This window comes from Balaenoptera borealis, assembly GCF_965194805.1.
Source record: "Balaenoptera borealis genome assembly, chromosome: 1".
In the NCBI taxonomy this organism is placed as follows: domain Eukaryota; kingdom Metazoa; phylum Chordata; class Mammalia; order Artiodactyla; family Balaenopteridae; genus Balaenoptera; species Balaenoptera borealis.
In genome coordinates, this window is record NC_138860.1 from 140,648,333 (window position 1) to 140,936,690 (window position 288,358).

General features: G+C 36.1%; 3 protein-coding genes, 1 long non-coding RNA gene and 3 pseudogenes across 15 annotated transcripts in view; 1 reads left to right on the plus strand and 6 right to left on the minus strand.

Annotated features, from left to right (window-relative positions):
• Nucleotides 1-14,247: 14,247 nt before the first annotated feature.
• Nucleotides 14,248-15,843, minus strand: LOC309629013 (protein FAM50A pseudogene; annotated as a pseudogene). Its single transcript has one exon. The product of its transcript is annotated as a protein FAM50A pseudogene (transcript).
• Nucleotides 15,844-39,569: 23,726 nt separating this feature from the next.
• Nucleotides 39,570-41,390, minus strand: LOC309613540. Its single transcript, XR_014235778.1, has 2 exons — nucleotides 41,267-41,390; nucleotides 39,570-41,142 (listed from the first exon to the last, which is right to left on the minus strand). It is a non-coding gene; the product is annotated as an uncharacterized lncRNA (long non-coding RNA).
• Nucleotides 41,391-41,746: 356 nt separating this feature from the next.
• On the plus strand, nucleotides 41,747-226,472 carry DOCK7 (dedicator of cytokinesis 7). 7 transcript variants are annotated; one of them, XM_082356243.1, is made up of 51 exons: nucleotides 59,382-59,469; nucleotides 63,457-63,562; nucleotides 65,013-65,085; nucleotides 73,470-73,645; nucleotides 73,835-73,903; nucleotides 79,299-79,428; nucleotides 79,523-79,735; nucleotides 80,052-80,137; nucleotides 80,709-80,775; nucleotides 81,685-81,834; nucleotides 89,743-89,823; nucleotides 91,923-92,088; nucleotides 96,462-96,604; nucleotides 100,500-100,593; nucleotides 101,267-101,429; nucleotides 126,907-127,024; nucleotides 130,261-130,331; nucleotides 134,133-134,271; nucleotides 135,218-135,319; nucleotides 142,705-142,791; nucleotides 146,998-147,229; nucleotides 150,071-150,235; nucleotides 152,683-152,852; nucleotides 159,897-159,989; nucleotides 161,184-161,273; nucleotides 162,226-162,321; nucleotides 164,834-164,974; nucleotides 165,060-165,173; nucleotides 166,666-166,836; nucleotides 168,785-168,924; nucleotides 174,749-174,918; nucleotides 175,929-176,083; nucleotides 185,938-186,120; nucleotides 186,230-186,365; nucleotides 189,842-189,938; nucleotides 192,480-192,576; nucleotides 192,916-193,050; nucleotides 194,305-194,457; nucleotides 197,554-197,712; nucleotides 198,372-198,472; nucleotides 199,387-199,579; nucleotides 200,957-201,100; nucleotides 203,461-203,592; nucleotides 205,148-205,162; nucleotides 212,935-213,060; nucleotides 214,632-214,721; nucleotides 214,835-215,071; nucleotides 215,426-215,569; nucleotides 216,769-216,875; nucleotides 223,256-223,423; nucleotides 226,016-226,472. In XM_082356243.1, exons 1-51 carry the CDS (start codon nucleotides 59,397-59,399, stop codon nucleotides 226,056-226,058), a joined length of 6,504 nt encoding a protein of 2,167 aa, XP_082212369.1. In that variant the 5' UTR covers nucleotides 59,382-59,396; the 3' UTR covers nucleotides 226,059-226,472. The 7 variants fall into 7 exon arrangements, with proteins under 7 accessions (XP_082212371.1, XP_082212373.1, XP_082212372.1 ...); XM_082356245.1 differs by lacking the exons at nucleotides 59,382-59,469; nucleotides 65,013-65,085 and adding an exon at nucleotides 41,747-41,914; XM_082356244.1 differs by lacking the exon at nucleotides 159,897-159,989.
• Nucleotides 85,747-89,736, minus strand: LOC309610510 (small ribosomal subunit protein eS26 pseudogene; annotated as a pseudogene). The gene has a single exon. The product of its transcript is annotated as a small ribosomal subunit protein eS26 pseudogene (transcript).
• ANGPTL3 (angiopoietin like 3) lies at nucleotides 109,093-124,599 on the minus strand. The gene is made up of 7 exons (XM_082358343.1): nucleotides 116,341-124,599; nucleotides 115,581-115,691; nucleotides 113,202-113,316; nucleotides 112,091-112,204; nucleotides 111,567-111,662; nucleotides 109,689-109,955; nucleotides 109,093-109,320 (listed from the first exon to the last, which is right to left on the minus strand). The coding sequence occupies exons 1-7, from the start codon at nucleotides 116,833-116,835 to the stop codon at nucleotides 109,136-109,138; spliced, it is 1,383 nt and encodes a 460-aa protein (XP_082214469.1). The 5' UTR covers nucleotides 116,836-124,599; the 3' UTR covers nucleotides 109,093-109,135.
• A 2,239-nt stretch (nucleotides 226,473-228,711) lies between the features above and the next one.
• USP1 (ubiquitin specific peptidase 1) lies at nucleotides 228,712-240,914 on the minus strand. Of its 3 annotated transcripts, XM_082357040.1 has the most exons (10): nucleotides 239,918-240,914; nucleotides 239,196-239,301; nucleotides 237,572-237,810; nucleotides 236,187-236,307; nucleotides 235,525-235,629; nucleotides 234,814-234,974; nucleotides 232,895-233,571; nucleotides 232,063-232,233; nucleotides 231,170-231,371; nucleotides 228,712-230,201 (listed from the first exon to the last, which is right to left on the minus strand). In XM_082357040.1, exons 3-10 carry the CDS (start codon nucleotides 237,739-237,741, stop codon nucleotides 229,469-229,471), a joined length of 2,340 nt encoding a protein of 779 aa, XP_082213166.1. In that variant the 5' UTR covers nucleotides 237,742-237,810; nucleotides 239,196-239,301; nucleotides 239,918-240,914; the 3' UTR covers nucleotides 228,712-229,468. The 3 variants fall into 3 exon arrangements, with proteins under 3 accessions (XP_082213166.1, XP_082213167.1, XP_082213168.1); XM_082357041.1 differs by lacking the exon at nucleotides 239,196-239,301; XM_082357042.1 differs by lacking the exon at nucleotides 235,525-235,629.
• A 47,023-nt stretch (nucleotides 240,915-287,937) lies between these two features.
• Nucleotides 287,938-288,358, minus strand: part of LOC309613311 (small integral membrane protein 10-like protein 2A pseudogene) — a 9,310-nt pseudogene continuing 8,889 nt past the window's right edge. Inside the window, exon 1 of the transcript in view lies at nucleotides 287,938-288,358. This exon is cut by the window's right edge and continues 8,889 nt beyond it. The product of the transcript in view is annotated as a small integral membrane protein 10-like protein 2A pseudogene (transcript).

Here is a 288,358-nt window from a genome sequence, read left to right on the forward strand (position 1 = left end):
ACTTTCTTAAATTACTACTTTGATAATCTCCTCCCCTCTGTTTTCTCTATTCTTTTTTGCGTGACATTTTTATCATGTAGCTGCTGAACTGTCTTTCATTTTCGTATATTTTCTATTTTCCATCTCTTTTTCATTTTCATTTTTATTTTTTGGTTCTACTTTCTCAGGGATTTCCTCCAATTTTTTCTTCTAATTCTTGAGCTTTTTGAGATTTCACAGCATGAATCAGATTGTTATTACCTTCCCCTCTGCAAGTTTAGATTTGAGCTTTCTCTAGACTAGAATATTAGTTCTCATTTATTCACCTGCTTCTATGCTTCAAATTTTGTTATGTTGTCTCCTCTCCCATTCTCTTGGTCCTTATTGGCTTATGCCTTTATTGGGATTTCAGGAGAAAAATGTGGTGAATACATGAGTTCAATCCACCATATATAGTCAGAACCTTTGTTACTTTCCCACTATAACTGTTATGCTTCTTTTCAAGGCAACATGGCTACCTCTGAGTTACAGGGAAAAGATCAAGTACAAGAAAGCAGAAAAAAGAGAAAAACACAAATGTTAATATTTTAAGATATTATAACATTTCCAACAGTACTGGAGCTAGCTCATACTGGCTCACAAGAATACATGGTTTTATTTTCAGGAATTTGTGAGCCAGTTGGTAATCATTATTAAAAATTAATTAAACTTACAATGTTTATTATAGTTTACAACTTACAGTGAAATAAACTGTATTAAAAACATAGGTAATAAATACTCAAAATTTATCACTTCCTCATTAGTTTAGTGAATTTTACTATCATCTGTGTTCTTCAGGTTATTTACATCTATTGTAATGATGTGCTATATATCTCTTCCCAACTCCATATTCAGTGAAGTCATATTAGTACCTTAAAAGTGGCTATAGTGGGAGTATTTATAGCATAGAAATCAGAAAATGCTACAAATAAGGAATTGATATTGTTCTTTTCATTGTCTAGACTTAAGAATGTGATGGAGAAAACATTAATAATACAAATTAAACTTAAAAGTATGCTGTGTCTGTAACGGTTAGACTGTGAATAGCACAAAAAAATTAAGGATATAGTCTTCCGGTATTTGAAAACTGTTATCTCATTCAGCAAAGAAAACAGTCGTTGACAAACAAATGAAGTTCTGACATTCCTCTTTCTTGTTTCACGTTCATCTTAATCTTTAACTGAAATGAAAATATCAACCAACATTCATGTGGACCCACACTCATTTGTCCATTGTAACCATAGTTTGGCCATGCTTACAAGAGTTTCACAATCTACAAAATCATTCTGTGAGAATCAATTTGCTATAATGATTTTACAATAAGGTATATATTATTATTTATAAATTGTGTGCTACACATCCTTTGTCTTAATAAAATTTAACATACACATACACATACTTTTTAATTTATTTTTTGGAGAACTAGTTCTTAAACAATTACTAATACATCACTCTCTATAACTTTCCCTATACTATAATTTCCATGAGGGCAGTAACTATTTCTGTTTGAGTCCCCAGGTCTTGCAAGGTTTTTATTACCTAGTAGGTACTCCCTAAACATTTACTGAATGAGTGAACGCAAGCTCAGGAAGTTTGCCTTATTCATTTTAATATCTGAGAAGTAGCACAGTGCCTGACACAGATTAAGTGCTGAAAAAAATAATGTTTGCTGACCTGAACTGAACTTGAATCATAGTCTCCTAATCCTGAAAAAAAATCCCATGACAATCAAACGCATCAAGGAAAAGAATTGAGATGGTTTATTTTTTCAGGCACAGCCTTGTTTTCACGGTCGCTTTGCAAGTTAAGTCACTTGCTGCAGTAAGTCCAGAGTGAAAGCCAGATCTCTGATTCCGGAAACAGTGCCCTATTCATTAGATTCCCTATTTCTCAAGGGCACCAGTATTTTCTGACACTAATGTTGAACAGGAAAGCTGGTTACTTGCTTTGTGGCTACAAGATTTTTACTTAAGATAAATGACAATAAACAGAGTAGGGAGGAATCAGATATGATGTCTACCATTTAATGAGCACACACTATGCTCATTACAAAACTACACTTAAAACCAGTCGCTCGGTTTCTCTCAACAACTCTACAAGGTAGAAATTATCCTTACATTACAAATGAAGACACTGAGGTTCAAAGAAGTTTGTAAATTTACCTAAAGCTCACAGCTGCAGAGTAGCAATACTGGGATTCAAAACAGTTTTGTCTTAAGACAAATTCCACTGTGTTTTAATTGGACAGTGTTCTTAAACATCTGCTGTTCATACAGCATTGTTCATGTACCACTTTCAGGATATGCATGCCAATCATATTATGATTTACTTCATATTTTCCTTGGACCTTCTTTTGTTATTTGTTAGCCTAATCTGAAATAATAACGTCCATGAAATGATGGGTTAATATGTTGTTATACTTTTCTAATACACACTAACATGAATACATAATTATTAAACTAAAAATTTTGCCTGCTTACTACCTAAAATGACCTTGGGTACTATCAGAGATACATATACTTCCCTGAGGTAAACACTGCTTCTTGCAATGCGGCAGATTTAACTTGTACTGAGGTAGGAGCAAGGGTGATGGTCATATTTTTTGGTTTGTCTTCAGTTTCTATCCTGAAAAGAAAAAAGGAAATCATTCAATCTATTTTGCTGGGAGGGAGAGGGAGGGGGCCTGACTCACACTTCCTGAGCAAATTCCCATTGCACAAAACAAAACCTTCTTCCAGGGTCACTGAAACCTTCCAAGTGACAGAATTGGAATTAAACTTGGCAAAGATTACTAAATGCCACCAGTGTTAGACAACTGAAGGTTTCTGTAGCAAGAACAGAATTCAAGAAAAAGAAACCAAAGTGTTGGAAAGCACCTACAGTGAGAGTCACGAAGGTTTAAGAAAATCTTGCTGGCATTTGTGCTGCCCAAGCTGGAGTTGATAAAATTGTTTCTATTCTTTCCTGTAAGTATGTTGGAGGAGGAAGTAGTTGGATTGTCTTTCTTGGCATTTGAGTGGGAGGAATAACACAGCATTATCAGAGATAATGGCAAAGAAAAAAGAGAAAAAAATGTTTTTGAACAGCTGAAAAACTAAATTTATAACTCTGTGGAAGAACACAGATTTGGTTATATAAATCCTTTGGAATGTTGTCCAATGCATTTCAAAGGAAAAAAATAAAAAGAGCATCAGAAACCATAACAGTCAAGACTATGGTGATAAATAATATAGATCTTTTTTAAAGCTAGTGAAATATACATGTGTATATTTGGTTCAGTTTTAATCTATCTCCTTTATGGTGCCTACATGTCCCTCCACAATATGGTTACTACCACACATTCAATCCTCTCCTTACCTCAAACTATTTGGGCTCTATACCCTATAACCTAACTGAGCCCAGGCCCGGGGTCACTGCATGAGGGTTTCACCAACATCCAGACATTAAAGTGACTAGAATTTGCAAATCTTAGTACTGCTACCCTCTTATTTCTTAAAAGAAAAGTCCCCTGTAGAACCTGGAGCTAGAAAAAGTACTGTTTTTCTTGAGGAAATAGAATCTTTCACAATATTGAGAACTTCATGATTGAGTATTTGTTTTCATCATACCCCGATAGACTGTGTGGCTAGCAACCTAAATGACAAATTAAATGACTTCCAGTTGCTGTAGAACCATCACAAAAGAATGACACACCATTTTCTCTTTCTGTCTGGGAGGAGCATGGGGGTGGGAGAAGGGAAGTAGCCAGGACTTTGTGTGCTATTTGGTAAGATCTAGGCTTCCTTTACCTAGTTAAGAGAACGTTATTTGTTTTTGAAATCTAGGTTTTTGGAGGCTTGCTGCTGGACTGGCCTAAAGAGAAAGAGCTTCCGGTGTTAAGAGGGGAGGGGCTGGGGCAGAGGTAAATTATCTAGAGTAGGCAGATGCATAGTGCTTTGTCCTCTAGCTGTGGGGCTTTGCACTCCACTTCCTCACAGTCGCCTAAAAGTTGCAGGAATTTTGACGGCATGGCTTTGTGTGTACCTGGGGACTGAACACTAAGTTGTAAACATCTGTCTGTAGTGAAGTTTCCAGTTGCCAAATCTGGCACAGAGGGAGTAGATGCTGTTTTCAGCAGAGGTAGCCCCCTTAGAATAGATGACAGACAGGTAGATAGACAGGTAGATAGATAGATAGATAGATAGATAGATAGATAGATAGATAGATAGATAGATTTAGACAATGTGCATTTCAGCAACAAATTGATGGATTGAGAACTCTCTATATACCTCTTCTCCTCAGTTTCCCTGAATTAGGTAAGCTTTAGGGTCCTTTTATGAAGAATGAGATGGGGCCCTCTAAAAATAACTTTGATTGAATTATCAACCTTGATAGGTGAGAGTCCAAAGAATTTAATTTAATTTAGAAAAACAATGAAATGTGATATTTCCTATACCTTAGTTTTATTAGTTAACTATTGCTGTGTAGCAATATTACCACAAACTGAGTGATATAAAATATCACTCATTTATTAAGGGCTTAAAACATTATTCATGCATTAGCTCATAGTTTCTCTGGGTCATGAACCTGGATATGGCTTAGCTCAGTCCTCTGTTTCAGAGTCTCTGACAAGGCTGCAGTCAGTGTCAGCCAGGGCAGAGGTTTCATCTGAGGTTCATCTGGGGAAGGTTCTTCTTCCAAGTTCATATCGTTGCTGGCAGCATTCAGTTCCTTGCACGTGGTTGGACTGGAAGCCTCAGTTCCTCCAATGTTGAGTGGAGACAGCCCTCAGATCCTTGCCACATGGACTTTCCACATGGCAACTTACTTCATCAAAGCCGTCAATCAGAGAGCCAATACAGAGAGTCTGTTAGCAAGATCAAAGTTACAGTCTTGCGTAATGCAATCACAGAGGTGCCATCCCATTACCTTTGCCATATTCTATTGGTTAGAAGCAAGTCACAGGCCCTGCCCACACCAGTGAGAGAGTTTTACACAAGGTAAAACTGGCATGAATACCAGGAAGTGAGGATAATTTGGGGCCATCTTTGTGTCTATAATACAAATTTTAGAACAATTTTATACCTGGTAACACTAAGAAGTTCATGGGAAAAATTGTAATTTAAACATAGTAATTTACGTTAACTCCCAATGGATAGTCATGCTAACATTCTTCTTTTTCTTAGTCTTCATTTTCTTCTTTTATTTATAATTTACTACTTTATTATATGTGCCTCCAAAAACTTTTTCAAATATTTTGTGGAAAGGAGTGTATATAAATAAATACACTTAACATACTGTTAAGGACTAAATGTTTGTGTACCCCCAAAATTCATACGTTGAAACCTAATCCCCAATGGGATGGTGTTTGGAGGTGGGGCCTTTGGGAGGTGATTAAGTCATCAGGGTGGAGCCTTCATGAATGCGATTAGTGACCTCATAAAAGAGACTAAGGAAAGCTGCCTAACCTGTTCTGCCATGTGAAGACACAGAGAGAAGAAGGCTGTCTGTCTATAAACCAGGAAACAGCTCTCGCCAGACACTGAATCTGCCAGTGCCTTGCTCTTGGACTTCCCAACCCCCAGAACAATGAGAAATAAATGTTGTTTAAGCTACCCGTTCCATGGTATTTTTGTTATATCAGCCCAAATGGACTAAGACACACACAATATAAAAGTAAACATTTTATTAAAAGGGGAAGTAAGTCAGACAAAGACAAATATCATATGATATCACTTATATGTGGAATCTAAAAAAAATGATACAAATGAACTTATTTACGAAAGAGAAACAGATTCTCAGACATAGAAAACAAACTTATGGTTACCAAAGGAAAAGGGAGGGGGGGCAGGGATAAATTAGGAGTTTGAGATTAACATATACAAACTACTACATATAAAATAGATAACCAACAAAGACCTACTGTATAGCACAGGGAACTATATTCAATATCTTATAATAATATATAATGGAAAGGAATCTGAAAAAGAATAGATATATATATGTGTATAGCTGAATCACTTTGCTATACACCTGAAACATTGTAAATCAACTATACTTCAATAATAAATAAATAAATAGGCTGGAAATGTTTTTAAAAAGGGGGGTGGGTAGGGGAAGATAGGTCCTAAAGTATATAACATGTAATATTTACTAAAGTGAGGAAAAAACAAATTTGCACAAAACAGGTATGAAAAACTTTTCAACTTCATTCATAGAAAGGCATATTAAAACTCACTGATATATACAACTTTTTATAGATAAGATAGGTAAAAGTTTGAAAGTTCTGTTGGTGAAACTTCTGGGAGAAACAGATAAGAAACAAACTTAAATTACAATGTTACATACTGACAGGTGCTTTGAAGAAAAGTAAAGTAGGACAAAGAGTTAAAGTGACAATGTCACGGGAATTCCCTGGCAATCCAGTGGTTAGGACTTGGTGTGCTCACCACCAGAGGCCGGGGTTCGGTCCCTGGTCAGGGAACTAAGATCCCCCAAACTGTGCAGTGTCCCGGTCAAAAAATTAAAATAAAGTGACAATGTTGCTATTTACTATAGATTAGTCAAGATGGCCTATCTGGGGAGGAGACATTTGTGCAGAAACCTGAATGAAATGAGGGAGTGGGCTTTCTAGGATCTACAGAAAAAGGCAATTTTGAAAGCTCAGACATGGTAAGAGGTTTGCCAAGTTTGAGGAGCGGGGAGAAAGCCAGAGTGGCTGAAGCACAGTAAGCAAGGAGAAGAATGACGGGAAGTGAAGCTGGAGAGGTAGCCAGAGGTCAGATTGTGTACAACTCTGTAAACTATGGTAAAAACCCTTTTATTCTGTGAACCAAGGCCATTTGGAGGTTGAGAGCAGGAAAGTGATATAATAGGACTTAAGTTTTAAAAGAATCGCTGTAGTTGCTAAGAGTAGTTGAGGAGGGGGAGGAATTGGGCAAGAACGGAAGCAGGAAAACCAGTCAAAAGACTTGGGTTCCTATTATGCATCTCAAACAGAACTGTTGATTGCCAAGCCCATCCCCTGCCCCTAATTCACCATTACTCATTCTTTTCCATCTCAGTAATGGCATTACCATCCTCTAAGTTATTTCCTTTCCATATCTCCTACATCGACTCTGATCAGTGACTTCTTTGGCCTTATCTAAAGAAGGCCAAAATCCATCCTCTCTTTCTGTCCCCACAGTCACTCCCTTAGTCCAAGGTACTTTCATGTCACATCTGGACAGCCATCCTCTCTGCCTCTACTTACCATCTCTACAATCCATTCTCCACATGCAACCAGAATGAACTTTTGAAAATATAAATCAGATCATGACACTTAGCTTGAAACCTTAAGGGTTTCTTTTAGCTTTTAGAATAATATCAACATTCTCTATCATTCCTATAAAGCTTTACATGATGTGGTTCCAACTTACTTCATGCATGTGGTAGGCAGAATTCTAGCCCCCATGATCTTCACCCCGGGTGTTATTCCTGTGATTATATTTTGTTATATGGCAAAGCGCATTGTTTTAAGTTTGTTGTAATTTGCTACACAGCAATAGAAAATTAATACGATGCAACTTTCTTTCTTGTTCACTGTGTTTTATATCACACAGGTCAAATTTCTCTTCTTCAGATGTGCTAAGCTTCTTCCTGCCTTAGGATCTTTGCATTTAGATTTCCCTCTTCCTGAAATACTCTAATCATGACTGGCTTCTTTTCATCCCTTGGGTGACAGCTTAATTGTAAGAGCATCAGAGAGTCTTTCACTGACTACCCTATTTTAAGCTACACCTTCTCAATTTATTGTTATATCATCCCATTTATTTTATTCATAGTGTTAGTAGGTAGCTTTTATTAGGGACTTACATGTGGCATGCACAGTTCTAAGCACTTTACATGGATTCTTCATTTAATCTCCATAATAACCCCATGAGACTATAAAGTGGATACTATTACGATCACCAATTACAGACGAGGAAATGGAAGCACAGAGATTGAATACCTCATGCAGGTCACATAGCTAGTAAATAGCAGAGCCAATATTCGAACCCAGGCAGAATAAATTCCAGAGTCTACACACTTAAAACTGTATTTCCCCCACAGTATCTATCACATTCTAAAATCATCTTGTTTTTTATTTACTTATTTATTGTTTTTCTCTTCCTCTACACTCAAAACTAGTATGTAAGTTTCTCAAAAGTAGGAATCTTTTGTCTGTTCACATAGTAGCTGCTGAAGGGTAGCAAAATATGCCACCCCAAAATAAGCCACTTTGGCATAAGAACTATTTTGGCTGAAGGAAATTGAAAAAGAGTAGATATAAGAAAAACTCTCTGCCCTCCTCCTCTTTGCCTAAAAGCAGGTTGCAAATCTGTATAGATATTTACCCTCCCATCTCTATTGGGAAGGACAAAAGTTAATCACTGGAGACAACTCTAGATCCTTAATAGCCCAGAGATGGCACCAGAGGAATCTACATAACAAACTTTACTAATTAACCTTTATCTTGCATTAGTTCCCCCATATGTTTGCCTTCCCTAGAAATTCAAAGACCTTTTTCTATTGTCTTGTCACTTGTCTAATAATTTATTGATTTTTCTTTTCTTAGGATGATACATAAACCCAAGTTCTAGCCATTCCTTTAAGTTACCCATCTCTAAATGCTTCCATGCCATGTTAATAAACTTCTGCTTGTTCTTCTGTCTTTTGTCTTTGTTAAACTCTCTTTTGTCACCCTAATTTATAGAGCCCCAGCTAATGAACCTAAGATGGGTAGAGGGGAAAATATTTTTTTCCTCCCCTACACTGCTCAGCAAATATTTTAGAATGAATGAGGAAAATGATAACACAGAAATTAAGTAACTTACCTGCCGTGACAAAGTATGTAATAGAGCCAGGCTTTGTACCTAGAACCACCTGATCTCAAGCTTGTGCCCTTAGCTCCTATTGCCTTTTTCATTAAAAAAAATAATAGTAATCATTGTCATTTTCTTAATATATGTATAATATTGTCCCAGAGTATGAATACAGTTTTCTTCACCTGGCAAAATGATCCATCCAAAATGATTTCTTGGAAAATTCTGTGGAAGTTCATCCTTACTGTCATCTTACTCTGTTTTTGCTCTGGGGGCCTTCTCTGACACTTCTCTCTGGGGCATATGCTGGGTCAGAGAAGTCTTTCTAGTGCCCCTCAATTGCTTCTGCCTGCCCATAAGTCTGGCCTTGCGTGCAACACGTACCAACTTCTCTGCCTCCAAGAGATTAGTCTTCGCTGACCACAAAATATAATAACTATTTTCCTTTCCCTTGCTTCCCACACTAGTTTCTCTTCTGGTCTGTATAAGTGGCCCTTCCCACCTCTGAATATCCAAATTACAATGTATTTTGAGAAAACTCTCTGCCCCCGTGAAAACTTCCCTTCCCCTGGCAGACCACTGACTGCTATATTCACATTTTACTATAGATAGTTATCACTGTTTGAGGTCTCACAGCTGACTCCATTGACACAAAACAACACATTGAGGCCAAGATTCTGGCCTGTAAAATGTTTCCTCAATAGCCTGACATGAAACAAAGACAATCATACTGAGGCATTTGACCCAGGCTGCACGAGTCCATGGAAGTTAATTGTTTGGTGATTTCCTGTACTTGAGGCACAAATGCTTCCTTTTCCAACAATAGACTCACTAAAGCCTCAGTCAATGCAATGAAATTAGGGGCTTCAGGGACAGTCTGTATTCAGATAACACTGGTAATTTAGGCGATGAGGTTTGCAGGATTGAAAGGCAGTTCACAAAAGAACTACAGGTCCTCCCAGTGTGAGGGTTCTTGATTATGGTTCTGAGTATTTCTGGAAGGGTTGTGGCCTTCCTATCAATGACTCCTTGATTTTATTGCACCCTATGCAGTTCAGAGCCTCTGTCTTCCGAAGAAGGAAAAGGTGGGTGTGCATAATATACAAGCATAACCTACCAAGGAGACCAAACTCCTAAGCATAGCATAGAATTGGATTTTAACTACCCAAACAGCTTTCCTTCTGCCTCAGCCTGACAATGACTCTCTCCTTGACCAAACTTAATCAGGCTCCTGTAAGCTCTCCTCTCAACTAGGCCTTGACCTTGGGCTTCAGCATCCAATTTTGCTGGACCCACACCACCTATTTTTAGCACGAATTCTTCTACATCTGGGAATTCCCTGGCTGTCCAGTAGTTAGGACTCAGTGCTTTCACTGCGGGGGCCTGGGTTCGATACCTGGTTGGGGAACTAAGATCCTGTAAGCCACGGGGCGTGGCCCAAAAAAAAAAAAAGAATTCTGCTACATCAGTTTAGAGAGAATCCCCCACCCTTGATCACCCTCAAAATCTGGTCAAATTCGTCATCCTCCACCATCTCCCAGGTGATATCCGATCACTGTGTCCTACTTTCTGCAAGAATCCTATTAGGACAGTTCAGCAAGAATTATCCTACCCCCTTAGTAATTTTCCATCCACTGACTGACACCATCACCCTCATGCCCCCACCCCACTGCTTGGCTCTAAATCCCCATGTTCCCTTATATTCCAAATTGAGCCCAGTTCTATCCGAGGTCCCCTTTCCCCTATTGTAATAGTTCCTGAATAAAATCTGCTTTTGAAACAGAGCAGGACCCTGCGGGGCCCTCCCAGGTACAAAAGCCCCTCTGTGTTCCCTGTTTCTTATTTGTAGAAGAAAAAAAAGACCTTAGTCTCTTAGGCCTTTCCCAAGTTCCAAAATAGGACAATAGGGTCACAGGGTTCCTAGTTCCCTGAAGGGATACAGAAAACAATCTCATACATATCTTTGAGTTGTTCTACAGAAACTAACGTCTCCCCACCCACGTGGAGGATGGCGATGGCATGCTGACCACAAGCACATAGACCCCAGACTGGCTGGAACCAGAAGGTTGAGATTCCTGAAATATCAGCCTGTTACCTCACCACCAACCAATCAGAAGAAAGTCACCCACCCTATAGCCTTTACCCCAAATGTTGCCTTTAAAAACTCTTCCCCAAAAACTATTGGGGAATTCAGGTCTTTTGAGCATGAGCTGTCTGTTCTCCTTGCTTGGCGGTCTGCAATAAGCCTTTCTCTGCTCCAAACTCTGACATTTTGGTTTGTTTGGCCTCACTGTGCATCTGTCAGGCACATGAACCTGGACTCGACAACAATTTTACCACTTTAACTACCATCCAGCACTGTTTTTTCTTTGGCAATCCCCTGTAGGGATCCTGTGCTCCAGTCATACTGAATTATTTTCCACTTCTCAGAACATTTCTTGCTTTTCCACACCTCCCTGCCTCTACACCTGCTTAGGAATGTTCTTTCACTTTTCTGCCTGGTTGATACCTAGTCATTCTTCAAGACCAAGCTTACGTTATTTATTAGCCAAGTTCCCTCCTTTCCATTCCTAAAATCACTAACTCAGGCCCTCAAAATTTCTTGGCTGGATGGCTGCCAACAATCTACATTCTCCAGGTCTCCAGTGTGGAACCCTTTCAAATCTATCTTCCCCCTACCAGCCAGAGCAATTTATTTAAGACACAAATTTGATCATCTTATCTCTTACTTGAATTGTTTGTTTCATTAAAAAAAAATTATTGAGATGTAATTAACATATGACATTGTATTAATTTAAGGTGTTCAACATAATGATTTGACATATGTATATACTGCAAAATAATTACTGCAATAAGTTTAGCTAACATCCATCACCACACATAGTTATAAATTTTCTTTTCTTGTGATGAGAACCTTTAAGATCTACTCTCTTGCACTTCCCTGGTGGTCCAGTGGTTAAGACTCTGCACTTCCACTGCAGGGGGCGTGGGTTCAATCCCTGGTTGGGGAAGCTCTGCATGCCACAGGGTGCGGCAAAAAACAAACAACCCCCCCCCCAAAGATCTACTCTCTTAGCAACTTTCAAATATACAATACAATATTGTTAACTATAGTCATCATGCTGTACATTACATTCCCAGTACTTATTCATTTAATAACTAAATGTTTGTACTTTTTGACCACTTTTACCCATTTTGCACCCCCCACCTTTAACACTTAAAGTTTTCCCATCAATTACAGGGTAGAGGCTAAGCTCATTAACATAGAATATGAAGGTGATTCTTGATCTTTCTCCTGCCTATGTCTCTGCCATTTTATCTTTCACCCTTTTATTCCCTGCTAGTTTTTCCTCTAGTAAAATCAAATTGCATGAGGCTCCCTCAAATACACATCCTCTGCCCACCTTCACTACCAAATTATTTCTTTTTTATGTCTTTGCTCAAGTTGCCCTCCAAGGAACTTTCCCTAACTGCCTTAAAATATATAGGAATACTACACACTATGTGCATATATATACGCACACACACATACATATACACAATATAGGAATACTATATGTGTATATATACGCACACACGTACATATACACACACCTATAGGGAATATACATTTTAGGAATGCTTTATATATGCATATGCACATAATAAAATAGTTATATACATCACCATTTCTGCATTTACTGCATTGTTTTATATGTATTAAATTTTCTCTATTCCCAATGAGATTATCAAGTTCTATGGGCATGGACCAGGTCTCCTCAATATAGCCTACTATATGGCACACTGTAAACTCAATAAAATGTGTATTGAACGAAGAAATAAAAGGAACTCTAGAAATTCCCTTTTTTAAAAAAGTATTTTTCTCCATACAGATAACTTAGCAACTGAAGGTTCATTTGAGTTAATAAGGTACTCTTTTAAATTGCCAACTCTCAAAGATGGAAACCACAGTTCTGTGTGAATTACTTCAAGCTGCTGAATGCCTGGCTCAGATTAGTAGGACTTGAGAGATTCACTGGAGCAGAGTAGTACATTTTTATTATTCTTATTGGCTGCCCAGCACCTCTGAACACTCTTGTATTTGGTGATTTCTCTACCCAATTAAATAGAAGCCAACCCTCACTTCCTCAGCCTTTCTTGCAGTTAGGCTCCTCCAATTGGATATATTTGTGCCAGACTTTGAAAGGGAAGCTAGGGACTTCCTTGGTGGTCCAATGGTAAAGAATCTGCCTTCCCTGGTCGGGGAACTAAGATCCCACATGCCGCAGGGCAACTAAGCCAGCGTTCCACAGCTACTGAGCTCGCGCTCCTCAACTAGAGAGCCCGCGGGCCACAAACTACAGAGGCCACGCGCTCTGGAGCCCATACGCCACAACTAGAGAGAAGCCCTCATGCGGAAGCGAAAGATCCCACATACCTCAACGAAGACCCTGTGTGCCGCAACTAAGACCCGACGCAGCCAAAAAAAAGAAAGAAAGAAAGGGAAGCTAGAGAGATAAAGAAGTAGGCAGTACCCAGTCTAGCAAGAGTGAGGCAGGTGTGTTCAAATTCCCAGGGAACAGTAGCAAAAGTTCTATCGGAAGGGTCTTTGCCCTACATTAGAGTCAGTGGTAGAGGCTGTGATGTTTCTCTGGTATGTGAGTTGTGCACTGATCCTCCAGGCCTGGTTCTCCCACCTTTCAGGAAATTCTGTGAACTCCTTAATGTCCTTTAATGAGTTCCTTTTCTGCTGAAACTAGCTAGAATATATTCCTAGACTTTCTATCTTATACCATGGACTCATAGATGAAGGGAGGAAGAGGGGAGTACTTAATGTGGTGCTTTGGGGAAGACAAGGTAGAAGAAGGATGGGGGACTTTGGACAGGAGAACAGCAACATAAGGACCATCGATCCTCAGTGGAGCAGAAATAAAGAAGCAGGTATGAAGGTAAATGAGAATCAGCAAACTTTGCCTACTTTGTTAATTTTGCTTGTGGTCCTGGTCAGAGCCATTACAGACCTAAAAGTGATTCCTTAGCTATAGTGAGCAAGGTGTGTGCTGAGAAATACTGATATCATGATTGGTTTAGAAAGCTGCAGACTTTAGTCTTCTCCAATTTGCTCAAGCTCCCCAGTCCCGAGAACCCCCTGACTCCCCTAATGCAGATCAGGCTCTCTAAATTGATATAGGTCTTTCCTGCATAAAACCTCTCCCTCTTTCTGTGAAGTAGAAGAGGGAGAGAAGGACAGGAGGGAGGAGAAGCAGCAGTAGAAGAAGAGTACAAAGAAACGAAAGAAGGAGGTAGTGGGGAAACAGTGTGTGGAGAGGAGAAAATGCTGGGGAGAGAAGAATACTGTATGTGCAAATATCCATTTGAAAAAGGAGCAGCATATTTTTTCTTTTCTTTTTTTTTTTTTTGCAAGACACAGAGAGCAGAGATATTGTATAGTTCCACTTATGTGAAACTTCCAGAATAGGCAAATCCATACAGACAGAAGGTAAACTAGGGGGTGCGAGGGGCTGGGGGGCGGCTGCTAATGGACGTGGGGTCTCCTTTCGGGGTGATTCACATTATGAACGTACTAAGTACCCCTGGATGGTATGCTTTCAAATGGTCACAACGGTGAATTTTATGTTATGTGAATTTTACCTCAACAACAAAAAAATCTTTAAAATAAAACGCACAACAGGTGCTCCAGCTCTGACGCGTGTATCTCTTTGTCGTAAAAGAAAAAGGCGGTAAACAACAGCGCCAGGGGCAGGGGCTGAGCAGGCCCCGTCACGTCTAGGGAGCGGGGAGCCGGGCGCCCGGAATCCTGGGGACGTAGGGAGGGGGCCGCAGGGAGCCGGAGGAGCTGGGGCCGCGCTGCTGCCACATCACCGGATCGTGTACTTGTTCCACTTCTTCTCAGGGTCATAGGGCTCCCAGCGGCTGGCGGGAAAGATGTGCTTGTTCTTCTCGTACCAGCTCCGCAGCACCACCTTGCCCGCGTGCGACTCATCCTTCTCCACGGTGGCGTCGCTGAGCAGCCGCACGTCATCGTGAACGTCGAAATTGAAGAGGGGCCCGCTCTTCCCTCGCGCCTTGGTGACGACGAAGTCATAGAAGCTGTGGTGGTGGGGTATGATTAGGTCCTCCTTGATGTACATGAGCTGCTCCACCCCTGCCGACCTGAGCTCGCTGAAGTCTTTGCGCAGGATCTCGAGGGCCTTCTGCAGGAACTGCTGCATCGTGTTGCCCTTTTTCATCTCGACTGTGCGCCGGTGCCCAGAGCCATCCCAGTAACTGAAGGTGATCTCGATCTCCTCGCTCTTGATCTTCTCCTGCTTGGCTTCCCACTCCTGCCGTAGCTCCTCCCGGAGCCGATTCTCCTCCTCCTCCCGGTCTCGGTCAGGCAAGAAGCTCGTGTCCACATCTGGGTTTTTCCCCAGTTTCCTCTTCTTTGCGGTGATCTCTTCTCTCTCCAGCTCCTCCTCGTCTATGGTCGCCTCCTCCTCCTCCTGGCCTGCCTCGTCTTCTTCCTCCAGGGTGAAGGACAGGCTGGAGATCTTCCGCTTGGCCTCCTTCTTGCGCTCCTTCTCGCGCAGCTTCTCCAGCTTCAGCTGCAGCTCCTTCGACTGCTCCTTCTTCGCCAGCTGCTTCTCCCGCTCCTTCACCAGGGCCTCCTGCTTCGCCTTCATGTCGTTCAGCGTCACAAGACCCACGGTGCTGGACTTGAGTTCCGCCTCCACGGCATCGTAGTGCGCAGAGAACTTCTTGTCAATGTTGGATTTCATTATGTTCTCCTCCGCGATCCTCTGCTTCATCTGCTCCATCTGCTCGCGCTGCTTCTCCCGCTTCTTCATCAGGTGCATGGCGCGGCCCGCCTCGCTCGCGGCACCCTTGTACTGAGCCATGGCGGCGGCGACAGCAGTCCGGCCGAGTCTCAGGGGCTGCGCCGGCTGTAGAGGCGGCCGTTTAGTCAGCTGACCTCAGCGCCCTGACGTTCACCTCCGGGGCATCTTTTTTTTTTTTTTTTTTTTAAAGAATTGTGTTGCATTCTTTTTTTTTTTTTTTTTTTTTTATTTATGGCTGTGTTGGGTCTTCGTTTCTGTGCGAGGGCTTTCTCTAGTTGGGACAAGCGGGGGCCACTCTTCATCACGGTGCGCGGGCCTCTCACTATCGCGGCCTCTCTTGTTGCGGAGCACAGGCTCCAGACGCGCAGGCTCAGCAACTGTGGCTCACGGGCCTAGTCGCTCCGCGGCATGGGGGACCTTCCCAGACCAGGGCTCGAACCCGCGTCCCCTGCATTGGCAGGCAGATTCTCAACCACAGCGCCACCAGGGAAGCCCCATATTTTTTATTTTAACTGCCTCTTCTTGGCTTTCCTCTCTCTCTAAGACATTCATACAGTACTGAGAATTTTCCTATTTGAAAAGTCTTCCAGAACATATTTCTTTGCCAATATTAAGGCTCTCCTATAAATGCTAACTTATATACGGACCATCTAAATAAACGTGGGATTTTTGGAAAATATGTTCATATATATCCAACGAATATTTATTGAGACCCCTTATGTGCCAGGCACTAAACTTGGGAGCAGTGCTGAATAAGATAGATAAAGGCCTTTGGGAGCTTTTATTAGCATTGAGCTCATCTATACTCTCATGTTTCATAATCTATTAAAATAAATGTCCTCTGTTGAAATCATAGCAGTGGTAAAATGGCAGATTAAAGTATCTATCCCAAGGTTACACGCAGGTAGGTGCTTAGGATAATCGCTTTGTAATGATAAAGTGATGATACTATTAAAGCTCTGAGTATAGGCAGGGCAATGGAAAAAATAAATTTTTATCAAGAATGTTAGAAAGAGCTATAAATCAATCAATTGGGCTCTTCTAGATAGACAAATAGATGTGTTTAACCTGTGAGTATGCTATTAGTGTTACTGAAGATACATTTCCCTGCTTCTGATGTTTTTCCATTTGACAGGAGCCCATTAGTGTGTAAATTAGTAGAGTTTGTGATCTTCTGCCAGTCCAGCACTCACTCCACCCTGGGGGGTGATATTTGAAAAGAGAAGTTGGGCATGAACAGCTTAGCTTCTTCCTCTTGGGATACAGTTAAAGAGAGAGAGCATGTGTTTATCTTTCTGCCCCTCTGCGTACAGGTGCCGCCCATGCTGGGGGTAGCTGAGGGGTCTGCCCAGCTCCAGCACTGCCTGCAACTGGGGACGTATGTCTGAATAATTCTGGACTCAGTATTAGGAAGCCCACTTGCTCAGACATCAGCCCTCTAACCTAACCTTTATCTGTACAACGGTGATTTCTTTTGGCTCCCACTTGAAGTACTCATGACTTGCTTTCCCATTGATTCAGAAATCAGGTGAGGAAAAAGGGCTAGTTACTGGCCCTTTAAATTAAGTAAAGATTGTCCCAACAACTAAGTAAAGAAAAACTTAAAACTTAGTGGAATGAGCCCAAGGTCTGACATCAGACCTGGGTTTTGAGTCCTGGCTGTGGGGTCTTGGTTAATCCACCTAGCCTCAGAGAATCTCATTTCTTCTTTGGTGCCCTGGGGATAATATGTCTAGTATTGTTGCAAAGATGAAAGTTAACTTATGAAGGGAATTCCCTGGTAGCCTAGTGGTTAGGATTCCGGGCTTTCACTGCCTTGGCCTGGGTTCAATCTCTGGTTGGGAAACTGAGATCCTGCAAGCCTCGTGGCACGGCCAAAACAGGAAAAAAAGATAGCTTATGTAAAGTACCAAGCACAATGCCTGGCATTTAATAAATGGTAACTGGTAACAGCAGCAGCAGCAACAGTGGTAGTGATTCGGGGTACCCAGCACTGGGAGAGTTAAAAAAAACATTTCTGCTTTCATGAAAACAAGTCTCTTTAAAGAGATAATACTAAACTTAATTTTTTAAAATTTTAACTTTTAATTGAAATTTTTTTATCACTTAGCTAAAATACTTTTGAATACATTAATATGCATTTGAATACATAATTAAAATACATTTCTCATGTAAAACACTGCATGTTTTAAAATGATTTGGTCACTCAATAAATTCCTTAGAATTCAGGGGCGAGCATAGCACAGGGAGATCAGCTCGGAGCTTTGTGACCACCTAGAGGGGTGGGATAGGGAGGGTGGGAGGGAAGGAGACGCAAGAGGTAAGAGATATGGGGATATATGTATATATATAAGTGATTCACTTTGTTATAAAGCAGAAACTAACACACCATTGTAAAGCAATTATACTCCAATAAAGATAAAAAAAAATTAGTATAAGCTTAAAAAAAAAAAAAGAATTCAGGGCGATAATGAGCACAATTGGAGTGAAAGTGTTTATTTTCAGTTTGTTAATTTCCTTTGATTATCATAGAGAAAACTTTGCTAGTCCTAAGGTCTTCTTTGAAGTCAGGCATGATGGGAAGTGTGTTGGGAAAGAACAAATCAGGCATCTTACTTTTGTAGACTCTTTGTGTCCCCTCATTCTTTTTTTTATTTTAATTTCTTTTATTTTTTATTTATTTTTTGGCTGTGTTGGGTCTTCATTGCTGCACGTGGGCTTTCTCTAGTTGTGCTGTGCAGGCTTCTCATTGCAGTGGCTTCTCTTGTTGTGGATCATGGGCTCTAGGCACACGAGCTTCAGTAGTTGTGGCTCTCAGGCTCAGTAGTTGTGGCTCACAGGCTCTAGAGCACAGGCTCAGTAGTTGTGGTGCACGGGCTTAGTTGCTCCATGGCATGTGGGATCTTCCCGGACCAGGGATCAAACCCGTGTCCCCTGCATTGGCAGGTGGATTCTTAATCACTGCGCCACCAGTGAAGCCCCTTCCCTCATTCTTTTTTCTTTTTATTTATTTATTTATTTTTAATTTTTGGCTGTGTTGGGTCTTCGTTTCTGTGCGAGGGCTTTCTCTAGTTGCAGCAAGCCGGGGCCACTCTTCTTCGCGGTGCACGGGCCTCTCACTGTTGTGGCCTCTCTTGTTGTGGAGCACAGGCTCCAGATGCGCAGGCTCAGTAGTTGTGGCTCACGGGCCTAGCTGCTCCGCGGCATGTGGGATCTTCCCAGACCAGGGCTTGAACCCGTGTCCCCTGCATTGGCAGGCAGATTCTCAACCACTGCGCCACCAGGGAAGCCCCCCTTCCCTCATTCTTAAAGTTAATGTTCCATATATGGAATTGTCTGTGAGTCAACATAACATATCTAGTTTTTTTCCCCTCATAGGCATCTTCCTGAACACAGTTTTTCCATCCTAACCCATCTCTGCTGATTTCAATTCATCGTTGACAAAGGTGTGGAGTGTTTTGTGGCTGGATGACAGATTTATGAAAAGAACCCAGGTATGTTTCTATTATATTTCTGATGCATGCTTTGCAAGGTTCATTGGGTTTAGAGATTTTCATGTTTAGCTCAAATAAATGAAAAACTTCTATATGAATTAGTGACCTAAAACTCTACTGGAAAATAATGTAAATTGATTTAATTTAGATTATGCTGTTTCTTAAGAGGATACTCTTTTTACATTTTCTTTGCTGTCCTAGAAGTTTTTTTTAAAGTACATTCTCAGAGATTACTTCTTTTTTACTACTTTTTTTTTTTTTAATAAATTTATTTATTTATTTAATTTTGGCTGCATTGGGTCTTCATTGCTGTGTGCAGGCTTCCTCTAGTTGCGGCTACTGGGGGTTACTCTTCGTTGTGGTGTGCGGGCTTCTCATTGCGGTGGCTTCTCTTGTTGTGGAGCATGGGCTCTAGGCGCACAGTCTTAGTTGCTCTGCAGCATGTGGGATCTTCCCGGACCAGGGTTTGATCTCGTGTCCGCTGCATTGGCAGGCGGGTTTTTAACCACTGTCAGAGATAGAGTTCTTTGGACTGGAGTGCTCACCCACAGGGGAAGCCATAAGAATACATCAAATGCATCAAATAAATGACTAAAAACCTGTATCTGGTCAACCCAGACAACCAGTGATACTTTAATAACTAGATTGATTTCTGACACTGGCATAATAAAATTAAGGGATTTTTTTTCCCTACTCTTAAGCAATATTGCCTGAACAAAACGCTCTATTATTGGTTCCCAGGGAATCAAGTTTTTAGACTGCTATGTCTCTAGCATCTTCTCCAGTTTCCTAGTATGGGAAACAACGTATTTGCTGAACTAATTCTTTTTAGCTAATATACTAATTAGAAATATTTTAGTGGCAAGGGTCAGAAACTCAACTCAAAATGGCTTAAGCAAAAATATGAATTTACTGGCTTATGTTAATCCAGAGTTAATGTAATTTTAGGCATGGCTGGACCCAAGTGCTCAAACCAGTGCTGTTCAGTATAAATACAGTGAAAACCACAAATGTGAACCACATATGCAATTTTAAATATTCTACTAACTACATAAACAAGGAAAAAGAAACAGCTGAAATTAATTTTCCTAATATATTTTATTTAGTCCAAAATATCCAACATATCATTCTAAAAAGTAATCAATATAAAAAATTATTAACGAGAAATTTTAAATTCTTTTATTCATACTAAATCTTTGAAATGCAGTGTGATTTTTACATTTAAAGCACATCTCAATTTAGACTAGCTGTATTTCACATGCTCAATAGCCATAGGGGCTGGCGGCTACAAAGCTGGACAGTGCAGGTTAAAACAATGCATCAGGAAGATATCTCTAGCTCCTGCTCACTCTGCTTTCCTCTCTGTTGGCCGCAGCATCCTGCCTCATCTGGCTAACTCCTATTTATTTTCAGTTTTCAGTTTTACCCATCCCTACCTATGGTGACCTTCTCTCTTACTCAGCCTATTTACTAGAGAGACATACTGGCATGTAGTGGGCATTTGAATGTCTGTTCTTTATCATAAAAGTTCTAAGGGAGAGATTGTACCAGTACAAATTCATTATTTTTAATAAGGGAAAAACTCAGGTACTGATCCCTTCGAAGGTAAGATTTCACAAACCCCCCCACCCTGACTCCTATCCATCCTCTTCCAGATATAGGAAAAACACAGAAGGTTAGTTGCATCATCTGCACAATAAAAGATAATATTATTTATGGAATACTAGAGCTATGTCTACATTTGGGGAGGGGAAATTTTTTTTAAATATTTATTTATTTATGTATTTGGCTGTGTCGGGTCTTAGTTGTGGCATGCGGGATCTTCATTGCGGCATGAGGGATCTTCAGTTGCGGTGCGCGGACTCTTTGTCGTGGCGCGCAGGCTTCTCTCTAGTTGTGGCACGAGGGCTCCAGAGTGCGCGGGCTCAGTAGTTGCAGCACGCGGGCTTAGTTGCCCCGCGGCATGTGGGATCTTGTTCCCCAACTAGGGATCGAACCCACCTCCCCTGCACTAGAAGGCGGATTCTTAACAACTGGACCACCAGGGAAGTCCCAAGAATTGTTATTCTTTATATTTGTTCTACCTCAAGAGAATTTGGGATTTTTTTTTCTTCAGAGGTTTGTATCATCTCAAATGGAACAATGAATTCCAAAATGGAAAAGCACAGGAATGCACTCATAAAACGCTATGATGTTACTACCTCTTGTGTTATTATAATTCCAATTTTACAAATAAAGAAACTGAACTTTAGTGAATTTTTTTAAAAAAATCCAAGATGATAACATAAGAATGTCTCAGTGATTACCCATGTTCTTAACTACTGCGCTATAAAGTCCTCTAGTAAATGTGATGTCTTTTAAAATATGTAAGGAGACACACCATAAGGCTATGTCTAACTGCAGAAAGAACCAGGGTACAGCAAAGAAAAGCTTTTAAAATGGCTGGAATCTGTTCAGTCAATCTTTATATGTAGTAGTTGATTTTATTATGTGTGAATTTGTTTGATAGCCAGATCCACTGACTTGACATACCAAAAGGGTTGGGAGTAGAGTTTAGGATTTCCACAGTGCTCTTAACACACTAGGCATTATTCCTTGTGGTAAGGACAGGTGAGAAATGAAGAGGGGGTAGGAGGATGAAGGGATAGGGAATAGGAGGTAGAGAACTGATAGCTATTAAATGGATTTCAAAATAATACTCCTAATAATTATAAAAACAACAGCAAAGATAGCTAATACTTATTGAGCACTTACTATGTGCCAAGTCCCTGAATTATTTAATTTTATCCTCCCCAAAATCTATAAAATTGGTGCCATTATTGCTTTCATTTAGGTTCCCTGACTCAAGTAAGTAATGGCTCAACCATCTTATTGGAAATCTCCAATCTTCTTATTGGAAAGCTGGAGATTTGCTCATCATTTTCCTTGGGAATTCTCCCATAATGCTCCTGAATAACTTTTATTTTTTAATTTTATTACTTTTTTATTGAAGTATAGTTGACTTACAATATTATATTAATTGTACATTACATCCATGTAGCTATTTACTTTATACATAGTAGTTTGTACCTGTTAATCTCCTACCCCTATCTTGTCCCTCCCCGCTTCCCTCTCCCCACTGATAACCACTAGTTTGTTCTTTATATCTGTGAGTCTTTTTCTGTTTTGCTATATTTATCCATTTGTCTTATTTTTAGATTTCACATGTAAGTGAAAAATACAGTCCTTGTCTTTGACTTATTTCACCAAGCATAATACCCTCTTGGTTGGTCCATCCATGTTGTTGCAAATGGCAAATTTTCATCCTTTTTTATGGTTGAGTATGAATAATTTTTATTGTTCCTTCTCGAAAAGCTCTCCTTCTTTGGCTTTTAAGACACCACATCTCTTCATTCTCCTCTTATTTCCATTGTCCTTTCTTCCTATCTGCTCTCTAGTATCCCTTCTTTACTTTTCTCTTTAAAAATTTGGTTCCTGCCCTCAGTCTTTTCTTCTTTCCCTTGGTTGAAATATTTTCCCTGCTCTCATATCTCAAATAACATCTGCTTTCATACACCAAATTTCCACATAGATGCTTTGGGTTCCAAAACTGGCCACTGGATATTTTTGCCTAAATGTCCTGTAAACACTTCAAACTCCATTTGTGCAAAACTGAATTCTTTACTTCCTCCCTAAATTTCTTTTTCTTATATGCTGTTACTCAGTAACTGCTATTCACCATCATCCACCCAGGTTTGCAAGTCAGGTTCACAAGTCATCTCTGGCACCATCCTGTCCCTCACCTTCCATAGTCAATCTACAGCTGAGTCAACTCTTCTCCTAATTACCTCTCAAACTGGTCCACTTCCCTTCATTTTCACTGCCACTACCTTAGGTTCAGGTTCTTTTTTATTTTTTTTCTTTTTTAACTGAAATATATTCAACATATCACATTGTGTGAATTTAAGGTGTACAACAAGTTAATTTGATACACTTACATATTGTAATATGATTGCTATTGTAGTGATAATTAGCACCTCTATCACATTACATAATTATCCTTTCTTTTCAGTAGTTGGAAAAATTAAGTTCTAGTATCTGAGCAAGTTTGATGATTATAATATTGCTGTCTATATTCACTGCACTGGCGTTATAACTCTAGGACTTATGTACTACTCATTGTAAGTAGGTACCCTTAAACAACATCTGTCCTGTCTCCCTACTCTCTAACCCCTGGTAGCCATCATTTTCTACAAGTTTGGCTTTTTATAATTCCACATATAAGTGATATCATAGAGTACTTGTCTTCCTCTGATTTATCTCACTTAGCAGAATGTGCTCAAGTTTCATTCATGTTGTTGGAAATCGCAGGATGTTCTCCTTTCTCATGGTTGAATAATATGCCATTGTAAGTATGTATGGCATTTTATTTATCCATTCATCTACCAATGGACATTTAGGTTGTTTCAGTATCTTGACTATGGTAAATATTGCTGCAATGAACATGAGAGTATGTATATCTTTTCGAGTTGGTGTTTTGGTTTTCTTCAGATAAATACCCAGAAGTGGAATTGCTGAATCATATGGTAGCTCTATTTTTAATTTTTTGAGGAATCTCCACAATTTTCCCCACAGTGGCTGCACCACTTTACATTCCCACCAACCATGCACAAAATTTCCCTTTTTTCCACATCCTCTCCAGCACTTGTTATCTCTTGCCTTTTTGATAACCATTCAAATTGGTGTGAGGTAATATCTAACTGTGGTTTTAATTTGCACCTCCCTGATGGTTAGTGATGTTGAGCAGATTTTCATGTATCTGTTGGCCATTGGATGACTTCTTTGGAAAAAATATCTAGTTAGTTTTTCCGCACATTTTTAAATCAGATTGTCTTTTTGTTATTGAGTTGTATTAGTTCTTTATATATTTTGGACATTAACTTCCTATCTGATATATGGTTTGTAAAATTTTTCTCCCATTCTGTAGATTGCCTTTTTTTTTCCAGTTTTTTTTTTTTTTTTAATATCTTTATTGGAGTATAATTGCTTTACAATGGTGCGTTAGTTTCTGCTTTACAACAAAGTGAATCAGTTACACATATACATATGTTCCCATATCTCTTCCCTCTTGCATCTCCCTCCCTCCCACCCTCCCTATCCCACCCCTCTAGGTGGTCACAAAGCACCGAGCTGATCTCCCTGTGTTATGCGGCTGCTTCCCACTAGCTATCTATTTTACATTTGGTAGTGTATATATGTCCATGACACTCTCTCATCCTGTCACATCTCACCCCTCCCCCTCCCCATATCCTCAAGTCCATTCTCTAGTAGGTCTGTGTCTTTATTCCCGTCTTGCCACTAGGTTCTTCATGAACTTTTTTTTTTTCCCCTTAGATTCCATATATATGTGTTAGCATACTGTATTTGTTTTTTTCTTTCTTACTTACTTCACTCTGTATGACAGACTCTAACTCCATCCACCTCACTACAAATAACTCAATTTCGTTTCTTTTTAAGGCTGAGTAATATTCCATTGTATATATGTGCCACATCTTCTTTATCCATTCATCTGATGATGGACACTTAGGTTGCTTCCATGTCCTGGCTATTGTAAATAGAGCTGCTATGAAAATTTTGGTACATGACTCTTTTTGAATTATGGTTTTCTCAGGGTATATACCCAGTAGTGGGATTGCTGGGTCGTATGGTAGTTCTATTTTTAGTTTTTTAGGGAACCTCCATACTGTTCTCCATAGTGGCTGTATCAATTTACAGTCCCACCAACAGTGCAGGAGTGTTCCCTTTTCTCCACACCCTCTCCAGCATTTATTGTTTGTAGATTTTTTGATGATGGCCATTCTGACCGGTGTGAGATGATATCTCATTGTAGTTTTGATTTGCATTTCTCTAATGATTAATGATGTTGAGCATCCTTTCATGTGTCTGTTGGCAATCTGCATATCTTCTTTGGAGAAATGTCTATTTAAGTCTTCTGCCCATTTTTGGATTGGGTTGTTTGTTTTTTTGTTATTGAGCTGCATAAGCTGCTTGTAAATCTTGGAGATTAATCCTTTGTCAGTTGTTTCATTTGCAAATATTTTCTCCCATTCTGAGGGTTGTCTTTTGGTCTTGTTTATGGTTTCCTTTGCTGTGCAAAAGCTTTTAAGTTTCATTAGGTCCCATTTGTTTATTTGTGTTTTTATTTCCATTTCTCTAGGAGTTGGGTCAAAAAGGATCTTGCTGTGATTTATGTCATAGAGTTCTGCCTATGTTTTCCTCTAAGAGTTTGATAGTATCTGGCCTTACATTTAGGTCTTTAATCCATTTTGAGTTTATTTTTGTGTATGGTGTTAGGGAGTGTTCTAATTTCATACTTTTACATGTACCTGTCCAGTTTTCCCAGCACCACTTATTGAAGAGGCTGTCTTTTCTCCACTGTATGTGCTTGCCTCCTTTATCAAAGAGAAGGTGACCATATGTGCGTGGGTTTATCTCTGGGCTTTCTATCCTGTTCCATTGATCTATGTTTCTGTTTTTGTGCCAGTACCAAACTGTCTTGATTACTGTAGCTTTGTAATATAGTCTGAAGTCAGAGAGCCTGATGCCTCCAGCTCCATTTTTCATTCTCAAGATTGCTTTGGCTATTCAGGGTCTTTTGTGTTTCCATATAAATTGTGAAAATTTTTGTTCTAGTTCTGTGAAAAATGCCAGTGGTAGTTTGATAGGGATTGCATTGAATCTGTAGATTGCTTTGGGTAGTAGAGTCATTTTCACAATGTTGATTCTTCCAATCCAAGAACATGGTATATCTCTCCATCTATTTGTATCATCTTTAATTTCTTTCATCAGTGTCTTATAATTTTCTGCATACAGGTCTTTTGTCTCCTTAGGTAGGTTTATTCCTAGATATTTTATTCTTTTTGTTGCAATGGTAAACGGGAGTGTTTTCTTAATTTCACTTTCAGATTTTTCATCATTAGTGTATAGGAATGCAAGAGATTTCTGTGCATTAATTTTGTATCCTGCTACTTTACCAAATTCATTGATTAGCTCTAGTAGTTTTCTGGCAGCATCTTTAGGATTCTCTATGTATAGTATCATGTCATCTGCAAACAGTGACAGCTTTACTTCTTCTTTTCGGATTTGGATTCCTTTTATTTCTTTTTTTTTCTCTGATTGCTGTGGCTAACACTTCCAAAACTATGTTGAATAATAGTGGTGAGAGTGGGCAACCTTGTCTTGTTCCTGATCTTAGTGGAAATGGTTTCAGTTTTTCACCATTGAGGACAATGTTGGCTGTGGGTTTGTCATATATGGCCTTTATTATGTTGAGGAAAGTTCCCTCTATGCCTACTTTCTGCAGGGCTTTTATCATAAATGGGTGCTGAATTTGGTCGAAAGCTTTCTCTGAATCTATTGAGATGATCATATGGCTTTTCTCCTTCAATTTGTTAATATGATGTATCACGTTGATTGATTTGCATATATTGAAGACTCTTTGCATTCCTGGGATAAACCCCACTTGATCATGGTGTATGATCCTTTTAATGTGCTGTTGGATTCTGTTTGCTAGTATTTTGTTGAGGATTTTTGCATCTATGTTCATCAGTGATATTGGTCTGTAGTTTTCTTTCTTTGTGACATCTTTATCTGGTTTTGGTATCAGGGTGATGGTGGCCTCGTAGAATGAGTTGGGGAGTGTTCCTCCCTCTGCAATATTTTGGAAGAGTTTGAGAAGGATAGGTGTTAGCTCTTCTCTAAATGTTTGATAGAATTTGCCTGTGAAGCCATCTGGTCCTGGGCTTTTGTTTCTTGGAAGATTTTTAATCACAGTTTCAATTTCAGTGCTTGTGATTGGTCTGTTCATATTTTCTATTTCTTCCTGGTTCAATCTCGGCAGGTTGTGCATTTCTAAGAATGTGTCCATTTCTTCCAGGTTGTCCATTTTATTGGCATAGAGTTGCTTGTAGTAATCTCTCATGATCGTTTGTATTTCTGCAGTGTCAGTGGTTACTTCTCCTTTTTCATTTCTAATTCTATTGATTTGAGTCTTCTCCCTTTTTCTCTTGATGAGTCTGGCTAATGGTTTATCAATTTTGTTTATCTCCTCAAAGAACCGGCTTTTAGTTTTATTCATCTTTGCTATTGTCTCCTTCATTTCTTTTTCATTTATTTCTGATCTGATCTTTATGATTTCTTTCCTTCTGCTAGCTTTGGGATTTTTTTGTTCTTCTTTCTCTAATTGCTTTAGGTGCAAGGTTAGGTTGTTTATTTGAGATGTTTCCTGTTTCTTGATGTAGGCTTGTATTGCTATAAACTTCCCTCTTAGAACTGCTTTTGCTGCGTCCCATAGGTTTTGGGTCGTCGTGTCTCCATTGTCATTTGTTTCTAGGTATTTTTTGATTTCCCCTTTGATTTCTTCAGTGATCACTTCGTTATTAAATAGTGTATTGTGTAGCCTCCATGTGTTTGTAATTTTAAAGATCTTTTCCTGTAATTGATATCTAGTTTCATAGCCTTGTGGTTGGAAAAGATACTTGATATGATTTCAATTTTCTTAAATTTACCAAGGCTTGATTTGTGACCCAAGATATGATCTATCCTGGAGAAGGTTCCATGCGCACTTGAGAAAAATGTGTAATCTGTTGTTTTTGGGTGGAATGTCCTATAAATATCAATTAAGTCCATCTTGTTTAATGTATCATTTAAAGCTTGTGTTTCCTTATTTATTTTCATTTTGGATGATCTGTCCATTGGTGAAAGTGGGATGTTAAATTCCCCTACTATGATTGTGTTACTGTCGATTTCCCCTTTTATGGCTGTTAGTATTTGCCTTATGTATTGAGGTGTTCCTATGTTGGGTGCATAAATATTTACAATTGTTATACCTTCTTCTTGGATCGATCCCTTGATCCGTTATATAGTGTCCTTCTTTGTCTCTTGTAACAGTCTTTATTTTAAAGTCTATTTCGTCTGATATGAGAATTGCTACTCCAGCTTTCTTTTGATTTCCATTTGCATGGAATATCTTTTTCCATCCCCTCACTTTCAGTCTGTATGTGTCCCTAGGTCTGAAGTGGGTCTCTTGTAGACAACATATATACGGGTCTTGTTTTTGTATCCATTCAGCCAGTCTGTGTCTTTTGGTGGGAGCATTTAATCCATTTACATTTAAGGTAATTATCGATATGTATGTTCCTATTCCCATTTTCTTAAATGTTTTGGGTTTGTTATTGTAGGTGTTTTCCTTCTCTTGTGTTTCTTGCCTAGAGAAGTTCCTTTAGCATTTGTTGTAAAGCTGGTTTGGTGGTGCTGAACTCTCTCAGCTTTTGCTTGTCTGTAAAAGTTTTAATTTCTCCATCAAATCTGAATGAGATCCTTGCTGCGTGGAGTAACCTTGGTTGTAGGTTTTTCTCCTTCATCACTTTAAGTATATCCTGCCACTCCCTTGCGGCTTGCAGAGTTTCTGCTGAAAGATCAGCTGTTAACCTTATGGGGATTCCCTTGTGTGTTATTTGTTGTTTTTCCCTTGCTGCTTTTAATATGTTTTCTTTATATTTAATTTTTGATAGTTTGATTAATATGTGTCTTGGCGTGTTTCTCCTTGGATTTATCCTGTATGGGACTCTCTGTGCTTCCAGGACTTGATTAACTATTTCCTTTCCCATATTAGGGAAGTTTTCAACTATAATCTGTTCAAATATTTTCTCAGTCCCTTTCTTTTTCTCTTCTTCTTCTGGGACCCCTATAATTCGAATGTTGGTGCGTTTAATGTTGTCCCAGAGGTCTCTGAGACTGTCCTCAGTTCTTTTCATTCTTTTTTCTTTATTCTGCTCTGCAGTAGTTATTTCCACTATTTTATCTTCCAGGTCACTTACCCGTTCTTCTGCCTCAGTTATTCTGCTATTGATCCCTTCTAGAGTATTTTTAATTTCATTTATTGTGTTTTTCATTGTTGCTTGGTTCCTCTTTAGTTTTTCTACATCCTTGTTAAATGTTTCTTGTATTTTGTCTATTGTATTTCCAAGATTTTGGATCATCTTTACTATCAGTATTCTGAATTCTTTTTCAGGTAGACTACCTATTTCCTCTTCATTTGTTAGGTCTGGTGTGTTTTGACCCTGCTCCTTCATCTGCTGTGTGTTTTTCTGTCTTCTCATTTTGCTTAACTTACTGTCTTTGGGGTCTCCTTTTCACAGGCTGCAGGTTCGTAGTTCCTGTTGTTTTTGGTATCTGTCCCCAGTGGCTAAGGTTGGTTCAGTGGGTTGTGTAGGCTTCCTGGTGGAGGGGACTAGTGCCTGTGTTCTGGTGGATGAGGCTGGATCTTGTCTTTCTGGTGGGCACGTCCACGTCTGGTGGTGTGTTTTGAGGTGTCTGTGGCCTTATTATGATTTTAGGCAGACTCTCTGCTAATGGATGGGGCTGTGTTCCTGTCTTGCCAGTTGTTTGGCTTAGGGTGTCCAGCCCTGTAGCTTGCTGGTCGTTGAGTGAATCTGGGTCTTGATGCTGAGATGGAGATCTCTGAGAGATTTTCGCAGTCTGGTATTACATGGAGCTGGGAGGTCTCTTGTGGACCAGTGTCCTGAAGTTGGCTCTCCCAACTCAGAGGCACAGCCCTGATGCCTGGCTGGAGCACCAAGAGTCTTTCACCCACACGGCAGAGTTTGATTTGTGAAAAAGGCTGATGCATGTTCCCCCAGTTCAAGAGCTGTCCTGGGACCCACTCCTGAGATGCAGACAGCCTGTAGCTTGCTGGAAAAAGGCTGTAGATTGCCTTTTAATCTTGTGAATTGTTTCTTTTGCTATGCAAAAGCTTTTATGTTTTTATTTATTTATTTATTTATTTATGGCTGCGTTGGGTCTTCGTTGCTGTGCGTGGGCTTTCTCTAGTTGTGGTGAGTGGGGGCTACTCTTCCGTTGCAGTGCACAGGCTTCTCGTTGCAATGCTTTCTCTTGTTGTGGAGTACGTTCTCTAGGCACACAGGCTCAGTAGTTGTGGCGCACGGGCTTAGTTGCTCCACGGCATGTGGGATCTTCCCAGACCAGGGCTCGAACCTGTGTCCCTTGCCTTGGCAGGCAGATTCTTAACCACTGTGCCACCAGGGAAGCCCAAAAGCTTTTACATTTGATGTACTCCCAATTTGTTGATTTTTGCTTTTGTTGTTTGTGCTTTTGGTATCATATGCAAAAGAATCATTTCCAAGATCTATATCAAGGAACTTCTCTATGTTTTCTTCTAGGATCTTTACAGTATCAGGTCTTATGTTTAAGACTTTGATCCATTTCAAGTTAATTTTTGTGAATGGTGTAGGATAGGGGTCCAATTTCATTGCTTTGCATGTGTTTGTCTAGTTTTCCCAAAACAGTTTATTGAAGAGACTATTCTTTTCTCATTGGGTGTTCTTAGATCTTTGTAGAGTATTAGTTGACCACATAAACAAAGGTTGAATTCTGGGGTCTCGATTCTTTTCCATTGGTCTAGATGTCTATTTTTGTATCAGTGCCATACAGTTTTATTACTGTAGCTTTGTAGTACAGTTTGAATCAGGAAGTGTGATAGTTCTGGGTTTGTTTGTTTGTTTGTTTTTCTTCTAATGATTGCTTTGGTTATTTGGGGTCTTTTATGGTTCCATACAAATTTTAGGATTGTTTTTTCTATTTCTGTGAAGAATGCCATTGATATTTTGATGGGGATTGAACTGAATCTATAGAGGGCTTTGGGGATCAGGTCCTTTTTTTTCTTACATTGTATGATAGAAAGCTGCTAATTGTTCCCCAGGAAATTCATTCTCCCCTTTGTTTATGATAATAAACCCTTGTTTTTTAACTGCACACATGGCCTCACAGAATAAAAACTATATTTCCTAGCTATCCTTGCAGATAGGCAATGGTCATGTGTTTAAATTCTGGCTAATGGGATATGAGCTGAAGTGATGTGGAACTTCCAGGTCATAAACTTAAAGGAAAACATATCCTCTTCTCCATTTTACTATATCTCAGGCTGTAACGTGTTATGTGGTAGTGGTAACATCTTGGAACATGCAAATGAGGACAACACCTGACAGTCCATGTCCTGGAACTGTTCTACCAGCCCTGGGTTGCTTATCCCATGACTAAGTGAGGAAAAAACTTTTATCTTGTGCAAACCCCTGTAATTTGGGTTTCTGTTACAGTTACCAGATCTATAGAGTGATACACTTGGATTAGTACAACAACGTTTTGATTTGTCTACCTGTCCCCACTTTCAACTTCTCTTTAATCTGTTTTCTTCACTAAAGTTGGAGTAATCATTGTAATAGAATTTAAATTTGGTCAGGTTGTTTCCTGCCATTTTCTACTTCCTATGCCATCTCTTTCAGTGTGTACTTTATATTCCTTAGCCTGGCACACCAAACACTACATAATCTGGCCTCTGCTTTATCTCTCCAGTCTTACCTCTTATCATTCCCTGCCTTGTGTGCCAAGCTCAAATCACATAGACCCATTTGCAGCTTCACAGAATAAGCCAAGCTCTCATACCTCAGTGCACCTGTACATGCTGTTTACTCTGCCTGGGATGCCCATTCCCCACCCTCACTAGTTTCTCTGCCTGGCTAGTTTCTATTTGTCCTTTAGAATTCATGTCTCCTCCTCTTGGAAGTTTTTCTTGCCCACCCGAGAATTGGTTAGAGTCCCCTCTTATGTATTCCCAAAGTATTCTGTGCATACTTTTATCAAAGAACTGCCTGTTTATTTGTCTATTATCTCCACACCCCTCCCCTACCAATTTCCTGGAGAGCAAGGATGATTTTCTCATTAATAGTGTATCGTCATGCCCTAGGACAAACCCTGGCACACAGTAGCACTCAAAAGATATTTATTCAGTTAGTGAATAAAAGGCAGTGAACGAATGGATACCATGGAGTCATGAAAATAGCATTTAAATGGAATATAGAGACCTGAGTTTTGTACCTGGTTCTGCCACTACTTGGATGGTTTTAGTTGAAGTCATTTCACTCCACTTCACTTGAGCTAGATAAGCTCTCAGGTTTCTTCCAGGTTTATGATTTACAAATACATTATATAGGGAAAAGTAAAAATATACAAACTTTTAGAGCTGACAACCTTAAGGGGCTGGCTAGGTAATTCTTGTTTGAAAAAATGTACCTTGAAAAAACATGCCAAATAAAAGTGAGTTTTTATAGCAGTATTTAAGTTCTTTCTACTTAGAGCTTTTAAACTATTTTTGTAGAACCAATTATTTTCACAAAATCTTTCAGAACTATCTATTGTAATCTCTGTTTGAGAAGTAGAGAATGTGAAATTCAGTGATATTAGGTAATGTATTTGAGCCAGCAGCAGAGACGGAAGCAGAGTCAGAATCTGATTCAAATTTGTCTTAATAGGGCTTCCCTGGTGGCGCAGTGGTTGAGAATCTGCCTGTCAACGCAGGGGACACGGGTTCGAGCCCTGGTCTGGGAAGATCCCACATGCCGCGGAGCAAATAGGCCCGTGAGCCACAATTACTGAGCCTGCGCGTCTGGAGCCTGTGCTCCGCCAACAAGAGAGGCCGCAATAGTGAGAGGCCCATGCACCGCGATGAACAGTGGCCCCCACTTGCCACAATTAGAGAAAGCCCTCGCACAGAAACAAAGACCCAACACAGCCATAAATAAATAAATAAAATAAAAAATTTTTTAAAAATTGTCTTAATAGAATATCCCACCTATTGTAAAAAAATTGTGTGATATTATAGAGCTAAACCAGTAAAGAAAGCAGTGAAAATTTGTTCTTTTTATTATTTATCTATCTATCTATTTATTTATTTTTGGCTGTGTTGGGTCTTTGTTGCTGCGCACGGGCTTTCTCTAGTTGTGGCGAGCGGGGGCTACTCTTCGTTGTGATGTGTGGGCTTCTCACTGCGGTGGCCTCTCTTGTTGCAGAGCATGGGCTCTAGGCATGCAGGCTTCAGAATTTGCGGCTCACGGGCTCAGCAGTTGTGGCTCGCGGGCTCTAGGGCGCAGGCTCAGTAGTTGTGGCGCACGGGCTTAGTTGCTCCGTGGCATGTGGGATCCTCCTGGACCAGGGATGGAACCCGTGTCCCCTGCATTGGCAGCCGGATTCTTAACCACTGCACCACCTGGGAAGTCCCGAAAGCAGTGAACTTTAAACCAAATTACACATAGATTAAAATAGCAAATACCAAAACTAAGGTGCTAGATGACATTCTATTTCAGAATCACATAATTATGGGGTTAGGCAGCATTCTTAAGAGGTAATCGTCTATCTTTAAGCAAGGCTACACCTAGTAGTCCCCAAACAGAGGAAGTTATGCAATTCTTTGAAATATTTGGAAAAAGAATATTCCACAACTCTTTTTCATACTTGTCCCAGTGCCACATGATACTGATAACAGAAAATTTACTACCTTAACAATTATCTAGAACTGAACCATTTCTAGCAATGACCCCATACATCCACGATTCCCATCCTTTCCTGGTTGTGGTAGGCAGAATTCTAAGATGGTCCCCCAGATTCCTGCCCCTGGTATACATGTTTTGTATAAGCCTTCCCCAAGCATGTGGGCAGGACTTGTGGATACGAGATAGGCACTCACTTCATAGGTTATATTTTGTGATGAATGTATGACAATGGTCACCTTTGGTTATACAGTGATTGAAAATGAATATACCGGCATTACATGGTTACATTTAGTGAGAAAATGGAATGCTATCTGAAGGTAGCTCCCTCAATTTCTCTTATTTCTACCTCTACAATGCTGTGTGATTTTCCATCCTTTTCTTCCCTCCCCAGGTAGCAAATGAAAGGTACCTCTTTATCTCAAGGTTATCAAGTGTCTCTTTCAGATTTTCAATTGTTCTCTCTCCTCTTAGTCATTCCCCACAGCCTACAACACATAGGATCTCCTACCTGACAGAACCTTTCCATGACTCCAACTCTTTTGAACTTTGGTGCTTCTCCTTCCTTTCTGTGTCAGACCTGCTTGTTCCAGATCTACCCTACTGTTCCTAAAGAACATTGGCCTCATCTGGGCCCAAATCCAGATCAATAATCCCCATCAGGTTTCAGATCCTAGCCTAGTGACATGAAATAAGAATGGCACAATAGGGTACCACTGAAATTGGTTTCAAGCTGGCCCTTGCCCCAATGTTACCTCTACTTGCTTTATTTCTTTAACCCCTAGCTTCTTAGGCCTTTTAGTCTGGCTACATGATAGATTCATTCTCTGAGCTTTCAACTCTCTTTCTATCTTCTCTAATCAGCGGGTTGTCTTCTCCCTTCTGATATCATACTAATTTGGGACTGTTTTCTTTTCTTTCTTTCAGCTTAAAAAGAATGAGGTAATGAATCCCCATGCTCCCATCACCCAGCTTCAACAATTATCAACGTAAGCCCACGTTGGATTATCATTTTTGTGTGTGTGGTAAAAAGTACATAACATTAAATTTACCATCTTAATCATTTTTAAGTATAAAGTTCAATAGTATATTCACATTGTTGTACAACAGATCTCTGAAACTCTTTCATCTTTTAATTCTGAAACTCTGTACCTACTAAACATCAATCATGTTGGATTATTTTTAAAGCAAATTCCAGACCTTATATCAGTTCGTTAATAAACATTTCAGAATGTATCTTAAAAGAATAAAAGATCCCCCCACCCCACTTCCTTTTGTACCACCGCAAAACCCTTATCGCACTTAAATCAAGGTTTCAACAGGAAACAGAGGATACACTCAAATAAGATAACTTTAAGAGGGTTTATTTAAAGGTTGTGGGTATAGGGGAACCACAAGGTATAGTACAGTAACCTAGGGTAAGTGACTGAGTTGGTACCACCTCCAGACCCATAAGGATATGGGGAGGGAGTGGTTACCAGAACCTGGAAAAAGAAAGAATCTATAGAGTGGGCTACACTGAAAAAAGCAATGACCTTTGGTCAAGAGACACAGTAGGGTGATCTTGCAGGGAGGGAGACAGGGGAATGGTACCCTGACATTACTCTCCTCCCTCCCTCTCTTCTTTTGCTAGTAGTTCTCACTGGCCTAATCCATCTAATGGCTAAAGGGCATGGGAGCCCTACTGATATAATCCATAGAGGCCAGCCTTCTGGAGCAGAGAGTAGGGTGGAGAGCAGTTCTGGAGGAACAAAGGGAAGATACCCAGAAAATAATAATTCTTAGTATCACTTAATATATTTATGTGAACCATTCTAGCAAATTATTGAAACTGGGAAGGGGATTGTGGGAGCCCACTGAATTTATAGCCGGTTGGTCAGAAGTACAAGTGGTAGCTTATGACTTGCAGCTGTCTTCTTAGGTGGGGGTAATGTTGCAGGATTGAGCTCTTAACTTGTGGGGTCTATGCAAAACCCAGGTAGGTTGTGTTAAAACTGAAATGAACTACAGACACCCAGTTGGTGTTTGGAGAATTGAAGAATTGGTTGGTGTGGGGAAAAAAACTCCACATATTTGGTGTCAGAGTGTTGTGAATAAAATCAGCTCAAGATGTAATTCACATTCCATACAATGCACCCATTTAAAGTGTAAAATTTACATAGATTTTAGTATATTCACAGAGTTGTACAGCCATCACAATTAATTATAGAACATTTTAATCACTCCCAAAAGAAACGTTAAAGCCATTAGCAGTCATTCTCCATTCTCCCTTTCTCTCAGCCCCTGGGAAGAACTAATCTACTTTCTGTCTCTATGGCTTTGTCTATTCCACACGTTTCATATAACTTGTGACCTTTTGTGTCTGGCTTCTCTCACTTAGCATAATGTTTTCAAGATCCATCCATGTTGTAGCATGTATCAGTGCTTTATTTCTTTTTATTGTCAAATAATATTCCATTGTATGGATATAACACATTTTATCCATTCGTCAGTTGATTGGCATTTGGGTTGTTTCCACTTTTTTGGCTATTGTGAACAATGCTGCTATAAACATTTCATGTGCAAGTTTTTGTGTGGACATATGTCTTCATTTCTCCTGGGTATATACCTAAGAATGGAATTTCTGTGTCACATGGCAACTCTATATTTAAACATGTTGAGGACCTGCTAGACCGTTTTCCAGAGTAGCTGCACCATTTTACATTCCCATCAGCAGTATAAGGGGGTTCCAATTTCTCCACATCCTCATCAACACTTATTAATATCTGTCCTTTTGATGCTAGTCATCCTAATGGGTGTGAAGTGATATTTCTCTGTGGTTTTGATTTGCATTTCCCCAATGACTAATGATGTTGAACACTTTATTCATATGTGTATTGGCCATCTGCATATCTTCTTTGGAGAAACGAGTATTCGAATCATTTCCTCATTTTAAAATTAGGTTATTTGTCTTTTTATTATTGATATGAGTCATTTATATATTCTAGACAGAAGTCTCTTATGAGACAAATGATTTGCAAAACTTTTCTCCCATTCTTTGTTTTGTTTTTTCATTTTCTTGATGGTGGTGTCTTTTGAAGCACAAAAGTTGTTAATTTTGATGATGTTCAATTCACCTTTTGTTCCTTGTTCTTTTATTCTACATTTAATCTTTTAAAAATTCCTTGCTACTTATTTCTTGAAGGAACCAGGTCATTATGTCCTGTACAATTTACCATATTCTCAATTTTGCTAATTGCAACCCTAGGGTATTATTTAACATGTTCCCCCAACCCCTATATTTTCTATAGGCTCATAATTAGATCCAGAGGCTTGATCATATTTGGGTTTAAACTTCTGACAGAAATATTTCATAGGTGGTACTGTATACATCCTAAACATCTCCTCTTTACATCACATGAGGAGGAATCCAGTGACTGATTGAATTTTTTGTGATGTTAAGATTAATCAGTGGGTTCTGCTCTTATTGGCCTAACCCAACCATTTAAAATTCTCCAACAGGCTCTTATTTAATGGTTTATCAGCTATAATGTTTGGGTCAGTGCTGTCCAATAGAACTTTCTATGACGATGGAAATGTTCTATCTGTACACTGTCCAATATGGCAGCCTCTAATCACATGTGGCTATTGAGTACTTGAAATATGCCTAATACAACTGAAAAATGACTCAAATTTTAATTAACTTAAATGTAAATGGTCACATGTGACAAGCGGTTAATGGATAGTACAGGTCTAGATTCACTATTTCACCGGAGTCTACACTACCTCTGCATTTGTTAGCTCAAATTCTTCTAAAATAACTTTCCCTCATCAAATATGACTACCTTGGAATACAGCTCATTCAGAAAAGACATAACTTGAGCTTGTTTTTAAAGTGGGCACTGAGCCTACATTTCAGGCCATTTTGATTGGGGTAGGCTGGCCTTTGGGCCCTTCCCAGCTAGAGAACCATGAGGGGCATACATTCTGTTTTAGGAGGATTGTTAACTGTAGTCCCTGTGTCACTTGCAGGGGGTCTGTAATAGAAACTATTGGTGCTTCATACTTCTTCCCCACAGCTCATCTCTGATTTTAGCTGCAGCTGTGGTGGACAGTTATGCACACGGATGGCTTCCTACCTGAAGCACCTACCATATCGCTCAGCTTTTTGCAGCATGGAGTGTGGGAGTAGTTAATGTCCCGAGGATCAGCCTTCAACCAAGGGTAGCTAAATACTCAACCTCACAGGGCCAATTCTGAAGTGCATACTAAACAGTTCTCCGGAGGGTGGCAGGCAGGATTAAGCTTTGTAGCCCACTGTGCTAACACTCAATAATGCCCCCTTTACCGGCTTTCTCTTCTCTAGTCGACTCTCTCTACTCTCTCTCTCCAGCTTCTAGGATCTCTTCCCTAATAAACTGCCTGCTTCCAAGTTGTGTCTCAAGCTCTGCTTTGGGGGAAATGTAAATTAGGGCAGGATCTCAAAATACTTTAGTCCATGGCATTAATTCACTCAGAAATATTTACTGAGTGATTATAATGTATCGGGCAGTGTATTAGATACTGAAAATACGATGGTGAACAGGAGATCAAGTGTGATGGCGTACATGGATAAATGGGCAATAATTGAATAATGTATCAAGCATTATAACAGGGTAAACATGGGTGCTATTAGTTGTGAAGCGTGGCCAGGTTTAGGATCCCTGAATTGTCCCTTGCAAAAATCCCATTTGCTAGGTAGTAGGGGAGAGTGAATGACAGAGGACAAGGCAGCCAAACCATCCCTAGCTTGGACTTTGTGCCCAACTCCCCGGCTTCAGTTTGGGACTGAGGTAAGCCTAAGTGGCATGGCCGAGTCCTCCTTTCCTCCAGGCCACTACTTTGGCCCTCCTAGAGCCTTCATTGGAGGGAGCCCCATGTTGCTCTTATTGCATGAATCCAGTGGTGCTTCATAAAAGCTCAAGCCTGAAAAAAGAAAGCACTCCCTAACCACCCCCCCCAGAAATCCCCAAAGAGAATACATTCTGCCCGCAAAGCCAGAATTTTATTCCTTACGACACAAAAACTGCCCGTTTGTACTGTGGCCTTAGAACCTTGACCTTGCCACAATCATTACGCTCCTTAGTGCTATATTAAAGGTGGAAACTTGAGCCCAATAAAAGTTAAAATGTGAAACGAATGTGACTTTCCTCCCTTTTTTCTTTTTTCCTGCTGTATCCCTAAGTTTTCTGCTTGAAGGACTTTAGAACACTGTGTACATCTAGTGAGAAAAGTGTCCTGAGGCTTTCTCACCTATAACTATTTTAAGGCTATTCAGCCAAGTTGGTCCTGGCCCTTGGTAATTCCTTTGCCAGTATCTTTCTATCAGTGGGGAACTTGGGTTCTGAATCCCAGTCAATGGCTGGGCCATTGGTGCTCCCAGAGTTCCAATGAGCCTTTCCAGAAAGTTTTAACTGGGTTAAACATGGAGTTAAACTCCATCCAGTTTTCTCCACCTCATATGAAATGAACATCTTGTCTTCACCTGATGCTGAGAACTGATACTATCTAGAACTTATACGTAGCTTCTTGAATTTTTCCTGTTTTAGCACTAATTTTTCCTGTTTGCTAATGACAGGAAAACCCAACTCAAATTAGCTTAAGCAAAAACAAAACAGAAACAAAACAAGGCACCCCTCCCCCTAGCACTTTATCAGTTCATGTTACTGCAAAGTCCAAGGCTCAAGTAATGTTATAAGGAGTCTTTTTCCATCTTTTGCTCTCCTCTCTGCTGTGTTTGGCTTCACTCGCAGGCAGGCCTTCTTTAAATGGAGGCCGCTAGTACAGCAAATGCAAATTTTACTTTTGATTGGGCCCAACAGTCTTGGCTTGACTCATGTGCCTACCCCTAAACCAGTTACAGAAGCCAGGGGAATGTGCTGCTCGGCTTGGCCAGGCCTAGGCCAATGCTCATCCTTGAAACTGGGCTGGGGGAGTTTGCTCCATAGAAGTGTGGTGGTTGAGACTGGTGGACTGAGACCTGTGTGTGTGTGTGTGTTTGTGTGTGTGGGCTGTATGTGCGGGTGTGCACACACACACAGTGGGTAGTGTGGGGAGCATGGACGCTGGTCAGCCAAAACAATTCCCCTCTCAGTCCCTCTGTTGAGCTCCACACATATCCCTGAGACTGGACTCCTGTGGGACATGGATACCTGCCCACACTGGACTTGTCTGTGATGTCAGCTGTTCCCCAGAGGTGGGGACCACCATTCTTGCTTGAAGTATTCCCCAGACTCTGTCTAGCCTGCTTACAGCTTGTCCTCTTCCTGCTCTAAATGTTCCCACCAAGCTGCACAGTGCATGCAATGTCCTTTCAGACACTTTGGCAACTAGTGAGTCATGTACACAAAGAACCATTCAAAGTAAAATGTGGTCATTTCTCTGAGAGAGTAGTGAAAAGATGTTTGGAGAGCAGAGATAAAGGCATATAACATCTGGCTGGGAGCATGAGAGCAGACAAACGATTCAGAGACTATCAAGCACCCAGGACAAGCTTAAGGGTAGGATGAATAACGATAATAACAGTGATAATAATAACAGCAGCTAATATGTATAGTACTTAACCATATGCCAGGCCCTGTTCTAAGAACTGTGTGTGAATTAACTCAATGAATCCTCATAATACTCTTTCAAGTAGGTACAATTATTACCCTGTTTTAGAGTTGAGGTTAAGTAACTTGCTCAAGGTCACATAGTAAGGAGGTGGCAGCATAAGATTGGGTTCCTATCATGGAGGGTCTTAAAGGCCAGCATACAGTGTTAGCCTTGACATGTAGTTCTTTGAGTAGCTGTTTCATGTTTCCCAATGGACTCAAACTTCCTAAGAACAGCACTTTGTACTACACTTGGCAAGAAGCTACATATGTACCTCTTTGAATAGACCACCTTTACTGGAATGAGCATTGTTACACAAAATAAATGAAGTCTTCCACACTGGTTAGAGCACTGTGGATCTGACAGGAAGTTATGGATCTGACTAATTGAGGCTTTCACCTCTGACTCAATGTGTGACTCTGGGCAAATGAACTAATGGCTCCATGCTGCTGACTTTCTAACTGTAAAAGAGAGGAAAAGAAGTATCCAACATACTTCACAAGGACACAGCAAGACCATAATAAATAAATAAATAAATAAATACACATATTAAATTCTTGCAACACTTAAGAGAAAGGTACTAAAGAAACCAAGGTATTTTTCTTAGTTTCACCGTAACATGAGTAATCAGCAAATATGCATTAGGAGCCAAACACATTAGACACTGGGATTACAACAGAATAATGAAACATGATTTCTGCTAATCCCTGTTTTATAGGATTTGATGGGCAAGATCAGTTTGATTGGTAAATATACAGATTACTTAACAGAATATCAAAATGGTAAAGTACATTAGCGCTCATCTGGTTCAACATATATATACATGAAAAATGAGATTCAAAAGGGATACCTAATAGTCTCAGGAAGAGTGTTACTAACGGGGAAACACGTGTCTTCAAAGAAAAGGCTTGGGCTCAGGGTTTGACCTTCGGTTGAAGAGGTTACCATCTGTGTGACCCGGGGCCAGTCGCTTAGTTTCTCTGAACCAAATTCCTTTTCTCTAAAATGAGGATAATAATTTACTTCCAAGAGCTGTTGTGAAGATTAAGTAAAATCATGCATGCATGTAAAACTTTAATACAGTGCCTGGCTTAGCACCACAAGTCAACTATTATTATCGTTACCTCTGCAGGAGAAAGCTCTTTTCTGGCTCTTTTTCTGTAAGAAAAAACCAATCACAAGGTCGCAGCAGAACAGAAAGTGCTTTCAACTACTCGGAGATGGGTGCTGCAGGAACGTGGACCCAGCCATCCCGGGCGGCAAAGTACAGCCGCCTTGGCAAAGCCCATCTTCCATTTCCTTCCGTTCCTTTTCGGGAGAGCCAGGCTCCCCCCCAACGAGCTCGGTTATCTTATTCTCTTGCTTCGCCAGGTCGCTGGCCCCTCTCTAGCTTCTCTTTGCGTCCTCTCGGTCATGCGGGCCCCGCGGCAGCCGGGAGGCCAGAGCCTGCGGCTCGCTCCCTCCACGCCCCAGTCTTCCTCTTCGCTTCCGTGGGCCGCAGCTGCGTTCCGAAGCCAGGGTTCCCGAGGGGATTGACGCGCTGGGGGGAGGAGCGGTTTCTTGCTGCGCGCCTCTCAGGAGCATTACGGCCGGGCTCGTTCCCGGCTCCGGCCGCCAGCCCCAGCCTCCCGGGTCCGGAGCAGGGACTGGCGGAGGCGGCGAGGGAGGGAGCGCGAGTGAGGAGGCACGCGCCCGCCCGTCCGCGCCCAGACCGCCGCAGCCGCCTTAGCAGCCATGGCCGAACGCCGCGCCTTTGCCCAGAAGATCAGTAGGTAAATCTGGGGCGTGGGGCGCGCCGCCGTAGCCGGGGGAAGAGTCGGAGAGTCCTCCCGGCCCGGGCCTAGGAAGCGGGTGGGTGTGGCGACGCGGACGCCGGGATCCCGCGGCCTGGTCGGCGGCTGGGCGGAGGGGCGGAGGGCGTTCGCGGCGGCCGCCGAGGCCTGGCGCCGCCCTCCGAACCCGGCCTTTAGCCCGCGCCTCGTCCAGGGGCACTGAGAGCCCCGTGCGTCCGCCTCCGCCGGCTCCTCGGGCCCCCGGGCCTGGAGTTCGCGTCGGCTTATTGAAGGGCGGGCGGGCGGGCGGCGGGGAAGCTCGTCGGCCGGGCGCTCGGCGCTTCCCAAATTCTTTGTGTCCCCACCCCCGGGCTGGCCGGGGCCCTTTCCCTCTCCCTCTCCCCGCCCACCCCCGTTGCCCCTGTGGAGGGTGCGGGGGTCCGCCCTCGTCTCCACCCCAACAAAAGATTCGGCGCGCGGCGGGCTCCCGGCCGGTGCGAGGCCGCCCCTTCTTCAAGCCTCTCACCCTTCCCAGAAATCTGACAGGAATCCTCTTTGCACCCAGGGGTCCAATTCAGAGTGGGCTCGTGCCCCCAGAATCGAAAACGTACGGCCTAAATGAAAAGTTGAGAGCTTGTGGTCTGCACCTTCGGTGTCCAGCTGCCCGATCTGACGAATTGTAGGCTGGAGCTTGATCCTAGTAGCGTGTGAATGTAAACTGCGCCGGTGTTTTTCATTGCTCCAGAGGAAGATGGATGATAGGCAGTGTGTTTATACACCGGCCCTTTGACTCGTGTTTTAGGAGTCTAGCAATGAGCAAGCGATCAAGGTTGAGGTTTCTGAGCTTTTCACCTACTTGGGGTGGGGAGGTTGCCACCTTTCTCCCCCCTAAAACTAAAAATTGAATTACGGTGGAGGATTCTAATATTTGTAGACTTTCATTGTGGAAGATATCAGTGTGTATGACACTAGACATTTTTTTGTGTAATAAGACCATATTTCTGTTAATCTGAAGTCCTAAGAGAAGAAAGAAACATTCGAATGTATTACTTTTTCGACAATTGTATTTCTGTGACTCTGGATCTTTTTAGTTTGCTGATGTTTATTAAAGATTTTTGGACCTACCAAACAGGTCGTTTCTTAACTGCTTGAACTTCCATAGTGTTACTCTATTTTGGCACTTTTTCATTTAAAACTAACATCTCTTTCATTTAAGCTTTGTGCTTTTTATTTTTTTTTCTTTCGAGCTTTAAAACACATATTTCATTTTCTCCTTAAGAGACAAAATAGCAAGTGCTTAAGAGCATATGCTCAGACTGTGACCACGGGCTTAAATCCTGACTCTTATTTTCTAAGTTGGCACCTTGGCCAAATTGTTTAAGTTCTCTTAAGCTTTACTTGTCTGGAAAATGGGTAAAAAAAATGGTACCCAGCTCATAGAGTTGTTGTGAACATTAAACGGAATAATTTGTGTAAAGGGTTTAGTACAGTGTATGGCCTTTACTAGCTATCACGGAACACTTAACAATAATTAGTATAACCTAGGGAGCTGTGATAGACTTAATAGGAAATTATTACTTTTGTTCTTTTAAAAAAATTTTTTTGTAAAATAACGGTTTTGTTTCTGAAGGCAGTGCCATTTAAAAATAAATGTATTACTTGACATGCATGCTTAGTATTAACTTCTCTTAAATAGAACCAAAAGCTTATCTCTGAGAACATTGTGCTGATCAAGAAAGTGCACATTGGGGAGTTAGGTGTGAAATACATACAATGTCTGTTCTCCATTCATGGAATTTGTTCTCAGATAGGACATGACAAAACACAAGAAAATAAGATAAACAGTTTTGCAAAACAACAAAAAAATTCAAATTAGTATAGCCATGTAAAGTTATAAAAGTAAGTAAGGCAATGGAAATGAAGAGACATGCATTGATGGGAGAGATAACTTAGGACATAGGCATGGCAGTGATTGATGATTGCTTCGATAAGGAAGGTGAGGAAGACTGAAGAGTGCGAGGACATCCAAGTTTCTGACTTGGGCAACCAGGATGGAGGCAGTTGTTGAGATAAGGGAGGACAGGAGGAAGAATGGGTGTGAGGGTGGGAAATGAGGTGGGATGGAGATGACGATTCAGTTTTGGACATGTAGATTTTGAGGTGCTCATGGAGCATTCAAAGAGAAGTGTCTATGAGGCTGTTGGTACAGGTTTAAGGTGCAGAAGAGAGATTGGGTTGGAGATCTAGATTTGGGAGTCATCAGCAAGTAGACTGTAATTAAAGCCAGAGGAGTAGATGAGATAGTTGAGGAGGAATGCACAGGCTTAATCTGGAGGGAAGACCAAGGACAGAACTGCTATAGATGATGAATTATTATCTGCTTATTGTGAATGAAAGGTACTTTCCTCCAAGTTACCAAATATGGCTGAATAATACCTCTGAATAAATTCTTGTTCTGCTTCTTAGTTTCCTACTGGGGGAAGTATAGCACAACTCTGGAGACAGACTGCCTGGTTTGACATCCTAGCACTGCCCCCCATTGTGTAAACTTGGGCGAGTTACTTCCCCTCACTTTTGCCTCATTTTCCCTACCTATAAAATGGGGTTAATAGTAGGATTCACCTTATAGGATTGTTGTAAGGATTAAATAAATCCATACGTATAAAATGCTTATGACAGTGCTTTTTAGATAATAAGTGCACAGTAAGTATCACTATTTTTTTTTATTATTACAGGATTTATAATATGGCCTAGGACTATTATTTGGAAGTAATAATCCTTTTTATGATATACCTGTATGAACTTTGTTGCTCTGTGAAAAGCCTGTTGCTACTGGAAAACTTATTTTTCTTTTTTAAAGCTTTATGATTTTTCAGAAACCTTTACTTTGAAAAGAATTATACTGATCTCTTTTCTGGCTCAGTTATTTCCTAGTCCTTTGCATTTAGTGCTGTTATTTTTTGAGGCTGTGATTTGGTGATTTCTCAAAGCTCTTTATTCTGCATTACTGATTGTGCTACTAACCTTGGCTCATCATAGAAAAGCAGACTTCATGTCAAGTATTGCCTCTTGTCTGTTCTCCCTACATTTATGTATGTATGTATGGCTGCGTTGGATCTTTGTTGCTCTGCGTGGGCTTTCTCTAGTTGCGGTGAGCGGGGGCTATTCTTTGTTGCGGTGCACAGGCTTTTCATTGCGGTGGCTTCTCTTGGTGTAGAGCACAGGCTCTAGGCGCACGGGCTTCAGTAGTTGTGGCATGCAGGCTCAGTAGTTGTGGCTCGCGGGCTTTAGAGCACAGGCTCAGTAGTTGTGGCACATGGGTATAGTTGCTCCGTGGCATGTGGGATCTTCCCGGACCAGGGATCGGACTCATGTCCCGTGCATTGGCAGGCGGATTCTTAACTACTGAGCCTCCAGGGAAGTCCCTATTCCCCCTACTTTTTTTTTTTTTTTTTTTTAAAGTTTTTTCCTTTGTGATGAGAACTCTTTTTAAAAATTTTTTATTTATTTATTTATGGCTGTGTTGGGTCTTCGTTTCTGTGCGAGGGCTTTCTCTAGTTGTGGCAAGTGGGGGCCACTCTTCATCGCGGTGCGCGGGCCTCTCACTATCGCAAGCTCTCCTGTTGCGGAGCACAGGCTGCAGACGCGCAGGCTCAGTAGTTGTGGCTCACGGGCCCAGTTGCTCCGCGGCATGTGGGATCTTCCCAGACCAGGGCTCGAAACCCGTGTCCCCTGCATTGGCAGGCAGATTCTCAACCACTGCGCCACCAGGGAAGCCCTCTCCCTACTTTTTGAGGACAAGGCATATGCCTTGTTAACCTTTGTAATCACTCCCTAGTATGTAATAGGTACAATTTATGGACTGTTGATTGTAGATAAATGATCTAGGATTTTGTTTGGATTATTTTGTCATATCACTTGATATTCAGCTGTAATGAAGAACATTTGCGTATACTTAAAACACTTTTTACCACATTCTCATCTTCATAACCCAGAGGGCAGAAGAACATAATAAAGAAGTTAGACTCTAGGTCACATCACCCAGGTTGAAATTCTGCCTATACCAAGTAATAGCTGTGTAATTCTGGGCAGTTGATCTAACCTCTTTGTCTTGGTTTGCTCATCAGTAAAGTGGAGCTAAAAACCTCTGTAGGGTTAATTTGAGGATTAAATGAGATAATACATGTAAGACACTTAGAACTGTGCCTGAAACATAATAAGCATTCAAAAAATGTTAGCTGCTGCTATTATTCCTATATTATTTACTGTTATGTATTTATTTGTTTATTTTTATTGGGATATAGTTGTTTTAAAATGTTGTGTTAGTTTCTACTGTACAGTGGAGTTCCCTGTGCTATACAGCAGGTTCTTATTAGTTATCTATTTTATACATATTAGTGTATATATGTCAATCCCAATCTCCCAGTTCATCCCCCCCCCCAACTTTCCCCCCTTGGTGTCCATACGTTTGTTCTCTACATCTGTGTCTCTATTTCTGCCTTGCAGACTGGTTCATCTGCACCATTTTTCTAGGTTCCACATATATGTGTTAATATATGATATTTGTTTTTCTCTTTCTGACTTACTTCACTCTGTATGACAGTCTCTAGGTCCATCCACGTCTCTGCAAATGACCCAATTTCGTTCCTTTTTGTGGCTGAGTAATATTCCATTGTATATATGTGCCACATCTTCTTTATCCACTCCTCTGTTGATGGACATTTAGGTTGCTTCCATGTCCTGGCTATTGTAAATAGTGCTGCAATGAACATTGGGGTGCATGTGTCTTTTTGAATTATGGTTATTTACTGTTATTTATTATTCCCATAATCCAGATGCAGAACTGAGGCCTACTGAGAATGAGATTATTTGCCTTAATTGAGGCTCAAACCCTAGTCCTCTGATTTCAGATCTTAAATTATTATTATTCGACTGTATTTTCTTGCTGCAAAATATTTTCTTCTGTGGTAGTTCTAGATTTTCTAATAGTGCTGCTATTAGTATACCAGAAGTTACCCTTGTTTTCTTAATCTTTGTTAATTTCGTATCATTTTGCTGCCTAAGGAGCAGAATTTAATGAAAGGCTTTCATCGGATCTTTATTTCTGAGGAAAATCTTACATGAGTAGGATTTCCTGGATATAGGCTTATTTATAACCTCAATTGTTTTTAGTCTTGAATCTGTTCATAACTCTGGCTGAATAGGCCCAATCTTTTAATCTACTTTGTTCAATTCATAATCTCACTCCTGATCAAAGTAAATCCTTTCCACATAGTATCAACTATTTCAGTGCTGCCTGTTTCATCACTTTGGACACATATACCACTTCCCTGACCTTCTGTTGTACTCATCTCACTAACTGTTAATGCTGAATGTCTAACCTATTTCTTGCTCCTGAGCTGCAGAGTAGTGTTAGAGGGAGACTAGAATAGTCCAGAGTTGATCTTTTTTTAAAAAAAAAAAAAATTTATTTATTTGGTTGTGCTGGGTCTTAGTTGCGGCAGGCGGGCTCCTCAGTTGCGGCAGGCGGGCTCCTCAGTTGCGGCACGTGGGCTCCTCAGTTGTGGTATGCAAACTCTTAGTTGTGGCATGCATGTGGGATCTAGTTCCCTGACCAGGGATGGAACCCAGGCCCCCTGCATTGGGAGCGCAGAGTCTCATCCACTGTGCTACCAGGGAAGTCCCCAGAGTTGATCTTTTATTAATTAATGTCTTATCATTTGAAATGAGGTTTATTCCAAATAATTTCTCTTATTTATCATCTTTGTTTCCCTACCCCATCTTTTACCGAAAAGTTTGGGACCATACCACATGAGTCCTTCGTTTTAACCTCAGCATATGACTGTCCCGACATATCGTTCAACCATCTTTCTCTTGAGCCTGAAAGGATGTCTTGTACCTAAAACTTACCTGTTTTATTGTACTTTGAATCCCATACCTTGCCACCTCCTCCTAACCTTGATCTCACAATTTTCCCTTTCCTTTCTAGCATCTTCAATCTATTCTTTTTTATGGATGTTTCCCTTAAGCCATAAGACTTATCCTGCCTTTCTCATCATAAAACAAAGAACCATCGAGTCTTCTGGCATTTCTGGCTGCCAACCAATCATTCCTTTTTCTTTTATAGTCAGCTTTCTCACATGTATGTGGTATAGTCACCAGTACTTCCTGCATGTTCTCTTTCTCATCAATCCTGGGGCCATATGGCAGTGCTTGCCATGCTACCTTATGTGTACTTAGATTATAGAACTCTTGAGAATTAGGAAAATTTCACTTTTTTCTTTTGTTCATCACTGATTTCATGAGGTACAGTTTTTTTTTAATTTTTCTTTTTAACTTTCTCATGCTTGCCCTCCTTTCCCCTTTCCCCCTATTTTCTACTGCTTTTCAGAGCTCTTTGAGGGCTGGTCTAGGTCTTTTTATCTCCAGTGCTTAGCTCAGAAACTGTGTAAACTGGACGCATAAGAAGTGTAGGAATGAACGCCACCCTGCCACCTTGGAGCATCTTTCATTGCCTCACAACAAGGTCATGGCTGATCTAGTCTCTCCCTCCTCTAATTCAAACATGTTACAAATGAAGTCTCCCTAAAACACAGCTTTTATCATGGCATTCTTATGTTCAAAAATATAAACGTAGTGGCTTCTTATGGGGTTAAATCCAAACTCCTGCTTGCATTTTAGTCATCTATAATCTGGTCCTTCTCTTGTTGCTTATTCTCTAGCTTACATTTTGGACTAGTCAGTCTGGTGTTTTCACTTTACCCCCACAAATGCTCTGCTCATTTCCATCTCTATAACTGTTCTGTTGTTTTTTTTTATATATCCTGCCTCTCCTTTTCTAAATCTTACCCTTTGCTTCAGAGCACTCCAAGCTGCTGTCCTGACATTTGGGATAACCATTTCCTTGCTTTTCTTTATTTTTACTACCTATGAATGCATCCCTAAGCAATATAATTTTTTATTTTTGAATTCATTTAAATAGAATCATACTGTATGTTTGTCTGCTTTTCTGTCTTACTTCTTTTGCTCAAAATTATATCTGTGAGATTCAGCCATGATGTTACAAGCAGTTGAAGTTCATTCATTTTCATTGCTTTATATTATTTCATTGTATAAATATACCACAATTTTCCATTCTACAGTAGATGGACATTTGGGTTGTTTCCAGTTTTTGACTATTAGAAACAGTGTTGCTGTGAGCACTCCTGTACATATACTCTGGTACATATGTTCATGAGTTTTTCTATGGTATGCTCAGGTGTGGAATTGCTGGGTTTTTATTGCTTGTCCTAGCAGTTTTATTTATCATCAAGTTTATTAGGCAATGCCAAACTGTTTTCTAAGATAGTTGTGGAAATTTACACTCCCACAATGTTGCTTTGCATAGTTACCATCACTTGGTATTGCCAACTTTTTCATTTTGCCTATCTGGTGGATGCGTGATGCTATCTTATTGTAAAAGTTTTAGTACATATTTACTTGATAACTAATGAGATTGAGCCCTGTTTTGTATGTTTATTGACCATTTGAATTTACTCTTTTGTAAGTTACCTAATTAAATAGTTTGCCATTTTCCTTCCTTGTTTTTTCCCTTTGGATTGTCTTTTTCTTATTGATTTGTGTGAGAACTTTATATGTATTCAGTAGATTAATCATTTATTGATTATATGTTTTGCAAATATCTTTTCCTACACTGTGGTTTGTTTTTTAATCCTTTTTATAGAGTCTTTTACTTTTTTTTTTTTTTTTCTTTTTTGGGCTGCACGTTGTGGCATGTGGGATCTTAGTTCCCTGACCAGGGATCGAACCTGGGCCTCCTGCAGTGGAAGCTCGGAGTCTTAACCACTGGGCAGCCAGGGAAGTCCAAAATGGAGTCTTTTGAAAACTAAGTTTTAATGCAGTATATCAGGATTTTTTTTTTAATGTTTAGTATTTTGGGGGTCTTGTTTAAGAAATATTTTATTCTCTGAGGTCATTAAGATATTCATCTGATTTATAATAAACTTTGTAATTACCTCCTTTGTGTTTAGGTTTATATTCCACCTGGACTTGATATGCGTATGGTGTGAAATTTTAATTTTTTCAGAACGGATTCTCGTTTCCCCATTGATCCGTCCTGCCATGTCTATAATAGATGTGTGTGTCCTTATTTGTGGGTCTTTTTATGGGCTCTCTATTTTGTCCCAGTGGTCTGGTTATACATCTTTTCACTAATTATAAACAATTTTCATTATAATAAGTTTTGGAATTTGGTAGAATATCTCCTCCCAACTTAAAAAAAAGTGTCTTAGCTGCTCTTAGCTTTTTGAATTTCCGTGTATATTTTAGAATCTACCAAAAACAAACAAAAAACTCCCAAATCCTATTAGAATTTGATTGGGATTGCATTGACTCTGTACATCAATTTGGGGGAGAAATGACATTCTTATAATACTGATTCATGGTTGTGGTGTATCTCTCCATTTATTTAGGTCTTCTTTATATCACACAATGAAATTTTGTAGTTTTCTCTGTAAGGTTCTTGCATATCTTTTGTTAGGTTTATCCTTAGGTATATAACAATTTTGTATCAGCTATATACCTTGCTAAACTCTTGTTAAATCTAAGTATGTATCTGTGGATTCCTTTGTATTTTCTTTTTCTCTTTTTTAAAAATTTTTACCAAAGTTTAATAATAATCCTTGATTCTTCAAAATGGGCACAGGCTTTTCAACTCTGGACAGTCCTCAGGTTACACAATAGCTTTGTGGGACTGATTCAACCAGAACTATTATGCTTTCTCAGGAAAACACAAGGTCAGTCTTTTTTAGGAGACCTTATATTCCAGCTCCATACTTGAGAAACTCCTGGTACAGGATAGACTGAACAAAGCTGAGGGGGAAGATCAGGCTGCAGTCAACCTACTTACTCTCCTGTGGCCTTTATATTTTCCATGTAGACAGCCGTATCATCTGAAAATGAAGAATTTTTGTTTTATCTTTTCCAAACCTTGTAACTGATTTATTTTTTTGTGTTGGTCTGCAGGCTATTACCTTGCATTACTGTACAGATTTTTACTACCATTTCTATTCAACATTGTGTTAAAATTGAGCATCCTCATTTTGTTTATAATCTCAAAGGGAAAGCTTTCTGTGTTTCACTTAATATGAGGCCTGGTGATTACTGTAGGTTTTTTGTAGGTACTCTTTTAGTCTGGGTTCCCTAGAAAATAGAGACTGAAACAAGGATTAAGAGTTGAGGCTTGGACTTCCCTGGTGGCGCAGTGGTTAGGAATCCACCTGCCAATGCAGGGGACATGGGTTTGAACCCTGGTCTGGGAAGACCCCACAGGCCGCGGAGCAACTAAGCCAATGCGCCACAACTACTCAGCCTGCGCTCTAGAGCCCGTGAGTCAACTACTGAAGCCCGTATGCCGCAACTACTGAGCCCGCATGCTGCAACTACTGAAGCCTGAGCGCCTAGAGCCCATGCTCCACAACAAGAGAAGCCACCGCAATGAGAAGCCCACGCACTGCAATGAAGAGTGGCCCCCGCTCACCGCAACTAGAGAAAGCCCGTGCACACACAGCAACGAAGACCCAACGCAGCCAAAAAAAAATTGAGGTTTTTTCTGAGAGGCATAATCCCAGGGCATTAAAAGAGAAGAGGGAGGTGAAGAGAAGGATAGGAAACAATGTAAGGTGATACCTTATCTTGTTGGCCACTGCTTCACAAAGAGCTAGAGAGAGATCGTTTGCCAGGTGTGCATGCTTGGCCACACAGGATATCTTTAGACAGAGGAACAGTTCCTTAGATGTGTAGATGGGACTGTGGAAGAAGAGGAAATTTATCTACCTGCTTTTCTCCTGCATCCTGTTTTCCATTAGTCAATTCAGTCTCCACAGAGAGTTAGTTCCCTTTAGTTTCCGGGATGCATCTTTTGGGCCCCTTTGGCAACCGCTTGAAATGTCTCTGCTTTTTCAGTGGCCTTTTACAGAAGAGACTTTTTGGTTGCAAGTGACAGAAACTCAAATCAGATTAATTTGCACATATAAAAAAGTGCTGACTCATATAACTGAGTACATTGGGTCCAGGGATACAGGTGATGTTAGCAGGCCTCTTCATGTCTTGGCTAGATTTTCCACAAAATTGTAACAAAATGGTTACAATGAGAATTGACAGCCCCAGGCTCAAATCCTACAAGTTTAGTTGTGGCAGAAAAGATCCAGGAACTCAGTTATTGGTCTGGCTTGGATCACATGTCCTTCCTTGAACCAATTACTGTGTTTAGGGATATAGGGGATTCTGACCAGTCCTGGGTCATATGTCCTGTATGGTTTGGGGGAGAGATGTGATGGTGTCAGCAACACCCAATCTCAAGGAATGAGTTCCTTATCAAGAAGGAGTTTCTAACCAAAAGAAGGAGGGTCAGAGTGCTGGTCCCCAAAACAACTGATATTCTTTAAAATTAGTCATTTGAAGTTGTGTAGCATCACTATAATCATTTAAATATATAGCTGTATAGTCAGCTCTACTACCTGCTAAAATTTAAATGTAACTGGTGAAATACAGAAAGCAAACAAAACCAGGTTAACCTGATGCCAGCTGTGGATCCCCTGTCTCTTAACTTTGTTAAGTTGAGCTGTCACCTTAATGCCAACTCAGCGCCTCCCAAGGAGGTCTACTTGGTTCTTGTTTTTTGGCTTTCCCATGCTTCTTTCTGCACCTGCACTGCTGCATCATCATGAGGTGTTCCATGTTTGTCCTGTGACACCAGAAAACTGAACTCCTTCGCTCATATCAGCCTTTTAATGATTTTCATAAACTTTGCGAAAGATACAGGGATGGTGGTAAGGAGCCTCAGAGTCCAAAATTTTCTTAGTGACTCCACTCCAACTCTCCTCTTTTTCCTGTCACCATCATTCTTTCTCTGACTATAAGCAATTTCTTACCCTTATCTTCACAGAGTAGTTCCAACCATATTCAAGCTCTTTTTGTTTTTTAAAAAGACAACTTTATAGAGGTATACTTTACATACCGTACAGTTAATTCATTTTAAGTGTACCATTCAGTGATTTTTAGGAAATTTATGAAGTTGTGAAACCATCACCCACAATCCTGTTTTAGAGCATTTTCATCCCCCCCCAGAACCCGTTGTGCCAGTTTGTAGTCACTCCCTAGTTCCACTCCAAGCCCCAGGCAACCACTAATGTACTTTATGTCTGTCTCTCTCTCTCTAGATTTGCCTTTTCTGAACATATCATATAAATGGAATCATACAATATGTGGCCTTTTGTGTCTGACTTCCTTCACTTAGCATAACATTTCAAGGTTTGTCAAGTAGTAGCATGTATCAGTACTTGTGAAGTGGCATTTCATTATGGTTTTGATTTGCATTTCCCTAATGATTAGTGATGATTTTCTTGTGCTTATTAACCATTTACATATCTTATTGGTGAAATATCTATTAAAATCTTCTGCTCATTTTTAAATTAGATTATTTATCTTGTTTTTGAGTTGTAAGAGTTCTTTAGATGTTCTTTAGATGTTTTAGATACAGGCCCTTTATTAGATATATGATTGGCAAATATTTTCTCCCTGTCTGGTTTGCTTTTTTATTTTTTTAATGGTGAATTTTGAAGCACAAAGATTTACATTTTGATGAAGTCCAATTTATTAATTTTTTTTCTCTTTATGGATCATGATTTTGGTGTTGTTATCTAAGACTCTGCTTAATTCATACTCAAGAAGATTTCCTTCTCTGCTTTCTTCTAGAAGTTTTTATAGTTTTAGCTCTTACTTTTGGTTTATGATCCATTTTGCATTAATTTTTGTGCATGGTGTGAGAAGGGGTCTAAATTCATCTTTTGTATATGAATGTTCAGTTGTTGTAACACTCTTCTGTTGAAAAGACTGTCCTCTTCTCATTGAATTACCTTGATATCTTGTTAAAAATCATGATCTGTATGTCTGTCCTTACGGTATCAAACTGTTCTGATTACTCTCATTTTACAGTAAAATTTGATAGCTGGAAGTGTAAGTCCTTCAACTTTTTTCTTCTTTTTCAAAATTGTTTTGCCTATTCTGGATTTTTTGCATTTCTGTAAACATTTTAGGATCAATATCAACATGAATTTTACCAATTTCTGCAAATATTCTTTCGGGGTTTTGACAGGGATTACATTCAATCTGTAGATTAGTGTGGGGAGAATTGCCATCAACAATATTAAGTCTTCAAATCCACCAACACAGGGCTTCCCTGGTAGCGCAGTGGTTAAGAATCTGCCTGCCGATGCAGGGGACATGAGTTCGATCCCTGGTCCGGGAAGATCCCACATGCCGCGGAGCAGCTAAGCCCATGCGCCACAACTACTGAGCCTGCACTCTAGAGCCCGTGAGCCACAACTACTGAGCACGCATGCCACAACTACTGAAGCTCATGCGCCTAGAGCCCATGCTCTGCAACAAGAGAAGCCACCGCTCACCGCAACTGGAGAAAAGCCCGCGTGCGGCAACGAAGACCCAATGCAGCCAAAAAAAATAAATTAATTAAATAAATAAATTTTTTAAAAAATCCATGAACACAGACTGTCTCTTCATTTATTTCGAGCTTTTTTGATTTCTCTTAGTAAAGTTTTAAAGTTTTCAGTGTGCAAGTCTTATACTTCTTTTGTTAAATCTATTTCTGAGTATTTTATTGTTTTTGATGTTATCATGAATGGAATTAAAGAATTATTTTTGGTTTGTTTGTTGCTAGTTTATAGAAATACAATTGATTTTTGAATATTGAATTTGTATCTTTTGACCTTCCTGAACTCATTTATTAGTTCTAGTAATTTTTGGTGGATTCCTTAAGATTTTCTGCCTATAGGATATATTGTCTGTGCGTAAAGATAGTTTTATTTCTTCCTTTCCAATCTTAATGCCTTTAATTTCTTCCCTTTCCTTCCCTCCCTCCTTTCCTCCCTTTCCTTTCTTCCTCCTTCCCTCCCTTTCCTTCCCCCGTCTCTTCCTTCTTTCCATTTTTCCTTCCTTCCTTCCCATATTCCACTGGCTGGATCCTGCAGTGTAGTGTTGAATAGAAGTGGTGAGAGTACACATCCTTGCTTTCTTTCCCGTCTAAGGAGGAAAGCATTTCACCATTAAGTATGATGTTATCTGTAGGCAGATGCTGTAGGAAAGGGAAGGAGGGGACGAAAATTTGAGAAGTATTTAAGACTTAGGATGAAGAGAGTTTAGCAATTAATTGTATACAGTTTACACCAGGATATAATTTGTATGTTTGTGGGTAAGGAGATTCTGGTTTATTTTTATGAAGTAGAGTGGAGCTAAGGATATATTTATTTCCTTTTGGGAAGATTGACTTTTTACAGTAGAGGTTTTTTCCCCTTCAGTTTTCTTTTTCGTTACCAATTTCAGATCAGTGTTAATTTTTTCAAATGCTAAATTTAAAAATCTTTTTTCTGTAGTTATAACTTAATATGTTCCATGAAGTGGGGAACATTATTATCACCATGTTTTAGTTGAGGAAATTGAGATACAGTGAAATGCTGTAGATCAGAATGATGGAGACTTCCAAGTCTCCTTAATACAGTGTTTTCTAAATCTTTAACTTAAATGTTATCCCAAAATAGCGTCAGATGGGATACATGAGTCATCTGACATCTTTTTTTTCTTCATCCTCCCCCAAAAGGAACTGTGTCTTAAATGTTAGTGTATTATAGAGAAGAATTATTTCTGTTCTTTGGTTTCACAAATCAACCTGTATGTGTTTTTGTTTTCTTGGGGTTTTAGTGGTTACTGGTCTACTCTGGACCTTAATTCTTAAAGAATTCAACACAGGATAACTTACAAATGACAGTGCCTCAGATGGGAGTTTTATTTAGCCATCCGTGAAAGAGAAACAGATCATAACAGTGGTGGTAGTTATTATAGTGTTCCTATTAATATGTTGGTATATACTACAGACATTTTCACTGGGCATCTTTAACTGACCTCCTGGTTAGGTTCTGGAGAATAGAGAAATAATATAAACTGTAACTAGAATTATTTACCTTTGGAAACTTGCTTCCATGGAAAGAGGCCTTGGGAGTTTTATGGATCTGAATTCAAACCCTGCCTTTACCTTTCATAAGTTACTCTATTTTTCAAGTTTATCTAAAAATATCTATTTTTTTCTTACTATAAAATAATATATGGTACTGCAGAAAATGTGGAAATACAAAAGGCCCAAAAGATAGAATAAAAATCACCCATAATTCTTGATTTAGACAAAAATCTTTCAGTGGAGCTTACATTCAAGCGATGATCTTTGCGAAGACTAGAAATAGCTTAAATGTCTACCAGTAGAGACTGGTTAAATATGTTGCAGTTTATTCATTTTATGGACTCTATATCAGATAAAAAGGAGAACAGTGGTTAAGAGTGGGGGCTCTAAGTTGAGACCTTAGTGCTATTCGTTATTGGTTGTATGACCTGAACATCTTAAAACTTCAGTATGCTGGTATAGTGCCTACTTCATGAGTTCTTCTGAAGATTAAATGAGGTATATATCAAATTTAACACTTTTATGTGTATCTGGCACATTGTAAATGCTTGATAAGTATTGCTAGAATATTATTATTAATTTTATGTTCTGATATGGAAAGATTCCTAAGATATATTAAGTGTATATGTAAGATATTAAGAAAAGGTTATGTATGATGTTATATGTCATATTAAAAAATAAGGATTTCTTATATACACACTGATGTACACCCATCTTTTTCTTGAAGGACACCTAAGAAAATATTCAGTGGTCATATGTGGGGAATAGGGTTGGGGATTGGAAATGGTAGAGAGTTATACCTTTTGTTTTTACTTCTTTGTGAAGTTTGAGTTTTTAATACCATGTACATTTTCCTTTTATTTACTTTTTAAATCATTTTTTAAAAAGATGTCTTCCTTTATCAGGTTGTTTTGTCTTTTCTCCATACTGGAAAATCTTATTCTCTCCATACTGGAGAAATCTTATTTTCTCTGCTTCTCATAGTAAGTTTATTTACATAATTGTAGAGCTTGAATGTAGTTCTAGAACGAGCCCTTTGCAGATATGCTAAAGATGTATTAGAGACTACTTTGAGATAAGTAAACATGTTATCTTGTTAAAACATTGCTAAAAAAGAAAAGTTTCACATAGAATAGGAGAGCATTGTGTTACAGTAGGAGTTTTTTTTTTTTTTTTTTCCCTTCAATAGTAGTTTTTAAACTTTACCAGTTAACAAATGGGATAGTAATGATGTCAGCTAGGCTCTTAAAGAAAAGGTTTTACACGTGTAGAACTCTTCTGTTGATTCAGATTTTTTCCCCCCAGCAAACACTTACCTGATTACTTGAAAGTAATAGATAAAAAGGCATACTTCTTGTCTCTTTCCAATCAATTAGAAAGCAACAATACTTATAGATTAATTTCCTCTGAAAGGCATTTGGAAAGTCCATATACTAGGTAGTCTCTAAGTTCGTCCTTTTCCCTTACCTCCTTTTCTCTCTCTCCACTACACCTGTCTCTCCATTCCTCTTTCTCGGCCCCCCCATTGTCTTGTCTTAGACATCGAGGATGTAAAGATTAATAAAATGTAGTTCCTGCACTCAAGAAGTTCCTATCAATTGTTCCATTCTAGCATTCTTATTGAACTACTTTTTGGGGGGGAGGAATTATGAATTTCACTATAGTCTCATTTTTTTCACTTCAGCTTTTTAAACATTTTTTAAGCACCCAGAGTGTGCTAGGCACTCTGCTGGAGGGTGCAAAGGTAAGTAAAGCTAATCGCTTAGTTCCTTGCAAGGAGATAGGTAAATAGATTTCAGAACAATTTGATAGGTGGTATGACTAAGGTACTGCTCGGTTATCACAGTGAGGTAGTTCTTGATAGGAAAGTGGCACCAGACAGAGTTAAAAAATGTACGTTTTCTTTAATGGCAGAAATTAGCCTGCTTTGAGACATTTATACAAAAAAAGAGACGTAGCGTACTCCTATCAGAAGTAAAATTTCCTGTCGTCCTTCATTCCTCAAGGAGGTTGCAAAGGTACCTCTGAAGAGGGAGAGTGTGCCAGGCCTGAGAAGCCATATTCTAGATACTTCACCACACCTTTTTTTTTGTCCACCATACTTTTACATCTGTGGGTCGCATTACTACTATTCTAGAAAAACCTACTTTGCAGTTTATGTGCTTCTATCAGAGAGAATGTTTACAAACATTAGGCTTTCTCACTGCTGAAATCAAACTCTGTCAGCAAGGCCAGGTTCTTATTCCACCATAGAAAGCAGTCTGGCTAGTCTGCTGCCTGTCTGAACTAGCCTCCTGGAAACTCCACTTCCTTAAATGAATGCGGATAAACACAAAATGCTTTGAAAGCACAGAGGACGAGTGTCTAACCTGAGGAAAACAGGGCAGAAATAATCAGGCAGGGATATATGGAGGGTATGATATACTTCTTGAAGAGTATTTGGCACATCTGTATTCCATATTTAGTTTGCTGGTTTTCTCTGTTAAGGCAGAGTAACAATAATTGAAGTGTTTTAAGCTAAATTATAGACATCATTTGCATCTCTAAAATATAAGGACATTTCCCTCCATTATTATAATACTGTTTTCCCACATTAAAAAAACACTGATTCTTAATTATGTAATACCTTGTCCATGTTCAAATTTCTCATTATCCCCAGAAATGTCTTTTATAGCTGGTTTGTTCAAATCAGGATCCAGTTAAGGACCATTCATTGCATTTGGTTATATCTCTTAAGTCTTTTTTTCCCTTTTTGAGTAGACTTTAATTTTTAGTCTTAAGTCTTTTTTATGCTAAAACTTAGCCCACTGCCTTTATTTATTTATTCATCACATTGACTTGTTGAAGAGACTTGACATTATAGAATGAGCTTTCTTCTGGTTTTTGTCTGATTGCTTTTTTTTTTTAGTATTGTTAACACTGTTCTCTGTATTTCTTGTAATCAATGTTAGATATACAGGTTTGATTCAGTTCAGGTTAAACATTTGTGGCACAAATACTGGAAAGGTGATACAGTGTTGCATTTCTTTAATCTATCGTTTTCTCTATTTTGCTTCTTTTGGTCTTTAATACCAACTATACACAATGGTAGAACTGTGATTCAATCCGTCAGTCATCAGTCATGGACTTGGATAGTCACAGCATTGGAGTATCATCTGTTCTTGTCCTTTTTCTTTTGGGGAGTTTTAGCTAGCCCTTTCTTGCCTTGTCTCTGATATGTGCCCTTACCTGGTATATTCCATGGTATATTCCCTTACACTTCTCCCCTGAGTTCTGTGTTTAATATAAACAGTGCCAGTTCCAAGAGATCTTATTCTCTTATTTGCATATTACATTGCAGATATTTTTTTGTCACTTTATAGGAGTAGCTCAGCTAACCTCTTTTATTTTAGTCTAAACTCTCCTTACTCATCTTTACTCAGGTGTTTCTTCTGGTCCCATGAAGAATGACTAGAGATGAGAGAGGCCCAGATTGGCCTTGGGACGTTCTGGAAATCATGGTTGATGGGGCGTCTGAAAGTGGGACGAGGTTAGAGGAAAGGTTAAATGCAACATAATTTTCCCTCAGGATGTGGATCCTTTGTTGGTTATTTCTAATATCCCATGGTGAACGGCCTTAGCAAGTGCTTTCTTTTGTAAAAACTGTAATGCTTGCTGACATAGTGAGGGAGCTTACGGAAATGGAGAGAGTTGGTAAGGAGTTAAATAGGTCAAATATTGGATCATGTGCTTTTGGAAGAGGAAGAAGATATTCTGCTATTATAATTTAAGAGTGTAAGTAACTATGGAATTTTTGACCTACTCTTCTTTCCACTTTGCAGTTAATACTAATAGCTTATTAGAAGTAAAAAAGACTTCCTTGTATTGCTTTACTATATGAGCTTCATTAGGAGTAGGAAAAATTGTTATTAAAAAAGTAATCTGTGATAAAGGATTTTAATTGATATCAGGTACTGTTATTCCTGATAACAGTTTATTCATTACATTTCTTGTCTTGCATACTTTGGACCATTATATGGTTAAGAGATACTGTTTTTTTAATTTGGGAAAATTTCCTCACTTACCATTGAGGAAATCTTTTCATGCAGAGGGTCTCAGTATAAATACATCCTTTGTCTGGGTTGCAGATGGTTTTACTGCCATTATAGCTAAGTTTGGAAATGGTTCTTATTTCAAATTATTGCTGATTTTCTCTTTGGGGGAAATTATGTCATGTATAAATAAGACAAATATGTGTAATGTGGGGATTATCCTTTGTATGTCTCTGTTATTAAATGAAAGATTGTCTGTTATTAAATGAAAGATTGTCTCTTTTTGAAGTAATCATATTTTAAATTTTGTTTCACTTTTTAACATTTTCTGAAATCAGGGTATGTCTTTCAATTAATTGATAGTGTATTGCTTAATTAGCAAGGTTTTTCTTTCTTAGTGTACCTGAAGTAATAGCAAGTCTTAACAGTTACTGAGATCTTGAACTTGATCAAATATAGCAGTTTACAATTCAGATTACTCGTGGTTTAGCCCCAGAAACACTGAGAAACAGAAGCACTGAGGTAGTGCTGAGGTTGGTAGACTGAGTTGAGTAGCACCGAGGAAGATAGACACAATACTTGTTCTCTGTCTCTCTCTCTCTTTTTAAAAGCTTTTTCATATTTTCATCTCAGTCTTGACAACAGGATCAGGAGATTGTAAAGCCTTTAAACCAAACATAATAATGAACATTCACAGTGTATAGGCTTCATTAAAAGCCTAAGGGGAGTCATAAACTGCAGTGAATGTTCCTGTCCTCTCACATCCAGATGCTTTACAGAATTTGCCCTTTGTCCTCACCTCAATCTGTATCCTCCTTCAAAGGTTACATTCCTTCTTTAGCTTTCATCTCTAACCTCTAATCGTTTCTTCCTGCTCTTCTCTTCCTCCCTTGTCTGTTCTTAGTCTTTTTTATTTATTTACTTATTTTTTAAAAATTAGTAGACTTTTTGGGAGAGCAGTTTTAGATTTACAGAAAAGTGGAAAGTACAGAGAGTGCCCATGTTTACTTCCCAACCAAGTTTTCCCTTTTATTAAGATCTTGGATTAGTATGATACATTTGTTATAATAGATAAGCTAATATTGATACATTATTATTAACTAAAGTCCATAGATTACATTAGGTTTACTGTTTGTGTTGTATATTCTATAGGTTTTGACAAATGTATAATGATATGTATCCATCATAGTAGTAGTATCATAGAGAATAGTTTCACTGCCCTAAAAATCCCTGTGCATTACTTATTCATCTCTTCCTTTTCCTCCTTCTTCCAACCCCTGGCAACCACTATTTTTCACCCCTCCATAGTTTTGCCTTTTCCAGAATGTCATATAGGTGGAATCATACAGTATTGTATCCTTTTCAGATGGGCTTCTTTCACTTAGCAGTATTCTTTTAAGGTTCTTCCGTGTCTTTTTTGGCTTGATAGTGCATTTCTTTTTACTGCTGAATAATATTCCATTGTATGGATGTATCATAGTTTGTTTATCCATTTACCTATTGAAGGATAAGCTTCCAAGTTTTGGCAATTATGAGTAACAAATTAGCCTTTTATAAAACACAAATATGATCTAAAGTACTTCAGGTCACCTGTAAAGAAAAAGTTGAGCTAATTCAGTATCTTGAGCCTTAAAAAATGATAACTCTTTCACCTTTCTATCAGAAATTTCTAACTGAGTGGTCACCTCCTAGCGGTGCTCAAGAGATGTGTGTGGAGTGATTGAAGATGAAAAAAGTTAAGGGAGTATGGAAGAGAAGAAGGAGGCTAAAGATTATATCATATATTTGGATAATTTTTGGTAAATGAAATTGTCTAGAAATTCAGCTGGAAATTTGAATGGGCACGAAGATAGATGTTCAGGGCTCTGAATTTAACCATTAATTTGAGAACACTCCAGAACAGAAGTATCATCAAGCTGGCCCAGAATCGAAGGCAGTAGGCCTGTTTCACTTTACGTTCAATGGAATGATAGGAAGAAGGTAGGGTTTATTTTTTGGAAAAGAGTAAAAGAACAAAAGGCAAGGTTTATAAAATAGAGAAGTGACCAGTTGATGATCATAGGGTGGAGGTTAGATATTGACATCAGGAAAATAATTGTACAAAATCTATTGATAGTTGTCTTTATTTTGTGTTCTTTAGTTACATTTTTTACTTAGTAAAAATGTTACTAATGTGAGGAAGTTATTTAATTACTGGATTTAAGACTCACTAAATATTTTGGTTTATAATTTTGTGAAGTTTAAGGAATATAGAGCTTAATGAGCTACAAAGTCATTTAAATGTCTAAAATATTTTTGTTTTAGAAATATTTATTTATTTATTTGGCTGCGCTGGGTCTTAGTTGTGGCACGAGGGATCTTCGTTGCCACGTGCGTGCGGGATCTTTTAGTTTCGGCTTGTGGGATCTAGTTCCCTGACGAGGGATGGAGCCTGGCCCCTCTGCATTGGGAGCGCGGAGTCTTAACCACTGAACCACCAGGGAAGTCCCTAGAAATATTATTTAGTAAATTTGAAGTACTAGTATGCTCCCAAGGGTCAACAAGCAGCTTGAAATCGTGGAACTTCCTAAACTTTAATCCTGTTTCAAATAAGGACTTACTGGTCAAGTTATGTTATGGTAATGCCTTTGTGGTTTACTTCATTTGTCAGTAATACTATATATTTCATAGGACTAAATATACATTTCTCTGTTTTAAGTGCCACATGCTAAATATTTTAGGGAAAATAGCAATGAATGAAACCACTGCCTCTGTTTGTATAGGGCATACATGAATGTGGAAAAAATAACTAGGAAGGAGGAAAATGCAAGTTAGGTTATGATAAATGCTCTAAGAGTTTTTAAGAAGGGTGGTATTTTAGCTGTGGTGAGTCAAGAAGCTTGTATGGAAGTCCTGCCATTTGAGTTTTACCCCTAAAACTAGTTAAGAGTTGAATTTGTGGATACAGGAGAGAAACAGCATTCTAGGAAGCAGTTTATGTTCATTGAGAAGAATTTGGGAAGGGATATGTAAGGCTGAAAAGGTGATTAGAGTCAGATTATGGAAAGCCATTAATGCCAGAGTATAAAGACAATTTTTATTAGTTAAGTAAAAATAGGGAATAGTTTTCTGGGGCATGAATATTGTTTATAAAGTATTTTGAATTAATTTTATATCCTTAAAATATATACACATTAATATATACATCTTATTGTAGCTTCCAGCTCTATCATAAACCAAAATATCAATATGTTCCCTGAAATGCCATATACAAAAAAAAGCCTTATGTAAGTTGGCTATAAGTGTTGTACCCTATATCAGCATTGTAAAGATTGTCTACTGTAATTATAAGCAGTATTTACCAAAATATCTTATAAATTTATAGCCTTATTGATGTGCTGAGATTTTGTTGTTCTTTAGATGAGTTTTTAAAATTCTTAGCTTTCTCTCATTTTAAGTTAGTTTGTTTTCTTTTTAAAAACAATGTTCTTGCTTTTTTGTTGTAGAACTGTGGCTGCTGAAGTTAGGAAGCAGATCTCTGGACAGTACAGTGGTTCTCCCCAGCTGCTCAAAAACCTCAACATTGTTGGCAGTATATCCCATCATACCACAGTAAGTAGCATATTTAACATATGGTATGTTACTGTGTAATTCTGACTAGGCCATGAAAAAATAGTGGAAAGATAAGAGCCAGTAGATTGGGTTCCATCACTACTCTCATTAACAACCTTATTTGTTGCTATCTCTTTTCTGAAATTTGAGTCAGAGGAGTGTTGGGAGGTGTTATAGAAGTGTTGATTTCCTAGTCAACTCTGAAACTTTACATTCAGGATTTAATCAACTCTGGAATTTTGCAATTAGAACTTCCCAGACCCAAGGTGATTCATACATGAAAATTCAGGAATCTATTCTAAAAATAATAGGTACTGAAGTAAATGTTAAATAATTATGTAGATTCATAGTATTATCTATCTCCTTTAATAGAAAGGAATATATAGTTATTGAATTATTGCTTTAAGCCAGGTGCTATGTCAGAGATATAAATATATGTTTTCTTATTCAAGAGGCTGGCACGAAGATAATCAATTTTGATAAAAAACTGATACTTATTATAGTAGGAATATGAATTAAAAACATGCTCCATTTGTCAAAAACTGAAAAAGTAATTAAGAGTGACTTGGGTGAAGTTGTATTAACACTTTCTGTTTAGTTATGAAATGGTACCAATTACTGAACAAACATCATATGCCAGAGCATAATAGTTTGATTGACTTGTAGTGACATGTTTATAATGTTTGTGTTATTAAAATTTTAAAACATGGAGTTTACTTTTAACAACAGTAACATACTGATTGGAGAAATTTTAGAATATATAGATTTCTGGATGGTGTAAATGTACATGGAGATGATCCTTCTAATACCCTCTTAGTGTCTTCAACTCCTCTTTTCAACTGATTTCCTGCATTCTGTGTTACACCTTAACTATTCACTTCCATAGTCATCTCTGGATTTAGTCATTATGAATAACCATAAGCCTCCTGTAATCTCAGTTTTATGTTTCCTATTCTCTTAATACCACTTCTTATCTTTCTTGCTCTCTTGTTCTGGCGCTCTGACTTCAACTGTCCTTCAACACCACTGGGACCTAGAATTTGTGATCATACTAACTTTTTTGTGTCTCTCACCCCTTGATGTCCTCTTTTCTCTCCTTAGCAAACTTAAATTATTTGTTGATCATTATAATTACTCTTTTGCGTATACTCTTGGCTTCCTTAACTTCTTCTCATGTCATTTGCACTACCTCAGTGCTGTTTAAATCCAACCTTCTGCTTACGTCATACCTGTACTTGTGCAGCTGAGTATGGCTGGAGGAAAACACACAGATCCCATTGACTGGTCTCACGTTAAATTTATGACCACTAACTCATGAAGGCTTTAACATTGCTAGGCAAACATTTTATTTTCCTAGTCCGTTCATTTTCCCACTGTTTTAGTTGACCCATTTCATGCCTCCTACTCTTTCCTTAAAACCCTAATTGCTCTTCCCCATTTTCACTCTTAGGATGACTTGGCTTCCTGTTTCACTGAGAAAATTGAAGCAGTCAGAAAGAACGTCCACATACTCCTACCACCATGTGTGTTCACCTTTTATCATCTGTACCCATATTGTCTGTCTGTTCACCAGTTATTTTAAATGAACCACTAGTGAACTAGATCCCAAGTTCCCTTGCTCAAATACAGTACTTTAGGAATTCTCCCTACTCTCTCTTTTTTAGAAAAATTTATTTATTTTATTTATTTATTTTTGGCTGTGTTGGGTCTTCGTTGCTGTGTGCGGGCTTTCTCTAGTTGCGGTGAGCAGGGGCTACTCTTCATTGTGGTGCGCATGCTTCTCATTGCAGTGGCTTCTCTTGATGTGGAGCACCGGCTGTAGGTGCGCAGGCTTCAGTAGTTGTGGCACGTGGGCTCTAGAGCACAGGCTCGGTAGTTGTGGCACATGGGCTTAGTTGCTCCGCAGCATGTGGGATCCTCCCGGACCAGGGCTCGAACCTGTGCCCCTGCATTGGCAGGCAGATTCTTAACCACTGTGCCACCCGGGAAGTCCTCCCTTCTCTTTTATATCATCACTTTTTCTCTCTATTTATTGGATCATTCCCATCAGTATATAAACATGCAAGCATGCCGTTATTTCTCCCATCTAAAAAAATTCTGCTTTTTTTGCCCCACTTTTCCATCAGTCTCCAACCTCCAATATTTCTTTGCTCTTTTTTGCAACAAAATTCCTTCGAAGGGTTGTCAGAGCTTGCTGATTTCAATTTCTCTTGTATTCTCTCTGAAAAAGTTCTTTTTAAGTTATGGGAATCTTCAAACATACACAGAAGTAGAAGACTAGTATAAACATTAACATCTTTAAATTTAACCACAGTGCTGTTATCACACTTAACAAAATTAACAGTCCATAATTCTTTGGTATCATCTAATATCCAGTGCATGTTAAATTTTCTTGATTATTTCATGCATATCTTTTTATAGTTGGTTTATTCAAATCAGGATCAAACAAAATCCACAGATGGAATTTGGTCTTAGATCACTTGCATTTTAAAAAAAAAGCAGTTTCTCCCTCCTCTAACTTTTTTTTTAAATTGAGGTATGGCTGCCTTACAATATTAAATAAGTTTCAGGTGTACAGCACTGTGTTTCACTATATTTAAAGGTTGTACTCCATTTAGAGTTATTATAAAATACTGGCTATGTTCCCTTTGCTGTATAATATATTATTGTAGCTTCTTTATTTTATAATAGTAATTTGTACCTCTTAATCTCCTACCCCTATCTTGCCCCTGTCCCCCCCACTGGTAACCACTAGTTTGTTCTCTATGTTTGTGAGTCTGTTTCTTTTTTTGTTATATTCTCTAGTTTATTTTATAGATTGCACATGTAAGTGATAACATAAAATTTGTTTTTCTCTGTCTGACTTACTTCACTAAACATAATATCGTCCAGATCCATCCATGTTGTTGCTCATATGGTCGTCTAATAGTCTACGAGGGTGCCAAGAGCATCCAATGGGGAAAGGATAGTCTCTTCAACAAATGGTGCTGGGAAAGCTAGAAAGACACATGCAGAGCAGTGAAATTGGTTCCCTATCTTGTACTACTTACAAAAATTAACTTGAAATGGATCAAAGTCTTAAACATAACACCTGATACTATAAAACTCCTAAAAGAAAATGTAGAGAAGAAGCTCCTTGATGTTGTTCTTGGAAATGATGTTTTTGGATATGACACCAAAAGCACAAACACCAAAAGCAAAAATCAACAAATTGGGGCTACATCAAGCTTAAAAGCTTTTGCACAGCAAAAGAAACAATTAACAAAATGAAAAGGCATCCTATGGGAGAAAAATTTTTGCAAGTCATATATCAGATAAGGGGTTAATATCCAAAATATATAAAGAACTCATACACCTCAATAACAAAAAGACAAACAATCCGATTAAAAATAGGCAGAAGAACTAAATAGACATTTTTCCAAAGAAGTTATCCAAATGGCCAACAGGTACATGAAAAAGTGCTCAGGGAAATGGAAGTTAAAACCACGATGAGATATCCCCTCACACCTGTTAGAATGGTTATCATCAAGAAGACAAGCGATAACAAGTGCTGGCGAGGATGTGGAGAAAAGGGAACCTTTGTGCACTGTTGGTGGGAATGCAACGTGGTACAGCCATATTTTTTCCTCCATACTGGAAAGCAGTATGGAGGTTCCTCAAAAAACTAAAAATAGAACTACAATATGATCCAGCAGTTCCACTTCTGGGTATTTATCTGAAGAAAATGAAAACACTAATTCGAGAAGGTACACACACCCCAATGTTCATAAAAACATTATTTACAGTAGCCAAGATATGGAAGCAACCTAAATGTCCATCAACAGATGAATGGATAAAGAAGATGTGGTGTATATATACAATGGAATACTACTCCCTCCTCCAACTTTTAAGTTTGTTTGTTTTTATGCCATTGACTTGTTGAGGAAATTGGATTAGTTGTCTTATAGAATTTCCTGCCTTTTGGATTTTATGTTTATTTCCTTGTAGACTTGTTTCTCTATCTCCTGTATTTCCTGTAACTGGTTAGATTCTGGTTCAACTTTTTTGAAATTTCTTCCTTGTAGACTTGTTTCTCTATCTTCTGTATTCCCTGTATACGATTAGATTCTGGTTCAACTTTTTTTTTTTTTAACGGCTTTACTGAGATTTTTTTCACATAACCATACAATTCATCCATTTAATTTACAATTCAGTGGATTTAATATGTTCGCAGATATGTGCAACCATCACAACAGTCAATTTAGAACGTTTTCATTACCTCAAAAAGAAACTGTTTAGCTATCACCCTTTTATCTCCCTTCCCCCATCCCAAAACAACCACTAATCAAATACCAGAATTTTGATGGCACACCAGAAAAGACTGAAAGAGATCTGAACACTAAACATGTTAGTCAGAATTCCAATGCAGTGATTGTTGAAGTAAGACAGTGTCTCACATTGCCTGTAAGGGATTCTGTAGTGCTTCACTGTTGCTTCTTATTGCATCCTTTAACCCTGCTTACTGCCCAGTCATTCTCTGTTATAAAATCATGTTGCAATCTCCTCCCTTGAATCTGTAAATACAGGATCTTTCTTTGAAGTCTTGCAAAATAATTTATAGTTGTAAGCAGCTTATCACTACATCTGAAAACTAGCCCAGGCAGTTGTCTCTGATGGGAGTCAGAGAGAGTGGAGACAGTTGTAGCAGAAAAAAATTTATTTCCTTGCTCCAAGTCTAGTTAATATTACACCTAGAAAACCAGTGACTTTCTATGTGAGTTTGGGAAACAAGATCATTTATCATCTCTGTGATTTAGTGTTGTTAAGAGAGTGTCATAGCTTTCTTCCCAACCCTAACCCTTACTCTTGATATGGTTGGTCAATCTTTGAGGAAAGGTTAATTTTGAATTAGACATATGTAAGGACTCCCAGCTTTTGTCATTATTTTCATGGAGTATCATTTGTGACACTTTGAATCCTGAAAAGTATACTGCCTCAGAAATAATTCTTAGGTGGAGAAGTATTGATTTATAAAGTTTAAAAAAATGTTCGCTTAAATTTATGTATGTATGTATTTATATTGTGGTAAAATATACACAACAAAATTTATCAGTTTAACCATTTCTAAGTGTACAATTAAATGGCATCAAGTACACTCACAATTTTGTGCAACCATCACCACTATCCATTTCCAAAACTTTTTAATTAACGCAAACTGAAACCCTGTACCCATTAAAAAATAATTCCATTCCCCGCCTCCTCCCAATCCCCAGTAACCTCCATTCTATTTCCTGTCTCTATGAATTTGTCTATTATATGTACATACCTCATGTAAGTGGAATCATACAATATTTGTCTTTTTGTGTCTGGCTTATTTCACTCAGCATAATGTCTTCAAGGTTCATGTGTTAGAATGCTTCAACAGCATGTGTTAGAATTTCATTTCTTTTTAAGGTTGAAAAATATGCCATTGTATATGTGTACCACATTTTGTTTATCCATTCATCTGTTGATGGACATTGGATTGTTCTCACCTTTTGGCTATTGGTAATGATGCTGCTATGAACATGAGTGTACAAGTATCTGTTTGAGTCTCTATTTTCAGTTTTTTTGAGTATATAGCTAGAAGTGGAATTGGTGGGTCATATGGTAATTCTGTGTGTTTTGGTATTTTTTTTTTTCCAGAACCACCAAATTGTTTTCAACAGCAGCTGTACCATTTTACATTCCCACCAGCAGTGCACAAGACTTCCAATTTCTCAATATCCTCTCCTACACTTGTTATTTTACATTTTTTGGTAATAGCCATCATAATGGGTGTGAAGTAGTATCTTGTGTTTTTGATTTGCACTTTCCTCATCCCACTAATTTTGTTATGTTTTATTTTCATTTAGTTCAATGTAATTTTTAAATTTCATTTTTCAGACTTCTGTGACTCATGGATTATTTGGAACTGTGTTTTTAGTTTTCAAGTGTATGGAGGTTTTCCTGTTGTCTTTCTGTTGCTAATTTCTAGTTTGATTACATTATGGTCAGAGAACACACTCTGTATGATTTCAGTTTTTTAAAATTTGTTGAGGTTTGTTTTAGGGTTCAGGATATGGTCTATCCTGGTATTTTCTTTTTGGGCCTTTGAGAAAAGTATTTGGTCTGTTGTCGTTGGGTGGATTGTTCTAAAAATGTCAATTAGATCCTGTTGGTTGATGGTGCTGTTGAATTTTACCATATCCTTGTTGATTTTTCTGTTTGGTTTTCTTTCAGTTGTTGAGAGAGATGTCTTGAAGTCTCCAGCTATAACTGTAGATATATCTTATTTCTTCTTTCAGTTCTGTCATTTTTTGCTTCCCATAATTTATAGCTCTGTTGTTTAGTACCTGCACATTTAAGATTGCTATGGGTCATAGCTGTTATCATCAGTAATGTACCTCTTTATTCAGTACTTTTCTTTGCACTGAAGTCGAAGTACTTTATCTTATGTTAATATAGCCACTTCTGCTTTCTTTTGATTAATGTATATATGGTATATCTTTTTCCACCCTTTTGTTTTCAGCCTCCTTATAGTGTCTTTTTTGAAGTGAGCTTTTGGTATACCATACTGGTACGTCATGTTTTTAAATCCATTCTGCCAGTCTCTTATCTTTTTATTGGTGTATGTAGGCCATTTACATTTAATGTTACTATCATTCTGCTAGGGCTTTAATCTGCCATTTTATTTTTTGTTTGTTCTCTCTGCTTTTTGTTTCTCTAGTTTCCTTTTTCTGTCTTCCTGTGGGTTACCTGAACAGTTTTTAGAATTCCATTTTGTTATCTGTAATGTTGTTGAGTGCATATCTTTGTATAGTCTTTTTAGTGGTTGCTTAAGGTATTGTATATACGTAACTAATCACGCTACTGGTGTTGACATTTTACCAGTTTGAGTGAAGTGTGGAAATCTTATGTACCTTTATGTCTCTTCACCCTATAGGTATTAAATTATATAGACCTCACCTGACATTGCCTCAGCAGTAAGGGGAAGGAGTTCTTGTTACTGCTGTATAGGAATAGGTGTCCAGATTCCCTGTGTGGACTCCACTGACACTGTGGGAGTGGAGGATTCATTACCTTCCAGTAGATGTGAAAATCTCAGCTCCCCACTCTGACTTCTCTGACATCGTGCTGAATGGGTAGTGTTGGGATGGCTTGTTACAGCTTGGTGAGGGTGAAGTCTAGCTCCCCATTTGGCCTTTGCTGGTGTGGATATTGGTGGGACTACAGTTTTTCATGTGATGTTTGGCTGGAGTAGAGTGGTTATTCTCTAACAGTTTTCTATTTTACTAGGCTGCTGCTTTCTTGGTCCTTTGGCTGGGGAGAACAGGCTTTGGTTGTGTTTTTTGTTTTCCTGTGCTCCTTGGTGTTTCTGGGTTGTGGGCTTCTCTGCATCAGGTCTGGAGTATATAAGGTAAAAAGAAATTTTAGGTAACTCACTGTTGTGCTATTCCTTGGGTCCCGAGGTCCCTGTTGGTCTGCCTTTCTCTATCCACCTTTCAGAGCCGTCTTATGTTTATTTTATATATAATCTCCAGGGTTTGTAGTTGTAACTAGTGGGAAGAATAGAGATAAGTATGTCTACTCCATCTTCCTGGAAGTGGAGGTACCTACTTGTGACTTTTGATGCTGAGCACTTTTTCATGTGCTAACTGGCCATTTTTTAAAAAATAAATTTTATTTTATGGACTCTGTTGGATTTTTTTATTTAAAAAAATTTATTTATTTATTTATTTATTTTGGTTGTGCCAGGTCTTAGTTGTGGCACGTGTGCTCCTTAGTTGTGGCTCGAGGGCTCCTTAGTTGTGGCATGCAAACTCTTAGTTACAGCATGCATGTGGGATCTAGTTCCCTGACCAGGGATCCATCCTGCGTCCCCTGCGTTGGGAGATGGATTCTTAACCACTGCGCCACCAGGGAAGTCCCTAACTGGCCATTTTTATATCTTCCTTTCTGAATGTCTTACCAACTGCCCCCCCCCCATGCCATTTATTTGAGGGGGTGGTTTGTTTTTATGAGATGTGGGACTTCTTTATATATTCTAGATGCCAGTCCCTTATTAAATGTATTTTGTAAATATTTTCTCTTAGTGTGGCTTGCCTGTTCATTTTCTTAACCATCTTTTGATGTATCAATTTTTCTTTTACGATTATCCCTTTCTCTGAGAAACCTTTGCCTACTCCAAATTTTGAAGATATTCTCCTATATTTCCTTCTAGCAGCTTTATAGTTTTAGCATTTATGTTTATATCTATGGTCCATCTCAGTTTAGTTTTTGTACATGTCGTGATGTAAGGATTGAAGTTCATTTTTCCCCCATATAGATATCCAATTTTTCCAGCAACAGTAATTGAAAAAGATTTCCCTTTCCCTGATGAATTGCTTCCATGCTTCTATTAAGCATGTCATGATAGTGTATTAGGTACTTGGTAGAATAGGTAAGATAGAATGCTTATGAGAGAAAACCATGAATTTAGATCTTAAAGACCCAGTTTGAAATTTTTCTCTATCATTTTGTGGCTATTTTATTTTCAGAAGTTAACTTCTTTGAGCACAATTGCCTTTATTTGTAGAATTGAAATAGTAATTATCTCTAACTTATAGGGTTTGGGGGAGGTTTAAATGAGAAAACATATAATGATAATGATAATAATAGCCTATCTTTTGAGTGTTTATGATGTGATAGTCATTCATTATTTTACTTAGTATCTTTAAAATGTTGTTGCTCTACCTAGTTGTTCAGTCCAAAGAAGTATAGATTAAAGCACCTTCTTTGTAGTAATGCAAACTTGCACAGTAGGCAGGTCTCAGTGTTTTTACCCAGTTGAAGATCTTGAAAAATAACATATTCTTATTTTCATTGGTCCACAACTACACATTTGTTGTATAATCATTTATAGTTTTGCCTGAATAATTTTCTTTCTTGAATTAGATAAGAAATAGAGTATCTTATCAAAAACTATAATTTCAGCTTGGCTAAGGAATGCCACAAATATCCTATTATTGCTAATAATACTTTTAATAGGGTCTATTAGTTTCCTTGGGTGCTGTAACAAATTCCCACAAACTGGGTGGCTTAAAACAACAGAAATGTATTCTTTCACAGTGCTGGAGTCCAGAAGTCTGGAATCAGTATCAACGGGCAGAAATCAAGGTTTTGGCAAGGTTGCACTTTCTTCAGAGGCTCCCTTCAGTATCACTTTCTCGCCTCTTCCAGATTCTGGTGGCTGCTTGTGGCACATCACTTCTATCTTTAAGGCCAGAATCTTCAAATCTCTCTTTTCTGTGTCTTCACATGGCTTTCCTCTTGGTGTGGCCCAAATCTCTGTTTATCTTCATATAAGGATATATGTGATTGCATTTAGGACCCACTCATAATCCAGGATAATGTCCCTCTTTTAAGATCCTTAATGATATCTTCAAACACTCTTATTTTATATTTTATTTATTTATTTTGACATATAAGGTCCATGGATTGGGATTTGGCAATCTTTTGGAGGGCCATTTTTCCCCCTACTGCAGTATGGTTGTACGTTTTTACTAGGATAACAGTAACAACAAATAAAGTAAAAGCACCACTAAGAAACTTAGCAATGAAAATTCCAAATTATAAAAAAGAATCCCTCCAGTGAGTATTTTGTCACTGTATAGTATTATAAATCTGTTAATTATCTTACTGTTTTTATGTGGGAGTTATGGGCAAAATCGAAGCAAGAAGATCAGAGAGAGTATGACCCAACACTTTGTGGTTTCTTTAGTTCATCTGGCTGAATATCTGTTGACATTTTAGAAATAGCAAGGAAAAAATTATGTTTTTTTAAATAATAAATCTATTTAAGTTTTAAAATTCTTGTGTCCACCTCTTCCTTTATACCCACCTCTCACATCCATCCCTCTTTATAAAGGTGCCCCTTACTGAAGCAGTGGATCCAGTGGATTTGGAAGATTACCTCATTACTCATCCTTTAGCTGTGGATTCTGGGCTTTTAAGGGATTTGATTGAATTCCCTCCAGATGATATTGAAGTGGTTTATAGTCCTAGGGACTGTAGAACCCTTGTTTCAGCTGTACCTGAAGAAAGGTAAGGAGACATTTACCTATTTCTGGTTTTAGTGTAACTATAAAAAGGCTACCTTCCATTATTTTATTTAGATTCTATTTCTTGTGGTAGTGTTGTTTCCTATTATATGAACAAGAGCACGGCAGCAGAATTCACAAACATCAATGCTTTCCTGTCTAAATTATAAATATATTTTCTTTTTTAAAATAGTGAAATGGATCCACATGTTAGAGATTGTATAAGGAGTTATACAGAAGACTGGGCAATTGTGATCAGAAAGTAAGTTATATATTCATTATGACATTTAAAAATACTGAGTAGGATCTATAAATGGATTAAGGTAGATTAATACTAATTATGAGACCTGAAAATTCATTTAAAAAGTAGCTGAAAAAGTAAAAGAAGAACCTTTGCATATAGATATTTTTTCCTTAGGAGTTCCACAATTACTTTCTCTTACTTTCCTTATAAAATAATACGTTTGTGAGGATAGTATTTCTATATTATCATAGATCATTAATAACTAATAATAACATATAATAATGATTTGTAGTCTAATTCTTTTGGGAAATCGTGGGTAAATATTGATGAATAATTTGTATTTCTCAAAAAGAATCCAATTTATTAAATTGGTTAAGTTAAATTTATTTATTTATTTTATTTACTTATTTTAAAAAATTATATATTTATTTATTTATTTATGGCCGCATTGGGTCTTCGTTGCTGCACGCGGGCTTTCTCTAGTTGCGGCGAGTGGGGGCTATTCTTCATTGTGGTGTGCGGGCCTCTCATTGCGGTGGCTTCTCTTGTTGTGGAGCACGGTCTCTAGATGTGTGGGCTTCAGTAGTTGTGGCACGTGGGCTCTAGAGCGCAGGCTCAGTAGTTGTGGCGCACGGGCTTAGTTGCTCCACGGCATGTGGGATCTTCCTGGACCAGGGCTCGAACCCACGTCCCCTGTATTGGCAGGCGGATTCTTAACCACTGCGCCACCAGGGAAGTCCCAGTTAAGTTAAATTTAATAGCTAGTTTTCTAGATCAAGCTGTTTGCAAGGTCTCTGCCTTTTATTAACTAACTGAATATTTACAGGTCCTTGACCTGTACATCCAATCAAGTAAGTAGTTGTAAAAATAATGTTTTGTTTTACCACAAAATTTATGTTTCTAATGGATGGTGTTTGAAATATCAAATCAGATTAAGAAATAAAATAAAATTACTCTTCCTTTGCTAATTTGCATAATGAAGAAGGGTCTTCATACTGAATCTTCTTAGCCTTATTTTATTTTTCTAAAAGAAGTATAATTACTGAAGTAGTAGAAAATGTCTGTTATGACATTACAGTTTTGAGAAATGAAGTTATCTGTGCTAAATTGTACCAGTAACAGTGATGTATCCATTGCTTATTGTGTTGCTCTTATGGGCAACTGTCTTATTTCACTGTGTTTCACTCTTGGGGTTACTGCTGACATGCTTTTTAATTTTAGTGTGACCTAATAAAAATACAGTCTGCTACCCTTTATAAAGAAGAGCTGTTTTTGTGAACTTACAATTTTGATAAGTATTTCAATAGCCAGATTTTAGAGATTACTGAAGAAGACTGTTTCTCTGTCAGATAACTCAAAAGTCTTTACCTTTATGCATGTATGTTGGAAACCTGTAATCAGAAATCTTAATAGAAATAGATTAGTTGTAAAATATAATAACCTTAGAATCATGGAGTCGTCTTGCTACTTAATTCTAATCAAGGGATTGCTGACCTTAATTTAAGCCAAGAGGGTCCAGTAGTTAACATTTATGGTTATTTGCTATATGCTGGGCATTTTATTGGATACTTTACACTCATCTCGTTTAAGGTTCCAACAGACAAGGTAGCTCAGGCTCAGAGTACTTAAGTAACTTCTTTGAGGTCCCATAGCCAAAAAGTGGGATAGCTAGGATTAGAACCTGGGGCATCAGATTCTAATGATTGTATTTTTTTCTGTTATACTAGATATTATTTATTACCTTCAGTAGTAAATGGAAGACAAAGGGGTACTTTTGGTAGACTAGAAGTTTTAAAGTATCCCTGAAATATAAAAGGTATGATTGGAACACAACAGAAAACCACAGCACAGAATAATCTAAGATACATGGAAAAGGTTCAGTAGAGCTTTAGGCTCAGTGAATACAGGCAGTGGAAGGGGGACCTGGGGTAAATGTTGGACATTTGGTTACTTTGAAACCTCCTATACCCTTCTTTATGCCTAGAAGTGGGAGCAGAGGTATCTGCCTATTTACTTATTGATTGATTGATTGGCTGGCTGTGTTGGGTCTTCGTTGTTGCGCCTGGGCTTTCTCCAGTTGCGGCGAGCAGGGGCTACTCTTCGTTGTGGTGCGCGGGCTTCTCATTGCGGTGGCTTCTCTTTGTTGCAGAGCACAGGCTCTAGGCACGTGGGCTTCAGTAGTTGTAGCACACGGGCTCAGTAGTTGTGGGTCATGGGCTCTAGAGAGCAGGCTCAGTAGTTGTGGCGCACGGGCTTAGTTGCTCCGCGGCACGTGGTATCTTCCCGGACCAGGGCTCGAACTCGTGTCCCCTGCATTGGCAGGCGGATTCTTAACCACTGCGCCACCAGGAAAGTCCGGTATCTGCCTATTTTAAGAGCATTAATTATAGGGGCTTGAGCTCATAGAATAGTGCCTGGGGTGGGCATACCTTGGAAGAAGAAGGAGCCCTCATACCCAGAAGACTGGCAGACTCTGCCTGGAAGCATGAGGTGCCTCTTCTCCACAGCCACTGGATGTGTGCTTGGCTAAGCAGTTACAGTATTTTCAGACAGATATGGGCTTACAAATTTAAAAATGAGCATTAGAACCTAGAATTGCCAACCATTTGATTAAAACCAGTGCACTTGAAAGAGAATTATCAAACTACAAATAAAAGAACTTATAATCTAGTAAATAGTTAATAGAACACACATCAAGATCCATACATGTAACTAATATCCTCGAAGAGATGTGAAAAAGTTATGGTAACCATATAAAAAATCAACTGGTTGTCTTTGGAAGTGAAAATTTTGTTCAGTGAAAAAAATTTTTATAACTCAGATGGGTTTAATGGCAGAGCGGATGTGACTGGAAAGTGGAATAGTAAGTTATAAGATGAAACCAAGACATTCTTCCATAATTCAGCACAGAAGGGTAAAAGGATAGAAAGTACTTTATTCATTCAAGACATACTTACTGAGAGGCTAGTATGTGCCAGGCACTATACTAAGCAGTGATGATACAGCAGTCAACAAAACTAACTCCGTGCCCTCATGGAGCTTATGTTCTACTTGGGGTTGAGGGCAATAGACGTTAATTAAACAAACACAGATAAATATATAATAGTTGGGAAGAATAGACGGAAGTCTTGTAGAGAAAAAAAGTAGGATGGGGGGATAGGGAGAGCCAAGAAGAGGTGATTCCACTTTGAATAACTAATCGGAAGAGGCCTTTCTGATAAGATGAATTTGAGCGAAGATGTGAAGGAAGTTAAGGAGTAAGCCCTCTGGATATCTGGGGAAAAGTGTACTAGGCAGAGGCAAGAGCAGTACACGCAAAGGCTCCATATTGGAAGCATGCTGGGAATGTTCAAGGAATAGTAGAGAGGTCAGTGTGGCTGGAACAGAATAAGTGAGGGAGAGAATGCCAAGATACAGAGTCGTAGAAATGGTGGTGTTGGATGGGTAATCATGTAGAGCCTTATCATAGCAACTGACTACAGGAACAGAATGATAATATAGAAAAGAGTATTGATCATGAATCATGTCATTCTTCTGAGCTCTCTTGTATTTCATACTATCAATTTTTTAGGACATAAAGGAGAAAGAATGCAACAGTATTCTGGTTTATTAGAGTAGCTTAGATATCTAGTTTTTCAATTAAGGCACTTTTTTTCACATTATCTCATTTTTATTAAAAAATACAAAAACTATAAGTATGTACATATTTATGTATATGTATATACTTATGATTATACATATGCCCAGGAAAAGATCCAGTTAGTTAAATACTAGGAGTTCAAGACTGATACTCTCTGAGTAGTAGAAATATAATGATTTTATTTTTACAAGTCTATATTTTTAAATTATCAACAATGAACATGGATTGGTTCTGTAATAATAAAATGTTATGAAAAGGGTTATGAAAAACCCTTTTTCATATAGAAAAGCAACAGTGTATTCTGTCCTTTAAGGAAAATACAAATGTTTCCCTTGAGGAAAAAAGGTGCAAAGACTAGAAAACAGTTTAGTATCTTTCAAAAATATCTGGTAATGGTTTTTGGCTGCAAAGTTTTGTCTATTTGTCTTTAGTCAACATTGTGTAAAGAGTTAAACGGACCCCTGTTTGAATTCAAACTTTGTCACTTTACAGGCATTTTTACACAAATTAAGGCACTTTAAACATTTCATGAAAGATTAAAATATCTGCTTCTGAGTAATATCTTTCATGTTACTATATTGCGTATCTTTATTTTAGTTATTCCAGAGAAAAATGCTTTCTTTTATTTTGTGATTATGCTATGATGTGAGCATCATGTAGCTGCTATTTCAATACCTTTTGCAGCAAGACATGAGAATAATTCATATTAAGTGTGATTCTTTACTATGTCATAAATTGACTGATAGAACCATATCATCCTCTGGTAATTATAATTGTTTATGCTCCAGTTAAAATTTCCCCCAGTTTGACTATATGAGGTGTGACACAGTAGTTGCTCTTTGATCATAATGTCTCTAATATTCTTGGACATTGGTTGTTAGGAAAGAAGTATACATTAGTTTAAGAGTTGTTCTTAGCCTAATATATATATTATACAACAATATATGTTAATTAAGAATATATGTATACAGTGGTGTAGATCTTGCTATTCTTTCATTTTACAGGCTCTTTTTTTTTGGCTGTGTTCAGTCTTCGTTGCTGTGTGCGGGGTTTCTCTAGTTGCGGCGAGTGGGGTCTACTCTTTGTTGTGGTGCGTGGGCTTCTCATTGCTGTGGCTTCTCTTGTTGCGGAGCACTGGCCCTAGGCGCATGGTCTTAGTTGCTCCGCGGCATGTAGGATCTTCCTGGACCAGGGATCGAACCCATGTCCCCTGCATTGGCGGGTGGATTCCTAACCACTGCGCCACCAGGGAAGTCCCTATTTTTTCATTTTAGAAGCCTGAAGCTTTAGGTTGTTTAAGATTTTTTATACATAATGAGATATAGCAAAATTTTTTTGGCTATTTGGAACTTTAAGGTTCAGTGCTTTATATATTTTTTGCCTTTTAAAAATTTACATTGTTAAGAATGCAGGATATATTTTCTGCTCTCTCATTTTACTCTTTAACCTGGCTTCCCATCCTTTCCTTTTACTGACCAATTTTCTGAATTGAAAGTACAACTTAAATTATATCCACATGATTGTCATGAAAAGGAAGGACAATATGATTTACCTCTGGAAACTCATAAATGCTCTCTAGTTGGATTAAAGGAACTTTGGATGGAAGTTTTCTTAAACCTCTGGTTAAATGTTTAATACACTCAAAACTGCCAGAATATATTCTTATAATGTAAAGAAATAGTGCAGAGAACAGTTGGCTTATTTCATAATGATGATGAAAAAGTGAAAATTTTTCAAACATTGATATTTCCTTAATTATTTTATTTTGAATAGATATCATAAACTGGGAACAGGATTTAATCCTAATACATTAGATAAACAGAAAGAAAGGCAAAAGGGTTTGCCAAAACAGGTCTTTGAATCCGATGAAGCTCCAGATGGCAACAACTACCAGGATGAACAAGTAATACTTTTATTTTTAAATGACTATAAAAAGTTATTTTAAAATAGTTTATTTTTTATTCATTGATTAATATATTTAATGTTTTGCATGACAGGATGATCTTAAAAGACGTTCAATGTCAATAGATGATACTCCAAGGGGTAGCTGGGCCTGCAGTATTTTTGACTTGAAAAATTCACTTCCTGATGCTTTGCTTCCCAATTTACTTGATCGAACTCCAAATGAAGAAATAGACCGTCAGAATGATGACCAAAGGAAAGCAAACCGTCATAAGGAACTCTTTGCTTTGCATCCATCACCAGATGAGGTATAGATAATTTGGATATAAAGAAGCAAATGATTATTAAGATAGATGTTTTGGGAGTATGAATTGTATGTAGCATTATGATAATGTAGGGAATAAAACTTAATTGAAACATAGCTATGCTTTTTATAAATGAAATATAGTTGAGCACACTTATGATCTAATGACTCCTGTTTGAGGATAAATAGGCCATTCTTTTCTGTGTTCACTTGTGAAGACTAAAAGTAGTAGATTAATAAAATAAGTTCTTAAAAAATAAATTGTAAAGGGTTGACATATGGTAAGCATGTTCATTTTGGTGTTGCTTGTCAATTTGTAGGAAGAACCAATAGAACGACTTAGTGTTCCTGAGGTGCCCAAAGAACATTTTGGTCAAAGACTTCTTGTAAAATGTTTATCACTCAAGTGAGTATTTATTTTGTTTACTATGTAACTTTTATTTTCTGGACTAATAGTTTGAATACCAGTATAACAAAATCCTGGTAGATTTTATACTTGTGTTTGTGTCCTTTTGAAAAGTATTGTTCTGTACATAATTTTAAATTCTACTAAACATTTAATCTTGCCTATGAAGCTGAGCTTTAGAGCATTTTTGGCTAGGTGAAGATGACTCTGCCTCAGTTATGTAACTAGTCTTAAAACTTGGAAAAACATTCACTGAAATCTGTAGTATTTGTCAGACACTGTTCTTGGCTTGAGGAATATAAAGACAAAGGATCTTTTTCCTTAGAGATGATTTTATATTTGTTACATGGCAGGCTTTGTTTTTTCTTAAGATTTTGAAGTATGTAGTAATGGTTGATTTAGACTGTGAAAGAGATACATGGAGAAGTGTGTTTCAGGAAGAGGGGCGGTATAGATGGTGTAGCACAGATGTAGAAAAGTACAAGGTATTGAGAGAATTTATTTTTGGAATGAGAATTTCTCGAACTATGTACTTTATTTTTAAACTACTTCATCCTTTTCCTTCTTAAAGGTTTGAGATTGAAATTGAACCCATTTTTGCAAGTTTGGCTTTATATGATGTGAAGGAAAAGAAAAAGGTAAGGTTATATAATTTGAACCTAGTCTTTTGTCACAATCATAGGTTCAGAAACCTGCTTTTAAGTTGTTTTATAAGATAAATAATGACTTTTTGAGAATATTATTAAACATGGATTTTTTAAGAAGAAAGTAGAAATTTAAGACATAAAGTATTTTCTACTATAAAATAGTTCAGTTGACCTAGTTTTTATTTCATTGAAAGAGTTCCAAAAGCTAGTAGCAGAAGCAACTTTCTTTTAGTTTAATAAATAGAAAAAATACAAGAAAACCATTTTAGGCAACTGATGTATAAAGGATTACAATGATGGTGACAGTGAATTTTTGTTGATGTAATTTTCAGATTCTCACTAGCTAAAAGATCATTTATATATATTTCAAATATTCTTGTCTAAAGTAGTGCTCTTAGTTTTGCCATTATATCTTTATTACACTTAGGAGTTTTTCAGAGGGCTGTCTCATACAGCATTTCAGTATTCTAAGCCTAATGTGTAGTAGAAACTTAAAATGCCTTTAGTGACTTCTGCTGTCAACATATTATGGATTTCTGTAGTGGAACTGTATTCCAGCAACTTGTATTTGCTAAATCAAATTTTCTGAGATGTTATTCATGTAATTGTTTTAAAGACTCAGTTTGGGGTAATTCATCTCGATAATAATTTCTTTGTATACTTTATTAGAAGTTAAATTTCTAATTAAAAGAGTGTGAGATATGGTTCTTTAGAATATGTTTTTTGCATTATATTTTTTTTGCTTTGATTTAGACATGTAAAGATCAGTCAGTGAAATATATGGTAAACTGTATGTTAGTATAATCGTTTAATATCTGTAATATTTTAAGACTGTATGATTTTTGTGAGTTTTTATAAAATACACAAGTTTTAAATTTGATATATGAATATGTTTTTTAGATTTCAGAAAACTTCTATTTTGACCTTAATTCTGAGCAGATGAAAGGATTATTACGTCCACATGTACCACCTGCTGCCATTACCACCCTGGCACGATCAGCTATTTTTTCTATCACTTACCCTTCCCAAGATGTTTTTCTTGTAATAAAGGTGAGAATAATGTTAAATATATTTGTTTATTTGTGTTGTGGCTGTATACTTGTGTCCCTATCAATATTGCAAGCTTTTTAAGGGTAAAGATTTTATCTTTAACCTATTTTTTCATCTTAATATTTCTTAACACAATATTAGACGTATACTATAGGTGCTACCTAAATTTTTCTTGAGTGGGGAGCTTTATTAGGGTCCTCCAGAGAAATAGATCAATAGGAGGGAGATACACACACACACACACACACACACACACACAGAGAGAGAGAGAGAGAGATTGATTGATTGGTTTTAAGGAAGTGGCTCGTGTGATTGTGGGGGCTGACAGGTTTGAAATGTGTAGTGCAGGCTGGAAATCCAGGTAAGGGGCGATGTTGTAGTCTTAAGTCTGAATTCCACAGGGCAGCAGACCAGAAACTCAGGCAGGATTGCTGTGTTGCAGTCTTGAGAATCCTTCTTTGAGAAACCTTAGTCTTTGTTCTTTAAGTCTTCAACTAACTGGATGAGGCCCACCCACATTATGGAGGGTAATCTGCTCTACTCAAAGTCTACTGATTTAAAAGTTAATCACCTCTAAAAAATACCTTCATAGCAACATCTAGATTGGTGTTTGATAACCTAGCCATGTTGGCATATAAAATTAAGCATCATAGGAGCTATACTATGATTTTATCACTCAGCTCCTAAATATATAAATACTAAAATCTAAATCATTGAGATCATGGAGCATTATGATTTGACTGTCAGCCAATTAAGAATAAGGATTACAGATTCTAAAATCTGAATATTACTAAGATACTTAGCTTAGGGTAACTTAAGAATAATTTACCTTAACTTGACCTTGACTTGAGAATAGCCTAAAATATATTCTTTAATCATTTTATCTGTATTTATATAAAATTATCATAAAAAGGTAATGAATTTTATAATAAGGTTATAAAGTGGATTGTCATGAAATGAATTTTATTTACCCACAGGAATAATGTCCTAATTTGTGGACAGATTCCTATGAATTCAGGTTAAAATAAATCTTAGTTACAATGAACAATCTTACAAGCAAAGATTTAGCAGCAGTGGTCTTCAGAAACTCACTTAAGATTAAAGTTCTAGATATTAATACAATTGATAAATGTGTATACACAGTTATTTTACATGGGAAAATAGTAAGTTTTCATAAAATAGAACATATTTGAGGGAATGAACTGGAAAGATAGAGATGATGATTGGAATACTAGCTGCTTAAAAATGAGACTATTCATACCATATGGTCCCAATTGTGTAAAATATATACACACACACCTATACACACATAAATGTTTGTATATACATAGAAAAAGACTTTTATATAATTTCAAAAATATGTACAAGTTAAAGTGTTTTACAGACTTTAAAGAAAATGTATTTAGGAGGTTTTCTTAAATCATAGTCCAGCAGGATGTTTTTGTTTTTTGAGAGAAAAATCCCCTTGATCTGTGTATTAGTTAGTTATTGCTCTACAAGAACAAAAAGACAAAATCCCAGTGGCATACAACAATAAGCATTTTTTAGTTCATGCATCTGAGTTGTCTGTGTGGTCAGCCAATAAAGTTGTACTCTCTTAGGTAATTGTGCTCCTTCCAAGTGTCTGTAGGTTGGCTGGGCGTCACTTGATTTAGTTAGAGCTGTTCTTTGTACGTCTCTTTTCTGGCAGGCTAGACTGGCGTATTCTCATGGTGATTGCATAAGTGCCAGAGAGCAGACCCAGTTGCATAGACACTTTTCTAGCCTTTGGTCACATCACACCAGCTAACATTTTATTGACCAAAACAGGTCACATGATAACACAAACTCTAGGAGTTGTGATATATACCTGACCTCTTTATTTGGAGGAATTGCAGTGTCATATAGCAGTGAGGGGGTAAAGGAAGGGTGAAGAGTCATAGGATATTTATATGTCAGCTTTGGTAGATGCTGCCATATTGGTTTCCAAAGTATCTGTGATAGTTGTATTCCCCACCAGGGGTGAATAAGAGTTTCAGTTAGTCACACTTACCAGTTTTTTAAAAAACTGACATATGAAATACATATAATAAGACCTGTATAGTTTACAAATGTGGGGTAAACAGAGTGATGAATTCTTACTATGTATTTTTCTGTGTAATCATGACTAAGCTCAAGCCATACAGTATTTCCATCACCTCATCACCCTGGAGAGTTCTTTTGTTTGTCTTTCTAGTGACCACCCCCTCTGTTCCACCAGATGACTAGTATTCCAACTTAAATCACCATTATTTAGCTTTTCCTCTTCTTGAATTTCATCTGAGCACAGTCATACAATATGCAGTCTTTTGTGCCTGGCTTGTTTCAACTCAATATAATTTCTTTGAGAATCCTCTATATTATGTACAGCAGTAGTTTGTTCTTTTATTTTTATCATCATGTTTTACTTCATTGTCTGATTGTAACACAGTTTATTTATCCTGCTTAGATGAATAGATAGACCTTGGTAGACCATAGGGTTTTTTTTTTTCCCCTAGTGTATATCTGGTTTTCAGTTGGTTATTATGAATAAAGCTTCTGTGTACATTCTTTAACAAGTCTTTTGGTACATGAGTATACATGTGTTTGTGTTTGATATTGCTGGATAATAGTGTTGATATATGTTTAGCATAAATACATGTATCAGTTTCCCAGAGTGATTCACCGTTTTCCACTCTTGCCAGCACTGCTATTTGATAGTCTTCTTAATTGTGGCCGTTCTGGTTTTCACTGTGCAACCATCTTTATATACTTACTGGTCATTGGATAGTCTGTTTGTGAAATGCCTGTTGAAATAATTTGCCCATATTTTTGTTGGGTTATTTTGGCTTTTTTATTATTGATTTATAGGAATTCTTAATCTATTCTGCATGTTATTTTTTTGTTGATTATTTGTATTCACATTTTTTGCCACTCTGTGCTTGCTTTCTCACAGAATGTTATCCTTTGATAAACCAAAGTTTATAGCTTACATGTTGTCTAATTTATCAACCTTTTTCTTTATGGCTATGTTATTTTGTGTTTTGTATATGGAATTTTTGCCTCCCTCAAATTCAAAAGTATATTCTCTTAAGTGATCCCTGGTAAGAGTAATTGTTTCACCTTACACATATAGTTTGGAGTGAAGTTGAGATGAAGATTAATCCCCCCCACATATGGATAACCAAATGACGCAGCACTATTTATTGAAAAGACTGCTTTTTTTCTCCTACTGCTTTTACAAAGTATCCCATGTCATAAATCAAGTGTTCATATGTATGAGATTTTTTTCCTAGAATCTTTTTTGGTTCAACTGGCCTGTTTGTCTTTAATTGGCACCAGTACCACACTGTTTTAATTATAGTAGTTTAGAGGCTTCCCTGGTGGCTCAGTGGTTAAGAATCCGCCTGCCAGTGCAGGAGACACAGGTTCGATCCCTGGTCCAGGAAGCTCCCACATGCCGCAGAGCAACTAAGCCGGTGTACCACAACTACTGAGTCTGCGTTCTAGCGCCCACGAGCCACAACTACTGAGCCCGTGCGCCACAACAACTGAAGCTTGCACACCCTAGAGCCCACACGCCACAACTACTGAGACTGCATGCTGCAACTACTGCAGCCCATGCGCCTAGAGCCCGTGCTCTGCAACAAGAGAAGCCACCACAATGAGAAGCCTGCGCACCGCAACGAAGAGTAGCCCCCGCTCACTACAAGTAGAGAAAGCCTGCGCGCAGCAATAAAGACCCAACGCAGCCAAAAAAAAAAATTGTAGTGTATAAAAACAGTATATTTTTTTCTAGCTTTATTCTTCAAGATTGCCTTGGATGTTCTTTTTTCTTTTTCTTTTTTTTAAATAAAGTATGATTTCCATTTTATTGTCTTTTCAGAGAACAGTATTTCTTCAGTCTTTAAGGACTTAGCTCCTTAATGTGGGCTTTGGTGGAAGTCATGGGGCAGCACCTGCAGGTCTAAATCAGGGTGGAGGTGTTCCGTCCTTCCGGGCTTCCCGAGAACGATTCCTGACTACCTTGCTGTGAATGGCACAACTCACGCAGTAATGTAGTTTCACGTACAGCTTGGAAAGCACATAGGCATCGAAAACACTTGCTTCAGAAATGTCCCTGACGGCTTAGACCTCTACTACGTTCTGAATGATGAGCTTCTTAATGGCCTTGTCCTTGTGCAGGCATCGGGCACAGTTGGTACAGCGAACAGGCTACACGTGGCCGTGGCCCTTTTTGGCATGACCATTGTTCCTACTTTTCTTGGTCATCTTGGAAGTGAGGAGGCGAGAGAGGCTGGATGTTTTTGACCCTTTACATTTTTGTATAAATTTTTGCTTGTCAGTCCCTCCATGCTCCCCCAATACAGGCATACTCTCTCTCAAGAAAGAGCTTGTTGAGATGTTAACTGAGATTGCGTTAAATATCCTGATCAATTTGGAAAAGTTGACGTCTTTAAACTGTTGAGTTCTCCAGTCAATGAGCACAGTATGTTTTTAGGTCTTTTCTCCTATATCTTCCTGGTAATTTGATATTTTTGACCCTGTTATAAATGGTATCATTTAAAAATTTTCATTTTAAATTATATACAGAATTTCATTCGTCACTGGTGTATAGAAATTCGGTTATCTTTTCTTTATAAACTTTTATTTATAGTTAGTAACATGCACAAGGTGTACACTTTCTTTAATTTTTACATACTTAACTCAGTTATGTAACCAACATCCAGATCAAGGTATAGAACATTACCCAACAGCCTTCTTTGTGTCCTTTCCTACTATGCTGACTTATCACCACGGATTAGTTTAACCTCTTTTTCTTCATAGAAAAGGAATCATATATATTCTTGTGTCTGACATTCTAAAGAATTATATGATTCATCATTTTTGCATGTAGCAATAGTTGGTTGTTTTTCACCCTGCATAGTATCTTGTTATATGCATATGACAGTTTGGCCATTCTAATAGTCGATGGACATTGGGGTTATTTCTAGCTTTTGGCTATTGTAAGTAATGCTGCTGTAAACATTCTTATATATGATTTTTGCATTTCTATTAAGTATATAGGTAGATGTTGAATTACTGGATCATAGTGTATTTATAGCTTCAGTTTTAGTAGAAAGAACCAGTTTTCTGACGTGGTTAGTCCAAGTTTCAGTCTCATCAGCAGTGCTTGAGAATTTCATTTGCTCCATTTCCTTCTTAACACTTGATATCATCAGGTTTTATTATATTTTACATCTTAATTTCCTTAATTTTATTTTATTATGTATTTTATTTCTGGTGCATTTGCAGGGTTATGTCAGTTTGGCTTTAATTTATAATTCCCTGATGTCTAAGAATTATTGGCCATTTGGATATTGTTTTGTGTAGTGCTTATTCAAATAGTAAGCTCATGTTTAACTTGTTTGTATACATAAAAAACACAAATTTTAAGTGTATAGGATACATAAGTTTTAAGTGAAAAAAATACAGTTGTGTAATCTTCATTTCATTGGATTGTTTTTATTTTATCAATTATTAGTTGTATTAATAATTTATTAATTTGTAAGAGTGCTTTATCCTCCATTCACTAATTTGAAGTATCAACTTTATTATGTGCTAAATTCTTGCATACACTTCATTTGGTTTCTGGACTTCTATCCTATTTTATTTATATTTCTTTTCCTAAAACATTAAAAATTTTATAGGGGTAAAGTGAGACATTTTGGAGAAAAATGATAAGTAGAAATTATTGTATTGGCCACTTAATATTTTGTGAGTTGTCTTTTTTAATTGTAATTTTGTACTTTGATGTTTTATTAAATGGAGATGACTTTTAAGACTGATTGCTTTTATTAATAGTTTTAATTGAGGTAAAATACACATAACATAAAATTTACCATCTTAATCGTTTTTATGTGTACAGTTCAGAATTAAGTATATTCAGATTATTGTGCAAACAATCTTTAGAAATTTTTATCTTGCCAACAAAACCTTAACCCTCTATACACATTAAGTAGCAGCTCTTCATTTCCCCTTCTCCCCAGCCCCTGTCAACCAGCATTTTGCTCTTTGTTTCTATGAATTTGTCTATTCTAGATACCTCATTTGAATGGAATAATACAGTATTTGTCTTTTTGTGACAGGCTTATTTCCCTTGGCGTAATGTCTTCAAGGTTCATCCAGGTCGTAGCATGTTTCAGAATTTTCTTCCTTTTAAGGCTGAATAATATTCCACGTGTATGTGTATACACAGACAGATACACACTATGTTTTGTTTACTCATTTTTTGATGGACACTTGAATTGCTTCTACCTTTTGGCTATTGTGAATAATGCTGCTATGAACATGGGTGTGCGAATATCTGTTTGAGTCCCTGCTTTCAATTCTATTGAATATATACCCAGAAATAGGTTTTCTGAATTACATGATAATTCTATTTTTAACTTTTTGAGGAACCTCTGTACTGTCTTCTATAGCAGATTACGATTTTACACCATAAAAAGCACACAGGGGTTCCAGTTTTCCATATCCTTGCCAATGCTTGTTATTTGTTTGTTTGTTTATTTATTTAATTGTGGCCATCCTGATGGATGTAAGGTGATATCTCACTGTGGTTTTGATTTGCATTTCCCTAATGATTAGTGATGTTGAGCGTCTTTTTATATGCTTCTTAGACGTTTGTATGGCTTCTTTGGAGAAATGTCTATTCAAGTCCTTTGCCCATTTAAAAATCAGATTATTTGTTGTTTCGTTGTTTCGTTGTAGGATTTCTTTATCTGTTTTGGATATGAACTCCTTATCAATTATATGATTTGCAAATATTTTTTCTCATTCTGTGGGTTGCCTTTCACCCTGTTGATTGTGTTCTGTCATATACAAAAGTTTTAAATTTTGATGTAATCCAATTTAACTATTTTTACTTTTGTTGCCTTTGCCTTTTTTTGTGTCAAATCCAAGAATACATTACCAAATCCAATCACAGGAAGCTTTTCCTTTATTTTTTCTTCTAAGAGTTTAATAGTTTTAGGTTTATGTTTAGGTGTTTGATCCATTTTGAGTTAATATTTGTATATAATATAATATAAGGGTTCAACTTTATTCTTTTGCATTTGGATATTCAGGTTTCTTTTAATATCATTTGTTGAAAAAACTGTTCTTTCCCCATTGAATAGTCTTGGCACCCTTGTAGAAAATCTAACTATTTATAGTTTTCAGATTACAGATCTTTCACCTTTTTGGTTAATTCCTCAGTATTTTATTCTTTTTGATATTATTGTAAGTGGAATTTTTTTCTTAATTTCCTTTTTGAATTGCACATTGCTAAGGTATAGAAATGCAACTGATTTTTGTATGTTGATTTTGTATCCTGCAACTTTGCTGAATTTATTTATTCTAACAAGTTTTGTGTGTGTGTGTGTGTGTGTGTGTGTGTGTAATATTAGAGTTTTCTGTATAAGAGATCATGTTGTCTGTGAATAGAGATAATTTAACTTCTTCCTTTTCAATTTGGATGTTTTGGTTTCTTTGTCTTGTCAAATTGCTCTGGCTCAGACTTCCAGTACTTTGTTGTATAGAATTGGCAAAAGTGAACATCCTTATCCTGTTCCTGATTCTAGAGGAAAAGCTTTTGGTTTTTCAGCATTGAATATGATGTTAAATGTGGACTTTTCATATATGGTCTTTATTATATTGAGGTAGCTTTCTTCTTTTCTAAGTTTGTTGAGTTTTTCTATCATGAAAGGGTGTTGAATTGTCCAGTTCTTTTTCCTGCATCAGTTAAGATGGTCATGTGGTTTTTTTTCTCTTATTTTGTTAATGTGGTGTATTATGTTGATTGATTTTTGTATTTTGAACCATCCTTGCATTCCAGGCTGATTGCTTTTATTTTTAAGCTTAATTAATCTTTACTCTTTTTGTCTTTGACAGCTAGAAAAAGTGCTACAGCAAGGAGACATTGGAGAGTGTGCAGAACCATATATGATTTTCAAAGAAGCAGATGCCACCAAGGTAGAATGTCATGCCTCTTATTTCTGCCACTTTCATAGCCATTAGCAGTCACTCTCCATTCTCCTCAGATCCCCAAACCCAACCCTAAACAACCTCTAATCTCCAAAATTATAATTTGGGAGAATACTATACAGAGCATATTAAAGAATTTTACTACTAATTCATTTTTTTCTATTGGCCTACCCATTTTCTTTATTTCCTTCATGACCTAGCTTGAGTCATGTGCTATGCTATTCTTTAAAATCTCCCTCACCCCAAGCTAATAGATTCCTAAAGAATCAAATTAATTCAGTTTAATTCCTAAATAATGAAAAATTTCCTGTGTTTGCAAAATAGTGATTTTGATGGAACTTTTTCTAGCAAAGCAGAAGTATTCTGGGCCTCTGTCTAGCTGCAGATAATTAGGGAATATGGTAAAAATAGAAAATACAATCTCCATTTTGCCATCAGATAACTAATTTCTAGAATTTGGATAAACTTATAAAGCAAAAATAATTGGTGAACAATCGGTACCAAATTCCAGATACCCTGAGTTAGTTATAAGAATAACAGGTGAGGACTTCCCTGGTGGCGCAGTGGTTAAGAATCCACCTGCCAATGCAGGGGACACGGGTTCGAGCCTTGGTCCGGGAAGATCCTACATGCCGTGGAGCAGCTAAGCCCATGTGCCACAACTACTGAGCCTGTGCTCTAGAGCCTGTGAGCCTCAACTACTGAGACTGTGTGCTGCAACTACTGAAGCCCGCACGCCTAGAGCCCGTGCTCTGCAACAAGAGAAGCCACCGCACCGCAATGAAGAGTAGTCCCCGCTCTTCGCAACTAGAGAAAGCCCGCGCGCAGCAACAAAGACCCAATGCAGCCAAAAAAAAAAAAAGCATAACAGGTGATTTTTGGATCTTTGAACACATGATTTAATATGTCAGACAGCCAGGAGAGGTGTGCTTGAGGAGTATTGGACAAATCACCACAATCTAGAAAATGTTTTGCTTTCTATTTTTCTGAGATTTGGAACAAGAATTGAGCGTTTTCGGCTAATATGGGTACATCGGAGCACATGATATACTCTGATTCCTGGATATCTGGTTGAAATTAGGGTTAAAGTATTCTGGCTTTCCCCAGGTTGTCATTTTATGAATTAAATTGCTCTGTTATATGAAGCTCATAGGTGTATAATTGCAGCTTATTTCACTCTTCTCTTATATATTTACATGCTTGATAAGGGTCCTTAATTCTCTTTAAGTACTCTTAAAGCAAGAACCTATTTTGAAAGTATAATAGATATATTTTATCAGTAAACAGTCCTACCATTTAGCTATTTCTTCATCTTTTCTCAGTCCTGAGTCCCAAGGTAGGACACTGCCATTCGAGTATACCTTACCAATACCCTATATGGAAATAGTATGTGAGAGATTTTAGTGTAGGTTTTCACCCTTGGACCATTGGTTGGCTATTGCAGGCCACCTTAGTGTTTGTTTCAAGGATAGCCTAAAAGTTGAGCCAGCCTCAGGATGTCTTCCAGATAAACACGTGCTATTTGGATCATTAGTCTTTTTCCAGGGTTTAGTCCTCTTGTCATACTTTTTTTGTTTCCTTCTTTTATTACAACTCTGGGCTTATTCATGGTTTATTTGTGACCCCCAGTCCCACCTCATAGTTGTCATAAGTTAGTGATTATGTCAGAATGGCCCAACTGCTTCCATCTTTTTTAGAAAAATAAAATTTAGTAAGTCATAACCTAGAATATTTTGTGGTTGGCAGTTGATGTCTAGAACCTGTTGTCTAGGTTATGTTTCCTTTCATAAAATAGTACTTTTAGTACATAAACATGTTTGACACTTGCTGTCCTTTCTTTTCTCCCAACATAAGATCATCACAAACAGAAATTTTAAAGACTTTCACATACATTTGTAGAACTGGTTGAGGTTGCTTAGTAAAGATAATATACTGTTAATTGATCTCTGAAAGGTACAGATTGTTTTTCCATCTTTGCTGAGAATTGAGAATTCTTAACCTTTATATTTTCCTTTATATATTATGAAATAGCCTTTAATTCATTTCTTTGAACGTAATCATATAATGTATAAAGTTTTGTTTTGCAGAATAAGGAAAAATTGGAGAAGCTGAAAAGTCAAGCTGATCAGTTCTGCCAAAGACTTGGGAAGTATCGCATGCCTTTTGCTTGGACTGCAATCCATTTAATGAATATTGTTAGCAGTGCTGGGAGTTTGGAAAGAGATTCTACAGAGGTAGAAATAAGCACTGGAGGTGAGAATGTTTTATATAAAATATTTCTACATGTATAATTTTTTTCTTTTTCTTATATAATCTTGTTTTATTTGTAAGCTTTGCAATGTAGTGAGACATTAAAAGGGTTTTCTTTTTTTCCTTTAATGGGTTTATTGAGATGTAATTCACATACATACAGTTTGCCCATTTAAGGTGTATAATTCAGTGTTTTTTGTTATATTCGTAAGGTTCAGCAACTGTCACCACAATTTAATTTTAGAACACTTTCATACTCCTTAGTGGTCACTCTTCTCCCCAAGTCCCCAAGCCTAACCAACCTGTAATTTATTTATTCATTCTGTATGGATTTGTCTATGCCAGACATTTCATATTAATAGAATTATACAATGTGTAGTCTTTTGTGAGTAGCTTCTTTCACTTAGCATAATGTTTGAAAGGTTCACGCATGTTGTTACATCTGGGTATAGTCCATTTTGAGTTAATTTTTATACATGGTAAGAGGTAAGGGTCCAACTTCATTCTTTTTATGTAGATATCTAGTTGTCCCAACACCATTTGCTGAAAAGGCTATTCTTTCCCTATTGAATGGTCTTGGCACTCTTGTTGAAAATCAGTTGACCGTAGATATATGGTTTTATTTCTGGACTCTCAGTTCTGTTCCATTGATGTATATGCTTATGCTAGTACTATGCTATCTTTATTATTTTAGCTTTGCAGTAAGTTTTGAAATTGGGAATAGTGGGTCCTCCAATTTTTTTTCAAGATTATTTTGACTATTTTGAGCTCTTGCATTTTCATAAGAAGTTTAGGGTCAGCTGATAATTTCTGCACAAAGGCAGCTGGAATTTTGATAGGAATTACATTGATTTGGTAGATCAATTTGTGGAGTGTTGCTCTCATAACAATATTAAGTCTTCCAATCCGTGGAATGTTTTTCCATTTATTTAGATCTTAAAAATTTATTTAAACAATGTTTTGTAGTTTTAAGTGTACAAGTCTTGCCCCTCTCTTGTTAAATGTGCATCCCAGTATTTTATTAGTTTTTGATGCTATTTTAAAAGGATTGTTTTCTTAATTTCATTTTCATAATGTTCATTTTTAGTGATAGAAATACAATTGGCTTTTGAATATTGATCTTGTACTTTGAAACCTTTTTGAATGTGTTTATTCTAATTTTTTTTTTCTTTTCTGGATTCTTTAGGATTTTCCATGTATAAGATCATGTCATCTGCAAATCAAAATAGGTTTACTTTTTTTTTTTCCCATCTGGATGTCTTTATTTATTTTTCTTTTCTGATTATCTTGACTAGAACCTCCTGTACAGTATTAAAAAAAATGGCAAGAGTGGATATCCTCGTCTTGTTCCTGACCTTAGGGGGAAGGCATTCAGTCTTTCACTATCAAGTATGATGTTTGCTATAGGTTTTTCATAGATGTAATGTAGTAGTTTGAGGAAGTTCCCTTCTATTCCTAACTTTTTGAGTGTTTTTGTCATGGAAGGATATTGGATTTTGTAAAATGCATTCTTTGAGTTTACTGAGATGATTTGTATGGTTTTTTGCCCTGTAGTCTTTTAGTATGCTGTATTGCATTAATTGATTGGTTTTGGATGTTAAACTAATCTTACATTTCTGGGAGAAGTCTCACTTGGTCATGGTATATAATTTTTTAATATGTGTTGTTAGTCTGTTTCCTAGTATTTTGTTTAGTATTTTTGCTTCTATATTCCTAAGGGATATTGGTCTGTAGTTTTTCTTCCTTGTAATATCTCTGTCTGGTATTGGTATCAGGGTAATACTGGCCTCATTGAAAATGAGTTGTGATTTTTTCCTTCTGATTTTTGGAAGAATTTATAAACAGTTGGTATTAATTTTTCATTGGAAGTTTGGAAGAATTCACTAGTGAAGCCACCTTGGCTTGGTCTTTTCTTTGTGGTAAGTATTTTCATTACTAATTAGATCTCTTGTTATAGATCTATTCATATTTTCTCTCTCATCTTGAGAGAGTCAGTTTCAGTACTGTGTATCTTTCTAGAAATGTGTTCATTTCATCTAAATTATCTAATTGTTATCAAACTGTTGACCTACAGTTATTCATAGTATCACAGTATAATCCTTTTTCTCTCTAAGGTCTGTAGCGATGATTTTAGTAATTTGAGTCCTGTCTGTGTATTTTTTTTTAAATAAATTTATTTATTTATTTAATTTATTTTTGGCTGCATGGGGTCTTTGTTGCTGTGTACGGACTTTCTCTAGTTGTGGCGAGCGGGGGCTACTCTTTGTTGCGGTGTGCGGGCTTCTCATTTTGGTGGCTTCTTTTGTTGTGGAGCACAGGCTCTAGGCACGCAAGCTTCAGTAGTTGCGGCACGCAGGCTCAGTAGTTGTGGCGCACGGGCTTAGTTGCTCTGCAGCATGTGGGATCTTCCTGGACAAGGGCTCGAACCCATGTCCCCTGTATTGGCAGGTGGATTCTTAACCACTGCACCACCAGGGAAGTCCCCTGTCTATGTATTTTTTTCTTCATTAGTTTAACTAAAGTTTTAAAAATTTTATCTTTTTGAAGAATCAGTTTTTGGTTTCATTGATTTTTTTTCTATTGTTTTCCTAGTTTCTATTTCATTTATTTCCACTTAGCTGTTGTCTTTTTTGGTATCCTTTCTTTTTTTTTTTTTTTTTTTTTAACATCTTTACTGGAGTATTGCTTTACAGTGGTGTGTTAGTTTCTGCTGTATAACAAAATGAATCAGCTGTATATCCCCATATCTCCTCCCTCTTGCGTCTCCCTCCCCCGCTCCCTATCCCACACCTCTAGGTGGACACAAAGTACCGAGCTGATCTCCCTGTGCTATGCAGCTGCTTCCCACTAGCTATCTATTTTACATTTGGTAGTATATATATGTCCATGCCACTCTCTCACTTTGTCCCAGCTTACCCTTCCCTCTCACCGTGTCCTAAAGTCCATTCTCTAAATCTGCGTCTTTATTCCTGTCCTGCCCCTAGGTTCTTCAGAACCAGTTTTTTTTTTTTTTTTTTTTTTTTAGATTCCATATATATGTGTTAGCATACAGTATTTATTTTCTCTTTCTGACTTACTTCACTCTGTATGACAGTCTCTAGGTGCATCCACCTCACTACAAATAACAATTTCATTTCTTTTTATGGCTGAGTAATATTGCATTATATATATGTGCCACATCTTCTTTATCCATTCATCTGTCGATGGACACTTAGGTTGCTTCCATGTCCTGGCTATTGTAAATAGAGCTGCAGTGAACATTGTGGTACATGACTCTTTTTGAATTATGATTTTCTCAGGGTATATGCCCAGTAGTGGGATTGCTGGGTCATATGGTAGTTCTATTTTTAGTTTTTTAAGGAACCTCTATACTGTTCTCCGTAGTGGCTGTATCAATTTACATTCCCTTGGTATCCTTTCTAATGCTTGCTTTGGGTTTAGTTTTCTCTTCTTTTTCTGGTTTCTTAAGATGTAAGCTTAAGTTACTGATTTGAGATCTTTCTTTTTTTGTAATATAAACATTCACAGCTATAAATTTCCCTCTGAGAACTTCTTTAGTGATACATCATATGTTTGGGGATTTTGCATTTTCATTTTCCTATATCTTAAATGTTTTTAAATTTCCCATTTTATTTCCTCTTTTGTCCATTGGTTATTCAGAAGTGTGCTGTTTAACTTCCACATGCTTATGAATTTCTCAAATTTTCTTCTTTTATTGATTTATAGCTTAATTCCATTGTTCTTGGAAAACATATTTTATATGATTTGAATCCCTTTGAATTTATTGTATTTTGTTCTATGGCTTATTATATAGTTTGTCTTGGAGAATTTCCTGTGTGTGCTTGAGAAGAATGTGTATTCTGCTTTTGCTTAGTGGCGTATTCTATAGATGCCTATTAGGTCTAGCTTGTTTATAGTTTTGTTTGTTTTCTACAACATAGTTGCTCTGTTGGTTTTGAATTATAGGGTTATCTTGCAAAGACTTTGAATGCAAGTTATCTTAAATTCTTTTTCAAACTCAAGTGCTAAGACTGAGGGACCATTATATGGTGACCAAAATTTGCATTGTGTGCATATTTCCTAGTAAATACATAGTTCCTCTGTAGCTGTTCTTCATAGCTTATATTGGGTTATATGTATAATCTTTGTGTGGTAGAGACTTATTTTACACTGGAGAAGTTTTTAAAGAGAACCTGAAGATTTAGGTTTAATGCTTCCTTACAGATCTCCCCAGAAGTGAAATTCTTCTACTGTAGTCAGTATTGCTGAGGGGATAATTTTCAACCTTAGTGGATATTTTCCTGTGTTTGGAAGACTGCTTTAAAACACATTTTAAATATTATGGAAATGAATATCTTACTTTTTTTCCTTGGTAGAACGAAAGGGGTCTTGGTCAGAGAGGAGGAATTCTAGTCTGGTTGGCAGAAGATCACTTGAAAGGACAACAAGTGGAGATGATTCTTGTAACTTGACCAGCTTTCGACCTGCTACTCTCACAGTGACAAATTTTTTTAAGCAGGTATTGTTCTGTCATGGAGGAATGCTAGGGGGCTATTCGTACTTAAATTTCTTGTGATTTCAGAAAAATCATAATTTTCCATGTAGTACATGTACATGTAGTAATTGATTGTGATTTTAACAAGTTAAAAAAATTAAGAATAAAAATAAAAAATATAAGACAAAATAATATTATAACTTTTTTCATCATTATATTTATTTAAATGTTGGCATTGATTAGTAATGCTTCCAAATCAATCATCCACATCTGTATCCTGTTTCTTAATTTTAATATTTTAACTTTTCTTAAGCATTGATATTTTATGGATTTTCTTAGAGTAGGTGTGTGGTTACATCTGTCTTCCCCACTCAAGTTGTTTTTGACCTAACATACCACATCCATGGTATATGGAATAGAAATTTCAGGCTCTAGTAGTGCATTTTTGTGCTAAAATTATTTTTATAGGTGAGTTTACAGGTCCAAAAAGTTCTTGATCAAAGATACTTTGTTCTTTGCAAGTATATTTCCTGTACTTGAGTCAAATCAGTAGTTTTCAAGTGCTGGTCATGATCCAATAATGGTAATGGAAATTTAGTAGATAACACCCAGCTTAAAAAAAACAAACAAACCAGTAGAATAGAAAAATAATAGTGCATTGCACTTAGTGAAGTTAAATATTGCTTCAGTAGGCTTTTTTCCCTCCAATTTTTGTGTGCGTGCATACCTGTCTATATGTGCATACATGGTGTATGTGCTACTGGATTTTGTTGTAGAATGAATTTTATACTCTGAATCAGGATCAGAAAATTTTGAAAGTCTGTCTAAAGTAACCAGAGGACCAGAACATTTTAAGGATGGAAGAAAATTTGTATTAGTGTGATAAACTGGAGAAGGGTACTATGCATGTATTTTGGAGCAGATTAAAGGAAAATGCTAAGTATTGCCTCAAAATTCCTCCTTCTGTGGTGTTATTCTAAATAAGAGGAGAAAATCCTGGCCTAGTGACACCTTATAACTTGAGAGGGCAAGGTGTTTAGGGCAAGATGTGTTATGATTTGACAGCTAGCTGTCTAGTATAATGCTACAGTTATATATCAGTAGCACTTACAGGCAGCTGCTCTGAGAGACTCAAATGGAAAATAAAGCAGGTGAGAAGGGTCTGAAGTGGTAAGGGTCTTTTTATTATGGATAATAGTGCAAGAAAGAATCTAGAAAAGGCCACAGTGTTACTTGGATGAGGTGATAGGCCACATTTGGCTATGGAAACAGGGCAGTAGATTTACTTGTTACAGTGACACAACCTTGTAGCTGTAACATTTCTCTCTCTCTCTCTGTCTTCAGCTGGTATATCACTTCTGCCACTATTTCCACAGCTCTTTTTTTTTTTTTTTTTTCTTCAGCCTGTTTTATTATTGAACTAGTATTATAAACTTAAATCAATAAGTCATCCATCCACCCACCCACCTGTTTATTCAACAAATATTTTGTGAGCATTCATCATGTACTGAACACTGTTGGAGACTGGTAACTGGAAACTGGAACAAAGTGATTGTGAAAACTTAAAAAAAGATGATTGCTGGAAATATGGAGCAATGGAAAGTATTTACACTTGACTTTTGTACAGTTCTATAATTTTTTAACTATTAACATATTTGATTTTTATAAGTATTTTTAAATAGCTAGGATATTATGCATCAGGCAAGTGCATATTAAGTAAAAAGCAGAGATTACAATTTTAATAAAGTAGAATTCAAGGTACAATTTCTCCTAAATGAGATACAGAAGGCAGGTTATTTATTTACTTGTTTGTTTGTTTGGCTGTGCCGGGTCTTAGTTGTGGCATGCAGGATCTTCGTTGCAGCATGTGGAATCTTTTGTTGTGATGCACAGGTTCTTTGGTGCAGTGCGGACTTCTCTCTAGTTGTGGCACGCGAGCTCTAGAACGTGCAGGCTCAGTAGTTGCGGCATACGGACCTAGTTGCCCCATGGCATGTGGGATCCCAGTTCCCCAACTAGGGATCGAACCCTTGTCCCCTGCATTGGAAGGCGGATTCTTAACCACTGGACCACCAGGGAAGTCCCCAGGTTTTTTTTTTTTTTTTTAATGAGAGATTACTGTCCACGATTGGGATATAGTAATCAGGAGTGTTTATGTACAGATTTGAAATGTGTCAGGCCAAAATTATTGGAAATACATAGAGATTTAAAAACAAAGATTAAATCCATACATTAGTCTTAAAGACATTTGTTCTATTTGTTGACATGTATAGAAGTTATCTGTTGCTTCAGGAGTACATAGCAGTACATGCAGTGTGGAGGGATGAGTGTCAGCTAGGCTTATTCACATGTTTGGAGATTGACTGGGGTCAACTGATCTAGACTGACTTCTGCTGGGAAAACTGAAATGATTCAGACCTTTTCCATGTCTCTCAGCTTCCACTCTTATCCTCTAGCAGGCCAGCTTGGCCATGTTGTTATAGCAGTGACAGAAGTTCCAGAGAGGGGGCAAGCTTACTTATGCAAATGCTTTTCAAGTCTCTGTATCATGTTTGCTTACTGATTAGAACAAGTCTCCTGGCCAAGCCTAGGGGAAAGAATTGTGTCCCACCCAACAAAAGGCATGGTAACAGACAGGGAGTAAAGAATGGAGACCATTAATATAATCAATTTAACAAGTGAAGGAGACAGAAATAATTGAATCTTGAGATAATCTGAATGTATTCTAAATAAGGACCATTTGAAAATCTGTATTCATTTCTGTACTCAAAAGGAGAGAATATACTCTTTTAGCAACTGATGGAACATTTACAATAGTTAATTGTATATTAGGTCACTGAAAAAAATCTTCTTGAAGTCAGATTCTCTAACTATAACTCAGTAAAACTAAAAACCATTTATAAAAGTATTGACAAAAATCTCCAACCACTTAGAAAATAAAAATCACTTTTTAAAATAATGACATAAAAGAAGATCAGTTCTGTATCCTGTTTAGAATACAATTGTGAACAAATGAGATCTGGCTCAAGGTGAGCTCACAATAATAAAGGAGGCTTAAATATGTTTATTACCAAATAGGATAAAAAGACAGTATATGAATTACGCATTAAAAATAATAAGATGTCAAATGCAGGAGGTTTGGATTAATAAAATGTAAAGACTGACTTTTGAATAAAAGAATAAAATCAATCTCTACCTATTTTAACTGTAAGAAAAAATATTACATTAAATTGAGAATTCTTTGTTAATTGGACATGGTTCGGTTTTTTGTCTCTTTTCCCCCATTGATTGAGGTCTTTTTAGAGTTTTCTTTCTGGTCTTGTTATCAGGATAGTTGTCTTGTTTTTTTTAAGAGTAGTTTTTTGTTGTTACTTCTTTCTTTTCTTTTTCAAATGTAGCCAGTGCTCTCTATTTTGCATTTAAGAAATTTGATGACATAAAGTTGAAAAGACAAATGAAAACTCAAGTGTAACAAATTTATGAGTGTCATATATATATATATATATATATATATATATATATACACACACACACACACACACACATACATACATATATATGTCTGTTTTCTGTCTATATTCTTGTTTTCTTCTCTTTATCTCCCTCTAACTTGCATCGTTTTTTCTATATTTTAGAGTGCCCTGTAACCCCTTATAAACATAGATAATGGGCTGTAAATAAATCTATAAAATTTAAAAATAGATAGCAATATTATAGGTCTTAATATAACTTGAAAGCAAGAAGGAATAAAATAGGTTAGCATATTTATTTTTAATCATAATTATATTAATTTAATTTTACTTTTCATTCAGACTGAATTGAAGGAAGAAGGGCAGGATTATTAACAGGCAATGTAAACTTATTTTCAATGTACTATATTTTTTAAATCTAATACTTTTTCCTCTATTTTTAAAATCAGGAAGGAGATCGCTTAAGTGATGAAGATCTGTACAAATTCCTTGCTGATATGAGAAGACCATCTTCTGTTTTACGGCGACTAAGACCTATTACAGGTATTTAAAAATTTTGTGTAAACGTGATGACAACTATTATCATCATTAATAATTGCATTTTTTATAATTATCTTTTCCTTTTTTCACTTATCTAGCCCATATGTGTTTCTGTGCTCAATACCTGTCAGCCTTCTTCATTTCATTATTCTGCTCTCATGTAGTCTAACAGTTTGGATGCAGGATTCAGTACCTTTGATAATTTGAGTACGGAAATGAGAATGATGAATAATATTGTGGCTTAAAATTATTTTCTAGAGGGAAAAAAATACATGTAATGGTAGATATTCAGAAATAGATTCATATTATGATCAGAACAAACCATTCCAGAGTAAAACTATTTTGAAATCTACCAAATTTAAAGTAAATCATTTAATCTTCAAAATGTTGGCTTGTTTCTATACTAGATCCCTCTGGTTTTTTTCTTCTTTTTTGCCCCCTTCTTCCTTTCCATTCATTCATTCAGTAAGCATTTATTATTTTATGTCTGTATTAGTAATTTGTAAGTTTGAGACTTGATAAGACGAAATAATTTAGAGGTCTGAGATGATAGCAATTTTGGTTTCTTCCCAGACTTCTTGCAAAAATAGGATCTAAATCCTTCCAAAAATACTTTTAGTGTGAAGTTGTTATTTATTATGTTTACATTGTTTTTATAATGTATTTTTATATGCAGCTCAGCTGAAGATAGACATTTCTCCTGCACCTGAAAATCCCCATTATTGCCTAACACCAGAGCTGCTTCAAGTGAAGCTTTACCCTGACAGTAGAGTTAGACCTACCAGAGAAATTTTGGAGTTTCCTGCAAGGGATGTCTATGTTCCAAACACTACTTACAGGTAGCACATTTTAATTTTGGAGAATTCTGAAATAAGATACTATATATTCTAATATTAATAGAGAATGAAACTCTTCAAAAATCTTTTGTAGCTTTGTTACTTATTCCATTTCTTACTTCATGATTTTATTAATAGCTGTAATGTGTTAAGCTTATTAAGCTATTAAGCTGTGCAAGAGGTATAATGTTAGTTACCTTACATACATTATCTTATTTAATGCTCATAGCTTGAGGTAGGTATTACCTTCATTTTAGAAGTGAGTAAACTGAGGGATAAAGAGGTTATACTTTACTGTGTTGGAACTAGCGTTTGAATTGTGGGTTGTTAGGTTAAAACATTTGAACTCCTAGTTACTGTATTTCCTCATGTGTTCTTATTAGCAGAATCTAGCATTACACATGGATCATATGTATGTGCCTGCACTATGTTCTAACAATCAACAATATTTGGTGATTCTACATTACTCAGAGAATACTTGACACAAGGTTATTGGATAGGCTTTTAGGCTGAACCTGCATAACTCCAGGTGTACCATTTAGATATACTCTTTATGAATGAGGCTCCCTTTATTTGTGAATGCTGAGACCATGGCTTGACATGTCTATTGGGATACCCAACAGGGCCGCTCAGACCTAAGTTTCTACCTAGACTTCCCCATCTTAATGTATTTCACCACCGTTTACCCAGTTCCTGAGGCCAAAAGTTTTGGAATCAAAATGATTTCTCTCCTTTTGTTATTCCTCACATTTACTCCTCTGCGAAGTTTTGTAGGCTCTGCTTCAAAATGAATCCCAAATCCAATACTTTGTACCTCCTCCACCTTTAAAATTCTAGTCAAGTTACCATCCAGATCAGCACTGTCAAATAGAAATATAATGGGAACCACATTTGTAATGTAAAATTTTATAGTTGCTACATTAAAAAAAAATAGAAACAAGTGAAATTAATTTTAATCGTATGTTATTTAACCCAATATATCTAAAATAGTATTTTAACATGTAATAAATGTAAAAAATTCTTTTACTTTTCTTCCACTCCTACTAAAAATCTTCAAAGTCTGGTGCGTATTTTACACTTAAAGCACATCTCAGTTCAGATGAGCCACATTTCAAATGGTCAGTAGTCAGATGGGACTAGAGGCTAATATTGGACAGCCGCTGATCTCGAATTTTGTGTACCTTTTAAAATTTGATCTTATTTCTACCCCTGCCTCAGTCAATTCTCAGCGTTGTAGTCAGAGAGATTTTTAAAAGAGATAAATCAGATCATTTATTCCTCTGCCAAAAGCCCTTCAGTGGCTTCTATTATAAGCAGAACAAGAATGAATTTTTTTATAGTAGTCTATAAGACTATATGATCTGGCTCCTGCCTTTCTCTAACGTCATATCTTACTGATCTCTGTCTTGCTCATTTTAGCCTCAGTGGCCTTTTTGTTCATCCTTGAACAAACAAAATTCTGCCTAAGATTTTTTGATGTTTTTTCTTCTCTTTGCCTATTATGTTTTCCCCCAGATAGTCACATGACTTGATTCCTTTATCAGACATATATCTGCTTACAGGACATTCTCGTCACCCTAACTAAAAAGATCTGCTGCTTTCCTACTCTAGCTTTTTACCCTTCCTTGTATTTATCATTATCTGGCACTGTAATGTGTAGTTATATGATCATTTTTTCTCTTTCTCATTAGAATGTAATTACTGTAAAGGGCAGGGACTTGTCTGTTTTGTTTACCACTTTATCTCCAGCATATAGAATAGTGTACAAGCACATGGAGAGCACACAGTAAATACTTACTCAGTGAGTTAAGAAATAAGACATTGTACAGTGGTGTGAATGGAATTTAGAGTCATGCAGATATGGGTGTGACTTCTGACTCCACTGTTTATTGTTTAAGTAACTTGTTTTAAGTTACCAATTTATTGGCACTCAGTTTTATTAATAAAATGTGAGATGATAATACCTGTCTTCTCTTGTGAGGGTACAGAGCGCAAAGCATTGCACGTGATTGGCACATAGTGTGAGTAAAATTCCTGGAAGATAGGCTGAAGAAAATATATACTGCTTTTTCAAACGAAACAGGTAATATAAGTATTCTCCTATAAATTATGTATATAACTACTTAAAAGGACATGGAATAAAGAAGTGATCCAAGGTTTGTATTGAACAATTTAGAGGTTATCAACTCTCTCTCTTATCTAGTACAGGAATCTCATCTAGAACATTCCTAACTTGTGTTTATCTGTCTTGCCTTTGCTTGGATTATTTCAGAGACAGGGAAAATGGAATTGGGGACTATGAGGGGTCTTTTCTTTCATTTTCCTACTTACCTTTGTTATTTATTTACAAATTTATATTTTTTAAACAAATTATATGAATATACTTAAAGTTCACATAGTTCCATAAGGCTTAAAATTAAAAACAGAGGTCCTTCATCTTATTCCTACCAACTTTTCCCTACACTGATGTCTAATCTTTATTGTCACTCACTAGTAACTCTTTTTGATCCTTCTTTTGGTATTTTACTCTTTGTTTCTAAATAGCATGTTCATGCTGCTATTTCTTGATTCTTTTTCAAGATTTAACTCTGATATCTCCTCCTTAAAAAAATACATTTACTTGCATAAATCCAGAAAAAAAAACTATACTTGTCAGCTCTGTAAAGCTTCTTGCAATACAGTAAAATATATCATATTATCAATTATTTCCTCGCTTGCACCTTCCTTGGTCCCTTTGCAACTAAATTATAAGTTAGTATGGCAGGGGAAGTTTTCTAGGCTCACTAGGCTTACTATACAGTTGTCATCTTAGAGCCTATTCACCATTTTCCTAGAAATTCTGTTTGCATTTCTTTTGCAATGGAGTTCTTATCTCCTATATATTTTTTTCTTTCTTGGTACTCATTATACTGAGAGCCTTTAGTATCTTCCTGGATTAAGGTATAGGAAAGTACCTGCACATATTATATGCTTGATAGAAGTTAGTCATTATTATTATCATTGGCTTTATTAGATTACATTTACCCAATCGTTACACAACTTGAGAGAGATTGGTTTGAAAGCTTAAGGATACTGGGCTTTTGGGGTGTAATTGGCTAAGAATGATTTTAAAAAGGAAGGTTATCAAAGTCACTAGTGGCCTTCTTTGTATTTTTACTTGGGCCTTCAATGTCCAGTGAGACCTGAATACCAAATCGTATAGGTTGCTTATTCTACTTAGTACTGTTAAAAAATTTTAGTCTCAGGCAGCTAATATTTTTTAGGAATTTATAATTTTTTAAAAAAACCTTTCACTTATCTAGAAAATCTAGCTTAGGTAGAAATAATTTTAGAATGATGGAAGGAGATATACTCAGCAGATATCAGCTGACACACAGCTATCATAAAATTTTACATAAATTTCCATAAATATTTGCTGACTGAATTGTTGTATTGGATCACAATAATACTCTTCTAGCTCAGTTTGAATTCTCTCTACCTTCTGAGGCATGTTTCAAGGTAAGCAGTGATTTCTGGTAATACATGTTAGTAGGCATGATGCAATCTATATGTGTACATTTTCCCAGTGAATAATGTTTAAAAAAGAAAGTAAAGTTGACACAAGGACTCCTTTTAGTTTATATGTAGCCGTTATCTCTTTAACTCTCCACAGCAGCCTGCACAGAGCCAATACGATTATCCCTGTTTTATAGATGACAGAGCTGACATTCCATAGGGTTCAAAATTATATCTGAATGAAACAGAAATGTAAGCAACTTTAGTGTGAGGTTTTTTTTTTTTTTTTTTGGCTGCTTGGCCTGCAGGATCTCATTGCCCTAACCAGGGATTGAACATGCACCCCCTGCAGTGGAAGCATGGAGTCTTAACCACTGGACCACCAGGGAAGTCCTATAAGACTCCTTTTGGTTTATATGTAGCCATTATCTCATTAACTCTGCACAGCAGCTTGCACAGAGCCAATACGATTATCCCTATTTTATAGATGACAGAGCTGACATACCGTAGTGTTCAAATTTGTATCTGAAAAAAAACAGAAATTTAAGCATTTTTAGTGTGAGTTTTAAAAAAGTATTTGCACATTGTCTTTATTTTTAGTAGTAAACTTGAGTGTACTTTAAAGGGTTTCAAGGGATAAAAAAGATTTAAAAAATTATTGTCTGAGTAGAGGGAGAATGAATGGTGGACGTGATTGAAGCAAACATTGAAGCAAACAGTTTTTATGTTTGAGATGGAATCTCTGATTTTATATTTTCTGAAATGTCATTGAAACCTCATTTTATAAAGGCTTATTAGGGAGATTGTTAATCCTATTTTCATGACCTTGAACTGCTCATTTCACACCAATTGAGTAATTTTGCCCTATTTGATTTGCCATGAGAACACTTTGGACTTTGATAAAAGGGCCAACATTTGATCACTTTGTAATACATGCGTAAGTGCAGTGTTTGTGGTTGTTAGTTATGGGAGAAGAACAAAAGGACATTTGATTATTCTATAACAGAATGTGGAATATGTAACAATACATATTTGGAATAGGTTTTATAAGGAGGTAAATAGTAGATACTCAAATACTGATTAATGAATACATTTTTGATTAATGAATGAGTTAATTGATTTCCATGAGTTGTTAGGAAGAAAAGATACAAGCGTGAAAACATGCTGATTCTCGGATGACAGCATTTAAATAGATTATACTACAGTAGGTAACTCCTACGTGAGAAATGTATATACTTGCTCCCAGTAAAATTCACACTAGTTCAGAGTAAACTCTTGGTATAGAAATTCTGTAGGAATTCACTAAAATCAAGTAGATTGACTATCTTTGGTGCTCTTGGGGTTTTTATTACTATTTTTCACTATTTTTAGTGTTATGATTTGCCAGATTTATTTTTCTGTCTTGTCTTTACTTGTAAAGTGCCAATTGAAGGGGTCCAGACAGTAATGCTGCAAGGTTTCAGAGGAAGGACCTCCATTTACTAGGATATTTGTGGAATAAGTGAGATCATCTGTGCTACCTTGAAGTATAAATAGCATCTAGCCAAGCAGAAAGGTGTGGAGAGACATTCTAGGAAAATGGAATGGCATTAGGAAAGTATACAGGGGATGTTTCAAAGTGAATAATTTTGATTAGATCTGAGGGTTTGTGTTGGGCAGGAAATCGTTAAAGAAGTATTTTGGGGTCAGATTATAGAAATCCTTGAACACCTGGAAGAGATTTGGATTTTGCTTTGTAGGCTTATGCTCTTCTAATTGGGGTACACATTCTTGTGAGGGCACAGCTAAATGAGATATGCAAGTCATGGTAGAGGAGAGGTGGTACACAAAGTTAATTGCAAAGCCAAAGATGCCTCCTGGGTTCTAAGCTTTTATGACTGGAAGCATGGTAGTGCCATTAATGTATATAAAGAAATAAGGAGGAGAGTGTGAAAAGGTAAAAGGGAGAAGCAGCAGAGGCTGTAAGGTATTGATGAATTTGTTATTTGATAAATTGAGTTTGAAGAGGCTATAGGATATCAAAAGGAGAAATGGCAGGTAGGCAATGGAAGAAGGGAACTGGAGAGAGATCTGGGAGTAATATGTAGATTTGGGAACTTTATTCATGGAAAAAGATGAGTCTGTTAGAGTAGATAGAATTTCTGAGGGTCAGAGTAGAAGAGATGACTGAATATTGTACATTGGTCCACAATGCTAAAGACTAGGATGGATTAGGGCTTTAAAGATGGGTTCAAGTTGGAGATAATCCTTGGAGAGTATAGTAGTATTGTGGAAGCAAACTGAAGGTCAAGTTTGAGAAAATAATATTGTTATTAGTAAGTAGTAGAGAAACCAAAGGGAATGTGGTCTAAGAGGTCACTAGATTTGACAGTTGTGTTAGTGGTACAATTAGAACACTTTTGGCAGACTAGTGAGGACAGAAGGACACAATTTTGTGAACCATAAAGAAAAAAATCCCTTTTCTTTCTCTACCAGAATTCTCTCTCAATCTGAGCTTTATATACAGAAAAAAACTCACTTAGTGTTCCTAAATGGAACAAAATGAAACATATTGTGTGAGAATTATAAAAAATTGGAAAACAGAGACAAAAATTGGTATATTAAATAATGCATTATTTTGCATTTGAAAACTTCCTATTTTAAGCCATTTTGGCATTCTCGCTCTAAAAAGTCAATTTGGACAGCTTGAATGTAGTTCTGAAAAAAAGAAAACTTACTCTTGCCTTTATTCTTTTGTATTTTTTGGAACAAAATATTTATGTAGGATCCACATAGGTCATCCATATTTGCATGTGTCATATATTAAAAATATATATGACATATATTGGATAATTTAACATACAGAATGCTGAATATTTATTGACTAATGTGAGTCACTATGTAGCTTGGGCACTAACCTTTAAAAATTGGATTTAATTCAAGACTTTATTTCTCCTTGGTAGTTTCTTTAAAACGTATTTAAAAATAAATACTGACAAGTGATACTATGGTCAAAATATCCTCTAATAATCCTTGAGGATTTAGAATTTAAATTATTTAAATTAGAAATAACATAAACATACTTCTATTGGATGTCAATAAAAAACTACAAGAATTGGACTTCCCTGGCGGTCCATTGGTTAAGACTCCACGCCTCCACTGCAGAGGGCACGGGTTTGATGCCTGGTCGGGGAACTAAGATTCCGCATGCTGTGGCACAGCCAAAAAAAAAAAAAGCTACAAGAATTTAAATTTCTATAATTTAGGGGACTGAGTCTTTATTGAATTTGGAAACATACATGAACATCTCTCAGACTATTTAAACATTTAGTTACTTGTTATGATTCTTAATTCTGTTTGAAAACCTACACATAAGTATTAGACTCACCCTGTGTCCAAGGGGAATAAATGATAAAACTTTAACTTGATGCCACCAATACATTCATTCTTATTGTATTCTGACAAGATCCCTTTAAAATTATTTGTTTTCACAATATTAAGTGTTAAAATATGTATACAGTACAGATAAGTTAACAAACAAGTTAAGGTACAGCAATACTTGATATTTAAAGTCAATATGACTTAGCAGTTATGATCTACTGTATTTAAGACCATGAACCTATTTCAGTACAGTATTTCATCCTGCTTCATTTGGCTTCATAAATAAAACATACCAAACATTTACTCCAAATTATTTTGTAGCAAAATGAAGTATCAGTTTTAAGATTCATATTATCGATTTTCACATGTACTCTGAACTGACTGAATTTTAGTTTTGAAATTAATATTACAGCATTTAAGAAATGTACAATTATTAGTCCTTTATAGTTATTCAAGTTTAGAATTTTAGCAAGAAAAGTAGTTTTTAAACTGAGGAAGTTGTAAAATCAGCTCACATGATGACTTTGAAAATAAAAATCTCTTTGTAAGTTTTTTATTTAGAAAGGTTATTTAAAAATTCACCCATTGGTTACAATTCAGATTGTGACCATCTAAAATTGATTCGCACGTCACAAAATATATGAATAAATGATCATAAGAATTTTGATTGACAAAGGTAAATGGTGTTCTTTGAGGTGATGTGATGATATGTTTAATATTAAGTTGGTAGTGGCTTTAATATAAAGAATTTACTTCTAAAGCCTTCTATTAGGGATTTAATACCAGATTTTTAAACCACAGTAATTTCGGATGAGTTTAATGTTCAATTTATTGGCTTTTTAATTTGCCTCAGTTCATTCAGAATTTTCTGAATCTGTTGGACGGATCAACATTTTGGTTGATTTGATAGAGTATAACCTTCCATTTTGAGACTTCCAGCATATTCCTCTTCTCCTCTCTGGCTTAGTTTTTGCTTTTGGCTTGTTATATTTACCATTTAGGTTGTTTTCCCCACATACATCATGGCACCACCAACCTCCTAAAAAGGATAGACACGCAGTTTAATAGATACAAACTCATACGTAGTTACTGTTATTATATTTCGCCAGTGAGTATATCTTCATTTCTTATAAATATGACAGTGTTGTATACATATATTCCAATTTAAAAGAATTTATACAAGTCTCATATACCTGACCAAAAATAAAATATCTGAGAAAAGTTAGAGGTAAAATACGTACTCAAACTATAATCAAGTTAACACTTACCTTGAGACGTTTACCTATAGAGAAAATGTTTATATTGGATTCAGATTTTAAAGAGTTGACATTGAAAGATATTAGCTATTACTTTGGGAAGATATTTTGAAGCTTTGAAAATAAAGTATTTATATTAGGAAGAGGATACCTGAATTACTTTCTGGACAGTTGAAGTGTCCTTTTGCTTTGTGATCCCAAGTAGAAAACATCAAATCTTTGTGTTCCGGGAGTGCGTTGGGGACGTTGCCAGCAATCTCAACTAGATGTAGTGTATAGTTGGTTTCATGATCTCCCAAGTGAAAAGAATATTCAATATAATGCTTGTTGTCTTTCCAATCTTCTAGCTCAATTCGTAAGATATAGTTAGATTGCTGTACTAGGGAGTATATCTTCTCTAGACCCAACCAAAATTCTCCTGAAAAGAAAAGTTGTAAAAATCTGTGGATTGTTAACTGCAGATTAGGCAGCGACTATTTTTTTTGAGAGTGTTCTTTTTCTTTTTTGGTGTAAGTAGATTAGATGTTTTAGTCTTGAATCCCTTGGTTATTTTAGAGTCTCGTAAAATATTTCTTTTTAAAACAATTTTATTGAAGATAGTTATGTTAAAATAGTAATAGATGTTAAAATACAACAAGTGTTAAAATAGTAATAGGCCTACCTAAAGTCTGATTATCCTTTCTAAAATGGATATTATCAGGCATATTTCACAGGTGAAACATGTTAGACTATTATAAGTACTTTTAGGGCTAGTCATTGGTAAAATATTATCTAACTTCTGGGTCCTTACATGTACTGGCTTTACTGTCAGCTATTTATTAATATGAATATACTATCAAGAGATTTGTTAAGTATTTCCAGAGACTTGGATAATAATGTAATTTTCCTCAAATATAATCCTGGCCTTTGATATTTGCTTGTTATATATGTTTTCTTTGTAGAAAAAGAAGGAAATAAATTTTTAAAAACATTTTAAATTAAAAAGCATAATTTTTAATAACTTTTCTCTATAATTAAACAATTTTATTTGGAATTAAAAACATAACATTGTAAATACAAATAGATCTCTCTATCACAATTACTCTCTCTTTAATTATCCCTTTTATTAAAGCATTTAAGGAAAAAAAGTCAAAATTTCCCTACTGCTGTTGAATTTGTAGATTTCATTTTAAGAATTGCAAAATACAAATGGCTTACTTTCTTGTAGAAATAAATGAGTACTCTAGACTCTCACTCTCAGAAGAAGATTTGGAGCTACAAAACATATCACTGATTCTACCTTTTAGTTAGGGATTTAACTGGTAGCTTGAATACAGAATTGTTTAAATGATCAAGTAGTACTGAATGTTTAAAAATTCGATATAATAATGGATGTTATCCACTTTATTAATGAGTACATGTACATCACTCATGGATTTTTATAATGTGCTTTTTGGATTTTAAACCTCTGTCATTTTTATTTTGCTTATTTTGTTTTTTACCTTATTTATTTTGTGATCAAAATATAATAATTTTCATTGAATTAAACTAAATGTATTTTAAACCACACATTGTATAGTATACATTTATCATATTTAAATAATTGAAATCTAAACATTTTGTACTGTACATCTGACAGCTTCCTTGTGCCTTCCAACTTCCAAATAGTTAATATCTAAAATGTTAATAAGAAAGTAGAATGACCAGTGATAAGGATGGTTTTCTTTGTAGCCCATTCATAGCATTTAGCACTTATTTGAAGCACTTAGCACTTAATCAAATTTATCTTTGATAATTATAATTATGATAATTAGAAGCCATCCAGTTAAATTGTGATAAGTATACATAGAATAGACATGTAATTGTGAAAAGTATAATTCAAATAAAGACACTTGTAATAAGTTCAGTACTTACAAATGTGTAGTTATTTGTTAATAATTTATATGAAGGCTAGGAGTGTTCCTCATTCATTGTTGTATTTCTAATGCCCAGTCTGTAATAGGCTCTTAATAAATATTTTTAAGTTAACCAGTGAATGAAGTCAGCTTACCATCAAGCCTCCCAAAACCATATTTGTAGTTTTCCCAAGTTTCATTGAAGTTTTGTGATCCATCTATTCGATGTTGAATTAATGTCCATGAACTACCTGAATATAATGAACAGATTGTTTATTTTCAGTAGACTTATGCTGATAGTTGTAACAAAATACGGTTTTTTGTTTGGTTTTAATTGGTGGCTGTACAAGGTATTATTAATGTTGTTATGGTAATAACATTTTATTATTTATTATGAGCCCAAGAAGCTAAGTGAAGGGCAACTAATGAATTTGTCTTAATAAACTTATTGACAAAGGTCATTTCAGATTATTTTATAGAAAAAGATGGAGAATATTGAGTAAATGCCTGAGTAAATACATAAACAAGACAAATATAAGTACTAGATCTGTATAACTACTTGTGTTATATATATTTCATTTTATATGTATTCAGAACAAAAATAACAGGATTAGCCTTACTAATAGGTAGTGAGTAACCTGAGCTAGCTACTGTCTATTTCCTCTTAGGCTCGTTTTACCTGATTTAACATCACAGTAGACATTGAAAACTTGAGAGTTGCTGGGTCTAATGGAATAGATGCCACTTGTATGTTCACCTCTATTATAAATGATGGTACAATCAGCAGGAATGTCTAGAATCAACGAAATGTTATTACGTAAGATACAGTAATAAAGAATGATATCTTTAGAGCTTGAGATTTTACTTGACATTTTATGGAATTGTGGTGACTGTAGCCTTCAGTCTTTTTCAGTAATGTGTTATTGAAAAGGTACTTTATACTAAAGCATTTTTATTAGATGGCGTGTTATGCAAAGAATATCAAAATAGTTATTACCAAACTGATTTATTTTTAAGAAAAGTGACAAAATTAGAATTTTAAACACTTTTTTCTCTTAGATCTAGGAAAAACATAAATAAAATACTACATATGAGATGTTAGTATAGTGCTTGGTGCATAGCAGGTAGTCAACAGATACATGAGGAAAGAGTGAACATACATAGAGGAAACTAACAGAGAACTTTTTTCCTCTATGAATTACATTAAAAATAAATGTGTTTTCAAACTATATCATTTTTTTAAAGCTTGGGTAGGAATGGAGACTTTGTTCCCCCATCTTTTTTGTTTTTCTTATGGAAAGTAGAAACATTGAAGAGAATGCCATAATCTTTTCATCTGTATTCAACAGTTGTTAACATTTTGCCATATTTGCTTTATAAACACAAATACATACAAATATGTATTTTGCTGTGCTATTTGAAAGGAATTTGCAAACATCATGCCCCTTAACCCCTTCGATATTTTGGCATGCATCTCTTAAACATGAGATTATTCTCTTACGTAACTATAATACCATCATTACATCTAAGAAAATTAATAATAATTTTATATTATCTAATATCAAGTCTATATTTATGTTTCCCGATTGTCTTAAGAATGTTTTATAGGGTTTAAAAAAATCACCAGGATCTAATTTAGGTTGACACATTATATTTGTTGGATTTATCTCTTTTTTCTCTTTTAGTTAGTCTAGAACAGGCCCTGAGAATAGAGATTTTTGATGGAAATGTCAAAGAAGAAAAATTTGACGATATTAGTTTCAAGAAGGAAACCCACCAAATTATCTTACCATCATGTTCTACATTTTTTGTTTCATTCAAATGAAGAGAGGGAGTAGTTCTTGGTGCTCTTGGTTTAGAAGAAAGAGAATTTTCTGTGGATTCTTGAATACCAGTTCTTCTTAACTGATAAAAGAATATAAATCTACTTTTAAAAATGGTACTGAATATACAATTAGGGGAAATCTGAGTTCATAATATGTTATTGTTTTTGATGTTAAGAGGGATAAGCAATGCTATACATATTATACAGACTTCCTGTTCTCAAAATATTTAATCAGGCACATAAAGAGTTCAAAAAAATAGAGAAAGACAAGGCAAAAAACAGAAATTGATCAAAAAACAGTAAGATCAAAGGCAGAGACTTTACTTAGAATATTTTAATATGTTCTATTTATTTATATGAATGTAATATATGTTCTGTTCAGTGACACAGGCAGATTTTAAATTTCATAATTCTCAGTTGTAGGTCTTAAGACCTAGCACATAATTTGAACAAGGCTACTTTCTTGATAGTTTTTGACATGTAATCATATCTGTAGAGGTAACAAATTGGCAGTTTTATTTGTGTACTTTCAATATATTCAATATTTCATTGTCTGTTGTGCTGGGTTTGCAATTTATTGACCGATAGCTTTTCTTATTGATGGGTTGAGAAGAGCAGAGTATGTAATGTGTTATTAGTGTTAGTTTTTTGATGTCAGCATAAATGGCATTTCCTAGGATATAATGCATAAAGATCCGTTGTAAAGTTCACTTACTGGATGTTAGTCTTTTCTACTAAGTAACTGTGATCTTATAGTAACTTAACTTTACAGTTTTGGTTTCTTAATTTAAATTTGAATAAGTTGGGTCAGATGATTTAAGGCTTCTTCCAACTTAGAATTCATTGTTGAATTCTTCATACATTTTATTATTAGACAGGATGTATATTATTTTATAATAGTGACATTTTGCTTTTGTGAGCAGGTTAATTTACTCATAATAAAAGATATAGGAAAAGAATTAGAAAAATAACATATAGTAAGAAGGAAATTATAGAAATCAAAACTAGCTGGCAAAAACCCCTTTTCAGACAATTAGCAAAAATAACCTACTAAAATTATGATTCATAAAATTACTGAAACATAATGTGTTTGTTTGGTGGAAATTGGTAATATTTGTTTTATAGTTCTTGGCATCTATTTTTTTTTTATACCAGTTTCTTCAGGTCTGTATTATTTTTGAAACTCTCTTGAACAGCTGTTTAGTAGTATTATTACTAATTAATATTTTTGAACTATGGTACTATATATTGGAAATCTTAGATTTTGGCATAGCTTTATTCCAAACACGTATCTCCCTTGCTCACCTAGCCAGTTATTTACATTGCAGATTAATTATATTTTTGGGTATTAAACTTTAATTATTAGACATATAGCTTCTAATAATAATATTAATCATAGTAAGTTTTTATTGACTTCTTTGTGCTAAATGTGACATTACCTTTATTAACATGTATTTATTAAGTGCCTACTATGTGTCAGACAGAGTTCTATATTTTGGAGCTATAGCAATTTAAAAAAATAGAAGAAACTTTCTGTACTTACAGAGCTTACATTCTAGTGCAGGGACAGGCAAGATAAATAACTCAAATATATATTACGTTAAATAGGGATAAATGTTAAGGAAGAAAAGAGAGTAATGAAGGAGGTAGCAGGTTTCAAGCATGGGTGTAGGGGATTATAATTTCTGATTAAGTTATCTGGGAAGGCCTCTTTGAGAATTTTGTATTTGAGAAAGACCTAAAGTGAGTAAGAGTGGGCCCATGCAGATACCAGGGTGAAGAGCATTCCAGACAGAGAGCAACAAGGGCAAAGACCCTGAGATAGCAGCCTGTTTGATGTGTTTGTGTAACAGTAAAAAGGCCAGTGTGACTAGAGTACAGGAGATGAAGTCAGTGAGATGATTAAGAGTCATCTGGGTCTTATGGGCCACTACGAGTGAGACCGGAAGCCATTGTGCGGTGTTGAACAAAGAGAGAGATAGTCTAATTTAAATTTTAATTGAATCTCTTTGGCTGCTATATTGAGGATATACTTTGCATGAATTAATTCTTTTTTTCTCACAACAGTCCTGTAAGACAGATTCTTTTATTATCTACATAGAGTGCATGAGGAAACTGAGAAGGGGTTAAGTAATTTATTCAAGGTCACACAAAAGTTTTAGAGCCAAAATTCAACCCCAGGTAGTTTATTAGCTTCAGAGCCTGCAAACCTAATGATCATGCTGATGCGATCCTTTTATTCACTATCCAACTATAATTATTTAAAATAATTTTAGGGTCAAGTGTTTTCATAAACCTAAATTTTACGTAAAAGATTGGACATACTATTAAAATATTGACTTACCTGATTTTCTATTTCTTTTATTTGACTATGCTGTTGATTTAATTGTCTGTATTGTTCTTCCACGGTCTGAAGAAGATCTTTGATGCTATTATCTTGCTGTTCTACAAAAGTCTGGACATAGATTATAGATTGGTTAGAAGTTTCTTTCTTTTTCGTTAAATTAGACTTTTTTATTTCCTGTAACACTATCACAATCTAATTTTTTAAACTAATACTGGATTAGAAAACTGGTACTGGCAAACCTTTTCCCCTTGTATTCTTCTTTCACATAGTACATACTTTAGTTTTTGTGTTTTATTTAAAATGTACCATCTCTAAAATCTGATTTCCTGAACTTTAAACTATTTCAATTAAATGAAAAAAAAAACAGTATTTTAATATCTTTTCCATTAACTGTATTACTTTTATATATTTTAAAGATGGGAGAATAGTTACACAAGTTATATTCCTTTAGCTTTTGACTTGCCTCCAGTAATTTGCAATAGTATAATAATTTAGTGTTCTAAATTTCATTGCTTAACTGTCTTGTAATTTTCATCTGAAATGCAAAGTTTAGTTATTTTCATAAATAATGTTAGGGAAACAAAAACCAACTTGAAATTATAATGGGAAAATTTATTTCCTGGAGTCTTTTTTTCATGAGAAAAATATAGTGTTTCAACAGTTCAACAAAGTATTTCAAGTAGCATGTTTTAAAATATTTTTTAAAAAAGATCCACATTGAAAACATAATTATGAACCCTCTTTGTTTTATACTTACTTTGAGTGAAGTTATTTCTGGGTGTTCCTGAATTTCAGGTTGATTTTTAATTAAATTGGTTAATTGGTCCTCCAGGTATCTCACTTTTTGTTGAAGTAGAATTTTTTCTTCAAGGAGACTTTCAAGTTTTGAGTTGAGTTCAAGTGACATGTTCTTTACTTCTTCATTTTTGACTTGCAGTCTGGATGTAGTTCTTCTAAGTTCCTTTTCTTCTTCTTTGATTTCATTGGTTTGCAGTGATAAGTCATAAAAAGACTGATCAAATATGTTGAGTTTTTGAAATATGTCATTAATTTGGCCCTTAGTCTTATGAACAAAGTCTTTAAGACCATGTCCTAACTGAAGTAGGCCATTGGCTAAAATTTTTACATCATCTAACATAGCAAATCTTGATTTTGGCTCTGGAGATACAGAATCAAATGATGAATAGTCTTGGTCAATTCTGGAAGAAATAACTAGAGGAGCAATAAAAAGAAAGAGCTTAATAGTGTACATTTTTATCCTAATTATTCACTTTAAAACGATTTGGAATTTGTTTTTTTCCTGTAAGCATACCGAGACTTCTGAACTCTCTATATAACACTATTTGCCTCATAAACAGTAAGGTTGACAGGTGAATATAGTTAATCATTAAGCTGTTTAAACTTGTATGAATGTAACCTTCCACATTGAGTTAGATCAATGCTAAATGAAGTCAAAGAAATGAACAAAGAATTTAATAGGTCATTTAAAATGATTATTGTATTTAATTTTGCTGTATTATAAACTGCACTTTCAGTGTTATGAGATCTACCTGTTTTTGAAAGCTCATTTTAATTTGTCATGATTTTTAAAGAGATTTACAAGTAAATACCAAATTCTTTTGACTGATAAAGTCATCATTAAAGTTGAGGAAAAATTAATGAATTAAGTATACATTTCCCAAATTGTATTTTAGTTTTTTTTGGAAACAGTGGTCGATTAAAAAAAAATGCCTTCTCTGTGAAACCTTCCTCCACATCTGCAGGTGGTGGTAATGCTGCATTCCCATGGTACTCTATATAAGCTAACATATGATTATATATTTCTTATTATTTGTCATTGTAATTATTTGTTAGTATATCTTTTTGCTTCAGATAATCTATCTAAATCATATTTGTATATTATCACAAAATCCCATACATTAAAAGATGTTTCATCCTTTTTCTCTGTTATAGTCTATGTCTCTATGTTCTAGCCTCTTTTCCGTGTGCCCACTGTAAGACCAATAGGTTATGTGGTTTTCTAAGGTCAACCAGAATTAAATATTGGGTTGACCAAAAGAAAGGTTTGTTCGGTTTTTTCCATAAGATGGCTCTAGTAGCACTTAGTTGTCTTTAACTTCATTCAAAACAATTTTGTTAGATTGTATGTGATAGCTGTCATATCAGTGTGCATTTAAAAAAAGACTTATCAAAATTGGTGAATTTTTGTGTAGCCATTTTAATATTGAAGATGGAAGAAAAAGCAACATTTTTGGCATATTATGCTTTATTATTTCAAGAAAGGTAAAAATGCAGCTGAAATGCATAAAAAGGTTTGTGCAGTGTATGGAGAAGGTGCTGTGACTGATCGAACATGTCACAAGTAGTTTGTGAAGTTTTGTGCTGGAGATTTCTCACTGGACGATGCTGCACGGTCGGGTAGACCAGTTGAAGTTGGTAGCGATCAAACCGAGACATTAACTGAGAACAATCAACCTTATACCACACGGGAGATGGCCAACATAGACAAAACATCCAAATCAAGCGCTGAAAATCATTTGCACCAGCTTGGTTATGTTCATCGCTTTGATGTTTGAGTTCCACATAAGTTAAGTGAAAAAAAACCTTCTTGACTGTACTTCTGCATGTGCTTCTCTACTGAAACATAATGAAAATGTTCCGTTTTTAAAACAAATTGTGATGGGCAATGAAAAGTGGATACTGTACAATAATGTGGAACAGAAGAGATCGTGGGGCAAGCAAAATAAACCATCACCAACCACAGCAAAGTCTGGTCTTCATCCAAAGAAGGTGATGTTGTGTATATGGTGGGATTGGAAGGGAGTCCTCTATTATGAGCTCCTCCGGAAAACCAAACGATTAACTCCAGCAAGTACTGCTCCCAGTTAGACCAACTGAAAGCAGCGCTCAACAAAAAGCATCCAGAATTAGTCAACAGAAAACGCATAATATTCCATCAGGATAATGCAAGACTGTATGTTAAGCTTGCCTGGGAGATTCTGATTCATCCACCGTATTCACCAGACATTGCACCTTCGGATTTCCATTTATTTCGGTCTTTACAAAATTCTCTTAATGGAAAAAATTTCAATCCCCTGGAAGACTGTAAAGGGCACCTGGAACAGTTCTTCACTCAAAAAGATAAAAAGTTTTGGGAAGATGGAATTATGAAGTTACCTAAAAATGGCAGAAGGTAGTGGAACAAAAGAGTGAATACATTGTTCAATAAAGTTCTTGGTGAAAATGAAGAATGTGTCTTTTATTTTTTTTTTATAAACCAAAGGCACTTTTTGGCCAACCCAATACTTAAAATGTCAGAAACTATTTGCCCATTATAAGTTTTTCTAAAGTTTGTGTGCTTGGTAACAATATTCATGATCTAAATTTAACAAAACCAAAAAATTAATAGTATGATTAAAAATAATATTCCACTGTGCTTCTAACTTAGTGTTAAAAGGAAAAATACTAAATGTTTCAGTTAAATTACAAGTGATTATTTTTCTTGAGTGTTCATATTAAGAACTTTTTTGAGAAAATAATAAATACTTTTAAAATGCCTTATCTTGACAAATTAATATAGTAAAATTGTTAAGAGTGTGGTCTTTGGAATAAGACTATGGTCTGGTCCAGAAGCCAGATCTAGCTATCCTGCCTTAGATAAGTTACTTAACCTTCCCACACCTCAGTCTCCTCTTCTGTAAGTTAGGTATTTTTTAGTACATACTTAAGGAGAAGCAAAAGAAGTAATATGTGTAAAGTACTTAGAACAGTGTCTGGCAAATAGGAAGTACTCAAAATGTTAGTTATTATATCCATGAAATGACCTTTTAATTTGTGTGTGTGTATGCGTGTGTGATTAGCCCTATCTAAATGAAATTTTTCATAAATGCAACAGCTCTTTTGCAAAGGGAAAAGTTTTAACATAATGAATTTCAGTTTAAATGGTAAATTATCAAGCAAAACTTTACAAAATTTATCATTTCCAAATTTCCATTCTTAGAAATGCTTCTTCCTGGAGTAAAACAGAGACCCTTTCTTTTGATGATTTTGGATTAGGATTAAGGGCTTTTGGATAGAACAGTTGCAGTAGATGTAGTAAACTACAGTGGTTAAGAGTTTGATTCTGGAGAGAGACTGGCTGAATTGGAATCCTGGCTGTGCTGTTCTTCAGCTCTGTGAAACTACTTAGCTTTTCTGTACCTTGGTCAAATTACTTAGCTTTTCTGACCTCTGTTTTCTTGTCTATCAAGTGAAGATAATGTCTACTTTATAGAGTTATATAAAGATTAAAAATATTTTAAAGCACTTAGAGCACTACCTAGTGTTTAGTAAACACTACACAGTATTATGTATTAGTATTCTTTTGTAATTAAAAGGGCAATGCACTTATGTAATATTGCTGTAATATTTAATTGGTAAATATTATCTAGTCTTATGTTAAGGTGACATAAATTGGGAAGTTTTGCTAGAGTCTGGGTTTTCTGAGTTTTGGTCTCTTGGACCTTGATAAGTACAAGGAATTAAGTCTTTTGTTTAGCCTGTATACTTTTTCTAAGTGTCCAGTACAGAACCACATAAATATTTCTGTTTGTAAGAGAAATATAGAATGCAAGTAAATAAAAATATACAAATACTTCCACTAATGAAGAAGAAAAACAAAATATTTTTCCTTATTCTTCATTTTCATCTTACCTTTACCACTGGTACATGTTATGGAATTATAGAAGTGTATGTTGAACTAGTGAAGAAATTTGAATTTTCTCCCTCTTTTTAAAAGAGATATGTTAGTGTTGTGATCATTGGTCCTGAAGGGCATATTTCGAAACTTCTCCTAACTAAACTGTCTACTTTTCTGGCTTAAAACTATTGACCCTGATATTTCATCCATTTTCTAGTTGAGGGGGAATGGAGATGGGCCAGCTTCTTGTCTCTATTGTACTATAAGCTGTTCATTGGTAAGATCTATATCTGTTTTAAATTTATATCCTATACAGCACTTTAGTATAATGCCTAACCTGCTGGAGAAACCATACATTTTTATTGAATGAGTAAGATAATGATAAAGTCTTAACACTGGAGTTTTTCAAACACAAAATTTGCATATAATAGATACGCCTTTTTGATATAGGAGGTTCTTTTCAGAGAAAGGAATTTGAAAAGTAGTCCCTTCCAGTGCATGAAAGTAACTGGACACTAATACCAAAGAAAGGCTGTGTGAAGGAATTTCCTTCTATTTGGTTACTCTGCTGGAGTATTGACACTTTTTGCACAATTATATATTTCCTCACATGTAACCCTAAAGGATAGATTAGAGGCAGCGGTTGCATATTCTTGGTTTATAGTATATTGTCTCTGGGTAGAAATATCTGGATAATTTTTTTTCTTATCATAGTTTGACATGTTATTGAATATAATTAAAATAAATAATTTGCCTAATTACAAGCTGTGGAAGAGTGTCAACATGGGAAATGTAATGAAAGTAGTAATTTTGTAAATGATTTTTACATCTACCTTTTAATGCCTCCTGTCTGAGTACACATTGTTAAAGGCAGAATCTAATCTTTGCTTGAACTTGTGCCTGTTTAAATAGAACCCTGATGAGATGTAACCAGTAATGTTATAAAAACTTAAAATTTTTATGCCAAAGAAAATAAGAAACTAAGCAAAATTAAGACCTAATTTAAGAATTCCTAGTTTCAAAGAACTAATATACAAAATTTCTTAGCTGCATAGAATTTTAGGACATTTGGGAGCTTTGTTTAAATTCTAAGCAAAGCAAAGTCCTTTATCCTCCCCCAGGTTGTGCAATCTTATGGAGATTTGAGTTCCAAATAAAACACAAGGCATTTTGGGTCTGTTGAATATAGTATCACTAGTAATTTCTTCCTTTTAAACTGTGGTCATTTGTTTTTGAATTAATATATTCGATAGAAAGATTCTAAAAGTAACTGAGAAAAGCATATTTATAAATAGAAATATTTATAGTAACTAAAGAATAATGCCAGAGTAATATCAATACATTAGCTCCCTTTTCCTCTCTTTGTCCAGAACAGCACTGTCCAATGGAAATATAGTGTGAGCTATGTGTGTAAAAAACTGAAAAGAAACAAGTGAAATTAATTTTAATAGTATGTTTTGTTTAATCCAAATCTAGTATGTACTTTATACTTTCAGGATATCTCAGTTAGAACAGGTACAGATCAAGTACTCTATAGTCTCACTAGACCATATTATTGGACAGCAGAGGTCCAGAAGATGAGTGACCTTTGAAGGAGTCATTTTATTTATCTTAGCTTTTTTCTCATGTTCGCTATTAATAAATGTTAATTTGTTATGTTGAAAGTATTTATTGTGGAAACTCAGATATTTGAAAAACCTATACAAAATAAAAATGCTGACTCTTCCCTATTAACATTTTGGGGTCTATCATACCAGTTCCCTTGGATGACTACCTAAATGTAATTTTTTTTTAACACAAATGGGAGTGTGTTATGTATAGCTCGTGTTATATATATAAATTGATTCAAGACCATAACATTTTAAAATTTATTTTCATATGAGTGCCTATAGATTTACCATATCCTTTTAAATGGCTGCACAATCTTTTATTATATGAATGCACCTTAATTTAATCATCTGCTTGTCAATGATCATTTCAGTTGCTTGCAATTTTCTGGTTACAAACAATATGCATAGAAAATGTGTTTATATTTGTGTATAAATATTTTCATATGATAAGTTCATAGACGTTAACTTTCAAAGTAGATTTCTCTTGTCAGATTATCCTTTAAAAGGATTGTGCCAATTTATATCCCTACCAAGAGTATATGAGAGTTCCTCTTTTCCCATGAAGTTTTACCAGTGCTTTAAATGAGAAAGACAAAATATTGATAAACCTAGTAGGCACATATATCTAGTTTATTTTGCTGTCTGTCTTGCTCTCTTTGTGAATTACCTGAGTATTATCTAAGTCTCCCTCCCCCCATCAAACTCCCCACCCTTTTTTTGTTTGTCTCTTTCTGAATAATTTTAGGAATTATTTGCATGTGATGGATACTAACTCTTTGTCATGTGTGTAGCAAACAGTGTTCTTCCAATTTGTCCTTTGTCTTCCACTTGTGTTTATGGTATCCCCTGCTCTGTAGAGGCTTTAAAATTTGTCTTTTATGATTTTTTGTGGCTCATGCTCAGAAATGCCTTCCTCACCTATAAAATATGGTCTCTTTAAAGGTTTTCTAGTACTTTTATGGTTTTATTTTTATTATTTAAAACTTTGATTTAATCTGGAATTTATTTTGAGGAGGTGGTGAAATATGAATTCAGCCTTAAAAAAGGCCAGTCAGCTATCTCAGCAACTCAACACTTTTCATTGATCTACCTTCTCTCTGCTGATTTAAAATTCCTCTGAAGGAGTATTATAAATGCATGGTAAAGACTTACTGGGTTTATGTGGAAATTTATTAGCGTAGTTAGCAGTCAAATGAAAAAGAGTCTGGGCTAAACGCATGCCTTTCACCTTCATAAACAAGTTGAATTTAAAGTTGTATTGCTTATATTAGAAATCAAGCATAGCTTAATGTTCAGTTAATTTGCATTTCATATGAAAATTCGAACTCCAGAAGAGTTAAGTAACTAAATATTATGTGAGTTCTGTACTGTTCATTCATTCATTCAATCATTTATTCATATGAGGAACTATTCTAGGCATTGGAAATATAGCAGTTAACTAGATAGGTAAGGTCCTTGCCCTCATGGAATTTGGGCTTTATTTAAGGAGATACATAAACAAGACATAATGTACAAACAAACAAGATAATTTGGGATTATCTTAAGCAGATTCTTTAAGAGTTGTGAATGGAATAACAAAGTGGTGTTATGTGGGGAGGTAAAGTGAAGCTTTCTAAGACTCAAAAGATGGGAAGGGGCCAGTTATGTCCATATCCACAAAGCTAAAACAGTAGTAATCCAAATGCAGAAATTGAGGGGTGGGGGAAGGCATGATGTGTTTTGATTTTCTGTGTGTTTTGCATGTCTATCCTACTTGTAAATTTCTCACTGAAATTTATGGGCAGATTCTTTAGTTTCAAGTCCTCTTGTGGGCCCCAGTGACATTCTGTGTTCATAGCATTTATCATACTACATTATAAGTATTTGCCTGTCTTATTCTCCCTCCAGACTGTGAGTTCTATCAAGTCAAGAACTTTGTCTTTTATCTCTATATTCTCAGTATCTAGTATACTGCATACTCAATAAATGTCACAATGAGGCATTATAAACATAATAAAGGCCGATCTGTTATCATGCGCTTTGGATCCTGTTCTCTCCCACCATTTCAGGAATCTTACATTCTTGTTCTAGTGTATGCAAACTCTGTCTCAACTAAATTCTTTGCGTTAGGATTTAATCAAACTTAAACCTTTCCAGTCTTAAAAAGCTTCCAGAATCCCTATGTTCTATATCCAGCTATTGCATTATCTTTCTCCCATTCTCAGCTACACTCTTCAGAATTTCACTTATTTCATTTTCTTACCTCCTACTTACTCTTTAAACCTACTTTTGTCTGTTTTCAGCCTGAGATTTCCAGTGACTTTGAAGTTGCTAAATTCAGTTGACATTTTTCATTTCTTACCTCATTTGGTCTGTGAATAGCATTTGACACTTAACTCTTATAATTCTGCTTGTAATTTCTTCCTTGGGCTTCCTTGCCACTGTACTTTCATGGTTTTCCTTCTGTTTCTTTGTGGGTGCCTTATCAGTCTTTGTAGGCTCATCTTCTTCTGGATGACCACATAATCTTGAAGTTCCTTAAGACTCCTTTGTTGGAATAATACACAATGAGAGTAATTAAGTGATATTCTAGTTCTCTCGTAGTTGATGTCCTTGAGAATGGTTCTCAGCACAGGAAAAATGATATATAGGTACAAGAGAGAAAAGAATAAATAAAAACCTTGTATTCTTGAATTTGAATTTGGATTATCACTATGAACTCAGGATATATTTCATGTTAAAAGCATTTTCCCCTAACTCTTTCAGCTTTAAAAGGACTAGAAACAATGAATAACCCACAATGAGTGGCCTGGAAAAACATTACCCATTCAAAAACCCCAACTCCTTGGAGAAATGGCTGATTCCAGGTTTGGGAAAAAAGTGTACAAGAAGAGCCTGGAAGGTCTTGTCGTAACAGATAGTAAGAAGCCGTCAAAGACTATTATGACTGAATCAAAAGGAATCATGAGCCAGTTTGAATCGACCTTTTCACTTGTCAAAGATAGTACAATTTGAACACCAATAAAGATAATAACTGCAAAATATTGAAACCCGTTAATATGTTTGGTCCATGAGTTTATAAGTGATTCTTTAAAAAAAAGACACTATCCCTTTTAGAGGAATGTAATGTACCAACTGATTATTTTGAAAACTGGCAGCTAATGGAAAAGAATCAAGCATTTATTCTTGCCTCTCATATAATGGCTCACTGGCGAAGCAAATAGTAGATAAGGGAAAAGTGCTCTTCATAGAGATATTCCAGCTGTTAAATAAAGAAGCAATGATAGAATATCACCTTTTGGCAATCCTTAATGAGTTAATGGATTTAGGCATTGGTCATCATTGTCTGCTAATTGCACAAAAAATGAAACAACAACCAAACATTTTCCTTCTGATAGAAGGACACAGTACCATTTATGAAGTGATCTTGCCACCAAAATTTGACCAAGGCTCTAGATTCAACTCTCAATTCATAGAAAACACAGAGGAACATGTTAAATGTCACTACAGTGTGCAGTCAGTAAAATCCAGCCTCTGGAAAAATCTACACAAAAATATCAATAATTCTTCAACAAATGTATTGCAGAGGGAGTAGATGAAAAGACTTCTCCATGATCAACTGAGTACCTGTCTTTTCCTCCCATAGCTTCTGCATGCTTCTCTCACAACACAGCATTGTTTTGAAATGGTCTTGTTTATAGGTATTTCTGTGCCATTAGATGTGTGATATATTTTACCTCTTTTTATCTTCTTGTTTTTAACTTTTGACATTTTAATAATAATGTGTCTTGGGGTGGGTCTCTTTGAGTTCATCTTATTTGGAACTCTCTGAATTTCCTGGATCTGGATGTCTGTTTCCTTCCTCAGATTAGAGAAGTTTTCAGCCATTATTTCTTCACAATTTTCCGCAAGTAGGTTAATGCCACTATACATCCTGCCCTGCAACCTTTTTTTCATCCAACATGCTGGGTATCTCTTTCTGCATTAATAAATACTGCTGCATATTGTCATTTTTAGGACTCTGAAATGTATTCTTCTTTTAATATATCTTAATTTAATTAATTAGTCCAATACTGATGAACATGTTTCTTTATAATTATTTCCTAATATAAAAAATGTCATGAATTTCTTTGAACACACCCATTTGTACATATATGCAGTTCTCTCCTTAGACTAGAGGTGGGTTTGTTGTGTCAAAGAGTATGGTCATTTAAAATTTCTATATTGCCCTACCACCTTCTAGAAAATGTAGACCTATTTTCATTGTCCTAGCAGTTGATGAGGAGGGTTTTATTATGCTTGAAGTCTTGTTCATCAGCTCTCAGCAAGCACTAGTCTTCAGGTAAAGTAACTCTCAATCTTTTTCTTTTTTTTTTTTTAAGCCCTCTCTTTTGGTGCCTTTCCTTGAATTATTTCTCATCTCTGTGTTGGCAGCAGGGACTGTTAAAGCTGTGTAAGATGCAACTGGGCATGAAGTCAAATAATTGTAGAGTAATATGTGATTTTCTCATAGTAACTACCTAATACCATTATACCTACCATATTATCATATGTGTTTTTGAATAATAATGTAGAATATTATACCTGTTAAAACCTTGATCACATTTGTACAAAAAGCCTGATTTCTAAATGTCATCCTATTTATATCTGCTTGGAGAAACTAAGATAATATTAGAACTGTCTTTTAACTTCTTAATAATGTTTCTGTTCATACTTGTTTATTTCCCAGAAGCCTCTTCTAGAGGAAAGAACATGCATTTTGAAGTCTGACTGAACTGTATTCTCATTTCAGCTTTGCCACTTATTTGATTGTATGTGAAAATCTCTTAACTTTTCTGGGCCTCGATTCATCTGCAAAAGGGGGGTATATTTGATTGCTATCTGTTTGAACGACTACTCTAAGGATCAAATCAAGCATTGTATGTGAAAATAGCATAGTGTCTAGCAAATGCTAATAACCCAGTATTTGTTCTTCTATTCCTTTTGTGGTGTGTAGTAGTGATACATAGTGTTTTTAGATATGTATTCACTATCATGTATACTATTGCCTTCACAGAAACCTTCTCTACATATACCCTCAGAGTCTCAATTTTGCCAACCGTCAAGGTTCTGCCAGAAATATAACAGTTAAAGTCCAGTTTATGTATGGGGAGGATCCTAGCAATGCCATGCCGGTAAGAAATGTTCTTTACATTTCCTATTCTTTGTATATGGTTCAAATAGACCTTTTTTTGCGGGGGGGGGTGGGAAGGTAATCACTTGGTTGGCAGCTCTAAACTGGAAATTAATGTGATCTTGCAAACAAAATTTCTGACCTCATTACTTCCTGTACAGGTAGTAATGAGTTTATTTGAAGTCTTATTTATTGAGGACTTGGTATATGCTAGGCATTCCCAGAGATACAAAGATGAATAAGACATAATCTAGAGGATATAAGAAGAATATGTAAAATTTTAAAATAATGAACTTCAGAAGAGGGCCAGATCAGAATCACCTAGGGTACTCTAACAGAGCAGACACCTCTTCTCTACTCTTCCACCTGTGATCCTGATTCCCCGCCTTTAGAATGAAAGGCCAGGTAAGGGAGGTGGAAAGTGGTGGGTAGTATTATGGGGTTGTGGTATAGTTTGAAAATGCTCCCCAGGTGATTCTAATTTGTATGATTCTTCCCATCTTTGTTGAGAAACTCTGGCAGTAGTTCTTAACTTTGGCTACATTTTACACTCACTTGGGGAGCTTTTAAAAATACCAATGCCCAGACAATCTCATTCCAATTACATTATAATCTCTGGGGTGGGATACCAGGCAGATATCAGTATTTTTAAATCTCTCCAAGGGATTACATTTTGCAGCCAATATTGATAACCAAGGTATGTGCTAATTATTAGAAGATTGGTAGTATAGGGTTTCAAAGGTATAGGTGTTCAGAGGAAGGAGAGAATGCCTCAGAGGTGGTTAAAATGTTCATAGCAGTGGATCTGTCTAGACTGTGGGGAAAGGAGAGCAATTCAAGTTGGAGAATGTCCTTCAACAGAGGTAGAGTGGTGAGTTGCCAGTGAGCCAGAGCAATGCAAGATAAGTCAGGAATAGCAGATTGAGGCTAGATTGGGGAGGTTCTTGACTGCCCACATTGTCATTTAGGATTTGTGGGACACTAATAAATGCAGGTTCCATGAAAGTAGATTTTTAATTTACGGAGTAGGAGCATATCTATCACTGTAGATGTTCAACCTCTGAAAGAACCCTAGTGGAATGAAAATGAGCTAAGAACAGGTGCACTGTTTACAGAGTTTTATTTTAGCCTTCTATGGCAGTCATTTGAATCAAGTTCTTTTGATTTTCTACAATACTTACTAAGAAAACTATATATTTTCCTTTCCACTGTAGCCTCAGTTTCATCAACATTTATAGCTCTTGATAGCAGCAAGCACAAATTATTCATCTTTGTATTCTTCTGTGGCAGCTGTTCCAGATCCTTGCATGTAATACATGCTGAATAAATATTTGTTCAATAAATGTAGAATTTATTTTGGAGGTTTGGAATGAGCATTTCATGCTTTTTACTAGCTCTTCATTTCTGCCGAGGGAATGAATGTACTAATCATAGTCGATGAAAAGATGCTGGATTGTGAAAACAGATGCTTTGTTATCCTATATGTGAATGGCCATATGAATTTGAACTTATGAAAAACGTAGTATATGTAAAATAATTTGTTTTTATTTTTTGCCTAACAAACTCGTCCTTGTCTTAGCATACATATAGCCTCCTCTACAGAGCCCCAGCTGCGTCCAGCCATATTGGCAGTTAGACCACTCCTTCTTTTGGTGCTACCTTAGTGTCTTCTCACTTCTTTTATGGGCTGTTTCATTTTATGGTTATATGTTTGTTTCTTTATCTCGACCACTAGACTGTGAGCTCCTTGAGGGCAAGGGCCATGTCTTACTCATATCTGTATCTTGCCTATCATAGTGCTTGGCATAATTGATGCTCAGTCCATGTTGATGAATGATTAAAAATACATATTAAATGGTCAAAGGAACACTTTTCACTTTATATCATTGCATGTTATGAAAATAAGTTACTTTTTGAAAAACAGTAGCTTCTCAGAGGGAAAAAAAGGTACTGTATTCCTTTCTCTTGTGTATTATTAGTGATATGAAAATATAATGCTGTATGTTTATGTGAGTGGCTGGTTTGAAATAATGTATAAACACAGACACATTGTATTTGCTTATTTTTTTAAAAATGAAGACTGTTCAAATGAATCTTAAGATAATTTTTGGATCATATAATGTTGATATGATAAAATCATAAACTTCATAATTCTGGCACTGGAACAGCATTTTTATAAAAACATGGTAAGGTAGTCTTAGAAATTGATGAAATTAGGCATATACAGGAGAGTCATAATTATTACACTTTTGCATACCCTTAAAATAAAAGGACCTGCTTGAAATGTTGCAAAAAGAAACACAGATATCTGTTATTATGTTCTTTTTATTTAAGGATGGTGCAACTTAACCCCTTTGTATAAGGAAAAAACTTTGAGTTGTTTTACCAGAGATAGGGAATAGAAGTGTGATGACATGTCCACATACCTATTCATGCATGTGTAGAGATGACTGGCCAGACTTAAAAGTTTAATCTATGCCTAGATAACATTGTAAGCCTGTCACATAGTAATCATAACTATGACCTTGACATCATTAAGCCATTTATGTAATCCGCTGCCCTAATTAACCATAGTATTGCTTGGTAGAATTCGAGAGGCAGATATACAAGACTGTATTATTTTACCTCTAAACCTTCTCCAAAGTATTGTAGTAGTATTGTATTTTTTTTTTAATGTGGTGGATTTGAAAAAAAACAAACACATAGGTAGGAATATAAGAATGGAGCTCCTCTTCCGTTGTAGAGTAGCTTGCAGGGAGTACTGGAAGTAAAGGATACATAGCTTGACCTAAATTAGGGTATTTTAATATCATTTATAAATAATTTATATTTGACATTCAGAATGACTGTTGTTTTAGTGGAGAAGCCACCAATTTATATAGTAGATATATGCCACCATTCTAGGATCGTATTTCTTATGTAAATTCCAAATGATGTGCTACATCTAGATTTTAAAATGAATTCTTTATCTTCTTTAAGAAAAAGGAAAGAAATGTACCTTATTGCCCAATAGATATAAATATAATGGATAGAAACCTTTTGAATGTTTGAATGTCAGATGGGTCTATAGTTGAAAAGAAATTTACAGTTAAACAATTGAACTTATAGGCACATTGTTCTTCATTGGGCTTATTTTGCCCATTGTTCTCAGTTATTAAATCAGACAAATTCTTACATAGATTTGAAACATCCAGCATTTATTACAACAAAGTTTCAACATGCTGTTATTTGTTACAGGTAATCTTTGGTAAATCTAGCTGTTCAGAATTTTCAAAGGAAGCCTATACAGCCGTAGTATATCATAACAGGTACTGAATTCAAATATTTCTTTCAAAGTTACTCACTTCTCAGTGGCATTGTTAGCACTCACGTTAGTGTGTTTACCAAATGCTTTGCTGCACTGGATGTGCAAATTCAAGACAGCTGACATCAAAGTTATAATTTTCAACCTGTAGATGCACATTCTCTCCGTAGACATCTCAAATATAAGACTTTATGCGCAAAACATCTTTTCTGTCAAATTCTCTGATCCTTTCATTTTTATTATATTGTTATTGATTATCATTATGGCCTCTGGTCCTTTGGTCTTTCCCTGTTATTTTCACCTGACACTTTGTAGTTTTACTTAACTCTTTACTAAGCTTGCACTCATTAGTCAGTTAAATTGGTGCAACATCCAATAAATCTTCGACTCAGTGACTTTCCCTTTTACTTCTTTGGGAATTGATTGTTAACTCTGGATAACCTTTAACTTCTGCTTTCTTTCCCCTCCTCCTCCCCCTCCTTCTCCTCTTCCTCCTACCCTCCCTCCCCATCCCCCTCCTTCACCTCCCTCTCCCACTTCTTTTTTTTTGATTATTGAATGCTATTGGAGAAAAAACACAAAATTGTGCCAATCAGGGCTGTCACAAATTGATGTTATTTTATCATATGATGGGGCTACAGTAATTTATTTTATCGTATTTTATCTTCTTTTGGCCCCTCTGTTCTTTGGTAAATTTTTTTGTCGTCACTTTTTTACCTTCTCTCCCATTTGGCGGTAGCTATTTTAAGCTTTTCTTTCCCTATCTCTAACTCCTACTTCTTTTCTGTTTGCTTTAACTCTTAGTGTTCCTACTTTATGAAGTTGATTGAGACCATCTAACTTGAGATCTATCAACTTCTGTGCTCTTCACCTCAAATTGTCTCCATGCAGATCTGCCTTTCCTCTGTTTCAAAGGTGGTAATGGCCCACACCTTCCTCAGTGTGGATCTTTTCATCTCTGCTCTCAAAACGATCTTATCCAGGCTCTTCAGAATGTGACTCCATCAGTTACTCCTTTTCTTGCATCATCAGTCTTCTGTTTCATTGGCTCCATCTCTTATTGCCACAAAATTTGTTTCCTATACTTAAAAAAAAAGTCTTTCTTCAGTGCTGTTGTGTAGCATGGTTTTTCCTTACCCTCCTTAAAACTTTCTTCTTTCTCACCTTTATTTTATGACCCTCTCTTGGTTTCCTTTTATCCCTTTGAACACTTTTTTTTTAATAGTAATTATTCTAATTTTTCTTTTTCTTTAAAACATAGGCCTTCCACACAAAACACTAAAGTTTTGCCTTTAACCTTCTTTTTCTATAATATTCTCTCCCTAAATAATCTTACATGTATTTCCAGAGTGACATTCAATGAAAATACTACTACTTCTACCTTTATGTGGATTGTTCGCACTGTTTATTTTCTCTCATAACCTTCTTTCTGAGATACAGATGTGTATTTTCAGTGGCCTTTTAGGCATATTCATTCGAATGCCTGCTGCCTTCTCAATTTCCATGTATTTGTTCTTGACTCTCTTTCTAAGCCAATCTCTGTCTGACTCTCTATTTTTATTAATCGTACCATGATTTTTCCAGTTGCTCTGACTCAAAATGTAAAACATTCTTGCCTTCCTTCTTAGTTTGTCTAATATACAATCATCTTTTCCATCTTGATGATTGTATTTCTGCCTCATTACCAAGCATATCTTGTGCTGTTCTGTTTCTGGGCCTTTCTTGGATCTTTTTTCTGTTGTAATACTGATTCCCTCTAATTGAACTCCTACTCATACTTTAAGGCCCGTATCATATATCTCTTCCTAAATGACAGTTCCCTGATCTAAAACTTGAAGTAATCTGTTCAGCTCTGTTCTTGAAGCACTTAACCTTATATGCTGTATACCAGGGGTTGGCAAACTTTTCTAAAAAGGGCCAAATAGTATATATCTTAGGCCTTGTGCGCCATCTGGTCTCTTGCAACTACTCAACCTTGCTGTTGTAGTGCAAAAGTAACCATGTACAGTAAATTGCAAATAAATGGGCATGGTTGTCTTCCAATAAAATTTTATTTATGGACCCTGAAATTTGAATTTCATTTAATATCTCAAGTGAAATATTCTTTTGAATTTATTTAAGCACTTAAAAATATAAAAATCATTTTTAGTTTGTAGGCTATACGAATGAAGTAGTGGACTGGATTTGGCCTGTGGCCATAGTTTGCCAACCCCTGCTTTATAGCATAGCTATTGATATATGTGTGTCTTACTTATATTTCTACTGAATTATATATTTTTGAGGGTTATTTTTCTTATGTTCATCTTTAAAACCACCACAAAAGTAACACAGTGCTTAGCCTAATGTTGGGTAATTCAAAATACTTGTTGATGAATAACTCGTAGATGTTTAATTTTCCATAAGAGCCTTTACATAATATGATTTCAGGAAAGAAATGAACTAAAGCACTAGAAGCCAGGAAAGATATTTATAAAGAAGGTTGTATTTTCTAAAAGTATCTCAGTTTGTGGCTAAGTCTTTATTTTGTTGCTCTCAGCATTAGTAGAATTAAAATGATACAGTCTAACATGACTTGTAAATTCAACTTTCTCATAATTCAGTGGTGATTAGTGAGATCAGTAATAAGATCTGTAGCATCTTTTATTCACCAAAGTCATCAAATTCTCAGATGGCTAGCATTAGCTATCTTTCTTATGGGTATTAAAAGCCTTATGCCACTTAATTTTTCTGTGATCAGATCTACACCTGTTAGCATTTTTGAGGCTTATTTGAGATGGAAGAATATTTGACGTATTTAGCATCAGAGAAAAATCCCTAACTGGTGGGATGGGCTTCACTTTAAAGGTAGTTGGAACTATGTGGTTTGGATGTATTTTCATTGAATACAACAGAGAGATACTAACTGAATATGGAAGATGGGGATGCTAAGGTTCTATCCCTTTTAGGTCTATATCATAAATAGCAGCCATGCTATCTTATAAAAATGCTCTTAGGGCCCACTCTCAATGAATATTGAGATGCAAGTGCCATCGGTTTGATCAAATATGCTATTTGTTGTATTCCTTAGTAACTGGGAGCCCTTCTAAACGGTGGGACACATTGCAGTTTGTGGGGGTTCCCTGATTTTTTCTTTTCTTTTTTCTCTTTTCCTTTTCCTTTTTTTTTTAAAGCTGTCAGTCAATACACAACTAGTCCATGTTTAGGTAACATTTATTTCTTTAGCAGTGGAATGATAGATATAAGACATTCCATAGAGAGCCCATCTTGATACCAAGTTGTCTAAAGATTCCTTTTTTCTTTCTTTCTTTTTTTTTTAACAAAAGGATAATACAATTTAGTCTTACTATGAAGCTGTACTCCTATAAAAGAAAAATGTTTTTCTATGGTATGGTTATAAGATATACACTTCTAAAAGCTCATATTATTTTTTTTCTATGTAATATGTATCCAAATTGGTTTATAAATATAGAAAGCCTTGCCCTAGTCTCTTCTCTTATACAGTTTCCAATCTAATGAAGATTTCAGCATCAAGGTGGTGATTATTAATGAATTTTCAAATAGTAGGATTACTTAACCCATTAATAAAAATGGGATGAGAAATTTCAGAAACAGTGGCAGCTCCCTCATCTGGAAGTAGGGGTTAGTTACTTAAGAGTTTGGAAATAAAAATATTTTGGACTAGAAGAAAAATTAAGCATGAATCCTGAAATTAATTTAAAAATTACTCAAACATACAAATGTAATAATTGTTTATTTTGAACACATTACTGACTATTGATCTGTTTTGTTTTGTTTTTGTATGAAGGTCTCCTGATTTTCATGAAGAAATCAAGGTTAAACTCCCTGCTACTTTAACTGACCATCATCACTTGCTTTTTACTTTTTATCATGTTAGTTGTCAACAAAAACAAAATACTCCTCTTGAAACTCCTGTTGGATACACGGTAAGTATATTTTTGTTAAATATTTAGCCCTTTGATCTTAAAAATAATTAACAATATTTAAGATAGTTGGTGTTCATTATTATTTGAGTATTCCTTATCTGATTCCCCATGTTCGTTAGGAAGGGTCATCATAACAAGAAAATGCTCAATATAGTTAACCAGTGTCATTAATTAACTAAGTAATATGTGTAAACACTTAGATGTTGGTCCTAATTATTGTATATTTACCCAACAGTACTGTGTAAATGTAGCAGTTTTAAGGGTTCTTCGGAAGAAAATGGTTTGAATGTAAAATGATTAAAAGAGACCCTTGGCAATTAAAACCCTTTTTAATTGCCTTAATTAAAGCAATTAAAACACCTGAGTAGTTTTTGAAAATCATTACTATTGAATTACAAAAGTAAACCTAAGGTGAATACATCATAGTGTGCTATCACAATTTTGTCAGAAAGGCATGCCTTCACCTAAAAGAGAAAAACTAACATTTGATACATATCTTTTGTCTTCAGCTTATGACATGAATTTTTGCTAAATGTAAGAAAATAAGTTTATGTCATACTTTTTAGTTTTGTTTTCAACATTCTTATCTAATCAAATCTTTCTTTCCCTATTTACATTGACACTGTTACCCCAGTTTAAAATTGATTCACTTTGTGGCCTTTTCTATTACCAACTTTCCCTTGGATAATGAGGACCTGCTATAGATTTAAGTATCGCATACTTAGTTGGTAATAATGTTTTGGGGATCCTCCTTAAATATTGTTGGGGAAACTTCTTTAGAGGAATTATGAAAACCTATTATTATTACCTACATAATTAAATCCCCTTGGTGTTTACTGATGTGAGACGAGTTTGGCTCATACCAAGTTCTTAAAGCAGATTTTCCAAGTAATTACTTTTACAACAAACATATTTAAATTAATATTGTTTCCTTTTTATTTAAAAGTGGATACCGATGCTTCAGAATGGACGATTAAAGACTGGGCAGTTTTGCCTACCGGTTTCACTGGAAAAACCACCACAGGCTTATTCTGTACTGTCTCCTGAGGTCAGTGTCTCTCACATTGAAATTCTCCAGTTTGAATAAAATGGGCTTTTCATTACAAAGATAGTTTTCTCAAACTTGCTGTTTCTTCTCTCTCTAAGTATGTATACAGTGAAGTAATAATATTATTTTCCAAGGGACATTAGCAGCTTTGATGATGACATATGTGACTTGAAAGAAACAAAAACATTGGGAAAATCTCAATCAAGAATCAGTAGCCACTGTTCAAAAACCAAAGTGCCTTTTGAGAGAACGAGTACATGATGATTACCAATGTCTCTTAATGCTTTGACTACAACTGTTTGTAACCATTAATCTGAAATGTGTCTTGTGAATGTTCTCTTGGTGGCATTTATTTTTCAGAATAGAACTTTAAAAGTTTTCACAAATAAATTTGTATTGTTTTTAATTTAAAAAAAAAAAAGGCAATGTAAAGCTACTGCTCTGACCTCCTTTCTCACCATTCTCTGTCACTCTGCCCTGACTATATAGCACAGCGCCTTTGTTGTTCCTCATACATAAAGAGCACATTCCCATCTCAGGCCGTTTGTACTTTCCTTTGCTGACAATGCTCTATCACAAGACCTGCTTCTTATTTAATTCAGATATCCACTCAAATATCCCCTCTTCAGAGAAGTCATCTATAATTACCTTAAGTAGCAGCCTCCACTGCTTTTTATCCCTTTGCTTTATCCTCATAATACTTATCACTGGGACTTCCCTGGCAGTCCAGTGGTTAAGACTCTGCACTTCCACTGCAGGGGCTCGGGTTCGATCCCTGGACAGGAACTAAGATCCCACATGCCGTGGGGCGCAGCCAAAAAAAAAAAAAACAACTTATTACTGACTTTATAGTTCATATATCTTTGTTTATCTGTTTATTGTCTACAGAGTATAAACTCCATGAGGTTAAGGACTTTGTCTTTCTTATGCATTGCTGTATCTACCAGTGCTCAGAATAGTGCTTGGCTCATAGTAGACAGTTAATAAATATTTATTAAATGAATGAATAAAGACCGTAGGAAAGAAATAGGACAGAACCCCCCCAACCCCCAAATCTTTCATTCAGTTTTCCAGGAACATATCTTTTCAGTAAAACAGATTAGTCTTCTGTCAGGGGTAGCATTGTATTTCAAAAGGAAATATTTTAAAAGAAAATATAATTTTATGGAAGTTATGTATTTGTTCTTAATTGATTTGCAAATGCAAGGTCAGCTTTCTAAAGGGGGAGGCTGATGGTTTTCTTCTAGCTACAACGTGTATGTTCATATATAAAGAATATGGTGATAATTTGGATTTGACTATAGATACATAGTATGGCTGATTGATATGTGAGATTAAACCACCTGATTAAGTGCTTAAACTTTTGTATATTTTAATTACTATATTAAAAGTACAGTATATATTCTTAGCTTCATTATTATATTTAAAGAATAGTATATATTAATTTTAGTGCTTAATTTAAAGCAAGTGAGAGATAAATATTTAAATATTTGACTTTCATAGGTCATTGCTTAATGCAATTTTGTATTTACTTTCCTGGTTGAGGTTGAGCTCTCTTTGATTCAGAAAGTCAGAGAACTTCTGATATGTGTTAACTTCAGCAGTTCTTTGGACCTTAGAATATGAAGCTTGCCATATAAGCACACTTAGGTACTGAGAAACTAATTTCTGTAACTAGTGAACTATTGCTTCATTATATTTCACTCAGTGGTCATTTTCAGTGATAAATGGATCATTTTCTTCTTAAAACTGGGTAAAAAGGAAGGTGAACCTTTGTTGGCTTTGTTTCACCACATTTACTTGGTTTTCTGGTATTTCCCCCTTAAGTTTTCATGTTCTTTTCACTCTGAACCTGTAAGCACTCTTCCCAGGCAGGATCACTGACTGCAGTTCTGTGAACAGTGCTCTCAGAGTGGTGTAGTATGTAACTTACAAGAAGACCAAGATACTCCTGACTCCTACTGCTAGTTGATGAATCTTAAATCTGCATCTCTGCTCACTCATTTCTTGCCAGTTATTTGTCTGGTAAATTAAAAAACCTAGTGATGTCTGCGCCAGGATGTTCTGTAGATATCTCAGACATAAAATGTCCCAAACTGGACTCATTCTTGTTGAATACTGTTGGAACTTTATGGTGAGAGGAAAACCTTGGCCACCAATATGCCTCAACAGAGTGATGGTATTCTAGTGAATTTATCTCAGTTCAGTGTCATCAACTTTTCAGGATTAGTGTTTATTGGGCTCCAGGAAGCAGATTCATGCTTACAAGATTCATACAAGATTGACATATAGACTAGCATGGCAGTTTATCATCTCTATTTGCATAGGTATGCAAAGATCAGCATATAGGATATTTTTGAACTTAACAGTGGTTACACCTGAGGATAGTTTACACTTTTCAATTTTTTGTTATTTTATTTAATAATATAATACACACATGAATCCACCACCCAGTCCAAGAGCTAGAACACTGACAATAGTTTACATCACTTATGTGCTCCTCCCTTATTCCACATTCTTCTTCCTTCTAACTACAAAAAGCTAGCCTTTAAAAAAAATTGTGGTAAAATACACATAACATAAAATTTACCATTTTAACTATTTTTAAGTGTACAGTTCTGTGGTATTAAGTACATTCACATTGTTTTGAAAACTAGCCTCTTAAAACTACTTTTTTTATTTCCAGCAAGAGCAAAAGTTTATTAAAAAGTTTATCTTCTTTAGAAATTTAACCAGAATATTCCATTCTGATTAATGGAGAATTTAGTATATTACAAACATCAAAATATTAGGGGCAAATCAACACCTACCAAAATGTCTGGAATGGTGAATGGCCAGATGTGGTTGGAGGTTTCATGTACTGAACTTAAAAAAAAAAATCTTCTGAGTTGGTTATACACCTGTATTTCCAATCATTTCTGGGAAGGTGGGGGCAGGGGGGTGAGCCAGGAATCAGATTTTGAGAATAAGAAACGTAGAGCTGCAAAGAGATATGTTAACAAGCAAAGAAGTAAAATATTAGGGAGAAAAAAATGATTTAAAAAAAGTACTACAGAGTTGGGGTAAAATAAAACTGAGTATAAATGGTCTGTATGGTAAGGAAAAGAATTCCATGGTCATCTCAGCCTATGTGGGCCAGAAATAAAGTGTGTGAGAGGCCATTTATTTTGTTGACTGAGATACTCTCAGACCATTTTTCTGTAAGGTTTTTTTCCCATAGAATCTTTTATTTTTTAAATTTAATTTTATTTTTTTATACAGCAGGTTCTTATTGGTTATCTATTTTATACATATTAATGTATATATGTCAATCCCAATCTCCCAATCTCAATCACCACCCCCCCCAACCCCCCCAGTGAAACTACTTTGTTTTTCAAAAATAAATTTATTTATTTATTTTTGGCTGTGTTGGGTCTTCGTTGCTGCGCACAGGCTTTCTCTAGTTGCGGAGAGCAGGGGCTGCTCCTTCGTTGCGGTGCGTGGGCTTCTCATTGTGGTGGCTTCTCTTGTTGTGGAGCATGGGCTCTAGACGCATGGGCTTCTGTAGTTGTGGCACGTGGGCTCAGTAGTTGTGGCTCACGGGCTCTAGAGCACAGGCTCAGCAGTTGTGGTGCACCGGCTTAGCTGCTCCGCGGCATGTGGGATCTTCCCAGACCAGGGCTCGAACCCGTGTCCCCTGCAATGGCAGGAGGATTTTTAACCACTGCACCACCAGGGAAATCTCTAAAACTACTTTTTAATTGAGGTATATGTGTGCCTAAAGAATACATTGTTTACTTTGCTTATTTTATGAATTTAATGAAAAGGTTATTATGCTATAAATAATCCTCTGAGACTTGCTTTTTTCATTCAGCATTATATTACTAAGATTTAGTGTTTATTATCAAAATAAAATGTTCCTTCGGAATTTCATTGTACTTAGAATATAATCTAGATCTTTTTTTCCTGTGACCTACAGGAAATCTCTAAAAGACCTTGGCTCTTCCACTTCTCCAGCGTCATCTTCTACTGTCACCACACCCCTTGTTCCGTACTTACAGCTTCTTCCAAATTTTTTTCAGCCTCTCAGTCTTTGAATTTTGTCTTTCTTCTTCATGATCTCCTCATGGCTGGAGTCTTTTCATTATATTTATTTCATTATATATTTCAAATAGCACTTCCTCAGAGAGGCTTTCCCTAACTCCATGAATTTTCAACCCTTCCTTCCTCCACACTGCTGATACAGTCTGTCATTTTTAATCCATTTTTATTTACTAAATACTTACCACTATCTGAATTCTTATTTTTTTTTTCTACAGGAAATGGGTAATAAGCTCCCTGAGGGCAGATGTTATGTTTATCCTGAAACCCTAGTACCTAGAAACCTGTGTAGAGACTTCAGTAAATATTTGTTGTATGAATTTAAAGAAGAAAATTACAGGATTATTGGTATTAGCAAAAAGTAAAAAATGAAAATTACCTGATGTCGACCAAGGGTTTGTTTAATTAAATTTTTGTACAGCCATACAGTGGTACGGTAGTTAAGAGGAGTGATATAGATTTAAATATCCCAATGGGACATTTGTAATAAAAATATAAAAACAAACAAATAATGTAGTGACAACCAAACTCAATATGTAGATATATCAGCAACTGGGTGGAAATAGTTTGGAAAATATACACCAAATTTAGCAAAGTTAGCTCTCAAAGGGGTGTGGGATTATGAAAGTTTTTTTGTTGTTGATTTTTTTTCTAATCTCATATACCTTTGAAAGGCAGTATAACATAATATCCAAGATTTCACTTCCAGCTCCCACTGACCTCAGGTGAGTTTCTTATTCTGTTATGGACTAAATTGTTCTAACCCCCAATGTGATAGAATTTGGAGATGGGGCCTTTGGGAGGTAATTAGTTTAAATGAGGTCATGAGGATGGGCCCTCATGCTGGGATTAGTGCTCTGTAAGAAGAGACACCAGAGAGCTTGCTCTCTTGGCTGTGTGAGGACACAGTGAAAGGTGGTCATCTGCAAGCTAGGAAGGGGTTCTCACCAGAAACTGACCATGGTGGCGCCTTGATATTGGACTTTTCTAGTCTTCAGACCGTGAGAAAATAAATTTCTGTTATTTAAGCCACCCAGTGTATGACATTTTGTTGTGGCAAACCGAGCTGATTAAGATAGTCTCTCTGCCTGAATTTTCTTATCTGTAAATTGAGGAGAATAATTAATGCCTACAGTAATTGAGTTATGTTGATGACTGAATGATTAATCGTACGTAGAACATTTAGAATGGTACCAGGCACATGGAAAGTGCTAAAGAAGTGTCTGCTACTATTATGCCATTCCTATTGCCACACTATTTGTTAGAATACTTACAAAGAGAGTAGTTCTTCCTTTAGCATGCATCAGAATCACCTGGAGTGTTTGTAGTAACACCAGTTGTTTAACCTTACTCCCAGAGTTACTGATGAGGTAGGTCTGGGTTGGGGCTTGATTATTTCCATTTCTTCAAGTGCCCAGAAGATATTGATGCTGCAGACTGTTTTTAAAGAAGTATGTGTTCACATTTTATTTGGGTGTCCTTTTTTTTAAAGCTGAAAATGAGTGTTTTGGGTTGAAAGAGCTAGTACTGTTTCTTGTGCTGAGTAGTTTCAATTTACTCCACCAGCGTTTTTTTCTTTTTTAAAGTTTCAATACCTGTATTATTTGCCTCAGTAAAGATATTGCATTTCTTACCTACTTAGTATTGAATTTTGTAATAGGAAACTTACTTTATTTGGTTTTATTTTCTTCATATAATAAAAATATAAAACCATGGGAAAGAAATCCTGTCTATCTTCCTATATATGTATATATATTTTTTGTTTGTTTTGTTTTGTTTTGCTGAGACTTTCTATTTTTGTCATTTGTTTCAAGGATGTTCGTAATTGCTTGTAGAGCTTTTTTTTCTCCCCTGATGGCTTTTTTAAACTCCTTGTCAGATCTTTCCAGTATCTAAATATTGATGTCTGTTGATTGTCTTTTCTCATTTAAGTTGAAATTTTTCTGGTCCTTGGTATTATGTGTGATTTTTTGTTATATCCTGAACATTTTGGGTATTATGTTATGACTCTAGATCTTGCATAAGTCTTGTGTTTTAGCAGAAGGGGGAGGTCCTGTTGCCAGGTGGAGGTAAAGATTCACATTCCCCACTCTGTGTTGGGTTGGGGGTGGCTTATTATTGGGTGGAGGTAGGATTTTGGGCCTCAGTTGACACCTCCCTGGCTGTGAGGGTGAGGGAGAAACTTGTTACTTTTCCCTGCTTGGCCTCCACTGACCCCACAATTAGTGGAGGTACTTTTTATCACTGGACTGGGACCAGTTCCCATCTCTGTCTTCTCTGATACCAGACAATATTTGTGAGGGTGGGGTAGGGATTGAGGAACTTCATTATAGCCAGCTGAGGGTGGACACCTAGGGTCCTCACTCAGCCTATGGAGGTGGAATGGGGCTGTGATTTGTTTCCTTGTGTTTGGCCAGATTAGGGCAATTGTTGCATTTCACTAGAGGGAGCAGGCTTTTCCTGGAGTTTTTTTTTTTTTTTTTGTCTGTTTCTTTTGGCAATTCTGGGTTGCCAGCTTCTCTAGTAACTAGCCCAGGATACATGAGGCAAAACTAAAACCCAGGAAACACTGCCTTATAGTTCCTTGTATCCTGAGGTCCCTAGCCCGTCTGCATCCTTCTCTCCCCTTTCAGTCTTTATGTTTATTTTATGTATCATGTTCAGGGTTTTTAGCTGTACTCAGCAGGAAGAATAGAGAGAACTGATGTACTCCCTTTTAAAAATAATTTTGTGATATGATTTTAATTAACACTGCTAGCAATTTATATCAGAAAAAAATGTTTTCTAATCCTTAAAACAATAGACTTCCTTTGCTTATGAATATTTTAAAGCCCAATTAAAACATAATAGAAGTGTTTAAAATAAAGAAAATAGGATACTGTAAGCCATTAAGATATTGTAGATGTGAATTTATTGGCATGAAAAGAGATTCACAATGCAATAGGTGAAAAACAGGTTTCAATGTAATACGTTTGATATATCACCTATGTAAGGGTGTATTTAAAAATACACGTGCATAAGGGAAGATTTGGAATGATATAAAGGTATATGTTTCTGGGAAGATAGAATTTTGTGTGTATATTTTCTGCCTTTTGCTCCTTGAGCCTTTTACTTCTCTTGTAGGAAACATTGATTTTTGTAATAAGAACAAAATATAAGTTCTACATTTATTTGTAGTGCATAAAATATATTTCCACGGTATTTTTTCTCATTGAGATATTGTAATTTTTTTTCATAATTCACATTTGTTTCAGAATTCATAATCAACTTAAGCATCTGTGGTCATTGTATTCAATATCTTATAGGTTCCTCTACCTGGCATGAAATGGGTAGATAATCACAAAGGTGTTTTTAATGTTGAAGTTGTTGCTGTTTCATCTATCCATACACAGGTAAGTGAGTTTTAATAATTTTTGTGATCAGATTTCACTTAAATGAATTGAACATTTTGTCCAGAACTTAAATCAGTTTTGTCTGCTATAAGATTTATGAGACTATATATCAGTTAAAAATGTATAGGTTTGGAAGTTACTTTTTAAAGGAATCAATAAAATATTTAATATGAACAAAAGCAAATATTTTGCTTTTCAAAATGTTATTGACTTCATTTTGAAAATTAAGTGATTTTTTCCCCTAAGTTTCTAGAACATAGCAGAATAATTAGAGTTGAAAAACCATCATCCAGCTCGTTTTATTTCTCACAGACTTAGATATTTCAAATGGAAAGGGTTCTTAGGGATCGCCATATTTTTCTCTATATTTCTGGAATGTGCCAAGCTCTTCTCAAAGCCTTTGTATTTACTCTTTCTTTAACTGGAATGCTTTTCCTTCTCACATTCATTTGACTTCTCTTCATTAAGGCTTCTCCTTACCTCAGAGAAGCCTTTGCTGGTGACTCTTTTAAACATAGCAGCTCCATCACTCTGTATCGTCTTACCCTGCACTCCTTACTGCTTCTTATTTTCACTTGCATGCTGTTGCACTTTTGCTTTCTGTCACTGTGTGTGTGTGTGTGTGTGTGTACATATAAATGCATTCATATCCTTTGTTTATTGATTCTTTCCCCCATTAGACTGTAAACTCTGTGAGGTCAGGGACGTTGTTACCTGTGAAGGAAAGAGCCTGCCCTTAAAGTACCTTACAGTGAAATAAGGGGAAGTGCAAAAATAATTATAATAAAACTAGTATTATGTTAGATATATGAACTAAATCCTTTCAAGTACAGAGAGAGAGTTGTTTGTTTTGATGGGAACTGAGTTGTTGCATTGGTGAGTAGGCATTTACCATACAGAGAGAGGGTAGACAATGCAATTGATAAAAAGCAAGTGCAAAGAGGCAGTAATCTGCTGAAGGAAGGGTAATTAATCTGGTGTGACTGCAATTTAAAGTATGTGAGAAATCATGGTATATGAGCATAGAAGACCAGGCTGGTAAAAGATTATGAAGGACCTTGGATGCCACAGAATTTAGGGTGTATGGTGATTTCTAACGTAAATAGTAAATGTGAGAGAAGTAAATTTGGGAGCATACTAAGGGAGAGAAATTATGGGGCTATAATGAGTTTATTTTTGAGTTTGAAGTGCCTGTGCACTTCAGATGAAGATGTCCTATAGGCAGTTGTAATTAATTAGGAGTTTAGGATTGGGGGTAACAGAATAAATGTGATAGCTGAAACTGTACTAGTGAATGTGATTTTCCAGGGAGAAATGTAGAGTGAGAAGAGGCAGGTGTTCAAAATGGAATATGTGGGTTCTCCAACTTGAAAAGGCAAGGGGTGGTATGCAGGGGTTTCCAAGGCCACCTTTAAGTTCTGTTATTTTCTAGCAGAACTCACGGGACTCAGCATATAGTCATATTCACAGCTGTGATTTATTTTAGTGAAAGATATAAAGCAAAATAAGGTAGGGGGAAAGAGGTCAAGTCTAGAGGAAATAGGACACAGGCTTCCAAGAGTTTTCTCCTACTGGAGTCATAGAGGATAAGTTGAAACAGCATATGTGAAATGTTGTCTACCAGGGAAGCTCAGTTCCCAGAGTTTTTACCATAGGCTTGTCTCGTAGACACCCTCTACCTAACACATACCAAAATCCTAGATTTGCAAAAGGAAAGCAGGTATTAAGCATAAACCATATTGCTTGCACAAACAGTTTAGGTATAGTGAGCAATCGCCTATCAGTGGGAACCCTCCTGAAATCCAAGTTCCCAGATGCCAGCCAAGGGCCAACCTTGTAAGCAGGCCTTTGAAATGTCTTAAGCTTGCTATGTTAACTCTTTTCTGCACAGTGAGGTAGGGAAAGTAAAAAGACAGGGTGCTCTATATCATGTTTTAAAACAACAGCAAAGGACTTCCCTGGTGGCGCAGTGGTTAAGAATCCTCCTGCCAATGCAGGAAACATGGGTTTGATCCCTGGTCCGGGAAGATCCCACATGCCACGGAGCAGCTAAGCCCGTGCGCCACAACTGAGCTTGCACTCTAGAGCCCGCGAGCCACAACTACTGAGCCTGTGTGCTGCAACTGCTGAAGCCCATGTGCCCTAGAGCCTGTGCACCACAGCTACTGAGCCCACATGCCGCAACTACTGAAGCCCACGTGCTCTAGGGCCTGCGTGCCGCAACTACTGAGCCCATGTGCTGCAAATACTGAAGCCTGCATGCCTAGAGCCCGTGCTCCGCAACAGGAGAAGCCACCGCAATGAGAAGCCCACGCACCGCGATGAAGAGTAGCCCCCGCTCACCGCAACTAGAGAAAGCCCACGCGCAGCAACGGAGCCCCAATGCAGCCAAAAAAAAAAAAAAAAAAAAAAAAAAAAAACAGCAAAAAGGTAGTATATATATTTTATTTAGCAGTATGCAGGTAGATCCTAGTAAAATAATGCTCCAGTGGAGTTTTTACTTTTCTGTTGTTAGATATGCTTATGTTTCCTATAGACCTTATTCTTCTGATAATGAGAAGGTTGACATTATAGTATACTGTTTAAATATATTCCTTCCCTTAATAAAATTATTCTTAATATCACATGATATCTTCTTAAGTATACAAATACATTATTTTTCATGTTTTTTTGAATCCTGTAATCAGTGTTCTCTTTTTCTAGTGTTGGTAATATATTTATGTTTTACTCCTGACTTTGTTTTTATGGAAGCAGGTAGATACATGTATTGTCTTAATGTAACAAAGAAGGATTTGGGGCAAAATATTTCATAGAGATGATTTAGAATCTATAGAATGTAGAGGAAGAATAGAGTGGAAGTGGCTAGTGTGTAGCCCCCTGACATTCACAGTCCTGTGACTGAAACTCAAAAGTTTATAAATTTTACAACGCTGTAATATAATTTTATCATGTATTATAATCTTTTTTAAAGGATCAATTGAAGACAATAAATGTTTTTAATGATGTTTTGTACTTTGCTTGTAGGCGCTTTGAAATTTACTGGATATATAGTTAGAATTCAGTAGAATTATTTTTATTCATTTAAAACATAAAAAATTAGAACAGTATTAAAATTATAAATGTGAAGTTGTTTAGCATTACTGCCTTTTCTTAAAGTTTATTTTCATTGTTAACTAAGTGAAAGTCTTCCCAGAGTTTCAGTAGCCTTTTTCTCACATCCATTGGTCAGAACTCGGTCATCTATAGGTATAAAGGAGGCTCCAAGAGCACGCACATTACTGCTTTAAATAAGATTGTGGTTCTGTCAGTGTAGAAGGAGGTTAAATAATAGCAGTTAGGATTTAGTCAGGAGATAGAAACTGCCAGTAATTTGAGTGGAGAAAAATCTGCAAATAAATAATTGTTAACTAAGTTAAAGGTGATTCACTACTAAATGGGTTAAAAGAGAATTCTGATTGTAACAAAGATAGCAATTGCAGAAAGTGGTAAGGGAGGATGGAACCTAGAAACCTAGAGCAAGATCTTGAAGGATGTGAGTCAGACCTCTGAGGAGAGGACACCGCTGCTACAGGAGCCCAGTGCCTGCCGTGCTGTAGTATTGAGGAAGCTTGGTAGAGAGGTCCTGCTGTGGAACTGTGAGAGCCACCACTGCTGCCCATGTCCCTCACCTCTGAGCCCACAGCATGCACGTCTACTCGCTGCCATTAGGAAAGCAAACAGGAGGAAGAAGATTCCCTTCTAACTCCTCAAGCCTAGCAGACTGTTTCCCATACCCTCTGTGGTCAGAGCCTATCACAAGCCAGCTGACAAAGGACAAATGTAGTTTGAAGAGTCTAGCTCCAGAATTACAAAATGTGGAAAAGATGGTGGGTTTGGATGGAGCTAAGAGGTAATACATTAATAATGGGCTCAGGTAGGTTGCTAACACACTCGCCATAACAATTGAGCTCTAAAACAATAAGGCAGACTCACACTGGGAAAAAAAATCCTAATATCAATAGTTTTTTTGAGTAATCAATAGTATTTGAAGTGGCCACTTTACAATAATAGCTGAGAATAGATGTAGTATTTAATTGGAAACAATGTTTGTATATACTAGTATGTACTTTTTTGTATTATCAATTAATATGAGATATCAGTGGTCCATAGTTTGGGGAATGTATGAAGTTATAATTGTTTAGTGCCTCTGTTCATTCTTTGTTTTAGGATCCTTATCTTGATAAGTTTTTTGCTCTGGTGAATGCTCTGGATGAACACATGTTCCCAGTCCGAATTGGAGACATGCGAATCATGGAAAATAACTTAGAAAATGAATTGAAGAGCAGTATTGCAGCATTGAATTCATCTCAGTTGGAACCAGTGGTCCGATTTCTTTATCTTCTGCTTGATAAACTGATACTTTTAGTTGTTAGACCTCCTGTCATTGCTGGCCAAATAGGTAATTTACCTATGTTGGGGGAATCATGAAATTTATCATTCAACATTTCTAACTTTTACAGAAATAGAACCATGATTCCTTTTTGCCATCTCTGTAAGGAATGTGTTTGACTTTGTGGGGCGTTGTTACTTACTTGTTTCTAATGCTGGAAAATGATAACTTTTGTTTCTATAAAATGTGCCATATAGACTTCTACTCAAATTATGAAGACAAATTTATTTATTCACTCACCAAATATTTATTAAGCACTTAATATGTACCATACAGTGATAGGCACTGACCAAGGCATGGTTTCTGATTTTAAGGATCTCATAGACTAGTTAAGACAACATGCAACTGATAAATCATATTGTGTTTTACATGACTTATAATCTACATTTTCACTCATCTGCTATCCTCTACTTAATATAGCTATTATTTTCTTCGTTGACTCAAAATCTCTATCTTCTTTTTCTTGTGAGTTGTTCTCGAAAGAGAGGTATTCAGGTTTCCTACCTTTTTTCCAAGATTCATTCCTTTACTTTTGCTAACAGCTTCCACCCAATCCTGCAAAGTAGTTGAGCTTGTGAGAAATTTCAGCTAACTTGTTATAGAAATTTTGTATTAAGTGGTGGCACAAAGGAGAGTAGTATTCAACTCCCTGAGTTTTTTTTAGGGACATTGGTAAGTAGAGGTAATTCTTGGGTTGAGCATTTAAAGATGAGTAGGAGTCTGACAGGTAAATAACTAGCCCAAGGGAATGAAACAGTGTGTGTATAGTACACAAACAGATAAACTAACTTGGAAATTTTGGGGGAATTATAAGTAATTAGTTATGAATTGGAGGGTTAGTGTTTAGAGATGATATTGGTCGTAGGGGAGATGAAGTAGGGTCCTTGACACATTAGGAAATTGGACTATTATTCTGTAAGGATCAATAGCCTTTGAAGGGTCTGGTCTTAATTAGAAAAGTAATGTGACTAGGTTGGCTTTTATAAGGATGATTTTGCACGGAGGTAGATTGAAAGTGAGAAAATCTGGAGGCAGGCAGACAGATTTGAAATCTTGAATTTTATACAAAAAACTCTGTGGTCCTGATAAAAGACAGTGATGGTGGGATAGAGAAGAGAGGGTAGTTTAAGAGATACTGAAGAGATGTTGTAGAGAGTAATGTTACCGAAGTCATAGAAGGTTTTAAGAAAAAAAGTTAACATCGTTCATTTTTGTAGATTGTATAAGTAAAATAATCACAATAGTAACAAACATTTCCCCAACACTTAACAGTGTACCAGGAATTGTGCTATGTACTTTATTTATATTAATGTATGAAATCTTTACAACTCTAGGTATAGGTATGAATTTCATGATTTCATGAATAAAATGATGAACATACGCTTAAAAATTTACCTGAAGATTCAAACCCAAGCAACTGACTCTAGAGTCCCACTCTTATCTACTATACTGAAGAAGTATCCGCTGGTGAAATTAACGAGAATAGTCTTGGTCAAATAGTGAAAGTAGAAACCAGATTACAGAGAATTTAGTAGTAAACAGCAGATGATGAAAGGAATGCAAAAAGCTTATACTGTTTTGAGAAGTTTAGTTAGAAGAGGAAGCAAGGTTGATTAGGGCATAAGAGTGGAGAGATTTGAGCATGTTTATATGCTTTGAGAATCTATATAGAGGTGCAAGAGGGTTTAATTAATGAAGCAAGCATGTAGGACAGAAATTAAGGTGGATAGATCATTCTTATGTAGGAGACGAGCACTGCTTCCTTTGGAAAGGAACTAAAAATTGTTTCAGATTCTGATAAATTTATAGTAAAAACTTCAGGACTTTCATGCTCTATAAATTTCTACTCTGAGATAAAAAGGAGGATTTGTGGAGAAGGGAGTAAAGTGGACCTAGTTTTGAGAAGGATTCTGATGGTTTGGAAGAGCTACTATGAGGAAAAGGAAAGGAGTCAAACAGGAACACAGGCAGGATTGCTAAACCCTGCTTAGGTTTCTCTCTTTCTAGTCTCTCTTCTAGTTCAGTATATATAGATTAATCTTCCTAAATGACCACTCTATCTGATATTTCCACTTTTAGGAAAACTTAATTGGCCTCATTATCTGTTCATAAATTCCTGTCTTGATTAAATAAATCATAAAATGTGAGGCGCTGTTGCTCAGAATGGCTGTTTGGATTATCCATTTACTCACTGAGCTACCAGAATTTCCCAATTTTTGCAAAATTCTTGTTATATACTGACTTGGATGGCTGGGTAGGTGTTACTTAGCCTGGCATTTAATGTGCTATAGCCTTACCTCAACCTGGTTTTCTACCCTTTTTTCCTTCTAATCCTTTTACAGAGCTACTTACTTCAATTAAGTTGCTTATCAACTCTTTTCTATTAAGTTAATATTTTTAATAATCTACTTTTATTGGTAACTTTTATTTTATAAACAAAAGTAACATGTGCTCAATGTATGGTATTTAGTTTCTCAGAGTCATCTTTAAAATGAGAAGTTACTTCTCAAAGGTTATATATAAGATAGATTTTTTACTTATCATGTGCTTTGTATTGTTTTACAAAGTAGTGGGTACTGTTTGATGATTCTTTTTTTCTCACTAAGCAAAGCCACATAGTTTTCATGTTAAATTATTAAAATTAGTTTTTTCTCATTTTTTTAAAAGTATTTTTGATTCAGTTAATATAGTATTATAAATAGATACCATAAAATTAATATCAAATATCATCTTTATATGCTTACTGTGTGTAGTCACTATACTTAATGCATATAGTGAAGGCAAAACCTTGATCTTTTTGGAACTTACAGTCTAAAAAAGTTAATGGAAAAATATTTTCCTCCTTAAAAGTAAATCTAGGTCAAGCATCATTTGAAGCCATGGCATCAATTATAAATCGGCTTCACAAAAACTTGGAAGGAAATCATGACCAGCATGGCAGAAACAGCCTTCTCGCATCATATATCTATTATGTTTTTCGCCTACCAAATACTTACCCTAATTCACCATCACCAGGTATTTTATTCTTTTTACTAAGAAACTATCTTGCATAGATTATGTGTTCATAATAGGATTGAAATAATCTTGTAGTCCATGGTGTGATGCATTTATTCAATAGCAGACATTTGTTGAATGCCTGCTAAGTGCCATGGACTATGCTATGTACTGGAGTTAAAAGGATAAATAGGTTATATTTTAAAGCATCATTATTTATACAGCTTCCTTTAAGTTGAATTAGAGAGATCTTGGTTGAATTAATTTTTGGAAATGAACCTTGAAAATAACTTCCGTCTCTGAAAGCATTTTATCATTCCCAGTTAAGATAAATAATCTAGAAAAATGGTACAGATGAACTGGTTTGCAAGGTAGAAATAGAGACACCGATGGACACCAAGGGGGGAAAGCGGGGCGGGGCGAGGTGGTGGTGGTGAGATGAATTGGGAGATTGGGATTGACATATATACGCCAATATGTATAAAATAGATAACTAATAAGAACCTGCTGTATATAAAATAAAATTAAATTAAAAAAAAATTAAGTTGCATCGCAAGGCATTAGGGGTAAAATTGGAAGGAAGAGTATTTAAAAATCCCCACTGAGGTTCTCTGAGTCTATTTGAGGCTAATGCAGTCATCTCAGCTTGATTTATGATTATGTAGTCTGACGTATGAACTGCTGTTTGTAAACAGTTTAGTAAAAGGCTATTGCTCCAAATTCCAAATTAGCAGTGAGGGTGATTTCTATTAGAAAAGACATTTGTGGAGGATTTTGTTCTTGATACTTAATAAAGTGAGTTCTTTTTCTCAGTATAATACATGCTGTTGACTTGTGGCTCAGCTCTAGGGACCTGATGTTGTATTCAAAGAATAAAAACATATCTCTGCTCATTGTTTATTTACTACATTTTGGGGTACATATGGCAAAGTTGTTTTCCTTACAGTTTCCAGTTCAGTTTTTTCTCTTGATTACATGTTAAAAATATGTGCATAAAGTTCCCCAATATCTCAGTTAAAAAAAAAAAGATAAGATAAATAGGATAAATAGAATGTTATATTTGTCATTCAGAGTGCTATTGGACATTAAAGAAGAAATATGATGGCTCAGTAGTTTCCTGATAACCCTGTGAAACCTACAATACTATAAAAGATTATCCTCTAGAAAAGTTCTGATCTCTTCATGGTCAATAAAATCATACAGCCTTTTTGAATATTAGAGCCCAGAGTAGCCACTTGCTTTTGTTTTATATGACATAGGTGGTAGTGGTGGTGGTGGGGGATGTCTTAGTTTGAATCACTCTTTAGTTGTTCAGTTAGTAGGTTAATGATTATGTTGTGCATACCTTTCAACCTGTTTACATATTTGTCTGTATGAGTCATCCATCCATCACTAGTGATAATGGTAAGTGCCCTTTTCAGCTGTTGTCAGTGTTAACATTAATAATGGTGACAAGTAATTATGACATTCACTCTGAAAACTAGGCATAATAGTAATCTCAGTTTTAGCACATTTTATTTCTTAATTGAAAAAGAGAACTAATTGACTCTTATAGTCTTGTTCATAATTTCCTATCTTGATTTCTAAAATTATAGTACTTGAGTCTCTGAGTATATAAGTGATTGTGGACTGTATATAATGCTACTCCATTTACTGTTCCATTCAGTACACTATTAGAATTTCACAGATTTTGCAAAATGTCTTTTTTACATGCTGACCTGAAGACTATAAACTACTTAGTTGACAGGTGTGTGTCATTTGCAAATATGACACTCAGAAAGATTTCTTTAAAAACGAAAAATGGAGATACAATTGCTGGGTATTTTATGTTCATAGATCCTGGTTGAATAATGGTATCAGGCTTGATTTCAGACAAAAAAGGGATTCTTTGCTTTTTTTTGTATAACCTGGGCTTTTAGGAGAATTATCTTTAGTATACATTTATGTATGTATATTATAAAGATGCCATTTTGTTATAGTTAAAATTGTCACTGATAAAGATAGAGACCTAAGCTGTAGTTTCATTTAAGAGATACTGACAGGAAATTGGCTCTCCCTCTTAGTGACTGTGTTTCAAGGGGCAGAGCAGGAGGGGTGGGAAAAAAGGAAAAGATATTAGCTGGAGCATTTTGGGTCTTAGATACCCTCATATATAAGGGAAGGTTACATTTGTGTATGTTTCTTATTACTTTTGTGTTTTTTTGTATATGTAATACATAATCATAGAAACATTGAAGAGATAATGATTGTATTTATAATTCACATGATTTTGTCAGCTGCTGTAAAATAAATTATCTTTGTATAGCTATCACTAGGTCTGGAGTGTTTTTCTTATTTATAGTATTTTCATTTAGAAATAAAAGCAATTTATGATCTTTGTGGAATTTTGTAAAGTGGAAGAGATTTTTTCAGGTCCTTTGCTGATTAATTTTTTGCTTAATTATATGTTATTTTATATACAACTCTAGGTCCTGGGGGTTTGGGAGGATCAGTGCATTATGCCACAATGGCTAGATCTGCTGTGAGACCTGCAAGCCTTAATTTAAATCGTTCTCGGAGCCTTAGTAATAGTAATCCAGATATATCTGGAACTCCCACGTCACCAGATGATGAAGTACGGTCAATCATCGGCAGTAAGGTAAACTGAAGATATGCGTCTATAAATTTGGTTTTCAGTTTGTGAACAAATGAGAAATGTCCAATTGTTTTACTTTATTTTTAATTTTAAAATGTATTTGAGTTAGTAATAAGAAAGAAATTGTGCGTTTCTATTCTGTCAGTGAACACATAAATGTTTGATGTTTCTATTCAATGTTTTTGCTATTACAAACTGGTTTGTGCGCTCTGCTCAAGAATATCTGCCAAATTAAAAAATTTGTGCAGGGTGACCAGTCACATACGACTCATTGTCTGTCTGATTATCATGTGAAAAATGGTTAGATTGATTTTCTAGAGGATTAAAAGAGACCTGTGACTGCTGTGTAGTTGGGACATATTATCAACTTAAAATATGAGCCTCCCTTCTCCAAAAATATCAAGAACAATGATTAACAATTAACAGAGCTACATTTCACACGGAAAACTCTATGTAAGGTGCACCAGGATTAGAAAAATATGATTTATTTAATCATGGTTAGTGATTTTCCCAGATGATAAGGGAGAGGCCAGCCAGTATAAGATCCAGCTGTATTTTATGTAAGCATCCATCTTTATTACCCCCCAAAATATACTTAAGGAACAAGTAGTCATTACCTTTCTATAGTTAAAGTACAAAAATAACTCAGAGTTTGAAAATCAAACTGGAAAAAAAGAACAGTAAGACTGAGGCCAAGAAATCACATTATGTTGGGTTTTGACCAAACCATTTTAAATTGATTTTTTGCTATTAGAAAGAAGGAAGATACCTTTGTTACGGAATCATAGCCAACTTTTCTTTGGCATTTTAGTCTGTTAATTAGGATATGAGGAAGAATTAGCAAACATGTTTTGGGGTCTGTGTTTAACCCTTAGCCTGAACTAAATAGACCTTTTTTTTTTTTTAATGATCTGAGCTTGTTTTTGTGAAATACTTGAATATAGATCAAACACATCAGAATTACTTAAATCTACTCATATAGTTACAGAAATTTTACATTCAGACACTTCTAATAAACTTTAGCATTGCGCATTTTAAAGTACGTTTTACGTAATTTGAAAGTAATTTCTCACAGATCAAAAATACGTTTTTTAAAGTAATTTCTTACAGATGAAAAAAATATTTTGTAGCCTTATAATTTAAAAAATAAACATGAATTTCAATAACTTAAAGATCCAAATAGGTGTTACTCTAATTAAACAAACTTTCACTTTTTGTGAGCTTTCTGAGAGAATGATGTTCAGATGTATTTACATGGATGCTGCAGAGTAACCTGAGTAATACAGCAGTTACAAAAGAGACGGCTTTTCTCCCTCCACGTATCTTGCCATGTCTAGGAAGACAAGGTTTTTTATCCTTGTCTTCATTCTTGATTTTTTTTTATTGTGATGGAGGTAATACTTAACATAATTTACGTACTGTAAGTACAGTTCTTCAGTGGAATGAATCTCATTTGTGAATTATAAGAAATTTTCCTATTAAAGAGCTATAGTTGCCATTTTTCTCAAGGTTCTACTTTTGAAACATCTCTTAATTTCTGTAAGATTTGCATTATGCTTCATTTAGCATAATTCTAGAGTTTTCCTTTATATATGATGTATTTGATAGATTATAACATCAAGATTTAGAACAAAAGTGTACATGTATTGGAATGATTATTTGTCTTTTTTCAAGTGGTTCATAAAATGGGACATAATAATGATGTAAACTTGCTTCTGATATTATGATATACATAAACTTTTGAGAAAGCCGTCATAAGGTGAGACTTTGTCTTATGACAATACAGTCTTGTCCTAATCAAATTTTATTCAAATGGTTTTTGTATGTTCTTTTTTTTTTTTTTGGTTTCATTATTTTTGATAGCTACCTACCTTCATTTTGGACTATCATTTAGTCATAATCGCAAATAATAATGGTGTATAATTTTATCTCATTGAAAAATTATAAGGAATCTGAAGTTTATTTATAGCTACTCTTCATTTATTCTGATTTTATTGGCTTGGAAATTAGAGAAACTCTTCTTTAATGATTTTTGTCTTTCACTCTGCCTTAGCCATGGTCATACCCTTAGTCTTGTCATGATGAATAATTTTAATCCTCATAATCTCAATTTCATGCATCTTGTTCTCTAACCATTAGCTTATATTTTTCTGTCTAGTACCCCAACTCCAACAATTTCTCTGCTCGGCAACCTCCAATCACTTGATCGTATGACCTTTTTACTGTACCTCACGCCCCTAATGTTCTTTCTTCCAATTTAGCCAGCTTAAATTCCATGATCAATCATTATAATTATTACCATTATAAACAAACGTCAATTCCCTTATCTTTCCCTTACTTCATTTTACTTGCTTAGCCAAACCTCAAACCATAGCTGAATTCAGTTGACTGCCTGTGGCCTTAAACATGATTTGAGAAATGCCATGATAACTGGTCTCATTTGAAATTAAAGGCCATGAACCTCAAGAGAGCCCTTAATGCTGTCAAGCAATTATACTATATTTCTTCATTCCATTTACTTTCCCATTCTCCCGGAAAAAGGTTTAATGCCTTCTTTGGTACCTCAAACCCTCTAACAGCTCCCCACCAATCCCCCTCCTCACTTTATCTCCTACTTCATTAAGAAAGTTGAGGCCATCAGAAGAAAACTTTTGTCACCTTTGACCATCACATCTACCTACCCACTACCATCTACTACTACCTACTACTTAAAACTCTGCTATAGATGAACTGTCCATTTCCCTAAGTCCATTCCCTGTTTGTATACAACCACCCATCCCCTTTCACCTACTCAAGATCCTCACTCCAGCAGTTCTTTCATCACTCTCCTACATCATCAGTTTCTCCCCATCTACTAAATCAACCCATCCCATAAAATGGGATAAAAAATAAAAATTTTTTTATTTCTCCCATAAAAAAAAATCTCCTCTCTAGTATTTCTGCTGGTAGCTTCTTCATCATTTCTCTGCTACCTTTTGTAGTAGAATTCCTTAGAAGTGTTTTCCATACTTGCTGTCTCCAATTCTTTTACTCTCGTTCTTTAACTCCTGTTACCCTACTTCAAACATATTCCTTTGATCTTCCTCCCATACTGCCCTTCTAATGCCCCCAGTGCTCTCCTTGTTCTTAAATCCAAAGGTTAAGTCTCAACACTTGGCTGACTTTACCTTACAGCAGCTTTTGACACAGTTAATTCTCCGATTTATTCTATTTACTTAGCTTCTAGGGCACTACACTCTCTTGATTTTCCTCTTTACTGATTACACCCTTTCAGTCTCCTTTGTAGATTCTTCTCTTTCTGATCTCTTAATTTGGAAGTGCCCCAGGCCTCTGTCCTTATTTCTTGTCTTCTCTTTTCTCTACACTCACTCACTTCGTGATCTTATGAAGTCCTGTTGTTGTAAGTATCACTTTATGCTGATATCTCACAAAAATTGTATTTCAAGTACAGATATCTCTCTAGAATTCTAAACTCAGCTGCCTTTTGTAAATCCTTTAGTTCAGATTTGCATATATGTTAAAGGTAGAGCCACTTCTCATCACCTCTAGTACTACCATTTGGTCTGAACTACCATCGTCTCTTACTGAATTAATGTAATAGCCTTAAAGATGGTTTCCCTCCTTCCAACCTACACTCACTTCACAACATAGCAACCAGAATGCTGCTTTAAAAACTTAAGTCACAAATAAACAAAACTTAAGTTGGATTATGTCATATCTCTGAGCAAGATCCTATGACTAACTCCTTTACCTCCTTTAAGTCTGTACTCAGAGAACTACCTTCTCCATGGGGTCTACTCTGAGCACTTATTTAAATGTATAAGTGTGTCTTTCTCCTTAGCCTTGTCCCGGGGACTTCTTATCCCCTTACTCTGTTTCTTTGACTCATAACATTTACTACCTTTTAATGTAACATATAAATTAGTTACCTGTTATGTTTATTTTTTAGTGTTTGTCTCCCTTTATTAGAGTATAAGCTCCATGAAGGCAGAGATATTTGTTCACTGATGTATCCAAAGCAACTATAATATCCAGCATATGAAAAGTACTCAAAAGACATGTATCCAAAGAATGAATGTTAGTAAGCATTGAGTATCTCTAGCAAGAGTAAACAACTTTTTAAAAATTGAATTATGCTTTTGTTTGCCCTCTTGCTATCAGGATTAATTAAATACTTAAAGTTCTTAAGATATTTGGTTTTATGAAAGTTTTGGTTAGACTTCATTTCCTAATACAAAATGCAGAAATCCTGAAGTTCTAAAATACTATCAACAGGCTTTTATTACTCTAGTGGCTATAAAACCATATTTGTGAGTTTTTTTCATAATTATTTTGCCAAAACTGATCTTTCTTTGTCCTAGCAATGTTCTTTTAACATTCAGTTGTGTAAATATATGGTTACATCAGGTTTGAATTTTATTGCTTTTAAGCAAATGCCAGTGCAATTTTACATTGATAATTAGTTTCTTTCTAATGTATCATCTCCTATTTTTTCATTTATTTTTCAAAAACTGAGAGCTTACTGTGTGCATAGCTTACTAAATCCACTATGCTGAGGATTGTATTGAAACATGAGTATTGATGTCAAGTCAGATATACTGTGAGCCTTATTCAGGGAAGGAGCCTATCTATACCTAAGGGACAAAACAAAATAATAATGTTACAGAGATTTGGCAAAAACAGAATAAAAACACTTTCATGCACATGTACACACATTTGATTAATCTCTTCTGTTAGTTGGAGATATGTAAACATAGTTATTATATTAGTAAATATCAGTGATGACTTTGCTTAACTAAGGGCTGTTTGATATAATTCTTAGCTGTATGACATTTAAATTATGGAAATAATTTGCTTTACAAATAAATTGGCCACCAGTTTTCTTTAAACAGTTGGCTTTGACTTGATGTGATTATAACTGTTCAGTGCCTCAGTATTTTGGATATAATGTATAATTAATGGCACAAAGAGATTTATTGTTTATTCTCACATTACTCATTAGCATGTGCCTTAGTTTTAAAGGAAATTATTAAGCAAGAAGTTAAAAAGTGAACTTATGAGTACAGCAAAGTTATTGTTTCTCTTTTTGTAGAAATTTATGGTAGAGAGAGCACAGTTGTAATTTTGCAGAAATTAGATGCTTATATTTTGTTATTTTTGTAACATGAGTAGTGACATAATTTGGGAGACTGAAAATTTTTGTTTTAACTTATCTGAAAAACATATTGTGTGCTGATTTGCTTTTATTTGAAATAATATAATGGGGTTCTGAGAAGTCTTTATTAATACCTATAAAATGGGGTATTTTATTTTAAACAAATCTATTGATTACGTAATTTTATGAGTATTTGAATATTGCCCAATTTACTTTGCTAGGAAGCATTTAAAAAAAACACGTATGGCAAGTTTTTGTTAAAACTATTTTTTAAGAGTTTACTATATTTGAGGCATTGTATTCAGTGATTTACTTCCATTATTTACTTTGATCTTTACAGTATGAGGGAGACATTTATCATTATTCCTATTTTGTAGCTAAGAAACTGAAAAAGAGATTGGGTAACTTACCTTAGATTTTACAGTTAGTAAGCAGTAGAACCTGGATTTGAATTTTAACTCTCATCTTACACATTCAGTGTCAAAAATGAGGGGAAATGGGTAGTTACTGTATCATCCTTTCAACTTCTTTGTATTTTTGGAAAAAATAGGGAGAAAAGGAGGGGAAATATTCTCCCTAAAAGCTAAGCCCTTGAGAGCTAGTAGTTTGTATTCCCTCTTTCCCCCTCCCCTTTCCTCCTCCCCTCCCTTTCCCTTCCCCCCTAGCTCCTCCTTCCCATAATATACATGCATGGGCCTCACTCCCAGAGATTGTTATTTAACTGTTTAGAGGTAGGGCCCTGCACATTTGTGGTGATGGTTGTCCTTAACCTTCCCAGGTGTTACTAATGTCTACATAGAGTTGATTACCACTGTTTACTCTTTCTTTTCTTTTACCTATCCTTCTTTGGCGCTTTCTGGTTTGGGTTCATACTCAGGCCCTAATATTTTTAGTTGGCTTGTCTTGTGTTGTCTTCAGCAGTCCTCTAAAAATCTCTTATACCTTGCTCAGTTCTATTTGTAGGTTCCCAGGGCCCAGCCCATGTTGCTGAATCTGGATTTCTGGGGGTAAGGGCCAGAATCTGAATTTTATAATTCAGGTGATTCTAATGATCAATTTTAAGAAATTGAAGTAAAGCCCCAGTCCCCTTTACCTGGGATCATAATAACCTCTTTCAGAGAAGACAGACATAATTCACTTCTGGTCATACACATTAATAGCATATTGAATTAACTTCAAATTAATGATAGTGATGCTGAAGATACAATTCCTACAGACAGCCCCAGCATAATGTTTTTCATTACAATTTTTATATAAAAAAGTAGCCCATTATGTTTAATTTCAACAAGCACAATAAGACTGAGCACAACTCCAAATCTACCATCATTTTTAGGAAGGAGCAAATATCGGGCATCTTTTTTTTTCTTAATTTTTTACCTAATTTTTCTTATTGGTCCCTAAAAGAGGAGGCAAGTTCAAATAGAATTGTGGAGTATTGCTACACAGAAGTTTTCAGTTGATGACAGATGGAATAAAATGAGTCTTTTAGACAATATTGGAATGTTTTTCTTCTTCCATTTTTTTTTTTTTTTTCTTTTAAACCCTAGTTAGATTTAGAGGAAATTGTCTGTTGCTAACTTGTACCATCTTTGAAGAGAGTTTGGGGGGATGGTGCTGTGGGATCTTTAGTTGTTGATACTTAAAGGTGATCCCTTTATATAAAGAGAAATTACCTTTAAATGCTATACTTAATTTTCTTTGTGATTTTTAAAAAATTATGTAATGAGATAATTTTGATGAACTAATATTCTATAGATGCCTAAAATTTTTGGTTGCTTTAACAGTACTAATTAAAAACATGTTTGCATTGGAAAGTCTGGATTTCTTTAAGAATATAGCATGCCACATGTAATATTTCTTTCCTTTCCAACTGCTTTCTATTATATGCTTAGGGTTTAGACCGCTCCAATTCCTGGGTTAACACTGGTGGTCCAAAAGCTGCCCCATGGGGATCCAACCCCAGTCCAAGTGCAGAATCAACACAGGTGGTGTTTATATTAGAGGTTTCTTTATTGGCTGCTGATGTTTCCCTTTAGAACATTACTTTTTAGTATATACTATGATTTCAGTGGCTTGCTTTTTAATAATTAAAAAGTGTGTATTTTTGTTTACTTAACACATTTTCCAACTGCTATGCATGAATACCACCAATTGCACCAGTAATACTCTCCTTTCCTATTTCCTGTCTCCTTCTCCTTCCCTCCTGTATACCCCATTGATGTTTCAGTGCCTGCTGCTTATGCAATTGATGGCTTTGATAACAGTTTCTACTTTTGGGGTAGCGCATCTTTAGTAGGAATTTAAAAATTTTTTGTGTGGAAAAAACCTGACAGTTTTCCATTCGCTTTTGGTTTAAAGTGTAGCTATTGTATCATTGTCATTTAGCATTTACTATCTTGTCATTTTCTTCATAATCACTGACTAGAAATATTGGTAATAAGCTGAAATTAAATATGAACAGTATATGATCCCCATGCTGTAAGATTAAGTACCAGAAGCAAAAATCTGTTTTAATCTGTACTGTGTTGCAAAGTATGAAATTTGTTGTAACTTATTTGTACTAGGTTTTGCTTACTTAAGTCTAATTGCTTGATAGCTAATACTGCATGATTCCTCAAAATATACTTCTCATCTGTGTATTGGCTTTGGAGGACAATGCTCTCGTTCTTCAAGAAAAATTTTAATTGCAAATTTATTATAAATGATTTATATTTAATATAGTATATGGCTAACCTGAATCGTAATTTTTGATGATAGTGAAACATGAAAGAAATTATTCTAAACTTTTAATTTTTTAATTAAGTATAAAATTCTTGATTTCTCTTTTTGGTCCGAGACCCATGAGAAGTATGTTTTTACTTTTTACATTTTCTTACTAGATACATGCATGTGTATAGATCACACAGATAAAAGTTTCATTCTTTGCAGCACTCTGAATTTATATAATCATTAAAATACTTATCTTTTAAAGATAAAATAAACAGAAGCCATTTTGATACTTCTAATGCATTGTCATTAAAGCAACTTAAAATAGTGAAAATGGGATGAGCAATAAAACAGATGGCTGTTAAAATGACAGTAAAGCTCTGTGTAAAAAATTGTATATAATCCTTGAACTGCATAGTCATCCACAGCAGACTTTAATGGTATCTCGTCATTCATTCATCTTCACTCCATAGGCTATGGATCGAAGTTGTAATCGTATGTCTTCGCACACAGAGACGTCAAGTTTCTTACAAACATTAACGGGACGCTTACCAACTAAAAAGGTAGATTCATATGAAGATAGTCCATGTAGGGGGAAAATAATTCCAACAATTAAATAGATGTAAGGATTCTTTACATAACCAGTATGAGATGTTACAATAATTGCACTGTTTTAAAAAATACATTTGAGCAAGCATTGCTTGTCTGATGTCTTTTTGGGCATACCTCTCCATTGCAAGCTCTTTTACATTATTATAATATTTATATCTTTGCAGATGACTATTTTTAGAGTTTAGTGCATTAAATTTGATCATTAAATTTTAGTACCAAAAAAATTGTATCAACTCTTAATTCTGTTTCTGTAACTGCTTCTGTTTTGTGTTTTAAATCTCCAGGGAAAGGAAGATGAGTTAGAAAAATTATCACTCTTAGTAAGATATGTTGATTTGCTTCCCTTATGCACAGTTTTGTTAGTCCTTTTTCATATTAATATACACTATTGTGCAAATGCTTTGTATGCATATCCATTATAAGGCAGGAAATTTCTGCTATTTTAATAAAAAGACTTTAAATACCTGAAAACTTGAAAATTAATGGCTGATATCAAAGTTTAAATTTTTAAAGGTATTTCCTAAATTGTACCAGCAAAGTTCATGAATGTATTTGCATATGCTGAAATATGTATGTAAGGCACAAGCCAGATTTTATTTGTAACTGTGAGTTTTCGGTCTAGTTTCTTTTTGCACGTACAATTTAGGAGCCTATTTCCCACCTGTCCTTTTAAAATTACATTTTACTCCAAGATAACATGTAATTTTTTCAGCTGTTCAACATGCCACTGTCTTACGTGTATAAATAGCCGTTTCGTTAATGGGTGTCCTCACTGCATCATTGAATGGTTCACATGCCTTATTTTGCTTATTCTCATTATATCTTCATTTGTACTTGCATTATTTGGTTTGTGTTACCAGCAGACCTGACACTGATAATAACTTTGGATTTACTTCTGGATAGCTATTTCATGAGGAGCTGGCTTTGCAGTGGGTTGTTTGCAGTGGCAGCGTTCGGGAATCAGCTTTGCAACAAGCCTGGTTCTTTTTTGAGTTAATGGTGAGCAAACTAAACACATTCTTTGTTTTTCTTATTAAACAATTTTGTGTTAGCTCATGATTTTATCCTAGAATCTTTTCCTATTGCCCATCTTATGGTTTTACATGTGCCTCCAAGACAAAATTACCTTTGCTACATCTCTAAATAAACACTGTGGACAATCAGCACAATTTAGATGGAGTTATAAAGCTAATTTAAACTATGTTTTTAGGGATAGTTGCAGAAGCTAATTGTCTTTTTAAAGGAAACCTGTGATACATTCTTTCTTAGTCTGAACATGCTAGTGTATAATGGCAGTACTATTGATTTCATACCAGATAAAAAGAGCTTTATAGATACCTACTGCTTTTATGGTTAGAAAGCTCTTAGGGAAATGCCAGTCACAGCCAATAAAAAACAACCACACTTTCTACTTAATTCAGTAAATGATATTAAAACAAATAAATGAATTAATATTTTAATAAATATCTATATACACAGCATAAACACATATATACACAAAAGCAATATACATTTATTAAGTACGTACAGTATGGTAGCACAGCTCTATGGGCTAGGAATTACCAAGGCACAGAGAGATTAAGTGACTTGTTTAAGTATACATAGCTTGTATACAGCAGAGCTGTGATTCAAACTTAGGCATTCTGGCACTAGGGACCTTCCTCTCTAGCTTCTAGAAAGCTGAAATCACTGAAACTTTTTCTTCCAAAAAAATTATGTAAAATAATAAATAAGAAACAAAGACAAAACAACAAAAAAGAGACAGAAAAAAGAAAGAAAGAAAAGAAACAATGGACGTTTCCAGAGTATGCCATAGAATCATTCTCAGCATTGAATGTTACTTATGTTGAGGATTAGAAGACATTTCTTCTGCAAGTTAAAACTATAATGAGGTATCGCCTCGCACCAGTCAGAATGGCCATCATTAAAAAGCCTACAAATAATAATTGCTGGAAAGTATGTGGAGAAAAGGAAACCCTTCTACACTGTTGGTGGGAATGTAAATTGGTGTAGCCACTATGGAGTATAGTATGGAGGTTCCTTAAAAAACTAAAAATAGAGCTACCATATGATCCATCAATCCCACTCCTGGGCATATATCCGGAGAAAACTCTTAATTCAAAAAGTTACATGCACCCCAATGTCATAGCGGCACGATTTACAATAGCCGAGACATGGAAGCAGCTTAAATATCCATCGAGAGATGAATGGATAAAGAAGATGTGGAATACATATACATTGGAATACTATTCAGCCATAAAAAAGAATGAAATAGTGCCGTTTGCAGCAACATAGATGCACCTAGAGATTATCCTACTAAGTGAAGTAAGTCAGAAAGAGAAAAGTCAAATACCATATGATATCACTTATATGTGTAATCCAACATATGATACAAACGAACTTGTTTACAAAACAGAAACAGACTCAGACATAGAAAACAAACTTATGGTTACCAAAGGGGAAAGGGGGTGGGAGAGGGATAAATTAGGACTTTGGGATTAGCAGATACAAACTACTGTATATAAAATAAACAACAAGGCCATACTGTATAGCACAGGGAACTATATTCAATATCCTGTAATAAACCATAATGGAAAAGAATATGAAAAAGAATATATATATATAACTGAATCACTTTGCTGTAACCAGAAACTAACACAACATTGTAAATCAACTATACTTCAGTAAAAGATTTTAAAAAAGACGTTTCTTCTAGAGATTTGCTAATCTACAAAAAAAATAAATCAGGGACCATATGTAAGTGATAGGCAACTCATTTTTTTCCCCTAGAGAATAAACACCAAATTGTAATTCATGTGCTTTTAATATAAGATCAAATGACTTTTTTTTAATAGTCTTACATGTAGGTTCAGATTTCTTAAACATGAAATAGTTTGACTTGGCTCTGTTATTTACCAACTGTAAAACCTTGTCATTAATTTCCCTGAATTAAAAAATTTTAGTACCGTTAACACATTGTTGTGATAAGAATCCATATCTAAAAGTATTTGGTAAATTGAAACCACTTTAATTTTTACCTAACATTTTATTCTTAATATCTAGTCATCAATATTTAATGTACACCCACCATATGCCACGAGATGCTAGGTGCTAAAGATACTACATGCAGTCAAGGTTTCTAACCTCTCAGAGCTAACAGTTGGGGGGACATGGAATGGCAGAATTGTTAAGTCATGGAAAGATGTAATTTAAAATAATTTTAAAGGATGAAATTTTTTTCTGTTGACATACCCATAGTTTTTTTCCCACTGATAGCCAGGATAATGTCATGAAGCTGATACAGAGATTGAGTTGTATTGTGTTTGATATTTCTCTAGCACATACAAAATATTGTAGGGAACTTTTTCAAAATATTTGATGAGTTAAAAGTATTTTATCTATCTGTTAAATTACATGGTATGTTGACAAAAATAGCCCTAATGTTTAGAATCTCTGTAACTGTTCATTACATCCATAAGAAATTAAACGAATGGCTTATTTCTTTTTTCAGGTAAAGAGCATGGTGCACCATTTATACTTTAATGATAAACTTGATGCACCAAGGAAAAGTCGTTTTCCAGAACGTTTCATGGATGACATTGCTGCTCTTGTCAGCACAATTGCTAGTGATATAGTTTCACGATTTCAGAAGGTAACGGTAACTTATTTTTTTAAACTAAATCTGTGTTTCAAGCACACGTTAAACTATATTTGTTTTTCTTTTAATTGTTTCCCAGGACACAGAAATGGTTGAGAGACTCAACACAAGCCTTGCATTCTTTCTCAATGATCTGTTGTCTGTTATGGACAGAGGATTTGTCTTTAGCCTTATAAAGACCTGCTATAAACAGGTAATGTATAATTAGTAATAATTAGTAATCAAATAATTTAAATGCTGCGTTTGCTCTTTTAGGGCTGGAGCTAGATATTTTTCAAGAACACATTTATATAGTGATGTTTTTAAAAAGTGGCATATTTTTATTAGTAAGGGAAAATAAATTACATTTATTAGGACACAGGACTATTGCAAGCTGCTGTCAATACAGCTGGCTTTTCATTGAGTTATACTGGCCCACTTATGACTCTTTGATTCTCATTCAGAAGTATGCCATCAAGTCAGTAGTCTAAATGTAAAGCAGCCCCAAGATGCCATGCAAGAGTAGCATTTTTACTGAATGAACAGCTAACCCAACTTTTTCTGTCTTAAGTGATTTTTAAAGCAGTTGCATTTTGCTGTGTATTCCTCATGATGAAGCCCTAGACATTGTAGAGTTTAGAAGCATGAGTAGATGTTTACCCAAGTCACAGATATCATTATCTAGCTTTTTCTAAACTAAAAGTATCCTAGAAGTTTTCTACAAACAGCTGGTTTTGTTTTAAATTTTTTATCAAATGATTAATGAAACCTGGCTTTTAGAAAACATTAGTTATTCGTCCTGATAGACCATTTGGGTAGTGAGCTGTATAATCATCCTAGAATTACATTTTAAGGGAGCTTTAAAAATGTACAGATCTCTGTGTCCCATCCCAGCATTTCTGAGGAGTTTGAACCCTGGTGGCGGGGGTGGGAGTGTGGGAAACAGTGCTTATAAAGTACTCCCTGCTGGTCCACAGATTAGTTTTGGGGAACTACTGGTTAAGAATGCTATTTGGCAGTCTAATACTTAGATTTTTGAAGCTCTGTTCTATTGGATGCCATTATTGTATGTTTCTTTTAATAGAGAAGTTAAAACTATGCGTGGGCACTGATCTCTTTGCAAGTATTTGCAACACTATGTATTATTTTTACTTTTTCCCTGAAGTTTCATGTATTATTGCTCCCAAAACCTGTCCTGTCTTTATTCTTCAAGCATTGGCCTCCTACATTTGCCAAACATTAAACTAGACTCTAGGGATGCTAAAACTATTCAAATAAGTCAGTCTATATATGTCTCCTCAAGTAGCTAATGGGTGTAGTTGGGAAAATAGATAATTATAAATATAGGTTAACACAAGGTGCTGTAAAAAGAATGGATAATTTCTTTTAGGAAGTTATTTTGGTGGTATACTTTTTCTTCATAAAGTATATCTTTGAGAAGTGGAAATATTAATGCTATATTGGAAATATAAGAATGTGGCTTTAAGAATGCACCTAGTCAGTGGATTTATACAGTAAATCTTGTAGTTCCAAATTTTTTATTTTAAGAGTAACTTTGGAAAAAGCCGATAGTGTTATTTAAACCACAGAATTCAAAACTGCTCACTGAGTACTGTTCTTTAATTCTTTAATCCATCATTCTGGTATTGGTAGTAGAGAAATGATATGTTCAATTGGTGTTTTCTTATTTATGCAATGCTTACAAGGTATCTTCAAAGCTTTATTCATTACCAACTCCAAGTGTCTTGGTGTCCCTGAGGCTGGATTTTCTGCGCATCATCTGCAGCCATGAGCACTACGTTACCTTAAACTTACCCTGCAGCCTGCTAACTCCACCTGCGTCACCATCACCTTCTGTTTCTTCTGCAACATCTCAGGTATGCAAAGTGTATGAAAACAAATTTTTTTAAGTCCACACTTGCGGAAAAAGCATTCTAAACACTGGAAAACATGAAGAGTAACACTGTTGAATAATAGCTGTGTGATAGGCTCCATACTAAGTGCATTATAAGTATTAATCATTTACTCCTCACAGGAACTCTAGGAGGTAAGTTCTGTTATTATCCCCATTTTACAGGGGAAAAAAACTGAAACACAGAAACGTCAGTAACTTGCCCAGGGTCACATAGTAAAAACTGGCAGAGCTAGGCTTTGAACCATGGCACGTGTTGGCTTATTCTAGGGCCCAAGTTCTAACCACTTTGTTGTACCCCTCTTACCGATTCATGCACAAGGGAGTGAATTCAGCTACATAAACTCACTCGATGTTTTCACAAGTTGTGTTTGTTTGAGGCAGACACAGACTGAGTTTGGGGGACAAGGTATTTATTAGATGTCAATACCTGTGAAAGGAAGGGGAATGAAGCATAATTTAGCAGAGAAAGAAGTCAAACTGCAGTGCAGCCCTGGCAAAGCCCTACCTGCCTCTCTTGTATCCAGAGAACCCAAAGGAAACTAGATGGGTGTTTATGGGTTTTCACAGGGTGCCTAGTAGTTGCTCTAAAGATGAAAAAGGGTTATCGTAGCAGTTATTATGTGTCCTGTCATACAGATTGAAATGAAGCGATTCTGTGGTTTTCGTATCAGAGAAGCCTGGATGTTCCCTCCTAGTGAAACATCTTCTTGCTATATAATTCCTAAGGCAAACAAGCTACTTCCTTAAGCTCTTAATGTCTAAAGTCAAAGTGGATATGGACTCTTTATAAGTTTATTTTTGAGATATTTAATTCCTGAAAGTAATTCCCTACACTAGATCAATCTCAGATGTTTAAGAAAATTTTAAACTTTACTTAGAAAGATTAGAAAACATCAGAGAACACCCCCAACTTTTCGTTTTACCTTTGCAAAAATTCTTAAGGATCAGCCTATTTCCACATACTTTTACCTGGCTAGGACACACTTCTTCCAATAACAAATGAGGCTAGTCTTTTGCTCCCTTCCCCCATCCTCTGTCAAAGATGTGGCTACACAGTCAAGTACAAATTAATCAAAGGTACAGTTCCTAAAACCTTTAATGAAATACATTTGTTTACACCTGACTCCCTGCTGAACATCTCATTCAGCCAAGAAATTAACAGAATTTCTTCCATTATCTCGTTCCCTACTTTCTCATCTAACTGCAGAATTTTCAGATTCTAATAGATGACAGAGACATCACTCTTTGGGAGGTGGGGGCAAGGATAGTTTTATATGCTTATTAGGAAGATGATTTCTCCATAGAGAAATCTGAAGTCTGTTCTTCTAAGAAACCTCGCATGGGCGGTCTTGAATATGGATTAAGGGTGATGAGATTGAGGACATTCTTGCCTTAAGCTATATCTTGGGGGGGATGCTATTTTACAGTATTAAAAAAGTTTTAAAAACTCAGTGAGTGGACAAAAAAAATAGTAATTTTCTAGAGATAGTGTTTTCCCTGAAAAACAACTTCATTAGTATTTGAAATTTCTCTGGAAACCGATAGCCTTGACTATAAATATTTCTCTTGTACTCAGCAGTGAGTACATAATGTATCATATGGATTTAGTTCCTTTTTTCCCTTCAGAGTATGATATTGAAACATTAAGTGGCTAAAAGTATAAAGGAAAAAGCAGATGAAAAAATTTTAATATGAGAAAAAGGAAATTGAAAATAATTTAAAATGTTATTTCATCATAGTTTCCTATACCAAAAGTAAGAGCAGTTACTTTCTCCAATGTTAATAATAGTAATGTAAAAATAAACTCTCACTTTCAGATAATGCTCACATCTCATTTGTTGTAGTGCTCTGTCTATAGAATGTTTTGTTGCATAGCTGTTATAGTTTTGTTCTACCTCACTCCCAAACAGAGTTCTGGATTTTCCACCACTGTGCAAGACCAGAAGATTGCAAATATGTTTGAATTGTCTGTGCCTTTTCGCCAGCAACATTATTTGGCAGGACTTGTGTTAACAGAGCTGGCTGTCATTTTAGACCCTGATGCTGAAGGGTGAGTAGACCAGTTTTTGCCATGTAGAGTATCAATTTGATTTTGGAAAATGGGACAGAAGTATCCACTTAACTTCCTAGGAATCAAAAGAATACTGTTTACCACTCTTCTTCTACTTCTGTGTTCACTAAGTTCCATACTCATGTTATTTCTATATTTCATCAGTTTTAAGAAAGACATTTTTTGTCATCTCTGAATTTGATGTTTGTCTTGAAATCAACATTGTATCATGGTTTAGTTGGTGGCCTTTTTTTCCTTCTTAGTAGTACATAAAATATTTGTGCATATTAGTAGATGGACTTATAGATTTGCTGATATACAGCAGGCACATTTTAGTTAAGTAGACTGATCTGTTTGATTCCTTGTGAAGAAAATTTTTGATTTGTCATCATACTCTGTAGCATGTACTTCAAAATTTGCTCTATAAACCAATGTACTTAGGTTTTAGAAACTTCTAAAATTGTGTATACTTTTAAAGAATTACTGGAAATTGATATAGTAAGAAGAGTATATTGTCTGATGATTTGAATTTATAGAAATAGCTTTTCTATAAATGTGTTGTGATCTAAGATCCCTTTAGGATTTCTATCTTAACAGCTATTTTCAAAAATCTGAATGACTGTAACTCATTTGGGTAATAATTGCTTTTTTTTTTTCCATAATAGTATCATTAGGAGTTTGTAATGCAGTTTAACCTGAAGTAAGAGCTCCAGAGAACAAAAGGAGATACTTTTGAGCAGGTTTTTTAAGAATTCTATGATGTATTTGTTGAACGAATGAAAAAGGATGCTTTTAAAGTTCTTAGCGATAGGGACATAGTGAATGCTTAGTAAACTGTCAAAGGCTAAAGCTTCTGCAAATGAAAGGCATGAGTTTTTTTCATAACAGCAACTTCTCGCGTTAGGAATATAGTTTTAAGAAGCAGTTTTTCACACTGTGCTCTGCAAAGCTGTAAGGTTCTGAAAAGGTCCTTAATGTGCTTCCATGTAGTATGGGGTTGGGGTGTAGACATTGGAGTATGGAGAGGACAGACTAAGTGGGTGAAACCCTGGGTCTCCCACCCCTGCTTGCCACCACTCTTATATTTTGCCATTGATAAATGAATATAATGTCATTGCGGGGGGGGGGGTAAGGATCCATTGTTTGAAAAAAATCACTCTGAAAACCACTTCTAAACATACTACCTTTCTTTAATAACTGTTATATCTCAATCATTTGACTCTATATTTCCAGTATTTTTACTTGCTACATCAGGATAAGTTTGGTTACCAGAAACAGAAAACCTTTCTTCATACTGGCTGGCTTTATTAAAGGAAGGATATTTATTTTTTCATAACTGGAAGAAAGATAAGGTTTTTAGCACACTATAATCAGCAGCTCAATGATGTTATCAGGGTTCTGTTTCTTTATATCTCTTACTTCTAGTAGAAACCCCTCAGCTTTATCCTGAGGCTAGTGTGCCTCTCATGACTGTAAGATAATTGCTCTGGCAATTGAGCTTAGATTATTACTTGTTCATGTCCAGCAGAGGACAGGGGGAAAAAACCCTCTTTCAAGCATGCAATGCACATCTTTTCTTTGGGCTGATTTGGCTCACTTGCCTATCCGGTACTGTTACAGTCACCAGAGCAATGCCAGGTTCCTGGATGGATTAGATCACTTCTACTCAGATGTGGTGCTTAGACTGGTTTTGGTTCATGGGTGGTTTGTTACAAAGCAGAAGGTAAGGACATCGTGCCTAAATGTAAATCAGCTGTCACGAAAAAGTGTTTAGTTCATACGATATTTTTTTTTGTAGACCTTCTCAGTTAAGGAAGCAATTAGTTAATTAACATTTATCTCTTCTCACACTGGTAATGAAACAGCTTTACTGACTGTCTGCTTTAAGTAGCAGGGCTAGTCTGATTGGATCTATCTACTTCAGAAACTGGGGGAATGGAGTCAGCTTCCCCTGAGTCACAGGGGCAGGAACGTAAACCTGAAAATTTTTACATTCTGTTAGGAAGGAAGACAGGGGAAGGAGATGTTGTGTAGGTGTTCAGCAGTGTCTGATAAAAAATAGAGAATTCTAACAGTCAACTATTTTTGTGATGAGGTTTCTTTCTCACATGAAGGATCAGTTCTATTAAAATAGATACATTTCTGTGGAACGGTATAGGACCTGTGAAAGACTTCTTTACTTCTTTTTTATCTCTTCCAGCTGGTCTTCAGAGTTGGTCCTTTGACACTTGGAAAGATTTTCTATCAAGTCTGAAAGCCGTGATAACTGTGTTCACTGCTACTTTGTCTATTGAGTTAAAAAAGATAACTGGAAGAGCTTTAAATAGTAATATACAGGACTATAAGCTTTTACTGTTGCTTGTTTCCTCCTTTTCTCACTCTTTCCTGCACGCAGTCCATTAGCAGATGCCTTAATACTATCTCCAAAATATATCCCAAGTTGAGCTACTTCTCTCCGTCTTTACTGCTGCTCCCCTAATCATGCTTCCATTCTTCCCTCCCTAAAATCCCTTTTCTACCCAGCAGCCTACATGGTGTTTTAGAAATGAAAATTAAATTACGTCACATCCTGGCTTAAAACTCTTTAATGTGTTTAAAAGCACACTTAACTTTTAAAATAGTAAAAGTGTGTGCTTTTAAAATAGCATTTAAAATAAAATTCAGACTTAATAATGGACCTCAAAGCCCTATATATCTAGCTCTTGTCTACACTGCCACTCTCTTCCCTCCTCACATACTAAAATCTAGCCATCCTGGCCTTCTTTTTGTTTCTCTAATGGGCCCAACCCAGTCCCACCTTAGGGCTTTTGGACTAGGACTTTTCTCTGCCTGAAGCAAGGCTGAAATTGCCCTAAGATCTCCACATAGGAATTTCCTCCTTGTGACTCTTCAGGTCTCCACTCAAAGAGTATCTTCTCAATGAGACTGTCATTGGCCACCCAATCTGAATTACAGCTGTGTTGCTGTTGCCACAATTATTCTTAACCAGATAAGCCTGTTTTATTTTCTACAAGGCACTTACCTGAAATTTGCTTGTTTGTTCATTATCTGTCCCCTTCCCTTAGAATGTGAGCTCATGAGAGCAGGCACTTTCTTTCTTATTCACTGCTGTATTCCCACTGCATTAGAATTGTGTCTGGTACAGAGTGGACACTTGATAAGTATATGTTAATTCAGTGAATGAATGATTGACTATGAGAGACTCACATCTCTAAGTTTTACATTCTTTTTATATTTACATGGATAAAATACAACATACATAGGTTAGATAGACCCTTAAGAGGATTGTTTTTCTTTTTATTCCTTCTGCTTGCTAAGTAATCAAAAATAATTCCTTGAGTAGCAATAATATGTTCTAATATTGTTTTAAAAATTTATTTATTTTATTTAATTTTGGCTGTGTTAGGTCTTTGTTGCTGCGTGCAGGCTCTCTCTAGTTGTGGTGAGCGGGGGCTACTCTTCATTGTGGTGCGTGGACTTCTCATTGCGGTGGTTTCTCTTGTTGCAGAGCACGGGCTCTAGGCGCACAGGCTTCAGTAGTTGTGGCACGCAGGCTCAGTAGTTGTGGCACACGGGCTTAGTTGCTCCGCGGCATGTGGGATCTTCCTGGACCAGGGCTCAAACCCGTGTCCCCTGCATTGGCAGGCGGATTCTTAACCACTGCGCCACCAGGGAAGCCCCATATGTTCTAATATTGACCAAAGATTTGCTCTCTAGAAATTTTCATTGCAGTTAGAAAGTTACAACGTTGAAACAGGATACTATGGTTAAATGCAAATTTTGTAGTACAGACCTAGTTTTGAAGAAGATTAGCACCTTTATTATAGCATTTGTAAAATTGAATTATTATTTTTGTGTCTGTGTTTCTCTCTTGCTAAAGCAAGCTCTTTAAGAACAGGGACAATGTCTTATCTCCAACATCTAGCATAGGATATGACAGGTCCTGCGTGCGTGCGTGTGTGTGTGTGTGTGTGTGTGTGTATGTGTATAATGGCTGAATGTGATTGAGTAATGTAGACACATGAAAAAGGCTTCATGAAGACCAGTGGGTAGAGTTTAGATAGGTTGAAGTCTGGCGCTGGTAGCTGCTGAGAGATGTTAAATATATACCCAGGTTTGGGAATCATCACTGGTGATACAAGTTGAAAGGGAGAACATAAAAGGCAAATGATCAGAATCTGAGACTTGGGAAGAATGATGGAGAATATGAAGAATAATGGGAACTCTTTGGAGAAAATACTGAGAAGAAAACATAAAAGATGACAAAGTGTCAAGTAGTGAGCTAGAAAATGAAATCTTAGATATGTCCATTAGATGGAGTTCTTGACAGTATTTAAAAATATACTTTCTGAATAAAAACTGAAAGGAAGAAGAATCTCCAGCTAGATTTCATATACAGCTACGTAATATGGTAGATAAGCTCAAGAGCCCCGGAGGAAGAATACCTGGTTTCAAGTCCTAGCTTTTAAATCTGTTGTGTGATCTTAAAAGGGAAAAGCTAATATTTACCGAAAAAAGCAGTGTACAAGGCACTGTGCTAATAAGCATGTTACATAAATTATGTAAATTAATTTTCACAGCCACCTTATGAGGTAGGTTATTACCTTCATACATAGATAGGGAAACAGAGGTTAAGTATCTTTGAAAAATCATTTAGCTATTAAATGATGAAAGGGGTACAGTACCATGTGGTAAGCATTCAAAAACTTTTAGTTTCAGAGAAAGAGAGTAGATATTAGGAAGTAAATGAAAAAAAACGCTGGATATATACTGCACATTCAGGAAGTTTATTACTAGAGAAATCATATAATAATTTATTACTAAGAGAAATACTATAAATAAGCCAGAGCAAACTAGTTTCAAGTGAACATGTATTTTCAAGATAGGAAAGAAGGGAAGAACTTAGTGAGGAGGGACATTGAAGCTATTGAAGAAAGAATTTTTTCTGAGATGAAAGGAAAGATGATTTGGTAGCTATAAAGATGGAGATGTGTTAAAAGACCTGGCCAGAGCAAATTCAGAACGGCTTTTCTTTCCTAAAAGAAAGTTGGAGGTAAGGTCTTCTATTGAGATTGATGGTGAGAGGCTTAAGGAGAGAGAATAAGATCTGAAACAGCTGCCAGGTACAGCATTAAGGGCAGTTGAAGTTGGATGAATTTTTCTTTAGAATGGTTTTCATAGTCAAAGCAGCTTCAGTCTAAGAAGAGAAGCCAGAAAAGTGTGAAGATGAGAGTGATCCTTGATAGTGTATTAGCCAGTTGAAACTCGGGATTGGGAGTCTAGAAAGTTGTAAGGGCCCAAATGAGCAAGGAAGTTCAGTTTAAACAGAAATGTCAAAGGCAACCCTAGCCATGGACTACATAACCCATTAGGTAGAGGATTTTTCTCTTAGATAAAGGAAATAAAAGTTTATTTTGGTTAAATGTGAAAAGATTTTATTTGATGAAATAAAATTTACAACTACTTAAAATTTACTTTTTTTGCTTTAAAGTATAACCATAACTGGTTTTAAGTTATTTAATATTAAAATGCCCTAAGGAGTTAATGAAAAAATATTCGGATTTACTCTTAAGTGAATTTGTATAGTATTTCCTTTTCCCTCAGTTCTTATTTTGTACAGCGAGATATTCATTAATTTTATTTATTTTTTGGACATTGATTAATTTTAAAATGAGAAGTGTTTTATAGGAATACATGCAAATATGTGGCAAAGTTAAGAAGCTGAATAAAGTGGTTCAGTACCATGACTTACTGTTTGCTCTAAAGATATTAACTAATCTCTGTGACCTTACTGCAGCTGCTTCTTCATCTTCTTTTTAAATAGACTGTTTGGATTGCATAAGAAAGTCATCAATATGGTACACAATTTACTATCCAGTCACGACTCAGACCCACGGTACTCTGACCCCCAGATAAAGGCTCGGGTGGCTATGTTGTATCTACCTCTGATTGGCATTATCATGGAAACTGTTCCTCAGCTGTACGATTTTACAGGTACTTAGTATATTTAAGACAAACTAAAGGCAAATCTCAGTGTTTAAAAGTATTAGAAAATATCTCAAAGGTGATCTTATTTTAGGAAAAGAAATATAAGGAAACTTACACTGACATAGGTACACTGTAAATACTTAACATATTTCTGAAAACCTTTTGACTATGAGAAAATTCGCTGCAAGGTTTCTGTAAGCATTTCTTATGACAGATTTTTAAATAATGATTTTATAGGATTTCTATACCTACGTATTAGGAAATAGGGGTTTTTTTTTATGAGTGTATACTTATAGTTCATCTGAAAAAAACAATATGAGAAAACTTGCCAGATGTCCACCACCCTCAGTCTCAATGTTATTCATATACATAAAATTGAAATTAATATTCACCTGAATGACAACAATGATGTTTATTGCTAATACTGGGTTAATAAGTTGAAGTTTTGTTAGTTTTTAAAAACTGGAACCCACAAAGTTTTATTCCTCTTGCTTTCCATTTTTAGAATTTACTTAAATTCCTTCATTTGCCTTAGAGAAAACACTGTAGGTTGCATTTGAACTAGCAATTAACCTGTTAAAGTACTTCCAGTTCAATTAAAAAAATTTTACTGGTATCTAATATGTATTATCAGTAGGTGCTGGTGATACGAATATAGCAACTCCTTCCCTTTGAGAGACTAATAGTAGAGTAGTTTTCCCAGTATTTTGATCACGAAAGCGGGTTTCCTTATCTGAAGGCAGAAATTTATATTATTATTACTATATATTATATCTTCTTTTACTAGCAAGTTAAAGTTCTCTACAAAACTATAAATATTACTATAGGAATGAGTTAATGTTTAAAATATTTAAATTATTTTTTTAAAAGAAGTCAATATAATGATAAGCAGTATATGTTAATAGGTTTTTCTTTAAAGAATAAAGGAGAATAAGAAAGGGGATTCCTTGCTCAATAGCTGTTAATTAAGCTAAACAGAAGTTTTCTTTATTTATTTTTGGGTGATTTTTTTCCAGAAACTCACAATCAACGAGGAAGACCAATCTGTATAGCCACCGATGATTATGAGAGTGAGAGCGGAAGCATGATAAGCCAGACAGTTGCCATGGCAATTGCCGGAACATCAGTTCCTCAACTAACAAGGCCCGGCAGTTTCCTCCTTACATCAACGGTAAAAACAGCCCTCCTACAGAAGTTTTATCTGGAAAGACAGATATTTCCAAGGATATACCCTTTAATAACTGAGATTATTGTACTAGCTGATACAGAAGTACTCTGAGTTTTATTTATTTTGTGGAAACATTAAGGTTTTGAGAATATTGCCTATCTTGTACTAAGTTGTTTTTAAAATTATTAATTACCTCAAGCTTTATGGTATAAAGGTCTATATTCTGTCATTTAGAATTTTGAAAGTTGCCTTACTTATAGCCTATTTTCTTCATTTTTAAAATCCATTTTGTTCTTTGTCAGCCCTAAGAAATAGTCTCATTTATTTAGCAGTTGAGAATATTTATTTTTAATCTGTGAAGATTTATAATTTTTCATATTTAAATAAATTGATATTCATTCAACCCTGTAATTTTCCCCTCTTAAAGAGGGAAGAACAGGGAGACAGAGAGTAAACAAACTGTTAATAGAACAAGATCAACTTCTAAAAGTTTTAGATGACTTCTTTCAGAAAACTGCAATTGTATTTATGGAAGCTAGCTTACTAGACAACTTTTTAAAAAGTTTTATTGAGATAATTTACATATCAAAAGATTCACCCATTTTAAACATACAATTTCATGGTTTTTAGTATCTTTACAGAGTTATGCAGCCATCACCACAGTCTAATTTTAGAACATTTCCATCACCCCAAAAAGAACCCTGAAGCCTATTAGCAGTCACCCTCTATTTCCACACAGCCCCAACCCTAGGCAGCAACTAACCTACTTTCTGTCTGTATAGATTTGCCTGTTCTGGACATTTCATATAAATGGAATTATACACTGTCATCTTTTATGTCTGGCTTCTTTCACTAAGCATAATGTTTTTGAGGTTCATTCATGTTGTGACATGCATCAGTACTTTTTTTTTTAATGCCAAATAGTATTCCTAAATATTGACAGACCAGATTTTTATCCATTTATGAGTTGATGAACAGTTGAATCATTTCCACTTTTTGGCTGTTAAGAATAATGCTGCTATGAACATTTGTGTACATGTCTTTGTGTCCACATATGTTTTCATTCCTTTTGGGTAGATACCTAGGAATGGATTTGCTGGGTCATATTGTATCTCTATCTTTAACATTTTGAGAAACTTCTAAACTTTTTCAAAGTGGCTGCTCCATTTTAAATTCTCACCAGCAATGAATAAAGGTTCCTATTTCTCTAAATCCCCATCAACACTGTTATCTCTTTTTTATTATATATACTTCATACCTTAGTGTGTATGAAGTGGTATCTCATTGTCGTTTTGATTTGCATTTCCCTAAAGTCTACTGATACTGAGAGTATATTTTCATTTGCTTATTGGCACATCTTTTTGTATATCTTATTTAGAGAAAAAGCCCATTCAAATCCTTTAATGTTTTAAAATTGTGTTATTCATCTTCTTGTTATTGAGTTGAAAGAGTGTTTTATATATTCTGGATATAAATTCCTTATCAGATATGTGATTTGCAGATGTTTTCTCCTGTGGATTATCTTCTCCCTTTTTTTTTCCTTAAATATTTATTTATTTATTTTTTTGTCGGGTCTTAGTTGCAGCATACGGGATCTTTCATTGCGGCACATGGGCTTCCAGAGCGTGTGGGCTCTGTAGTTGTGGTGCATGGGTTCCAGAGCACGTGGGGTCTGTAGTTGTGGCGCATGGGCTTAGTTGCCCTGCAGCATGTGGGATCTTAGTTCCCCGACCAGAGATCAGACCCGTGTCCCCCTGCATTGGAAGGCAGATTCTTAACCACTGGACCACCAGGGAAGTCCCTCTTTTCACTTTCTTGATGGTGTCATTTGAAGTGCAAAAGTTTTTAATTTTGATGAATTCCAGTTTTTCAGTGTTTTCTTTTACTTGCTTTTGCTATTGTAGATACAAAATAATATATAAAGTACATGTATAGTTAAAATATAATAATAGAAGAAACAACAGTGTACCTACCACTCAGCTTCAGAAATAGAACATTGCAATTTCCATGGAAGTTCCCAGTTTGCCATCAATTCAATCCCTTTCTCCCCTCAAAATGACCACTATTCGCAGTTTTGTTGACCTTGTTATTCATTTTTTAAAACCTTGCTTATCTGAAATATACCACAGATGAAAAAGTACATGAAACATAAATGTAAATGTTTACAAAAGATTTTAAAATGAATATCTTTGTAACCACAATTCAGGTCAAAATATAGAACATTGACCGCCTTCCAGAAATCCTTAGCCTGCTGTTTCCCACCACAGCTATCCACCAAGCCACCCACTATCCTAACTAATGAAGTAATTGCATAATTTTGTTAATAGTTTCACCATCTAAGTTTATATCACTAAATACTATAGTTTAGTTTTACATTATGTCTTTAATATTCCTCCATGTTGTAAAAAATAGCTGTAATTCACTGATTTTTCATTTCGGCATGATATTCCATTGTCCGACTATAGGTCAATTTATTTACCCATTCTGTTGATAGATGCATAAATGGTTTCTGATCTTTGGTTACAAATAACAGTCTTATAGATTCTTCTATATGTTTCCTGTCTGCATGTACACACTTTTATTTAGGGTATTTCTTAGGAGTGGAATTTGCTGGGTCATATATGTGTACCCTCTTCTATACTAGATATGCCATGGTGTTTTCCAAAAGGTTTGTCTTAATTTATATTTGCACCTGCCGTATGAGAGTTTCCGTTCCTTCATATGTTCGTTCATCTGCACTTAGAATATTCAAACATTTAAATTTTTGCCAATTTGGTAATATATCATTATATCTCATTTTAGCATTCATTTTCCTGATGTCTCATGAGGGTGTGCACTTTTTCATATAAGTGGCTATTTGGATTTTTTCTTTTGAAGTATCTAGAGTTTTTTTGCCCATTTTCCATTGGATCGTCTGCCTTTGCTTGTAATTTATAGTAGTTTATATGTCTGGATCAAACCCATTGTCAATTATAAGTGGTTCAAAGATTTCTTTCTTTTTTTGTGGCTTGCTTTTTCATACACTTAATTGTGAATTTGGTGATAAGTGTCTTATTTTAAAGTAAGATTGTATTGAATCTATGGATCAGTTTTTGGGAAAATTAATATTTTTACACGCTTGAATCCCCAAATCCTTGGATATGTTAGATCTCCCCACTATTTAGGCTTTCTTTAATGTCTCTACACATACATAAACTTTTATAGCTTTCACCAGAGGCCCAGAACATCTTTTGTAGGTGTATTGTTGGTCATTGATATTTTAAAAATATTTTAGTAATATTATAAAATTATATAATATGATAATGTATAATACACATAAATTTTATATATATAACATTATATTTTTATAGTCTCATAAATGTCATCTTTTTCAAAAATTGTTTTCTAATTGTTGATTGCTATTTGTTTTTTGGCCGTGCCACACGGCTTATGGGATCTCAGTTCCCTGACCAGGGATTGAACCTGGGCCACCTGGGCAGTGAAAGTGCCAAATCCTAACTATTAGACTACCAGGGAACTCCCTAATTGTTGATTGCTTTTATGTGGGCATAGAATTGATTTTGAACAATAATGTTTATTTCCAGCAGAATTGCTAAACTAATAACAGAGGTATAGATTTTTTTTTCTACATACACAATCATATCATCTGGCAGTTTCATTTCTTCCTTTCTGTTTTTTTTTCCATAACTTACTTACTGGCTAGAACCTTGAGTACAGTGTTAAATAGAAGTAGTAATAGTTGGCATCATTAAAGGGGAAACTTGCAACATTTCATTCTTAAACATAGGTGCTAAAGGTTTTGGTTTTGGGGTTTGGTTTTTTTTTAAGATACCCTCTGTTATATTATGGAAGTCCCCTTCTGTTCCTAGTTTGCTAAGAGTTTTATTTTTGTAATTATGAATAGTTGTTGAATTTTATCATGCTTTTTTGCACCATTGAGACTGTCATTTTATTTTGCTTTGTAATCTTTTACTGTGACCCCTTTCAGTTGATTTTCTAGTGTTAAACCTACCTTGAATTCCTGAATTAAACCCAACTTTTTCATGATTGTATATTAATAGATTTGGTTTGCTGTATTTTGTTTAAGATTGTGTATCCGTGTTAGTAAGATTTTTTTCTTTCTCATAATGTTCTATTCAGATTTTGGAATCAAGGGTAGTTTAGCCAATTAAAATGAGCTGGGGAATTTCCCTTTTTATTCTCTTCCCTGAGAGTACTTGTTTAAAATTGAAATTATTTCTTCCTGGAATATTTGGAGAACTTGTGAGTGAAGCCATCTATACCTGCAGTTTTCTTTTTTGAAAGTTTTAAAATTACCTGTATAATTTCTTTAATGATTGTAAGACTGTTCAAGTTTTCTATTTCTTTTTACACTGGTTTTTATAAATTTTATTCTAGCAGAAATTTATTCAAATTTCTTGGCACACAGAGTTGTTTCAAATATCTTCTATGATCTTTTTAATGTCTATAACATCTATAGTAGAAGTAAACATTTTTATTTCTGTGACTGGCTTTTTATACCTTTTGTCTTAAATCAGTCTCAACAGAAATTTGTATATTTCTTTAGTTTGTGTAAAGAACCAATTTGGGGTCAATGTTGATCCTCACTTTTGAATGTTTATCTTTATTATTTACTGTCTTCTACTTTCTTTTGGTTTTATATTGATGTTCTCTTTTCTTCTTGAGATGGATGCTTACTTAACTCACTAATTTTCATCCTTTCTTCTCTGATACATATTTTAATCAAAAACATTTTCCTTTAATTATTGTTTTAGTTACATACCACAGTGTGTAGGTAACATTTTAATTAGTCATCAAAATATATCTAAAGTTCATTATGATTTCTTTTTAGACTTTTGGGCTATTAAATTGTTTTTGTTTGAGAATTTCCAGTCATACGAAAATTTCTAGTAATCCTTTTGCTTCTGATTTTGGCCTAATTGAATGATCAGAGAACTTACTCTACATAATTTGTTATATTTATGGGAGTTGGTTTTATGGTCTAGTACTTGGTCAGTTTTTGCAAATATCTCACATATTCGAAAAGAATGCATATTCTTCATTTGTTAGTTATATGTTCTATATTTATCCATTACATACATTACATCAAATTTGTTAATCCTATTGTTTAAATCTTCTTTCTCTTTACTGAATTCTGTTCACTTTTTCTAATATCCCACTACAACTGTGGTGGTGTAATTTCTTGTAGTCATTCTGTCAGATTTTGTTTTATTTCCTTTGAGGCCTTATTATGAATTATCTAATTTAAAATTGTTATATTTTTGATGGATTGTACCTTTTGTCAACATGAACTGTAATGCTTACTTTTTATTTGCCTTAAAGTCAATTTTGTATAATACTGGTATAGCTATGCTAGGTTTCTTTTGCTTAGCGTGTATGTGTGTATCTGTGTGTGTGTATGGCCTGAGTTTTTCCATCCTTTTACTTTCATTGTTTTTTCTCATATTTTAAATGTGTCTTTTATAAACAGCATATGGTTAGAGTTTGTCTTATATTTGTAAAATCTGGTCTATTCATCTTTGTCTTTCACTAGAGTTTTAAAACCCATTTACATTTAGTATAATTAAATTAATGTACTTAACATTTTAATTTTACTTCATGTTTTCCCACCCCCATTATGTATTTCCTTTTGTCTCATTTATTATCTTCTTTTGGATCATTTTTTTCTCATTCTATTTTTTCCGTATTCCACTTTTTCCTCTCTACTAGGTTGGAAGTCATACATTCTGTTTCTATTCTTTTTGTGATTGTATTACAAATAAGAATATGCTTTCTTAAATTTCAATCTAATATTAATCATTACCTTTACTTTCACATTGGTTAATAGAAGGATCTTAAAACAGGTTGACTTCATTTACCTTTCTCTCTACTTAAATGCTATCTTTAGTTTTATGTATCATTAAACCCCACAAGACATCATCATTATTATTTTTTTATGGCTATATAGAATCAGTTATCATTTAGATTTGCCCATGTGTTCACCACTTCATTTGCTCTTGATTCTTTCTCAAATTTGTGACTTCTATGAGATGTTTTTCTACTTTGTGAAATACATCCTTTAGAATTTTCTATTCTGTGGTGATGAACTCTCTGTGTTTCTTTGAAAAATGTCTTTATTTGACCTTCATTAGGATTTCTTTTTTAAGAAATAGCATCTGAGTTTCCTCTGTTTTCTTTCAGCCTGCTGAGGACATTGTTCCCATTGTCTTCTCATTTCCATTGCTACTTTTTGAGAAGCCAGCTGTGGTGAACTGTTACTTCTTTGAAAATAACTTGTCTTTTTTTCTGTTGTTTCTTTGATAGTCTCCTTAAAATTGGCTTTCTGTGGTTTCAGTTGTTGAGTCTAATTTTGTTGAGTCTAATTTTGAATTTCTTTATGTTTATTCTGCTTGGTAGCTCTTTTGGACTTCTTAAATTTATGATTCAGCATCTTTCTTCAGTTCTATGAAATTCTCAGCTGTTATGTGTCCAAATATGTCCTCTTCTCCATTCTGTCTCTCCTCTTTCATATTCCAGTTAAACTTATGTTAGTCCTTTTTATTGTATCGTCTTTGTCTCTACTCTTCTGTGTATTCCATCTTTTTGTTAGCCTGTGCTTCATGCTGGAATGTTTCTTTTGATCTATCTTTCAGTCTACTAATTCTCTCCTTAACTATACCTGATACTACATTACACCAACCCACTGAGTTCTTAATTTGGTTATTGGGTAAATTTTTTTCAGTTTTCTAAATTGTGTTGTTTCTGCTATTTCTTTTCAATAAAACATTTCTCTTTATATTTTCAAGTTTCCAGTCAAGATTTTTAATCTTATTTTTTGGGCAAGGGTGCATAGAAAGTGTGGTTATTTTATAGTCTCTGATAATTTCAATACCTCAAGTCTTAATGTACCTTTTTCTGTTATCTGTTTTGTCAGTTCTCACTCATGATGTGTTGCTTCTTTGTGTGCCTAGTTCGTGACTGTGTACTGGACTTTGTATTTGCAGTATTACTTGTATGTATAATAAGAGTCCTGGGGTTGTGGTTTCTTCCTTCACAGAAGATTCATTGATGGGTAATACCAAACCAGAATTATCTTTTTATTTTTAATGTTTTGAGAGAATGGAGAAAACAGCCCCTCAATTTTTTGTAGGGCTTAATTCTCTCATAGAAACTTGATTGAGAAAGACTGTTCTGGATACAAGTCTCAGGTTGGTTTTTTTTTACATTTTAGTGTAGTGATTTTTTTTTTTAATATCTTTATTGGAGTATAATTGCTTTACAATGGTGTGTTAGTTTGTGCTTTATAACAAAGTGAATCAGCTATACATATACATATATCCCCATATCTCCTCCCTCTTGCGTCTCCCTCCCACCCTCCCTATCCCACCCCTCTAGGTGGTCACAAAGTGCTGAGCTGATCTCCCTGTGCTATGTGGCAGCTTCCCACTAGCTATTGGTTTTACATTTGGTAGTGTATATATGTTGGTTTTTTATGCAACAAATTACTAATTTATGGTGTGCTTTTTCTGTTTATCTATTTATTTATTAATTGAATGAACAAGCACACATTCTCAATTTCAGTGTAAGCAAATATGATCATCTTTTTGTGGTTTATGGTTTATGCTTTTTATGTATTATTTAAGAAATTCTGTCTTACTCCCAAGATTATAAATATGTTCTTTTATATTTCCTTTTAACATTTAAGTTCTTTCTTTGTCTGGAATTTATTTTTTGTACAATAGTGCAAGGTAGGAGTCTACTTTTTTTTCCCCTAGGGAAGTCAGTTATCTCACAGCATTTATTTAATAATTCATCCTTCCACCACTGATTCATAGTGTCAGCTCTGTTGTATGTCACAATTTCATATATGCATAGGATTTTTTTGTGTGCTTCCTATTATTTCATTAGACTATTTGTCTATCCATATGCCGATATCAAGCTGTCTTAATTATTCTAACTATTTAGTAAATGTTGCTATCTGGTAGAGCAAATTTGTCCCCCATCCTACCTAGTTCTTCCTCAAGAGTGCCTTGGCTATTTTTGGCCCTTTGCTTTTCCCCATTAAATTTAAAATTAGTTTGTCAACTTCCAGGAAAAACCTGGCTGGTATTTTGATTGGAATTGCATTGATCCTATAGAACAATATGGGGGAAACCTGACATCTTTGCATTACTGAGTCTTTTTCATGTTTGTCCAACTTTCTTCAGAGTGTGTCACTGTGTTATTGGCAGTTTGTGTGGGGGTATAGGAAACGTTAGTGTGTACCTGTTTGTCGAATTCGGTATAATTTTAAAATTTTGTTTTAAAAAGTCAGTCATTGAGAATTTAGTCAATATATTTATGCATACCTGAAAGTTCTGCTGTAGAAAGTGCTTACTTTTAAAATAAAGAAGCATTTTCCTTATGAGAGAGACTGTGGATTTGGGGGTGAGAGTCAAAGCTATTTGTGTCCAGGTCAGGTGCAGTATAGCATAGTGGTTAAGTGAGTTTATGTACGTGAATTTATTTACATGTGCATGCATCCATTAAAGGCAGTAAACATAGTGGATACGAGCTTGGTTTCTGGAGCCACATGTTCTGCATTTGAATCCCAGTTCCACCATTTATTGCAAAATACTTTCACAAAATATTGATACTTAACTGGTTGTCTCAGTTTTCTTGTCTGTAGAATGGCGTTAGTAATAATATTTCTCTCTTTAGATGGTTTCAGGGGAAACCATCATGGATGATAGAGGGGAGATTAGGGTAGTAGTTGAGGTCATGGCTTTCCTTTGTAATTCCTCTCAACATCCTATCCACTGCTTTCTTGTTATAATTTAGTATATTTATTAACCAAATATTAGAATGTAGTATAATGGTGAAGAGTATAAGCTTAGGCATCTGGTTAACCTGGACTAAAATTGTGGCTTTACTTTTTCTTAGAATGTGATTTAGGGCAAATTACTTAATCTCTAGCCTTTAGTTTCCTTACCTGTAAACTAGAAATAACAATAGTTAATACCATCTCATAAAACTGTTGAGAGAGTTAAATAAGAAAAAGCAATTAGCATAGTGTCTAGCACATTTCAAATTTTGTTATGTTTTGCCATCATCATTATTTGCCATCATCATTATTATTATTGTCATGCTGCATTCTTGTCTGTAAAATTGAGATGATACAACCTGCTTAGTAATGTTGTTGGAGGGCTAAATGAAATAATATATGCAAAGAGCTCAGTATGATGACTGGAAGAGAGTAAATATTCAGTAAATGGTACTGTAAACAAATTCTTAGTTTTAGTTTTTATTTGTATTTCACATACTGTATACTAATACAAATCGAAGGTTGGGACTATTACCTTAAATTTATATGCTCTAAGTAAAAATACATTTCACTTATATGTGGTCTAAGACTTTTTCCTTTTGTCAGTGGCCCTTGATAGGAAATAGTGATTCTCTAAACCTGATAAACATTTTGTTATCACATAATACTCTTAAAATAGTCTTATATAGAGTCAATTTTTTTTCCTTTATTCATATCGTGTCTGATAGTCTTTGGTAGATATCTTAGTTTTTAATAATAGGACCTTTTAGTTTTTCCCTTTATGTTTTCTGTTAACGTTTATAGTCTGCTGGAAGCCCTGTCATAGATTAAAACAATCTTCTATTGCTAGGAAAGGTTCATTAAATGTCAGGACCTTAAGTTTAAGGTTCTATATGAGTTACACAAGTATTGTCTAAATCAAATGGTTCTTTTGAAATATTTGATTTTAAAGTAATTATTGTTGTATTGCTTTTAGAAGAAAACAACTAACAACTGAAAAAAAGAAATGGTCTTTGATCATTTTGTGTCTTATTCTACTGCTTTTTATTTTCAGAGTGGCAGGCAACACACTACCTTTTCAGCAGAATCAAGTCGGAGTCTTTTGATCTGTCTGCTTTGGGTTCTCAAGAATGCAGATGAGACAGTTTTACAAAAGTGGTTTACAGATCTCTCAGTCCTGCAGCTAAACCGGCTATTAGATCTGCTTTATCTTTGTGTATCTTGCTTTGAGTACAAAGTAAGTGATCATTGTGCCATTGCAAAGATGAACAAGAGGGGAAACATAATGTGGAAAAGAAGAAGAAAATTTCTTCAATGTGTCTTCTTTTGTGATGTTTAAATTTTAGGGAAAGAAAGTGTTTGAAAGAATGAATAGTTTGACCTTTAAGAAATCAAAGGACATGAGAGCAAAGCTTGAGGAAGCTATTCTTGGAAGCATAGGTGCTAGGCAAGAAATGGTGCGCCGAAGCCGAGGACAGCTTGGTATGTACACAATATCTTCTCCTTCTGGTGAGAATTTTTTTCAGTTTCCTTGAACACTATCACAGTGATCATTTTTGCAAGTCTTCAGTGACAATTCTACACTTTTAAAATAGTGTTTTAAATGTAACTGTGAATTAACTTGAATAGCCATTTCTTTGCACGTTAGAATTCCTATTTAAGTAGGGTGAGCATACTTACAATTTGCTCTGGATAATCTCAGTTTGTTCCTCTTGCCCTTGTGTAATTATTAATAGCATCCCTTATTTTTAAAAATAGATTTTTTAAGAGCAGTTTTAGGTTCATAGCAAAATGGAGCTGAAGATACAGATATTTCCCATATATCCTCTGTCCCCACACATGCATGGCCTCCCTCGTTATCAACCTCCCCTACCAGAGTGGTACACTTGTTACAACTGATGAACCTACACTGACGCTCATTATCATACAGAGTCTAGAGTTTACATTATGGTTCTCTTGGTCATCCATTCTATGTAGCATCACTTTTTACTCTTAAAAGTTTCCTAGTTTTGTAATGATTTAATATACCCTGTATATAAGGCAAAGATATTGCCCATTAAACTCAAATATCAGCAAGAGAAGACAATTTAGTAGCATTTGAAGCCTGTTTCTAATCCCTGGTCTGCTACCCAGTAACCGTATAACCTTGGCCAAGTCACTTAATCTCCCCACTTTCCCTTTCCTCTTCCACTTGTGATTGTTTTGAGATTTTAAAAGGTAGTGTAACTAATTGATCTTATCATCTTTGTAGTGACCATGTGTGTGTAAACATTTCGCAAATTCTAAAGTAATATTGTTGCTGAGAGCTCCTTAAGGTCAGGGACATGGCTTAGTCATCTGTGTACATGACATTTGCTAACAGCTCGACATATATTTGTTGACTTAAAATGTGAATGTACATTTACATGAATATTTTTTAATTATTGTTTTTGATAGACCATTTAACTTAATGATTGTTTATTTAAGTAAACTTAAATATCTTTTATATGCTATGTGTGTTTGGAATTTAATAATGAATAAGACAAAGTCTTTGCCTTTGGAATTAATAGAGCCCTGTTTGTTCACTTCAGTTATATACAGTTTACAATGTACCTATTGATTTTCTTTTAACTCTTTTAGTATGTACAACAACCCTCTATTAAGTATGGAAATTAACTTTCTAGGTCATTTAATTATTACCAAAGTCTAATGAATAATTATCCTCATCTTTAAGATAAAATAAAACTCACAGAGGTGAATAACTTGCCTAAGATTATAAACTGATAGAACCAAGATCTTTTGACTGCCAATTTAGTGTTCTTTGTATTATACAGTAGCTCTTTCTGAGGCTTACTGTTGGAAAGAGTGGGGCTGTTACCGATATGTTTGTTACATTTTTAAACTTGTGGCCTTTGGACAGGTACCACTGTTTAAATGTAAGAAGCGAAGTTCTATATGTGGAATCTTAAAAAAAAAACCCACCCCCACCCCCCAAACTCATAGATACGGAGAACAGATAGGTTTTTGTTAGAGGTGGGGGGTAGGAATGGACAAAATGGGTGTAGGGGATAAAAAGGTACAAACTCACCGTAATAAAATACTTAAGTACCGGGGATGTAACTTATAGCACCGTGACTCTAGTTAACAAATGTATACTTGAAAGTTGCAAAAGTGAGTACATCTGAAAAGTTCTTATCATAAGAGAAAAATATTTGAAGCTATGTGTGGTGACGGTTGTTAACTAGACTTGTTGTAATGATCATTTTGTAGTACGTGCATATATCGCATCATTATGTTATACACTGGAAACTAATATAATGTTATATGTCAATTGTATCTCAATTTAAAAAAAAGAATTGAAGTTCTTGTCTTTGAAAAATTAAACCTTTGCAATTCTTATATATTTGGATACTTAATAAGCTAGGTCATCTAATGATAGACATTCTTAACTAAGGAGATAAGAGACAATTTCATGGAAAAAAAAGTTAATGATAAAAATGAAAATAGATCACAGTTGCTTATTTTGTTAACTGTCTTAATACAGACATATCTTTTTGCTTTCTTTCACAAAATTTCTTAAAGACAGACGTTTCAAAATCAAAGAGGTAAAGAGAGAAAGAAAGGGAACAGAAGGGAGAGAAAGCAGGAGTATCCAGACATGTCCTTTATTGTGTGTCAAATTATATTTGTTTCTCAGTATTTTTAAAATTTCTATTTGAACTCTGAATTTTTACTTTCATTTTTCTTTCCATCCTCCCAGCCAATTTAAAGTCTCATGGTTTTCAAAAAGGAGCATTAGTTTTCTAGTTGAAAGCTTGAAGTCATGACTTGATTCTATTGTTTATATTTCTCCACAATTCTCAATGCCTTCTCCACTTCTGCTGGATTGGTATGAATCAGTTCTGTTGCTGCTGCTGCCCCTTAAGGAGCCCGTACCATTCATTTTGCCTTCCATCCTAGAAACCGCTTGGGAGAAAGCCCCTATCTTCCACCTGTCCTGCCTTCTGTGGACCAAAAGAAATAATTACTTTATGAATCCTTTTTTAAAAAAATTTATTTATTTGTCTATCTATCTATCTATTTATTTATTTTTGGCTGCGTTGGGTCTTCGTTGCTGCGCGTGGGCTTTCTCTAGTTGTGGCAAGCAGGGGCTACTCTCTAGTTGCAGCGAGCCGGGGCTACGGACTTAGTTGCTCCGCGGCATGTGGGATCTTCCCGGACCAGGGCTCAAACCCGTGTCCCCTGCATTGGTAGGCGGATTCTTAACCACTGCACCACCAGGAAAGCCCCTGAATTCTTCTTAATTTGTTTACTTATTAAACAAAAAGTTATTGAGTTCTCAGGATGTGCCAGACACTTTGTCAGTACCTGATATAAAAGGATGAACAAAATGGACATAATCTGTGTTCTTAAGTAGCTTATATTCTTGTGGTCATAAGTGCTATGGAGAGAAAGTAAGTTAAGAGGAAAGGAAGTGGTAGAGAGTTGAGGAAGGCCTTTCTGCAGAGGTGATGAATAATTGGCCAGTGAAAATTTGTGGGAAAAACAATCAAGTAAAAGGAACAACCACCATTGCGCACATCCTAAATCAGTAGCATATGTAGTGAAACTACACACCCACACACACACACACACAATAATGATAGTGTAAACAAGAGTGGGAGGAAATAAGATCATATCATGCATGGTCTTATAAACCATGGTTAAGATTTTGGGAAAGTCAGTATTAGAAAGTTTGCTTATTTAAAAGCATGTTTGGTTTTTTTATATTACATTTAGCAAATATATTTCTTCTGCAGCTGTCATGAAAATTTTTAACAAAAAGCACCATTGTCTGGTTTTTCCACTTGTACTGAGGATAAGGTGGCTGTGTATAAAATTAATAACATTATGTAGGATTTCTTATGTGTTTGCAAATATACAAGTATGTGGTCTGACTGAAATAACATTAAAAAAAGGTTTTGAAATTTGTTTGACAGAGAGAAGCCCATCTGGAAGTGCCTTTGGGAGTCAAGAAAATCTGAGGTGGAGGAAGGATATGACTCACTGGCGTCAAAACACTGAGAAGCTTGACAAGTAATATAACCTTCTTTTTTATCTTACTGATGAGTTTGTTGAGTTTCAAATACAGAGGAAAATGATTACTTTTAGTGTTATTTTTTATATATTAGGCATTCAAATCTTAGAAGACAAAATAGTTATATTTTATTTTTAAATTTTAGATTAAAAATGATTTGAGGGAAGAATTTTTCATATGGTGTAGTAAAACAAAAGGTTACATATTGTAACAAAAGGTTACAAATGTTACTCTGTTTTCCCCCAACAATCCCCTTTGGAAAATGCGTTTGGCAACTATTTTTTAAATATATTTTGGGTGTCACACTGAACTAAATATTTCAAGGATTACAAAAAATTAGAACACTAGTCTTTGCCCTCTTAAAGCTTGAAATATAAAGAAAGACAAAACACTACAAGTCTTCTGTTTCTAGCATGGAGGCAAACTAGGTACACTAACTGACCACCCCACTGCCAAAAACAATCCTAAAGGACTGCATCTTCAGCCTAAGGGGAGCTGGAAGTAAACCCTTCTCACTGCCCAGGTAACCACAGGTAAAGTTGCTCGGCTTGACACTTGGCATTTCAGGTGTTATGGGGCTAACATTTTTTCCTGATAATTTGTAATTACAAGTTAGCCCTCAAGTTACTTGATTGGCCCCCACAGCTTTGAGCATATGGTGACCAACTCATTTGGGTCTGCCTAGTACTCCTCATTTTAGTAGTGAATGTCCCATGTCCCAGGGAACCTCCCAGTCCTGTCCTAAAGTGAACCTGGATGGTTGGCCCCCCTATCTGAGAACCGTCTTCAGCCCAAGCTTTAGAGGATTCTCACAGATGAACTTCAAGAAATATTAGCTCTCAGACAGTAAAATCATGAAACACAGGAAGCAAGTCCCTGTGAGAGTCAGCAGAGAGAGAAGCAGCAGGGTCAGTACCATACAGATGAGTTTGGAATTGTCAGAAACTGTCTTAGTCTCTACAGGCTGCTATGACAAGATACCACATGCTGTGTCACTTTTAAACAACAGAAATTTATTCCTCACAGTTCTGGAGGCTGGGAAGTTCGAGATCATGGCACCAGCAGATTTGGTGTCTGGTGAAGGCCCTCTTCTGTGTTACAGACTTCTTGCTCTGTCCCCTTATGGTTTAAGGTCAAGCAAACTCCCTGGGGCATCTTTTATAGAGGCACTAATCCCATTCTCGAGGGCTCTGCCCTGATTATCCAATCACCTTCCAAAAACTGCACCTCCTAACACCATTACCTTGGGCATTAGGTTTTCAACGTATGAATTTGGCAGGGAATGCAGATACTGAATCTCACTGTGTTAAAAATTCTTAAAGTTTGAGTTTCTGCATTTCTGTCCTCTTTGTCCATGTTCGTTTCTTTTATTATTTTTCCACATGTTGTGTTTTTTAGAAATCAAAAAGCAACAAGATACTATGCTATTAGTATGTTGCTTTATTTCTGCATTTGTATAATGTGTTCTCTTTGCTTATCTTACTATGTTTTGAGGGAGCCCTTTTTTTTTTTGGTATTTTCCTGATTCTTTTTGTTTAACCATCTTGTTTTGTCATGTTTCTTCACAAAATCTTGCTGGAATTTTAAGTTTGAACATTATATATTTTGTTGTCCAATTTAATTCTAACTATGTTGTATTTTCTCCTTAAATTTAATTTGTAAAATGTAATTTCATAAACTGTTCTCTTTAGTGACAGTAATAAAGATTCAGACTTTAACATCTAAGAACTTTGAAAAGTTAGCATTTAATATATCCTTTTATTTTTGCTTTGATTTATGTGTTTTTTGTCTACTTGGATGTAATATATAGTTTCTGCATATGTATTGCAACTAAAACAAATGTCGACTTTACTCATAAATCATATATAGTTATTAAGTTTTTTATTTTCATTAAATAATACTTTTGTAAATATTAGTATTCAAGTAAACCACTTCATTACATCAAGTTGTTTTATTTCTAATGAGTGATTCCATCCAGTCTCACTGAAGAGTCAAATCATTTTCTGTATTAAAATTTTTGTATCAAAAATTTGGGGAAATTAGACAAAACTTAATTTTTAAAAAAGATCTTTTATCTTAAATAAATATGTTGAAAATCCTTGAAATAGTAATATGAATACTAAACATTTTGAATGCTGCTTTACATGAAAGCAGCCCTAAATACAAGCCCACATAGCACCACCTAGTGTCTACGTACCATTCAGAATAAAACAGTTTTTCCTGTGTTTGCTGCATCTCTGAAAACTAAATATTTATGCCTTTAGTGGCACTGTAGCACTGTAATGGGGTGAGAAAGTCTGTATTGGCATGGTTGAAAAAATGTAGGTTAAAACAAAACATTTTAAAATATGCAAAATACTGTCTTTTTCCTTATTCTCTTGTAACTTTGCATTCAGGCAAATATTGAAAAATGGTTCCCCTGAAAAAGCAAAATGGTTCCAAGGTTTTTTATTTCTGTGCATCTTTAAGTCTTTTTTGAATTGCAGATCTATTGGCTTTTCTAAAAGATAAATATAATTTCTTATAATATTTTGTATTAGGTCAAGAGCAGAGATTGAACATGAAGCACTGATTGATGGAAATCTGGCTACTGAAGCAAATCTAATCATTTTGGATACATTAGAGATTGTTGTCCAGGTAAGAACACAAATTAGAGGAATTTAAAGTAGTATAGATTTGATAAGTTAGGGTTGGGGGGAAAAAGTATTTATTGAACCATATGGTTACATTTAAATATCAGTAGATCCTAGAAATTATGTCCTTGCTCCTCTTCTTTTCTCATTTAAAACCTATTCATTCTTCTCCACCTCTTTTTTTTTATCCAAATCCGTCTCAGCTTCTTTTCCTTGAGGTCTTCCTAGATCTTACATTGTCTTTTTCCTATTAAAATTTTTATTTGTTACTTATACATATTCTATCTCTCTAACCAAATTGCAGTTAACATCTCTATTTTATTTATCTATTTTTAAATTGCAGACAGTTTCTGTAACAGAATCCAAAGAGAGCATCCTTGGCGGGGTGCTGAAAGTGCTACTACATAGCATGGCCTGTAATCAAAGTGCAGTTTATCTACAACACTGTTTTGCTACCCAGAGAGCCCTGGTTTCAAAGGTGGGTTATTTTTGTACCTGCTGTCTTGTCAGACTTTGCTTTCTTTATTAACATTGTCTAAGATCATTTGACACATACATTGATCATATTTTAAATATACTTATAGTTAAAATTTTAGTAATAACCTAAGACTCACGATTCTTCTTTGCCTTTTCTCTACTGCTTACCTTTTGGAATTTCTAAGAGTAGTTCTGATGTGGAGAAGGGCCTGAAATTACTAGCTTATTTTATTTTATTTATTTTTTAAAATAAATTTATTTATTTTATTTATTTATTTTTGGCTGCATTGGGTCTTCATTGCTGCATGCGGGTTTTCTCTAGTTATGGCGAGGCGGGGACTACTCTTCGTTGCGGTGCGCGGGCTTCTCATTGCGGTGGCTTCTTTTGTTGCGGAGCACGGGCTCTAGGCACACGGGCTTCAGTAGTTGTGGCGCGCAGCCTCACTAGTTGTGGCGTGCGGACTCAGTAGTTGTGGCACATGGGCTTAGTTGCTCCGCAGCATGTGAGATCTTCCTGGACCAGGGCTCGAACCCGTATCCCCTGCATTGGCAGGCAGATTCTCAACCACTGCACCACCAGAGAAGCCCAATAGCTTATTGTAAATATGGGGCTTTTTGTGTTTTCTCTTCATCTTATTTTGGCTGTTCCTTATTGACTTGATTTATCAAGAATTCAATGTATAGGTTGTTCAGTCTGTTGAAATTAGCTTATCCTATGGTAAATGGAAAGGAAGGTGCTTTTGCTGTTAGTTCAACTACTTCAAATATTTATTTCCTATGTTTGTTTTCCTCTGGAAATGTGTATTCTTAATTCTTGAAGGTAGCTATTTCATCTTAGTCATCTTATAAGATGGAATGCAGAGCTGTTGATGAAATTTAGCCAGTGAAAATAACTTATATACTATTTTGTGATAATAAAAACATTTCACAGAATTATTATGTGTTAGTTACTATAGTAGTAAGTGTTTTATGCACATTATCTAATCTAAGGTAGTCATACAGTCCCACATAAATAACATTATTAGGCCCATTTTAAGGATGAGAAAACATGTCCAAGGCCATATTACTAGTGTAATCCATACTCGAACCCAGTCTGTCTGGCTCTGTGGGCCATGTTATTAACCATTAGTAAATATTGTCCCTTAACATTCTTTTAATTCCTGGGCTACACCAACAAATCTCCACATCAGGCTATATTGACATATCTCTGGAACTTTTACTGCATAAATTCAGTGTTGGTGTTGTTTCTTTACAGTTCCCTGAACTCTTGTTTGAAGAGGAGACAGAGCAGTGTGCTGATTTATGCCTCCGGCTTCTCCGGCACTGTAGCAGTAGCATTGGTACAATACGGTCACATGCTAGTGCCTCCCTTTACCTACTTATGAGACAGAACTTTGAGATTGGGAATGTAAGTGTTTCATCTCAGGATTGTATCTTCGATTCATTAGGAAATATAACTGCTGTAGATAACTATTAAATGGGTTCGGGGGGGAGCATGAAATTTTTCTGGTATGTTTTGAGTCTAATATTTGTCTTTCTATTTCTCATTCTGTGGACATCTTATAAAAGTCCAAATCTTCAGTTTTACTTCCTATACTAAAAACAGTGTGTAGTAGTACAGATTTAAAATATAAATGTTGAGCTATTGTAAATTTTAATTATTATCATTAAGTGAAATGAAAATCATAAGGAAAATTAAAAGTTAAATATCTTGGCTTGATATTTTATGATTATCTGCCAGTCTTCGAAGAATTCCGTGTTTTCATTTATGTTTTTACATTTGATAATAGATTTGTGTTGTATTTTTCCTAACTTTATGAGTCAAATGTTTAGTTCATTTATTCTTACTCATGTAAGTATTTAAGGTCTAGAATATTCCATTGTGCACTGTTTTTGGTATCTCATTGGTTCTGATATGTAGTATTCTCAGTATTCTTGGTTTGTAGATATTTGTAATTTCAGTTTATATTTTCTTTTTAACCCAAAGTTTTAAAGTTTTGATGATAATTTTTAGTTGTTTCTTTTTTTCTGGCCATGCTGCAGCTTGCAGGATCTTAGTTCCCCAACGAGGGATTGAACCCGGGCCCTCAGCAGTGAAAGTGTGGAGTCCTAACCACTGGACCGCCAGGGAATTCCTGATAATTTTTAGTTTTATTGCAAAGTGATCATACAATTAACATACTATGTCTCCTTTTTGGTACTATGGATGTGTGTGTTTGTGTGTCCAATCATATAATGTTTTTATGAATGTTATGCAAGCATTTAAAAAGAAGGGGTATTTATTATTATACTCTTTATTTTCAGAGTATTGAGTTAAACAGATATACCTTTTAATTACATTATTCTGTTTTTCTTTATTTTTGGTCCATTTGGTGGACTGAAGGAGATGATTTAAAGCCTACACACTGTCTATTTCTCCTTTAGGTCTTATTTGGTAAATTGATATTCATAACTATTTGGTATATTTATAACTACTATTCATAGCTATTATATCTTACTATGAATTATTCCCTTTAGAATTGAAAAAGACCCTGAATTGGTTTCTTTTAAAATTTTTATATTTTTGGCCTGAATTCTGCCTTGTATGGTATTAAGATACCTCTGCTTTCTTTCTAATTTGAACGTGTCTTCGGTTACCTTTGCCTATCCTTTCGTTTTCACTTTTTTGAATCACTTTATTTTAAACGTGCCTCTCATATACAACATAGAGTTGGGTTTTGCCTTGTAATCAAGTCTCTAAGTTGAATTAAACCGTTTCATACTTGTTATTCTATCATATATGTCCTAGAGTTGTGTTGTATTATTTTGTTATGCTTCCCCACCTCTCTCCTTAAAAAAATTTGTTGGTTGTTTTCATCTTGCACTTATGGTCAGTTCACCTTATTTTTTTGGTGTAGTCTTTATTATATTTAAGAAAGTTTGTATTGTTCTAATGATTACCTTTATAATTATATAATACCTTCAGCCCTCTATTTCTTTAATCATGCATTCTCAGTGGAGGCAGTATTACCACCAAGCTAGTGAATATTGGTTCTTGGGGGGTGAAAGAAAATCTTAGCTATCACAGTGGCTTTCCTTGAGTTCTTTTATTTCTGGCATTTTTTTTTTTCCCTTTCTAAAGTGAATGGCTTCATAAATTTTTTATAATTTAAGGCAAAATATTTTGTTAGAATTTTCATCTGTTTCATGACCATATTTTCCTATTAAGTGTTTCTTACCTGGTGTTTCACTGATCTTCTTTACCTTTTTGTTACTCTACATAGAATGAGATAGTTTATATTGGCCCAGGTATTTATAGGACATTCCTTCAGTAATGTGTCTGTCATGGGATTTTGCTGTTGTGTACACATCTTACGTAACTTCCTAAAGTTTCTGGTCAATCTATTTCTAGCCAGTCCTTCCAGATTTTTAGGTCATTTTGTTTCCAAGACAGATAGTTTTTAATCACTTCAAAGTGAGTTTCTTATTTAAAAGAAGTATTTTTCTCATTATTTCTTAAATTGCACCCTAGGATTCCTCACTATTTACTATCCCCTCCTTGCCTTCCATTGAAACTGCTTCCTATTTAGCTTGTCTTGGCAACCCTTATGCATTTTTCTAATATATGGATTGTGTATCAGTCTCCTCATTTTGCTGAAATAGAGTTTATGGATTTTTTTCTGTTCATCTTTTATTTTTATATGAAATCCAGGAGAAGTAGGAACTTGCTGTCTCACACTATCCTATTTTTACTGGAAGCCAAGTCCTCTTTCCTAATTCAGAACAGAAGAATCTAGTTACTTTATGGTTCTTGTTTAGTTTTTTAAATAAAGTCCCTAAAATTTGACTACACTTGGAGTTTTCTTGATTCAGTCTTCTGTTATTTTAGGAAAGCTTTATATAATAGGATGAAAATAGGTGATTTATCATCTTAGTGTGAGGTAGTGCCTCTAAAAAGGAATAGGTAGTTTATAACTGGCAGTGATTTTATATAGTTGATAGAATCAAGAAATACTAGTAGAAAAGGAAGAATGTAAGCTCTTATAGGCATCACTCCAAAGATTCTACCTTTAAGTTTCTTTATACAGGATGTGAGTTAAGTTACTTTTTCATAGCAGTGGACCTAATGAAAGGGGCTAGAATGCAAAGACCGTGTCTAACACTGAAGAATTTTGTGATGTTGGTCAAGTTCTTTAACCCATCTGTAAAAATGGTATTATTATTAATAACATATACCTCATAATAGATCAATGTAAAGTCTAGGCACAACTTCTAATTCAAGTCTAACACACAATTTTTATTTTTTACCCTGTTTTGTAGGCTATTATTACAGCAAGATTCTAAGCTTTATGTCCTTTTAAAAATAAGATTTCAATATAAACATTTCATTAGTTTTTCAAAAATATTTTGCATAGAATGGTATTTTTTTTACTAACCTTTTCCTTTTAGGAAGTAAAAAAAAAAATACTTTTTCACTTTAAGCTTTCCTGTATTAAATGTTTACCTGGCAATTTCTCTGTTACAGAACTTTGCCAGGGTTAAAATGCAGGTAACCATGTCACTGTCTTCCTTGGTGGGCACATCTCAGAATTTTAATGAAGAATTCTTAAGACGTTCTCTAAAGACTATACTGACATATGCTGAAGAAGACTTGGAATTGAGGGAGACAACGTTTCCTGATCAGGTCAGAAATGCTACTTTTTAGAGCATTAATTGAAACAGGAGTTGTAAATAGGCATTTTCCAAATTGTTAGATCAAACTTTGGTTTTAACTGGAGGAACCTATATTTTTCTTTCGTCCATGTGTGTCATAGATAGGGCTGAATCTCTTTGTTTTAATAAGCCACCCTCCCTTCTCAGAATGGTTAATACTTTTGGTGTTTAATTCTGTGAATTTGTACCAAAATAATATTAGACTTAGGCAGTATGGACAAACAAAAAGCTTTTTGATGAAACTATTCCCACTGATTAATGTAATTTGCCTCAAAAACTAAAGTTTCTGCAAACTACCTTTTGGGAAAATCTGAAACATAGGAGAAAATTTCCTTTTGTGTTCTTTTCCTGTATTCCCTATATCCCTATATGTATTTTATTTCTACTTACAGTTCTGCTTGTTTCTGGGTGAGAGAACTGAAAAAACAAGTCTGCTGAGCAATTTGTATAAAGTTTACTACCCTTCACGCATCTTACCACAGCATACCCAGACTCTTTAGAACTATATCAAAATCATATTATTTGTTTTGAAATCTTTAGATGCTTATCTGAAATATCTTCCAAATGAATTTAATGATTGTGAATGAATAAACAGTTGAAGGATGCTTTTCATACAATTCTCTGCTACAGGTCCAAGATTTGGTTTTCAATCTCCATATGATCCTTTCTGATACTGTTAAAATGAAGGAACACCAGGAGGATCCTGAAATGTTGATTGATCTAATGTACAGGTAACATTTGTTTGATTCACTTATACTTTGTATAATGGGGCTTAAATTAGTACGATACACAGAAAACATGAGATTAAAAAAATACAAAAATTATTTGTCGTTTTCTAACGGTAATTGAAAAGTCAAAATGTGCTTTATCAGATCCCCTCACTTCTTCTTTTAAGAACTATGAATAATTGTTTGGTATATTTATTGATTATCAAAAACAAGAGGATTATTTAAAATAATGACACATTTAACACCTTGGCATCCTGGGCCCTAGATTTCCTAGGAAGGCCCAAGATCCATATTTTAAATGTAAAAATCAGTTCTTTAGGAAGAAAATACAGTGTATTAACATTTTACTACAATATTAATTTTGCTGATTTTAAATATGGTTTTGCCTATAGGATAATATTTATAGGGTATTTTGAGAATTTTGTAATTCCTGTTGTATCTTAAAAGATGTAAGTAAAACTTGACTTCTTCTTTGCCATATGACCTTCTCTTTTTACAGTTTTGGAGTTCCTTAAAGGCACAAATAAAACAAAAACAAATATTTTCTTTAAAATAAAGATGATACAGTGAAACAATCTTTTATAAATTTTTTTCCTTGAATACAAAACTTGTTTATATTCCCATAATAAACATGTAAATTCCCCCAGTTTTTCCCTTACTGACTGTTTCCTTAGTGGCCAGATTTTCATATAAAATGTCCTTTTTTTAGCCCCCCACTGCAAAAAACTGATATTACCCATTCCATTGGCCCACAGTTATTTCTCTAAGCATAGTCAAAGACATTTTCATACCACCCAAAAAACTTGTCTTAATAGGTTGTGTTCAATAACAGAAACCTAAACACTGAACAAGCAGTTTGAACTCCCTTCCAGCTTGGGAAGCAAATGCTAATTGAGAAGAATTTCTGTTCTAACTAGAATTGCCAAGGGGTACCAGACCTCTCCAGACCTGCGGCTGACCTGGTTGCAGAACATGGCTGGCAAACACTCGGAACGCAGCAATCATGCTGAAGCCGCCCAGTGCCTCGTTCACTCAGCAGCACTTGTTGCTGAATATCTGAGCATGCTGGAGGACCGGAAGTATCTTCCTGTGGGATGTGTAACATTTCAGGTAGGAATCTGCCAGGTTTACATTAAATCAAGGTATGTCCTTTTTTGGATTTAAGTTTTCTCACTGGTGTTTAGATTCATTCAGCTTGTAAGGAAAGCATAACGACTGAAGGTGATACTTCAGTAGATGAATTAACATTTCACTATCACTTTCATTAATACATTTTTAAAGTGTATTTCTCGTTAATTCTCTTCCACATTTTCTTACCTCTGCATTATCAGTGCTGTGTATACTTAGTCTCTTTGCCTATACTGCTGTGGACCTTGTAGCATCTATGAAATACATTCAAAATATTGAGAATCAGAATTCAGTGGAAACTCTTAATTGGCTTTTAATTAAAATACCAGGTAAACGAACATTCTCCATTCCCTGTATAAATATGCTAATGTATGACTCAGAGATGATAGTTTATGCTCTAGTACGGTTACATCCCCCTTACCCACTAGTTGAATTCTTTGCTTACCAAGAGTTAGTTATGCTTTGCTTTTCTTAAAACCTGTTAAGGCCAGGTTTGGGAAGTTACAAAATTTAATTAAATATTATGTTCTCTGATAAATCTAAATGCAAAAAGAAAGTGAGTTATTGTTTCTCTGAAAACTAAGTTGAAGGTTTTGCAAAGAGATCAGACAAAGAAAGAATGGGGGAAAAGCTCCAAGAAGTCTAGGATAATTTGATAATCTTTTAAGTTCAAGTTTTTACTCTAAAGAAACCAAAACTGGAAATCTTAAATAAAGGTTGCATTGTGGGTATTTAGTCAAGAGAGATTACATGGAACTCTGATCTCGAGACCCATACACAAAGAAAAGGCCTTAGATCTACTTCAGGAAATTGACAAATGAGTGTATATCTACTGTGAATATTTAGGTTCAAATCAAATATTTAAGGTATGTAGGTATCATTTCCTTTTTAGAAATAATGGCTGATCCCAATCTCATTGGGTAAGAGGGCTTTTAATATACCTGAGTTTTCTCATTAACTTGATGTATGTTAGGCAAGCCAAGGGACCATTTTTGTACCTTATTTTCCCCGAAACAGAGTTTTAGCAAGATCAATTAAATTAAAAATAAAGATTGTTTAAGTCTCCATAGGTGTTCTATGTGATATTATGATTTTCCTTAGCCCATGATTTTTCTTAATTTTCTTTCTTGCAACTTTTTATTAATGGAAAAGTTATCTAGCAGTGGTGTTACACTTTATTGTCATCTTCACAATATAAAAAGTTTTTGGAGATTTGTCTTTTGTCTTTGCATGGACTACCCTTTTTTTTTAAACTTAAACTGGTAGCTATATTTCATCGTCAGTTACTTCTTCATATACATCTTTCATGTTAAGAAATTAATTCCATTTCACAAGCCTTAAACATTTTTTTCCTCCTAGAATATTTCATCTAATGTTTTAGAAGAATCTGCAGTCTCAGATGATGTGGTATCTCCAGATGAAGAAGGTATCTGCTCTGGAAAGTACTTTACTGAGTCAGGACTCGTGGGATTACTGGAACAAGCAGCTGCTTCTTTCTCTATGGTAGATGACTCTTATTCATTTCTTCCCACAATTACATACTTCTTAATTATTAGTGACATGTATATTTATGCTTTCTGCCTACGACCCTGCTTTTCCTTTATGATAGTTTTCTCTAAGTACCTTAAGAACCATCTAGTAACATATTTTCTTTCTAGATTCATCATTGCTTATTCCTTTTTATTTTAATAGTCTGTCACTTCCTCCAGTGTTTTTCATCTGCTTGTTTGTGAACCAACACTTAGTCTATAAGAGATTTTTTTTTTTTTTTTTGCTTTACAAAACTTTACCGCCAAACATTTTCTAAAACTTCAAAATTTAAAAAAGCCCAGCAAAACAGAAAGCCTGTGGTGCTCAGGAAAATTATGGCCACTCATCCCGTTGGTTGCATAGTGAGTTCTATTAGGTAGATATTGAAGTGTTATCAGGAGCTTTATGAACTACATCCTAGATCCCTTGTCTGATCTACCCTACCATGCTATAACTCTAATCCTTTCCCTCCCCATCTGTATGTGAAGAATTAAAGCAGTCATGTGGATCTGAGATGGGATGTTTGTTGGAGAAGGAAAAAATAGCCAGCCAAATCCCTGCTTACTTTCTTGAACCATGGTGATAGGGTCACCTACTTTCTGTGAGTTTTCTGCTGAGTGTTTAGTATCCCAGCACCAAGGTTTGGGAGACAGTGAGGTTCATGTTAAGGTAAAAGGGAAGCTTGATGTAATATACAGTGCTTCCCACCTTCCCCATTGTACTATTATTAGGAATTGGTTATTGCTTCTCCTGGCCTTAACCCTCCCCAGAAATATATTGGTTATGGGTATAGACTTAGAAGGCATCAGAATTCAGAATTCAGAAATCAGAAGGCAGTCAGAATTCAGATCCTGGCTCTGCTACCTTAGTAGTTAAATCACTTCAGGCACAAGTTACTCAACCTACCAGTGCCTCACTTTTCTTAACCATTAAATGCATCTAATAATAGTACCTACTTCAAGGAATGTTGTCAGGGTTGAATGAGTTAACCTATGTAAAGTGCTTATCACAGTGCCTGGCTCCAGGTAAGTTTTAATGTGTTTGCTATTATCATCCTCTCATCATTATTGGCACTTAGAAGCAATTCATTTAATAATGATTCTGAGACTCAAAGAACGTTAGGCGTTGGTCCACTTTAAAATTTCTTGTTTTTGAAGACCTTGATTGTCCCGATTCCTACCCCGGATCTCTGTCCCTTGAGTTTCAATTTAAGTGATCTGAACTAGCAGGGAAGAAAAGTTTTTTGGTATTAATGGAATATTTTAATAAATATACATTCTCTGTGTATATGCGTTTAATTTTAATAATTCACAGCAGTGAATTTTGATTGGGGTACAGTGGCCTATATTACAGAAGCCTATATTTTGCAAGAACATATAATTGTGAATTTCATTCTTTTTCAATTAATCTATTTAATATTAAGTAAAATAATTATTGGGCATTTTAGTTACATAAATATATTTTACTATCACAGCTACATGATTGCTTAAATATACTCCTGAGAACTGACTAGAAAATATGAGAACCATATGTTATCCTTGGGAAAATAATGTTTGCTGATGTGTAAGGCAGTGGGAACTCAGTGGCTCTTGGAAAATATCTCTCCTTTCCTTCACTACAGCCATCAATCCATTACTAAAGACAAGAGAGTGGGTAGCAGTGTAAACACATTTTGTCCCTTACTCTGATTATAACCAGAGCAACCCTTGGCCACCTACTGACCAACTAGCCCCTACTTGAATAAAATCTGGTAGTTCAGAACCTTCTTATGTTTTGTTAAAAATCAGTGATTTTTCCATAGGAGAGTTTCAATAAGATTTGCTGTGCCAATTTAATATTTTGGAAAAGTTAATAATTTTAGTGTCCTAGGAGGCCACAGGTTATCTGATATTTGCGTATCTGTGACCAATGTAATAATTGGGTTTCTTTTATTCCTCTGCTCAGAATTAGTTTCTGCAAAAGTTTATGTGCATATATGAGGACACACACATACACACATTTATTTTAGTTAAGTAATTACTGGGTAGATAAAAGCAAAATGTCCAATTCAAATTATATAGAAATATAAATATGCATATATTATGTGTGTGTATTTTAAATGCACAGACACAAACACACATGCATACATATCCATTCATCCATCTAGAAGAGATAATATTATATTGTGCAAAATTATTTTATTAGGCCTTAATCAAATTAAAAATTAGTAGTGTTTGTTTTTATGTCCTATTGGAAAACAGTAGTATTGTCTTAGTAGAAATATTGTGAGTTCATAAATTGTAATTCACTTTCTTATTGATGTAAAAGAAAGCAATATCTTATTATTCTTATAGGCTGGCATGTATGAAGCAGTTAACGAGGTTTACAAAGTACTTATTCCTATTCATGAAGCTAATCGGGATGCAAAGAAACTATCCACGATTCATGGTAAACTTCAAGAAGCATTCAGCAAAATTGTTCATCAGGTAATGATTGTACTTTCTAGCTTCAGTATAAATGGAGAAAACTGTCTACAAGCATTATTGTTGCTTTGTACTAATGTCAAACTAGATCTCATGAAATGACCATTTTAATCAGGTTACAAATGAACAGTGTCAAAATGATGGTTCATGGCCAAAAGCAAGACTCATTAACAAAACTGAATTTACCTAAAGTAGATTATGATCATCATAACCTTTCCACATAGCTTCTCTTTTTTTCCTTCACTTTTTTTGAATTATTACTAATTGCTAAATTTTTTTAAATTGTGAGTTATTTTGTGTTTCACAGTGTGGGTTATAGTTATGAATCTGATTTTTAAATTGATTTCTATTCATTTGCTGCCAAAAAAGTTTTTATGTTTAACTTTTTATTAAATGATGTGAAAGTTTAATAAACTCCTAATATTCTTAATGATTTCAACTGAACTTTTAACTGTTTTTCCCGTATATTTTTATTCAATCATCCTTTGACATATTTCTAATATGAAAATAATGTTTAGTGAAAATAATGAATAAATGGTTGTCATGTTTATTCAGTTATAATAGTATGATTTCAGTACTTGTTTATAGTTCATGGAATCCACATATTATCACTAAAATTAAAATTAAAATAAACTTGGTTTAGAAATGAGGTAGACTACTAGCAGTTGATTTCCCTGAAGCTAAGTCACTGGCTCCATTGAAATACTCTGAAGTATCCTGCTGAGGCTCCTCTGTCTCCACTTTTCTCTTCCCTTCCCTGTGCTACCCGTGCTGTTGTCTGCTACTGCCATCATCAAAGAAGGAAGTGGAGTACGGGTTTTCCACTTTTTCCTTCAGTATTAGTCCTACTTTATTGTCTATCAACTTGACCTCCTCTTTCTTGCCATGGACTAAGCTGTTCTGGATGAATTGATGTAATCTGAAAAATTTTAAGTCTTAAATAGGGCCACTATACTGTTAAGCTAGAATTTTATTATTGTTTACTAAAATGTTGAAGTTGCAAAAGATCATTAGGATTCTTGATCACAACAGTTGGGTCTTTTTATAATCAGTTGTACATATACTGTTAAGGAAATCTCATCCCAGCTTCCAGAGCTATAAATTGCAAATTACACATCAGGTCTAGAACATCTAGAGCTAGTAGCTTCCAAGAAACTTTCATCCATTTGTATCAAAGACATTAGAGTGAAATTTCAATGTCTATTCCAATTTACCTGCGGTACTTCAGTGAAGTGCAGCTCACATTAGTTAGTGATCTAATTTAGACACAAATGAAACAAGTAGTTAGCTTTCTTTCCCCCAAATTTGTACTTTTCACTTATTAAAGTTTTAAAAGGTGAAATTTTAGCTTCTAGGTTTTGAACAAGCAATTTATAAAATTATCACAGGTCTTAAGTGAAGGAATATGGTGTTTAAAGTACCCTGGTGTTTTCTATACGAAGAAGAATTTATGGTATATGGTGCCTTACACTACTGAACTTCTTTTGGCTTTTTTTTGTTCTTTTTAAATAGTTTTTTTTTTTTATGACTTGCCCTTTTTTTACTTTTTATTATACAGAGTACTGGCTGGGAGGTAGGTAATGTTTTAGTTAGTTAAAGACACTAATAGATTGATTTGATCAGATTTCTTATGCCAATGCTTTGCCCACATGTGCTAGCTGTGGGCATTCTGTTGCTGTCTGCTGTCAACTGAATTCATTAACCAAAGAAATTTTGTTAAAATACTGTAAGTTATGTTAAGATATTTATTATTAAGAGGTTGTAGGCAGTGCATGGAAATCCATATGTTACACTAATGAGATTCTTTGGTAAATGAGCCACTTTGTCATCACTTAGTTTGTTTTTATCCTTTGAAGCATTTTCTTTCATCAACATTTACACACAAATTTCTTTTTTTAACCATATTGTTTCACCTCATTTTACAGAGGTCGATTTATATGTTATTGCTCAGAGGTGTAAATAAAAAAATATTTCATCTGATCTAAGATGCCATCAATTGTAAGACATCCCATTATTCTCCATGCCTTTAAGAAAGAAAGAAAAAAAAATACCCTGTGTATTAAACTACAACATCCTATCAGTCGAAAGATGAATGCCAACTACAGAGATACTAAAATATGGGCCAGAAATGTGCATCTTAGAATTGATGAAAGAATGTGTTAATTTGATCCTGAGTCACTTCACCTTGAGTATAAGCACTACTGAGGAGAGAAATTCACTTTTGTCATTTGAATTTTGTTGGAGGGAGGGATAAAGAGATTGAGACAACTGGAAATTTAATTTGACCTCATATTCTGACAATGTTTGATAATTAATGTTCGATGAAGACTATGTGTGCTTCCGTTTATGGAGTCGTTAGGCTCATGAAGTTATATATAAGTCACATCTTACCTGAAAAGTGCCAGGAAGAATTGATTGCCTTTGTTTTAAATCCTTCTGTAAAGGAAAGAATTCTATAAAATATAAAATTCGACAAAATAATTTATTTTGATGAGGTATAAAATAAGGTATTAATAAACCAGGCTTATTTAAAGCTAAGTGTATTTGTAAAGTTTTCTGCTTTGCCTCTCACTTTGTAGTCAGGTTTATGTTGATTAAACAGCTTAGGCTTTCTCTGTTTGGTTTAGCATTTCAATCCTTGTTTTGAGATCCAACTAGAAACCTTCAAAATAAATGTTACTATTGCATTCTCTTCCATTTCTGAATTAGTTGCCACCTTTTGTTTTTCTTCAGATGAAGCCAGTACTGTTACATCTATCTTAGTTCTCCAGATTAAATGTGTGTGACCTTATTAATACCTAGTATAGAACCTCTCATTTCTGTGGCTCAATTAAGACGTCTATAAAGAGACTTTACATGGTTATCTATGAGTGATAAAGTTCCTTATGGATTTCCTACCATGAAATGGAATTAGGTGAAAAGTAGATAAAAGAAGATACATTGAAACCTCTGAGCAGTTTATTACTAGTCTGCTTGATGCTAAATCGACCCCTGAAAGGTATAATTTTCACTGGTTATGATATTAATATTCTGTCATCATGTTTATTGCATGGTAAAAGTCGCACAGACTTTATTTTCTTGTTTATATTCTTGTCACTACCTTTCACTGGACCTTTAGCTTTGTAGCTTCTAAAATTGTTGCACGTTTGTTTTTTGCTTTTCCCTTGTAAAACTTAAATGGATGCTTGCATTTTAAAAATATGTTTGCTACCATTTGCTGCTTATTTGTTTTGAAATTTCCCTAATTAAAATGCTTCTGTTTTCTCTTCTCTCTTGCCCCTGGTTGCTGACCCTACTCCCTACTTTTACTATTGTCTATTGTGGTAAGTTCCTATCTTGTGAATATTTTTCTTTTTGACTCTGGGAAAACTTCAGTAATTTCATTTTTTCTAAAAGCTATGTTTCCTAGCTAATTTCCTAGTATTCTCAAAGAACTCTCACTGGATTGAGGTCTAATAAGGATAACTGATACACTATAGAAAGGCTCTTTGAATTGATACTCCCTCCCTGACTTAGAGGAACGCTATCTGGGCTTATATATTAGCATTGTATTTCATTTTTTACCGTGCTCCTTGATTTGGTACAAATTATTTGAGTTGGCAAAGCTTTTTAGGGCTGTGTGTGTGGGTTTGTGTGTGTGTGTGAAAGATAACTCTAAAACTTGATATTTAGCAATTTGGTAAAGTATTTACCATCCAAAATAACAAATCATGAACCCTTCTTAAATCATGGTGACTGTTATCTGCTCTGCCAATTCCAGTATCTTAATGACTGTTTAGTATTTACCTTTATTTTCTCTTTTCCCAAGCCCATTTATTTTTCTAAAAATAATAGGAAATAAAGTGTGTTTAATAATTTCTCTCTTATGATGGCATTTTAAAATTATTTTTAGAAAAAAGAGAAATATTGAATTTCTGTATGGAAACTTACAGCCATTTCATATTTTGTGTCTATATATTTTATTTTAAAAGATACATTTATCCGTTTATCAAATAGTGAACAATTTGTATTCAGAAGTAGATTAATGCAAGTTTATATTCTTCAGAACAATCATTCCCCAACCATTGATAACATAATACTGTCTCCATTTTTTTTCCTTAAAAGATTATAACATATTTCACCATCCTAGGGGAAATATCACCACCCTAGTAGGCGTATATTATAGTCTCCAGAAAGGCTTGAGAAGGTGGGCTTAGCTTTTTTAAGCTGCATTCTCTCTACTAAGTCACTAAAGAAAAGTGGGGTACCCTAATTTATGAGATTGAAGCATGCAAAATAACTGTATCATAACTCTTGTTGTATTGGATGGACATGAATATGTCCATATTCATGTCCATCCAATATTTTGGTTTTTATATGCTGAGAAATACTAGCCATAGTTCTGGTGCAGTGGCTTCTGTTGAATTTTATAAGCTTTAATCCATGCTAAAGCTGCGTGAGATAAATTAACTCATCCAAGCCAGTAAAAGAGCAGAATGAGAAACAGCAAATTTTAATAGGTGATTGGGCAGTGGGGGGCTGAAAGAAGCGCATGAAAAAAAGTTCCAGGAGCATAGTCAAAACAAGTACTTTTACAACAAGTAGTTGAGTGGAAAAATGTGACACTCTAAAGAAGAAACTAGACCAGTGTAGGTATAAAACATCCATGAGTGTTTACCTCAGGAAAGGTGAAGCGGTGAAGTTAGATATGAAGAAAGTTAAGGAAATTAGGGAAAGTGAGAAGAACTTCTCTGTGAGGAGGTACTTTCTGATAGTTGGTGACTCCCTAATAATTGGTATAGACCCATGACTGAGCACCTGGACGATGCTGGGCCACTGATTAGGTTTGCCCTTTATGTTACTTTCGATGAGAAAAAGATACAGACAGCAAACATTTACTTTGTAGATGATACTGGACATGATTTGTTTTTTTCTGGACTGGAACATATAATGGTTAAAATTGAACTTCTGATAAGAAATGCAGTAGGATATATCAGAAGAATATATCTGGTAGGTAAACCACCAACCTAATTTTCATACTGAAGTTTACAGGAAGGAGATGCAAACATGCAGTAACAATTACCGTAGAGGACAGCGTTGTAATATAGAGGAAGACAAAACATAGGGAGGGAGATACCCAGTAATCCTCAAACAGTTACTCAAGGAAGTTCTCAAAAGTTCTCAAGGAAAGCATCAGAGAAGCAAAAGATGGTTCAGAGATCATACTTATGTTCTAGTGTTTGTATACCAATATATAGAATATGGGGATTAAATAGCTTAATTAAGAGCTTGGACTCAGGTGTCAGATATATTGGGATTTAACTCTCAGCTCTGCCGCTGACTAGCAGTACGACCTCGGGCAAGTTACTTTTCCTCATCTATAAAAAGAGGGTAAAAATAATGGTATCTCGTAGTCGTGATAAGAATTGACATAACTCATGTAAAGTGGATAACCAGTGTCTAGCACATAGTAAGTACTTTAAAAATGTTGGAGATTATTATTTTTATTGTTGTTATTATATCATCGTCATCATTATTATCATTACTGTTACTTGAAATCTTAACACAATTTAGCTGTGAAATCTAAGAGGTGTTATGTTCCCAGGTCGAGATCTGTGATTAAATAAACTGATAAAAGTATATGTTCTTTAAGAGGAATAAATCTAATAGAAGAGAAGGAGATTACCACTGTGTGAAATACTGGTGTGCCTATCTGGCAATCAGTTAACTTGAAGGAGGTGTTACCAAGTCCAAGCTCGCTCTGCTCGCCACACAACAGGCCAGTAAATCGGGAGACGAGGTGTTGAGGCAAGGAATAGCGACTTTATTTGGAAAGCCGGCAGACAGAGAAGATGGTGGACCTGTGTCCCCAAAAACCATCTTATCAGGGTCTGGATGCCAGTTTCTTTTATAGAACAGAGAGGGAGAGGAGGTTATGAAGTAAAGTGAAAAGGCCATTAGTTTTGCAAAATATCTCCTGGCTTGGCCAGCATCAGGGAGGGCATGTGTTAATTTCTACTTTTCTGCAGCTGTTCACAGGTGGGCAGGGTCAGATTGTCTCTCTGTGAGCTGAACAGAGGCACTTTAGTTTAACATTCATGCACAGGGTCAGGGTTCCTTGAGGCAGGCCATTATGTATGATTATAATAACAAAAGCAACAAAAAGCAAAGGTTAAAGTAAAAGATCCAACATGGAGTCAGAAGCATAATGGAGAGCTATGGGTGAAGATGAAAGAAGTTTTAGAAGTGATGTCATTGTGGAAATATACAACTAGCCCAACTGAATGTTTCCTGCTAAATAAAGATAACAAAACTAGAAAAGACTTAAGATAATTTGTCATAAGCAATTTCACCCACTAGAGACATGGATAGATGACTAGATGGATTTCCTTGTCTGGGACATAGTTTCATCAAATACAAGATGGTGGACCCAGTAAGTAGAACTGCTAAGGAAGAATAAATTGGAGTGTGGGAATGATGTGAAGTTCAGAAAGAATTCATGACATTAAAGGAAGGTAATGCTAGAAAAATATAGGCTAGATTGTAGGAAAGTGTACTTTTTTTTAATTCAAAGGAAAAATGGGTATCATCCTGTGGTCCGAAACTCTGAAGAGGAAATAAGATGAAGTGATGTTTTTCTTGAAGGTACAGCTATATGATTAGTCGTTCATGAACATGATAGAGTCAATGGTTTTACACTAGAGAACTCTTTGTAAGTTGAAAGTAAATTTAATCACTGTTCCCTCCCCCATGCCACTACACACACATTCATTTTCAATTCCAGTAACTCCTCTCTGATCTTATCTCCGCTGATCTTCTCCCTCTTGCACACTCTGCTTCAGCCACTCTGGCCACCTTCCTATTCTTCAAACACATGAGGTAGGCTTCTGTCCTAGGACCTTTGCACTGGCTCTTTCCTCTGCCTGGAATGCACTTCCCCCAGAAGATCCACATGAATAACTCTCACACCTCCTTCACATCTTTGCTCAGATGTCACCTTTTTGTGACACCTGCCCTGACCACTCTGTTTTGTTCACTGATTTATCACCAATGTCTAGAACAGTTTGCTGACACATAGTAGGCGTTCAATAAATATGTGAATGGATGAATGGTTTTCCTCATATACATTCTGTTTAATGACTTTTTATCTTTTTTTCCTTCCCATCCCTCCATTTCCCGCCCCCCCCCCCCCACTGCCTCTGGAATATCCTTTCCTTCCCTCCCACATCCACTTAGCCATTCTTTTAAGTTGTAGAATCCTGCCTGTGTGTCACCTCTTTTGTGGCCTGGCTCCAACAGGATTTATCTTTCCTTTCTCAATACACTTTTTATTATAGCATATAACCTTTTGTATTGTAATTATTTGAATACATTTTTTACCCTCTTGGGGAGCTAAGTCTTATTTATTTTTATTTTCCTATTCCTGAGGATGAACAGTGGCTAACACATTATAAGCACTCAATAATTTTTTTTCCTTGAACTGAATGTCAGTATGAGAAAGTAAATAAAAAGAGTTTAAAATGGCTGCTCAGTAACTAGTTCCGTTTTAAGCTGCATTAATAAAATTTAAGTCAACATCCAGGGAGGCAGTGAGCCCACTGATCTCTACACTGATCAGATCACATCAGCAATATTGTGTTTATTTCTGGGATACCACACTTTAAAAGGTGGCATTGAAAAACTAATAAAATGAAAACAGCATAGTAATTCCTATCATATGAAGATGATTGAGAACTGGAAGGTTTAAGGGAAACAAGTTCTGATAGCAGTCTTCAAATATTTAAAAGATCATAATATTGAAGATTTAGAATAGGGTTTTAAATTGGAACACTCTGAGAGGAATACAGCCAGAATAACAATATTTTAATATTTGTGGTTTTAAAAAATAAATAAATACGTACATTTATGGCATTTTTGGAAAAAAACGATCACAAATTGTTAATTTTCTCAAATGCCTTTTTTATTTTCCAGGTAGTGGGGTCTTCATTTCTTGATTATATCAGAATTTGCTATTATTATATTGTTCCATTGGCTTATTGATGGTTTTAATCAAAATTTTGATTGAATACATTTCAGTCAAATTCATTGAATACATTGAATCTCTAGAGAGATTTCATTTGCTATAGAAATCAGTTAATTTTTATGTCTGTTAAATTTTGAAAAATTTAACAGACTGAAAAAAATTTTTACTAGCAACCTCAAGTTTCTTTAGCTCAAAGACATTTTTCTTTAAAACTGTATTTCTTCTGGACAAAAATGTGGGGATATTTTTAGTCACTGTATTTTTTTAATTATTATTATAAGGCTGGTAAATTGAGGATTAGAATTTCCCATTTTGCTTTATTATCTGTTTCAATTGTAACTTATTTTACATACCCTTTTGCCTTTGCAGTAAGAAGTCAATATAGGAAAAATAAGTATCAAACTTACTTAAAGAGAATTCAGAGATATATAAACACTCGTGTGGCTGTGTATATGGGCGCTACCCCAAAATCCTTCTGAAACATCTTTGTATCTAAATTGTAAGAATTGCATAGAAAGCTTCCAAGTATTTTATCTTTATTGAGGGAATTTGTTTTCAAATGTGCTGTGTAAGAGTTGAGGTGACCTTAGTGCACATTGTACTTGGGATGAATGTGTGGTTAATGTATGCAGTGGGTGGTTTGGGAACTTTAGAAAACCAACTCTTCTCAAATTTTTTTTCTTTTTATCTTTCATTTATACATTTTTTTCTTTCAATTCCATTTTTAGTTACTCTTCCACATATCAATATTTTTATCACCAGAGGGATACTAATTGTAAATATTTTGCTTCAGTGCTTCTGGATGGTCTTGACACTTACTGACCGTCTGCTCTGTGCCAGGTGCTATACTTGGCTCCTAACTTTTATGATCTCATTTAATATATGTAAAGGGATAATATAAAGGCTAATGGTAACTAAAAATATTAGTGTTGTTTTTAAATTTAACTTTAGTATGCTCTAATTTCAGGATAATTAAAACAGTTTGTTTTATACCAAGCAACTTTTCTTGCAATAAGGAAAATGAGTTAATTTATCTCAATTGTATGGACATAAAAAACATAGACCTATGTGAGGACATCACTTGGTACAGTCCCTGAAAAACATATGCCATATATGATTCGGTAAAAGCCCTAATTGCACAATGTTATTTGTTAGAAATAATGAAAAAAAGAAAGATTACTTTGCTTTTATTTTCATTTGAGAAATAATAAAATACTGTAGTTTTGAATTAAAACGTTTGCAGTGTTTTGAGAATTTTATACTATAGCAATCTAAACAAAATGTGTAAAACAAAAAGACTTTGTATTAAAGTTTCTTTATTTTCCTACACCTAGGATGGTAAGCGGATGTTTGGCACCTATTTTCGTGTTGGTTTTTATGGAACCAAGTTCGGGGATTTGGATGAACAGGAATTTGTTTACAAGGAGCCTGCAATAACCAAACTTGCCGAGATATCTCACAGATTGGAGGTGAATGCTGTGGTGGTTCACAAAATGTCATCTTTAATTTGTATTTTCTGTGGTGAATAGACTTTCAGATCCAGATCTAATCATTTAATAAGCCAGATCCTGCCAAATAAAATACTCCTTTAGAGTATAAGGATTTTTGATAGGTACAGTAATAGTCTTTTGAATTTTTCAAATCCTTTATGGCAACAGTAAAATAATATTATTAACTTGATTTTTTTTTGAGGGTCTATTTTCACACATATTTTAGAAATCCTATATCTTTCAGAATTACTGTGATTTGTGGAGAAATGTATAGTATTATCCACATTTTGAAAAAGGTATAAGGTATTAATAAGCATGGAACTAGAATTAGAACCCCAAGGTATTTCTGACCCAAGTGCATTATCTTTTTGGCATAACTGATTCCCAGTGAGATAATCTTTAGAACTTAAAAGATTGAAATTTTACTTTAAAAACACTGCTTAGAATCCCTTAACCTTTATGCAGCTACTTAATTTTTACAATAAATAATTTTAATGTTTATGAAACTAACCAATCTTTTCTGCTATAGTTATCCTTTCCAACTTTTTTCTCTTCTTGGTTCTCCAAGTGTGGTCCATGGGCAGAATCTTTATTGACATCACCTGGGAGATTGTTTGAAATGCAGAATCTCAGACCTTACCCCAGACCGTCTGAATCAAAATCTGCATTTTAACAAGATCCCCGGATGATTTGTATAGACATAAGAGTTTGAGAAGTAGTGCTCTAGGCTAGTTTTTATTCTCAGCTGATGTTAATTTCTCAATGTTGTATTCTTATTGATGATTTCACAGGGCTCAACTTCCATAAATTGGTTTAAGCTGGACTTCTTGTTTTTCAAGAGCCTATTAAGTAAGTCTTGGGAAATGTTGAGACAGTATTTCCCAAACTTAGTCATAAAAATTATCTTAGAGGGAGGAGTGGCTGTTCTCCTTTGAGGACTGAGATTTAATTTTTCCTTTTGAATAGCTCCATCCTTTGCCCATGCTGCTACTCAGTGTCATATGGAAAAGTCAGTACATTCTTGACCCAGGGTTACCTTTTCAAAATCTGAACTTTTACAAAACTTCAACAAGTCAATGCTTTTATTTGAAAATTCTCGAACATTACATTAATCATTCAGAAAAATGAATGGTTGCTCATTGACTGCAAGAAATTAGGCTACATCAAACTCAATAAAAGTTAATATCCTATACTTCAAGTATAATGAGTTTCTTTTGTCTCTGCTTTCTATTCCCTTTTTGGTTTTTTTTGAGGACCTCTTGTGGAATCCTGTATTTTCAGTGGTGAAATTTTTTTTTTTTTTTGTATTTTGTGTTATTTAAAATGAGTAAATGGGAATAATATCAAATAAGTATGGACTAAGGCCATGCTAATTTGATAGGCTAAATTTAACTTTTGTGAATGCAAATAATTATTATTTTGTAATTATTGACATGGTTGTACAAGAACTTACTAAATGGCCTGCTTTTGCTCAGGAGTCTCCCTCAGAGACCTCCTCTGTTTTCTACTACTGTTAACTTCATGTGAAAGATTTCTTTTTCTTATTTTAGGGATTTTATGGAGAAAGATTTGGAGAGGATGTGGTTGAAGTAATCAAGGATTCTAATCCTGTAGACAAGTGTAAATTAGATCCTAACAAGGTATGGTTGATTAGACTGTAATGACACATAGGTATATCTTTGAGACTGATTTTTTGGGGGAAAGACTGAACGATGATTTCACAATGAAAATGAAGGACTTTTTCCTTTCCCAGGCATATATTCAGATTACCTACGTGGAGCCATACTTTGACACATATGAGATGAAGGACAGAATCACATATTTTGACAAAAATTATAATCTTCGTCGTTTCATGTACTGTACACCCTTCACTTTAGATGGTCGTGCCCATGGGGAACTTCATGAACAATTCAAACGGAAGACCATTCTGACTACTTCTCATGCCTTTCCTTATATTAAGACAAGGGTCAATGTCACTCACAAAGAGGAGGTAAGTCTCCAAATAGGGAAATAGAATTAGTGGAGCAAATACATTGGAGCCATGTGAAAACAATGTGGATATAGCATTGTGTATCATTCCTCACGTGGTAACATACTAGAACTTTACCCATTTTTAAGTCATTAATTTTCAGCGTCTTTTCTAAGTCCCTAATTCACCCTTAGCTTATGCTTTAAAAGGTTGATTTTTTTTCCTTTCATTTAGTGATCCAAATTTTGGAATTTTATTATTAGATAATAGTTTACAATTGGTCACCACTTTTTTCTTATTTTAATTGATTGTATGTAAAGCTCACTAAATATTTTTCAATCAATACACTGACCTAATAGATGTTATTTGACCCAGATCATCTTAACACCAATTGAAGTTGCTATTGAAGACATGCAGAAAAAAACGCAGGAGTTGGCATTTGCAACACATCAGGATCCAGCAGACCCCAAAATGCTTCAGATGGTACTACAGGGATCTGTAGGCACAACAGTGAATCAGGTTGGAGCATTTGCTAATACTGTGCGATTTAAGTTATAAATGGAATTTTGAATGATTTCATTATTATATTTTACAGAGATCACAAATAAGTGTCAAAGCAAGTGAAAATGTTAGAAGTAGTTGCAAAAGTTAAACTGAAAAACAAAATTTTTAGTATAATCTCAATTATTGAAAAATTTTCACACCTGACTTCTATACTGCCTGTTTTTCTATCTGTTCTGAAACATTCTATTAAGAAGGGATAGATTTCACCAAAATGGCCTTTCCTTTAAAAGCTTGTACTGAAAGAATGTGATCTAAAAAGAAGGGCTCATTTTCAGAGCTACATGTTACACGCATGTGTGTGTATCTACTCTCTTAGATACTCCCTGATGTTATCTGCTCCAGGTCTCCTTCACAGTGAGCTGAGAATAGTAAATAAGTAATGTGAAACCATTTTGAAAATTTTAATGATGTACGTACACAAGATATTGTTGTTTTGTCATATGCAGATTAGAAGCCATCCCCATTATCTCCTTGTAATGGGTTCATTCAGCTTCTTTTGCTGATGATTAGTGAATAGTCCAAGGTAAGGGAAAATCCAAAAAAGCTTCAAGTAAGATTTCATGTAATATATCTTACCTTTTTTTGGGTTAAAGAAATGAAGCCAAAAAATGCCCTACCAAAACTGAAATAAAGATTTTAAGACCTTTACCGCCTAAAAGTATACGTGATTTGGAGGTTTTACTTCCAAATGACATAACTTACAAAAGATCACCTTTAATTCGTAGTATTAAGAACACATTTGGAATGCTGAGGGAAGCTGTTTTAGTAAAATCAAGTGTCTAATAATCAGTGAACTCACAACTGATTGTCAGTAGCCTGACAACTTTTACATCTAGGATAAATTAAAGAATATAAAAAATATAAGGCAGAATACATTAATGAATACAGGAGTCAGTCCTTTAGCTCCTACTCTTTCTCTTTGAAAAATGAACTAATAAGTTAATTGCTGTGGGCAAGAATATAGCTTTGACATTAGGAAAAACTAAAAATGTATTGTCAGAATCCATCTCTGAAAAGTTTTAATATAGGCATAGACATATATGTATCAAGCTTAAATGCAGCTGGTTCGGTGCTAAGAAAAATGGCTTTGGCAAATTCTATCTCTGTGAATATATAAAAAACAAAAGCACACTTTTTGTTTTCTTACTTTACAGGGGCCTTTGGAAGTTGCCCAGGTTTTCCTGTCTGAAATACCCAGTGACCCAAAGCTCTTCAGACATCATAATAAATTGCGACTCTGCTTCAAAGATTTTACTAAAAGGTATTCAAGGTTTCCTACGTAAAGATATTCAAATTGAGACTGTCCAATACACAGTTTGATGTGAGAGTCTTCAGGGACTATTGAAAAGAGAAACTATAGGAAAATGGTTCACAATGAGAGGTTGTCTGTGTATAACTTACTATTCCTTATGTGTATATATATCCCCGCCCCCCAATACTGTATATAATGCCATGTTTTAAATTTTAAAGATTAGAAAAGCCTAGACTCAGGAAATTTTTTTAACTTGAAACTATTATTAGTTTAACATTTAACTTGTTAACTTGAAAGCCGTTATTTATTGTGAACATTCAATGTGAGAGTTTCTGTTTCCCTTCCCTCAGAAAATATACAAGCAGCAAACTTGAAAGCAAAAAATTTACATTCAGATTTTATCCTTATCATTTTATGTCTCTTTTCCAGGTCACTTAATCATTATGATCCTCAGTTTTCTAATGTATGAAGTAAGGATAATAATATTTACCTCACACAGGGAGGTTGTGCAAATTAGGTGAAATAATACATGGGTGTCAGGGTCCCCAAGAACACCCCCAGTTTTGATGATTTGCGAGGAGGACTCACAGGACTCAGCATATAGTTGTAGACCTGGTTATGATTTGTTACAGTAAAAGAGTGCAAAGTAAAATCAGCAAAGGGAAAAGGCACAGGGGGTGAAGTCTAGAGGAAACCAGGTATAGGCTTCAAAGGGTCCTCTCCCAGTGCAGCCACATAGGAGGTGCTAATCGTTTCAGCAAAGAGTTGTGGCAGCATGTGTGAAATGTTGTTTACCAGGGAAGGTCAGTAGAGACTCAAGTGCCAACCAGGATTTTTATTGGAGGCTGGTCATGTAGGCACCTTTTCCCTGACAGGTACCAAAATTCCAGACTCCCAAAAGGAAAGCAGGTATTTAGCAGAAACTATAGTGTTTGTATAAATAGTTCAGGCACAGTGAGCCACTCTTATCTTCTGGGTATGATAGGAACCCTTCCCAAATCCAAATTCCCAGACAGTAACCAAGGGCCAGCCTTGCAAATAGGACCTAAGGATAGCAGGCTCAGGCCTGCTGTTAACTCTTTTCTTCACAAATAATACTTGGCATGTAATAAATAGGTATTCAGTAAATACTAAATTTTGAAACAGTAGGGGAAAATAGTCATCAACTTGATACTGATTCCTGCTTTACTAACACTATGAGCACAAAAGAGGGAATGATAATTTTATTTGATGATGTCAAGGAAGATTTCACACAGGAATTAACATTATATATGAACCTCGAAGGATGAATATTAGTTTTTCAGGCAGAAAAGAGGGGGAAGGGTATACTAAAAACAAACAAAAAAACCAGCATGAGCAAAGTTCAGAATCTGTTCTGAGAAAAATGAATAGTTTAGTGGAGCTGGAACTGTGCAATCGATGAAAACAAGTAGTCAAACACTGGGAAAGTAGGTTGGAATTAGATTGTACGGGCCTTGTGTACCATTAAGTAAATGACTTGTCACTTAACAAAGCAGCATCAGAACCATAGTCAGAATCCAGTCTTTGACTCCCTATTACGGTTTCTCTTATCAAATTATGAACTATGGTTTCCCTTATCAAATCATTCATTGAAAGGGTTTATTGGGGTAGACATAATTTTACTTTATATCAGTTTTGTCGTCAGGAAAATATGAGGCATGCTAACTTGTTCAAGTCTCTTGAGACAGTATTTTCCTTATTCTCACTGCAATAGCTGTCATGAATTTCTGTCAGTTTCTCCTGCGTGAACATGGTAAATGTCTTTTAAAAACTTCAGATAGCTTCATTGGAAGTCTGGGATTTTATAATCTGATTATTGAGCTAGACAACCTTATAGGTTTGGTTATAGGAAACATAGCTCCTAATGTATGGTATAGATGAGCTGCCGTAGTAAAAGAAAGAAAGCTGCTTTGTACTTGTAGAATTGACTGACTTCTATTGGGAATGACATATACATACTACTGTTATATAAAACAGATAACTAATAAGGACCTACTGTATAGCACAAAGAACTCTACTCAATACTCTGTAGTGGCCTATATGGGAAAAGAATCTAAAATAGAGTCGATATATGTATATGCATAACTGATTCCCTTTGCTGTACACCTGAAACTAACACAACATTGTAAATCAACTATACTCCAATAAAAATTAAAAAAAAAATTGACTGATTTCTAGCATTAATTTTATTATTTGGGAGGTTTCAAATAAGAACCAAAATATCCCTGCTGTGCTTGTGAGCCAGATGATCTTGAAACAATACATACTTCTTTAGGTCATAGACATTTAATAATAGATGCTTATTTTCTTGCTATTGTTTTGGAATTTTTACCATGACTACGATACTAAAACAAATGTCCTCCTCTTTGTGTATATTTACTATAGGGTAATGAAGTCCTGTAGTCTGCAGGTCTCCTTAAGGGTTACCACAGAGAAGGTTTTCTCCTTTTAAATTACAAAAAGGCAAAAAACAAAACAAACTACATGACATAAACCTTACAAGTCATAGCCAATACTGCCTTTTTAATTTTTTTGTGTATATACTTTTATGCCAATACGCATATATATTTTACCATAGCTCAGTTATACCTATTATCTTAAATTCTTATTTTTCAATTAAAGTTAAAACTGTTATTCTAATAGTTATATTATCTCATCAAATGTCTGAATTTATGTTGAATTTAAGTGTGGTATAGTTAACAAATGTATCTTTTTTGTTGAATTAAAATATTAAGCATGAGATGACTGAGCCAAAGTACATGAACATTTTTAGTGGCCCCTAATATGTAGTCTATTCCAAAAAGGTTCTAAATATTAACAGTGCCAAGAATGCTAGTCACAGTACACCTTACTTTAAGTAATGCCATTTAAATAGGGTGTCTCTTGTTAATCAGTTTAAATGGTACTTCAGTTTGCATTCTTTTATTCCTAAAAACAGTAAACACTTTTTCTTGTATTTACTCTTTATATTTTGGGGCTTATCTTTTAAAACTTGTTTTCATTAAATCTTGAGTAGATTCAAAATAGTATTTATAACATTTGCTATTAAAGAATAGGGAGAAAAAAGTCATGTACTTACCACCCAGCTTTTACGAAAAAGAGCATTATCATTGCTTTGAGAGATCCCTCCTCACATGCCCTTTTCTGATATTATCACCCTCCCTTCCTTCAGAGGTAACCACTACATGAATTTCATAGTTGTCATTTTCCTCATTGTTTTCATAGTTTTATCATAAATGAATATATCCCTTAATACACTATTTAATTTTGCATGTTTTTTAACTTTATATAAATGGAGTGTACATATTCTTCTGTGACTTGCTATTTTTAATGTTTGTGAGATATTGCTATAATAAATTTTGCTTTATTTATTTTATATGTTTCATTGTATGGATGTGCCATGATTTATTCATTCTTCTGTTGATGGATATCTTGGCTGTCTCCTGGTTTTTGTTTTTTGTTGTTGTTTTTTAGTTACAAAGAATACTATTCAAATATTTCTTTACCTACCTCTGGATGTACAAGAGATAGTCTAGGGCTTATATACCTAAGAGTAGTGTTGTTGGTTCATAGGTTCTACTTCAACCAGATAATGTCACATCTTTTTCCAAAGTGTGAAGCCAGATTTACATTCTCACCAGTAATGTTTGAGAGAGTTCCTATTGCTATGTAACCTCACCAATATTTGATATTGTCTGACAGTTTTTTACCAGTCTGGTGGGTGTGAAATGATTATGTGATTAGGGATTAAATTTGCATTTCCCTGATTACCAGTGAGGTTGGACATCTTGTCATGTGCAAGATGTAAAGTTATATGTTCAAGGTTTTTTGTTTTTTGTTTATTTTGCCATTTCCTATTGGATTCTTTTCCTTATGGATTTCTAAGAGTATTTACATATTCTTGGATATGTAATGCTTTATCATTTGTAAATATCATAGACACCTTCTCTGAATTTGGGGCTTAGCACCTTTTTTTTAATCAACAGAAGTTGTTAAATTTAATATAGTTAAATGATTCAGTCTTTTCTGTTATGACTATTGCTTCTTGTGTCTTAAGAGATTTTTTACCTGAGGTCAGAGTAACATTCTATGTTGACTTCTAAAAAGTCAATATAATGGTATCTCTAAAATTCAATATAGCCTAAACAAAAGGGCAAGAAGGCAAAAAAGGCCTTTTTACTTTTTAAAAAAATCAGCTTAAATTTGATTTTTGAATATGGTTCAAGGTAGGGATGTTTGATTTTTGTCTATACTGATGACTGAATATGATGTAAGATAGGGGTCAGATTTCTGTTCCCATATGGATGTGCAGTTGACCCAGCACCACTTATTTCAAAGATTAGCCTTTCTCCACTGCTTTGCACTATTACACATCAAGTGCTCATTTTGTGTGCATCTGTTTCTAGGATCTTTGTTTTCTTCCACTGTTTACTTATCTCTTCTTGAACTAATATTATGGTGTTTTAAAATTACTGCAGCTTTATAATAAACTTTCATATATGATAGAGCAATTCCTCTCATTTTGTTCAAGGACTACTTTTGGCCCTTTTCCTTTTGATGATATAAATTTCAAATTTTAGAATCAATGTATCTCTCCCTCTACCCCACCCCAAATAATAACCTGAATCTGAATCTATAGATCAATTGGAAGAGAATTGACTCTTCCAGTCTATGAATACGGTATACTTCTCCGTTCACTTAGATCTTCTGAATGTTTTTTTTTTTTTTAATTTTTTTGTAGAGGTCTTACGTATCTTTTGACTTACTTTTTGGTATTTAGTATTTTTATACTTTTGTTAATGGTATCTTTTAAAATTATATTTTCTGTTTGCTGGCATACAGAAATGCAGTTGAACTTTATATGCTTTACATGAGAATACTGCCAAATTCACTTGTTAATTCTAATAATTTGTCTGTAGAATCTCTTTCTTACAGTAATGTTTAGGACCTCCATTACTGTGTTGAATGGGGATGGTGATAGAGGGCATCATTTTCTTGTTTCTGATCGAAAAGAAATTTTTTCGGCATTGAGTATAATGTTTTCTTCATGTTTTTGTAGATATTTTTAATTAGGTGAAAAAAGTTCCTACCTGTTTGTAGTTATGCTAAAAGTTTATCATGACAAATTTTAGATTTTATCAAGTGGGTTGTATGTGGGGAGTAGGGATGTAATATGTTGTTAGAACAGTTTCGTAGTATTTTGTTTGGGAGTTTTACAACTGTTTTCATGGGTGAGATTGAATTACAAGTATTTTCTTATAGCCCCCATTAGGTTTTGGTATCCCAACCTTGAAAAATGAGTTTGAAACTCTTCTCAGGAATAGTTCTTTTTTCCCCCTATACCCTGGAATAGTTTTTTATATACTCTGGAATAGTTGTGTTACAAAGGGATTATCTGTCCTTAGAATGTTTAGAATTTGCATGTTTATGTTTTCTTTGTGGGTAGATTTGTGATTTGACTGATTTGATGGTTTTAGGATTATTCATATTTTTCCTTAATAAATTTTATTCATTTTTTTGCTTAATATTTTTGGTAATTGATCTAGAAAAGTAGAATTTCAGATTTATTTGCATTAAATTGTACATAATATCCTCTGTGCCTTTATAAACTTCTGCTGTATTTGACTTTATGTCCCATTTTTTATTTCTAGAAGAGGATACTTGGCCTTTTCTCATTTATTCTTGCCAGAGCTTAGTCTATTTTTTTAGATTCTTCTGACAACCAACTTTTGCATTTTTTAATATAGAGCTATCATACTTTAAAATTTTATTCCCTTCCTTATACTTTGAGTTTATTCTGTTCTTTTTAAGTTGCTTATTAGCGCTTCAGTTTTAGTCTTCTTTTCTTAATATAAGCATTTAAGGCTATATGTTTTCCTCTAAGTATCACTCTAGCTGCATTCTACAAGTATTGATATGTATACTTCTTTTTAAACGCGCTTTTTCCATTTATCTATTGGAGTCCAGATATTTTTCTTAAATATCTGAATAAGTTGAATAAAAGATATCAGATCTATTCAGTTGTTAAGGCAAACCACTGTACGAGATGCCATTGTTGCTACATAAATGAGTACGGTTACAACCCTTAAAGAACTTTTAGTCTAGTGGTGATATGTGGGGAAAAAAAGGGTGTCAGATTTAATATTAAAGTATATATAATTTTCAATTGTGAAAATTGGAAGCAGATGTTAGATTTTAAAGAAACTCTGTTGATCATCTGTTCCCTGCTTTAAACCTAATAGCAAGAGAGGATGTTTTACATACAACCGAAAAACTGAATGTCCTCGTCATGGTGAATATATATATATATATGCATGCCCTAAAAGTATGCCAGAAGAACTCTTTTGATAACACACTGTTTTTCCTAGGTGTGAGGATGCCTTAAGAAAAAATAAGAGCTTAATTGGGCCAGATCAAAAGGAGTACCAAAGGGAACTAGAGAGAAACTATCATCGCCTTAAAGAGGCCCTACAGCCTCTGATAAACAGAAAGATCCCTCAGTTATACAAGGCAGTATTACCTGTTACCTGCCACAGGTATGCTTATTTTTTCTATTACTTTGGATATCTTCAGAAAAATGAAATCTGCTTGAACTATTTAAAAGTGAATTTATTTAACTTTTATTAAATGGTTTCAAATATTGTCTTCTGAAACCTAACAAGTTCAACTTATGTAAGCCTTTCATCATCTATACCTGAATCAATCAGCCTACAAGATAAAAGTCAGTTCTTTCTGTAATGAAGAGAATAATAAAGTTGTTTTAAGAACTCATACTAACCAGGACACCACACATAAGTCTGGCCTCCTAGAACTGTTCCTTTTAATGTCCTGTCACACTTTCTGGTATTCCTATGAGAGAATTTGCTAGAATGTACTTGAAGCCAGGTATTCATTTCCCTTATCCCTGACAGTAAATAGTATATAGTATGTTCTTCTAGATTTGGATTAAAACAGATAACCCCACTGAGTATCAAGACGACTTCACTATTTTTCTTCACTTTCTAATTGTGACAAATAAAATTAGAAGTGGAAGTAACTTGGAATTTTCTACAACTGACCATAATTCTACTTGAGCAGATAATTTAATCTAATTTTAGATTTCTCCTCTGTAAAATAATACCTTGAAGAGGTTGTTGTGGAAATTAAATGGCATGTAAAGTTCCAAGGACAGTGCTTATTAACATCTTTCCTTTTAACCCCTGAATTCCGGACAGGGCATGTTAACTGCTAAAAGTAAACTGCCTTCTTTGCATTTTGAAATCCAAATGTACATACATCTATTGAATTGTTGTGGCACCAATATTTTACCACCCTTTTCTTTGAATTATGGCAGTGAAGCTATTAAATTGTACTTACCTGATCAATTAATATCTGGAAGGTCTTTGAAGTTGCTTATATAAATGGAATGTAAATGCAAAGTATAATATACTACAAAAGAAAGTTTAACTATTTGATCAAATGAGAATATTCCCTGTTCTTCAGTGATCTAATATTTGTGTACTTCTAGGCCTCTGAAAATGTATACCAAGTGCCTGCTGTATGTCTTGTCCCCTACAGGGAGCATGTAGACAGACCATCTACAGGAACAGAAGGAGACCAGGAGGCCTGTTTTAGATCCTTTCTCTGGCAGAATATATTATATTTTGCTTCCACCATCCTTACAATGATGCAAGACACCCTGGGTGGTTTCCTCTTGAAATTCTTGATGGGAAGCAACACTAGTTCCCTCCACTTTGGGCTTCCCTTTCAATCTTTTTGGAATTTCTTACTTCTTGCTGCTCTAGCCACCTCCACCAATCTTACAGTCATTGGTCAGAGGTCCTGGGATGGGGTGCTGGGTCCCTGAAGTAGTCAGGAAGTCTCCTAATGGTAGTCTCACTTCCATCAAATCTCTCCAACTCCTTTCAATGGAAAGACAGTATTGTTCCTATCTGAAGGAAGCTTTCCATTACACCATTACCCTGAGTTTTGCCTTCCTCTCTGATGGTTATTCCTCCAAGCTTTAGTTCTTAATATTTGCAGGCAGTTTTTTGGAATTTAGAAAATCCTTTTTCTTCAACACTCTTTTAAGACTGCTATTTTCCAAAAAAAACCAAGCTTCAAGATTCAAAGCTGAACATGATCTCTATGTACGTGTCCTCTCCTTTCCTGGAGATTGGAAACCTTAAGAGACTATTAACGTTAACGGCAGGAAAGATAAGCAAAACAAACCAGCTTAAGGAAGAAGGAAAATACCTTAGGAGGTTTTAAGATGGTGGTTCTCACAGTATAATCTGGGACCCATGCGAGGGATCCCTCGGACCTTTTCAGGAGGTTCCTGAGTCAAAACAAATTATCATATTAATGTCAAATATTATTTTTTTCACGCTCATTCTCTCATGAGAGTACAGTGGAGTTTCCCAGAGACTACGTGCCATGTAAAAGATTGAATGCAGAAGCAGATACTAAGAATCTAGGCTTTCTATTAAGCCAGATGTTAAATATGTAAGAATGCCACTCTTCTAAAACTGTTGCAAATTACTTTTAATAAACAGTGCTGTTTACAGTAACATGTAATGGGTTATTTTATAAAATAATTTAAAATGTTCTTAGTTTTAATTTCTAATATGGTAAATATCAATATATAATCCATAAACAAAAGCTTCCTTGGGGGTCCTCAATTTTTAAGAGTGTATAAAGGACCTAAATCCCAAAAATATGAGAACCACTGATTTAAGACTTAGAATTTAATATTTTAAGTAAAACACTTGCATTTTGCCTTTTAATAACCCCAAGTAAATCTTTTCCTGAAATCTCTCCCATTATCCCTTAGTTGTTTAATCACAATATCTAATGTATTTATTGGACAGATGAATAAATGATCAATGGACTTGGATAGAGTGGTTACTATAAAATACTTCTAATCTATAGAGAACTCTACAAGTTAGAATAACATAAGGCAGAGTGTGTAGGATAAGCATGTAACTTGAAGTGTTAAAAGAGCTTTGGTGGCAAAAAAGTTTTAAAGTCAGTAAGCTTTTGGTGGCAAAACTTTGAGATAACTGGCAGAAAGAAAGCATGTAAACATATTTTACAGGATTATATAAAAATTGTTTACTTATAACTATATCCTTTCATTTTCTCTCCAGGGATTCCTTCAGTCGAATGAGCCTGCGCAAAATGGATCTCTAATATAAATGCACTTGTTTTTATTCATTTGAGAAAAGCCATGTATTCAACATTGAGTGTGAAAAGAATTTAAGAACTTTTGAAAAAGACTTGGGACTTAATTCTGGAAATTATAGCATTAATTTACTCATGGAAGAATGCAGTGGCCAAACAATATCAAATGGCGATTGCTGAAGTTTGAGAATCATGGCTGTGGTTTCTAATGTTCTGGTAATATGCTGTTATCTTTTTTAAGACATTTTAATGACTCAAAGGTACACTTACATTTACCATTATTTATACCATAGCTAATGTTAATTTACTTTAAGTTTGTATTTTTTAATTTATATTACCATTTATAGATTCATTTTGGAACCATTTTAAATGTAGTAATGCTTATTTTAAAGGTACTATTAAATATGTGAATGTTTACACTAATTTTACTGAGACTTAAAAAAATTTTTTTACTGACAAAAGCAGAGAATAAGTTAGAGTTGATTCAAGAAACAGTTCCAAAACTAGCAAAATGAAAATCATAATTGACAGTCACTTTATGGGCCCGGATAATAGCCCCCAAATTAAATGAATAAATTAATGGGTAGAAATAAATTATTGATAACTGGTTTGTAAAGTCTTAAAACTGGTTTCTAAGGTATTTTCCATTTAGGCACGCAAAAAAGGGATTTAGAATTGCAGAAGTAACTTTACCTGATAACTTCTGTCTATAAATAACGATTACATATTGGGATAGCTAATACCAGTGACAGTAGTTTGACTCTCAACCTTATTATAGTAATGATAGTAATATAAAAGTTGACCCTTAGCAACTAAAATGAATGACTCCTCTGTTTTAAATTAGACAAGACAGTCACTTCATCAATTTTTAGTGTTCTAAACTGGTAAATTAGAAATCCGCTTTAAACTTATCTTACATCACCATAAAAATAACAGAGCTGGTGTTTGATTTTAATCTACCAGCTGAATAAGGTATATTTTTTGATACTTGTATAGATTTTACAAAGTATATGTATAAAAGGTAAAATTAGCTGTTAATTAAGAGCTAATTAATTTAAAATTGTAACTTTATGATATGAAAAACTAATGCAGGTTTTTTTCCAACATGTATTTCAATTATTTGGCAAGTCTTTCCAAGGAAGTGCATATTAATCATTTCTGGAAGTGTTTGTTTGAACATTTTTTCTTTGTGCAGTATTGTAACTTATAGAAAGGTATCACTTGTAATCTATCCCTTTGATCTACTGACCACTTACATGAATCACTTAAGAACTGATCAAATATAATATGGTACCTTCATTCTCCTGAGAGCGTAGATGTGATGGCTGATATTCCCCGCTCCAGCCTACCTTTACAACAGGCAGTTTTATCTCAGATTCCTCTTATCTACATCAATTCAAAGACCGAATCACAGAAAGGTTTTTCAGGTGAGTCTACAGGTGGACCAAAACAGGTGAACTAGGGAGTCAGAAAAGCATAACCTCAAAAATATGTATTTGGGAACAGAGGATCCAGATGGTCAATAAGGAAAGGCAGTCAAGAACGGAAACTCTTTAAAGCAAACAAAAAAGAAAAGGTAACTTATTTACATACTCTCTCCCTCTTTGGGGTGGGGGGAAGAATATTAAGTAATTAATTCCTAGGTGATTTCTCATAAGGTTACACCTGTGTAAGAGTTTGGATTGTCACCTATCTCAGGGACAATATCAAGAACTTTAAAATTTATATAATTACGATTTAATTATCAGACAGTAATCATCTGACGTAAAATCAGAAGAGGATTCCTCTCTTAAAACACTGGTGTAACTGAACAGTTAATTCCTAACTTACCGTGTTCTTCAATTTTCTTAAAACAAACTTTCTCATATCAGGAATCCACACTAGTTCTTAACTAGTATAGTTCTAGGCTGTCTCTTGAGTGTTACAGAAGCCCAAGTTCTATCCTAGAACTACTCCATCAGCTTACGAGTAGTGCTCAAGGCTGTTTCATTTTAAAAGTTCTATTAGTGACTCCTACTCCCTCAGCTGCTTATGGGTAGTGTTCAGGGCTGTTCCTTTTTAAAAGTTCCATTAGTGATCCTGAACATAGAAAGTGGCAAGAACTGTGACTTTTTATATCACACCATCTTGTGAAAGAATGTGTAAGAAAGACATTAACTGTGTAGTTTATTAGTTGACAGGTACTCTTTCTTATTTGTTGAAGTGGTGTATAGCAGTGTTATTCCAAGAGTTAGTTATATATTCTTTGGAATTATATTTCATATTCTTAATACCAAGAATGTCCTTTAACAAGTCATAATCGATCATTTACCAATTTAATATATTTAAAGTGAAAATATGACCAAGTGTTTTGTGTGCCCAAAGCCTCACCTTAAGTTCTCCAGTTTTGGATTCCATAGTTATACGTCTAAAGGATAACTAGGTATGACAATTTAGATGGACTAAGCACAATTTCTCCTATTTGAAATTCAATTTCTTCGCCTCCAAATGTCAGAAAGTATTATTAAAGGTAATTATGCATGTTTATTCTCTTTTATGTATATATATGTGTGTATAGTATGTGTGTATATATACACACACATGTTGTTTTTTTTTAAGAGAAGCCAGCTATATTTATGGTAAAAAATATGCAAGTAAAAAAATCCTCAAGCATTTGTATACATAGTTGTTAAGCAGTTTAAATTTTATTGACCTCCTGGTTTTTTAAAAAAAGTTAAATTTAAGGTCACACCTCTAAGTTCGATGCATTATATACAGATCGTGCAGAGTATGACTATGAAGAGATACAAATTAGTCCACGCCGAAAAAGATTTACTAGGGTACAGAATCATTTTCATAAATACATATAAAATTCTTGTGAAGATAGAAGAGGACTGACTCTTCAGGTTTTCTGAGACACTTTTCAAAGTGATTCAAGGCACAAAATGTGCACTATTGTGAATACATACATGTGCCTCTAATACAGCCCATCAAAGATTTGGCTTCATGACTTACAAAACTAAATGTACTGAAATGAGATTCTGCTTCTTAGCTGAAAAACCACAGAACCTATAAACATCATGTAGATAATTACTCCAAAATATGGAGATACAAATACAAGCACTTTATTTGAAAAAGCAAACACAAAAGATAGGTGTGAATTCAAAGTGTTTAAATGCTTCCATTCTGAATAATTCAGTTAAGAACCTATACAAGTTTGTTCCCAGAAGCTAATGCATCAATCACTAGTCTCCACTAAGGAAAATGAATTCTAAAAATTAACATGGTTTTCAACAATTCAAATTTCACTATTTATATAAAAACCTAGAGAGACCAATAATATCCAATAGCTTCAAAAGCTAAGCTAAAGACTTTCTGATGTAATCAATTTACCGATGTTTGTCCAGGTCTGTTTAATATATACACAAGGAAAATACTCACTATAATTTCTTATAAAATAGCAAATAAGGAGTAGATGTAGGAGATGTAGAAGGGGAAAGAGAATTCAAAAAGTCCTTCTCTTCAGTAACTTTCACTTCAGAATCATCAAAAAGCAACCACTTCCCCTCATACTCCTTTAAGCTTTGCACTACATATGAAATTTTGTTTTCAAAACCACTCATGTTAATGCCTGTTTGGTCACTGGATTCCTTGTTTCTATCAGATTCATGGGTCCCATTAGTATTGTTAGCCTCAGAATTTCTATTTTCAGCAAATGCTGTACTGGCAACTTTATCAGGATTAGATGCTTTGTTGTATAACTCATAATCTGCTTTACTCTTTTGTCCTCCAAGAAGTCCAATAGCTTCTACATTTTTTTTGTTCAAAACTTTACTTGGCTGGGTATTTCCACTGACTCTAATCGACACTTCATCGTCATAGTTTTCGACCACACCCCTTGCTTCCTCCTCATTCAATGGTTCTGGCTTACCTATCTCACACATTTGGTCGATCACAAAATTTTCCTTATCTAGTTCTAAACTATTAAGGTCAGTGACTTTAACAGAAGCAGTATAATGCCCACTACTAATTGTAATGCCACTATGCATCACAACTGCAAATAATCCATAGCTGTCATTGGTTGGCTTTGTGCTCCATTCTTCTAGTGACAGTTTAAGAGGTGTCAGTAAAGGAGTGTTGATCTTGGAAAGTCCACCACCATAACAATCAAACCTTTGGAAGGGGGGAAAAAAAAAAGGTTTTCTGGGATTCCACTTTATATATATTCAGTTTTACACCCAATGTGAAACCAAGTAAGTCTGAATGAACCCATATTATTTACTGCTCATATGAATAAAACACAAAGTAAAAAACAAGACCCCAATTTTGTATAATACTTACACAAAGAATACTGAAATAAGTACTAATATTCAGGTGCTTCTGTGAAGGATATTTGGCACTTCCCCCCTTAATTTTCTTTATTTTCCTAATTTTGTGCAATAAGAAAATAAATGGCATTAAAAAAAAAACACTGATCTTCAAAATCCTTTTCCTTTATATTTAGTAAGTCATTTTAATGTGAAGTCTGTCTCTACAACCAAGATTTGGGGACAAAAAATAAAATTGTACTGTAGCAAAGGAAAAGGCCACTGAAAGAAAGGACCATGTCATCTTCTGGCAAAAGAAAATGTGTGCTCTCGTGGTAATTTCAAACAGTTCATTAATATAGAAAGGAATAAAATCTACAATGACATGTATACATGTCAGAAAAAGACTATCTAAAATGTAATTGGCATTTTTATATTTATTATTGCTTTCAGATATTTAAATTTTCAACTACAGAAGAATCAAATTGTTCAGACTAGTTTTATTTCCTGGCTTACTTACCTTAAAACTAAAATAATTTTGCTTTTTTGCTCCCCTCAAAAAAATGTTGATGTATGTATGAAATTTGTTCCCTGCTTTAATCAATTAATTAAAATAATCAAATAAGGAATGAAAATGAAAAATGTGTGAACAAATCATACACATTCATACCAGAAGGATTTAAACGGATGCGTTTTTACAGGGAAACTGTTAATAAAACAATAAACTTTTCTAAGGCAATATTTGTAAATTACTTCATTTCAGTAGTTTCTGTTACACTATTGTACTGTTTCCTTACTATCATAGCATTTTGAACAAAACTTTAGAATACTCACTCCAAGCCACTAGCAGCAAAGCACTTCAAATGAATAGTTATAACTTCAGGCATTTTGTCAAACAAAAGACTTCGTTCAGCTTCAGTATAATGATGGCAATTTTCACAGAAATATTTATCTTCTCCTACAATCCTCTCCACTGAAGCAAACTGTGAAATTGCCCATCTCAGGGTCTTCATTTCTGTTTTTGGCTCTGGAGAAACTACACAAGAGAATCCTGTCACTCACAAATGAAAAATCTCTCAGAAATTAAAAACTTAAGCCACAAATTTTTATGTTAAGAATTAGCATACCATTTTAATTGACTAATCCTTCCCAAATAATAACTTAAGAGATTTTTTTTAGTTTCAGAAACTTGTAAGTTCATCTTCGACAGTGCACATACCTCTAAATATTTATATCTGGTCAGCCAAAAAATATTGAGGTCATAGGGACAGCAAAATCAATATAAGCCCTACCCTCTGACTCCATGTGAGAAAGACTTTATATTTAATAGTCAATTTACAATATCTGAACAAGTAAACCAGTCTCATGATCACTTCCCATGGCATTACTACACTTTTTGTGGTTTATACAAGAAAAAACACTGGCTCAAATATGGTGTTAACAAAAATATCCTCAGTAGCTCTGAGATTCAGGTACCCCAAAATTAACTTAGTAAAACATTTCATTTTCCCATTATAACATACTCTACACATCAAAATAAAGATGCCACAATTTTCCAAATGCTAGTAACTATTGACAAGTGTAGCTATATAGGCAGAAAGATTTTATTATACCAAAGACACTAAAAGAGTTTTTTCTCAATAATTATACAAGCTACTTATTAGACTGTTTTGTTGAGGAAAACTCTAATTATTCCATAGTCCATGCAAGCCTCCAATTTTGCTTACTTTCAGAACTCTCCTCTACTTTGGAAAGCTCATCTTCTTGCACTGGTACACTGATGTCTTGAAAATCTTCTCTTCTTTCTGTTAAACTTTCACATTCTAAGCAACGAGTCCTTAATACCAGCTGACCTTGAAATAATTTCTCCACTAGCTCAAAACCAATTTGCTCTGTACCTAAAACAAAAAAAGGAAAACAAATCTATACAGATGAATTTTTCAGTACAGCCCAAATAAACATTATTCCATTTAAAGTATATCATGGCTAGAAGGCTGATTTTCGTATCTCAAACTTGCTTATTAGCATTAAGAGGTGACTTACTCATGAAATATAAACTCCCTGTAAAGATAATTTTGAATATGAATTACTGTTATCTCTAAAAAAAGTTTCAACACATGTGTGTCTTCTTAACTCCCTTCCTAAAGATACCCCAAAGGATGAAATTTAGTCATGTAAGTTCTACAAATTTTCCCTGAGATCTGTGTGAACCTCAGCAGAAATCCAGTATGGTATAACTACTTAGCAAATGCAATTTCTTTCATGAGTTTATGTCAAATACTGCATATATAAAGGGGTAAAATATTCTCTTGCCATTAAGATGAATTGAACTCTCCTAGTTTATAAACATAAACTACTATTACCTTAAAATTAGTGAGATTTATACACACACACACAAAATACATGTAAGTGTAGTGCTTGAAACTCCAGTTCGCATTGTGTTAAATTTCTCTTAAAACTTTAGCCAGGTATTATACTGTATATGGATCTAAGAAGAGAAAACTCAATTCCGCAGCTGTTAATCCTACCTATCAATGTCCAAGAATAAATTATACTTACCTTTGTTTATGGGTTTAACTTCATTAACAGGCATAACATTATTCCCTGGAGATTCAAGTCCACAACCATTAGCTGTAGTATCATTCTCATACTTCCCCAAGTCCTCTTCAAGATCATATTCATTTTCTTTAGATTGTCCTTTGGATTCTTGGTTTGTTGTTATTTTACCCAGACTACAGAATTTAGAAATAATGCTGGGTTGCTTAGCTGCAGACTTTAACCAGTTTATTTTAACTCTTGATTTCTTTTGTGAGGGTCTTGCACTTTCATTTTCAGAAATGTACTTGGGGATTATTTTAGCAGGAATATCTAATGAATCAACTGTAGCTTTTCTTTTTGATCTGGTTTGTCTCTGGTTTTCTTCCAAAGACTGGTGTTCCTTAGAGACTTTAACTTTTTTCTTCATGTTACCAAATTCAGTGTCACTTTTTCTTTTCCCATTTACTTTTGGCAATTTTTCTTTATAGTCTTCAGAATGCCTCATATTGTCCATCTCCATGCTGTTATTACCACTCATTTCCTCTTTCTGATGTTTTTCTTCTACCTTAGTAGATAACTCTGCCACATTTTTTTCTTTTTTTAGGAGTTGGCATGTTTCTTGAATGTTTCCCAAAATACACTGTAATACTTCCTGTGCATCATGCTGTAGATATCCTTCATACATAGGGTTGAGTTCCCTATAAATAAAAATTTCCATTTCATCTATTCCAGTTTTGAAGATATAATACCAAAACAAAAACCAAAAACCACCTTTCCATACAGAAATGAATTCATTTATAGGGATATCATAAATTATTTAAAAGTCCAAAAACATTTATTCAGCTACTAATTTGAAACTCCTTACCTAAACATGTAACTAAAAACAAATTTAACCTGATTTTCATTATCACAAATACTTTGCTCTTCTAAATATTATTGTTAATAGCTAATATGTATATAGGATTTACTGTGTACCATGCTTTATTCAAAATGCCATATATATATAATTTTTTTTTTTTTGGCCTTGCCACATGGCACGTGGGATCTTACTTCTCCGACCAGGGATCGAAGCCCAGCCCTCAGCAGTGAAAGCACAGAGTCTTAACCACTGGACTGCCAGGGGATTCCCTCAAAATGCTTTTTATATTATTTGTATAATTCTCACAATAACCCTATGAGGTAAGTACCATATCACCACTATTTACAGATAACTTGCTCAAGGTCACAGAGATGCAAAAGTCAGGATTCAAACCTCCTGGACACCATGCTACACTGCCTCTTAACAAATGTATGGCAATGTATTACATCTAGGTCTATTCCTAACCTAAACGATTAAATAATTTTTTAAAGACTTAAACCCTGTAGTATTTTGGATAAAGCTATTCTGTATATAGGATAAATTTTCATTTTTTAAGTAATACTACAAAGAAATCTAATCCAGTTAACTAATATTTCTCTTCTAAGTACATACAACAAAAATAGAATACTTGCAATTTACAGTTCTTTTATATAACGTATTTTGAATACAGACCTATAATTCCTATCTGAAATCCTTAGGACCAAATGTGTTTGGTAATTCAGAAATTTTCAGATTAAAAAAGAATCTGGCACATAGGTAAAATATGTATCACCAACATAATAGGGGCAGTATCCCATAATTACACACGTTACTTCTTCTACAGAAAAGAGTATGAATATTCACATTACAGATAAATATGAATAAAGACTATAAACAGCCTCACACAAATTCAGATTTAATGAATTTAGTACCAATCATAAGAAAAAATTTCCAGTCTTTGGAGCCTCTGGGATATTAAGGACTGTAGATCTGTAGTGTCTATTTTCCTTGCCCTTTATTCCCCCCATTTGTTCACATGTCACTCTCCTCCAGAGAGAGCATGACCTAAACTGGAATCCTAAAATTATATAATAGACTATACCTGAGTGTGTTAAGTAGTCGCCTTGGCTGAGTAGCAAGTTCATCAGTATATTTCTCTGGATTTAAGAGAAAACTAGCCTGAAGCTGTTCGACTGAAATGATCAAGGACTGTAAGCTGCATATTAGTTCATAACTTGCTGAAGAATCTTCTTTGCAATTTCCCTGTCAAGAAACACACAAACATTTTAATTTTTGAACAAATTAAGTACCTTCCCCCTTCTTTATCTCACTAGACAACACTAGCTTTTCTAAATCTAATTTCATAACACTAATTTTCTGGAGGTATACAAAATAAACTTAAAAAAATTTTAAGCATATTTTTGGTTACTTTCTATTATGTGGGTTATAATGGTTTTCTAACTACATAAGTCAAAGGTTTCTTTAAATTTATTTATATAGTAAAAGTGAGTCAACTTGAAAACAGTAGATAAATAACGGGGTAAAAGAGTACAATATGTTGTGATAGTGGTGTGTGTGACAATGTTTACTGGTAAACAGTAAATTAGAGGACTGGAGAAAACACTATAAAAGGGGGTAATCAAGTTAGCTGCTTACCCCATAAGAATGAAAAATAATTGCCAATGAGAAATTTAATTCTCAGATGTAATTTGTTAAGAGAAATAATCTTTGTCATTCTCCTCCCAAATCCTCTCTGTATTTATTACTTTTTCATTTCTAAGCAAGTGAATTTCCATTAATTTTATTTTTTTACCTTATCTTTTTGACTGGCTTCATCTTTTAGGGCTTCTTTCTTCCTTGAAATAATATTAAATAAGTGCTTCACTCCAGATTTAAAACCAGGACAAAAATATAATACCTATAAAGTGAGATTGTCTTGAGTATTTACTGAACAAACAATATACCTAAAATCAGTAAAACACTATCATGCTTTTTGTAGAGCATGTTCATATGTGCATTACTTTAAATTCTGAGATTAAGATGTGTCAAAAATTGTTCTCTATTTCATCATAGTAGCCTGCTATCTTCCCTCAGTGCAACAAAGCACTGAGCCTGACCAGATACAAGGGTACAACATGAATCAGATATAGTTCCAAGGGTTAAAATACATATCACCATGGAATCAGGAATCAGACAGAAAAACTAAAAGTTTGGTATCTTCAATTTAATCAACATCTACTCAATTTTGCTATCCCAATTTTATTTAATATATCATTTTCTCTTACCTCAACTGAAATTTGTAACGTGCAATTTAGAATCATGATTATTTTACCCAATTCTGGTTTATTTACAAAGACAAAGACAGTATTATGGACAACTGAAATCCTCCAATAACCTGAATTCTCAGAAAATATTAAGTGTTACATCATTCTTTGCCTACTAAAGTTTTATTATATAGCAAAATTGTCAACTTACCTGAAGTATACTATTAAGATAACAAGTATTGCCGAGATTATTCAGTCCCACAAACGGTAACAAGTTTTCTCTCTTCTCACAGTTGACAGGTGAGGACTGTGCTGCAGGAACAACTTGATCACTATTAAGTACAAAGAAGAGAAAGGGATAAGGAAGTAGAATTAAAGTGGAAATATTACTTCCCTAGATTTAGTCTTTTCCCAAAAACTGTATGATCCGAAAAGTATATGGATTTTTATTCAGATGGCATTTTAAGACAATTAATCTGTACAGGTGCAAAAATTGCTATACACACAGAATAAAAGTTTTACAATCACTTTAAAAATAGTACACTCAACAAGCTTCAAAACAATTCCATTAAAGGACTGTTAATCCCATTTTACAGAGCAGAAAATTGCAGAATTGGTACTATGATTTGTTAAGCCAACAGGACATTTTAATCAAGTAGTTTAACTCTGAATAGAAACCTGGGAATAACCTGAATATGACAATATTTGGGAAAGGCTGCACTATCTAAGTCAGATTCTGTTCACAAAAGATTAAGAGGAAACAGAGTCTATGAAGATACTTACACAGCTGTTCCTCACTTAAAAATGAATTGTTCACGTTTATAATTCTTTTACCTCAGTTTAACAAACAGTCCTCACAGAATTTTTATTTATTTTACAGCTGCTAGCTATAACTCTAATACCTCAAGGTATTTATAGGCACGAATGCTGGTAAGCAAAAGGTTCACACACAATCTCCTAAACTGATTATTGGTAAATATTAGGAAATTATACAGGGGAGCAAATCTACGTTAGACCCACAGCAGAGTGCCTACGTGCTGAATACGGAGCAAGTGTAGACTCCAACTAGAGCAACTATTGGTGGAGTAAAGCATTCCATTTTGTTCTGATTTCAGTCACTGAAGGATTTATTTGTATAAAAAGCATTTCTTATTTTTAAGTTTATTTTAAATATAATTTGTAATTGTACACCAACAGGTTTGAGAATTCATATACTAGGTATGACTACAAAGTTTATGTCAGGTAACTGTCCCCCATGAATTTCTTTACCCTTACATAAAGTGTGTTGCACTAAAATCAAATTTAAATTGAAAAATAATTTTAGTCAATTAGTATTTCTCTAAGTTAGCCTAATCGGCTGAGCACAATTTAAATGAGTTATAATGTGAACTGTGATGACTGATCTCTGTGGGGAACCACCAGTTTAATCCTGTTTCTACTATTACACACTGCTAGACTTGTCTCACTAATGTGTGCTTTTTTATCTCCCTCTATGGACTATCAGGTCAGAATGACTGCAGATATCAATCCAAGTTCACTGCTTTTTCACTGATGTGGAATTTTTAAAAGTACAGAAATATACTGAAAATAACATACATTTCAGATCCTCTATATTCAGAAGTTTTTTCTTCATTTTCTTGAGAATCTGTGAAATCCAAGGCTCTCTTGGTTTCCTTTTTCTGAAAAAACTTCAAGGAAAGTCTGTTTTTTTTTGATGGACTACCTCTTGAAAGCCCATTACTTTCACTAGGTATGACACCGGGCATTTTCTCTTCAAATCCCAAGGAGTTGACAAAAATTAATTTATACAGGGACCTTGTAATCACCAATCATATCTGTTAATCAGAGAAAAGGTTATTAGTTTTCAGTTATCAGCTGTAGGCAATAAAATCATCATTTCTGAAAACAAATTTACCAAGGAATGGTATTAGAACTTTGTATTTGAAAATCTAATGCCTGCCAATAACAGGCAGTCAGTGTTTATTGCTTAAATGAAGCAGTTGCCATGTGTCCTTAACTTTCTCAAACAACAAAAAAAAAAGATACTGAACTTTTATTAGCCTGCTGCTATTAGATTAAGGGTCACATCACAAAATACCTCATTTTAGTAGTAGACCCCATTGTACTGGTAGTAGTAGTAGTAGTAATGGTAAAGTAGTATCATCAAGGGGTAAAAACTTTATTATCTATTAGTTCATTCAGGAAACATTGAGCAAGTACCATCTCTAATTCTGAAGTACAAGGTGGGAAACAGAGGGATGAATGGGAAATCAAAGGAGTGCGAGAAGTGACTGAGTTCTCCTTCCAAGGTCTTTTTCTAGTTATACAAAATAAGGTCTATTTAAAGTATAATCTGCATACAAGGAAAGGCCTAGATCTAGTGTTAAGTTTACACCTAAAAACTTGTGTGAAAAGTAATAAACCATATGCAAAGTTGGGATAATGGTGTAAAAAATTGCTGCACTTTGTGTATATCAAATTCTTATGCACTAGAAACCAAAATATACTGACTTTTCAAACTTCTTTAACTAGAATTTTTTAAGATACTGCTTTAAGCAGGAAAGAAGAAAAGTTTGCCTTGTGCAAACTTTCTTCCCTGTTTTAAAATAAAACTTTTGGACTAAAAAAAAAATGGCTCTATTTGTGTTAGTTATTTTACACTTTAGTCCTATTTTTCATTAGGAAGATATTACTATCTGACTCGAGTATTACCAGAAAATCACCTAAGAGTCCAAAAACTCAGCAATGACTTTAAAATATAATATAGGTAGAGACTAACAGGATGAACTAAATTTCATCCTTAAGCATAAGCGAAAACCCGGCTGCCTCTGAACTGGGAATTCACAACACTGAACTCGGCAGTGAAACCACCTTTTTGAGACAACTCAGGAATAATTGGAAAGCCGACCAATTTCCCCATCCCCCCTCCAACTCAATTTACTCTCCTGGCCACTAATGCTGATGAAATGCTATCATGAACGATAAACCAGCCTGCACTGAAGTGTCAGGGATCTCTAAGCATTAGCGATTTTTGTAAAAGGTTTTTTCTTGGGAGCCAATTCCAATAAATGATGGAAACTGGATTCTCTAAGAGACAGAATAACCGGACTTAAATAAATATAAAAAAAAAATGACCAAGCAGCTGAAATAACATTATCAATCCTAATCAATAAACCACCCCTCCGGGCTCCTCAAAGCAATGATTAAACATTAACATTACCTAAAATATAACATTTTACCAGGTGCCGTATCTTCTATACCATTTCTTGCTCCTGGCTGTCCTTATCACTGGGGGTTGTTACATCAAAAATGTTTCTCCCGTAACTCTAAATCAAGTTTCGCAGAAAAAACAATAAGTAGAACATTAAATGTTCTTGACAAATGACAGTGTGAACACTAAGTCTCATTAGTTTCAAGTTTTTTCCTCTGTAAGATGGGACGACTCAATCCCAACTTTTCACGAAAAATGTAAAACAAGAATAACATCCTCGACAAAGGTTTAAGACACGTGCCGTTCTAAATACTTGTAGAAAAAGTAAGTTAAACTGCTCGGTAAAATTTAGCAATCACCGACACAGAACAACGTGAGCGCAAACATTTCTTCTCCCTACCCCGCAAACTCTAGGAACGGAAAAGAAAGTGAGAAGATGACGGGACGGTGATGATGTCCGTGCCCGTCAAACGCGGCACCGGCCCGGCGGGAGGCGTCTTTAAGCAGAACCACAGCTCGCGGAGTTGGCCTATTTACTCCCAGCCAGCACCTGCCTTGAGTCCCCAGCGGCGGCGGGAGGGGGCGCCGCCCGCTGCGCGGACGGCTTGGCTGGCAGCTGGGCGGGGGCGCAGCACCGAAGGAGCCGGGGTCCTCCCCGCGGCCCCCTCGGACTCCTGCCGAACTTGCCGCGGCGCCCAGGCACCGGCCCCTCCTCCACGGGCCCTTCTTACCTGGTCATGGCCCAGAGCGAGGTCCGCGGCAGTGACGCCGACGAGTCTAACCGGGCTGACGGCGGGTGCGACAGGTGAGCCCCTGCCCCGAGCCCGCGGGGGCCCGCGACCCACGGAAAAGCTGGCCGGATCGCCCTCCCCGCAGGGGAGTGACCATTCGCTCTCAAGAGCGGGAACCCGGGCTGCCGCTCGGTCCTGCCTGGCGCCGGCAACGACTACATCCCCGAAGCGGCGCCCGACCGAGCCCGCCCCCGTCCCCGCCCCGGGACGGCAAGGAGCGCCACAAGCGGCTCCGCTCGCCCGGCGCCCGAACCGCTGGGGTCTTCCTCACTCCACCGCCGACGGGAACTTGGCGCGTTTTCCTCAGTCTCAGGACCCTTGTGTTTTAGCCTCCGCCCGCGCCAGCGCTGCGATTGGAGGTGGCGTCCTACGAAACTGCCGGTTCTAGTCTCCAGGCTGCAGAGACGCGAAAGCCTAGAGCCACATCGCGACCGCCACTCGCCCTCCTGGCACGCACGGGCTCCGGAACCAGCCGGAACGGTAGTTGCCCCAAGCTTGTAACGGGTTTTGCAGTTTCAAACAGCGCAGGCAGTGTCACGGGCAGCTCGCATGGGTCCTCGCTGAGGGCGCGCGCTAGGAGCTAGAGGCCTGGCTGGCGGGCTCGAGCCTCTAATCCTTTTTTTTTTTTTTTTTTTTTTTTAACCATTCGTGCGCGAGAGTTGAGGGGATAGCGTACGGGTCGGGAGACGGGACAGAGAGAAGATGGGACGGGCTTCTTGCTCGGGAAGTTACCGCCAGGTGCTCAAATCCACCAATCCGTGATGAACAATCCCCAACCCTGCCCCCCGCAGCCCAGAAGGAGCCAATCAGAAGTACCTAGACAAAAAAAGCCCACCTGGTGGGCGGGGAAAGGCAGTCCAGCCAATACCAAAAAGAAGAGGGGACGGCTCCAGCCAATCATTGTTGGACATACAGAGTGTTCCTCAGGCGCGTTTCCCTTCCTTCCGCTCTCATTGGCGGTAGACTGCGCGCTTTCGCTGCCGACTGTTAAATCTCGCTCTGCGTTTTGTGAATCCTCGAGGGTAGGACGCCAGCGAGGGTGCGGTTTCCGGAGCGAGGCCTTCACAATAAGTCCCGCCCCCGTTTCATGCGTACACACTCGGGCGGGGTTACCCGGCAGTTACTTTCGGAAAATGGCTGACCGCCTTGCCTGCTCCTCTGCGCTTGAGCTTTCTGTACCGAAACGCAACCTCAGACGCCAGGCCATCCAGTAAAAAGAAGCACCGCCATAGATAACAGTAAACTCTCAACCGAATGCTGCGGAGCTGAGGCTCCCTCCTCAGCCCCTCCACGCCTCATTTTCTCGCGTTTATCCCTTCCCCTTCCCGACCGGACAAGGAAACGAAAAGAGCATTCTTAGGGCCCAGCTCTGGCTGGGGGAACTGCAAGGGGTTCCTGTACGAGCCCTTACTAACGGGCTCAGAAACGGCGAGGCAGGCCTCACCTGGTTTCTGCTTCCGTCTGTTGTTGTATGCCTACCTCGGTGAGGTGACCTCACAAAGCAAGGGTGGCAGTGAAGCACGATAAGTTCAGTCCAAATTCATTTAACCAAGCGTGTTTTGAGGTGCCTAGTGTGTGCCAGGCATTCCCTGCTCCATAGGGGCTTGACATGAGTGACAGGGAGAGGAAATAAGGAGTATGCTCTCTTAGGTACGTAGTCTTGACATTTGAGTAGAGAGCTGAATGAAAGTGCAGCCAGCCTTGGAGGAATCAGGAAGAACGGTCCAGACAGGGAGAAGAGCAAAAGCTACCAAAGTCCTCAAGGTTCACGTGTTTGGTGTTCTGGGAGGAAGCAAGGAGCCAGGGTGCTTAGAGCACAGTGAGTCTAGGTGTGATGATTGGGAGATGAGATTAGTAACATGGTTGGGGCTCTGATTAAACAGGGTAAGGAAGGGACTTCCCTGGTGGCGTGGTGGTTAAGAATCCATCTGTCAATGCAGGGGACCGGGGTTCGATCCCTGGTCCGGGAAGATCCCACATGCCATGGAGCAACTAAGCCCGTGCACCACAACTACTGAGCCCGTGCGCCTAGAGCCCATGCTCCCCAACAGCCCATGCTCCCCAACAGCCCATGCTCCCCAACAAGATGGGAGTCATTTGATGGTTTTGACCTGGGAAGTGGCGTAATTTGTAAAGCGGCTGCCTGTGGTGGTAGACTGCTGACCTTCAAAAGTGCAAGCTGTAAGATCCCCTAGGAGGCTATTCCAGCAGCCCAGGGAATAAATTAGGGTGGCCTGGAATAAGGTGGTAGCAGTGGAAATGTTGAGAACGGGTAGGATTCAGGATATATTTTGAAGTAAGGCCAACAGGATCTGCTGATGGGAAAAAAGAGAGAAAAAAAGACAAGGGTTTTTTTGTTTTTTTTTTTTAACCAAATCAGTTGGATAGTGGTTTGTCCTTGTTAAAATGGAGAACATTGAGGTAATGATGGGTTTGGTGGGAGGGGCCATTGTTCTTAGACGTAAAGATTGAGATGCATATTTCACATGCAAATAGAGATACTGAGCCAACAGATTTCAAGTTTGGAGGTCAGTAGAGAACTGAGATCAGGAGATATAATTTGAGAGTCACCAAATGGTATTTAAATACACAAGACTTTAAGCAATCACCTAGAATGATATTTATCCTAAAAAATCTGCAGGGCATTGATGACCTCTACCCTTGCCAAGCCAGGAATTATAAACCCAGAAAACTGCTCCTTAATCTACCCATTTTAGAATCAGTATCCATCCCAAATGCTCATTTTAAGAGAGACTTATAAAGCTCCTGATGACATATTTAAGATCATTTAAAAAGCAAAATGAAGTAACTAGGATTCAAGCAACCAAAATGGAGCCGGGTGGCCATTGTGGATGTGGTTTCAGACATGTTCCTGCATCACAGAGAACTTGAATTTTCTGAACTGTAGCAAACGCAAGGACACCACATGTTTTCAAAATAATATCTTCTAGCAGTTGCCAGCTGCTACCTTATGGTCTCAAGTTCTCCCCTAAGCAATCCATGCTTAACAAACACCCTTCTTGCCAGCTCAACCAATTGGTAGCCCTGATGGCAGCTGCTATGCTCAGATGTGGCATATTTGCTAGGGTAGACTAATACAGCCCCAGGTATTTGGTACACATCATTGATGTAGTGAATGCATTCTTTTCTGTTCCAATCATAAGAAAAGATCAGAAACAGTTGGCATTCCCATGAAACAGAAGTGTACATTTACAGTTTAGCCCAAGGCTATGTTAACATTCCTGCCCTCTGTCATAAAATAGTCTGGAGAGATCTGGACCTTCTGGACATCCTTCAGAACTTCACATTAATCTATTACATCAATGACATCCTGCTGATTGGGCAGGTTGAGCAAAATATAACTGTATCAGTAGGATTAAAGGACTAAGAGTGTACATGTGCGGTGGAAGTGCAGAGGAGTGTGCTAAATCCTTACCTTCCTATTGGGAAGTCAGTAGATGATGGCTAACCGAAATATCAAGAAGTAGAAATATGAACATGTTATCTAGACAGGTGGAGGTAAATACCAAAGAATGAGCTAAAAATTGAAAGTGGCTGCCTTGAGGGAACGGGAAGTCTTGTTGAAACTAGTTAGCTCTTCAAATCATGTACAACTTTGAAAAGAGCAAAAAACTTACATTTTTTAAAAAAGAGTGGTAAATGAACTGTTTTCTGATTTCATGCCCTGGGAAAGGTCAGAGCAACCAGGCTCAACAGGAGTTCATTATGTGGGTTTGGGTTGACAATTCTTGCAGCCCTCACCTTCTGGGTACAAGGTAAAGGAAGGCTCAGTATGTGAACCCTTGGCCTTTATCCAGCATCTTTAGTAATCACAAAAAGCAATCAACCTCAAAACAGCTGGTAAAACCTCCATCCAGTAGTTAAATTTAAATTAAAAATATTCCCACAAGTTAAAGTCTATTTAAAAGGTAAAATCCACTTGGCTTCAGAATTTTAAATCCTCTTCCACAATCTAAAGCCCCAGGGTCAGGTGGGAGGTCCTCCCATACCTATGAAAGGAATGCCTTGCCCCACTTCCTTAATGTTTGGTAGCAATTTAGTAGATGAATGTCCGGTAAGTGGGTGGGTGCAGAGGAGGTGGCAGGAAGATTCATGAGCCTATTTATATTTCACGGGGAGAGAGTCTTGTCTTTCTCATGCCACTAAGATTCTCTTATCTTTTGTATGTTTAACCCATCCTGTAAAGAGCCCTACGTGTAAACTTCAACAACAATATTTTTCCTTCTCTGAATAAAATTTACTTGAATAAAGTACTAAGTATTTGAAGGGAAAATAAGTTCTAATTCTTTTCTTTTGAGTATCATTATGGACTCATGGCTTTTTACAGTCTTTTATTAAATTAAGCATAATTTTTATTTCCTTTTCGAAGCAAAACCTGTCACACTTTTAACCTGTGTGGACTCTTTTTAAACTGACTTCCAGGTCCTCTCAACATTTCCAAAAGCATCCTTACCTCCTGGAAAATTCCAGGTCCCTCTTTAAAAATATTTTCTGACTAACTTGAATATACCGTATAATACATTGTTTTACCACAATATTATTAAAGGTTTATAAGCTTTAATTTTTTAAAAAAATCTTATTTATGTCCTAAACTATTCACCATACATTATTTTACCATTTCATTTCGGGCTTTGAAAAGAGTCCATGTATTTTCAATCAGACAAGAATACAGGTGGTTCTAACGGGGAGAATGTATGATAACTGTGACGTAGTTTCCCCTTCTTTCAAACCAGCTAATTTGGAATTAGATTTTAAACAGCCCTTGGTATGGCACCACCCCCAAACTTGGTGGCCTAAAATAACAACTTCTTATTTCTCACCATTTTATGGCTTGGACACTGGCTCTCCTGCTGGGCTCCCTTGGTGGCTGCACTCAGCTGATCAGACGACTGGGGGCTGGGCCCAGCAGGTCCTGTGGGCCGCCCACTTCCTGTGGTCGCTTCTCCTCAAAGAAGCTGCATGGGGCTTCCCCGTTAGGCGTCTACAGCAGCGTTCCAAGAGGGCAGGACCCAGTGTGCAAGCGTGTTAACAAGCTTCTGCCTGTATTACTGCATTACACTCCCTTTGACCAAAGCAAATCCCAAGACCAAGCCCAAAGTCAATGTAGGGCAAGTCTTCACAAGGGCATGGATATGGGTGGGGAGCCTGAATCTTTGGAGTCATTAATGTTACAGTCTACTCCACTCTTCTGTGAATATTATCTTAAAGTATAAATCCTACTTCTCATGGACGTATCAGACAGACGACCTAATATTGATACACAATTTTATATTAGATTTGGTCTAAATATCCCCTTAACTATAGGTGGTTTTTATATACAAATATATATTTCCTAGGGTCATTTTAAATCTTTTATCTAAGGCAGTTCATTGTTGAACATTACCTTTAAGAAGTCTTTATACATAGATGTGTGTGTGTGTGTGTGCGTGTGTGTGTATTTCATCTACAGCCCCAAAAGCCAATAAAGGATTTTAAAAGTAATTTAATTAATTTAACAAAAAACTAGCAAACAGAATCCAACAACACATTAAAAGGATCATACACCACGATCAAGTGGGATTTATCCCAGGGATGCAAGGATTCTTCAATATATGCAAATCAATCAATGTGATACACCATATTAACAAATTGAAGAATAAAAACCTTATGATCATCTCAATATATGCAGAAAAAGCTTTTGACAAAATTCAACACCCATTTATGATAAAAACTCTCCAGAAAGTGGGCATAGAGGGAACCTACTTCAACATAATAAAGGCCATATACGACAAACCCACAGCAAACATCATTCTCAACGGTGAAAAACTGAAAGCATTTCCTCTAAGATCAGGAATGAGACAAGGATGTCCACTCTCACCACTATTATTCAACATAATTTTGGAAGTCCTAGCCACGGCAATCAGAAAAGAAAAAGAAATAAAAGGAATACACATTGGAAAAGAAGAAGTAAAACTGTCACTGCAGATGACATGATACTATACTTAGAGAATCCTAAAAATGCCACCAGAAAACTACTAGAGCTAATCAATGAATTTGGTAAAGTTGCAGGATACAAAATTAATGCACAGAAATCTCTTGCACTCCTATACACTAATGATGAAAAATCTGAAAGAGAAATTATGGAAACACTCCCATTTACCATGGCAACAAAAAGAATAAAATACCTAGGAATAAACCTACCTAGGGAGACAAAAGACCTGTATGCAGAAAACTATAAGACACTGATGAAAGAAATTAAAGATGATACCAACAGATGGAGAGATATACCATGTTCTTGGATTGGAAGAATCAACATTGTGAAAATGACTATACTACCCAAAGCAATCTACAGATTCAATGCAATCCTTATCAAATTACCAATGGCATTTTTTACGGAACTAGAACAAATCATCTTAAAATTTGTATGGAGACACAAAAGACCCCGAATAGCCAAAGCAGTCTTGAGGGAAAAAAACGGAGCTGAAGGAATCAGACGCCCTGACTTCAGACTATACTACAAAGCTACAGTAATCAAGACAATATGGTACTGGCACAAAAACAGAAACATAGATCAATGGAACAAGATAGAAAACCCAGAGATAAACCCAAGCACCTATGGTCAACTAATCTATGACAAAGGAGGCAAAGATATACAATGGAGAAAAGACAGTCTCTTCAATAAGTGGTGCTGGGAAAACTGGACAGCTACGTGTAAAAGAATGAAATTAGAATACTCCCTAACACCATACACAAAAATAAACTCAAAATGGATTCGAGACCTAAATGTAAGACTGGACACCATAAAACTCTTAGAGGAAAACATAGGAAGAACACTCTTTGACATAAATCACAGCAAGATCCTTTTTGATCCACCTCCTAGAGTAATGAAATAAAAACAAAAATAAACAAATGGGACCTAATGAAACTTCAAAGCTTTTGCACAGCAAAGGAAACCATAAACAAGACGAAAAGACAACCTGCAGAATGGGAGAAAATATTTGCAAATGAATCAATGGACAAAGGATTAATCTCCAAAATATATAAACAGCTCATTCAGCTCAATATTAAAGAAATAAACAACCCAATCCAAAAATGGGCAGAAGACCTAACTGGACATTTCTCCAAAGAAGACATACAGATGGCCAAGAAGCACATGAAAAGATGCTCAACATCACTAATTATTAGAGAAATGCAAATCAAAACTACAATGAGGTATCACCTCACACCAGTTAAAATGGGCATCATCAGAAAATCTACAAACAACAAATGCTGGAGAGGGTGTGGAGAAAAGGGAACCCTCTTGCACTGTTGGTGGGAATGTAAATTGATACAGCCACTATGGAGAACAATATGGAGGTTCCTTAAATAACTAAAAATAGAATTACCATATGACCCAGCAATCCCACTACTGGGCATATACCCAGAGAAAACCGTAATTCAAAAAGACACATGCACCCCAATGTTCATTGCAGCACTATTTACAATAGCCAGGTCATGGAAGCAACCTAAATGCCCATCAACAGACGAATGGATAAAGCAGATGTGGTACATAAATACAATGGAATATTACTCAGCCATAAAAAGGAACGAAATTGGGTCATTTGTTGAGACGTGGATGGAGCTAGAGACTGTCATACAGAGTGAAGTAAGTCAGAAAGAGAAAAACAAATATCGTATATTAACGCATGTATGTGGAGCCTAGAAAAATGGTACAGATGAACCGGTCTGCAGGGCAGAAGTTGAGACACAGATGTAGAGAACAAACCTATGGACACCAAGGGGGGAAAACCGTGGTGGGGTGGGGATGGTGGTGTGCTGAATTGGGCGATTGGGATTGACATGTATACACTGATGTGTATAATATTGATGACTGATTAAAAAAATAAAATAAAAGTAATTTAATTTTAATAAATACAATAAAATTAATATTATAATTAAAAATTAGCACAAATATCACAGTTTAAAAACTACCCAATAAGATTAAAGAAATGTTGTATTTTATATTTTTCATCTGGGACTTATAAGAACTAATTTAATATTGTTAAAATGACCATGCTACCCAAGGTAATCTACAGATTCAATACAATCCCTATGGCAATGCCCAATGGAATTTTTCACAAAAGTAGAACAAATAATTCTAAAATTTGTATGGAAACACAAAAGACCTGAATAACCAAAACAATCTTGAGAAAGAAGAACAAAGCTAGAGGTATCACACTTCTTCATTTCAAACTATACTACAAAGATTCAGTAATCAAAATAGTATGGTACTGGCACAAAAACAGACACATATATCAATGGAACAGAATAGAGAGCCCAGAAATTAACCCACAATTGTATGGTCAACTAACCTATGACAAAGGAGGCAAGAATATCCAATAGGGAAAAGACAGCCTCTTCAATAAATGGTGTTTGGAAAACAGGACAGCTACATGATAAAGAATCAAACTGGACTACTTTACCATACCATATACAAAAATAAACTCAAAATGGATTAAAGACCTAAATATAAGACCTGAAACCATAAAAATCCTAGAAGAAAACAAAGGCAGTTTGCTCTTTGACATGGGTCTTAGCAATTTTTTTTTTTGATATGTCCCCTCAGGCAAGGGAAACAAAAGAAAAAATAAACAAATGGAACTACATCAAACTAAAAAGCCTTTGAACAGTGAAGGAAACTATCAACAAAACAAAAAGGCAGCTTACTGAATGGGAGAAGATATTGCAAATAATAAGTCTGAAAAGAGGTTACTATCCAAAATATACAAAGAACTCATACAACTGAACTTCAAGAACACAAACAACCTTATTAAAAAATTGGGCAGAGGACCTGAATAGACATTTTTCCACAGAAGGCATACAAATGGTCAACATGAAAAGATGTTCAACATCACTAATCATCAGGGAAATGCAAATCAAAACCATGATGAGATATCACCACACACCTATCAGAATGGCTGTTATCTAAAAGACAACAAACAAGTATTGGTGAGGATGTGGAAAAAGAACCCTCTTGCATTGTTAATGGGAATGTAAGTTGGTGCAGCCACTATGGAAATCAGCATGGAGTTTCCTCAAAAAAATAAAAAAATAGAACTATCATACAATCCAGTAATTCCAATTCTGGGTATTTTCCCAAAGAAAACAAAAACACTAATTTGAAAAGATATATGCATCCCTATGCTCATTGCAGCATTATTTACAATAGCCAAGAGATGAAAGCAACCTAAGTGTCCACTGATAGATGATATATCTATATCTATATCTATATCTATTCATTTTATACCATATAAATATATGATGGAGTATCACACAGCCATAAAAAAGAATGAAATTTTGTCATTTGCAACAACATGGATGGACCTAGAGGGTATTATGCTAATTGAAATAAATCAGACAGAGAAAGACAAATAGAATATGATTTTACTTATGTGTGAAATCTAAAAACCAAAACAAATGAATAAACAAAACAAAAACAGACTCATAGATACAGAGAACAAACATGTGATTGCCAGAAGGGAGTGGATGGGGGGATGAGTGAAATAGGTGAGGGAAATTAAGAGGCACAGACTTCCAGTTATAAATAAATAAGTCAAAGAGATGTAATATACAGCTTAGGGAATATAGTCAATAATATTGTAATAACTTTGTATGGGGACAGATGGTAACTAAACTTATCATGGTGGTCATTCTAATAATGCATAAAAATACTGAATCACTGTGTTGTACACTTGAAACTAACATAATATTGAAAGACAATTATGCTTCAATAGAAAAGAATGAATTTATAAGAGAATGGATATATGGATTATATTACATTTCAACTGTAATATGTTTACCTTTACTCTTTTTACCATCATAAAATGTTTAAGCTACTTTAGCTTTAGGAAAATATCCTGATCTTTGCGAGGAATAAAATAAACCATGTCTGTATTCCCAATTTTATATTTTGTAGGATTTATACTTTCCCTTCAGGTGTGAACCATAAGGTCACTTTTAAAAAATTAAAGTTCATTAAAACATTTTTTTACCAATATATTTTCTTTATAATTTTACTTATTAACATTAAGTAAGGAAATTTCCACAGTAAGAAATGTTAATGTTCCTAGATTCATTATGTCATATATTTTATTACCTTTGAACTTCAACATTTAATATGAAAGTTCTAAAATTTGTAATTAAAATTTACATCAAAAACAAACCCCCCAAAACTCTTTGAGTTTTCCTCTCTACCAAAAAAAGATAAAGGAATAGCTTAACTCCCTTATTATCAGCCCAGAAACCAAGGTCTTTGGAATCAAGAGTCAAAGTGACACCTTTTTTTCTCACTTAAGAGTGAAGTATGGAGGAATTTGTTACCAGATGTGTAGCTAAGTGTGTACACATGTGGGTATACAGGCATTTTATAATTATTACACCATAACATAATTTTTTGTCTGGATGCTGCCACTGTTTTGGAGCTTAAAAGTTCATGCTGAACTTTTTATGTAGGGTTATGCTGAAACACAAAATTAGTAGTTAAAACAATTTAATTCATACCACCTTAGGATTATGGATTTATTACAATTTAATCACAATACCAATAAAAGTTGTATCTTTAGACTTGTGCACAAAACACAAAATTTGCTTATGCATGTTCATTCTTGAAAATAGACATTTAAAAATACTGTGTTTTTACGTCTTTTAACAGTAGGAGATTTGTTTTCAATTAAGGATTTTATTTGGCTGCTTGTAAGGAACATTTCCTAAGCAATAATTTTCGAGATCTTGAGACATCTTAAAAACCTCTTAAAAACTCAATTAGTTTGCAGAACATTTGCACGAATTACATGGCTTTTAGGTCATGCCTCCTCCTTAAAAGCAAACAACTTATTAACTTATATTAAAAGTTACTTTTAAGTATAATTTTTAAAAAATTTTTCCTCATTTTGAATTATAAAATCTGTAATAATTTCTGCCATCTCTTTGTCACTCTCTTGTCTTTTTGTCAGTGGGGTATAAGAAGTAGGTTGGGCTGACTTACCCAGTTTTGCTGAAGAACTTTGACCCTGGCTGTTTTATTCTTTAAGTCTCCCCAGCTGAGATTTCTACAAGTACCTCGTTGTTTTCTCATACATTAAAAAGTCCAGTCCATTGGGCTTTCCTGCTCCCTTGAGTTTCAAGTGCATCCCTAAGATAGCAACATCTCATCACAAATTACCTATGGTATGCCAGTTTCCAACATTCATGAATCAAGAACATTTATGTATACATGTAATATGTTAATGGACATGTCCTTGGAATTGCCCTCTGTCTCAGTTCTCTCTTAGAACCTTGGACAACTCAGCCTTGGTTTACCCAGGGTATTTCCTCAATTCTCACAGGGGAACAGCACACTCAAATTGAGTCTGTGATCTGTCCGCAAAAGGCATGATCCTAGACTAGAGTTAGGCTGTCAGGCGGCTGTCAGTGGAAAGACCCCAAGAATGATTTCAGAGGCTTTTGATGTCAGTGTTGAATATTCATCCAACTATCCATCTATTAAACAAAGTAACTCAAATCAAGGGACCGTAAATTATTGAAATATACCAGGCTTCACACTGTTTGTTAAGATCTGCTGCTGGGCAGTAATTTAATTTGGCCAGCACTTCAATAATTGCTGGGGAGGGAATGGAAAAGATTAGGACTGAGAACATCTGCATAATCAAAATTGTCTCTTACTCCTAGAGGCAAGACAGACACATTTTTACAGTGAAAAAGTCACATAAGAGGAATAGTTTTGACATTTTTCCACTTCAGTTTTTTTTCTCCATTTCAATCTTTTTTTCTCCATTTCAATCTTTTAAGTAAGCATGAGATAATCTGAAGCTTACAACTATCACAAGCATTGCCATCAAGCAGCTATATTTATTAGAAATCCCTCATGTTCCTCGTACAAGCCTAAAAGACCTAAAACAGACCTAGAACAAGTTTAGCTAACACAAATTTAGCTAGAGTTTGTTTGAGAGAGGAAGATTCCACACAAATAAAAAATATATGTGGTAGAGCAAGAAAAGTTTTGGGGAATTTTCAAAAAACTACCCATAATAAATTTATGCCCACTCTAGTAACTTTTGTTACCATCCTAGACTACTTCTTTCTTACCCACTGAGTCAACTTTCCAAATATCTTTTATTGATTAAGAACTATTTGAGAGATATGGAAAAATACACAAGGCATAAAATGTAAGTTATGAAGCATAATAATAAAATGAGCACCCACGGAACCACCAACCAACCTAAAAACTGAGCATCATAGCACTGAAGGCTCCCATTGGACCCCTTCCGTCTCCCATCCTCCTGCCTCCCTCCTCTAGGTAATCACTATTTTAAGTAGATTTTTTCATTCTTCTCTTATCTTTATAATTCTGTCAAATATATATATATGTGTGTGTGTGTTGGGATAAACTATTACATTATGTTTGATGTTAAAGATTATATAAGTAGTAACATTTTCTGACTTGGTTTTTATATTAGCTTTATGTTTGAGGAGTTCAGCTATGCTGTTGCATGTAGCTGTAGTTGATTTATTTTTCACTGTTGTGCAGTATTCTGTTGTGCGACTATGCCATGATTTATTTATCCATTCTCCTGTCAATGGACATTTGAATTATTTCCAGTTTTTTTCCGTATTATCACATATATCCATATATGACTACTGATAGACATGTGCATTTCTTTGTGGTGTATGTCAACTTTACCAGATAATGCCAAACTATTTTCCACAGTGTTTATACCAGTTTACACTCACACAAGCAATGTACAAGAATTCCTGGATCTTTCATCCTCACCAACACTTGATATTGTCAAATTTCTTTATTTTAATTTTCCCTAAACTGGAAGATATAAAACAGTAACTTACTGTGGTTTTAGTTTGTATTTTCCTAATGATTAATTATGCTGAGCATCTTTTCATGTGCTAATTTTCCATTTGTATATATTTTCTTTAATGACATTTCTGTTGTAGAATTATGCCCTTTTTGGTCTTCCCTGGTGGCGCAGTGGTTGAGAATCTGCCTGCCAATGCAGGGGACATGGGTTCGAGCCCTGGTCTGGGAAGATCCCACATGCCACGGAGCAACTGGGCCCGTGAGCCACAATTACTGAGCCTGCGCGTCTGGAGCCTGTGCTCCGCAACAAGAGAGGCCGCGATGGTGAGAGGCCCGTGCAGCGCGATGAAGAGTGGTCCCCACTTGCCACAACTAGAGAAAGCCCTCGCACAGAAACGAAGACTCAACACAGTCATAAATGAATAAATAAATAAATAAAAGAACGTGAATTTCTTTAAAAAAAAAAAAAAGTGATAAAGGTCTTAAGCTATTTAAAAAAAAAAAAAAGAATTATGCCCTTTTTTTTTTTTTTTTTTAAATGGCTGTTTTTCTTCCTATGAGACTTCTTTTTATATTTTGGATACAAGTCTTCATCAGCTATGTTTTGCAAATATTTGCTCTCATCCTGTGGCTTCCCTTTTTATTTTCTTAACAATGATTTTGAAAACAAAAATTTTAAATTTTGATGAATTCCGATTTACCATTCTTTTTCCTTTATGGGTCATGATTTTAGTGTTTTATCTAAAACATCTTTGCCTAACCTAAGGTCAAAAAGATTTTTTCCTGTGTTTTCTTCTAGAAATTTTATAGTTTTAGTTCTTATATTTAATTTTATTTTCTATTTTAAGTTAATTTCTATATGTGATGTGAGATAAGAGTTGAGGTTATCCAATTTTGCATATATAGATATTATAGCACCATGTTTTCAAAAGACCATCTTTTCTCCTTTGAATTACCCTGGCACCTTGATTAAAAATCAGTTAACCAGGGCTTCCCTGGTGGCGCAGTGGTTGAGAATCTGCCTGCCAATGCAGGGGACACGGGTTCGAGCCCTGGTCTGGGAAGATCCCACATGCCATGGAGCAACTGGGCCCGTGAGCCACAACTACTGAGCCTGCGCATCTGGAGCTTGTGCTCCGCAACAAGAGAGGCCGTGATAGTGAAGAGGCCCGCGCACCGCGATGAAGAGTGGCCCCTGCTTGCCGCAACTAGAGAAAGCCCTTGCACAGAAACGAAGACCCAACACAGCCAAAAATAAATAAATAAATAAATAAATAATAAAAATAAAGGAATTCCTTAAAAAAAAAAAAAAATCAGTTAACCATATACAGTTGTCACTTGGTATCTGCAGGGGATTGGTTCCAGGACCCCAGTGGATACCTAAATCCGTAGATGCTCAAGTACCTTATATAAAATGATATCATATTTTATGTAATCTAACACACATCCTCCCATATACTTTAAATCTAGTGTAAATAAATCTAAATACTTTTAAATCTCTAGATTACTTATAATAACTAATATAATGTAAATGCTATGTAAATAGTTGTAAATAAAATGTAAATGCTGTGTAAATAGTTGCTGGTACACAGCAAATTCAAGTTTTTTACTTTTTGGAACTTTCTGGAAATTTTTTTTTAATATTTTCCATCCAAGTTGGTTGAATCTGCAGATGCAGCCCCTGCAGATACAGAGGGCTGACTATAGATGTGGGTCTATATCTGGACTCTATTAATCTATATGTTTGTCCTTACACCAATATTACATTATCTTGATTATTATAGTTTTCTATTATGTACTGAAATCAAGTAGAGTCAATCCTCTGGCTTTGTTCTTTTTCAAAATTATTTTAACTATTCTAGAGTTGCTTTGCATTTCCATGTAACTTTGGAATCAACAGATCAAATTATAAAAACACAAAAATACCTATGAGACTTACCTTTTCACTCTTTTTATGTTTTGTTTTGTTTTAATGAACAGATGTTCCTAATTTTAATATGGGCAAATGTATCCATCTTTTGCTTGTTTGTTTGTTTGTTTTATACTGCATGTTCTTATTAGGCATCAATTTTATACACATCAGTGTATACATGTCAATCCCAATCGCCCAATTCATCACACCACCATCCCCAGATCACCGCAGTTTTCCCCCCTTGGTGTCCATATGTCCGTTCTCTACATCTGTGTCTCAACTTCTGCCCTGCAAACTGGCTCATCTGTACCATTTTTCGAGGTTCCACATACATGCATCAATATACGATATTTGTTTTTCTCTTTCTGACTTACTTCACTCTGTATGACAGTCTCTAGATCCATCCACGTCTCAACAAATGACTCAATTTCGTTCCTTTTTATGGCTGAGTAATATTCCATTGTATATATGTACCACATCTGCTTTATCCATTCGTCTGTTGATGGGCATTTAGGTTGCTTCCATGACCTGGCTATTGTAAATAGTGCTGCAATGAATATTCGGGTGCATGTGTCTTTTTGAATTATGGTTTTCTCTGGGTAAATGCCCAGTAGTGGGATTGCTGGGTCATATGGTAATTCTATTTTTAGTTTTTTAAGGAACCTCCATATTGTTCTCCATAGTGGCTGTATCAATTTACATTCCCACCAACAGTGCAAGAGGGTTCCCTTTTCTCCACACCCTTTCCAGCATTTGTTGTTTGTAGATTTTCTGATGATGCCCATTCTAACTGGTGTGAGGTGATACCTCATTGTAGTTTTGATTTGCATTTCTCTAATAATTAGTGATGTTGAGCATCTTTTCATGTGCTTCGTGGCTGTCTGTATGTCTTCTTTGGAGAAATGTCTATTTAGGTCTTCTGCCCATTTTTGGATTGGGGTGTTTGTTTCTTTAATATTGAGCTGAATGAGCTGTTTATATATTTTGGAGATTAATCCTTTGTCTGTTGATTCATTTGCAAATATTTTCTCCCATTCTGAGGGTTGTCTTTTCGAATTGTTTATGGTTTCCTTTGCTGTGCAAAAGCTTTGAAGTTTCATTAGGTCCCACTTGTTTATTTTTGTTTTTATTTCCATTACTCTAGGAGGTGGATCAAAAAAGATCTTGCTGTGATTTATGTCAAAGAGTGTTCTTCCTATGTTTTCCTCTAAGAGTTTTAGAGTGTCCAGTCTTACATTTAGGTCTCGAATCCATCTTGAGTTTATTTTTGTGTACGGTGTTAGGGAGTATTCTAATTTCATTCTTTTACACGTAGCTGTCCAGTTTTCCCAGCACCACTTATTGAAGAGACTGTCTTTCCTCCATTGTATATCACTGCCTCCTTTGTCATAGATTAGTTGACCATAGGTGCGTGAGTTTATCTCTGGGCTTTCTATCTTGTTCCATTGATCTATATTTCTGTTTTTGTGCCGGTACCATATTGTCTTGATTACTGTAGCTTTGTAGTATAGTCTGAAGTCAGGGAGTCTGATTCCTCCAGCTCCGTTTTTTTCCCTCAAGACTGCTTTGGCTATTCGGGGTCTTTTGTGTCTCCATACAAATTTTAAGATGATTTGTTCTAGCTCCGTAAAAAATGCCATTGGTAATTTGATAGGGATTGCATTGAATCTGTAGATTGCTTTGGGTAGTATAGTCATTTTCACAATGTTGATTCTTCCAATCCAAGAACATGGTATATCTCTCCATCTGTTGGTATCATCTTTAATTTCTTTCATCAGTGTCTTATAGTTTTCTGCATACAGGTCTTTTGTCTCCCTAGGTAGGTTTATTCCTAGGTATTTTATTCTTTTTGTTGCAATGGTAAATGGGAGTGTTTCCATAATTTCTCTTTCAGATTTTTCATCATTAGTGTATAGGAATGCAAGAGATTTCTGTGCCTTTATTTTGTATCCTGCAACTTTACCATATTCATTAATTAGCTCTAGCAGTTTTCTGGTGGCAGTTTTAGGATTCTCTATGTATAGTATCATGTCATCCGCAAACAGTGACAGTTTTACTTCTTCTTTTCCAATGTGTATTCCTTTTATTTCTTTTTCTTCTCTGATTGCTATGGCTAGGACTTCCAGAACTATGTTGAATAATAGTGGTGAGAGTGGACATCCTTGTCTCGTTCCTGATCTTAGAGGAAATGCTTTCAGTTTTTCACCATTGAGAATGATGTTGGCTGTGGGTTTGTCATATATGGCCTTTATTATGTTGAGGTAGGTTCCCTCTATGCCCACTTTCTGGAGAGTTTTTATCATAAATGGGTGTTGAATTTTGTCAAAAGCTTTTTCTGCATCTATTGAGATGATCATATGGTTTTTATTCTTCAATTTGTTAATATGGTGTATCAGATTGATTGATTTGCGTATATTGAGGAATCCTTGCATCCCTGGGATAAATCCCACTTGATCGTGGTGTATGATCCTTTTAATGTGTTGTTGGGTTCTGTTTGCTAGTATTTTGTTGAGGATTTTTGCATCTATATTCATCAGTGATATTGGTCTGTAATTTTCTTTTTTTGTAGTGTCTTTGTCTGGTTTTGGTATCAGGGTGATGGTGGCCTCATAGAATGAGTTTGGGAGTGTTCCTTCCTCTGCAATTTTTTGGAAGAGTTTGAGAAGGATAGGTGTTAGCTCTTCTCTAAATGTTTGATAGAATTCACCTGTGAAGCCATCTGGTCCTGGACTTTTGTTTGTTGGAAGATTTTTAATCACAGTTTCAATTTCATTACTTGTGATTGGTCTGTTCATATTTTCTGTTTCTTCCTGGTTCAGTCTTGGAAGGTTATACCTTTCTAAGAATTTGTCCATTTCTTCCAGGTTGTCCATTTTATTAGCATAAAGTTGCTTGTAGTAGTCTCTTACGATGCCTTGTATTTCTGCGGTGTCTGTTGTAACTTCTCCTTTTTCATTTCTGATTTTATTGATTTGAGTCCTCTCCCTCTTTTACTTGATGAGTCTGGCTAATGGCTTATCAATTTTGTTTATCTTCTCAAAGAACCAGCTTTTAGTTTTATTGATCTTTGCTATTGTTTTCTTTGTTTCTATTTCATTTATTTCTGCTCTGATCTTTATGATTTCTTTCCTTCTGCTAACTTTGGGTTTTGTTTGTTCTTCTTTCTCTAGTTTCTTTAGGTGTAAGGTTAGATTGTTTACTTGAGATTTTTCTTGTTTCTTGAGGTAGGCTTGTATAGCTATAAACTTCCCTCTTAGAACTGCTTTCGCTGCATCCCATAGGTTTTGGGTCGTCGTGTTTTCATGGTCATTTGTCTCTAGGTATTTTCTGATTTCCTCTTTGATTTCTTCAGTGATCTCTTGGTTATTTAGTAACGTATTGTTTAGCCTCCATGTGTTTGTCTTTTTTACGTTTTTTTCCCTGTAATTCATTTCTAATCTCATAGCGTTGTGGTCAGAAAAGATGCTTGATATGATTTCAATTTTCTTAAATTTACTGAGGCTTGATTTGTGACCCAGGATGTGATCTATCCTGGAGAATGTTCCGTGCACACTTGAGAAGAACGTGTAATCTGCTGTTTTTGGATGGAATGTCCTATAAATATCAATTAAATCTATCTGGTCTATGGTGTCATTTAAAGCTTCTGTTTCCTTATTTATTTTCATTTTGGATGATCTGTCCATTGGTGTAAGTGAGGTGTTAAAGTCCCCCACTATGATTGTGTTACTGTCAATTTCCTCTTTTATAGCTGTTAGCAGTTGCCTTATGTATTGAGGTGCTCCTATGTTGGGTGCATATATATTTATAATTGTTATATCTTCTTCTTGGATTGATCCCTTGATCATTATGTAGTGTCCTTCCTTGTCTCTTGTAACATTCTTTATTTTAAAGTCTATTTTATCTGATATGAGTATAGCTACTCCAGCTTTCTTTTGATTTCCATTTGCATGGAATATCTTTTTCCATCCCCTCACTTTCAGTCTGTATGTGTCCCTAGGTCTAAAGTGGGTCTCTTGTAGACAGCATATACATGGGTCTTGTTTTTGTATCCATTCAGCCAGTCTATGTCTTTTGGTTGGGGCATTTAATCCATTCACTTTTAAGGTAATTATCGATATGTATGTTCCTATGACCATTTTCTTAATTGTTTTGGGTTTGTTTTTGTAGGTCCTTTTCTTCTCTTGTGTTTCCCACTTAGAGAAGTTCCTTTAGCATTTGTTGTAGAGCTGGTTTGGTGGTGCTGAATTCTCTCAGCTTTTGCTTGTCTGTAAAGCTTTTGATTTCTCAATTAAATCTAAATGAGATCCTTGCCGGGTAGAGTAATCTTGGTTGTAGGTTCTGCCCTTTCATCACTTTAAGTATATCATGCCACTCCCTTCTGGCTTGCAGAGTTTCTGCTGAGAAATCAGCTGTTAACCTTATGGGAGTTCCCTTGTATGTTATTTGTCATTTTTCCCTTGCTGCTTTCAAGAATTTTTCTTTGTCTTTAATTTTTGCTACTTTGATTACTATGTGTCTCGGCGTGTTTCTCCTTGGGTTTATCCTGTATGGGACTCTCTGCACTTCCTGGACTTGGGTGGCTATTTCCTTTCCCATGTTAGGGAAGTTTTCGACTATAATCTCTTCAAATATTTTCTCTGGTACTTTCTCTCTCTCTTCTCCTTCTGGGACCCCTATAATGCGAATGTTGTTGCGTTTAATGTTGTCCCAGAGGTCTCTTAGGCTGCCTTCATTTCTTTTCATTCTTTTTTCTTTAGTCTGTTCTGCAGCAGTGAATTCCAGCATTCTGTCTTCCAGGTCACTTATCCGTTCTTCTGCCTCAGTTATTCTGCTATTGATTCCTTCTAGTGTAGTTTTCATTTCAGTTATTGTATTGGTCATCTCTGTTTGTTCGTTCTTTAATTCTTCTAGGTCTTTGTTAATCATTTCTTGCATCTTCTCAATCTTTGCCTCCATTCTTATTCCGAGGTCCTGGATCATCTTCACTATCATTATTCTGAATTCTTTTTCTGGAAGATTGCCTATCTCCACTTCATTTAGTTGTTTTTCTGGGGTTTTTTCTTGTTCCTTCATCTGGTATATAGCCCTCTGCCTTTTCATCTTGTCTATCTTTCTGTAACTGTGGTTTTTGGTCCACAGGCTGCAGGATTGTAGTTTTTCTTGCTTCTGCTGTCTGCCCTCTGGTGGTTGAGGCTATCTAAGAGGCTTGATGGGAGGCTCTGGTGGTGGGCAGAGCTGACTGTTGCTGTGGCGGTCAGAGCTCCAGTAAAACTTTAATCCACTTGACTGTTGATGGGTGGGGCTGGGTTCCCTCCCTGTTGGTTGTTTTGCCTGAGGCAACCCAACACTGCAGCCTACCTGGGCTCTTTGGTGGGGTTAATGGCAGACTCTGGGAGGGCTCACGCCAAGGAGAACTTCCCAGAACCTCCGCTGCCAGTGTCCTTGTCCCCATGGTGAAACAGAGCCACCCCCTGCCTCTGCAGGAGACCCCCCAACACCAGCAGGTAGGTCTGGTTCAGTCTCCCCCAGGGTCACTGTTCCTTCCCCTGGGTCCCGATGCGCACACTACTTTGTGTGTGCCCTCCAAGAGTGGGGTCTCTGTTTCCCCCAGTTCTGTCGAAGTCCTGCAATCAATTCCCACTAGGCTTCAAAGTCTGATTCTCTAGGAATTCCTCCTCCCGTTGCCGGACCCCCAGGTTGGGAAGCCTGACGTGGGGCTCAGAACCTTCACTCCAGTGGGTGGACTTCTGTGGTATAAGTGTTCGCCAGTCTGTGAGTCACCCACCCAGCAGTTATGGGATTTGATTTTACTCTGATTGCGCCCCTCCTACCATCTCACTGTGGCTTCTCCTCTGTCCTTGGACGTTGGGTATCCTCCTTGGTGAAGTCCAGTGTCTTCCTGTCGATGATTGTCCAGCAGCCAGTTGTGATTCTGGTGCTCTCGCAAGAGGGAGTGAGAGCACGTCCATCTACTCCGCCATCTTGGTTCTAGTTTCTTTTGCTGTTACAGATTGAATGTATCTTTGTTTACTGCTCACTTATTTTGTCCCTAGGGTCTTCATGCTCTATTAAATTTGTGAAGTTCTGCTTCTCCTACTTTGCAATTAAATATGAAAATTTCATCTACCTGACTTCCAACAGGTAACCCTACCAGGTCTCCTCTACTGCTCCAAGTCCTGTCATCCACTAGCAATAGTCCTGTTGCTATTAGTCTATCCATCTTTTTTTTTATGGATTACTTTTTTTCTTTTTCTTCTTACATTTTGTCCAAGAAATCCTTCCCTAGCCTGAGATTTAAAATTTTTCCACAATATTTTCTTCAAAAATTTTAAAAGTTTTTATATTTGGCTTTTATCAGTTTTTGTATATGAACCCAATTTTATTTTATTTTATTTTTCATATGGATAAAATGTTATCCCAGCCCATTTATTGAATAGTCCATCTTTACCTCAGGGATCTTTGGTACCCCTCTGTCATACATCTAGTTTACATATATGAGTCTGTTTATGGATTTTCTGATTTATTACCTGTATAAATACTATAATTTTGAAATAAATCTTTATATCTGGTAGGGCAAGTATGTATATCCTGTTTTACTTCAAGAATGTCTTGTTTACCACATGAAAAAAATGCTCAACATCACTAATCATCAGGGAAATGCAAATCAAAACCACAATGAGATGTCATGTCACACCTGTTAGAATGACTCTTATCAAAAAGACAAGAGATAACGAGCACTGGTAAGGATGTGGAGAAAAGGGACCCTCCAGCACTGTTGACGGGAATGTAAATTAGTGCAGCCACTATGTAAAACAGTATGGATATTCCTCAAAAAATTAAAAATAGAACTACCATATGACCCAGTAATTCCACTCCTGGGTATTTATCCAAAGAAAACAAAAACACTAATTTGAAAAGATACATGCACTCATATGTTCATTGAAGCATTATTTATAATAGCCAAGATATGGAAGCAACCTAAGTGCCCATCAATAGATGAATGGATAAAGACGATGTGGTATACATACACAATGGGATATTAGCCATAAAAAAGAATGAAATCTTGCCATTTGTGATAACAAGAATGGACATAGAGGGTACCATGCTAAGTGAAATAAGTCTGACAGAGAAGGACAATACTGTATGATTTCACTTACATGTGGACTCTAAGAAAATGAACAAACATAACAAAAACAGAAACAGAGTTATAGATACAGAGAACAAATAGGTGGTTGACAGAAAGGAACTGATGGGGAAAGAAAGAAATAGGTGAGGGAGATTAAGAGGTACAAACTTCCAGCTGCAAAAAAAATGAGTCATGGATATGAAATGTATGGCATGGGGAATATGGTCAATAACTATGTAAAATCTTTGTATGGGAACTAGACTTATGGTGATCATTTAAAAATTCATAGAAGTATCGAATCATTATGTTGTGTAATAGGAATTAACATAGTGTCGTAGGTCAACTATACTTCAAAAACAAGCAAACAAACAAACAAACTAATAGAAAAAGAGGTCAGATTTGTGGTTACCAGAAGCAGAGGCTGGGGGAGGTGGAGTTGGATGAAGGTAATCAAAAGGTACAAACTCCCAGTTATAAGATAAATAAGTACTAGGAATGTAACGTACAACATGATAAATAGAATTAACACTGCTGTATGTTATAGATGAAAGTTGTTAAGAGAATAAATCCTAAGGGTTCTCATCACAAGGAACATTTTTTTTCTATTTTAAAAATTTTGTATGTGTATGAGATTATTTTCACTAAACTTATTGTGATAATCATTTCATGATGTGTGTAAGTCAAATCATTATGCTGTACACCTTAAACTTAAACAGTGCTGTATGTCAATTATATCTCAATAAAACTGGAAGGAAAAAATAAATTTTAAAAAAAGAGTGTCTTCTCTATTTTTGGCCTTTATACTTCCATATAAATATAAGAATCAGCTTGGAAAGTTCCACTAAAAACCCAGAGTAGCTTGTGTGGGTTCTATTTTGCTCTCCTCTTGAATCTGGTCTGGCCCTGTGACCAATTTTGCCTGATAGAATGTAGTAGAAGTGATACTTCATAATTTCCAAGACTGGTCTTTAAGAGATCTACAGCTTTTTCCTTTGCTGTGTAGAACACTCTCTTTTGGAATTGAGCCACCCTCAAAGGGAGCTCAAACTAGCTACGTAAAGAAAGCCATGCATATTGAGACAAAGAGGTTCTAGTCTTCCAGCCAGCCCTGCCAAAGCATCAGACATGTAAGTGATGCCATTTTGGATGCTCCAGCACTAGTCATCATCTGACAGGCAACATGAGCCAATGTCATGTGGAGCAAAAGAACTACCCACCCAAGCTTTGCTCACATCCTTGACCTACAGAATTATGAAGAAATAAAATGGTTGTAGTTTTAAGGCATTATGTTTTGGGGTGGTTTTTATATAGTAAGTAAACGCCTGCCTGAAGAGCAGTATTTGGCAATACTGTCATCTGTAGTACATGAAAGATAGAAAACATACCTGATAAACTTGTCTTATTTCTACACTCCATGTCTTGTAATTTCTTCTTTATATTTTTCACAGATTTGACATCCAGCCTGTATTCTGCAAAATTTCTTCAGTCTTATCTTTCATTTCATCAATTCTCTCTTTAATTGCATCCAGTCTGCTGTTTACCCTAGCACTGAGTTTTTCATTTCCTTTGTGATATTTTTCCTTTCTTAAAGCTATATGTATATGTATTTTAATCTGCCTGCATATTTTGTTGATCTTTTGCTCCTTAATCATGTTTTAAATTTATTTTTCACTTATCTAAATATATAAAATATTGTTTAAATATTTTTTATCCCATAATTCCAATATCTGAAACTTTTGTGAGTCTAGTTCTATTGCTTTTTCTCTTTTTTGGTTGACTCTTGCTCATGACCCTTGCTTTTCTCTTACGTGGGTTTTTTGATTTCTTGTTTTGTTTTGTTTGCCTTTTAAAATTGTAAGCTCATATTTGTTGCAACTATATCTGTAGAAAATATTTTGAGGCATGGGTGAGGGTCCTTGTGGTAGATAGAATAATGGTTGCCCAAAGATGATGTTCTGTTGCCTGAAACCTATGAATATATTGCCTTACATGGAAAAAGGGACTTTGTAGACATGATTAAGGTTAAGGATCTTGAGATGGGAAGATTATTCTGAATTGTCCAGTGGACCCAATATAATAACGTCAGTTCTTCAAAATGGAGAATTTTCCCCAGCTGTAGTGAGAGAAGGAGATGTGACTACAGAAGAAGGGTCAGAAAGATGTAAAGTTGCTGGCTTTGAAGACAGAGGAAGGGGGCTATGAGCCAAGAAAATATGCTTAGCCCACAGAAGCTGAAAAAGACAAGGAAGTAGATTTTTGCCTCGAACCTCCAGGTAGGAATGCTGAGACTTTGATCTTAACCCAATGAGACCTATGTTGGACTTCTGACCCAAGGACTATAGGATGATAAGTCTGTGTTGTTTTAAGCCACTACATGTTTTGGTAATTTGTTACATCAGCCATAGAAAACGAATCAAGTATTTTTCCCAAGGAGGATTTCTTCAGTTTATCACTTATGCCCAGAGGTATTCCAGACCTGCGTCCATTTTAAGTAATGATTTTTGTGGGGAGGAGTGGGTTGAGTTTTTAAGACCTTCTTAAGTTCTTCTTAAGGTATTCTGGCCATATCATGTGAGAGCTGGTCAGTAACTAAAATTCTCAGGGGAGACTTTCTTTTTTTAAACTTCTCTCCAAGCCAAGGCCAAAACAAACTACTTTCCTCATTCTCTACCTTTGTGAGAAAGATTTCTTCCCCCTAGCTTCCTGGGTATAGCCTTTCCTGTGTCCTAACTTTACCTAACATGGTCTCTCTGCTGTCATCTGGCCTGGGTAGGCCCGGCCCAAGGCTTTATTCCCAGCTCCCTCTGTGCAGTGGCACCCCTGCCCTTGGTCCTTGTATGCCTATAGGATATCTGAAGGCTTTATCATTCACATCCCTCACTTATTTCATCTGCCTTTCCTAACCGCATGCTCCCCTCCCTGGCCTTAAACTCCCAATTTCACCCCTAGCTTCATCAGGTTTCCCTTTCCTTCCCATATTTCATCTAATCACGTAAAGGAGTGAGAGAGAGTGTGTATTAGTATCTTATTGAGTATTTTTAGACAATATCCAGCAGAAGAATTTCAGAATCTCTAGTCTTCTATATTGCCAAAATGGTCTCAAATATCTTTGGAGTCTGTCCCTTTCTCTCTGTCTCCAGGGCCTTAGTTCAGTCTGCACTCTCTACTTGTACACCTTCCTGCCAAATTTCTCTCATTTAGTCTCCTTCCCACTCCAATCCAGCCTCTCCATTGCCATTAGAATTGTCTTTCTAACACACATATCTGTACACAGTAGTGTCCTAACTCCCATGTATGGCATGCAAGGCCTCCCATTATGTGTTTGTTTTTTTTTTCCTGTTTCTCCAGCCTAATATCCCATTAAGTCTCTGTTCCTACCCTACATTCCAAATATAGCAAGTAATTTGCAGTTTCCCGATGGCCTATGCTGTTTCACAAATCTATCTTTTTCCATGTGAATTCCTTTGCTCAGATATTCTTCATTGGCCTCTTTTTTTCCCCTCAATCCCCTCTTCCCTTGTAAACCTTTAAAACTCCTTCTTAACTTTAACACCTAGCTCAATTTTCTCCTTGATGAACCTTCTTGGTCCTTTCCCTCCCCTGAGCGCAATTCACCCAGCCTTGATTGGTGGCTGTGTTGCATGTCCTGTGCTGGCCCAAGGGTTACAAAATAAATAAGACCAACTTTCACCCTCAGGGAACTCCTATTCCAGTAGAAGGACTCACTGAGGAGTGGGGTTAATCATGCCATCTTTATGTTACCACTGCACATTGTACTTACTCCTATTATAGTACTTTACACTGGGCATTGATTTCTTTGTATGCATGGGTAGATGATGTTTTCATTTCTATTCCAAACTACCAAAGTTTATTCTGGTTTTATACAGAAGGGGGGAAATAAATAATTTGCTTATACTTCTGCCTCCCCTACTAGGCTGTTGGCTCTTTTAGAAAATGAACCCTATATGATTTATCTTTGTGCAAACAGTAGGCACTTAATAAGTGAATGGACAAATGAATAAGTTCCCACCTGTTCTGACATTCTGTAGTTCAAAGGTTACCTCTGTAGACTCTCACACAGAACTGACTGCTCCCTCATCTCTTTTCTGGTGTGACTTCATATAGACTTCCATTTTAGCACTTAACATTTGATCATACGTATTTTTATATTGTTGTTCTCTATTGAGATAATTTCAAAAACTCTGTTTCCCCCATGTCCAGTGCCTTCCTCAAAGAAAGTGTTCAGTGAAAGTAGAATTGAAGTTATATGTTATAGCTCATAAATACAAGCCCACTGAGCTCGTCTTAGAAATAATTACTTAAATCACTCAGAGTTAAAATAATTTAAATTTTAAAACTTCTTAAGCAGTTAAAAGACAGAGCTTTCCAGTTAAAAGGGGGCCTGTGCACAAATAGTTGGCTGGTTAACTAATTAACTAGTTAAAAGTTAAAGGGAATTGTTTAAGTTTTAACTTTTTAACTACCTAACTGAAATAAGTATCATCTAAGTTTCATCCATCTGAAGGAACAAGTCATGCCATGAACCAAACTGAGACATTAAGATTACCTGAGAGTGCCTTTAAGTTTCTCAGCAGTAGGTGGCACTCACATCATAGTGTTGACTGGTCTTTAACCTGCTGCTTTTCCAAAAGATATTGACTTGGCAATGAAAAAGTGTGGTTCCCTGCATTCATAATGGAAGCTAAGGGCAGAGTAGGTAATCGCTATAAAGATAAAAAAAAAAAGTATTATATTAAAAAATAAGTATTGTTAATATTTTACCCAACCTCTGTTGGTTAGTACTCTAGACACTCCAGCAAGTTTCTTTGCCTGAGTGGTTTCATCAAAAATCTGCTTAGAAGAGATAAAGGCATTAAAAGTGGCAACTGAGCATGACGTGAAGTCATTTAATGAAGTGTTTGAAAGTTTGGAATTAGGCAGATCTACACTTACATAAAATGGGGATATTAATACTACTCCACACTATTTTTAAAGCTAATGTGTGTTGAGTGCATACTATGTACGGGCACTAGGCTTAACCCTTTGTATGGATTATGTAATTTAATCATCACAACAATCCTGAGAGGTAGGAGCTTGCCAGTTTACCAGTTAGAAACAAATCCTTCCTTATTCTGGTCCAAGATGGTGGAGTAGGAAGATTCTGAGCTCACCTCCTCTCACAGGCACACCAGAACAACTATTGATCAGAAAGACCAGAATCTACCAGAAAAGATCTTCTATCTAAAGATATAAAGAAGGAACCATGACGACACGGGTGAGGGGGCAGAGTTGCAGTACAGTCAAGACCCATACCAGGTGGGCACCCCACAAACAGGAGAATGATTATAATTGCAGAAGTCCTCCCCAAGGAACGAGGCGTCTGAGTACCACATCAGGCTCTCCAGCCTAGGGGTCCTGCACCAGGAAGATGAGTCTCCAGATTGCTTGGCTTTGAAGGCCAGCAGGGCTTACTTTCAGAAGATCCACAGGGCTGGGGGAAATAGGGACTCCACTCTTAAAGGGTGCACACAAAATCTCATACTCTCTGGGACTCAGGGCAGAAGTAGTAATTTGAAAGAAGCCTGGGTCAGACCCATCTGCTGATCTTGGAGAGTCTCCTGGAGAGGCAGGAGGCAACTGGATCTCATCCTAGGGACACAGGCACTTGCAGCAGCCATTTTTGGGAGCTCGTTCTACCATGTAGATACTAGTGCTGTCAAATACCATTTTAGAATCCTCCCTCTAGCTTATCAGTCTCGGGACTCAGTCTCACCCCTGCCCACCAGCCTATAGGCTCCAGTACTGGGATGCCTCAGGCCAAGCAACTAGCTGGACAGGGACACAGCCCTACCCACTAGCAGGCAGGCTGCCTTAAGACCCCCTGAGCCCACAGCTACCCCTAGACACAGCCCTGTCCATCAGAGGGCCCAGGACCCAGCCCCACACACCAGTGCGCAGGCACCAGAATAGGAAACCCTAGGGCCCTGCAGCCAGAGACCCTGGGACTCAGATCCGCCCACCAATGAACAGGCACCAGACCCAGGACCCTCTGGGCCCTGGCCCTACCCATCAGCAGGCAGATACCAGGCCCAGGACCACTGCAGCCCCACAACCTGCTATGGCAGAACCCAGCCCACCCACCAGCAAGCAAACACCAGCTATGAGATACATGGAACTCCCCAGCCAGCCACACCAGGATCCCTAGGGCCCCACTCATCAGTGGGCCAACACCAGCTTTGGGACACCCTGGAACCCATAGCCAGTTGTGTCAGAAAACAGCCCCAGCAGACCAGTACAAGATCAGGAACCCTGGCCCTGCAACCACCCACCCCAGAACTAGGTCTGCCCATCAGTGAGCCAGCACTAGCATTGGGACCTCCTGGGGTTCCACAGCCAGCTGCCTTATGATCCGGCCCTGCCAACCAGTAGTTGGCAGCTTCCATACAAGGCACGGCCTGGCAACCAACCAGACCAGCCAGCCATGCCTACCAGAGAGCCCACAGTAGTCAGTCTGCCACAACAGGAAGAACCACACAGCCCACATGGGGAGCACCCCTGGAGCATATAGCTCTGGTGACCAGAAAGGAATGTGCTGCTGGGATGCATAGGGCATCTCCCACAAAAGGTTACCTCTCCAAGGTCAGGAAACATAACTAACCTACCAAATACATAAAAATAACGAATTAGCAAAATGAGGCAACAGAGGAACATGTTCCAAATGAAAGAACAAGATAAACCCCAGAAGAACTAAGTGAAGTGGAAATAGGCAATCTACTCAATAGAGTTCAAGGTAATGCTCATAAAGATGATCAAAGAACTTGGGAGAAGAATGGATGAACACAGTGAGAAGTTCAACAAAGAGTTAGAAGATATAAAGAGAACCAAACAGAGCTGAAGAATACAATAGTTGAGATAAAAAAACACAACACTAAAAGGAATCAACAGTAGATTAGAAGATACAGAAGAACAGATCAGTGAGCTGGAAGACAGAGTAATGAAAATAACTGAAGCTGAGTGGGAAAAGGAATAAAAATAAATAAGGACATTTTTAGAGATCTCAGAGACATCAGGCATACTAACATTTGCATTATAGGGGTCCCAGAAGGAGAAGAGAAAGAGAAAGGGGCAGAGTGCATATTTGAAGATATAATAGCTGAAAACTTCCCTAACCTGGGAAAGAAAACAGACCTCCAGGTCCAGGAAGCACAGACAGTCCCATCCATGATCAACCAGAAGAGGAACACACCAAGACATATTGTAATTAAAATGGCAAAAATTAAAGATAAAGAGAGAATATTAAAAGCAGCAAGAGAAAAGCAACAAGTTATGTACAAGGTAACTCCTATAAGGCTATCAGCTGAGTTTTCAGCAGAAACTCAACAGGCCAGAAATGAGTGGCACGACATATTTAGTAATGAAAGGGAAAAACCTGCAACCAAGAATACTCTACCTGGCAAGGCTTTCATTCAGATTTGATGCAGAGATCAAAAACTTTACAGACAAGCAAAAGCTAAAAGAGTTCAGCACCACCAAACCAGCGTTACAAGAAATGTTGAAGGGACTTCTCTAAATGAAAAAGAAAAGGTCACAACTAGAAACATGAAAATTATGAAAGGAAAAAGCTCATTGGTAAAGGCAAATACACAGTAAAGATAGTAAGCCAACCAAGTACAAAACTAATAGGAAGGTTAAAAGACAAAAGTAGCAAAATTATCTGTATCTGCAACAAGCAGTTAAGAGATACACAAAAGAAAAAGATGTAAAATATGATGTCAGAAACAGTTATTGTGGCAGGAGGGAAGTAAAAATGCAGGGTGGTTAAAACGCATTTGAAATTAAGAGACCAGCAACTTAAAATAATCACGTATATATAGCGATTACTATATGTAAACCTCATGGTAACCACAAACCAAAAATCTATAAAAAGAGAAAGGAATCCAAACATAATGGTAAAGGTAGTTATCAAATCATAAGGGAAGAGAACAAAAGATGAAAGGAACAAAAAAGGACTACAAAAACAACCTAAAAACAATTAACAAAATGGAAATAAGTACTTATCTATCATTAAATGTAAATGAACTAAATGCTCCAGTCAAAAAACATAGAGTGGCTGATGGATACAAAAACAAGACCCTGCCTACATGAGACTCACTACAGATCTAAAGACACACACAGCCTGAAAGTGAGGGGATGGAAATAGTTATCCCATGCAAATGGAAATCAAAAGAAAGCTGGAGTAGCAATACTTATATCAGACAAAATATACTTTAAAACAAAGACTGTAACAAGAGACAAAGCAGGACATTGCATAGTGATGAAGGGATCAATCCAAGAAGAAGATACAACAATTGTAAATATAGATACAGCCAACATATGACCACCTAAATACATAAAGCAAATATTAACAGACATAAAGGAAGAAACTGACGGTAACACAATAATAGTAGGGGAATTTAACACCACTTACATCAATGGACAAATCATCCAGACAGAAAATCAAAAAGGAAACAGGGGTTTAAATGACACATTAGACCAAATGGACCTAATTGATATTTACAGAGCATTCCATCCAAAAGCAGCAGAATACACATTCTTTTCAAGTATGTATTGAAAATTGAAATCATATCAAGGATCTTTTCCGAACACAATGCTATGAGACTAGAAATCAACTACAAGAAAAAAAATACAAAAAAACCACAAACATGTGAAGGCTAAACAATATGCTAGTAAACAACCAATGGATCACTGAAGAAATCAAAGCAGAAATAAAAAAGATACCTGCAGACCAATGAAAATGAAAACACAACAATAAAAAATCCACGGGACACAGCAAAAGCAGTTCTAAGAGGGAATTTTGTAGTGATACCAGCTACTCTCAGGAAATAAGAAAAATCTCAAATAAAAAATCTAACCTTACACCAAAAGGAACTAGAAAAAGAAGAACAAACAAAACCCAAAGTTAGTAGAAGGAAATAAATCATAAATTTCAGAGCAGAAATAAATGAAATAGAAACTAAAAAAAACAATAAAAAGGATCAATGAAACTAAGAGCTGGTTCTTTGAAAAGATAAACAAAATTGATAAACCTTTGACCAGGTTCATCAAGAAAAAGAGAGAGAGGGCCCAAATCAATAAAATCAGAAATGAAAAAGGAGAAGTTACAACCAACACTACAGAAATACAAAGGATCATAAGAGACTACTATTAGCAACTGTACAACAATAAAATGGACAACCTAGAAGAAATGGACAAATTCCTAGAAATGTACACTCTCCCAAGATTGAACCAGGAAGAAATAGAAAATATGAACAGACCAATTACCAGTAATGAAATTGAATCAGTAATTTAAAAAACTCGCAATAAACAAAAGTCCAGGACCTGATGACTTTACAGGTGAATTCTACCAAACATTTAGAGAAGAATTAACACCTAGCCTTCTTAAACTATTCCAAAATATTGCAGAGGAAGGAACACTTCCGAACTCATTCTATGAGTCTGCCGTCACCCTGATACCAAAACCAAAGATATCACACACACAAAAAAGAAAATTATAAGCCAATATCACTGAGGAACATAGATGCAAAAATCCTCAACAAAATATTAGCAAACTGACTCCAACAATACATTAAAAGGATCATACACCATGATCAAGTGGGATTTATCCCAGGGATACAAGGATGGTTCAATATCACAAATCGACCAAATACCACATTAACAAATTGAAGAATAAAAACCATATAATAATCTCAGTAGATGCAGAAAAAGCTTTTGACAAAATTCAACATTCATTTCTAATAAAAAACACTCCAGGAAGAGGGCACAGAGGGAACATACCTCAACATAATAAAGGCCATATATGACAAACCCACAGCTAACATCATACTCAATGGTGAAAAGCCAAAAGCATTTCCTCTAAGATCAGGAACAAGACAAGGATGTCCACTTTTGCCACTTTTATTCAACATAGTTTTGGAAGTCCTAGCCACAGCAATCAGAGAAGAAAAATAAATAAAAGGAATCCAAATTGGAAAGAAAGAAGTAAAACCTTCACTGTTTGCAGATGACATGATACTATACATAGAAAATACTAAAGAGGTCACCAAAAAACTACTAGAGATCATCATTGAATTCAGTAAAGTTGCAGGATGCCAAATTAATATACAGAATCTGTTGCATTTCTATACACTAACCAAAAGAGAAATTAAGGAAACAATCCCATTTACCATCACATCAAAAAGAATAAAATACCTAGGGATAATTCTAACTAAGGAAGTAAAAGATCTATACTTGGAAAACTATAAGACACTGATGAAAAAGATTGAAGATGACATAAACAGATAGAAGGATAAACTGTGTTCATGGACTGGAAGAATTAATATTGTTAAAATGACCATACTATCCAAGGCAATCTACAGATTCAGTACAATCCCTATCAAAATACCATGGGCAGTTTTCACAGAATTAGAGCAAATAATTTTAAAATTTGAATGGAAACACAAAAAGACCCTGAATAACAAAAACAATCTTGAGAAAGAAGAACAGAGCTGGAGGAATCATGCTCTATGACTTCAGATTATGCTACAAGGCTACAGTAATCAAAACAGTATGGTACTGGCACAAAAACAGACACATAGATCAATGGAACAGAATACAGAACCCAGAAATAAACCCACACATTTGTGGTCAATTAATCTATGACAAAGGAGGCAAGAATACACATGGGGAAAAGACTGTCTCTTCCATAAATGGTGCTGGGAAAACAGGACAGCTACACGTAAAAGAATGAAATTAGAATATTTTCTCACACCATATACAAAAGTAAACTCAAAATGGATTAAAGACATAAATGTAAGACCTGAAACCATAAAAATCGTAGAAGAAAATGTGGGCAGAACACTCTTTGACATAAATCATAGCAATATTTTTGGGATATGTTTTCTAATGCAAAGAAAACACAAGGACAAATAAACAAATGGGACCTAATTAAACAAAAGCTTTTGCACAGCAAAGGAAACCATCAACAAAATGAAAAGACCACCTACTGAATGGGAGAAAATATTTGCAAATGATGTGACTGACAAGGGCTTAATTTCCAAAATATACCATAGCTCATACAGCTCAATATCAAAAACAAACAACCCAATCAAAAAATGGGCAGAAGACCGAAACGGACATTCCTCCAAAGAAGACATACAGGTGGCCCACAGGCACATGAAAAGATGCTCAACATCGCTAATTATTAGAGAAATGCAAATCAAAATTACAATGAGGTATCACCTCACCCTGGTCAGAATGGCCATAATCAAAAAGTTGACAAATAATAAATGCTGGAGAGGGTGTGGAGAAAAGAGAACCCTCCTACACTGTTGGTGGAAATGTAAATTGGTACAGCCACTATGGAGTACAGTATGCAGGTTCCTTACAAAACTAAAAATAGAGTTACCATATGATCCAGCAATTCCACTCCTGGGCATATACCTGGAAAAGATGAAAACTCTAATTCAAAAAGATACAGGCACCCCAATGTTAATAGCAACACTATTTACAATAACTAAGACGTGGTAACAACCTATATGTCCATCGACAGATGAATGGATAGACAAGATGTGGTATATATATACAATGGAATATTACTCAGCCATAAAAAAGAATGAAATAATGCCATTTGCAGCAACATGGATAGACCTAGGGATTATCATACTAAGTGAAGTAAGTCAGACAAAGACAAGTATCATATGATATCACTTATATGTGGAATCAAAAAATGATACAAATGCACTTATTTACAAAATAGAAATAGACTCACACATAGAAAACAAATTTATGGTCACTAAAGGAGGAAGGATAGGGAGGGATAAATTAGGAGTTTGGGATTAACAAATACACACTACTATATATAAAAGAGATAAAAAAACAAGGACATACTGCATAGCACAGGGAACTATATTCAATATCTTGTAATAACCTATAATGGAAAAGAATATGAAAAAGAAAAAAATATATGTATATAACTGAATCACTTTACTGTATACCTGAAACTAACACAACACTGTAACTAAACTTCAGTTTTAAAAAATTGCAGTACTACTCAGCTACAGAGAAGAATTAAATTTTGCCATTTGGAACAATACAAATAGACCTGGTGGGTATTATACTTAGTGATATAAGTCAGATGGAGAAAGACAAATACTGTATGTCATCACTTGTATGTGGAATCTAAAAAATAAAACAAATGAATGAATATAACAGAACAGAAACAGACTCACAGATATAGAGAAGAAACTAGTGATTACCAGTGGGGAAAGGGATAGGGGAGGGATAAAATAGGGGTAAGGGATTAAGAGGTACAAACTACTACGTATAAAATAAATAAGCTACAAGGGTAATTGCACATCACAGGGAATATAGCCAATATTTTATAATAACTTTAATCAGAGTATAATCCATAAAAATTCTGAATCACCATGCTGTACACTTGAAATTAGTATAATATTGTAGGGAATTCCCTGGCAGTCCAGTGGTTAGAACTCTATGCTTCCAATGCTGGGGTCCCAGGTTTGTTCCCTGGTGGGGGAACTAAGATCCCACAAGTCACACGGTGCAGCCAGAAAATAAAATAAAAAATAAAAAATAATTAAAAATTTAAAAGTATTGTAAATGAACTATATCTCAAAAAAAAAAAGTAACAAACATTTAAAAAAATTTACAGTAACAGCATCATCCACAGATTTAAAAATGCTGTATCTCAAACAACTTAACTGGAAATGAAGATGATATGCTCTGGAAAACTGTGTTAAATGACTTACGATTCAGATGGGAGTATTAAAACAAAGTTAAAAAAATTTAATTAACTGTTTTAATTTTTTAAATAATATTAAAAAAAACAGGGCTTCCCTGGTGGCACAGTGGTTGAGAATCCGCCTGCCAATGCAGGGAACACAGGTTCGATCCCTGGTCTGGGAAGATCCCACATGCCACGGAGCAGCTAGGCCCGCGAGCCACAATTACTGAGCCCGTGTGTCACAACTACTGAAGCCTGCGCGCCCTAGTGCCCATGCTCCACAACAGGAGAAGCCACCGCAATGAGAAGCCCGCGCACCACAACAAAGGGTAGCCCCCGCTCGCCACAACTAGAGAAAGCCTGTGTGCAGCAATGAAGACTCAATGCAGCCAAAAATTAAATAAATAAATAAATAAATTTATTAAAAAAACCAAAAAACCAAATCGTTCCTCAAAACCCTGCATAACTCTCTAGAGGCTGCCCTTTCCTATTCTTCAGAGCCAATTAAGATTTGTTAATATTTACTGTCCCTATTTCCTCACCTCCCCCTCACAACTCTACTCTCTTCAGTGTGGCTCCCACCTCCATTACTCCCTCAAAACAGTTTTCTCTAAGGGAAGTGTTACCCTCCGTGTTTTCTTTCCACACTGAACCTCCTTATAACACTCCTTCCCGTGGCTTCTGATGGGCCCATGATGCACGGATCTTCAGCAAGACTTGAAGTGAATATAAGGAACGTTATGAATGCTGCTTGTTATAGAAGGAAAAGGAAAGTCAGGGCAATCCATAGTTCCTTTGCTTTAAGTCCTTCCTTACTTAGGAAGGTGAAGGTGAAGCGTGTTGGTAGAATGTGTGTGTATCATGCAGTGAAATAAAGCCAGTTAGGTTCGTTTTGTGCAGCATTTCCACTGTCCTGGTAAGAACAAAATACACATTCATGTGTGAGCTTTGAAACATGAATAGGGTGATTTCAGTGATTTCACATATGAGTTAAATGTTCTTAAATTTGCATTTAAAACTGCCATTGTGCAATATAAAGATGTATGGTAAAATTCATGCTAATAATTTAAATTTTTAATTTTTCTTTACTTGAATGACATGAAATAGCAAATTAAAAGTACCATGGCAAGTGTAGAGAGAGACCTTGGAAGAAAGGAAAAATCATTACGTTTTTAGGACCTTTAACAGCATATTATTCCTGCTTTTTGAACAAGGAGCCTTGCGTTTTTATCTTGCACTGGGCCCTGCAAATTATGCAGCTGGCCCTGTTCACAGCCTTGACTCAGGAGCGCTAAAATGTAACTGTGTGTTTGAATTCGGACTCTGAGCCCCTATTCTGCCTAATGCAAAAATCTGATTGCTCCCATTCAGGGAAATTCAGTTCAATTCAATAATTTCTTTGTCACGTTATGTTCAAAATACAGTTAATTCTGGGTTCTACCCATCCCAGAGTGGCATCCTTTGTCCTCCTAGGTTGGCATCTGAGCATCAGGGATAAGAGATTTCTAATTGGTTGTCATCTTTGGCCAGTATCTGCTGCTGATGCCAGTCTTGTGTCTCATCTTTCTTTATTTGGCACTGTATCTACTTCATTTGATGAGATAATGACAACTAATTGAGGCTCTTTTCTAAGTTCTTGACTTATATCACTCATATAATCTGCATAAAAATTCTATGAGGTAGGAACTATTATCACATTCATTTTACAGGTAAGAAAACCAAGGCACAGAGAGGTTAGGCAAATTGCCCAAGGTCACACAGCTAGGAAGTAGCAGACACACTGGCTCCAGAACCTGCTGTCTTAATTATACACTAGGCTACTTCTCTCAGCCTGGTGTTCCCCAAAGGCCCTACTTGGTCATGATAAATGTTTTTAGTTTTTTGTTTGTTTGTTTGTTTCTTAATGTAGTGTTAAACTTGACAAAAATTTTTTAATTTAATTTTTTTAATTCATAAGAGAAATTGGCTTATAATTTTATCTTCTTAATTATTTGGATATCAAAGTTGTACTAGTCTCATAAAATAAATTGGGTATTTTCCCTATTTTTCTACTCTCTGAAAAAACGTGTAAGAGCTTATTTATCCTATAAAGTTTTGGGAGAGCTTATCTGTAAACTGTCTGGGCTGGTGACTTTCCCAGTGTGGAGAGAATATATCTAACTAGCTTCCCCCAAGAAGACATGCTGAACCAGACTTGAGCCTCATGCAGGGAGCACTGACTGGCATCTTCCCCCTACTGTCCAAAGTGCAGAGTGCAGGTGGCAGAGGTGATGGCTGTTAAGTTTCAGCTGGGGCGGTCCATGATGTGGTTAGGCATTTTTTCTGGTTGTATGGGGCCCTGACCACTTCAGTGCTGGCCACATGGTCTACAAGCCTGGCTCTCTGGCCCTCTTGGAGAATCAAGGAGGTACCTAATATCTTATTAGTTCCTTTCTGCTTAAATTAGCTTGAGTAGATTCTGTTGTCTGCCAGTAGGAATAAACTTTGGGACATAATACATGGTCACTCTTTGTATATTTATACTCTGTTTATTTAGTACTAATTTTTTAGTCCATTTGAGCTATCATGTCTGATAGGAGTATATTAAAATATAATGTGCACAATATTGAAAGAGAAGAACAAAGTTGGAGGATGGATACTACCCGACTTCGAGATATGCTATAAGGCTACAGTAATCATGTCAGTGTGTATTGGCAAAAAAAAAGAAAAAAAAAAGAAGACAAATAGATCAATGGAACAGAATAAAGAGCCCAGATACAGACCCCCATAAATATAGTCAACTGATCTTTGACAAAGGAGCAAAGACAAAACAATGAAGCAAAGACAGTGTTTTCAGCAAATGGTGCTGGAACAATTGGACATCCACATAAAACAAAAGAATCTAGACTCAGACCTTATACTCTTTATAAGAATTAACTCAAGATGGATCACAGACCTAAATGTAAAATGCAAAACTGTGAAACCGTTTTTTTGGCTGTTTTTGGCCACGCCGTACAGCACGTGGGATTTTAGTTCCCCGACCAGGGATCGAACCCTTGCCCCTTGCAGTGGAAGCGCAGAGTCTTAACCACTGGCCTGCCAGGGAAGTCCCAAAACTGTGAAACTCTTAAAAGATAACATAGGAGAAAATATAGATGATCTTGGATTTGGTGATGACTTTTTCGATGCAACATTAAAGGTGCAATCCATGAAAGAAAGATAGGCTGGCCTTCATTAAAATTAAAAAGTTCTTCTCTGTGAAAGACACTGCCAAAAGAATGAAAAGACAAGCCACAGGCTTTTCAAAATACAGTCTGAAAAAGGACTGTTATCCAAAATATATAAAGAACTTTTAAAACTCAGCAACAAGAACACAAACAACTTGGTTTAAAAATGGGCCAAAGACTTTAACAGACACCTCACTGAAGAAGATATAAGGATGGCAAGTAAGTATATGAAAAGATGGTCCACATCATATGTCATCAGGGAAGTGCAAATTAAAACAACAAAGGGATACCACTACATGCCTATTAGAATGGCCCAAATCCAGAACACTGACAACACCAAAATGCTGGTGAGGATGTGAAGTAACAGGAACTCTCATTCATTGCTGGTAGGAATGCAAAATGGTACAGTCAATTTGGAAGACAGTTTGCTGGTTTTTTATAATCATATTCCTACCATAAAAATCCAGCAGTCACACTCCTTGGTATCTACCCAAAGGAGTTAAAACTTATGTTCACACAAAAACCTGCACATGGATATTATAACAGCTTTATACATAATTACCAAAACCTGGAACCAACCAAGATGTTTTACAGTAGGTGAATGAATAAATAAGTTGTGGTACATCCAGACAATGGAAAAATGTTCCTCATTAAAAAAGAAATGAGCTATCAAGCCATGAAAAGACATCAAGCATATTTAAATGCTTATTACTAAGTAAAAGAAGCCAGATCTGAAAAGGCTCTCTACTGGATGAGTCCAACTATATGACATTATAGAAAAGGCAAAACTACGGAGATAGTAAAATAATAAATAGTTGACTGGAGTTAGTGGGGAGGGAGGGATGAACAGGTGGGGCAGAGGATTTTTAGGACACTGAAACTACTCTGCATGATACTGTAATGGTAAATACATGTCATTATACATTTGTCCGAACCCATAGAACGTACAACACCAAGAGTGAATCCTAATGTGAACTATGGACTCTGGGTGATAATGATGTGTCAGTGTAGGTTCATTGATTGGAGCTAATGTACCACTTTGGTGAGGGATGTTGATAATGGGGGAGGCTATGCATGTGTGGAGGTAGGGGGGTAAATCATTCAATTTTCTGTAAACATAAAACTGCTCTAAAAAATGAAGTCTGTTTAAATACATATACATATTTATATAACATACTATGTTAATAAATGCCTTTAAGTTCACGATTTTGGGGGAGGCAAAATGTTCCTTTTATTATCAGGTATTGCCCTTCTTTCTCACTGCTTATTACTTTTAGCCCCCAATTCTATTTTATCTAACATATAATTTTGTAATTTTGCTACACAGGCTTTTTAAAATCACTTATTTATATTAGTTAGAATTAGGTTCAGCTGCAAAGAACTGAGAACCAAAATAACAGTAACCTAAGTGAGAGAAGATTCTTCTCTCCTACATGGAAGTCCTGAGATAGGCAGCCCAGGGCTGACACTGTGGCCGTTTCCCAGGTCCTTGGGGACCTAGGTGTTCCAGGGTTGCTACTTAACCATCCACACAGCAGGCCCTTACCCTCATGGTCCTCCGCGAAGCTAGAAGCCTTCTCAGCAGAATTTAATAAGGCTCCCTCACTCTGGCAGTATCCTGCATCCCTCTGCAGGATACCTTCCTGTGGGTTTAAGATAGTGTCTGGGCTCTTCATCATCTCAACTATAACTTTCCAACTTTCTGCCTCTCATGTCCCAACTCAGCAATCTTTCAACTCCACTGAAGCCTTCCATCGAATTGATTGATCATCCATTGCAGCTGACATCGTCAGTCTGCCCCCTGCCACTCTCCATGAGCATACAACTGAACAATTCTCTCTTCCATTTTCCATCTTCTCTTGATCCCAACTCTCCCTCCCCCTGCCCCAACTACTGTCCCATTTCTTTACTCATTTTTGCATCAAAATACTTGAAAAAAGTAGTCAGTTCTCACTGTCTCCAATTCCTTCTCCCCTCATTCTCCCTCCCACCCACTCCGTTCAGGATTTGTCCCAGGTCACCACTGAAACCTCTTCCACGTTGTTAAGTCCAGCGGTGGATTCACAGTCCTATCCGCTGGGAGATCAGGTTCCTCTGGGGCCGGAAAAGGTGGAGCCGTCCCCACGGAGCCAGCAAGTTCTGGGCCTACCTGAACCTTCCCACACATGTCAGTGTTCATCCCGCCAGGGCAGTTTGGTTTCACTGACAACAAGTATTATCAGTTAATTATTTTGTAAGTTACACGGCAGGGTCTGTGTTTCTGACTGCCCACAGGCCTGCGTGTATGGAGACCGTCACTGGTGTACTCACATGTCATTCTCCCTCCAGGAAAACCTGCACAGCGACGTGGTGACTTCAGCGGCAAGCACTTCCGGGAAGCCCAGCCTCATCGGAGGCTCCTGCTCCAGCTCACGTGATACAATCAACACTGAGCTGGGGGCGGAGGAACGGAAGATGGGAGGAAAGATGAATCATTATCATCAATTCGTCTCACGAACAGAACAAAAACTTAAGAGGGCTGGACACATTCAGATCCTCTGCATTTGGAATCTGAAATAATGTGAGAATGAAAATTGGGAGCTTCTTTTTGCAGGCTCTATCCTTTTATTTTATTTTTTTCCCATAGCCGGGTGTCACGCAGGATCCTAGTGTCCTAAACCAGGGATCCAGCCCACCAGGGATCGAGCCCACGGCTTCGGCCTTGGAAGCGTGGAGTCTTAACCACTGGACCACCAGGGAAGTGCTGGCGCTGTTCTTTAAAAGCATTCATCAAGTAAAACAATAGTTATCCAGCTGGGCCCACTTAAATCCCACTCTCTATCCCAGTCACTCCCAGCCCAGTGCTGGATCTGTGGTTTGAGCAGTCTGACCTCTTTCTTCGAACAATTGATAGATTCAAGGTACCCAATGTTTTACCACAGGGCTCCCAAGTTTGCCTCTGATAGCTGAGGCTATTCGAATTATTCTCAGTCAATTTTCACTACAGTATTTTCAAAGGTGGTGGAATAGTTGATTATTAGGGTCGTTAAGGCATACCCACAGAATGCAAACTTATAATGGAAGTCCATTCATTAGCACTGAGATGTTACTCCAGGCAACTGCTATGAACACAAGTAGTCTCACCACCAAGTTGGTCCTGGAAGCAAGTACAAACCATCCCTATCTTATGCCTGGGTGAAAATTTCATACACAAGGTGTTCCCCCACTCTCTGATTTTTATAAACCTGGACAATTACTAATAGGTAAACCTGGGTCCCTTGTTTCTACCTTCGCTTCCTGTGCCATGACTATTAATGGGTCCTGATATGATGCAGGCTTTGTAGGAATTATTTTTCCAGCCATGAACACAACAGGGAACAATCCACTTTTCCATTTCACTCAAATTTTAATAATCGAATAAAATATATTAAAAAATACATTCTGAAGAGACCAGTAATCAAAACCAACTTTCTCTAGAAGAGCATATCTCAACCTTAAAAAAAATATTTTTTTTTGCTATTTCCCTCCTAAGGAACTTTTTAAGTGAATTTTCCAAGTCACCCTTCTCCCCATAAAATTTTAATATCACAGATATACTGTATATCTGTTTATGTACTGATAATTGATTGATCATGTTGCTGCCACGAACCATTGTAACATCTAAGATTTTGTCACTTTCATTTGAGAACACATGCTCTAGGACAATTGGCTAAGAAATTAGGAAACTAGGGAAAAGATTATTCAACATGACATCGTCATTTTTCATCCATAGCTCCCATTTCTTTATCTGGCGTCCAGAATGCAGTTGGTACTGTGGCTCCCTTCTTCAGCCAGAGTCTCTAGAACACTTACCCCTCCAGGTGACTGGCCAGGGACTAGTGTGACCTCGAGTCCCCTTGTATACTAGGGGCCAGGGCTACTATCCTGGCACTATTAACAGCTTCTTCTTCTCAGGTCTGTGTTCACTTATCTCCACCTTGAGATCCTGCTAGCCATCTTTGTTTGTCAGATTTACAGTTTAAAAATGTGGGACACACTAACAGTTTAAAAATGTGAGAGGTTGATTGGGGGTTGGGGTTAAGTCCAATATGACTGAGAATGTTCCCTGTATGAATTGGGGCTATAAAGTCTCTTCAGGAAAAAAATCTGAACCTGCACATACTCCAAGGCTGTTTCCTTTAGGGTACCTCTCAGCCAATTTAGTACTCCTAACCCCAAAATGGAGCTAATCCAGCAGAAGAGCCCTTGTGGTCAGCCTAGAGGGGAACCAGTTCAGAGGGGAGTGGGAGGCTAGAGGGACTCAGGAGGCATGTAACCAAGAAAAAAATAAAGCAGGTCAATTGCCTCATGTGTTTGAACATCTTGAGAGATTTACACTTCAGTACCAGAGTTTGAAAATAAAAAAGTGATGGTTACCTACAAAACGAAACAAACAAAACCAAGGCAATTATTAACGAGAGAAAACCAAAAGCTGTATAATAAAGTTAATTATAATACATAGTTCTAATAATGTTAACACTCAGTATTGATGTTAGGCTGGAGTGTCTTTTTAACCCCAGTATTTCTAATTCCTAATCTCTTCCTCCAGGGATACTTGAATACTATTTAGCACTTGCTGATGTTTCTTATACAGAAATGATGAAAACTGGCCATTTATTCCCACTACCACCCAAAGAGTCACCATTATCTTTGAATGAATGCCATCATTGGTGAAGGAGAATCCTCCATCAGGGGCTTTCTCTCCAAAAGGGGACCCTTCCTCATATCAAAAATACATCCACTCCAGAACTGGGAATCAGCCCATGAAGAGGGACAGCTATGCCCATTGCTGAGACACAGTATGGTGTCCCTGATAGAGACTAAAGTCTGGATGTGAACAGCCCTGAAACTTCCAGATTTGGAAGGGGGATCTCCTGCAGTAAAAATGGTATCATTGGACAGGGGTGAGGTGGGGAGTTGTGGTCTCATTAAGATTATTTTTGACTGGGGCTTTAGGATCCTGAAAGAATCATCTCAATATTCTCTTGCCACATTTATAGTTTCCCGTGTTGCTGCTGTAACAATTTACTAAAAAAAATAGTGGCTTAAAACAACACAAATTATGTTATAGTTCTGGCGGTCAGAAGTCTGAGATCAGTTTCACTGGTTAAAGTCAAGGTGTTGTCAAGGCTGCATTCTTTCTGGAAGCTGTTGGGGAGAATCCTTGCCTTTCTAGCTTCCAGAGGCTGCCCACATTCCTTGGCTTGTGGCCCCCTTTCCTCTTCAAAGCCAGTAAATGCATCACTCTGACCACTGCTTCTGTTGTTACATCTCCTTCTCTGACTCTGACATAGCTGCCTCCCTCCTATAAAGACCCATGTGATAATTTTGGGCCCATCTACCTGGATTATGGAGGAAAACCTCTCTAACTTAAGATCCTTAATTTAATCACATCCGCAAGTCCCTTTTGCCTTGTGAGGTAATATAGTATCTGGTCTGGTGGATTAAGACGTGAACATCTCTGAGGCATCATTATTCTACCTGCCACAGTAGGGGCCCTAGGTAGTGGGTCTGGTGGGGGTGTGTTGAAAAGGGTGGCATCAAATGGAGCGGCTGTGACCACAACCCTCTCAACCCTAAGTCTAGAGAATATACTCAGGCCAACCGTGGCCTAGGGCTTCCTTCACACCTTACTTCCTAAATAGCTCTAGCCCAGGTGTTTGGATGCCATTCATGACCTACCTGTGTCCTACCTGACCCAGGGAGATATGCTTAGACTTGCAGTTTCACCATCTCTGCAGATCTGCAGTTGTCCAAATAAGCTTCTGGAGCTATGCCTCAGCCTGTCAGCATACCGTAGAGAGTCCTGGAGATTGGCCTGGAGGATAGAGACATTTAATTTGACAGCTGCCCTGTGACACCCTCTCCTTTTTTACCCCACCCCCCAAGCTTGCATTCACTATGGGTTGTTGAGACTTAAAACCCCCGTTCTCCTACTGGTGGACTGCTTGAACTTAGGGCATACTGTGCTATCCAAGCTAGATCCTCCTCATCCCTGGGAAAGTCTCAGTGTCTTGGGGGCACTTGGCCCTGCTTTGGGAAGGCAAAGAGCCACAGGGGAAGAGGGCCATGAAACCTTTCTTGCTCACCCTCCGTGCAGAATCCCACCTCCTCTCCTTGCTCGGCATTTGTGTCTGTGTCCTCATTTTGGCACCGGAGCCATTCCTCCAATCATATCCCCTTGTGGTAGACCAATATGGGGGCCCCGTGATGCCAGGAGAAGTTTTGTATTTGAAATCTTTCAGGCCCCAGGGTGTTGGGAGGGTTCAAAGTTCCTGCAGCTGGCACCTCTGCCACGGGATGTACTGTAGTCCTGGTAGAGAATTTCTCTCTGAGATCTCCTGGAGTGGGGAGGAGGCTTGCCTTTGAGTAAAGCTTGAATGTTGCATAACGTACTGGATAATTTTATTTCTGAATTTGTTTCTGTGTTCTACGGGGTTTTAAGAATGATCAGAACAACTCCCTGAGTTTTCAAGAGGTATGGGAAGAATTCTCCCTCTGAATCCATTTAAAGAGATGGTAGAAAACAAAATTAAGTTGCATTCTGATTACGTGCCACAAGCTGGGCTTGTATTGCTCAACATACCCAATACGTGAATTTCCTTTATGAGGGCTCAGCGTGAGTAAATTTGAAGTGAAACAAACAGTTCACTTACCTGCAGACTCACTAAATCTTCTCTGAGATATTATTTCTACTATCACTCCTTTAAAATTTTCCCACTTTATGCCTCTTGGGAAATGTACTGGAAACCTAGTTCAAGTGACCTCCCCTTCCAAAGAGCATCCCCCATTCAAGGCCACTTTATTCACTTTAATGGGGGACAGGGAATCGATTTGGAACTGGAAGGATTTCCTCCTTGGGAAACAATTGGCCAGTGTGGGGACACAGGCCATCTGGGGCCAGTACAGAAGCAGCTTTCTTCCCAGAGGACTGCTGAGCACATAGGCACCCTGACCCTCACTGTTTCAGTTATTAGGACCCTCTGTTCCAGAGCCCTGTAATGGGACCTGCAGGTCAGCCCTGCTCTGTGGCTGCTGAGTGGAACCTGGGTCCCTGTGGCAGCTTTGCATTTTCAGACTGGGGCTTGGCACTATTTCCCTTTACGCATCTCAGCCTGGGTCACTGGCAAGGGAGCAGGAAGATTCCCATGTATGTGACTATCTGGGGGGCAGGCAGAGGAAGCAGGACTAGGGAAGTCCTCTCTCCTTTAGCGAGCACTGCTGCGTACCAGGCACTGTGCTGGGACTTGACACACTCATGTACTTTCACCGAATGCTCTCAGTAGCCCCGTGAGGTGGGTGTTACAATCCCCATTTTGTAAGGAGACTAAAGTTCTCTACTGTCAGGGATCCAGCAGGAAACGGATGGTATACTCAGGGGGGTTAACTGAAGAGAGTTTAAGGAATGGACTATTTACAGAGGTGTGAACAGAGTTAAAGGAACTAACAAGCGATGATGAAACCACGGGGGATTAGCAACAGCTGGAAGCCTCTATCACCCCAGGGTCTAAAGGGAAGGAGGGGGAGAGACTGACCCAGACAGGAGACAGCTGGAGCCAGGAGAGGGTCAGAGGGCCAAAACACTGCGTTACAACAGGGCAGGGAGGTCGGGGTGGGGGAATTGAATACCCTGTTCTCTCTTCTCCCACTGCTCCACCCGCTGGGCTCCCACCACTGGCTTCCACGGGCCAAAACCAACTGGAAGCCAGAGGACAGGGACGCCTGGATGACGCAGCCTATAGAGGTAAGCCTCGTGAGGGGCACATGAAGACCAGCCAGCCCATGCTCTGAGAGATTAAATAATTTGACCAAAAGTCTTGGGCTGAAATTTAAACCTTGGTCTTCCTGAATCCAGAGTACAACACTGCTGTCCTCCCATTGTCGACATTATCAAGAAGAGCAGCTGGAAATTGGAAGAAAAGATAGACAAGGAAATGAAATTTCAACTTGTAGGCCAGTCCTATCCAAAGCATAATCCAAAGAACCCTAGGCTTTTGTCGCCAGAACGCTTGACAAAAGCTTTGTTTCACACCCCCCCGGATGGAGCTCCAAAATGTGTTTTAGCATATTGAAGATTCTGAGAGGTAATTAAACCTAACTAATTTTTACTCTTTTCTCCAACTTCATTGACCATGATAACTTTTTTTTGTTCCTATAACACCAATTACATCACACAGACTGTATTCTTGGAAACACACTTGGGGAGGTACTGCCATGAGCAGTGCAGCGGTGGATAAAGATAAATGTAGCTGCAGTGTAGAGGGTGGCTTGGAAGAGGGCAATGTGGGAAAGAGGCAGACCAAATAGAAGACTCCTCCAGTAATCCAAGTAAGAGATGAGAAGGGCTTGAGCCTGGGAAATTGCAAGAGGAGGGAGAGGAAGAGCAGGTTTCTTTTTGGTGATTGGGATGCATGGTGATGTCATCCACTTGGAGGAGAAATCAGACAGGGACTGCCAAATATTCAGGCTAGGTTGGGATACATTGAGCATAAGGTGCTTTGGGATAAACAGAGATATTTGAGTTGGATATTGAGGATATAAGATTAGGGTTTTGGAGAATAATTGCTGTTCAAGGTACACATTTGAAAACCATCAACATACGGTGACCCTTGAAGCCCAGGGAATTGTTGGCATCCCCCAGGCTGAGAAAGTAGAGCGAGGGGTCGAACGTGCCTTCAGGGTGTGAGGGAACCCTGAAATTACTTAAAATATTGCGTATCCATGAACATAGGCAATTTTTTTTTTTTTCAGGAAAGAGTGTCTCATAGCTTTCAACATATTTTCGAAGGTGTTCTTGAAAAAGAGAAGTTTAAGAACCACTGGTATAGACTGAGAAGAGAGGAGGATTAAGGGTGACGTCTGAAGGAGAGTCACCAAAAAAGTCTGACCCCTTTCAGCCAGAGTGGTGGGAGCAATGCAAGGTGCAGGGGCCTCAGGACCCATGGGGGCTGCAGGACCCACAGCAGCAGGAAAGTCCAGCAATTTCCAATGAGCAGAGAGGTCCAGTATGATTAGGATAATCATACTTTACCTACAGATAATCCTTTGGATCTGGCAATTAGGAGCTTATTGGTGGCCTTAACAAGAACAGTGTGAGTAGGGTACTGCGTGGGTGAGAATAGAGAGGGTGGAAGAGTCAGCGACTTGGAAGGAAGTAGAGGGTAAGAGAAGAGACAAACTCCTTCAAGATGCTTGTGGTCAAGGCAGGACTAAGATTGTCTGTTTTGTTTTGAGACTGAGAGCAATAAAAGCAGTTTGGTAATTAGGGCCCACCCCTGAAGACACGGCTTTAAAAGGAAAACTGGAACTCACATACTGAAAGACAAAACACTTTCTCTGCATGAATAACACATATAACACATGGAACCCACTGACGTACACACACACACACACACCTACAGACACACACAGACCAGCAGCCAGTGGAAGTAGGGAGAGTAGGTCACAGTAAGGATAAATGTTGAAGGTCACAGTTGAGAGGACTTGCTTTTGACTTGAGCAGCTGGGTGGATGGTGGTGACTTTGACAGGACTGGGGAAGAGCAGGTTAAGGGTCAAAAGCACACGTTCCATTTTGGATTTTTTTTTTTTTTTTAACTTGAATGAGTTTATTTTTTTCCAGCTTTATTGAGATATAATTGACATATAACATTGTGTAAGGTTATGGTGTACAGCGTGATGATTTTTTTTGCAATATTTGCATGATTTTATTAGCAAAGATAAGCAATGATCTATTCTCGATGTGATGATTTGATATACACATATATTGCAAAATGATTACCACAGTAAGGTTAGTTACACATCCGTCACCTCACAGTTACCTTTGCGTGTGTGTGTTAAAATCTGCTCTCTTAGCAACTTTCAAATATTGTTAACTATAGTCACCATGCTGTACGTTACATCCCCAGAACTTATTCATCTTATAACTGAACACTTGTACCTTTGACCACTTTCACCTCATTTCTTCCCCCACAACCTCAACAATCACCAATTTACTCTCTGTTCCTATGATTTTTAAAAGATTTTTTTTAGGATTCCACATATAAGTGAGAGCATATGCTAGTTGTCTTGTTCTGTTTGACTTACTTCACTTAGCATAATGCCTTCAAGTTTCATCCATGTTGTAGCAAATGGCAGGATTTTCTTCTTTCTATGGTTGAATAATATTCCAGTGTGTGTGTGTGTGTGTGTGTATCACATTTTCTTTATCCATTCATCCACTGATGAACACTTAGGTTGTTTCCATGTCTTGGCTATTGTAATGATGCTGCAGTGAACATGGGGGGTGCAGATATCTTTTTGAAACGGTGAGTTCATTTCCTTTGGATATATACTCAGAAGTGGGATTGCTGGATCATATAGCACTTCATTTTAGTTTTTCAGGGAACCTCTGTACTGTTTTGGCACATAATGGCTGCACCAATTTACATTCCCACCAATGATCTACAAGGATTCCCTTTTCTCCACATCCTCAACAGCACTTATCTCTTGT

Bases quoted from the DNA above. Each gene is read 5' to 3' on its own strand.
- ANGPTL3 (XM_082358343.1), bottom strand. From the start codon at position 116,835: ATGTACACTATTAAGCTCTTTCTTTTTATTGCTCCTCTAGTTATTTCT. The intron at 113,317-115,580 runs GTAAGTCAATAT...TTCTTTTATCAG, and splicing joins TAAAAGAAATAGAAAATCAG to TTAAGAAGAACTGGTATTCA. The intron at 111,663-112,090 runs GTAAAACGAGCC...CATTATATTCAG, and splicing joins CTACTGTGATGTTAAATCAG to GTAGTTCATGGACATTAATT.
- USP1 (XM_082357041.1), bottom strand. From the start codon at position 237,741: ATGCCCGGTGTCATACCTAGTGAAAGTAATGGGCTTTCAAGAGGTAGT. The intron at 231,372-232,062 runs GTAAGCAAAATT...TCTCTTGTGTAG, and splicing joins AGTAGAGGAGAGTTCTGAAA to TTTCTCCAGAGCCAAAAACA. The intron at 230,202-231,169 runs GTGAGTATTCTA...CCCCTTCCAAAG, and splicing joins TTTGCTGCTAGTGGCTTGGA to GTTTGATTGTTATGGTGGTG.
- DOCK7 (XM_082356243.1), top strand. From the start codon at position 59,397: ATGAGAGAGGCCCAGATTGGCCTTGGGACGTTCTGGAAATCATGGTTG. The intron at 65,086-73,469 runs GTGTGTTCACCT...CTCTTTATAAAG, and splicing joins CCACATACTCCTACCACCAT to GTGCCCCTTACTGAAGCAGT. The intron at 192,577-192,915 runs GTAAGAACACAA...TTTAAATTGCAG, and splicing joins CATTAGAGATTGTTGTCCAG to ACAGTTTCTGTAACAGAATC.